This window comes from Stegodyphus dumicola, chromosome X1 (genome assembly GCF_044657685.1).
Source record: "Stegodyphus dumicola isolate Sdum_Otavi_A_Nest chromosome X1, ASM4465768v1".
Classification (NCBI taxonomy): domain Eukaryota; kingdom Metazoa; phylum Arthropoda; class Arachnida; order Araneae; family Eresidae; genus Stegodyphus; species Stegodyphus dumicola.
Genome location: NC_140780.1, coordinates 83286996 through 83575353, shown reverse-complemented (window position 1 = coordinate 83575353; position 288358 = coordinate 83286996). Strand labels below are relative to the sequence as shown.

General features: G+C 33.1%; 3 protein-coding genes across 16 annotated transcripts; 1 reads left to right on the top strand and 2 right to left on the bottom strand.

Annotated features, from left to right (window-relative positions):
• Positions 1–48493: 48493 nt before the first annotated feature.
• Positions 48494–107908, bottom strand: LOC118202731 (ADP-sugar pyrophosphatase-like). Of its 2 annotated transcripts, none has more exons than XM_035374931.2 (10): positions 107739–107908; positions 87661–87759; positions 87263–87330; positions 82957–83009; positions 80794–80901; positions 69482–69580; positions 65800–65855; positions 59878–59932; positions 53136–53189; positions 48494–49077 (listed from the first exon to the last, which is right to left on the bottom strand). In XM_035374931.2, the coding sequence occupies exons 2-10, from the start codon at positions 87724–87726 to the stop codon at positions 48968–48970; spliced, it is 669 nt and encodes a 222-aa protein (XP_035230822.1). In that variant the 5' UTR covers positions 87727–87759; positions 107739–107908; the 3' UTR covers positions 48494–48967. The 2 variants fall into 2 exon arrangements, with proteins under 2 accessions (XP_035230822.1, XP_035230815.1); XM_035374924.2 differs by lacking the exon at positions 107739–107908 and adding an exon at positions 88009–88153.
• Positions 107909–122709: 14801 nt separating this feature from the next.
• On the bottom strand, positions 122710–232123 carry LOC118202670 (uncharacterized). Of its 11 annotated transcripts, none has more exons than XM_085808663.1 (10): positions 231916–232123; positions 231786–231830; positions 208728–208766; positions 191482–191648; positions 190735–190804; positions 188373–188548; positions 168887–169125; positions 168162–168345; positions 130672–130832; positions 122710–122977 (listed from the first exon to the last, which is right to left on the bottom strand). In XM_085808663.1, the coding sequence occupies exons 2-6, from the start codon at positions 231828–231830 to the stop codon at positions 188474–188476; spliced, it is 396 nt and encodes a 131-aa protein (XP_085664789.1). In that variant the 5' UTR covers positions 231916–232123; the 3' UTR covers positions 122710–122977; positions 130672–130832; positions 168162–168345; positions 168887–169125; positions 188373–188473. The 11 variants fall into 11 exon arrangements, with proteins under 11 accessions (XP_085664789.1, XP_085664786.1, XP_085664788.1 ...); XM_085808660.1 differs by having other exon boundaries at positions 168891–169125; XM_085808662.1 differs by having other exon boundaries at positions 168952–169125.
• On the top strand, positions 178936–274859 carry AstCC (Allatostatin double C). 3 transcript variants are annotated; one of them, XM_085808673.1, is made up of 3 exons: positions 178936–179187; positions 230561–230753; positions 274599–274859. In XM_085808673.1, exons 1-2 carry the CDS (start codon positions 179095–179097, stop codon positions 230726–230728), a joined length of 261 nt encoding a protein of 86 aa, XP_085664799.1. In that variant the 5' UTR covers positions 178936–179094; the 3' UTR covers positions 230729–230753; positions 274599–274859. The 3 variants fall into 3 exon arrangements, with proteins under 3 accessions (XP_085664799.1, XP_085664798.1, XP_085664797.1); XM_085808672.1 differs by lacking the exon at positions 274599–274859 and adding an exon at positions 253246–253592 and having other exon boundaries at positions 178954–179187; positions 230558–230753; XM_085808671.1 differs by having other exon boundaries at positions 178966–179187; positions 230558–230753.
• The last annotated feature ends 13499 nt before the right edge of the window (positions 274860–288358 follow it).

Below are 288358 nucleotides of genomic sequence, written 5' to 3'. Positions count from 1 at the left end.
TGAAAATTATCTTAATTTCTTTGCAGAGTGTATCTCAAAGGAATTGAAGTTTCTGTTTCTTATTATTGTCAGTGATGCAGATGGCTTTTGAACATTTTTAGGACAATTTCAGGGCTGTTTTTCAATTAATGTTTGAAAGATAAAGAGTATTTTTGAATTTTCTATCTGATAGCCTTTTTTTTCCTATTTTCTTTTTTTTTTTTATGTTTTTCTATAGGCCTGCATCGTGATTTCAATGATAAAAGATCTTTTAATAAAATTTCCAGGGTATTGATTTCCACTCGTCTTCCACTACTTTCCAGAGTCCATCAATCGCGGTGGGTTTACGCTTAGATAGAGGTTTTTTTCAAGAGACCAGAGGCACAATATTCCATAGATGAAACATTAGATTACTTCACAGGAATACCTTAAAAAGGTATGTATGCAATACCTGTATCAGTCTTCATTTTTTCAAGCAATACAGTGGTTCTTTTCGAAGTATGACTTGTTGCTTTGCCTTGATGAAGTTTAAGTCTTTGAAAGTCATTGGGATAAAGAAATGGAAATTCATCTGTAAATATCGGATGCAAAACTTCCTCTTGATAGTATAATTGCGTTGGTTTTAGCGTTTTTCCAGTCTTCTTACATTTAATTTCCCATTATAAGAGGACCATGTAACAATTATAAATCCCTTACTGAAACTTTCTTTGCATTTACAGAACCAGGTTTGTACACAGGTGCATTCTTAGTTTTCGATAATAAATACATCTTCCTTTGTCGAAGTCATTTAGGTAATACCATGCTACATTGGGGATCACAATGTATTTCCATTTATCTGCTGCTAAATAATTTTCATACAGGGTTCTACTAATTGTTCTGCGTTGAAACACATGCCTCGGTAAAAGATGGTGAACGTTATATTTTTTAACTTTTCTAAGTTGTAGATCTTGATTTGTTATTTTATTTATTGGTACTATAATTATATTTAAAGACATTGCAATTTATTTCCGCTTCGGCAGATTTTCTCTTGTTACCAACGATTTAACTTCAGAAACAGTAAGTACCTTTTTCAGGTATTCGGAATCTATTTTTTTTTTTTTTTTCTTGTAGAAGTAATGATTGATGATTTTTCCCTTTCCGATAAATAATTTTGCTTGTTTTGCATTTAGAACGTTTAATACCATGCATTTCACTGCGTTTATGAATCACGGAATATCGAAGGCGCAAAAACATATCCATCAATCCACAGCTTGTTTGCATGAGACATTTTGATAGATGAATAATTTAAAAGGAGCAGACAATATTTCTCACTTCAAATACACTCATGTCCATAAATTAAGGATAATGCAAAATCAGGCAAAGGAATAGTTAGAAGCAAAACAAATTTGACATGTTTGTAAAGTTATTTATGAAACAAAAGGTAAAGAGCAAAAAAAGATGCTATATGTTTGATATTATTAAAAAAATTAGCGATTTTTTCTCCCTGGAGCAAATTACAAAAAAAAAAAAAAAACCTATTTATAAAAAAACAATATTACATGGTTGGTATGATTGTTAATACACTGTATGTCTCCCAGACGATGCAATACAGTCCGTACAACGCCTAGGCATGCTGAGTATCAAATTATCGATCTGATCTTGGGGGCTATTACACCACTCAAAAAGCAATGCTCTCCGAAGTTCCGGTAGACATGTAGGAGGAGGTTGACGGGCTGCAACTCGCCGGCCAAGCATGTCCCACACGTACTGTACTTGATTCATGCCCGGTGAGAATACTGGCCAGTCCATACGGGTGATATCCTCCGATTGAAGGCATTCGCTTACGACTTTTGCACGGTGAGGACGGGCGTTGTCATCCATAAACACAAATTGTGCGCTCATGGCGCCCCGAAACAAACGTACATGTTGTTCCAGAATGACGTCCCGATAGATTTGGCTTGTCAGGGTTTCAATTTGAACATGCAGGTCAGTTCTAGAACTCAGAAAAATTCCACCCCAAACGAGCACTCCTGCACCACCGTAACGGTGTCGTTCAATGATGTTTTCTTGGTGGTAACGAGTACCTGAAGCTCTCCATATGAAAGTCCGACGAGAATCAGACTTCAAGCTAAACCTGGACTCGTCGGAAAGCATCACACAAGCCCACTGTTGCGGTGTCCACAATGCAGGCTCTCTACTCCAGGCTAACCGCAGGCGACAGTGAGTTCAGTAAGTGGAACGCATCTGACAGGTCTACGAGCATATAGACCAATCTGCCCTAAGCGTCTGTACACGGTCTGCCTTGAAATTGTCGTACCAGTGGCTGAAGAGAGCTGACGAGACAGGTCTGAGGCTGTGCTCCGCCTGTTTCTTTTGGCATTAACTGCCAAATACCGGTCCTCATTCGGCGTTGTAACTCTGGGGTGACCTGTACTGTAACGTCTACTCACATTGTAAGGATCTTAAGTTTTACTAACGTTTATTTTATTTTAAATCTTTACTATCACTTCTTATTTTCTACTTCCGGCCAGAATTATAAGCGTGAAGGAGTTTATGCAAAGTTGTCTGGCGAACGCCAAGTATTTAAGTGTGGCCTTTTTGCCAAGCAAAGAGAGGAAGCCGTGAGTTCGAAGCAGGCCGCTTACCTTAGAAGTTACGCAGTTGCTACTTTGCCTTCCAGGCCAGAGGTTTTAATCCTCTTGATAAATTAAACGTATTGTAGTGTTCACAGTCTCTGTGCTACATACGCTTTCTGTTATTATAAGGCCAATCTTATTCTAAAGTTAAATTAGAGTTTAGTTTTATTTTGATATCTTTTAAGTTAGACCCCGAGTGGAGGGTCATTGTATTCCGAAGTACGGAAGTCATTGTATATAAAGAAAAAAATAAAGGGTTTTGTATACCCTTCGTCTGTATCCTGTCTACTTACTACAATTAGTGAACATAGCTTTAGTAAGCTCTCTGTTCTAGTCAGGTCATTGTATGTTTCCGAAGAAGGTTAGAAGAAACATTGAACCTGATAGTGGCGCCCGACGAAGAATAACCATGGCCGAGTTTCAAGAAGAACCTGTGCTGCCTGCAGAAACAGCTCAGAATCCAGAAATGCCAGCTGCCGCCCTGGAAGGATTTGGGTATATTGTCCAGACCATGCGCGCTTCGATGAAACCAGAAGCAACGTTTAATGGAAACTCACAGGTAACCAGTTTTTTGGAAAAATTGGATGACCACTTCATGCTCTACCCCGTGCACGAGTTTCAAAAAGTTACCTTAGCTACCAGCGCTTTGAGGGGCCAAGCGCTTAACTGGTTCAAATGTATCGGCAGAAGTCTCTTGGGTCAAGCAGGAAGTCCTACCTATACCTACGAAAATTTCAAGACTGCCCTACTAAAAGCCTTCCCTGTTGTAAGGGATCGTGCGAAATTAGAAACAGAACTTTTCAGTATATATCAACAAAGAATGGAAAACATCTCGAGCTTTATTTTAAGAAAAATTCACGTTTTCAAGCTCTTGTATGGAAACCGTCCGGATCCTGAAATAATTCAAGTGATTTTGCCGAGGTTACTACCCCAAGTGCAAGACTTTATTGAATTGAGAAATCCGACTACACTGGAAAAATTATTTGAGCTAGCAATCCAGTTTGAAAGTAGAAGAACGGCGGACGTCGAAAGAAGACGCGAATATCAACAGCGAAACCAATTTGGTACGCCAAGACTACAGCAAACTCAAGCACATGGCTACGGAGAAAAAGCGAATCAGTGGGCAAGGAAACCCGAGCATTCAAAAACAGCCGGCGAACGTCGACAGTTCAATAGCAACCCAGGAAAAAAGTCTCAAGGCCAGTGGAGAAAGAAGGAAAGCACCGAAAGGAAAAATAATTTAAACTAAAACGGATTTCTGCTGACGAGAGGGTGCGGAAATCCGAAGGCCACGAAAACCCCTCTTCCTACAAGTTAAATACAGTAATGGTGAAAAATTTAACTCTTCCGAAGATTGAAGTCTTGGTAAATAATATCCCGGCCACCGCGCTCCTGGATACCGGCGCGCAGTGTTCCTGTGTGGCAGAAGTCTTTTTTAGAAAGTATTTTCGCAAATACCGCATATATAATGCGGATAATACAACAGTATTAGCGGCGCAAGGAGAACAATGTAAGTGCGTAGGTAAAGTACCTTTGTACATCCGTATCAAGGACGAACAAGTAAAGGTGATGTTTTTTATAGTAAAGAATTTGCAAGCACACTTAATACTAGGAATAGACTTTCTTTCAGACGCACAAGCTACACTGGATTTTAATGAAGCGTCTCTTAAGCTGACGATGAAACCAGTGCGTGTAGAAAAGGTTGAACCGCCAAGGTTAAATCTCGACCACCTGCCTAATGACGAGCAAGATAGAATCCGACAAGTGGTAAGTGAATTTGCTTCCTTATTTAGTGATATTCCAGGATTTACCCAGGTTACTAACCATAGTATTGACACCGGAGATGCATTGCCGGTTCGTCAAAAACCATACCGGTATGATAAGAATAAGGAAAAAATTATAGAATGGCATATTACCGATATGCTACGTAAAAAGATCGTAACGCCTATCTCAAGTAGTTATGCTAGTCCGGTGGTTTTATGTAAGAAAAATAATGATTATCCTTTGGAGCATCCAAAAAGGTGGAGATTCGCTATTGATTACCGTAAATTAAATTCCATAACGAAATATCCGGTATATCCGTTACCGATTATAGAAGAAATTTTAAGGAACATAAAATCAACCAAATTTATGACAACTTTAGACTTAACGAATGGTTATTTTCAAATAGGGATCAGGACTGAGGACGTGCCTAAGACTGCTTTTATAACCAAGTCTGGCACTTATGCATTTTTGCGAATGCCGTTTGGCCTTTCAGGCGCCCCAGCAACATTTCAGCGATGCATGGACATTGTGTTAAGACCTGTTCTCGGAAAGTCCACATTTATCTATTTAGACGATATCATTATTACTAGTGATAATCTAGACCAACATGTACAGGATTTAAGACAGGTGTTTTCTTTATTAAATGAGGCCGGTCTAAAAGTTAATGTCGAAAAATGCAAATTTGCAGCCCCTGAATTAAAATATTTAGGTTACAAAATATCGCAAAAAGGGATCGAGACAGATGAATCAAAAATAATCGCTGTACAAAAGTATCCGACTCCAAACACGGCAAAGAAGCTCTCTTCTTTTCTAGGACTTTGTTCATATTATAGGTCCTTTATAAAAGATTTTGCGGCTATCGCTGAGCCATTGTTAAAATTAAAAAGGAAAAAGGCAAGATTCTCGTGGACGGCCGAAGCCAATAGTGCTTTCGAAAAATTAAAACAAGCATTAACGCAAGCCCCTGTGTTGAAATTTCCTGAAAAGGATGAAAATTTAGAAATTTCAGCGGATGCTTCGGATTATGCGGTAGGAGCGGTACTTTCGCAAAATCAGCAGCCAGTGGCATTTTTTAGCCGAACTTTAAATCAAACACAAAGAAACTATTCCGCGACCGAGAGAGAGGCACTTGCAGTTCTGTTAGCAGTGCAAAAGTTCCGAGTCTATTTTGGAAAGGCGCCGATAACAGTATATTCTGATCATGCGGCGGTAACTAGATTGTACTCTGGAAAAAATTTATCCCCAAGGTTAATAAGATGGGCACTCAAGCTGCAAGAATATAATCTGGTAATCAAGCATACCCCCGGAAAGGAAAATATCGTAGCAGATGCCCTGTCACGAATTAAATTAGACGAACAGGGTAATACCGTAAAAGTTGCAATGCTGACAGCGTGTACAATAAATTCCCGAGAAACTGTAATAACCGAACTGGGTAAGGATCCTGAGTTTGGAAGTATTTATGAGTATTTGAAGGATCCTGAAAATTTTAGCCACCAAGATATTGTGGCGATAAGAAATAGGGCGGCCCATTACGAACTAATAGATGGTCTATTATTTTATACAAAAACTACGAATTCCAACAACGAATTTCGACCTGTTATCCCAGCTAGTCTTAGATTAAATATCCTGCAAGAGCTCCATGACAGCCCTTTAGCTTCTCATGCTGGTATTCGAAAAACTACTCAACGCGTACGCGAGGCAGTCTACTTTCCTGAACTGCAAAAGTTAACAAGGGCGTATGTCCAGTCCTGCCCAACATGTCAAGCCGTTAATTATATTAATTTCCGCCCGGCCGGGTTTCTAAATAGTATTAAATCCGAATTTCCAAATGAAATAATCGGCATCGATTTATTGGGCCCTTTCCCAAAAAGTCAGTTAAACAAAAGTCGCTATCTCCTTGTTATAGTTGATCATTTTAGTAAATGGACCGAAATTGTTCCCTTAAAACGAGCCTCCGCGAAATTAGTTACCGATTCTATTTTAAATAAATATATTTTAAAATACGGGGCGCCCCTAAAAGTTATATCGGATAATGGTCCTCAATTTGTAAGTAATATATTTGAAGACATGTGCCAAAAACTGGGCATACGTCATTTAAAAATGGTCCCGTATCGGCCGCAATCAAATATAGCGGAACGGGTCAACAGAAATATAGTGAAAATTATCCGTAGTTATGTTAAAAATTTTCATAAAAGCTGGGATAACTATGTCAATGAATTTGCTTTCGCCCTTAGGACCGCAAAACATGATACAACGGGCAAAACTCCTGCTGAGTTATTTCTAGGCAGAAAGGTTATAACACCGTTAGATAAACTATTTTATGTGCAACAAAGAGCCCCAGAATTTAAAATGGGTGATATAGAAAAACTAATAAAAGAAGCAAAAAAGAATACGGAAGTAGCACAAAGAAAACAAAAATTGTATTATGACTTGAAACGACGGGGAGTAACTTATAAAGTAGGGGATGAAGTACTAAAAATTAAGCATTCACTTTCTTCAGCACCAGAAGATAAAACTGCCAAATTTTTTCCACGCTTTGAAGGACCATATGTTATAGAAAAAATAACTCACGCTGTTGTAGTATTAAAGGCAAGAAATGGTGAAACCTGTTCCGCAAACATTGACCAGATAAAACCATTCTATGACCGTAATAAAATGCAAATCTTTTCAGATCTTTTGCAGGATCCGGTACGGCAGACACCGCAGGTACAAGTTCCAGAGGTGGGAAAACGACAAGTACAAGGGCAAGCCTATGAGAGACAGAAGCAAGTGAAAAGAAAATTGCCCCGCGGAAAAATTGAAGGTACAAAGAAAAAGAAGCCGTTCCACCGTCCAAAAAAACAGAGTTCACGAACACCCCCAGAATGAAGAAGGGAGAAGGACGACGTATGTGGAAAAGACCGGGAGAAAGGACGGCAACTATAACCCGGCTGTGAAACGGAAGATTGACTCATCCGACAGAACTCTCCGCAGCAAAAGTCGCCGAACTGCGGAAGGGCCATCAGCGGCGGAGGAAAAAGTACAAGAAAAATTTGAACGGCCAACAACGAGGTCCAAGCAGGATCACGACAGAAGTTTCCCGGTTCCACCAAGACCAGCTGCCTTCAAACGGCCAAAACCACAAGCAGAGCACAAAAGGAAGATGTTCAAGGGTGGCCGTAGTGGTGAAAAACGGAAGCTTCCAGAGGAAAGCACTGAAGGGCGAGCCCGTACAAGAAGGAGGATCAACCAAGCTACGGTCTGCAGCACCTTTAAAGACTGGGCCCAGAAAAGGATGTCTGAATATTACAAAGATAAGTAAAATTTTATGTTACTTTACAAACTTAAGTTAATCTTTCATTCTTACTGCAAGTGGCAGATTTCAAGAAGTTTTACCTCATGCGAGGTCTACCTTTATCGCCAAAAGGGCGAGAAATGAGTTGTGACCGATTTTCTTATTATGTTTTTCAATTACTCGCGCGTAAAACTAAAGTTGATGTATAATAGCGTTGTGTAAAGACTTAAATATTGTAAAAAGTTATTGTATAAATTTTATTTAAAACATTCTAGCAAGAAAGAAGTTTTAGTCTGAAAGACTTTTTGAAATGTAGTATTATTTCAATGTAGAAAGAATTGGCACTTGCTTTGAAAAGAATGTTTAACACTGTACTACTAATGTATGTTTTTAAATGTGTAAAATTAACGGCATCTTGATATGTTCTTGTATACATGTGAACTGTTATTTTGAATGTTTAGAAATACCGTGATATGGTAAAAGTGAAAGTAATGTTAAAAAAATTTGTTATTCGTGTGACTGTAAAGATTAAATCATGGTGAATATGTGTTAAAGGTTGAATGATGTAGTTAGGCTCTCTGACGCTACACTTTAGAGTTAGCCACTTTCAGAATAGTACCTCAGGGTCTAGAGTTGAAATTAGGGTGTGTTAAGAGGTCTCGTATGTTGAATTTTAACACGTTAGTGTTTTGATTGTAGGAGGAAGTGTTGAACACATAGACAGAAACACATTCGTATTTGGTGTTTTTACAACACATGTCAGAGAGCACGGGCAGAGATAATTAAAATAGTCATGAATGAAATAAGAATGTTAAGAAAAGTATATTCTATATGTTATTTACAATGTCATTCTGTAACATTTCATTAAACTAGTTTTCCTTCCAGATCTCTGGAAGGAACCAGAATTGAATAAAGCTCCTGTTTTGATGCAGTACAGATGAAAAAGAAAAAAGATTGTTGTATATTCCGGGAGCTGCTATTGTAACAAATTTCTTTCTTTTAAAATTTTCTAGTTTCTAGCTAAGTTATGATTGTTAAAGGTTGGCCTCGCGTTAGTTTCTAGAGCTAAAAGTTTTCAACAAGGTCGTTTTAGACCTCAGTTTCAAACTAATTAACTCTGGCGGGAAGTATGTAAGGATCTTAAGTTTTACTAACGTTTATTTTATTTTAAATCTTTACTATCACTTCTTATTTTCTACTTCCGGCCAGAATTATAAGCGTGAAGGAGTTTATGCAAAGTTGTCTGGCGAACGCCAAGTATTTAAGTGTGGCCTTTTTGCCAAGCAAAGAGAGGAAGCCGTGAGTTCGAAGCAGGCCGCTTACCTTAGAAGTTACGCAGTTGCTACTTTGCCTTCCAGGCCAGAGGTTTTAATCCTCTTGATAAATTAAACGTATTGTAGTGTTCACAGTCTCTGTGCTACATACGCTTTCTGTTATTATAAGGCCAATCTTATTCTAAAGTTAAATTAGAGTTTAGTTTTATTTTGATATCTTTTAAGTTAGACCCCGAGTGGAGGGTCATTGTATTCCGAAGTACGGAAGTCATTGTATATAAAGAAAAAAATAAAGGGTTTTGTATACCCTTCGTCTGTATCCTGTCTACTTACTACAATTAGTGAACATAGCTTTAGTAAGCTCTCTGTTCTAGTCAGGTCATTGTATGTTTCCGAAGAAGGTTAGAAGAAACATTGAACCTGATAACATTACCATCATCTTGGAATCGTTGCCAAAGCCTTGAGATTACACTCTGGGCAATTCCATACTTCCAGTTGGGTATGCCCACATTCCAGACGGCCGATAATTCTACCACGTAAAAAAATCATCCAAATGCGTCCTTTGTGTCATAACTATTCGGTTATTGCATTGAAATGCTTATAAAGCGCCTGCGAAAAATTTTACTCCTTTGCCTATATTCCTTATATATCACTCTCTTACACTCTCGTCATTGTGACGTACTATCGGTGTCATCTGGTTACTTCCTGAAATTTGCTTATGATTGTTGAAGATGTGGTGTGTAGTGATTTTACAGGTGATATATTTATTTTAGAATTCGATTTCGGCGTGACTCCGAATTATCCTTAATTTATGGACATGAGTGTAATAAAATGTGTCCAGAAATATTTGTTCCAAAACATATGCTTCCGTTTTTTAATTCTTTATCGAAATCGTTCTAAAAATGTGTAAACGGCCTCTATAGTTTCTTGCGCATCTGCTGTCAAAACATTTCTTCCCAGTTAATTTTTGGAATAATTAAAATTCGTATGAAAATAACTCACATAATGGCTATACAATATGAATTCCCTAATATAATGATCATATATAATCAAATGACAATGATCCTGTAATAATATAGTGACATTCTGCACGTGTGATACTACAGAATTCTTTACATTTGGCATACAGTCACACAAACAAACGAGTGGATTACGTTATAAGTTTATTATGTCAGTTTAGCCTCAGGGTGCATTGTGCATTAAAACCTCTTTTTCCTTTATTTAGTGAAATTTAAAGTATAAATATACTATTTTTATCTCTCTTTAAATTTCGCATTTTCTGCATATTTTTATGACTTCTCCTTTCAATCCAATGAAATATCTTATCTACCCCTTTAGTATCCTTCTCGACATAGTAGTGTGATTTCTTTCCTTTCAACTTTCCAATATTTAATACTTCACAAAAACATGAAACTTCTTAAAATAGAAAGGTATAGTGTGTATTGGAAACCCAGTGTTTTGCTGGGTTGTGACTTCGGGGTTGTGAAGGTCACAGATGGACTGAAGTGTAATTAGCTAAATCTAAGGCAACTAAAATACATAAATCATCTAGAATAGTGAGCTATTTTTAAGCTGTAATTTCTTGCAATAGTTGGGGTGATCTGTCTTAGGGATAAAATAAACTAGTATTCATATTAAGCTAAGAGAAAACAGCACAAAACCCATGCAAATAGCTCTTTCTAATCCAGGATAAATCATGATACATAGAGCACAGATCGAAAAAAAGCATTAATTTAGCTTATGAACTACTACTTCAAAAAAGTTACCTTCAACTAAGTCATAACTTAAATTATGAATTAGTTATATTATTTGGAAATAATTTTTAAAACGAAAGCAAGGGATTTATTTATTATTTGTGAAATAAAAAGTATTAGATATACTCATTATTATTTTAATCATTTAATCACTTAGTTATATTAAAATGTTTCGAAGGAAATTAAAACTGAAGCCAAATATTTCGCACTTTTTTATGCAACGTACAGCAGCAAACTACTTGAAACCACAAAATCATATAATCTCCTAAATATGCCAATGAAACCCATTTGCTAATGAAATCCAATGTCCAAAGTCCAAGTAATGTTAATGATCTCATGCTGGCAAGCTACATATGAAAGATTAAATTTTACACAGCATGTCGAATTTTAACATTCTAAATTTATCACTTCTGCAGAGCTATGCATAATCAAAATTTAACTGATGCGCATTTCTATATCGAAATTTTACACACAGGTTTCTGCTATTTTTTTATACAACGTACTTTAATTGTCTCACTAGCTTATGTAAATTAGCACGCAACTTCGCACGCACTCTCAAATATGATTTTACAATATCACATAGAATATTCATTTCGAATTATTAAAAAATCAAACATTTAATGGAAACCTAGAGCTTCGTCATTTTTTAATAATAAAATCTTTCTTCTGTTACAAAAGAAGCAAGATAAAATACATTTTCTACCACAGTAGAGAAGATTAACAGGGAGAAAATGTACTCTTATCGATCTACCAACTTCCTAGACAGTATAAAAAATACCTTTCAGACTCTGGAGTTCATACTGGTGCCAAATCCATTATTTAACCGAAAAATATATCATGTACGTCAGACCTTTCACGTGAATGATTAGAAGAAAGTAGATAAAGGGAATGTGAGAGAGAATAACCGCACGCAAAAAGAGAGAGGGAGAAATATGCTAATACGGAATATTCGTTTTTTCATTAAAAGCGTAGTATGATGATGATCATCATCGTCCTTAAGTCTGCACTTTTTCGAGCAAAGCTAAAAAATATTTAACAAAATGAGTTCGCCTTACTACTTGATACTAACAATTACCTACAGGGCTGTTATTCTTTTATACTGTTCTAACATGTAATGAAATCTTTTCGCTAAAATAACCATCTCAGAAAGTTATAATGTTTTATTTTAATTAACTCATTATTTTATTATGTTAAATCTTTCTGCACTTATACTTTCCACCAACTCCATTAGAAATGCAAATTAAGTGAGCTTAAATAACGATCGGAAATTTAGGACAGTGAGTATTGACAACTTTAGCCAGCAGCTTGTTAACTCTCTGATTTAACCTGCCTAGTGTTATATTGGCTGTCGGCAAGTTTAAGCTTAAAACTTTATCGCACATTCAAACCATTTCCGAAGAACAAATGTCTAGTAAAGTTTATCTACTATGTCACATGATGTAAAACAACCAATCACCACGTATCACTTAGGCTACCAGGAAAGGAAAAACTAGTTCTCCATTAAATTCGATGCTAATAGCTGATTGGTTATTGAAAACGACCAAATTACAATTTTTTGTAAAAAGATGGAAAACATCATGCGTCTTTCTTTCACCAGTAAAGCAAGTAGAAAAATTGTTTGGAACAGTTGGTCATCCAAAACAAAAGGATGTGTGATAGCAACTTTAGGGGCGGGCTATCAAATTATAATTCTCTAACTTGATTGGATTTTGTAAATAGTTAAAATACTGTTGCATTATCAAGCCGCCTGAAGCAGATATTAAGTTTCGGTTAAACGCTTTAGTTTTTGTAACTTAAAGTTGATGTAAAAATAAATGGTTTAGTTGCCTTCCTTCTTGTAGTAATCGCTTTGTGTTATTGGATTGTAAAGTAAAGAGGAAACGAGAAATCATCTGGCAGCTTAAGTATGTTAACCAGGGTGTAGATTAAGTGTAATTGGGGTGAAATGTCTAGTATCACAGAGACCATAAATTAATACCATTATTGAAAATCACAATATTATTCCCAAAGGTAACCCAGCTGAGATCATCAAATACATGCAGTGAATCTTTTCAAGGTGACTCTCTCCTAAGATGAGTATTTAGGAAAGTGGCCAGTATTTCGAACCTAAATAAACAACGATGCCTAACTTCACTTCTCCATGGGGGAAGATCACTTCCAAAGAAATTCAAAATCATCTGTAACCATGGGTTGCAGTCTTACAGAATGCTCATTCCATTTAGATGTCCACTGAAATGTATGGTTGCGGTGGCAAAATAAAATATTTTGTGAATTAAATAAAACTAAAATTCGGTAGAGAATTATTTTTTCAATTTTTAACACAGTAAAACAATATTTGTTGACTAAAATAATTAATTATCATTTCTTAATCAATAAATTTTGCCGTCTTACAGCATTACGTAATTTGTCATTTTATAGGTTAGAATAGACGTTTGTGATACAATACTCTATAAACACACAGAGCAGTATATTTTGTATTATTTGGAATTGACTGTACGACTAAACTTATCATTTTCTGTCTGCGCAGATGATCACGTTCAACCTAATCAACATTCAAGGTGAAAACAAAATTATCCTGTCTGTTTCTTACGTTATTACAGTTGCTCTTAATTGATTTTAAATTTACAGACCAGTGTTTGCATGCATATTTTTTTATTTTAAATTTTGTAATCATTTTTGTCTAATATTTTTGTAAAAGAAAATATTTAAATTGAAAAACACCATTAAAACTTATAGTAAAACCATCAAAAGAGTAAATGAAATCATAGAGCTTAGTAAATAGTTGGATATTGAAAGTTTCAAAGCATCAAAAAGGTATATTTGAAATGTACGCCGTTGTCTCTGCTTCTAAATAGACTAACTCTGCTAAAGTAAAAGAGTGAAGGAAATCTCATCTACTTTATTATCTCTAAAAGGCTAACTGAACTCTAACCTATATAAACAAAGTAAAATAACGGGTTTGCAATCTAGTAAATAAAATAAGAAGATATGAAATTTACAGATAGTTTTACAAACGAAAATTATTAACCAAAGGATAAAATCAGCTAAACAGACTTCACTGGATGAATATCATTAAGATCACCGACTAACGTAAACCCTTAATACGGGTTTGAAGCGAGGAATTTTGCTTATGCGCGGAGTCCTTCCCCGTCCGCACAATAAATATTTGGGAAAATATTTTAGAGGTCAGCAGCAATTTTGAAAAAAAAATTGCAGCCAGTAAACATGGAAAAATTAAATAAGAATGCGTAAAACACGTATATTTACTATTTTATCATTTATACGGTAAAATATACACAAATTTATTAAAACATTTGGAAGTTATCGAAACATTTATTCATAAAGGCTTAATATCCCTACATGGAAATATAAACTGCCTTGCTAAACTATATATGTGATCTAGTAATGATGGTTACGATTATTTAAACATGGCAAAGCACACGAGGACTACATGCGTAAGGAAAGGAACGCCTTCGTGCAAAACATTCTAAGGAACACTCGTTCGTATTCACGTTCATATCCCGTTCGTTGGGAATGGAATCCCGGTTGATTTCTCAGTATTCAGTGGTCTTTTAACCTGCCGGCCACTATTGGAGTTTTATATTTAATATATATTTTCTAGTGGAGAAATCATATTTAATTCTTATCAAACAAAATACATAAGATTAACTATCGGTACCATGCTAGAGAAATATTTTAAATTGATAAACTTTAAAAAATGTAAAGATCCAGTAGTAGGTTATTCAGTACAGTTGAGAAGTTTTTATTGTTTTCAGGATTTTTATTAAAATGGTACAGCTACGAACTCTAAAATGGTTCGAGATAGAGAAAATCTTTACATAACAACTTAATGAAAAAGGAAGGTGAAGGATCCAAAATTAAAGAATTTCATGCCAGCAAAGGGTAGTCTGAAAAATTTTAAAAACGTTCTGGCTTAAAATATGTAATGATAGCTGCAAACGCAAGTCCTGCTGACCAAATGGCAACAAGCGAGTTTCCAGGTTTCATTCAAAAATACTAAGAACAAAAAACAGCTGTTGCCTGTAGCGTATGGATGGGTGGGGGAAGTGATATATTCTGGAGAAAGGGCAGCAAAAGACTTTGTCGGTAAAGAAAAAAAATGAATACTAGGATTAATGGATAAATGAAAACACTAACTATGCTGTTTTGATAGAATGTAATGGCGTTTATGATCAGAACTGCTTTCACTTAATAAACAAGATCAGTTCTGATCTATTTATCTCCAGGCATTGAAATGAAAGGATAAACAAAATTTCCCACTATTTTGGTTGCATAATTAGAAGACTTGGAAAATTAGAACTCTATTCCCAAATTGGTTTAATCAATGCTTGATCGATGAAGCCAGGAAATATCTCACAAGTAAGAGATTGGCTTGTGAAATTCTTATGAAATTTTCTGATAACCAAGAACCTCTTGAGAGCCGTCTAATTTAGCCTCTGTATCAAAAGGTGATGAAGGGCCTTTGAGGTTTAATACATTACAAAAAGTATTCTGAATGGTATGAAAGAGTACCGAATACTAAAAGCATAATAAAAATTTGAAAGAAATGTAACATTACAAATCCATTCGTGCCATAGAAAAATTTCTAAAATCAATGAAGCCTGAAACAATAAATTCCTACAGGAGGAAACTGTGCCAGATCTTAGACATGACCTCCTAGGATTTATCACATAATCGGTCAAAGAATGATGAAGGAAACAGTATATATGGTACAAAAACTAAAAATTGGAAGAATGGTTACAATATACGAATTTAAAAGGCATACAAGAGTTAATGGTCACACTAGAAGAACAAAGGAATAAAAATTTGATATATATTAATGCTTCCAGACCACAGCTAAGTGCTGAGGATGAAGACATAGGAGAATCTATGCCACAAAGCAAATCTGACATGATGCATTAGGAAATCTGACAGGCGGATTACAATTATTTAAGACAATATTTTAAATACGGAGACTGAAACTAAATTATATTGCGGAAGAAGCACTAATACCATGTAGAAACAGTTTTAGTGAAATGTAAAAAGCAGAGAACTTCTGACGGTTCTACATTACTTTCACTGCCAGTTTGTTTAATCGTAAAGACATCAGATGCCTTATCTTCCCGTTTTACCTTTACACTATCCACAAACTCCAATTTAGGTTCAAAGCAAACCTATTCATTAAAACTTCAGCATAACGGTTACACAAACTTAGTAACCGCTAAAAATAACAGTAACTTAGGAACCGCTGTTTGCAAGAAATGCAGAATAAATATTCCAGTCAAATTTAAATATTAAATACAGAGTTGCAAGCACTTAAATAAATTTTGGCTTGGTCTTAAATATTTCACGAAGCAAATGCGGTTAGAGAAGCTGAAGTCAGATAAATCAACTCAGTAGCAAGGAGGTATTACAGAGTAACCGGTCAGTGGTAGCTATGAGAGGCTTCCTCTCTCTCTCTAAACCTAAAAACTCTGCACATGAATACATTAACTAATTTGCATCCTAGTGGGAACTAACGAAAATGGAAGCGATAATAGAGGTAAAATAATAAGGGAGTTGGATTAATTAGCATAAAACCCTACAGATTAAGACAGAAAGTATGTTGTTGTTCCATAAAAGCATATCACAGTGAGATAATAAATTTACTCTCAATCGAATCAACATGAGGTTAACAAGTGATTTATGATAACTTAATTATAAGTAATCAACATACTTACGTTGAAGTAGGTGAATATCTTCGTGTAAAATTCTAGTACCAATTGATTGCAAAAACTCCTGGTGAATATTATTAAATCGTCGTCATTACTGCTTAAGTATTAATCACCTAAATTTTGTTCTTCCCTGAGCAGAAAAGGAACGGTACTTAAGGTCATATTTATATTAGTTTTCTCGTAGCTTTACTTTCAATATCTGCCCTACGATATCTGCAATAACTGAAGACTTGCTAATTTCCACTCGTAAGAGTCTTTTCTAAAAATACAACACTATTTTCTAGGCTGTATTATAAATATGACTGTCATATTGCAAGCTATAAAATTTTTAAATAGATTCAAGTAATAGTGCATTAGCTAGGACAACGTAAAGCTGTCAGACTTGAAACAATCACACTGTTGCTTCTTCGTTGGTTTTACCCACAATTTCCTTGCAGCTTTTATGTTTCGTACAGTAGGACACCAAGATACAATACTAAAGGTAGCTGCAGTATATTGAGATATGTATAAGGATTCACAGTGTTAAATATTGGTTATACAATAGATAGTGAGGGTACTCTATGGATCCCAATGATGCCATCATTACATATAAAACTGGCCGTAAAAAACAATTCATGAAAATTCTGGATAAAGTCAGCTGCTTTCAAACACCTCCATAACTTCGCAGCTAAACTACATAATCAAAGATAAAGCAGAATCTTCTTTGGATCGCATATTAAGGAAATTTGGATTTTGATTTATTGGATTATGGCAAAGCACACATTAGGGCACACATATCTGCCTAACATGAAAGACACTTTCGTGGAGGACTTTCTAGGAGAAACTGGCTCATATTCCGGTTACACGTGATGAAAAACCTGAAATGCCCATACAGCAGTCCATTCATTGGAATTTGAACTTGAGTCGAATTACCACGATTCAGCTATCTTATCCGCTCGTTAATTTGTGGTTTCAGATAAAGGAGGAACGGAGTTGTAAGACCCAAATAAATTAATTTGAGAGTGAAAAGGAGGCTTGGGTCAGTTTTGCGGCCGTTGTTAATAGCTTCTTGTTACTACAAGACCAAACAGTACAGGTAATTTGAGAAAAATGAAGCAAAATAGTTTGAGTGTGTCGCTTAAATTACATATATTTTACACTGACCTTAATAAAGTCAAAGAAAATGCACTAGAAAGGGTAAGACGAATATTCCCTCCCGGACGTGTTGGATTTTAATCATCCTTATCATGGATAAAGCAATGAACGTATAACGGGGGGATTACAATTGAAGTTTAGTAACTGAGCGGGATTTACAGCATGCGCGTAGTCTTAAAAGAAATTTCGAAAAACTTTTTTTTTCCCCAATGGCGGGCACTTGCCAATAACGGCATTGGCCCCTATAAAGGACAAAAGTGATAGCCATTTTATTGCGGAGGCACCTAATAGGCAGCCACCGTTACCTCCTATGAAGGGGCAGACAATTTTGCAACCATGTACTCTCCGGGATTCGAGCCCGGGTCCTTTGGTATTGGAATCAGGTTTCCCTAACCATTATACTGTCTGGGTGGCTTTTCGAAAAACTTTCCAGTTATTAAGAAAAAATATTGTGATAAAGTTCCTGAAAGAGTCCCACTTTAGTCGTCTGATCTACGCTAGTCGTTGTGAATATTCATACTAGTTTGTCAAAATATTGCGTTTTCTGAGTCTTTCTGAAGGAGAATCCACTAAAAGTTATTTCTTTCTCTATGAAGCTGAGGATATTTTCAAATCACTTCACTTTGGTTACGGAAGCAGCGATATACTAGAATAATCATTAGTTTGTGTACATTTTAAAACTAGCCAATGAAAAAAAAAAAAAAAAAAGAAAAAAAAAGGATTTCTACCTAAGAGCAAGAAAAAGTATTGTTGGCTAATGTATCTAAATAAACGGCAAACTTTTCTTGGGGGTTTAGTGGAAAAACACTCTACCGCAAGCATTTTAATTTTTTTTTTTGGTCACCTTTACATGTAACATCTGATTATTTTAAAATTTCACTCATTTATAATATTTCAGAAAATTATAAGTGATTGTAAGCTACTGTCTTGTTACAGGATCATCCACTGATCTACGTACTTTTTTAAGTAATGTTTTATTTCATTAATTTTTTTGTATTAAACGATATGCTGCCTTTCTATTTTTTCTTTAACTTGCATCAAGAACGTTCAGTATGAGAAGTCATAACGCAGTCGTTACTGATAGTCATGTTATTAAGCCTTCCTCTAAGGAAGAACAAAAACACCTAGAACGTGAGTCCTTTATAACCCTTTTACTTTAGTACATGAAATATGGTTAAAAAAGCTTGAATCCAATCTTGGAAATGCGCATTTAGATTTTAAATTATGCATTCCTATGCCGAGTAATGCAAATGAATAATTTTAATTAATTGCTTCAAACAAGGTAATAAGGTCAAATTTTTCTACGATGCCAATTTGTATATTGATAAACATCTTAATACACTGTGAATTGTGAAAAAATTTCTTACAACAGAACACGATCTCATATTTTAAAGAGTAATTCGAAACAAATAGTTCATAAAAGAAAATATATCTGTGACTGTTGTAATCAATTTATTTCACGGGTATAGCTATAACATAAAAGATTACTGTCCAAATTTCAATTGGCAGCCCTGAAAGGTTCGTCATTTCAAATATGCAAAACATTCATCAATATAATGATTGTTCAGAGACATTTTCATAATTTGAATTTTCGATCCAGTTTTGCTAAAGAAGCTGTGAGGATTTATTTAATTTACTTAACAGTTAATTTTATTTTGAAGCAACTTTCTTTATTTATAGTAGAGGGCAGCTCAACACAAACCAGTCCATATATTTTAGCCATGTTTAATTTTTGAAGACCCTCATTTTTCAAAGAAATCTTCCAGATTTTTTTCAGGGTATAAGAAGAATTGTTTGAAAAGAAATTTCTATGTTATTTTTTGGCTGTATGCTAATCTCCTTATTCTATATTAGTTTTAAATGTTTACCTTGAAATCTTGCCTAAAATCAAACGGCGAACCTTAGGTGTGCCCAGACCGGGCTCACCGGTAATCTAGGACAACTGAGAGTCTGTATTCTTTGTGTTTCCGCTCATCAGTCAGTTCATTGACAACAATGCTCGTTTCAGCACTCTTTTCGAAGCTCTATTCAATTAGTGTGCCCACTTTGGGCACACCCACAGAATTAAAACGATATGTGCTATCTTCACAAAATTTTACTTGTGTACTCCTCTAGGCCTAATTAGACTGCCTACCTTTTTATCAAAATTCCACCTTTAAAAGGTAGCGTGCCGGAAAAGGTTAACGTGCCACAAGCAATAGTGTAGCATGTACAACAAGAGTCTGGATTATAAGTCTTACAAATTTCATAGAATAGGCTCTAAAAATTACTGATAAAGCAAGGCGGAGACGGACGTACTGCATGGATTTGCTAGCATCCTTACTGGATTCGCTTGTCTCGACATACTGTCTGAATGACCGTTGCTCATAAAAAGAAGTACCCATCATTTTGCCTCAAGGGCGGTGTTCCGCTGTACTGGCAAAGACATATACGTGATTATATCAAACAGTGTCTTCCAGAAAGCTGAGATTAGGGGTGCAGATTCGAGTAATGCTACATAGATGCTATATCCCCACGTCATCCTGCTGGTTTAAACCCTAATTACATTTGATCTAAGCACCGAGTAACCTGCCCAGACTTCCGGACTAATTCGCGTCCGATTTTTAACTTAGAAACGAATAACACAAATATATTAATATATATATATATATATATGTATATATATATATATATATATATATATATATATATATATATATATATTGTGTATAATAAATAATATACATATAATAATATTTTTTTCCTTTGAGAATATCTAAATGACAAAAGTCTCCATATCCCCACTCCCACAGAATTTAATATCAGTTAAAGCAGCGGAGAGAAATATGGCTTGACTCAACACTTCAACTTATGTTGGAAGGGGTTTTGCAAAAACTAAATTATCATATCTAGTATCGAGACATCTACCATGTTACAAAGTATATCGAACATCTCAGAATACCTTTACATTATATCTCTATTCCTGAAATAAATTCATTATGCAAGCACGAATGTATTTTCTTCCCATACCTTTCATTTTGAGCAAGCCTATATGTTATGAGTCGTGATTATTTCTGAATAAACAACGCACAGAACATTAAAAATAATTTATAGTCAAGATAATTTAAAATTATTATAATACAGGGTTGTGACATGTGTATTATTGCTTCACTTGCATTAGCGTTTTGTATTCCTCAGCTGTATTTCTTTTACAACATTATATGTTTTCACCGTTGAAAAACAGTTTACATAAGCAGTAGTACCTATCTCAACAAAATTACTCAGCTTCAGAGAATACTAAATAAAATTCTGTCTTGTTTTAGTGCTAGCTTAAGACCATATAAAAATTACAATTCTGCGTTCCTATTACTTAACAGAGTAATTGTTGTTGTGCTGTGACTTATCTCACTTGTCTGACAGTAACATCCGAACATGCCCAGGAGGAAATTCATAGTGGCAAGGACTGCAAGATTGCGCCTGTTATTAGCAAGAGCACCATACAAGTGACAGTACGACTTCGCTAATGTTGCTTTATTTTCTTCCTTTACGTTAGTACGGGTTCGTGGATTTGGAGTGAATGATGACGACACTTGATGAAGTATGAAAATTCACCTTATTCGCCAGTATTATTCAAGACAGCTCCAAAATCATGTTTACAGTCGTCGAAGAACTACTATAAACACGCTGACATAATCAACGACACAGCCTCCAGGCTCTCAGGCTAAAAAGGTGGAGACAGCTTCACGGCAAAACACCAGAGTAGAGCTCCCGACTCTCCCCGGTCGTTCTCGGAACAATACGTACTCTCGTGACTCTCTACGCTACAACTTGCAATGCACTCGACGATACACTAGAGTACAGCTCCCGACTCTTCGGCTCAGTCGTTCCCGGAGCTCACATTACTCTCTAAGATCAAACTTGACGATGCACTAACTCGCGATACTCTAAAAAACTCTCTCGATGCGCTCAACCACTAACTTGGCACTAAGTACTCGCTGACTGACTATCAACTCGATGGACTCCGCACGGACTAACTAACTCGCTCTCCGCGTACCAGCAGCTTTTATATAGCTTTCGGATTGTGTTCGAGAAGATTCTGGGCTAAACCGGTAATAATTCGTTCAGGAGGTTCTCCATCCGTCTATGGCATATCGCCAATTTTGTCGCCAAATGTGGCGACCCTGCCTTTCCTTGCAATTTTATGGCAACCCTAAACCTGCTTTGCACGGAAACTATCCCACCGCGCCTGGACATTTCGTACACTGCCCCCTCCCGAGGATTGCACGTCCCGGGCAGTACAACCCTTGATCAGAAGCCAAATTCGATACAAACAAAACGCAATAAAACAAACAAATAACATAACTAAAGAAACAAACATTTACACTATGTACAAGTTATATACACAAATTAAACACATAACAATTTCAAATTATACAAATTACAGTTCTGAATGAATTTCAGTTTCATTCTTTGCATTAAGTTATACCCGGGTCAAATACTTTTATACCGCAATTCTCAGATGTATTCCTGTTTTGCATATCGCAGTCTGGAGATTCAGTTCTTTCAGACTTTTCATCCACAGGAAGATCTAAAACAGTTCGTTCACCATTCTAAAGTTTGTTTGCATCATGTGTACAATTCATTTCGGTATTCTCACCAGCTGGTACATGCTCATTTACCTCTATTTCCTGAAAACCATTTCAGATGTTTGCATTAGATTTATGAGCAGAATCCAATTCTTTACAAGCAGAAGTATCCTGGTTTAGAATCAAGTCCGTGTCTGCACAATTTGTACTATGAGACACACATATAGTTTAGGAAGTGGGTGAATTTTCTTTCAATATTGGAGCACATTACTTCAGCTGTACATCAGCTTCTCCCATCTCTGCATCATATGCAATTTCAGATGGTTCAGCACTTCCTGCTTACGACTTCGTAACTTCACTATCAGTTTCTACCAACTTGACATTCGCATTTTCACTTTCTTCTATCAGGCACGAGTATCAGGCATCTTCAGTCCCGTGAGAATAAAAAATCTTCCTTTCCGTCTTTTATTTCTTTAAATTTTAGTTATTTTTCTTTAATCCCCTTAGATGTTTCATTCATAATTTCTAGATCTTTCTCAGACACTCACCAGCTACTTCCTTCATTTCTTCATCCTTTAATTCTCTAGATGCCACTTCCGTCATTTCCGCACTTTCATCTGTGGGAGTTGCTCTGGCAGCTTTTCTTGGCTGACTTTTATTTCTTTTCGTCGGGTTTTCTTCTCTTTCAGTTCACCTTTGATCTCAGCCCTTATCTCTTCATATCCAGCTTCTATTTCTTCACCTCTTCTCGCTCGGCTTTGATCTCGGCTAAGAAGTCCATTAAAGTCTTCGATTCCTCCGCCACGGCTTTCCTCTGCAGGCGGGTTACTGGCATTCACTCGCAAACCCCACTCTTGACACCAGTTGTTACGTTATTTCTTTCTTCTACGTTCGTACGGTATGGATTCGTGCGGATTTGGAGTGAATGACGACGACACTTGAAGAAGTATGAAAACACACTTTATTGGCCAGTATTATTCAAGACAGCTCCGAAATCACGTTTACAATCGCCAAAGAACTGCTAAAAACAAGCTGACACAATCAGCGACACAGCTTCCAGGCTATAACGCTAGAGATAGCTTTCCGGCAAAGCACGAGGTCTAAGATCAAACTCGACGATGCACTAACTCGCGACGAGACTTTCTCGATGCACTCGACGACCACCTCGGCACTCACTGACTATCAACTCGATGGATTCCGCACGACTAACTAACTCGCTCTCCGCTTACCGGCAGGTTTTATATAGCTTTCGGCTTGTGTTCGAGAAGATTCTGGGCTAAACCGGTAAAAATTCGTTCCAGAAGGTTCTCCCTCCGTCTATGGCATATCGCCAATTTTGTCGCCAAATGGGCGAAACCTGCCTTCGATTACCATTTTATTGCAACCTAAACCTGCTTTGCAAGGAAACTATCCCACCGCGCCTGGACATTTCGTAACAATGAGTTCCGTCTCCAATTTTGATGGAGAGCACCCCCTGGGGGGGGAAGACGGGTGCGAGGATTTCCCACCTCTCTTTCCCTACCACCAACCCTTTCGGCTCGAAAGGCACCAACCCTTTCGGCTAGATGTAAATAACTCGCCCTCCGCGTACCGGCAGGTTTTATATAGCTTTCGGCTTGTGTTCGAGAAGATTCTGGGCTAAACCCGTAAAAGTTCGTTCCAGAAGGTTCTCCCTCCATCTATGGCATATCGCCAATTTTGTCGCCAAATGGGCGAAACCTGCCTTCGATTACCATTTTATTGCAACCTAAACCTGCTTTGCAGGGAAACTATCCCACCGCGCCTGGACATTTCGTAACACTCAGTTCCGTCTCCAAATTTGATGGAGAGCATCCCCTGGGGGGGGGGAAGATGGGTGCGAGAATTTCCCACCTCTCTTTCCCTACCACCAACCCTTTCGGCTCGAAGCATATTATAGTGCTTCCATGCCGCACGGACATACATTTACAAACATCCATGTCTTCTCTGGAATTCGAACCCGGGCCCTTCGGTACCGCAGTAGGCTCTCCTAACCACTATACTGCCCAATGCTTAGAAATATTTCTTTAACACTATCTTAGAACAGTACATTATTCATATCACAAGTATAAATTGCTGTAAAAGTTGAATTCAAATTACTATTTTACTGAATTTTTCCTCGAAATTTAGAATTTTCTTATGCTAACATCATAAAAATATGTCTTGAATAAATTCCTGTATTGATTATATAATGCTTTGTTTCATGAGCATTTCATTTTTTAATTTCTTTTAAAATGGTATCAGTAATAGTGACTTCTGGTAGCAATTGTTTCGGTGAAAACAGTTAGTCTTATTGTTGTAAATTTCAAAAAAACAAAGATGAGAATTGAGTGGCACTGGACAATTATTAGTATGTGAGACTAAAGACTCCCTTTTTTTAAGAAGCGCTAAGTATATTTTTCTGCTGAAAAAATGCATTTATTTTTTATGTAACTACCGTACTTATTCTAACAATTAACAGCAAATATCCTGAGCCTCAAAAACATGACTGAACAATATGCAAATTTTGCTGCCAGCAACCTATGAAAAATATTTGTATAAGTAAAGTACCAAAATAGCTTAATATTCTTTACACAGTAGTTTAGCTTACCTGTTATCGAAGGCAGACATGTACTATATTGATTTAGTCGACTGTGATAAAAAGTAAAATCAGTTTTAAAAGTAAATTCTAAGACATTCCTGCCTCGCCTCCACAAACTCATTAATACAATAAATCTTTCTTATCTTACTTTTCGAACATTAATCCTTTTGACGTTTTAAAACTAATTCGACTAGTATTAAATTTCCTCTAGTCAACACATGAAACTTGTATAGTATGGCTGCAGAAATTAGAATTCCAAAAACGAAGAACTTAAAATGTATCTATGTCTGAGTGAAAGAAGTCATGTAGTCACGCGTAAAAGCATGTGACGTCCTATCTCTTTCTCTGATTCGGTCAAGTTTCAGGATTAAGAAAACGCAGATAACATTCTTTTTATTAAAAGAATGCTAATCGTGAATTCTGATTCATTCTAATTTATATAATTAAAAATAATTTATAAATAAATTATCTTTCACACATCAAGTTCAGCTGATGGAAGATCATACTTTTCTACGGACACATACTTATCATTTATTACATCAAAATAATCCATTTTCATTATTGTTCAGATGTCATTCTTAGTTCTACAGCCATTTTCTTTATTGGTCATTCATATGGTGGTCGTAATATATATGCAGAAAGAAGTTCATTTCACTTCGTAACAAATATTTTCATACAGATTGCGAACACATCTAACCTACGATTTTTCTGGGAGTTTTCTCTTCTTAACAAGAAGAATTTAAAAGTTTTATTGTGTTTTTCCTTTTTAAATAAAAATGATTATCTTCGATATTTTATTGAAAAATTACATGCAGTATCAAAAGGTTATCTTTAAGTAAATTTGCAAATTGAATACCTTAGACTAGATATAAATTTCAAACGAATGTAATCTCTTTTTCTAAAGCAAACTGATATTTTTCAAGGTAAACAAGCTTTAGGCAAATCCTCACATCTCATTTGGACTCCGTACGTAATATTTGTTTTTTAAAAATGTGTACTTCAACTACATTTAAATATTTAAATTTACATTTTCTTTTTCTTTTTCTTTAACTAGTCGAACTTCAGTTTCAGATTGTCGCTGCTTCGTACAAAACCTCTACCCTCTAAAGATTTCGGAAAACAGGATTTTCTTGTAAAAGTCAGCTTTAATCTCAGATTGAATTTTGCCTAATTTAAATTTTGAAATTTGAGTGTTTCACTCTATATTATATTTTCCTTTTTAATTTGTTATTATCTAGTATAATTATTGCCGATTATATAAATGTATTTATTGTTCTTTACAAAATTCTAAGTTCTTTATGTGTATTATTTAAAAATATAAGTAAAAGTAAGTGTTCTATTATTTCAAAACATAAGTAAGTGTATTACTTAAAATTTATCCTGATCTCTGGTATCTTAAGCAGACTTTAATGCAGTTTTTAGTAAGAAAATGACAGTTCATTTCAGCAATAATCATCAGGTGTGATATATCATTTGCAGAAAATAATTATGAATATATACTGAAATTACTTTTAATGCTTCTTTTTAGCAGGCTATGCTATCTGATCTACCATTTGCCTAATAACGTATGGAGACATTGGTTATTTCTCTCCATTGTTGATAACAGCTGGCTGTATGAGTGTTGCATTGGTTTTCTTCATATGAAACGCACGTAGAAATCAACTTTCTTTAAAAATGCGACATTATTAATTTAATTAATTTTGGCAAATAATTAAAATGATGTCTACGTATTAAATTTCTCTGCCGTTCCTAAGCAAAATCTCTTTTCAAAAACTGCTCTTATAAATACTCGTTGCGGCAACAGCTGCTTAAATTTTTTATTTACAAATGCTTGAAAACATAATTAAGCGTCAAATCATACTATTTTAATCGTTTTCGTAAATATCATATAAATTAGTGCACTAAATTCAAACCAAGTTCTTTCTCTATACTTAAAACAGAAGTTATGCAGGTTTGTCTGGTTTTGATATTTAGAAGCTATCAATTTGCACAATATTTATATCATTTGCAAACTCTTTGAATCCACTCGAATTGTTTTTCACATTAATCCCTAATAAGATGAATTGTAATGCAAGTTTCGAAATGAGATGGTTCAGTTTCAGCTGCTTATTCTCCTTCGAAATTGTCTTCATCAATGTTTGTCACGTTATTTTTGATAACTTGATCGTCGATCAAAAATTGATATCTAATATCGTGTTGTTAATCCTTAAACATTCTTCAGCATCTTTAAATCATAAACTTCAAAGATTGAAAAACTGCCACTTGTTCCAATAAAGCTTCTATCACAACAGCATTGGATAATTTTTCTGGTCTTCAAAAAGGTGGCCTTTCAAGTATTTTATTCCATTCATTTTACAGAGCAGCTGTTGTCATATTGTCCCAATCTCTGGCAAACATGTAACCACCATCCTTGACATTTATCTTCTTAAACCTAAGAAGAACTGGTATTGAATATTATTATTAAGGATCAAGTTACAGGAAAGTTTCTTTACGGTAAAGTCCCTTAAGCGCTTGGTGAAATCCTAAATTCTTTAGTTATATCAATGAGATTATATTCGGTGGTAGAAAAAAGAACTTCGAAAAAATTCTATTAAAGACTTCTAAAGGTGAGCCAGAGAGAATATTTTCGAATTTTATTTGTTTGCCTTATTTTCAGATAGAGTCTAACTGACAAAAAAATTCGCCAATATAAAATTTTAAAGTAGATGAAGTTTTTGCTCTTGAAGAAGAGGAATATCAGCTCGCCTTCAAAACCAATAGAGTTCTATTTAAAATCCATACCAATGGAAAGGCAGTTTTTTTGTCTAATTTTAAATAACCAGGCCTTGTTTTGATCTCCATAGCTAATTGGGAGCTTAATGATCGTAATATATCGAAGCTGGTCAGATTTTCTGGTCACGTTTGCTTACTAATGGTTACTACTCTATTTCATAAGTCAATCGTTATGCAGCGCTTTTAAGATGCATTTCTTCATGCAAAAAAGGCAAGTGTTCCGTAGTGTAATATTCATGCAGGATGGAGCGCCCCTCTACTGGTTCTGCCATCAGCTGCTGAAATCAACATTTTACGACGAACGTGTTCTTAATCGCTCTCTCCCGCATGGATGACTACCAAAGTTTCCAGATCTAACATCTTGTAACATTTGATTACGCAGCTGCTTGAAATGACAGGTGTATAGGAGTAATCCGAAGATATTCGCCATATTGAAAGAAGTTATTCTTCATTATGTGATAAGAATTAGAGTTGAACCCTCTTCGATGACGAGCAAAGTGTCATTCCACATCTGACGAACATTCTCATGTATGACGGCCATTCAAGTGAACATTTGGAACCCTAGCTATGTTGAAAATTGCACTGCTTCATTGTACTAACTTCTGACACATCTAAAGCACCAGCTTTCGGTGTAATATCTAACTGTTTTGGCAATAAACATTTTCTGTTACTTTTGTATCCCCCTGTGCTAGAGACTTTCTTCGCGCGTGTGTACAATATATATTATTCAATTCGTGCGCTTGTACAATATTTTTTCGAGCGTGTGTGCAATATATAGTATATAAAGAAGTGAAAAGTCGTAACGTAGTTAATTTAATTTTGTTCCAAAAAATTTTAAAGATCATCCTATTTCTTTCTCTGGCAAATGATCATAAAAACCTAGTACACGTGAAAAAAGTTACAAATAAAAATGTAATTATAAGAGACAATTAGAACTTGAACAAAATTCAGATTTCATTGCAATTGCATTGCATATATATATTGGATTGGATATGTATATATATATTGAGTAAGATGATATTGTTTCTTTCTTACTCAATATACAGATTTTGAGCTGAAAAACCTAAATCTGGCTTTATCATGTCAACCAACCCCTCCAGGGTGGTTTATTGTACTGGCTGAGACCTTAACTCTGAATGTCTTAGCTTTGGAAGTATACAGTACACTAGTCCGGTCTTGCTTAGCATATATTCAAGTGGGTAGTTATGACGGCCAGTCTTTTAGGTAAAGATTCCAACAGATTTCATAACCTCAGTTGTGCGTTTGAAAGATACAAAAAGTCCGACGCCTTTAAGGGAGGCATTAATGGGGATTCGGGGTGCTGCAGCAAGTGCGACTATATGACTTCTTTCACGGGAAGTTTTCTAGCCTGCTCTTCCCGACTTTTTCTGACTAAGCATATGAGATAAGCCGTGTAGTGCGATGTTAGAGTTCCCAGAACACGCATATGTTTACTTACTTTGTCATGTCAAAACAGCACATGTGACCAGTCTCACAAAATTTCTTTTTCCCCTTTCCTTGGATAACCGAGATTTCAGACAATCGAGATTCAGATATTAGAGATCCTTTATAAATTTGATCAAAGAATAAAGCTGAAAAAAAAAGAAGCAAAAGCTGAAAAATATTTCCAAAATTTTTATCAAGAAACAGCCTGGACAGACAACTCCTTTTAAATCCGAAAATGAAATTATTTTTTATTATACAAATAGCTTGCTTCTTAAATATAAAAATGCACTCTCAAATAAGACCAGAGTTATGTAAATTGTAATCACTGTATCGATACACTTTAGATTACTGTGGTAAATTTAAGACAAATATTGCATCCTCGTGTAAATTCATTTGCAGTTTCCTTTCCTACATAGGGAGACAGTTCTGATGTATCGTTTCCCGATTTTATGGGACATCATTTATTTTTCATTACATTTGTTTCGAGGTGTGTCTTATGTTGCTCCTACCAGGTTTTTAATATATACCAAATATTTGGGTCTTTGATTCGTACTTTTAAGTAGTTTTGTCAGGTAATTTTATAAGTAATGTCGACTAACGAATAACACAAAGAACACAAATAGCTTTCTCAGATATTATACTTCCTTGGAGTTGCACAACCATAAATAATATAAGTATTATGCAGTCTTGCCGAAGAAATTCACCCCTCGCATGCTTTTCGTAATCCATTACTATTTCTCGATAAATAGAAACTTATGATAATAATAACAGAGTAATATCGCCTTTGTTCTCAGGATTTTTTGTAAGAAGAGTTATCATAAGTACTTCTAATTTCAATAATGTAATCGAACATTTAAAAATGTTTTAGTGGGACTGCGTGTATTATATTGCAGGGATAGATATTACATGTCAAAGTGTTAATAATAGACATTTCCTTACTGAGATTTCCTTACTGAGCGTTTATTGTACTTAACACGAATTAAGACATATTGACAACAATACTCGCTTCAGACATTTGCAGACTATTTGTGTTAGTTACACCTTATATCACATTAACCTCATATAAAACTATGTCAGCATCTTTGCATAGCTTATAATTGTAGTGCTAAATACTCCTAATTTGTATGTCATTGAATATTTTTTAAGAATTTTCTTGGTGTGAAAAAAAATTTGAAGTTAGTACACTTTATATTTACATCAGACATCAATGGGCTGTAATACAAAACTTTTCACTGATTAGAATTTCTTATTTGTATAGAACTCCTAACAGTTTCTTTAGCTTAGCCTGTTATATGTATTTTCAGCTGATAAAACAATATCATATTTGCTTTTCAGATATCTAAATCCAGGACAACTTTTTCCACTTTGTGCTCTTATCAACACTGCCAACCGTCTCGAACATTGCCGTTTGTGGCTATCATTGTTATATTGCCTAGATTTGTCATGTCTTGAACGGTCGAAAGATTAAATTTGCTGTATATTCTTTCAACTTGTTCAATCAAAACAGCATTTGAGTTGTAAACACGATAAAACGGTCATTATACAAATATATGATTAACAGACACGCGTCTGAAGACAAAATATTGAGATTTCATGCGAATTTAAATGGCATAGGCATATGATGCCTGGCTGCATTTGTAAACAAACGCATTTATATTAGAATTTCTGTCCGAGAGAAATGTTTAAGTGGACCTTTTTCAGATAAAATAATCACAGCTATATTATTATTATTATTAGACATGTTACAGCGTGTAAAAATTACAATACGAAAGAACTGACACAATTTGGAAATGACTAAATAGTGCTAAAATGTTAGCATCTAAATTTTCCGTACAAAAAACTAGAATTTACAGCAATTCAAAAACTCTGTAAGACTGACATCAAAAATAATTATTAAAGGCAAATAAATGCTTAAGAATTGCGTTTTCTTAAGCTTTATGTAAGTTGAGAAGAAGAATGTTTAATTTTTCCTGAGGGAAATGCTGTAATTAGCTCCTGCTCCACAGATGAAGCAGTAGACAAAAAATGTGTAACTATTTCAAATCGTGATTATTAACAACTGCCATAAAAAGCTACTACCGCAATCTTTATTTTAAGCTATATTTTCCGATAAGTCGTGTTTACTTCAGATTATAGTTACGTAGAATAATAACTGGAAAAGGTCTAAATGGTAGTAATACAACTCACCAACTTCCTTCAAAGTTAGTTGTTGTGAACAAGTAAGGGAGAATTAAACAAAACACAGAGCGTATCATTGCGTGCGTACCGGTTCGTAATAAATTTAATACACATCCGATAAAAATTCAATAATATTTATTATTATCACAAGAAATAAAATAAAATGCTGAAATGTTTCCTCACAGATATTCGCACAATATCAAAATGTCACAGAGTAGTTATATTTTAAACTACTAAAACGTTAAATAGAACTCAATCAAAAGTGCAGAGAAAGCTAATCCGATCTCACCTCGAATTCGCTACAATCAACAACAGAAACTCAGTAAACAACTGAACTGAGATGGTTCGCTCTGGTTTTTTAAAGCTTTTTAATCAGGCACGAAACCATTCTTGTAAATTTTATTTTCTCAAGGTTTCTGGAAAGCAAAAGAGTAGAACTACAGTTAAAGCTAACGCACAATCGCATTTATTCAATTTAAGTATAAATTACGAGATATCTATATATTAAATGCGCGTGCTCCTGTATTTTTACTTTTTCGGCGTAGCTTTCTCTTAAGACTTGTCACGCGCTGCATTGCACGGGTCATGATTATCAAGATCATGGTGTGATACTTATCATTTTTAATCGGGAAGAGGGGGCGGGGCTGCTTCTTAGAATTAATAATATGCAATTTAGATTGTACATTTAAAGTAACTGCAATAAACTCTTTTTCGTACCCTTCTTCCCACGTCATTGTTTATGACTGGAAAAAATTTAACAAGCAAATGAATTAATTTCAAGAAATTACCATCAATCTTAGATAATAATTTTAAGGAATAACGATTAATATTACATATAATGTATCTGATAATCTCCGAATAGCTAAGTGTTGACAATCTGCGCTGAATTTATCGCTTCTTTTCTATGTATTTATTATATCTGAAACTCGATAAGATCTTCATTTTCCAGTTTTTAAGTTTATCGCGTTTCAAGAAACTTTTCTTACGTTTCAAGTTAACCTTGCGACTGCACATCAGTTTAGAGGAAACGCTGATTCTAACTGAAATTTACTTTCCCAAAAAATTTCGAAGATTGCACTAAAATAACTGATGCCAAATGAACGTCATTCTATTGCGTAATAATTAAATAAAATTTCACCGTTTAAAAATATTTAGTGTTTCTAAATTGTCATCTTTATATAGTAAAGACCCTATTTTATTCTAACCAATTATTCTTAATTTGACTTTCCTTTCCCTCCTGACTTCAGTTTCCTGCCGGAATGTAAATTTTAATGACGTAGTATGCAAAATCTAAATGTGTTCAAAAACAATATTTAAGCTGCGGTTTCACGAGTTCGTGAGGAATAGTATCGGAGTTAGTTCCGAGTTTATGCTGCGTGTTTGATATTGCTCTCTAGTTGGTGTTATCTACCTTCTTCAAATTATATTAATATTCTAGGCTCGGCTTTGCTGTGTGCGGGTGATTTAGCGGTTTAGATAAATAAGGAGCCAGTCGTTTAGTCATCCTAATTTATTGTTTTTTTACATTTTAATTTTCTGTTCAAATTACTTAACCGCAAGTGATTGTGATTTTCGAGCACCGAGTGAGTGCATCTTGTTACATTAGTTCAAATAAAAAGGTTATTTATATCTTCATCTGCAGTATCTGTTCTTCAAAGACACAGCGAGAATTCTCTACGCAGTGTTTTCACGTAGGGTCTGTTGTGAATGCTCCCAAAAAGAACACGTAAACTCCACAATATTAATAAAAAATGATATCTCTCAAAAATGCAAAGTTTTAACCCATACAAGTTATAATCGAAGAATTTGAAGTTTAATTTTAAATTACGTTTTTAATTCTTCGTTTCAAGGCGGGACAATGTGGTATCTCCCTGGTCAAAACACATAAAGATAGTCCCTTACAGACCGCAGTCAAATATTGCCGAGCGCGTAAACAGGAACATTGTAAAAATCATCCATAGTTACATAAAAACGTATTACCGACGCTGGGATGACTGCGCCAATGAGTTGGTTTTTGCCCTGAGAACGGCCAAGCTGGGATACCACGGGAAAACCTCTTTGTCAATTATTTTTGGGCGGAAAAATAATTACCCACTAAGACAAACGGTTCTTTGTCCAGAGAAGGGAGGCAGAATTTAAACTAAATCATATTCAAAAAATAATTAACGAGGCAATAAGAAACTCAGCCATAGCCAGAATAAAACAAAAACCGGTACTTTTCCGTTTTGCCGGCGCAAGCGATAAAGTCGCCAATAATGGTAGAACCGATGCCAAACGGAATATTCTCGCTGGTAACCTTTTACGCCTCATTTTCAAAACAAGTCGCAGCTTTTTCTTATCAGATTGATTGTTTCTTTCAATAGTGGCATATAATTACATAGAATTTTTATCAGATAGTTCAGTTTTATGTCTAAGGCCATTTTCGGTAATTAAGTCAATCAGGATGCAATCACAACGCTTACCCGAAGCCGAAAATATAGAAAATGTAAGTCAAGGGTTAAATTCATCAATTCTAATGAGAATGCATTAGCGAAGTAAAGCACTGCAGCTTTACATAATTTCTGAGTAAGCTATTCGTACGAATTGAAATATTTCTTGCATTTAAACTTGTGTTCCAAATTAAGATTTAACTTGAAATTAATGTAGATAATTACTGAGAGCATTAGATTTTTGTAGAGTAGTTTACATGAGATGAGATCGCTTGGGGTCACGTGATATGAACCGGCGAATCAAGATGTTGAACCATGAAAGCATAGTAAATTCTTAAATTAATGTCTTTTTACAAATTTATTGTCTTTATTTATTGGCTTTTTATAAAATTTTAAGCGATATTAAAATGTTTATGCCTTCAAAAAAAGAATTCTTAGAACTAACATTTTTTTAAATATTTTTTATGTGTATCCTGTATGTTGTCGCCAATAAAGTCTGCTTGGCGAGATTTGCGCTGGCCAAACGGAAAAGTACCCAAAAACCTTATTATGATAAAAAAAAAGAAGTGAATTTGATTTTAAAGCTGGGGATAAGGTCCTGAAAATAAAACATTCGCTGTCTTGCGCAACACTAGAAAAAGTGTCAAAATTTTACCCCAGATTTGAAGGCCATTTTGTTATTGAGCGTATTTGTGGTTCGGTTTTATACTTAAAGGAGAAAGAGCAGGCAATGTCACTGCCAATGTGGATCAAGTCAAAAAGTACTATGGCCGAAAGAATATGCATATGCTTCAAGATATTTTACAGGAAGCACCAAACACAGTTACACTGCAAAAAGAGGACTGCTGGCCCTCTAGCTATAATTAATTAGCCTTACAGCATTATCATTCTCTCTGCAGTTGCCATCTATTACTGTTACGCCACAGAACAAACAGCACTGTAGCTATGAAAAAGAAAAAAAAAAAGAGCAAGGACATAAAAGTAACGTCATAACTAAAGGAATCACCGTCTTGTGCAGACTACAGATTCTAAATGTCATATCGAAGTTTAAAAAATTAAAGCATAATTTATGGGAAGAAAAATGTAGGGGAAGGCCCTCAACATCTAAAATGGGTCTGCCAGGAGCAAAAAGGAAAGAATCCAGAGTGTTGGGGCCAGAAGGAATGAAACGTCGACACGATGAGCCAAGGGGCATTAACAAACCGAAAACTGGAGCCAGAGCAAGAAGGGAACGTGTCACCGAGAAACGAAGGCGAAACAATACCCTGCACAAGATATATCAACCTACGAAACGGGGAGAAAAAGGCATTTAAGACATCAGAATCCAGCCACCAAGGAAGGTGGGCAAGGACAAGACACCAACGCAAATTCCACAACGAAAACGCCAATTAGAAGAGGAATATTTTAGGAATAGGAAACTACTGAGAAACTAAACAGCTCGGAAGTTTGACCAGGCAAGAGTTCTCCGGCCATATTAAGGAACTTTCACAGCTCGCAACTGTCCAGCACCACCAGATATGAATCAGCGCCAAAAGCAGGTAGTAAAGGAGCGAAAAAACTGAAGCGAAACAAAAACAGCTGGTGACGAAGGAAAATGGAAACAACAAACCACCCCAACGTATCCGACTTCAATAAATACATAAAGTTCCGTCATGAGAGGAGCTTGTAAAGAAAAGGATGTCTGATTTCGCCAAACAAAAGATAAGTCAAAATTATTCTGTCTAAGTTTATTTTATAAGCTAGTAAGAAGTTGGTTTAAAATATTTTATTTCAGTTTTGCCACGGTAGAGGATAATGTTTATTTAATTAAGCAAAGGTTTTTTTTTTTTTTTTTTTAATTTTTTATTAAGAAGATTACAATTTTGTGTTAAGCAAGAAACTTACAATTTTGTATGAAGCAAGAAACTTTATGCAATTACTAGAAAGTAGTCTTGGCTGATTTAGAACGAAATGTTAACTTCAGTCGTAGAAAGTGTTTTAGGAAACGTTTGTATGTTTTCAAGAATCAACTTCCATACTCAACTTTAGAAAATTGTCGTATATAATTAAATCGAGTTTGTTTTCAGCGAAATAAAGTAAGAAGTTATTTATATAAAAGTGTTTGAATTGTTAAATACTTATTTTTGCATGCTTGAAAAATGTGCTTTGAATGAAAGAGTAACCTAAGCTAGTTGTGAATCGTACTAAAATAGAAAAATGAATTTAGAATGAATGTAAATTAAATATTAGGCTCTCTAGCCAACATTAATTTTCACTAGATTTAGCACCTCAGGCCGAGAATTGATTGTAGGGTGTTTCTGTTAGGTCTAGGTTGTCTAGTTTCTAACAAGTAAGATGTGGGGTAGTTGGAAGTGTTGTACGCATTCTTACATGAAACACGCTCGCACATGTAGCTGGAACAGCTACTGCAGAATGCTGGAGAGCAAGGAGTCTTAAACTGCTAGAAAGAATGAAATGAGTTCATGTATCCCCATTAAAGAACAGATGTAACTGTTTAAAATATTAAAACTTGTCGCAATGAGATTTTTGTGAAACAAGTTCTAAACTATTTTCCTTCCAGGTTCGAGCCAAAAAAATACAATGAAGACTGTAGTTTTCGTGCTACCTTGTTTGCCTGTAAAAGTTTAAATTAAGAAAGTTAATATTAAGATAGTAAAGGTTGACTCACATTTAGATTTTAAATATCTTTGCCAGGCTTTTAAAGCATTGTTACGCGACAGTTAAATTCTGGCGAGGGAAGATGTAGGGTTTTCTTTAGTTCAATTTAACCTAATATTCAAATTTTTTATATCTTTCCTGAACTCCTCAACTTTCCCTAGCATTTCCGTGCCAGGATGTAAATTTAAAGTGAGTATTAAAACGGGTGAATCTTGTTTGTTCTGTTTTTTGTACTTCCAGGAACCCACATTGGACGACAACTGGCAAAAAGCCTGCATTCGAGTATAACAGCGGAAAATGGAAATGGAAAATAGTTGATTCAAAGCGTGTTCTCGCTAGCCAACACACGTTTCATTTCTGACCTTGCTGTTACGCGGGTTTGCTGATACGCCTTTTTGGCCCATCTGTCTAATTAACATGCCGGGTAGGCTTGTTGAGCCAACCTAGTTAGCCGTAACTTGCTAGTAAGTGCTAGGCCAGCACTGCTTATTTTCACCCTTTTCCTGTGCTGGTATTATTTCACGCCTGTGCGAGAAGTCGCCAGGTTCATTAGTAGGATCTAGATTAGTTTATCTGGCCAAAGAGAGTTAGATCCTCTAATCTTAACAAAATGTTAAGCAGTACTCACAACAGTAACTCTTTCACTTCAGTTAAATACTCATTATATTTTATTCATAATTATTTTCTTTCATTTGAGAAGTATGTTTCAAAATATTCTTTAAAGCAAATAAAACAATAGTAATTTATTAATGTACACAATAAACATTCTCTTAAAATGATCTTCAAAACGATAAACCAACAAATATCAACGGAAAATTACTATGGCTACCATAGCATTTTACTCTTCGATTCCATCCCAGAAGTAGATGCCAGGCCGAGCTGGTGATAAAAGTTTTCCGATAGGCAGACTGTAACGTTTTTTCAATATTCGTGTGTGTGTGTGTGTATGTGATTATGGCAAAGCCTCGAGGGCTATCTGCCTAAGAGGAGGGATGCCTTCGTGGAGGACTTTCTAAGGGAAACTGGCTTGTATACACGTTACACATGGGGAAAACCACGAAAACGCCCATGCAGCCAGCCCGTTCGCGGGATTCGAACCTCGGACCGAACTACCAGTGTTCAGCGACTTTACCGCTCGGCCGCTGGTGGGCCTCTTTTTCAATATTCAAAGGAAACGAATAAAATCTAAACGAAAAGATTTAACGTCAACACGTCATGAATCATCTAGTCTAGAATTCAGCGGGGGGGGGGGAGAAAACCGTGTCTTCCGGACTTAGAATCGAAACTAATAAATTCTAATTAGCAATATCAGTGACTCTATTCAAAATGTTATCACACAAATACGCATTCAGTTTGCTAATAACCATAACTTTATTTATTATGCACATGAAAACATTTTAAAATAACAAATTAAGGAAGTGAGAATCAAAACTAATAAATTCTAATCAACAATTCAGTGAAGCTATTAATCTGATATTAGTAAGGAATTTACATTTGTTTTTAGAAGCAGTTTATAACAAATAATCAGTTTAAAGATAATTTTAAACTCAGATTAAACAATAATTCGAAAGAAAATTATCTTTGCGTTCCTTTGAAAGTTGTTCACTTTGCATTCTATATGCTAGCAGCTTGACACACTTTTGACGTCAACATGTGGTTTCGAAAATTATTGTGACTAGCAGTTTGCACCTGAAGAGAGATTGAGCAGATCTCCAGCAAACAAAACTTAAATTCGGGAGTTTTTTTTAAGCCAATCCAAAATTCTCAACATTCTGTTTAGCGCCATTTTGTAAACAGATATTCTAAACATTTCGTTGGACACCATTTTTTAACTGTTCTACTATAAACATAAACGCCGGCTAGCTCTAAAAGTATTCATTAACGGAGCACTGGAACAGTTACAAAGAAAATATACATCAGAACAGAACATACACTAAAGCAAAATACCTAACATTTAGAATTAAGATTTGAAATTAACGTTAGAGTTACGGAGATAATAATGGAGAACCTATCGTCATCGTAGCTGGAGGTCGAATGCATATAAGTTGTTCTCGTCGTTACTAGATGGCGTCGATAAAATAGTTACAGCCAAATAATTCCGTTACAAACTTAGATTCATGCATCAAAATAAACTTATATGTCACTCTAATTCGTCCTGTTTTATTCCACGCCTTCCCCATGTGGGCAACAGCACTCAAGACTTACTGAAGAAAATCATAATATTCCAAAATAAAATCCTGAGAGCAAATATTAACACATCGCGGTTTATGCGAAATCAACGACTGAACCAAGATAACGAAATTTCGCAGACACTAGATTATATTTTTGCAAGTTCACATAACTTCTTCAAGAAAATTACGAATTCTAATTATGCCCATATTGCTCCGTTAGCTGACTACGATTCTGTTGTTGAAAACCCCTTTAAACGACCATGCACAATTCATCACAATGCTACATATTAATTTGCATTGTGATTGTACCTGTGTAATATTGTATATATTTAATATCTTCTTTTAGTTTCTAAATTGTATTGCACTTCATTTGTGTTCTTATCCCATTGCCCCTTTGCTGTGTGTATCAAAGATTTCAAGGATTTTTGCATCTCTCCATATCATGCTTCCTACAGCTACGAGTTGACACATTGTAGCAAATCTCCCGTCTGCCAATCGGAAAACTTTTATCACCAGCTCGGCCTGGCATCTACTTCTGGGATGGAATCGAAGAGTAAAATGCTATGGTAGCCATAGTAATTTTCCGTTGAGTTTAATTTTTTTGCCGATTAGGGCAGCGCTTTGCGCTTATGTGTACATAAAGCCAAGGACCTATAGTTCTCCCAAAATCCGATAAAAACCAACTAGTTGCATGTCAGTTTCAAAGCCGAGGTGAGCAGTTGCAATCATTTCTACTCTGATTGTTCTAGCGTAAACATCATTTTCCTTCGTATGATTTTCTGAGCCATTTCTTCCCCCCCCCCACGATGTCTGCTAAATGATCTTGTTCCACAGCTGCATCCAATGCATATGTTTTTTTTTTTTTTTTTTTCTTTTACGTGATTTTTAGATAACCATTTTTGAAAATGAAAAACCTAAATTGAAAACGAATTTACCTAAATGTTTTCGTTTTGAATGTTTATTTAAAATTTTAATTGCTAGGTGCTGATTGAAGATCCCGATTTTGCTATGTGAGATTCTAATCATGATGCAAGATTATTTATAATTTTTTTCGCGTAATTTTTAATGCACTTTTCTATTTGAAAGTGTTCTATTTTTTATTTTGAAAGAATTATTGATTTATTTTTATAGTTACTAGATGAAATCGATCAAATCTTTCTGGAAAACCGTTTTATTCAATCCTTGTAATTTGGATCTAAATTTTAAGTACGAGGGCATTTCGAAAAGTAAAGATATAATGGCTCGCTTTCATTAAAAAAAAATATATATATATTTAGAAAACGTCAGTTACATCTTATTAACTGGATTATTTATTATTTTTCGACATAATCACCCCCGTTATCCAAACATTTGTTAAGTCGGTTCACAAGCTTTTTTATACCACAGTCATAGAAGGTTGCCGCCTGTTGGAACCCAGCGCGCACACAATTTCCTGTACCCTAACTTGACAGTCAGAACTTCATAAAGAATTGTCATTGACACTTCCGGTATGATCTGATGCAATTCTTTCAATTTGAGACGTCTATTCGCACGAATTGCTTCCTCTGTTCTCTAAAGAAGGGCATCAGAGATCACAGATGGCAGACCTGTTCTTTGCTCGTCATGAACATCGGTCCTACCTTCAGAGAAATGACGACACCATTTCGTTACATTTTGTCATTCATAACGTTCCCATAAACAGAAACAATTTCTTTGTGAATATCCGCTGGTCGCTGACCTTTCGCATGAAGAAAACGTATAACGGAGCGCACTTCGCATTTGGCGGGATTCTGAATCGGCGCAGCCCTTTTAAACACTACCTACTCCAACCAGAATCAACGTTGAAATGCCGAACGACCGCGAGGAGAAAGCTAACGATTCAAGGTTAACACCTGTGTTTCCAACTTGCTCACCAAAACTTTTCTTTTCCTCTGACGTACGGTGCATCTTTACTTTTCGAAATGCCCTCGTAAATGTTTGTCCCAATTTCTTTGAAATTAGAATATATTTTAGTGTGGTAATAGAAATGAATGTATTTATTTTAAATTATTTATTTGTTTTTAGACTTCTTGATCATCAGGCTGTGGTCCAGTGCATATTGCTGGTTCCCACAAACTTTCGGTGTGTATTTTTTCTTTTGCGTCGTTTTTATAATGTCTTTTAAAAATCCTTCACATGTGTGATAAAAATATTTCTGAAAGAAACTTATTTATTTTTTCTGTTGGTTTAGGCGACTGAGGTAAAGGAAAAATCTCTTCACCGGAATCGTAAATACAAAGCCGAGGAAACTACTTTCCGCGCTGAGGCCATTTAACGGCTGCCTCAAAAGGACGTGCAATGATTTCCAGTGATTCGGATTCCAGGCACAGTTCTGGGAATAATTTGAACAACTCATTTGCCGAACTACAGCCGATTTTAATTCGGGGTATCTTATCCGGTTCTACAACTAAGCAGAAGGCTTTGATAAGCCTATCAACACTTCCCTGATGGCTGTTTCATCTCTGACGGCCGAAAAGATTTCGGCTGCCGTCATGAAAGTGCTGCAGTCCAAAGATAAAATCGTGCTGGATACAGGATTCTCGGTAGACGTGATTTCTATCAAGAGGAAGCAGCAGGAGCGCGATCAATATCTCCGTGGATTCAGTCTATCCAATTTTTAAAAAAATTATCTAACCCCCCAAAAATTAACATTATCTAACCCATTCGATGATAAAGGATTGTGCTGAGACAAGTATGTTTAGGCATGTAAGCAATTCGTTTCTATGTTAAAAGTTGTACTAGGTAAAAACTGAATATATTTGATTTCTAAATTACTCGATGATGTTCATTACGATATTATCAAGTCCCCCAAAAGATTTTTCAGCTGTGACTTCTACTGCAGTGCAAAAAACCTTATGATGCGTGTGAAAAACCTTATGATGATCAGGAAAATTGCTGATGTGGCCAATGCCTACATATCTGGCGACCAACTGTGATTCAGGTCAGCTCCAGCGATGTCAGGATTGTGACCGTCTTTGCCAATCGGATGTCTGATATGCAGAATATAATGTCCTCACTTGAAAACTAAAGTCTTCGCTTTGGGATAGGGTGAATATTTTGAAAACTTGCACTTTTGTTATCTTAATGTAAATTTGAATCAGCTTCGTTATTTATCGTTACATGTGCAATTTTTGGGGAAATTGTTATGTTTTAAAAAGTTTAATTTTTAAAATTTCTGTTACATGTATACTAGTGCAGGGAATGTTACGGAGGGATTCGAAGACGGGGTTTCCTAAAGAGTGTGGAAATACCAAGCGTCCTTCTTGTGACCAGTTCATCTTAACTACTGAGCAGCGCTGCTATTTGCGAAGTGTTGCCACGAAGAAATCCGATGAAAATCTCATCTTTTTATTACTTATTACTGAAACGAACCAGTCTTTGGGAAACATTTATTAAATTTTGCGGCGGCTCATTATGCCGACGGCACAGAGGTGTTTCCAGGCTATGAGGCAGGCTAAGATATCTGTGTTTGTCTTTTATATTGCAACGTAAGTGCTGCACGGCCATGGCACACAACACGAAAGGGTAAGGATGAAATAAAATAATATAAGTTTGCATGATTTTTTTATATGATTGTTTTTTTCATTACTGTTAATAAAGTTTTTACTTGTAGATTCGATGGTCAGCACGGATTCCATGACTCCTTCAGCTGGGCAGTCAATTCCTTCCTGTCATTAAGAACGCGGGTTTCCACTTTCAAGAAGAAATTCACTGCAGGTTATATGAATATATTTTTTGTTTGATTCTTATTTTTTTATGTTTCGTAATTTTAACATTTTCTTTCATAAATTGAGAGACTGGACGTGGACATACTTCGCTGCTGCTGTCTAGAGTTTCGAGATTAATTTATGGATTTTTGTCAGACAGTATGTTGTTTGCAATCTGAACACCTTTGTAAGTAATTTGTTGCCAACTTGAGTATTCATAACTAGAGACATAGTAATGCTAATGGATTTCCTAGTGCAAAAACTAAGGTTATATGCACCAAAAGACATAATTCGAGACACCACTCGTCATCCAAGGCATTTGGTTCAGATAATTTGTTCACGAATTGAGGCATTCACAATTCAACGTCCTACTGTATTAGTCCAAAATCCTCAATGTAAACTCTAAGCAATTTATTTATTAAATATTACCCACACACATAACTTGCCCATAGCTAAAATAAAAGTTGCATACATCAATTAGATTTAAGCAGGGTACCGTGCTTATGGAAGGAATGAATTTGAATTGAAATTTTTTTTTCCTTAACCCTTTGAAGGACACCCGTATATAATATATACCGGTTGTTTGTCAATTTTTTAACCTCCGAAAAAATGCTAATTTTTCTACACCAAAAGCTATAATCGTGAGTGTCTAGTATTTTCTTTCGATTTTAAATGGCAACATCACCCTATGAATGCTCAATATTTTACAGTTATGAAATTAATATAAATCCAAGGTATCATGTTGGAAGATTGATAAATTCTATTGGAGGGAAAGAAAAAATTCAAAATCTGCAAATATATGACGTACTCATGCTGAATCTTACATATTTACTTCATTTCAGTCAAAAGTGATAATTAACAGCAGGTTATTTATACGATTTTAAAACCGGTATATAATATATACCGGCGCCCACACTGAGGGTACCACGCCAATAGATGGCAGCACCAGTCTTCTCCTTTTCTACTCTGTGACGTGACAGAATTTCTTTATTATTATTATAACAGTTTATGATGTAATAATATTTCATGATTAACTTATAAGTCGTTTAGGATTAAATATTATGTTCATGGAGGAATGAGGAGTTTTCTGACTCTGCGCTAGGACTGAATACATGTATATTAGTTTCATTTATTCTTTGTGTACTCAGCTAAAGTTTCATTCGTCTGTGTTTAGCTAAAATTTTTATTTCAGCACTTATCTCTTTCCCAAGAGAAAGACTCATGGATTTCAAAATTTCCGTCTGGGGTCAAAACTTCACACAATTGTGGGGGTTAAACGTGGCATGCTAGCCCCCAAAAGACACCTGTTGCTTCCTGTTTTCCAAAATCCTAGAATGTAAGAAAATGAAAAGAGGTGATTGACAACCGATTTGTCAACCAACCTTCTTCCCTTTGTGAAGTGTGATAAGATCACACAAAGGGAAAGCTCACTTAAAATGGAAATGTACTTAAGGTCCATCTCATAGTGTAATCACAAAAACTGCTGATTTGAAAGAATGCTTTTATTCTTTAGGGAAATTCCTTTTAATTCTTTGTTAATTTCAGATGAAAGACTAGAGAACACAAGAGAAATTTGCGCTCTGGTTGATACAAATAGGAAATAAATTTCACAGTTAGTGAAAGGAGGAAAAATATTTCCAAGCCCCGTTTTAGATGCAAACTAAAATTTATCCAAAAGTTGAAAAGGATCCCCTATGAAGCCAAAGGGGTTGAAAATCAGAATAAGAGCTTTGAGGTATATCAAATAATAAAATTTTTTAACGGTGTTTCTTCCTGAACAAAAAGATATATTACAACCTATATTTACAAAAAATAAAAAAGGGACCCTTACGGTCCTCCGTGATCTAAATTGTGTGTGCGTGGAGGGGGGGGGCAATTCTTCGTATCATAGTATGAAGCATGGTTTTTTTTCACATATTATCTAAAGCATAAAGTACAACTTCAAAAATGCAACATACTTTCTCAGCTGATTACCCATAAGTATGTTCAGCTGGGTTGCATCATCAAAGTGCATAAAAACATAAATTTTATTTTTAAAATTTTAAATTTCTGCCGAAATTTAAGAAAATTTTGTCTTTAGACTTACATAACTATATTCAAGCACTCATCACTACAGACGCACATCAAAAGTACCCAAAATTAATTTAAAAAACAAAGATTAACAGTTGGCAACTACCTGGAAAAAAAAATGTCCTAGAGGGGCGCCGGTATAAAATATATACCGGCTCTCAAAATTCAGGATTTTGCTCTAGAATTTTTTTAAGTCTCAATTTTGTGTCCTTAGGGTCCATAAGTTATAGTTCATGCAAAATTTTACCACTGTTTAAGTTATTTTATATACCACCCCTCAAAGGGTTAAAAAAACAAGGAAATAATTAGCTTGTTCATTACTGCCCCAGCAACAGAATTGAGATAAACTACTTATCCAACTATATTTATCTTGAGCCTGTCTATGATTTTAGTTGCTTAATCTGGATAAATACATATTACTGTACTGCACCACAAGTTAGGTCTTCCAACCTTGAACTCTATGTTCTCAAAAATTATGCATGAAAGTACTCATCTGGTAATTAAAAAAAATAGCTGTGATAAAATGCATCACTATCAGAATAAAGTGTTTTCTCGATTTTCTTCAATACTGCACCAAAATATTTTAGAATCATTTAAAAACCAATCTGAAGAAAACCATTTTTTGAGCACTCTCAATGCATTCCTTCCAGTCATATACATACCTTAAATCTTAAGAGATATTGAACACCTTTACAGGAACTTCCTAGAAACTAGAAAGCTTCCTTCATGATTCTACAGGTAGTAAAAACATCAAATGAAATTTTTCATCACCAATGGCAAACTTCACAATGAAAATTTTAAAAGATCCACATAATATCATAGCATCGCCAACTAGATCTGTATCCTCAAATTCATATACACTAATTTCGCAGTTAATTCTTTTTAGATTAATAGATTACATAAGCAAGAGCATTTAGTTTTTTTGTGTATTACTTTAGTACCAGTAATTTCAACTTTTTAAAAAAATCCATGTCCTTCAATTTTAAACAGATTTGATGGGAGAAAAACCGTTAATTCTACAATCCTATAATGGTTTGGTTGATTATGTCAAAGCATACTAGGGCTAGAGGAGGATTTTTTCAAGAGACATTAGCTCATATACACATGGGGAAAACCACAAAAACACCCATGCAGCCAGTCCATTTGCCTGGAATTGAAGCCAGATTGAACTACCCAGTGTTCAATGATTTTACTGCTCATCTGCTGGTTTAAAATCAAAAGCTATTAGGTTAAGATTAACTGCTAAAATTTCTGTAGATGAAAAAATCTTAAGTCGCAACATGTTCTCTCAAGATCTGTCAAACTTTAAGAATTCCTTTCATCTGGTAACTTGGGACAGCAAAAAAAATTCGCAGAAAGTATCGCCGTATAGAACAATAATCTCTTCTTTAAAGTTTATATCAAATTCCCAATACCTGTCGCATTATATACATTTTCTTATATGCACACTGCTCTCAGTTTTGTAAATATATACAGTACAAAGTCTGTAATCCGGACTCATCGGGGCTTCGGATTATAGATCAATTTAAATCTGATGAGATGGCATGCATAAATTATAAAATTAAAAATATAAAGAGCAATTATGATCTAAAAAGTATCAAAAGGATAGCTTAATATTTGTTTACTTTATTAAACATTTCTTTCAATGCAAGTTGTTTAAGTTGCTTCATTTTATGTGCTAATACTTTCTCTTTAATTCTATAAACAGACAATTTCTTGTTCAGTTACAAAGTTCCACTTCTCAAGTCCTGTAATTGGTGTGCTGAGAATACCGACCAACTTGTCAATCTAAATTTTTTCATTTCCACTAACCTCTGTCACTTTCTTCATGCCTTTATCCACTTTTTTGCAGCAATTCCACTTTGTTTGATGGACATCAAAACATGCTTTCGTTTTGTAGATCCTTTGGCAACTCCAGGATCAGAAACTTTTACATAATCGAAAGTTCAAGCTTACTTTTTTATAAAATTGCTCTAACAGTCTACAAAAAAACAGTTGGTTAAAAGGTAGCATAAACCACTCTAGCTCAGTAATTGAAAATCCGTCCCTAGAGAAATGAAATATAAGCTGAAGCATTGGTGATATGGAAGTATTGCTCAAAACACATTCTTAATTTACTGCCATTTAATTGATTGCCTTTTGCTCTCTGAACTGAATTGAAACAGATTTTATCACACATAATAGCTTCATAACCGCATTCTGCACAATCGATATAAGTTTACAGACCATATCCCTAATCAAGAGCTAAAGAACCCAGCAAGCACAAATTTTTACAAATTGCTGGATCTGAATTAACAGTCTACTTGCAAGGTTCAGATTTCAAGCTAACGTATCTCATTTTATAAGAGTTCTGCAATGATGCATTTTCATCTTTTGCGATGTTATAAACACGCCCTTTACGAAAAGCATTGACAGACATTACTCAGATTTATGGAGTTGTGCTCTACAATGGAAATAGCTTACTGTGAATTGATGTTGCTGAATCATCCTCAGATTTGTAGAGGACACTGACATAACAGAATCTTCAAGGTATCATCTACATATAATCTATATATTTTCTGAAGATTATAAGCCAAGCATTCAAACCTGTCATTTAATAAATTGGAAGAAATGAAGCCTCAATGATATGTCACAGCATTATAGAAAGCAGAAGGTAAAACTGCCATCAAAATTAGCTTGTAATGCCACTGCAATAAATTAAAGCAGGAGAAAAAATTTACCATTGTCAAAAAGAGTTAAAAAAAAGTCTGGTGATCAGAGAAAAACGCAATACGGACTTTTTAAAGAAAAGTGGATCACATTCACACTGCCATGCAAAAACCATGAAAGCTCCCATTTCTCTGCCCTTCACAGGACTTTGGCCCCATATCAAATCACCTGTGTTTAATAATTTTGCTGCTGGTTCACACCTCTTAAACCTGCTCCAACTATAACTAATACACAACAGGTAAGGTGTAATAAAAATTATCAGTGCAGTTATGTTACAAATTCAAAATCTGCATCTGCATACTTCTCATATATGGTACCATATTAAAATGACTACAGTAGAAGACCTTTCCAGAATTTTATAGTCCGAATAAATTTTTCAAAGATTAAATTCTTTCAGTTATATATTTAACTTTTCATTTTAAAATTGCAATGAATTAGGAGCCAATACAGTTTTTTTCGTTAGTTCATTCATTTTGCATTTCCATTACATGAATCCATCAGGTTAACTTTACATTTTTGCAAAACCAAATTTCGAGTCACCAAATAGCATTTTGTAGTTACAGCTTTTTTTAAAATATCTACCTGTATCTTGGGTAATTCCACATCAGATTGATGTGCATTTCCTCCCCCCAAAACTACTAGGAATTTAGGGTTCAAATGACCTTCCTTGAGAGCTTCTGCAGCATATGATTAAGAACTTTATAATAATGAAATGCATGTGCAGATACACTGGATTGGATTATTGCAATTTGGCACAAAACCTGTCAAGGTTATCTGCACCAGAAAAATGGTAACAATGCAATTAGTCATTTGTAAAAACGACCAGCTTAGGTAAAGAGACAGATTACAATCTACGATAAAAGCTGATATCTTTTAAAAAACAGGTTAAAGTCTATTATAAAAGCCAACATCTTTTAAAAACGGAAACAAATTACGATGTGTTTTTCCAATTAAATTTCCCAAGTCCGGTTTTGAAGGCATTGCACCAAGATATGATGGACCGTCAGATCTGCATTGCAGTTTGGATAGCTGGGATTCTCTTCTCTCTTCAGAAGATACTCATGGGTCAGGCGACGATGGCCAATTCTCAGTCGAGTCAAAAGGACATCCTCCTTTCTATTAGCCATACATGGTGTGCAGATAAGAAAGTACACCACACAGGTGCAACTGAAATTAATCAATTTCTTTGAAATGCATACACTGTAATGTTAATCTGTATGCAGTTTAATACACGATATTCCTCACTGAACTATTCACAATTTTTAAGAGCCAAAATGAGTATAAAAAAGGGAAAATACATGAGTAAATACAGTACAAGTTGAAGGAAAAATTCCTTCATTAATGAAATTTCTAAGCAGTAAAATTCTTCTAAAGTTAAAAAATAATACCATGGCAATTCTAGATGAGGCAGAATTCCACAAAATCGACAATAAATTTAATCTTTAAAGTCTTCAAGACAAAATTGGATTCGGATGCAACACATCAAAAGAATTTCAAATTAAGCATATTCAATACTACTTCATTTCAGAATAAAATAATTCAAAATCGAGGTCACAATACAGAACATTAAACTTCAAATTCCAGTTAGGTTTCACACAAAATATATGTATACATGTAGATGAATTGTCAAAATTTTTAAGTTGATATTAATATAATGAGAAACTAATGAAAAAACAAATTTTATTTCAACACCATTTACAATGATATACAAGAATTAGTTTACAAAAACTATCAAATACACAGTCAGAAAAACACACAAAATATTGTCAAAAATATATCTACATATTTCAGTGCAAATATACAACATTTATTACAGAACATGGCAAAGTGATTTTATTAAAAGTACTTAACACTTAGGACAATTAACTCTAGAGCTTATAACAGAGGGGAAAATATACCAGTGTCAAAAAGTTCAGGTACAGTTAAAACTGTTTTAGCATAAATTAAGAATTCATTAAAAGTTATAATGCAAGATTTTTTAGAACACATAGCATTCTTACTCACATGGTACAAATGAATACATTTCAAAACGATTAAGTGATGGCATAAACAAGTTGATAAAAAGTACATTGGTACAGTTAAATATACAAATATTTTACCAATAGCAATAAAAATTTTTTGCTAATGAAATTTATCATCAGTAAGGATTAGCTGTTTGTTTATAACTGGCATTTTTTGCTCCAATGGTTAAGCCAATGGCAAAGCAATAAACTCTTGAATCAATTATAATCCCTTGTTCATTATATTCTGAAACAAAGAAAAAATTAATCACTGTATACACATCTCTAGAATAAAATCATACGGTTAAAACATACTTTCATACAACATTTGCATAGTCTTCACACAGAGAAATTATGAATCAGAATTAAATAGTTTGAATAATATATTTTTAGTTATTCAATAACAAGAGAGAAACTAGATTTGCCATTACAGGTTAAAAAGATTAGTAAGTATAATTAAAAGGTTTTCAAAATAACTGCTTTTAAAAAACTACTAGAACATACAATTACACAACTTAAGATTTAAAAACTTGAGAGCAAAAATGAAACATTTCTTTATTAAGAGAATATTAGATACCATAATCATTAATGCAATAGTTAAAACAATAAGAAAAATTCAATAAGAAAAATTTTACAATTATAACTAGAGTTTCTATATAAAAACAAGCAAATAGTCTAGCAGGCAACAAGGCAGATTTTTCAATGCACAAAAATGAAAAGTAATTTTGGTCCCACTTGACAAAAAGACACTGTAGATGCAGAAACAATTTATTATTCTGCCAAGTTTCAAATATAAACAAATATGCAAAAATGCTATGGTAAACAAAAATTAGGCTTAACCACACTGAAACTTGGATTGTTGATAATTCTATAACTACTGCAAGCAGATTACCTAAAGGCATAAAAATCTTGAAAGTTCAGATTAAACAAAAAAGTTAAAAGCATAAACTCAAAATTCTTTTTCAAAAATTACAAAAAGAAATCATTTTCCCTTACAATAATATGGGAACACCGTTACTATATTATTGCATGTATCTTTTATCTTTCTAGATTACAAGTCATCAAGAATAGCATGATCTTAACATGTGAAACTGAAATTTAAGAGGCAACTAGCTACAATAAATATGAGCTATTTCACTACAAAAAGCTACATTTCCCTTTTTTGCATTTATTAAGTACACAATCTTTTTTACAAGGTAGTTAAACATGTTCTGCAGCATTCTTCTCATTGTTTGGAGGACATTCCTTCATAAACAAGTTAAAAAGAAAGTTGAATTTTTTTGGTTGGTTGGTCTATTTAATTATGGCAAAGCACTTGAGGGCATGGATGCCTTCGTAAACGAGCTTCTAAGCGAAAGTGGCTTATATACATGCCACACATAAGGAAAACATGAAAACACCCATGCAGCCAGTCCATTTGGTAAGATTCAAACCCCAGACCAAATGACTAGTATTCTTTTTGGAATGTAAGGGTCAAATTTGCTGCAGCCAAATAATTTTTTATCTACAGGATAAACGTCTTTCAGGGATTTTAATAGATTCATACAGCATATGTAAATGTTTATATTTTGAAACAAAATTTATTAAATGACATTTTACACAATTACAACATTTAAAATTTTTACACAGATTTAAATATAATTTTATTTCTGAAATGCCTTACAATTACTTGCATTTACTTTAACCAAACATATTACAAACAGTTTAACAGTATTAGTATTAACAGTATGCATGCTCATAAGGATTTTTTTTTTCATTATAGATCTATTTCATGTTATATAGCAGATCAAGTAGCTTTCCTTTCAATGCATCAGATTTAATATGAAATTTTTATTAAATGCATCTAAATTTGGCAGTGTATTTCAAATTCGTACAAAAAAAACACATTTTACGAACAGGTTTTTATACAGAATTTAAAATGATTTACATCATTTTTAAAATTTAGCCTTAAAAAAACCCTCAATAGCATAACCCTTAGTGACCCATTGCCTACAGTGCCCTGATATCTGCTTTCTTGAACGTGTGCCCAGGGATGCACGAGCATATACCCTGGACAAGTGGTCAACTTATCACATGACTTCCGGTGTTTAGTCCCCAAATAAACTCGGCACTCACTTTATCACCCCCACTCAATGGATGAAAGGCTGAGTCAAACTTGCTTAGCCCAGGAATTGAACCCCAGACCTGTGGTGGTAATGCTACATGTGTTAGCAACTTCACCACCTGGCCTAATTTAATAACCATTAAAATAGGACTATAGGTTAGATGAATATTAAACAGAAAAACAGAACTAGACAACTGGTTAGTTAACCAAAAAGAAAAGGTTTCATGCTTTGCCTAAAGAGGGATAGTTCAAGAGGACACCAAAACTGGTGTGTAATCACTTGACACAAAAGGAAAGTGTAACCCCCCCCCCATACAGTCCATATGCTAGGAACCATAAATGGTTTAAATTACAACTCAGTCTTAGCTTCTTGGGTAACAGTGAGTACAAACTACAATATTTGTAATAAAAAGCAAGATTCCATTTCTAACGATGTATGACAATATTTGCAAATAAATTACTACAATACAAAGTCAAGACATCCAATACTCCAATTCAATATGTAAACCTCCTGACCACCAGCAAATTTAGAAATATTTTGGCGAAAAGGAAGGTGTTTGGTTCCAAGAACAGCATATACTTAATGCTTCATACATGTATAGACAGTAGACTTTTTTCATAATAAAGCATGTAAAGACTCGCGATTCTCAATTTTACCTTCAGTGCCAAAGATATTAAAAATTGAAAACGCATTAGTGCCAAAGTTCAGCACTGAACTTTGATTGAACTTTATATTGAAGAAACAGTAATTTAGCAGAAATCTGCATGACCAATAATTTGGCTACTGCTTGGCATAAATCTCAAAGCAAAACATTTCATACCTGTTGAATATCAAATACTTATGCCAACCTGCCAAATATTTTTATAATTTTTTGTTCTTATCACGACCATCAACTCGGCAACTTGAGAAATGACAGCAATTTGCAAGACAAGTTTTGCTTTAAACATTGGTAATCGAATAACAAACAGCATGGTAACCCTTTTATACCGACAATACACTTGGCAACAATTAAAATCTCAAGCCTATTCTATTATAAAGTGCTATGTGTGTTTATGAACAAATTTCTAAATAGACTTTGTAAATGATATTCATAGGCCTTAAAGTTAGACAATTTAGTGCTTTTTGAATTAAGAATACCTGATGTGGTCTTCAGATAAGCTTTAAGGGTACTTTTCCATTATGCACCTGCCATATGTATTGGGCACATAGCAGGTGACAATTATATCACATGTGTGCATCTGCACATACACAATATGCTTATAGCTAGAAACTGCCCAAGATTAAAAAGCTGGCAAAATACATGGCAAGTTCATCCTAATAAAAACATACCACCTTAACTATATATATGGCAATTATTTCATGGAGACTGATAAGCTTTAAGCATATGTCAGAAATATGCATAAGTATAATAAATAACAAAATATAAGTTAGTTTTAATTTCTTCAGCATGCTATAGGAATATGACAAATTTTAGTGAACAATATGTCTTTAGCCACAATTTTCATGCCATCACCAATAGAATATAGCTGATGCTCAAATTTTACAACAATAGACATGAATTTAAAGGTTTCTAGATAACAAAAAACGAAAAAAAATTTTCAATTAATGGAATTTGTGAAAAAATACAGAGAAGCGGTAATGAATGAGGAGATAACAGAAGCACTTGACTCCAATGACTATGTTCCAATAACCTATCACCTAATGGATTGCAAAATCTGCAACATGGTCCCAAATACAGAAAATTCCATTACCAATTGTGAAGAAAGTAACAGATTACTCAGTGAAAAAATAATTTAGTAGGAATTCTTAACATGGTAATTACAGGACTCAACTTCTGCAACTGAATGAGAAATAAAATTAAAGAGTAAGTATTAGCACAAAAATGAGCAAGTTATATTGAAAGATATTTAATAAAGCAACAAATATTTGCTTTTTGTAAATTTTGGATTCCTTAATTGTCATCAATGCTTCATTATTTCATAATTTTATAAATACTAGATTTAAACATCAAAGCATGCCATCATACTAGATTTAAACTGATGATCTAAAGTACGAAAAATTCCCAAATCCAGAATCAGCAAAGTCTCTTAAGAGTCTGGATCCAACTCGGTACTGGATTTACTTCAGATGGATTATAAATTGGTGAAAATTAAAGACTTCATTAATAATAAATTCCAAGTTGTAAGAAAAATCATTTTACCATTCAATCTTGTAAGAAGCTCATCTACTGGAATGTGAACTACTTCAATATTTTCTGAAAAATAAAAGCATATTTACAAATTTATTCTAGACTGAAATGTGAAAATAAATGGCAATATGTAAACTTAAAATCTGAAAACACAGAAACTAAAACAGTCCCAAGTTTCCTTTGATTAACACGTTCTTAATTCTGTAATAAAACTTCAGTAACTCTGGCTAGAAAATTTTACACGCATAATAAAAAGGAATATAAAATTTCAACTAAAATCTATTAATTATATTTAAAAAATACTATAAAGAAATATAAATACAGGTTAAAATATATTAATGACTTAAATGGCCAAATTTATCCTCAAACAATCCCTATATAAAACTGATCTAGTAATAAATCACAAATCCAGAGTTGATCAAAGTTTTGAGAGTTCCACATTTCAGCTGCAATATAACAATGAAGAAACAATGGATCAGATTTTAATGCTTTATACAGCTTCAGGTTATAACAAACTTATTTGTCTCAATTACTCAACTTTACCATTTGCTGCCAGATGCTACACAAGACTTAATTTAAACCGGATTTTGACATTGTCAACTGCATTAATATTTAACAGTAACAAAAAGCTTCAATAATTACAGAAATTATATGTAGTACAGTTCTAATCCCCAAACAATCACATCATAAAACCTATTATATTTTATATGCCATGAATTTCAATGTAAATATTTCAACTTGTTTGTACTAGCCTCATTCCCTCAGCTAACAATTTATGAAAAAAATTTTAAATCTTAGTAATTATACTCAATCACATATCTTATTTTTTTTAGAAGAATCATGCTTTTAATGCATAAAATAAACCTCTCAATCTACAAAATAATTTCACTATAAGAAACAAACTTGCTTAGCTAAAGAATGTTTCAAAAAATTCTTATGATGAAAAGGAACAATTTTAGAATGCACTTCCAAATCAGGTCAGGTGTCTGAAAATGAAAAGCTAATAGTTTTCCCAAATTAGATTCCTATGCAGATTTTAAGCAGATAATCCCGTTTTTTTTTTTTTCACATTTTAAATGTCAAGCTATAAGGGGTTCATCTACCGAGATTTTTTATGCTGTACAGTGGCATCATTTTAAAATAGAACTCAAAATTCATTTAGATTTGCTTTATAACACATTCAGTTTAATTTATACATTTTACAGTCTTTGGCTGATTACATTTTGCAATTTAAGCTTTTATACTGAGAAAACTCAGGAGAGGAAAGCTTTAATTTAGGAAAGTACTTTTAAATATGACATGGAAACATGAAATATTTTATTGCATATATTTCACGTTTCCTGTTTCAAAATGAGCCAAATCACTTAACATATTGATGTAAAACAAAATTAAATGATTAAACATTAGGTTGAATTTTCATATAAAGCTTTATAAATGTCAACAATATGATTATGACTGACTATGAAGATCAAATAAAATTTAGCAATAAAAGTTATGCTAAATACCACTAAAGATGGAAAATAAAAATTTACATGACTTAAGCTTCATTAATTTAATAATGAAACAAACTGCAGATTATTTTGCAAAATGAAACAATCTGACGATTTTATTTGCACAACTTAATTTCATTCCTGAAAAAATTTTTATTTTCACTAGTAAAGGCTAAAATTTAAAAGGGAAAGCTGAAATATATGTAACCCTAATTTCTCAGGACTAAAGTTTAAATACACAAGTCCAAAGAATTTTGTGAAATGATATTCACATTATTAAATTAGGGAATGTTCAGAGGAATCAAAGCAGTATTATTAAATTAAAGAATGTTCAGAAAAAGCCAAAAGCAAATGTACAGTGGAACTTAAGAGATAAAAGAACACCGAATGATCTGACAAGGATCAAGTCCAAAGTCCAAGATTCCCCAAGGTCAAGTCGAATCGGGAAATGGCGCCACACACACACCAACAGCCTGGCTCATTGCTTGCTACTCAAGTCAATGCTCACATTTAAAGAAAACATTTTCACTCACTTTCCTCGTATCTCTAATTTCTCGTATATAGAGGTGCTCACATCTTGAGGTCAGACTGTAGTTCAAAATGGTTACAATTCTAAATAAATTTGTTAGACACTCACGAAATGAATCTTCATTTTCCAATTTACTAGCTTTTTGGCATACGAGAAAAGTAACTCAATATACTACAAACATAAAAATTCAGATACAAGCTTTTAAAATGTAGAATCCCGTGAATCCACTAAATCCCACAGAAAACATAACATTTCTGCTGTTATTGCCTTAGCTTTTCAGCCATTAGTCCCAAGCAGCTTAGTAGTCCTTAAACAAAAAGTCAGAATCTGCAAATTTACTTTTTGCAATGGCATCAAAATCAGGATAGTGGGTTATTACTTATAGCATGACAGCAACACGTTGTTTAGACTATCATAATCATGTAATGGAGATGCTATTGCGAACAGTTTACAGCAGTGGTCACCCAAGTTATGAAGCTGATTTACTGTACCATTTTTAAAACCTACTGCGAGCTACCAAGCAAAAGAATTAAACTAACAAAAGTAAACTGAAATTGAATTGTACACGAGAGAAAGTGTAGTTAAATAACAAATGTAATGGTAGATTCTTTTTTAATCTAAAATATTAACTTTGATGAGAAGGATGGAATTCTTTTTGCCATCAAGTTTTCTTAGTGTTAAGAGAGTAGATAATGGCTGCCAGTCAAATACAGTTATCCATATGCTTATCAGCGAATCAGTTTCTGTACTTTTAATATATTTTATACTGGGAAAAGAAATCTCGCAGAGATACGAGCTGAATATTACCTTCACTTTTAAACAAAACTGGACCAAAATTCAGTATTTTTCTTTAGGAAGAAAAGGCCAAATATTTTCAGAGCTTGAAGAAAGTGACGATACAGATATATCATCTTGATAAATATACAAATGTATCATCTTGATAAATCAATCAGTTCCAACTCCACTGTAGCATTATCTTCTTGAAAATACTCTAACACAAGCAGAGAACACTTCAGCATTAATCTCTCTCAAACAATTGAAATTCTTTTGAAATCTTGGAAGTGTTTGTTAAATTCACTACTTTCTTATGAACAGATACACTTGCATAGCACAGTTAAGCATACATATTTGTCCTTTACCCGAGTAAAGTAATCCATTTCCCATTCCGAATGAAAATAAGTTTTATGCTTTTTGCTGTCATTGGAGCAGACCTAGCTCAGTGCATAAACAAACTATCCAAGTTAGAAAATGTCTAATACACATAAGACAATGGCAATCGAGGAATCAGTTAGCCAACCAGAGCGTTGACAAGATCTACCGAAAATGTCCCCGCCAGCTACTTTGATGGTTTGACAATCACTACAGGCAGATACGATATGAAAATTTGCTATTCTCATAGCTTTAAGTTGGATATAGAAACCATAGTTTTTAAAAAGTGAACCCCAGGACACCTTCCAAGTCAGCAGTCAAAAGACATGTTGGCCAATATATATTCATGCCAGATTTAATCTCAGTAGAAAAATTGACAAGAGTAATAAGAAAGTGCATGGGATTCAATGCAACATCTGGCTCAATTTATCTCAAATTTTAATAACAGCTGAAGACAAAGTTAACTCAAAATTAAAAATTACATCATGTAATAATTTTTAAATAGGCTTGCGAGTCCAGCCTTGCACCGTAGCTTCTGTTCAATACAAATTTCAATTTATTACAATGAAAGGGTAATAGAATTTTCAATAATTATTGATCTCAGCTTACGCACTCAATTTAGGAGAAACATTCTCGCTCCGAAGATTCAACAAGATAAATCGAATACAGTCAAAAGTCTAATCCAGACCTCAAAGCTGCAAACTTTCTGCACATGCGTCAACACATGCACATAATGCGTTTACGTATGCATGTTTAATATATAACTGACAGTATAAGCTAAAATTATCTATTTCAGTTAATGTTGCAGATTGCATTGTTCCTTAATTTTCTGTTGCAGACTGCGTTGTTCCTTAATCTTAATCGGATCTTACTAGATCCAGCAATCTTTTTTTTTGCAGACTGTTAGAGCAATTTCATAAAAGTAAGCTTAAACTTTCGATTATGTCAAAAAGAATTTCCGATCCGAATTAAAGGATCTACAAAGCGAAAGCATGTTTCGATATCCATTAAACAAAAAGTGGAATTGCTGCAAAAAATGGATCTTTTGATTTGCCAACCATTCCGAACTATGTTTATCAATTTCACGCTGCTGTGCAAGGGGGAGGACAATGCGGCGTGCAATGAACTGGAAGTTGATCTGTCAGCACTATCCTTATCTTCAGAGCAGATGTTTATTTTATTCGGCTTATAATTCCTTACTAAATGTATTTCATCTCTATGTACTACATCTTCAATATGATTTAAATCAAATTCCTCGCCATTATAAATATCACTAATACACAAATAGTTTTCTGGTTGCAATTTTCTAATTTCGATTATGCGTAATGTATGCTTTACGCATGCACGCGTTGAAAGAAATTTTTAAAGTAAACAAATAAATATCAAGCTTTTTGTAAATTTTGTTACCCTTTAGATCATAACTGCTTTTTATTTTATAAATTACAGTTTCATATTTAATTTTATAATTTCTGCATGCCATCTTACCAGATTTAAACTGATGATCTATAATCCGGAATCGCTGAAGTCCCGACAAGTCCAGATTAAAGACTTTTGACTGTAGTAATTTTTTCTTATGCATAAGAAAATAAACTTCACATAAGATTCTTACTTTTAAAGGAAGTTTATTACTGAAGCTAGCATTTTATGCACCTATATCAGTACTTATTACAAACTTAAATTTTTTGCTTTTGAGTATATATTCTGCTGTCTTAACATTGAAATTATGTAGCCATGTGTCAAAACTAAATCCTTTATGGAGGCAAAATTTTAACTTGTGTGTGTATATACATACATTGATTATAGCTAATTTAACATTCCACACAAGCACATTTACATTACGATAGGTTCTTGAAAATAACCTTGTAAAAACTTTCCTAGTGTTGAAAATAAAAAAGAACAAGCGACTAAAAAAATTAAGACTAACCAATTTAAAATTTCACTGCTAAGACTTTTTGCACGATTGTTAATTTAATTCCATTTGCACAGAACATGAGGCCAGACTTGGAATATTAATTTCATTCAGGAAAATTCCTACTATTTGAATTTTTATGAACAGCACATTTACTGACTTATTCCTCTTTTTCAAAACTTTACGCTGAAAGTATTTTTTCTTTACCCCTCTGAGCAATGCAGGATTTTTCATCTGTTAAGAGGATTATGTATTTAATCCGAATTCCTCACAATTTTGTACAATTCAATTAATATTTTCCAATTAATATTTTGTACAATTCAATTAATATTTTCCAATTAATATTTTGTACAATTCAATTAATATTTTCCAATTAATATTTTGTACAATTCAATTAATATTTTCCAATTAATATTTTGTACAATTCAATTAATATTTTCCAATTAATATTTTGTACAATTCAATTAATATTTTCCAATTAATATTTTGTACAATTCAATTAATATTTTCCAATTAATATTTTGTACAATTCAATTAATATTTTCCAATTAATATTTTGTACAATTCAATTAATATTTTCCAATTAATATTTTGTACAATTCAATTAATATTTTCCAATTAATATTTTGTACAATTCAATTAATATTTTCCAATTAATATTTTGTACAATTCAATTAATATTTTCCAATTAATATTTTGTACAATTCAATTAATATTTTCCAATTAATATTTTGTACAATTCAATTAATATTTTCCAATTAATATTTTGTACAATTCAATTAATATTTTCCAATTAATATTTTGTACAATTCAATTAATATTTTCCAATTAATATTTTGTACAATTCAATTAATATTTTCCAATTAATATTTTGTACAATTCAATTAATATTTTCCAATTAATATTTTGTACAATTCAATTAATATTTTCCAATTAATATTTTGTACAATTCAATTAATATTTTCCAATTAATATTTTGTACAATTCAATTAATATTTTCCAATTAATATTTTGTACAATTCAATTAATATTTTCCAATTAATATTTTGTACAATTCAATTAATATTTTCCAATTAATATTTTGTACAATTCAATTAATATTTTCCAATTAATATTTTGTACAATTCAATTAATATTTTCCAATTAATATTTTGTACAATTCAATTAATATTTTCATAAAGTTACATTTAATAAGATGAAAATCATGTTATGGAAGAAAGTAAAATATAAATTGTAAGCTAATATGAAGCAAGTGACAAAAAATCTCATGGCCAAATAAAGCCGGTCATGCCACTCAGAGGGTTAAAGTTTTTTTAAAAATTCCTATACTGCCTCAAAATTTCCATACTCGATTAAATTCCTAGATTTTCATAATTTCTTCGCAATAGCATTTAAAAATACAGTTCAATTAAACGGCAATTTTTAAAGTATAAGAATTCTATTTATGTGCAAATAATTATAAAAATTAAACTTGGACATGATACGCAAGCTAAAAATTCAACTAGATACCTGAACATTACTGAAATTCAGAGCTTTTTAGAAAAAGCAGCATTTATTTTCCATATACTAAGCTGTTAATTGGCAAGAAAAATCTTCAAGAAAAGTAAACATGACAGCAGAACAAAATTTCAGCAGTTTGAAAAGCATTTAAAATGTTAACTCGGCACATGCACTTACTGGAATCGTGAAGACTTTGTGTGGGATATCGGTTTGCATACACATCACCATCAACCTGAAACAATTATACATTCATGTTAAAAAGAAATTGAATTTCAAATTTAAAGTATTAATACCAGTAAGAATAAAATTGTTAATTATGCATTGATAAGCTTTTTTAAAATGAACTTCAATTATAAATATGATTTATGAAAATAAGATATAAAAGACCTTATAGAAATATTTTTAAACAGTTAAAATTTCAAAACAGAAGATATCTGAAATTTTTGAATTTGTGCAGGCTGAAAGAAAATTCTGATCAGTACGGTTAAGTTTGTTTCACTTTTCAATGCATCAGTACAGTTTAATTACATTATAGCTAGAATATAATTTAACTAAAATAAGTTCTGTTACACTAGATGGCAATTCCGGAAAATGGCTATATGACGTGAACAAATTGTATTTAATAACTGAAAAGAAAATTTAAAATGGCCTATGGCATGTACTACATAAAAATGTTTTTCAAAACTTCCAATTTGATATACAGAAGCTATCAAGGCCTGAAATAAAAGCTTAATATCAATGTCTAATGGTAAAAAATTTTATCTTTAGCAGAAACCTCTTGCAATGACCATTTCTAAATTGACCAGCATTTCACAGAACATTGATCGCTAATCTAAATATTCTCTATAAGAGATTTCATTCAGCTACTTTTGGCAAACTCTTTTTTTTTACACTCCTTTTTATGGTGTTGTTGCACTTGCCGGCTATTATGAAAACAGTATTTCAAAGAAGAAAGGACTGTAAAAGGCAATGGAACTCTTACAAACGTTATTTACTTGCCAACCTTTGCTTGCTACATTCTTTATCTTTCCAATTAACAATTTTATTCATATAGTGGTATTAATATACAGTAGCCAACATTTATTAGGCTCACTGGCTAATAAAATCAGCTGCTTATCATATACAAATTTTTATTTATATAGCAATGTTTTTATAAGAACCAAGACAAATATATATATATACTGTATCAAGAGAAAATCAATATTAAACTTATCTTTGTCACTTATAAAACTCAAATTGACAAGACATTTTACAGTATAAGAATCCTATTGTTACTTATTAAAGCTAGTCATCTACTCCAAAGACCATGACTTATTGTTCAGTTGTGTAGAACAATAAACAAGCTTTCACTAAAATTCGCCCAATGTTATCTAATTGAATTTACTCTTCTCATAATCTCTGCCAGACACTGTCTGCATAGCTGTCCAGAAAAGTAAAGGTGAAGCTTAAATGAGCCTTAGAAAAACTTCATAATCTTCTGTATGTGCAACTTTAATGTCCAAAATGCCCAAGTGAAAAAAAATCCAAGCCCAAAAGAAAAAGATAAATTGTTAAAAGATTATAATGCTTTTGTTAACTGTAGCCAAACAGGAACTGCCTTTAAACTAGGACTTTCCCAAACAGCTCTTATTTACCTAAAAAACTATATGTCCCAAATAAGGCAAAAGATGTGGAAAATCTGGAATTGAAAGTGCCTTTCTAGGATAATTTTAAAATAAGAGGTGTTCTAGAGCTCTTGATCAAAAAGCTGAAGAATCTGCTAAAATGCTAGAGGAGAACTGAGATTGCTCACAAGATGAAAAAACAAATGGGATGCTTTAAAAATCATATGGCGAGAAGAAAAAATGCACATCACAATTTTAGCTGACAACTGAAATGGAAAATTTTCAAAAGAGCTACAATATGAATTAAAGTCTTAAGAAACTTATAACATTGGTAAAACTGAGCTGTTTTACAAGTCATTATCAGAACACTCAACAACATTAAAAAATGAAAGAACAGCTGGTTTTAAGAAACTGAAGAACAAGTTAATGTTATTAACATGCAATAAGGATGAAACAATTAGGTAAACACTGGTTATTGAAAGGAATTAAGAATTTGCTCTAACAAGAATTTATAAATGCTAAGCAGTATTTTCAGTTGAAAATGAGACAGTGAACTGAAGAAATAAAAATAAATAATTTTAAGATAATGTGCTATACACAGTTCAGATTGAGTATTATAAAATAAGATTTGTATTCCTGTCTGCAAATATGACTTCTACCATTCAGCTTTTAAACCATGGTATTATTAAAATCATTCAAATATTACAGAAAAGACAACATTCAAAAAATGATATACAAAATAAAAACAGTTCTTGTGAAAATGCAAGCATTGAGAAACAAATTTATCTTTGTTAGAAGAAATGCGTACTATTGTCTAGTGGCCTCAAAGTGTGCATGCTGCTTGTGTGCAATCTGAAAATGGCTGATGGAAGAATTTTAACAATTGTGTTTCAATTAAATATTTTAATACGTTTAAAATTTCATTTATGAAGCATTTTTTAAAATAAACAATTAACAATAACAATGCTGCAAAGGAAAAACTTTAAGCATATTTTCTATCTGAAATCCAAAGTTTGATACCTGCAATACATTTTTGTTGCTTACAGTTAGCAAAACAAATATATCAACAATGAAATATCAAATTTTCTGGATGATGCTTTTATTTAAAATAATTCCAATATGTTTAATTAATCATTAAATAACCAATTTAAACTGAAAGATATTATGAAAGCTAACTTTCAGAAAAAATTTCGAAGAATGGCAAAACTTGAAAATAATTCATGACAGCTTATTCTCGAATTTATTAAATTTCGATTTGAAGCATAAATAAAAATAGAAACTTCTTATAGCTTGACAATAACATTGATAACATTTGTAGCTTGAGAGAAATTGCTAGAAATTATCTGTACCAAGAACTGTAGAGTCAAATAGTTTCCTTGTTAATATTCAACAGTGAAAAAAGGCTCTTCCCATGGAAATGTGTTCATGAACAAAGCAATTATTCTTAGTGTAAAAATTTGCAAGAATTTTTTTTGACAAGTAAAGATAAAAATCCATCTTCAAATCTTTGAATATGGTTTATACAGGGTATGGTAAGGAAACTACCTTATTTTAAAAATGAATAACACAAATAGTATAAGTGATATCAGTTTAGCATTTTTTAAAGTTATAGAGAAAAAGTTTTTTAATATGGTTTAAAATTAATATCAAGGTGGCCTCTGTTCTGGTCAATATATTGAGATAATCAAATTTTAAAGTTTCTTTCAACTTTCACCAGCATATCAACGGGTATGTTGTTCATAGCAGCTTGAATATTGTTCTTCAGTTAAGCCAGTCTTTAGACAGATTTCAAATAGCCTTACAAAAAGCAATTATACAGGGCTGAATAGGCAAGCACGCTGGCCACTGAAGATCGCCCTGTAACGAGATGAGTCTGAAAATGCTCTTCAAAAAACCATGGTCCAATGATGCTATGGGAAATGCATACCAAACAGTCGCACGTTCTATATGGAGGGGCTGATCACGAAGTTCTCGGGGATTCGTGCCATTCCAGTATTGCATATGTTTTGTTTATTCACGCAACCGGAAAGATGAAAATGAGCCTCATTGCTAAAAAACACAAGGGCATCACGAGGTATATTGTCGAGAACGGCTTTGCATGCATTTTTTAATGAAAGGAAATTACATGGATTAAGTTTTTGCACCACTGCCAATTTATATGGACGAAAATGCAGCACGTTGAAAAGTACAACTCCACGGCGAACACGTGCTCCTGTCTCGTCAACTGCATGATCAATACCAAACCTACATGACAAAAAAATTTTAGACACCACTTTTCAATAAGCATCACCCCACTCTTCTCTGAATAAATGTCGCTAGATGGCATGCGTTTCAAATAAGGAAGTTCCACTGCTGCACTCTGTATCACATAGTAAATTAGTCAGCTTCACTTAAAGATTTCCTGATGTGTTATGCACATTGGTTTTTAATGGTAATGTATACTTACTTCAAATAATTAAAATTCTGAAATTTTTAACATAATATTTGCAAGATTCATAATTAAAATGTCTTTGCAGGCCACCAGTTTCAGACTACTGCTATAGTCAATGCATTGGGAATAATCTCAAACATAACTGTTCTTGAAAATTGTTTTTATTTAGATAAGCCTCTGTGGAATTATAAGCTATAGCTAAGGTTTTAAGCATGAGTAAGGAAGTTAAGTATGTTCATTTTCAACATGCATTACATAGAATTGAAAACTTGTAAAAACTGTCTACTATTATTAAAAAAGTTAGGAGTACTGCAAAAACAAACTGACAATGAAAGCGAAAATATGCCAATCTAAATCAAATCTAGAAAAACTGCAAATTTTAAGAACTCTTGAATTGACAGACAATATGAAAAAGTTAGCTTTATAACTTAAAAATGCAACTGAAGAACTTTATGAAGAATATAAAACAAATACACCAGTTTTTTATAAAAGTTTTAAAATTTTATATATGCAATTATAAAAACTCTATAAAAATAAATTTCTGAATTGCAACGTTAAATTTTTACATTAATTTTCAATTACTTTAGGTATAAACTATTAGATGTATTGTTATTTACACTTTTACTCAATAAGCTCGGAGCTCGTATAACTTGCAACCCCTAACTCATCTGAACTCAGCTGCTTGAAAAATCAAATACCTTGGGAACAGAAAAGATTTTATCAAGTAGCAGAAATTATACAGTTTTCTCTAAAATCACTACCTCCACAGAAGATAAAATCACCAGGTGGTATTTTTTGACAAAGGTAAAAAAAATTAATGAAATTACTTCCAAGATTCCTTATGATTAAACCCAAGCCAAGATCCCTGACTTAACATTCTTTTGGTAGTTGCTTTTAACAAATGTAGATAAATATAAAAAACAGACATAGAATAATGAGATGTGACAACAATCTTGATACACCTGCACACCTTTTAAGAATTATCAGATTTCAGGAAAAATTCATAATTTAGAAAACATGAAATTTTAAATATGCATCCATCAGAAACATTAGAAAAAGAAAATTCATTAAAGAAAATGAAGTGTCACATTTTGAAATGAAACTTTGAAAACGAATGGCAGGAATCCATTAGTTGAAGAAGTGAACTACAAACGAAGCGGTAAAATAATTTTTAAAACGACACTTGAAGAAATCAGTTCAATCATACGCATTAGTACACATATTATTAGCTGAACATTAAATGATAGAAAATTTCAAGAGCATATATAACATGCATGTCAACAAGAAATTAACTTTCAAGAACAATGTAAAGATCAAGCTGAAAATGACAAAATAATGCTTTGTTATAAACTACATTCAAATATATGCCTAGCAATGGTTAAGCAACAGCTATCCATCGCTTACAATTTAGCTCTCAGAGTCAGAGATGAAAACTAAGCAAGTGCCATAATAACACTATCTTAATCTAGTATGAAATACAAGGAATGCAAGTGCTTACAATTGAAAATCTGTAGTTCATACATGTTTATTAAATAAAAGTCGCTAAATATAATGGCAGGCAGAAACAAAACTTATTATCTGCATGGAAAATATAATGAAAGTACAAGATTAAAAACAAACAGTGATAAGCTACAGAAAAGCAGATATTCTTCTCCAATCAAGCACATAAGCCTTTGTATATTAATGCTCTTTCCTGTAAATATATGGCTGGCTGCATTGAAATAGCCATTGGAAAGGATGTAAGTTACAAGTCTTCAGTGTAAACAATTTACTCGAAGTTTTCTATCCAAGTAATTTTACATTTAATATGGAAGATGAACAAGTTATTCTTTCTCACTAGCATTTTAATAGATTTAAATATACTACTTTCCTAAGCATTATTGGCTTAACATCCATACCAATAAAACACCAGACAACATTTCAAATGGTTCAGCTTCTTACTGCAATCATATACAATACTACTTCAACAAAATCTTATCAGCACGATTGAGTTTTAAAAAAAAAGCCTTAGTGAAAATATCTTTAGGAAACAATTTTTTTCCTTTTCCTGAAGGAAATATTTACCTCTAGAGTAACTACTTTCATTGTGCATCTGGACATACCCGGATCAAGTGCTGTCACTAAAAATAAAAAATTATAACATTAATGAAAGTCAAAAGCATATATGCAAAATATGCAAATATTACATGCATAATAAAATCCTTTTTGCGAACATATGAAAATACTTTTTCAACCAATGCATGATAAAATTGATCAGCTGAATTATTAACTATTCATATGCCTTTAAATGACTATAACAAAGTATATTTTATAATGTTTCTTAAAATATCTTGCATAGTAGTATTAAATATGTGCAACTACTTAAAAACCCATTTCCTCGTACTTTAACAAATTAAACTAAGGGATAGCAGAATTCAGAAATGTACAAAGTTCACAAAATGTGCTAAATGGCAACAATAGCCACTTTATAGATGCACCAAAAAAGGACTATATACCTCATATCTGTAGGCCTTCATGACAAATTGGCTGCAACAACATTCTATGAATATAATTCTTGAAACTCTGCATTTAATTGCCAATAGTCCCCAAACATGTGAAGAGCAGAAAAGTTTGGTTTATTTGACTATGGCAATGTACAAGGGCCGTTTGCTTAAGAAAAGAGATGTCTTTTTGGAGGACTTTAGAACTTGGCTCATTTACATATGCAGAAAACCACACAAATATCCAGGCAGACAGCATTTCACCAGGATTGGAATTTGGAACCAAACTAGCAATATTGAGCACAACTTTACTGCTTTTCTGCTGGTGCATCAGCAATTTTATTTAATACTTTATTTTCTTAATAATGGTTTAAGTTTTCCTAATTTCATATAAAAAATTTTCCTCACAAAGTCTTGCTTACACAGCCTCTTCCAAGGACCAACTTTTATGCACGACTTCAGATTTTGTTATAACATTTCATGGGACTTGGAAATTTGTACATTTTACACAGATTTACATCCAAGATTGTTTTCCATATGCAGTAATGTTCTTCAGCAATTCTGGTTCACAGAACAGCACTTGGACCTCATTCATTCAGTGTATATGTTACGGTGAAACACCGAAATCTGAAGAAGTCGACTCTCACTGGTAAATGTCAACATTCACGTAGTCACTTGGTGCATGTCCGAAATATTTTCCAAATACTCTTATTTCTGACTTACACCGGTAAATGTCAACATTCACCATGTACTAATGGTAAATGTTGAACATAAGAATATTATATTTTCTTCTGCATAATTCAGTCAGGAAAAAATGCACTTGAGACTTAAGAACTTAAGAACATAAGAACTTAAAACACACAGTACATTCAAAATAAGAAAGGAAAATAATAGAAGTTAAGAACTTACTGAATTATACAGTACATTCTAAATGAGAAAATAAAATAGTAATAAAAAACTTAAATTATGTGATTTAAATCTTATTCATTGCAACAACTTAAACTATTATGGCAGTTTGAATTGTCGACTCCTCTTTTCAACCTACACCAGAGCATATCTGTGATTGTTGACATACACCGGTAAGGGTCCAAATGTACAAGAATGTAATGCAATATTCGATCTTTCACAGACGTAGGCATTCACCAATTTCGGTCTTTCACAGTAACATACCCATAATGCCCCAAAATAACTGGAAAGGCCATTGATATTAGAAGATACTGTCAGCAAACTAAATGACATCTCTATACCTTAAACATTTTTCTATAAATGAGGAAATTAAGCCTAAATTGGCAAATTGTTTTAAGCAGCTTGAAGACTGCATTTCTCAAAACTGAAAATAAATTATACAAAAAATATGATACATAAAAACATTTACAAAGCACCCTATATTTTATGTGTAAACACGAGTTTCCCCATCAAAGATCTTTAAAGATATCCATTAATGTTTTATAATGTAGTCTTATCAATAAACTTTATACAAAATAAATGAAACTTCAAAAATCGGTGAAGAAAACTGGCTATAATGTTTAGTAAGTTTTGATGGTTCTAAGCCTTTTTTTAATTAAAAGCATTTCTGTTTTGACATAACCAGAAAACTTAAAATATTTAAATATATGGATATTTTCCTTCTTTATCCAAAACAAATTCATTTAATCAAATATATTCAGCTCAAATATTTAACTAAGCCGCCTTCAGATTAATTTACTCAAGCAAATAGCTTACTATCAGGTTAAGAATACTTAATCATTTGACACAGAAACGAATTCTTTATAATTTTTTCATACGACATTAACTTAACAATACATACAGCCACTTTTTAATTAGCTGTTTAAAAAACAAATAAGAGCACTGCTTTTGAAATCATTAACCAAAGGACCTAATTTCTTCCATAACTACTTCACAAGCTAACCTGAAAACAACGCTAGAATGACCTTTTCACAATGTTCTTCAAGTTATCCATACGCAGTAAACTAACTGCCCACGGATATTCAATTCCTCCAATTTGCTACACATTTGGAGACTTTTTGCCAAATCCAAACGTATTTAAATAAACTTTTTATGCAGTGAAGCTGCAGGTGAAACTGATAGTTCATCATAGTGTAAAATGTAGGGCATGTTATTCAATGTCTTAATTTATATGAAATATTTCACTACTATCTAAATATGACAAATACTAATTTCATGATATTTAAAACTTGAAACCAGAAGAGTTAACAATATATTCCTTTCAGTTTGTCAAATTTTTTCCCCTCAAGACTTAGTTAAAAGTAAAAAATATAAATTTGGAAAATCTGGTAATAAGTTATTTTCTTTTAATTTTTAAGAGTCTATGCAGCTTATTGCAACCAAAACAGTGAACAAGGGAAAATTTTATTTTTATTTTTTAAAGATGTTAATTTGATTTTAAGATCGTTTAAAAAAACTGACAATATTTTATAGCAGACATTATAAAAATTATATCCTGTATTAATTTTTAGAAAAATATTAACGCTTTAAAATTGTGAAACAACTATAAAAATTAAGAATAAAATGATCTTATAACAATTAATCTTATACCAATTAATTCCCCTAATCAATTAAAATTATAACATTAGAAATATCTTATATTAGTTACAACAAAGCACAAATATTCATAACTAAAAAGTATAAAAATTAAATTCTTAAAAAGTGCATTTATTGCTTTTAAGACATTTGTCGTATTAAACTACAGTTTGCTTGTATTTTAAAATTACAATTTATTATCCTTTGACGAATGAAACGTCTATGTGGGATGGGGCGTGAAAGGTAGGTCTTTTGCTTCATGCAAAGGAATATTTTTACATCTCTCAATTTACAAAAAGCAGACTGACTCGGCTCATTGAGAATCTGCAAATTATATGTGAATAACTGTAAAAGTTAGGCCAAAAACCATACATTTCCTTTGTATAAAAACAACAAGCATATCATGAAAAAAATCTGGTTTTTCCTTTCCTTAAATGGAATCATCTTCAGGTCAAGCACATTAATGATAAAGTTGCTTAAGCCATGAAACACTGGTAGTATGCAGCAAGTTGCATAATTTTCCTCTAGATTTCTGGATGATGAAATGATATGCAATCATTCAATTACTGTTTAGGAAGGGTGAAAGGATGTAATCCAGTCAGATTATACATTTAATCTCGATGAAATTTTCAATGGCAGTCTTCCAGAAAGAATATGAAATTTAATTTAGAAATATTAAAGAATCTCAGCTTAATATTCAGAAGTACAACCCATTTCATACTTACGAGGGCTTGTATGTTTCACACATGATGCTATGTATCCAGTTTCTTCTTTGAGCTCTCTGATAGCAGTTTCTTCGGGTTTCTCCAATGGATCAACAAGGCCTAAATGCAAAAAAGTTAAGATTTGTTAAAAATGCATTGGAATTGGCATTTTACTAGCACTCATTTTCTGAAACATTTAATATATAAACAAGACTTAATTTAAAAAATGTCAAATTTATCTAGATATTAGCAGAATTATCTTCAATTATTTCATACACAATAGTTCATTACTGAAGTTTCATGTTCATAATAATATAAATCACATGCTCATTAGATATAAATCACATGCTCATTAGATATAACCAAAGAGCAAAATTTAACTTTCAGCATCTAAAAATTATGAAGCTACTTGAGCAAATTTTGAATACAGCATTGCTTTATTTCAATACTGGGAAAAGAAACTTATATGATATGATTTTGGTAAAAACTAACCTACTTTAATAAAATATTAAAAAAATAACATTAAAATAGTGTTACTAATAGGCTAATCATGCACTGAAGTTACTACAATTAATAGTTCAACACAAAACTGTTACAAACCACGCCACTGACAGATAACTGCAGATGTCTTTTTCCCCCACAGCACCAGAAGAAAGATTAAGACTTTTTGTAATTTGAGTTATTGCTAAATATATTAAGTACTCTTGCAAGTGTTTAATTATTTTAACAAATGCAGAGTAATTATAAACACAATGCTAAGATTGTATTAATTTTAGATTTTAGACAAAAGCCAAGCAAAAAAGAAAGAAGCACAGCATACAAGATTAAAATTTTAGAATACTTCGACAACAGCTGAAATACAGAGCAAATTCCTAGTGCAGAATGGAACTTCCATATACATTCTGGACTATTTCAATTAAATATATATTATTGGATATACAAATGAGCATACAGAAACTCAAAATCAAAAAGTTTACTCGGGTCATACAGATGGAAAAGCAGGCTACAGATGTTAAGAAAAAGTACAAATATTCATAATGGAAAAAATTAAATATAAGCAGTTAAAATAACAAAGCCAAGATAGCTGTCTAAATTCTGAAGTACGATCTCATGCAGAATTAAACAAGTCAAATTCATAAACGTTTGCCAAGTTTAATATTTACAGATAACTGATCAAATAAAAAATAAGTCATTAGTTCTATACCTATGGGATAAACCTCTTAAAAGTTTCAGAAAATATCCAGAATAGATTTTCAGTATTCAATTTTATAACAATCATTCTTTTAATCATTTTATTAAATATTCTCACATCATTAAAATAAGTAACAAATCAAAAGTTGGATAAAGAGAATCTAACATCAACTTACATTAGTTTATTTGGTTTTAAAATAACTAACTACAATATTTCATTAAAAACAGCTGAAATTACCACAAGTAGAAAGTACTGTCATTTTTGATAGGTTATTCAAACATGATAAAGCCACAAGGGCTATATGCCTAAGAGATGAAGATGCCTTCCCACACAACTTTAAGAGGGAAACTGACTTTCATATTATTCAGAGAAAACTAATCATGCAGCGAGACCGCCTGGGTTCAAGTCCAAGCCAAATCGAATTACCAGTATTCAGCAGGCTTAATCACCAAGCTACTGGTGTTCAGTCATTTTTGAAGCACCAATGAAAATACAGATTTGTGTTACCAACATCTGCATTAGTTCAATGCATTTAGCCACTTTTCATTTTTGAAAACATAGAAAATCAATAGAAAAAATTCTTTTAAATGAAACTACATGCAGCACTTAATGTGCACTACATTAAATAATATTACTGAATGTATTACTGTATAGTATATTAAATACATGCAGCATTAAATTTTTACTTCAAAAAAATTAAGAATGTTAAAAATCTGTATCTGTTGTACACTAAACACTATAGATTGTATTATTGTGTAATCTGTTAAATACATGTAACAACACATTAAGTTTCTACTTCAAAAATTGAGAATATGTTAAAAATTGTTTTTAATACGGAAGGGTCAAAGTTTTGTTGCATGCCTGTTAGCCTATATCATTACTTCCAACTGTCATGGCAGACTCAACCAAGTTTAATTGGATATGAAGACATTTCGTCTCTTCTGGCAAAAGTGATCTTTATATGGTATATAACCATTACAGTATAAACAGATTGACTGTACTCAGTTTCTGGTGTAAAAGCTTACAAGATTATCTGTACCAAACCAATGGTTAAAGCAAATATTAGAAATTATGTTAGAAAACTGCATACATGCAGTTATGATATAATTTAGGTTAGATAAAAATAAAATCAGATTAGTTTATGATAAAAGCAAACATTTTAAAAACTGGAAAAATATATGATGAAGTTGTTTTCTTATTCTGTTTTCTAAGCCTAATTTGAAATGGTTAAAATGTTTCAAGAGAAAATATTCCAGTAGAATATGATGAATGCCAAATTACATTTTGATTTGCTCCTCTTGACTTTCAGAAGATTATCATAAGTCACGTCATAGTGACAAGTTCTCAAACAAATTATAAGCACTTCTTTCCTCTTACTTAGCATAGACTACTAATACTTTTTGCTTGATCATCAATACATCTGCCATTTATTGAGAATTTTACATTTGATCAATGTACTGAAATACGAATAAGAATTGAAGGTTAGATATGATAATAGCAGCCTTAGCTGCAATATCTACTAATTCAATCACTTATGCCAGCATTGCCAGGAATTCAGGAATACAGAACCTTATATCCCAGACATTTTTAAAGTCTGGGATTTTTAAGCTAAATCAAGTAACAATAGGATGTGAACTGCAAGTCAGATCTTTCAATAGCATTAGGCCACTCAAAGAATCTACAAATAATGAAATTCCTGCAACATTGTTTCAAGAGCAAGATTAAAACCCTATACACTACAGTAAGTTAAGAAGTGAAAAACAAAGCAGGCTGGGTGTCAACAAAACTCATTTTTGCTACTATAAAAACTACACTAACATGATTAAGATTTGGACCTATCTGTATAGAGAAGGATGTAATTTCTATATTTATGCCTCCATTTCACAAAAATCTGGCTGTAAATGATACCAATGTTAGAATATATCAAGAAGCTGAATTTTGAACTTTGCCCAAGGTGGAATTTCAGAGAAATTTTCCAGTTATGCACCGATATTGGATATGTTACATTGCTATAGCAAGGCATCTGCTCTTGGATCAAATGATATACATGATAGATGAGGCTGATAAAAACAAGAGCATGAATCATTTAACAAATGCAAACGGACGAATTTCTTTGAGACATGATTTAAAAGTAGTACTTGATAAAGATATTCATGTCTTCAAATGCAGGGAAGTCTCATTGAATTCCACATACAGGAGATATTTTAAAACACCAGGTCAAATCCAAAGTGCTTGTTGATGTACATAATTAAGTTTGGCCAGCACAGGCCTTACTGATCTATAAATAACTGGCCTGCTATGAAATTTTAAATAGATGACAGCTTTCTATATACAAGAAGCACTAAGGTACAATCAGCCCCCTTAGAGGTTTGGTTTATTTAATTACAGCAAAGCATACTAAAGCTATCTGCCTGAGAGATGCCTTCGTGAAGGATTTTCTAAGGGAAACTGGCTCATATACACATTATACATGGGAAAACCCATAAAAACACCCATGCAGCCAGCCCATTCGCAGGATTCGGATCTAACTACTAATGTTCAGAGACTTTACCACTCGGCCACTGGTGGGCCCCCCCTTAGAGGAATTCAACAAGACTTTCAGAATATTCATAATTTTTAAACATTACTTTTTTACAGAGATGGTATAAAAAACAAAGCAAACTTAGTGATAAAATAGCACCCATACAAATTTTCTCCCTTTTTAACAGGAATCTATATGTCATGCAAATTAAGTTCAAGATTAGAATGAGGAATCTTGCAACAAATGCACATATATTCTCCTGTGGCCATTTAAACATTTTTTCCGAGATGTTCTCCATCTTCTCTGGAGATATTTCAGGTCTACATACTCGCAGGCTTACAACACAAAGCATTCCATGGACTGTTAGAAAAAGCTATTTTAAGTAAATTAATTTTTAAGCTAACTAGAATTACACTTAGTACACTGCCACGAGCCACACCCTCTTCTTAACTAAGTGTCAGAGTACACAGCCAATCTTCACACAAAACTTTCAATCCTGCAAGAACACCAAGGAAGCTGTATCTTTGTGGTATCGAGGTTCTCTATATAAAAAATATATATAAACTAAAGTGATTTCTTTTTACAAGTGCTTTATGGATACCAGTTTCCAACAGCAGCCTATCTTTTTTTAAATCCATTTCGATAAGGAGCCCTTAACACATTAGGCCTGACCATCTCCTCAAGCAGTTTTCAAAGACGAGTGCTTTATGGATACCAGTTTCAAACAGCAGCCCATCTTTTTTTAAATCCACTTTGATAAAAAGAAATGCAACTATTTGTCTCTTAACACACTAGGCCTGACCATCTCAAGCAGTTTTCAAAGGCAACTAGTTAAAGCAATGCAGCAGTAACTAGGATTCATAAGGTCTTTTTTTAATTTTGGGAAATAAAACCTGTCCCTCCCATACACATTGGAAAATATATTCCTTCTATAATCTGTAGGAAAGAAAGAGGAAGGCTGTCAATGACTTAAAAATATACGATGAAGTTGTTTTCTTATTATGTTTTCTAAGCCTAATTTGAAATGGTTAAAATGTTTCAAGAGAAAATATTCCAGTAGAATATGATGAATGCCAAATTACATTTTGCATTTGCTCCTCTTGACTTTCAGAAGATTATCATAAGTCAGGTCATAGTGACGAGTTCTCAAACAAATTATAAGCACTTCTTTCTTCTTACTTAGCATAGACTGCTAACACTTTTTGCTTGATCATCAATACATCTACCATTTATTGAAAAAGCCATTTATTAAAAGGAAGGTATTTTAACTCAAGATAACTAATGCCATCAGGACCAGGATATGCATTATCTCCTTGTCTGCAACAAAGCTCTTTTCAATGTCAGCATTGTTAGATTTTGATTACAAGTTCAGGAGCGAGAGATTTGAAATCAACTGGCTGTTTTTTTTAAAGAGCACCTTTGTAGAAAGGAATGCAGGATGATAGTTACAGCTTACGAGACAGCTGCAAAAATGCATCAAAGGCAATATTAGCCTTTTTTTTTCTGCTGCTTAAAATATGACCATTAAACTTTAAAATGCAGTGCGATTTTTGTATACACCAGATACTATCTAAACCCTTTCCTATATTTTCTTACTCAAAGTAGAAGAAGGAAGAAGACATACAAGATCCAAGAATTCATTCAACATACTTCACATGCTTTTGCTTTATCCCTTTTAAAACTCGTCAGGTTTGATTTGGTATGATATGGGCGAAAAATGCTCCAGGCTTTCCTTTTTCGATAGCATCTTGGCATTTTGAGAATTTATCCTATAATTTCGAAATAAATATTTCAGCTGCTTAAACAATTTTATTGGTAAGAATCCAATTTGCACATTCGTCATTTCTTCTGTGAAATAGGTATGATGCAAGAAGCAATACTAATTTGCTTTATTTAAACAAAAACACATTCTAGAGACAGTACTTCCATTTCCCTATAAAGTTTACGATGGCTGGGAAATGGTAACTATTAAATGGATAATTCCCAACACTAAAGGAGCAGAATGATAGAAAATGCAAAGAGACTATGGCAAGGTCAATCGAGTAGAAGGTCCTTGGTTGGCTGATTAAAACATTACTGCATTACTGAGGTTACAGAGAATGATCAAGGACCATCTATTGGATTTGCATTATTACCTCACGAGGGATTGTGTCCATTGAAATCAATCTAAATGGTGCTGGTAGCAAGCCAATTAAATCATCTAAATCTCCCTGATCAATACTCTCATTTGAAGATAGACGCTACAAACAGAAATCAGCATCCAGATGTTTTATAGTACAGCAACTGCTTGGAGAGGTATATCTAAAAGCACACTTGATGAATATTTAAATTAAGATAAATAAACTATACCACTTGCACATTTGGCCGAAGTGTTGTTCTTACTCATCATTGAATATCTATGAAGCTTTATACAATTATCAGGTTTAAAGAACATCTCTTGTATTGCAATATAAGCAGGTTGATAATTATTAATGAGCTGTTTAATATAAAGACCTTGGTGGAAGCCCCAACAGTCCTACAATATGAAAATGGTCATTAGGAGCATTTTTATAATGATGCTGTTTGTTTTATAAAGCAAGACATTTTAGAAGATCTGTTCCTTTTTCCATTTACACTTCACATTTGATTAAGTCCCTTCAACAAAGCTTTGGCCTGGCCTCCAGTTTTTGAAGTTTTTATCAGAGCTTTCTGTTACCTGTTTGGGAAAAAGGATTTAAGAATTTTGTCAGCCAATCATTTTTGGTTCAGGTGTTTCTTCTGATTACAAGATGCTTGGGTACTTATTGACTGATACAGCTTGGTGACTAACATAAGAAACATTTGACCAGTGCTAATAGAACTTTTTAAAAACTTTAATATGCTGCATTTCTTTCTATTTCGGGAAAGCTCACGAGTATGATGGATGATCTGCATGACAATTTATACACCAGCAACGCAGTCCCAACTTTCATGATAGGTTACAGAAGAATGAACACATGTTAGGTTTCCACAATATGAGGCCTTTGGATGACCAAACCATTAACACTGAAAATAGCACAGTGGGCTTGACATATAAGATCTGACGAGAATTCAGGTAACAGGCCTTAATAGACTTCAGTAGCCCTAGAGATAAAAACATCAGGATAATAAGTTATGTTAACAAGTTGCCTAACCCCTATAGATTTTAATTTGGCAAGCTCCTACACAGACTGATATCAGGCCTTTCTGAAATGATTCCCCTGCAAGTGCTCAAAGAATCAGGTGGAGATGCACTAATATAATGCTCATCTATATTTGTCATTTATAAGAAAGAGGATTATACATCATATTGTCTCAATGAGCAGAGCTTGTTTCCTGGCTTGCCAGCTAAGGATATATGCTTATCAACAAGAAATAATAGATTTTCTAGTTGACCAGAAATGACAAAGAGCTTAAGACATTATGCTTTTGATAACCATGACAGAAGTGCATATTCTCTTAATAATTTCAGAATTTTTTATGTGATTGGCAGAAGAATTTAAAGTTGCCATATTGTAAATATAGAAAGATTCTAGCCTGACCATTCCATTGACCATGGAACCCAATGAGGAAACACAGATCCCTTTGTTAGGGCTAACCAGGCCTATATGCAGATTGAAGCCTTACAGTCTACTTTCCAGAAAGCAGAAACTTCTGAAAGCTTATTCCCAAGCCACTGACATAAAAGACAAGTTACCAAATTAATAAGACAAGCAAGGACAGCCAAGTGGCTCTCATTTGGACTGAAGCAGAAGCCAAAGTAGCATGTTGAGACAGTACCTAGCCTCTCAACTAACAGAGATACTCCTTTCCAGGTGTATGGATCTCTATGCGTAATAAATGCATAGGCAGTTCTGGTAGCCAGTCAAAATTGTTTTTAGATGGTTTTCTCATGGTCAGTTAACATTCACCAGTTAGCACAGTGAAACAGACATAAAAGAGTAATAACTAAAAAAGATAAGGTAAAGTGAAAGGATAAGAAAAGAGGAAAAGAACACTAGGACCCCAGAATTGTAACATCCGATCATTAAAAAGGTAATCCTCTAAAGGGTCTTTAACCACTATGCTTTAGTTAGGCATATTGGAATAGGCCTTCACATACATAAGGTGGCCCTACCAGAAGCTCCCAATATACTTTGCCGATTTTGCCCATTGACAATTATCCCATCATGGTATGAGAGCATAGCAGGACTTGGGAAACCTTCGAGTACAGACTATTATGACAGATAACAGACTGGAATGGAATACGCAATTGTTGCTTATAGTGATAACGACAGCACATTTTCACGCACTGTACACGTTTGAGGCCATTGTCTTGATACTAGAAATCTTCAAAGCTTAATTATCCTTCAGATTCTTTTTAATGTATCAAAATACATCATATGGTTTATCATGGCATTAATGAAAAAAGCTTAGATCCACTTATAACTATATCAAACCATAACAGGTCTACCTCCATGCTTTACCAACTGGCTTTTGACAAACAGTATGATGACCATTGTTACCAAATATATTAAATTTCCTTTTATCATTGAAAATCACTTTCCTTTCAAAGAATTCTCATTTAACAAATTCTAAACATTAGTTCTGCAAACTTCTGATGCCTTCGTTCCTACTATTGTTATAACCTTAACCCGATTGCTTTCCATACAGTTTAGCACAAATATGCCTATCAATACTCACAGAAGTTATTATAGGAAGTTTAATGACATTTCAAGATCCAACTTTTTCAGCACTTTTTGTATTTGGAATTTGTCTTATTCTTACTTTTATTTTTAACTAATCCCTCTTGTATGTTAGAAAACTGGAAAGTATACATGTAACTTCATCCTGCAATTTCAGATTTCATATAAAGCATTGATCATTTTTCAATAACCTTGCCCTTCCTCACATCAGTATTGGGATCTCTTCAATTTCATTTAATCTTCCAAAATCACAGCTTAAATTATAACAAACAGATTGTACCAAGGAATAGATAACTGTCCATTATGACAAAATGAGTTTATCATCAAATCTTTAAATTTAAAATAACTAGTTAAGTATATAGTTTCAGAAATTTATTGTAAAATTAATGTTACAATTTTCTTAAATTTCATAAACGAACACATTTTAATATTTTTACTTTTATGCATACAGAAATCAAATTCTCACATTTTTAATACAAAATCTTAAAATTATATGTATATAGTATAATGTTCAAAATTACAATATCCAATACTCACACCTCCAGCAACAATTTCTTTTTAACGCCTAGGAATAAAGAATATGCAATAAAAGCTTGGGAAATGCTGAATTGGATATCTCGGCATACAAAAAAATGCCATTCATGGTAGAAAAAATTGAGTCTAAAATTATAAAATTATATTTGCTATCAACTTGAATACCTGCTTTCATTTAAATTATGCAAGATTTCAAAGGTAAAATGGCATTGCAGACAAATACCATTTTGTAAGACTTATAAAATTCTTACCGACCATGAAAATTAATAGATCTCTGGCTAAACTTGTACCATAACAGAAGTTTAAAGGAACAGATTACTCTTTGAATTAATCAGCATATACAATTATGGACATAATATAAAAACTTGGAGAATAAATTAGGTTTCCATAAAGGCAAAACATATTCCATGACCGGAACTAAATTGTACACTTTGGCAACAGTTTGTCCGATTCAAATCTTGGTCCTACTCGTGCTTTACAAATCTCTTACTCATCAATTTTAAATAAAAGAGTTTCTAGAATTCAAAAATATTCCAGTTACTTGAGCTTTCCTGTTAGTTGAATGCTGGATAGATAAGAATTCACCGTTATATAATGAAAAAGCAAGTGTGCGGTAAAAGCAATCTTTCTCCTGAATAGCAGTTTTGTTACACCACTTTCCAAACACCTGCTAGCTAGGGAATCACCATAATGACAATACATGACATTAGCCACTTACAGCCCTTGAGTGGAGGAAATACACTTTTTTATCTAGTTTAACAAAAGTAAAGCTAAGACATTTATTTGTGGGAAGAGATGTTATTTATAATGGTTTTTGCTGTCATAACAGTCAAAAAAAAAGGAGAAAGAATTATATTCCAAAAAGTTATAACACATCTGCTCATCCTAAAATTATATTTAGAGCAACTTATGAAGTTTATAAATTTTATTAAAATTACAGTTAATAAATGATATCATTTTACTCTTTATCAAAACCTCAAATATCAGCAATAGATATCAGAATTTTTTGCTCTGTGAAATGCAGATAAAAACTTTAAAAACCAATGTAGCAATACAATAACTTAATTAGGAACATAGCAAAATCATGATCGGACATATCTACAGATATTTTAGATTTGGTTTACGTAACTTATGGCAAAGCCTCAAAGGCTATCTGCTTAATGGGTGTTGTGTATTTAATTATGGCAAAGCACACCAGGGCTACCTGCCTAAGGGGATGGATGCCTTCATGGAGGACTTTCCAAGGGAAACCGGCTCGTATACACGTTACACATGGAGAAAACCATGAAAACACCCATGCAGCCAGCCCGTTCACAGGATTTGAACCTCCGACCGAACTACCAGTGTTCAGAGACTTTACTGCTTAGCTACTGGTGGGCATCTGGTTAATGGGAGGAATGCCTTTGTGGAGGACCTTTTTAAAGGAAACCGACTCCCATACACATTTACACATGCAGAAAACCACAAACATGCCCATGCAGCCAGCCAGTTCATAGGATTCAAACCTCGGCCAAAATACCGGTGTTCAGCAACTTGGCCACCTGTGGGCCATAGATATTTCAGAAAATGATTGTCATAATATACAGCCAGCTACCAAATTTCATAATGAAAGCTACGAATCTGAAGGTTTTTCATATATCTAAAGTAGAAAATCAATAGACTAAATGTTAAATAAAACTGAACTGTTGCATTGCAACAACAACGTCTCAAAGGAATGGCAAATACCTAACAAAACTTTAAATTCAGAAAATATTACTATTTCAGCTTCAAGTCCAATTTTAACTTCCCAAATGACAATTCCAAAAAACATGTAAAATATATTTTAAAAAAATTAATAAGGAATGTTAAATTTTATCATTTCTGCATTATCATTTTGCTAGATTTACACCAGTTTCCTAAAATGCAGGAATTTCCGAAAACTCTGAAGTCAGACAATTAGACCTCAGACTTTACATCTTGCCCGAAATTTATGTTATTTCGTAAGAAACTAGTCTCAGTTCCTGAAGTCACTGCACATTTAAAACATGTAGAAACTATTAATAGCATATGTACCATTAATTTTAAAAATCCTTTTTATAACATTTTAAAAAATGATTTACATTTTAACTTTATTTTTAAAATTATTTTTATACTTCTTTAATAAGGAAAGTACAAAAAATTTTAGCAATGTATAAGCAAAAAAGAATAATTACAATATAAACATTTCATACATTGATAACCCTCATTTTAGAAAAAAATTAAGGCAAAAATTAAGATATTTCTTAAGAATCTCAGACACCTGCTGATAGCAAAATTTAACATCAAAAGTAGCAATTTTATCAAAATTAATATACATACGAATTTGATAGAAAGGTTTATTGCATGATTAAAAACTAATTTTAAAGTAAAAATGTTTCATAAATACCAGCAGGTAATTCTAATGTATAACTCTTGAGAGAAGGTCTATACTGCTTCACTAAAATAAGACAGTCATATTTAAGCAACCGCTGCAATACAGCCAATGAACCTACACCTGCAAGATTAAAAATTTCTTAGTTTCTAAAGTTCATAGTTAAAGACATGCAGTAATGATCATATAAATCAAAGAAGAGGACACTCATATTTTACTTCAAAAGCTTTTACATTATGCAGAAAGTACCTTTTAGAAGTATTGATATTACATATGAAACAAATTAAAGTTTGAAGTTTAATACTGAAATTTTATGGTTTACAGGAGACTGTACCTTAAGCATACCTTAAAATAACATTTACAAGCATGATGTCAAAGAAGCAAACCCCAATTATTATTTTTTTTTTGCAAGAAGGATTAAAGAAATTTAAATTTGTCATTTTCATACATTTACAGAAATACAAGTTTGATTTTTAAATATACTCATAACATTTTGTTTCTCAATTTCAGGCTCACCCTTGTTTAAAATGCATAAGAACTGTTATAACAACTCCTACAATTAATACATACTGGTGAAAATGTTTCTAGCGATGCATAGTAGTAAATCAGCGTTATCAATTTTCTACTTTATACCACAATGCAGAATTATTTCAGGACCTAAGCACTTAAATCAAATATTAGCCAAGTTTAAAGGACATTTATCTTGCACAATTTATCACAACGCAGCTTTTCTTTAAGCCTGAATTTTGTTCTAATATAGTTTTTTTAGATAGCCACAGGGCTTCCCTTTCCCCAACAAAAAACACTAACTCAATATCTAACAATTAACATCACAGGGCCATTTTAACATCAATATTGGTTACAGCATTTTTTTTTTAATTTTTCATTCACATTTTATGTTTTGAAAATTAATACCATTTATCACTTTAAATTCATCTTTTGTAGAGAATGGCAATGAAAATATTTACTTTGAATATTCTAGTGATAGAATTTAAAACATTGAACGAAGATGCAAGCCTGTTTTAACAACATTTCATATTTTCCTTTTTGCCAAACTCAGTATTTAAAACCAGTGATATTTTCTGGCCATTTTGCCACATGTTATGAAAGTAAAATCCAAATTCTGTCCTGAAGTTGCAGATATTAAGTTCTTTTATCTTCTATAATCAAAACATCTCAAGCCTTAACAATGCAATTTCCTAATATTAAATTCATTTTATTTCTTCCCTGGTTATTATAGCTTGCTGCTCATCGAAGCTAATACAAATAAAGATAACAGCTTCTTTATTTTTTTTTCAAGAATGCTTTATTTTGAAATTCCAAAAAGCTCAAACACATGTAAATTACACTTGATTCTTTTCAGAATAAGTGACCAACAGGAAGCATTCATTTAGGTGAGTACAAAGCAAATTAAGGCAGTCAAAGGATTAGATTATTGTAATTTGGCACAAAACCTATCAAGGTTATCTGCGCCAGACAAATGGTAACAGTGCAATTAGTCATTTGTAAAAACTTCCAGCTTAGCTAAAAAGAGACATTACAATCTATAATAAAAACTGATATCTTTAAAACAGGTTAAAGTCTATTATAAAAGCCAACATCTTTTAAAAACAAACAAATTACGATGATGTGTTTTTCCAATTAAATTTCCTAAATCCAGTTCTGAACAATTAAAAATTTTTGGCAAAAATAATTAAAACTGGCATTCCACCAAGATGGCAGTCAAAGGAAAAAGATACATTAGGAAAAACTTAAGTGAAATTGGCTCACGATCACATCAGGTTTGGTTTTATTTGAATGTGACAAAGCATACTAAGGCTTAACTGCCTTGATCATATCAGGAAAACCATAAAAACATAGCTAATTGATAACAGGAATCTAAACAGAGTTAAATTTCCTACGTTAACATACTTAGCTGCAGGTTGAGATAACTCAGGATATTTCCTATTCAACAAGATACACTATATGCAAAATTTAATCAGATGCATAGTCCTAACAAATATTGAAATACTACGATTTTTCTGCATATAAAAAATCACATTGAATTTTAATTTTCACGAGTTTATATTTAAAGGATTTACCTTCACATAAATATTTTACATAAATCCAACATCGAAAAATATTTCAATTCTGTTCTTTTATATATGATAAAAATAACACAAATTTCTAGAAACTTACAATCAGGATTTCCAGGAGCAGGTTTAGAAGTACGGCCAGCAACTTCCCAAGTTCTGAAAATTATAAATACTTATCAGTTACACAAAAAAATTTTATTCTGAACAAAACAAGTTTCAATTTTTCATATTTCCACCTCTTACAATTAATATGAATGGTAAAAGTCTTTTACAAAAAGCAAGTGTCAGCTTTTTGATTTTCAAGTAATACAGGTCTAGTCAAGATTTGAAAAACCTGATACTTAATCCTTTTCATTAAAAACAGCTCTGAATTCTGATTAGATCTGGTTTTATTTAGATTCATTTCTAAATTTAAAATATACACCTAAACATTGTTGAGTTTAATGTAATGGCCACCAGGTACAGTCACCTCTTACAAGTGAAGGCAAAGTTAGTAGCTGAAATAGTTCTGCAGCAAACCTATGGCATGTTTGCTCATCCCACCTTTGTCTCTGCTTACAAAGCACTTAACTTTCCAACATCTTACATTATTAAATAAATTGTGTTATATGGCCTAGCTTAGTATTATTTAGAAGCAGTGACATTCTATCTTATATTAAATGCTTCTATATAGAAGTAACTAATAATTATATATAGCTTATAATAACAGTTGACAAGGCTATTGATGTCTGAATAACAGCTTTTTCAATCTGCTCAAGAAGAGGTATTTAAACAGCACTCAATAGTTAAATATGTATAATTATTTCAATTTATTTCTATGACCCACCATTCACCAAGATGATATTTACATCATTAAAAGAAAGCAAAAAATATTTCAAAATTATCAGGTAATATATATCAAGTACCAAAATCTCATGACTAGATAAAGGTGATCCTGCCACTCAGGGAGTTAACCCAGCCTTTTATTTATGGTTTCCATTACCAAAGAAGTTTACACACTTACCATAATGGTAGTTTGCACTACCATTATGGTAATTATAGGCATCTGCTGATATTCATTTCAACATTTCAAGTATAAGCTTAACGATGAAATGCAATGTTAAAAATCTAATTCAGTACCCAGTTTACAGACAGTAAAAAATTTCAAGGAAAGGAAAATTCCCCAGTCACATACACACACACACAAACAAAACTAATATGGATTATTTTAGATTACTTAGAAATGTTCTCGTCACAATCCTAATTATATAGCTATGAATGGGCATATGCAGTTCAGATCAATTACTTATCAGAGTTATCCAATCAGACTGATGCTTCATATAATAATTTTTATTATGTCCTTTCTTAGGATTATAGTAGATATTAAACTGAAAAATTAAAGATTCCACACAGCAAAGGAAAGTTTCTATCTTTGCATTAACTTTTTTAAAAGATTAGGCTAAGACATCACTTTCTTCTGTATAAAAGATTAGGCTAAGACATCACTTTCTTCTGTACATACACATACGACTACAAATTTAATGCACAACATACTTGTAAACTATACAGAAAATATTTTTATCAATATGCAACATTTAATAAATGAAAAGTAGCATTTAATTCAACATTATAATTCAAGATTCACAGTTTAAGTAAATTAAGTATTAGTATGCCTATTTAATAACATTTTCATATTGAAAGAACTGACCGTTTTTAAATTCAAAAGGTTAGATTTGTAAATTTTTTAACATTTAGCAATGCATTTAAAAATATGCTTAGAAAAATACTTGGAGATATTAAAACAATATTCATTTCTAAATATTTTAAAAACCAGCATATCATAGTAGGTTTGCTTTAAATAAGAATTTTACAAGATTTAAACTTTAAGGCCAAGTTTCTAAACACTAAGAAAAAAGCTTGCTTAAATAAAAACTAAGATTATCAGAAAGACTAAATTCAAAATGATAAAGTCATCTTTAAAATCACTGAAGCATATATAATACGATATTAAATATCACAATTACCATTATTTACATGAACATTTATATTCCACAGAGTGGCAAGACAACACTGCTTTATCAAAGTAATTTTTTTCATTTCATTTTCTGCACCTCAGAATTTTAGTTTAGCTCCTCAAATCTATATACACTGATAAACATTAAATGTGTTCATCTATTAACAATAAGTATAATCCTAAAATTTTATAAATAAAGTCAAACTATTTTATTAAAGTAAAGATACCAAATGCATTCAGTTTTAACAGTTTCAGTTCATATTAAAAACTGTTGGGAATTTTATTTTAATAGAGGCGTTAAATCTAAGCTCATGAAGCCCTTTCACCACTGCGAGAAGTCCATTCCTCCCCCCATTATCAAAATTTAAAGAGTGTTTTATTAACACGTTCACGGCGGCCACCAGTAGCCCACACTAGTCTCTCATCGGGCGGCATGTGCCACCGATAGTACACATTTGATCGTGTTAGTAGATGGTGAAAATTAAAATGAAAAATTAACATTTATTATAAACTTTTAATAACAATTATAATTAATAACTATTGGCAAACAAAATTCGTATACAGGTCTGAACAGGTAATCGCACACTGCCAGATGAAACGTGGCAAAAATTCGAGCAGCTCCGGCATGAACGTGTTAAACAACAAAAAGTATAAAAGATGTCTATAAATTACGAAACTTGAATAAAAGTTTATATTCATAAACTAACCTTAAGTACTGAAAAGCTAAATAAAGGTTGGCCATGTTTCCAAATGGAATTCCACTGGTTGAGAACTTTTGCTTTAATAACATACCTTCACAAACAGACCATAACCAATTTTAAATATAAATTAAACTTTGAACATATATATTTACCATTTATCAAAAGCTTTCAGAAATTTCAAATGCTTAAAAAATTAACATATTTTACAATTCAAAATTATTAAGTTATAACTAACAGAGAAAACTTCAGAAATATTAGCCGTTGATAATAAGCTCTTTGGATATAAAATAGGTATACTAAAAATACATTTTTAACACCAGCTGAAGATCATGATGATCAAGTGTCAAAGATCAGTCTCATTACGATATTAACTCATCCATCTGCACAGAATCAAGAACTAAAAATTGAGAGAAATATTTTTCTTTAATCAGAAAGTGCCAACTTCTCATGCAAAAGAAAAAGACCTAGGAAGATTTAATTTTCCTTTTTGGCTTTAGAAGATCTATGATAAAGTTAAGTCTTCTGTAATACATTAAATGAATGAAGCAGAAATGTAAGGAATGATAATGATCATGCAAAAATCTACAGTCGCTACCTTCATCTGCAAATTCCATGGTAAATTTAAATTTCAAGAGACTAATTATAAATTGTTTTATCCAAGATGAGATTATCAAACACAAAAATGCAAAATGTATTAATTTGTTATATTGATGCTCAGTATACTTATTTATAAAAGTTTACTTTGGAAGATCAGAAAAATGACCAAACCCATCCAACTAATAGAAAAAATGTTTTAAATATTTACAGCCAAAATAGTTCAAACTCCAATATTAAAAAACTAAAAACTTAAAAAAAGTTGTATTTAACACATTTTCCTCATTAGCATTTTATATTGTTTAAATTTTCTTTTTCCATACAAAAAATTATCTACATTAAGAAAGGTTTAATTTTCCATGCAAGACTACTGAAGTTTCATGCTCATCAGTTCAAACCTACATAATTACCTCCAATTTGATACATCTTGGATTAAAATAAAACAATCAGGAAATAAAGCTAAGTATGTTCTATGCAGATGCCAACTTTTAAAAAACAGTTCAGTAATCTTACACGACACTTATTTTTATTTAAATGTTATTTACTAAAATACTAATAACATAACATTTAATTCAATAAATGTTATTCAACTCAATTTTTAAATCTTAAATTTTACAGATAATTTCATACGAGATAAAAATATATACAGTATGAAGTCCAAGATCTGAAATCACCCAGACTTCAGCAATTGCAGATATTTCCGAATTTTAGACCATCGGGTCAAGTCAAATAAGACCACACGTAGACATGGGGATATTAGGGCTTCATTTATCGTTTAGGTCAGATAGAAAAAATCCCCCTTCCCCGTCACAACCACTCAAGGGCCCAAAGTATTATGGCCAACATCAATACAATGTCAATAGATATATTATTAGCTATAGTGCAACTTTTCTAGCCAGCAGGTATTTAAATGCGACATGCAGGAAATGAGTCAAGAGAAAAAATGCATTTACAACACAATTTCTTTTGTTAAGCATTACTCTCCATCCCTAGACTTAATAAGCAAAAGGTAAATTTTTTTTTACATGTTGTTTTGCAGCTAGTGGTCTGGATAATGGATATCCAGATTTCAGACTTCGCATTGTATATGAAAAACATACAGAAACAAATGAAATTTATACCTCTCAACACCTTCTTGGTCTTTATATATATAATTTTCTAATGATACAAACTGGCCACAACTTATAACCTGCAAAATTATAAAATTTAACAATACTAACACTTTAAAATAAAATTCCTGAAATACTAATTTAATTTCTTAATGATTTAAGTTTTGTATTATGACAGAAAATATATAATTTTACCATGCTATGAACTATTTTAAAAACAAACTAACATTAACTTTAAAATGCTAATCTGGGAACAAATTAATCTAGAAATCTTTAGTCAGCTGGTTATATATTAAAATATTCATTACTATACAAAATTATATTTCCTAAATTTATTAAACTAGTTTTATTTTCAACTCTTAACACAGAACAGTATTTATCCAGTTTTAAAAATATATATTAAAAAATACCTCTTCAGAAATATGAGTCATATTAGGTTTTGCAATCTTAGTGTTTTCTGTGAATGATTTAGACATTGTGATAGGACTAGAGGATTTCTGTGTAAAAACCTGAAAAAGCAAACAGTGAATTAAATATTGGCAACTTTGTTTTTATATACTACTTCTAAAACCTAAATTAAAAACAGCACATCAGGAAGTTACTTAAGCTAATTTTGAGGGGAGGAAAATGTAAATAAACAAATGAGGACAAAAGGAGAAACTTAAAATTATGATGCAGATAATTTTATAAGAGCCAAATAAATACATGGCTCTAAATCCAAACACATGGCTTTTAATATCTGTAAACATAAGCTTTACCATCATTGAAATTCCGTTTCCAAATTAAAAAAACTTCTAAGAGAAAACGAGTAGCACAAAACTAGAGCTCTCAGTCAAAGAGTTGTTCTTATAACTCTGAGCACAGCTATATGTATGAGGAAGAAGCTGATAAGCTGTCTAAAAAAGGGAATTTTATCTACCTTGAACTTCTTATCAATATCCAGTATAAACATATAGTTCAAAGTATACAGAAGTATACTTTACTTGCTGACTAATTTAGATTGCGAGATGGTAGCTTATCTTCATTTTCAAGGTCATGTAGATTGCCTACTTGGAAGTAAACTATTCAGAAAAGGATATACAAAAGTACACAATATCTGTACATTAAAATTATAAATACAAATTGCAGTATTTGTATCAAAATAAAAAATTTAAAGTATTTCATCTAATTTAGATAAACTTACCATTTTCAAAGAAATAATTTTTAATGTTCAAGAAAAAATAAATTCACGATTCATAACTCGCACAGATCAAAAGCACTTCTCTTAAATTTTAAGTTTTTCTTCTATATACATCTTATTAATGGATGCTTGAAGTCAGTTCCATTAACTGTTTTTCCTTTTGTCAATTTTAGACAGTATTTATATTTACTTTTCATATTTCCTATCAGTGCCAAAATTTAAAAATATACTCAGACTACGTAACACATCCACAATGAGCTTTAGTTTACAGCATGCAAATTTATTCAGATTAATTCTTAGGAAATTTAACTGAAAATCTTGAATAATCTAAAAATTTATTTTCTTAATTACAGCTATTCAAGTCCTCAGGCCAAACAAAATATATACTGTTTATGTTAATGTTTAGGTATGCTTAATGTAAGCAAATATTTTAACCTCCAAGTTTATAATCAAAAGCTTATTCTAATGAATTAAATCTGCTAAAATTTTTTTCACATTACATTTAAAAAACACTAAGCAGCAGAAATCAAAATTCTGGAAAGCACAGGACAGAAATTTAATATTTACAGAGACTGCACAGGTTGGCAAGAAGCCTAGTGTCAGCCTTACGTTTTTTACATGTTAGTTACCAAAACTATTTCCTATAGTTACTTTTCAAGAGACTAATTATCTTCCATAAAATTCTAACCCTTTACTTACAAATACAGAAAAACCTCAAATTATGAAAAAGGACTTCAAAATATATGCAAGTTACGTTTGTTTCAACTGATAATACTTACTTTATCTATTAAAAATTTCAATAGCTTGTTATATTGATCTTTAAGGTTATATGAATATGGTGAAGCACATGAAGGCCATCTACTTAGAGAAAGAAATACCTTCATGAAACATTTTCCCAAAGGGAAACTTGGCTCAAATCCTTATTATACATGGGAAAAATCATGAAAAACCTATCACACAGCCAGCCTGTTCACCTAAACCCCAGCTGGGCTCACAGGATTTAATTATACTAAACACTCTACCACTAGTGCTAATTGTCAAACTTCACAGTTTCAGGGCACAAACTTTAAAAGTAAATTATAAAATACTGAAAACATCAGTATTCTATATCTTGCATAGAAGAAACTAAAATGATGCATTAAGTTAGTAAATCTGTTGTTCAAATAACAATTAGGAAAATAACAATTAGTTGTTGGACTTTTAAATTAACAATTAAAAAGCTAAAAGTACAGGAAAATAGACAAAGTGCAGTTTTATAAAAAATTTTACAGAAAAGGCACACAACCATTAACCACCAATTTAAATAATAGCTTATAGAAAGTAAATATTCAGATTTGTTTTACATCAGAAGATTTATAAAGCACAGATTTATTTACAGTAGATGAAGCAGTACACTTTACGGCTTCATTATCTTCTAGCACTTTTACATGCTAAACTCGTTAACATAAAATTTAAATTTTACATATTTTACCTTTAAGCTATCCAAAAATATGCTTTTTTCCCCAAACCATCAAGTTATGGACATATCCAATGTGAGAAAAAAATCATGCCAATTCCAAGCTTCTGACAAAGGCTATTCAAGATATTATACACTGCGAAGATAACATCTGTCCTAGTTTGTACCATTCCGAATTTAAGGTCATTTTGCAAAAATCGGCTACATTGGCATACTAGGCCTGTTGTTCAGTACATATTTCTCTTTTGTTACAAGATATTTTTAATAGCACAGTATTACATAATTAAATATTATACATAAAGGAAATTATATGTATACATATATATATGCGCATATGGCAGTACATTAAATGAGTACTATATTTGATATACAAGATGTAGCACATTTGACTACATTTAATGACAATCATTATGGAAGAGATTTTTTACACTACAGATATACATAAATGACATTATGCAACACCTATTGGCATTTCACGTGTTGAATTGACATATTTATTATACGGGAATGGACACTTATATTATGAAAGTTAAATAACTGTATGTGATAATGTACAACACTGGGAGAGTACAAATACTTGTATATGTCAAGAATTTGAATAGATCAAACAAAGATTTTTATAACAAGAGTTAAATAACTACATAAAAATATTAAAATTAAATACAGTCAAAAGTCTTTAATCTGGACCTCAAAGCTACAAACTTTCTGCACATGCACACATGCATTTACACACGCACATACCTTAACGCATGCACACATGTTTACGCATGCATGTTTAATGTATAACGGACGGTATAAGGTAAGCTAAAATTAATTATCTATTTCAGTTAATGTTGCAGATTGTGTTGTTCCTTAATCTTCGAATTAGATCCGGCTTATTTTTTGCAGACTGTTAGAGCAATTTTATAAAATAAAGCTTGAACTTTCGATTATGTCAAAAAGAATTGACAATTCTGAAGCTGCCAAAGGATCTACAAAACGAAAGCATGTTTCAATGTCCATTAAATAAAAATTGAAATTGCTGGAAAAAAAAAAAGAATAAAGGCATGAAGAAAGTGACAGAGGCAATTTGTTTCTCCAAGCATTCCGAAATCTGTTGATCAATTTCCCGCTGCTCTGGGGGGGGGGGAACATGGCAGCACGCAATAAACTGGAAGTTGATCTGTCAGCACTATCCTTATCTTCAGGGTAGATGTTTTTACTTTATTCGGCTTATAATTCCTTACTAAATGTAGCATTTCATCTATGTACTCCATCTTTGATATGATTTAAATCAAATTCCTCATTATAAATATCACGAATACACAAATAATTTTCTGGTTGCAATTTTCTAATTTCGACTATGCGCATACTAAAAGAAATGTTTACTTTATTAAACAAATAAATATTAAGCTTTTTGTAAATTTTGATATCATTTAGATCATAATTGCTCTTTATTTCATAAATTATAGTTTCATATTTTTAATTGTATAATTTCTGCATGCTATCTTACCAGATTTAAATTTATGATCTATAATCCAGAAAAACCTATAATCCGGAATCACCGAAGTCCCAACGAGTCCGGATTAAAGACATTTGACTGAACTCGTATTACAGGAGCTGAAACCTTAATTTAGCTACTTGGGAAATAGCTGCAATGAGAGCTGTTCCAGATCGAGTTTGAGTTTTGTTTTATTGCATATCTGCGAAAAACTCAAAATCAGCAACAATTAATAGTTTATAAACTAACAATTTTATTTTTGATTAGAATTATGATCAATGATCTCATAACAGGTACGATTTTTATTTACTCCAAGTACTGTAATAAAAAAATCTCATAATTTGTTTTTGAAATACAAATTAAAATTATTTAAATTATATATAACTGATTAATTTTGGGTACCCTTTTTGCTTTAACCATTTATAATAAAACATTCCTTATTCCCTAAAAAATTTTTTTAACTGATGTAGATTTTACATTCAGTGTTTACCTTTCTTCCAAAGATTATATGGCATTTTATCTTTAATTTGAATTACATAACCAATTGCAACACCAGCAATATAAAAGTAATTATAAATTAATAACGTTAAAATTTATAAAAATATTCCAATAGAAATTGATGTCCAACAAAGTTAACTAGTGTTTATTTAAATATACAAAGTACTTTAGATGATTTAAATAGACAGATATTGTTTAAATACATATTAGTCAATACTGAAAAGGTCATGGCCCAATTTCAATACAAAATCTGAATAACAATAGAACCAATAGGGCTCCAAGATTTTTTAACTTTTAAACCAAAAATTGCCAACATTTAATAAAACAGTTTCTTCATTAATCCTTTACATTTTCCTTTATACCAACGTTTTAATATTTTCTTTGAATAGGGACCCTACTTTCATAAATTAAAATGTTCTAGACCACATTACTCTCGTCTTCTTCAAAAGCATTTTTTTAACATACATTATTAACAGTACATTTACTCATAAAATACAATTAAAACTTACTTTCACATTGGTAATAAAATAGGAGATTGGTTTTTTACAGTTCACAGCTATTAAGAGTAATCTACCTCGTTAACTAAAAATTCAGTGTTTGTACTCACACCGACGAGATAAATAAACCTGTCAATTCTTGCACGACCATTCCGTCTGGATGTACTTGGAAAAGTTATGAGGTATTTCTTAAATCCCTCTTGTTGCCAATACTAGAGTAAGAAGTCCATAGATAGAACAACTGGCTATATATTTCAGAAAATTTGCCTTTGAAGAAAAATAATAGACTGCCATATGAATATACATAGCTAATCTTAATTTTATTTGTTCAAAATCTAGGGAGGACCACAAAGGCAGGCTTTGAAAAACCACCTGTGGTCAGTAGACTACAGAATGAGAAATGCTTTATACAGTCAAAAGTCGTTAATTCAGACACCCATAATCTGGAATGATCTATAATCCAGACCTCAAAGCTACAAACTTTCTGCACATGCATCGCGTTGATCGCGCAAGACCTTTATGGCTGCGAATATGCGTGTGCGCAAAATAAGTTTACGAATGCACGTTTAATGTACAACGGACGGTATAAGCTAAGCTAAAATTATCTAATTCAGTTAATGTTGCAGATTGCGTTGTTCCTTAATCTTCGAATTAGATCCGGCTTATTTTTTGCAGACTGTTAGAGCAATTTTATAAAATAAAGCTTGAACTTTCGATTATGTCAAAAAGAATTTGCAATTCTGGAGCTGCTAAAGGATCTACAAAACGAAAGTATGTTTCGAAGTCCATTAAACAAAAATTAAAATTGCTGCAAAAAATGGAAAAAGGCATATCCTTTGTTTATCTAAACTTTATCTTTAACGCCACGGCGGGCACGCAATGAATTGGAAGTTGATCTGTCAGCACTATCCTTATCTTCAGGGCAGATATTTTTATTTTATTTGGCTTATAATTCCTTACTAAATGTAGTATTTCATCTCTATGTACTCAGTCTTTGATATGATTTAAATCAAATTCCTCGTCATTATAATTCGCTTCCGATGGCGAAGAAAGTAACAGAGGTTATTGAAAACGAAAAATTTCGATTGACAAATTAGTCGGTATTCTCGACACAGCAATTATAGGACTTGAACAGCAGAACTTTGTAACTGAACAAGAAATTATGTCTGTTTATAAAATTAAAGAGAATATATTATCACATAAAAACGAAACAACTTGAACAACTTACATTGACAGAAATGTTTAATAAAGTAAACAAATAAATATTAAGCTTTTATAAATTTTGATACCCTTTAGATCATGATTGTTTATTTCATAAATTACAGTTTCATATTTTTAATTTTATAATTTCTGCATGCTATCTTATCAGATTTAAACTGATGATCTATAATCCGGAATCACCAAAGTCCCAACGAGTCCGGATTAACGACTTTTAACTGTACTATATAGCATATAATAATCTTAATACAAATAATTACAGTACAAAGTCAGAGATCCGGACGTCTAACCCGCCAACAACTTTTTTGAAAATGCTTTATGCATGCACATCACAAGACAGTTTTGTAAAGATGCCAAATTTACATTGGTTAATCATTTTAAACCTCAGTTATTTTGATCTTTTAGGTTAGCAATGTTATGCAAGCTTGTAAATTGCTAGAAACAATCACTATTCCACCAGGATTTAGGGAACTTTGTCGACGACTTCGGAATACAGAGTTCAGCAGCTTGTACAATAGTATCAGAGATCATTTTTACTGCAGTATTAATGTCCACATCGTTGATTATTTCTTCAGTCAGCACAGCACAAGATTAAAAAAATCCCAATCAGCTTTATCGTAAAGTAAGAGTGGTTATCTTAAGGTCTTTGAATTTCCTGTAATATTTATAATAACTGGAAAGTGGTCACTATCAGAGATTCTCCCTTATACTGAAAGAGCAGAAAGATAATAGAGATGGAAAACAAAAACCAGATCAACTGCATGAAAGGTTCTAGTTGACTGATGAAAGTAAGTGTATTCTCCATTATTAAGGAGACAAATAAAGTGATCTTCCATTAATTGTTCGATCTGCCGGCCCCTTGAATTAGTGTCCCTACTTTCCTATAATGTACTATGGGCATTGAAGGTCACCTAAAAGCAATAAAGGTTCTGGGAGCTGCTCTATTATTCTGTCCAACTCTCACTGATCAATATGCTCATGTGGAGGTAAATAAATAGTGCATACAGAGATTGAAAAGCATAAGTTAATCTGAACTGCCACAGCTTAAAGAGAGGTCAAAGGGAGAGCAATGTACGAGTGATTGTGAGAGGTGATAAAGCTCACACCACCACCACAGGCATGATCCCCAGATGGGTTGTCCTTACTGTTGTACATCTCCGTATCTTAGCATATCTGCTTGGTTTTAACAACATCTCCTGAAACATAAGGCAGACAGGTTGATACATGTTTATATTAAATCCTTGATGCTATCCAGGTTTTGACAAAAACCCCGGCAATTCCATGAAATAAATGTACCCATTATTGATGTTTGTTTTGGCAGTGTTGGTGTTTTGACTTTCAATGCAAAAGGCGTTTCAAAAGGGATAACCCTTCAATGTCTAAACATCCTGAACTCATGCTTACGATGGAACTTTGAGGGCCCTGGGTTTTTGCTTATTTTTCTCTTTGATACCATCTCTATGCTTGTTGTGTTGGACATCCTATTTTTCTTTAGGTGCTGTCACTGGCATACCACTTTCAACATCAAGTTTTTCCCCCCGATTTTTGGTTCCTAGGATCTTCTGTGGTTGCTACTTTTTTCCATGCAGTTATTGTGGTTTGTGTTAATACTGATCTGAATGATTTTATTGCAGATGCATAAGATTTATTAAGTCTTGGCTGATTAGAAAGAATAAGTCTTTTGGCTTCTGCAAATAACTTTTATGTAACTTTAATGTTTTGAATTTGTTTTTCTGTCTGCCATTTCAGACATGATTTTGAAAAAGCTGGATGCTCACCTTTACAGTTTATACACAAGAGGGCAGCAGAGCAGACTTCACTAGCGTGGCCCACGATGGAACATTGAGCGCATGTGAGGCTACCGCGACAATAGGTCTTTCCATGTCCAAAGCGCTGACATTGAAAGCAACGCATTGAATTCGGTATATATAGCCTGATTGAACAGTTTAAGTATCCAGCTTTGATGTTCTTAGGCAGGTTAAAAGACTTGAAAGTAAGTATGACATGTTTAGTAGGAATGAGTTGACCTTCTTTCCGTATTTTGATCTTACGAGCACCACACACGTTTTGATTTGCCAACTTTAACAAATTCCTCTTCCGTTACCAACAGTAAGTCTATTTCAGAGATTACTCCTCAGGACGAATTTAAAGTGTTATGTGGCTTAACTATAATGTCTGCTTGTCCTAATTTAATTTCAAAAGATTATTAAATTGCTTTCCGGACAGTTTTTATCAAAAAGGTCTCCAGATCGAAGTCTTAATATTTTTCAGTTCTCCTACAGAAGACAAGAGATATTTATTAGAAAGGGTGACATTTTTTCAATTTTTCAAAGCTGGTTATAATCAAGAAACGTGGATAAAATACATCTGATGCAGTGCTTTCTGTGTCACTTCTTAGTCTTTTAGTCACAGTTGGAGTATCAGGTACATTGTTAGAGCAGGAAGGTATCATAGTATTCATATTTAAATTGAGAAAGATTCGGGTCCGAACGCCCCACCCACCATGATGCCCAACAAAGGGACGCAGATTCCTATGCCAGGACTAGCCAGACTTATATACAATCTGAAGTCCCACAGTCTGCTTTTCCAAAAGCAGGTACTCCCGAGAGCTTGTCCCCAAGCCACTGACACACGGACTAGTGACCAGCCGATTGACACTCATGAAGACAAGGTGCCTCCCATTTAACTGAAGCAGAGGCCAAAGCAATGTGTTGGGGACAGTACCTCGCCCCTCAACTACCAGGACCCTCCTTTCCAGCGATATGGGTCTCCAAGCACAGCAAACAAGTGGGCAGTTTTCTCACCACTCCAAGAACTAGAGACAAGGCTGTTCCAGTTTCTTATGACGAACCTGAACTTCGGAAGAAGAAATCACACGAGAGAAGGAAAACAGGAAAAGTTGCAGTGAAGAGAGAAGGCGGAAAGGAGGAAATTACTAGGGCTCCAGGATTGTGACACCCAATCACAAAGACGGTAATCCCCTAAAGGATCTTCACCTGCTATGCTTTAGCTCGGCATGTTGGAACGGCCTTCACGCCTAGAGTGGCTTTATCAGAAGCTATGCTCCCGACGTACTTCGCCCGTTCCACCCAGCGACACCCCTGCCATGTTAAGGCAGCATAGGAGGATTTCGGAAAGGGGGGACTTTGAGGTCCAGATTATAGACATCCGGATTAAAGACTTGACTGTACTATATAATATCCAATTTGCATTATTACAATTAATGAAGTTCATCAACTTAATTTATACTAGGTTAGCTTTGAAATACCTTAACATTACATTATATCCCACATTCTGCCAACTCAGTTGAAGAAATCACTTATTCCGCCTATTACTAATTACGCTAGACTTTATGCTCTTCCAAAAGTCCACAAAACCGGTATTCCTTTTCGACCAATTGTTTCCAACATAGGTACTGCTTCATATCCTTTGGCCAAATATTTAGTTTCCAGATTTTCTCCTCTACTTGATAACAATATTCACACTGTAAAAAATTCTGTTGAAGTCATTGATAAACTTAAAAATATTTCCCCACTTCGTTCCATTATGGTTTCATTTGATGTCAAATCATTGTTTATTAATGTTCCGGTCGAAGGAGCGCTAAATTATCTTGAAACTAAGCTTCGGGAATTTCACTTCACACATACTGAAATTAATGAGTTGGTTTCGCTTACTAAAGTTTCTCTAAGTCAAACCTACTTTGTTTTCCAAAATGCATATTTTCGTCAAGTTGAAGGATTGGCTATAGGTAATCCTCTCAGTCCGGTACTTGCTGCCATTTATATGCACTATTTTGAGATGAAATTATTTGATAAATTATCTTTTTGTCTTTGGATTCGGTATGTTGACGACACTTTCACACTTTTTGACGGTTATAAAGAGGATTTATCCGAGATTCTATCTATTATGAATTCAATTGATCCAGCCATCCAATTCACTCTTGAAATTGAATCCAACAATTCCCTCCTCTTCCTCGATATTCTTATAATCTGCAATGAAACCGATTTTAGCACCACTGTGTACCGTAAACCCTTTGCAGTTTGTTTACTACCCCATGCCAAGTCATGCCACCCTGTTAAGCAAAAAATGACTTCTTTTTACTATTATGTTTTCCGCACGCTAAAAGTTTGTTCCTCTGAATCTTTGCTTACCAATGAACTTAATTATTTGAGAGCAGTTGCGATTGACCGTGGATTTTCTCCCGTGATTATTGATAAAGCCATCAAAAAATTTTCAGATTCCCATCAAAAAAGACATTCCACTGTTAGAAATAATATGAATGATCTTGTCGTGCTTCCATTTTATCCTTCTGTTAGCTATAAAATTGCACGGATTCTCCAGAAATTCAATTTTCAAGTCGGTTTCTCCCCTATTAATAAAATTCACCCTTCAATTCTAAAAGATTACGTTTCTGTCTTGAATTCTTGGGGAATTTATAATATATCATGTCAGTGTGGTTTAAGATATATTGGCCAAACAAAAAGAGCGTTGAAGTTTCATATCAAGGAACATGAATCTTATGTCAAAAAAGGGGAAATTAACAAGTCTTCAATAATGTATCATAGCTGGACTTTTAACCATAATTTTGATTTTGGGTCTGCAAAAATCATCCAAAAGGCTTCTTCCATAGGCGAATTGGATTTTCTTGAGGCTTTTCACATTCACAAAGATTTAGAAAGTTTAGTTAATGATTTGAAGTCCAATCCAGTCCTTCCTAATGCCTTTAAAATTCTACTATCTTAATTCAATTATTTTTGCCGATAGATGGCGTTACCTCCTCGCACTTGGTACTACCAGAGGGTATAAAAATCCGTTCAGTGGTTGCTTTCCATTATTTGAAGTTCAGATTTTGAGCGTAATGTGCATTTGCCCCTCGCTTCCTATTTTAACTTCGCTAATATTTCTTTATGCTTGATCAGACAGCCTGGCTCAGTAAAAGTAGGCGGCCAGTGCAACTCTGATTAAAAATCTAGTTATAACCACGTGCAGTGCTGATAAGCACCACGTGTTTCTGTGATTCCTATTTTCTTTCTATGTATTTCTTTCTCCTGATGAGGAGGGACCTTTAGCTGCCCTCGAAATCGATTGAGTGTTTCATTATACCTACGCTAAATATAAGGTTGTTTTTTACGATTTTGATTGTCACATTAGCGTGTTTCTCTTCTAGTTCTAGTCTATTACATTATGTATTAACATTATGTTATCTACAATATAATTTTAAGACAATGTTTGTTACATTACTGGTAATTGTATTTAGATTATTATACGTATCAATACAGGTTGGGATTATTAGTCATAATGTGAATGTCATTCCTTACAAATTTATATTACCTTATTAACTTTTTCGCAACGAGAAAGGACAAAATCTATTCCCCAAACATCGAAAATGCCCATATCTAAGAATCTCCTGAAATGCTTTTCCTTCCCCCATGACAAATTGAATACTACAGCGCTAACAATAGCTTTGCTTAAGTAAAGCGAGAACTTCTTTCTGGGACACTTTCACATTGTGTGAAATTCCCCCTTGGGACGTGATTGCAACTTTGGACATTAAAAGCTAAACATTGACAGTAAACAAAGGAAAGAAAAGGTGCCATTAAAATAATATATCTACTTTTAATAGCTTCAAAAGAATGATTGACATGTGATTTAACAACACCTGAAAGCAAAGAGTAATACAATAACATGATAAGGGAAAGCACTAGGTAGGAAATCATTCATCAGTTTCGGGCGTCCAGCCGACGTCTAAATGCTCGGGTGTTTGGGGCGACTTTGATATGAAAGAGTTAAGTTTATTATGTATATTGATATTTTAATAGGTCAAATGTCTACTGCTTCCAGTACCTTTCTGCAAGATTTTTAAGGTGGTACCTCACTGTGTTTACGCGTGTCGATGCAAGTAGAAATAAAATAATCAGGGGATCCTTGTTCTCTGCAGTCACACATATCATTATCTGCAAGCCCAAAGTGTTGCTAATAAGTTAAAAAAGGGACGTGGCCCGACAGAAAGGTTGTCAGTGCTGAAGAATAAGACAACAGTTGTGATAACTTGTAGAATAAACTTAAAGGTCATCCTACCTGTTGTGGAAATATGCCATCTGTCTTGCCATTTATTAATCAGTAACTCAAAAATTATCTTTTTAAGGTAAAAGTTCAATAGTAACATAATTCTCTGGAAGATTTGCATCTGTTGCTGCTTCTTTGGCAATTGTGTTTGCTTGTTAGTTACCTATAATGCATGTGTGGGTAGAAACCTAACAGGACTGGATATAAAATATGGAAAATGCTAAGCAAAGACTTCCGTATATCAAAGACAAGTGGATGGAGACTATGCATGCCTCCCATTGCTGTAAGACTAAAGTGAATCACTATACATCATGACCTTGGAGTTAAATTTGTACGACAGATTGCCTTTTTAATTACTGTTCATTCTGCTTGAAACACTGAATTATTAAAAATCAACCTCCTTTCCATGTTTGCATCTGCTTTCCATTATGCAAAATACCAATTCCACAACCCGTTCCTCAACACTGAAAAGTTCAGACTATGGAAATCTAGGTAGAGGTAAGTGATAACCTATAACTTGCGATTCTGTCGTTGTCTGAAAACACATGAAAGGGCTGCCTCGCATTCTGTAACTAAATCCAGGGGCGGAAGGCCTGTTAACACTTGTAACGCCACTATCGAGGATGTCCTATATCACCTGCTAATTTGTAAGAAATAAAGACATTGCCAAGATAACAGTAGGCATTGTTCATGCATATTCAAATTCTATACCCATATTCCTAGTCTATACAATAAGACATTGTTTCACAGGCAGATACACATCTTTGAACAATCTTAAAGATATTCCCCAAGAGGATGCTGAAGTTAGTTTCATATGGTTAACAAGCCAGTTCTGTTTTTAACACATCTGATACGCAGGAGCCATGATAATTTACGATTGATCACAAGACCAAGGTATTTTAGTTACGGAATGATTTTAACTGAAGTAACTTAAAGCTTGATAAGTGGCTTATCTTGGGGATTTATTGGCTCCCATGACCAAGATTGGTGCCCAAGGTTGTTATTTCGTGGCAGCGTGCCCAGAAGCTGAATTTATCCAAATAAATTTATACAGTGACTTCCAATTAACTATGATGAGGAAATCATCTGCATAGGCTAACATATTATAGTTAGGAAGACCATTAAATTCCATAAGGATGAAATCCACTATTATTGACTACAGGACTGACCTCAGGCAAAATCCCAAAAGAAACCTATGTAGCTCTTAAAAGACAGGAACAATCACTAAGGTGACTCCTTTGATCAAACTCATTAAATACCCCATGATGGTCAGACCTTGATAATATCTAGCTATCACAGGGAATCAAATGTCCTTTATATGTCAATACTAATAATTAACAAGTATACTCTATTGCTTCTGTTAGTTTGGACAATTTGCAGGAAATTTAATATAGCATGTTCCGTCAACACCTCTTCAAAATCCAAACTGAGATAGTTTTATGCTACGATTCCAATGAGGAAAGTGTCAGTCTTTCCAGTATGACCCTCTCTAAAAGTTAGTCTAGGCAAAAGACTTACTGGGTGACAGGATGTTGCCAAAAGTGGATCCTCATCCTTTTTATAAAAAACAACTACTTCTACTCTTTTAGCAAACAAGGGAAAATGTTAATAATTCCAGCAGGTTATTAAGAATGATAAGAGTTTTAAAGCAACTACAAAGATCTGGATTATTGAATTGACCAGGCCATCTGGCCTTAGGGCTTTCTTTGGATAGAGGTTCCTGATGATGCAGGCTATTTCTGAACTGCTAAAAGATTATTCTGGAGAAGGGCTATGAGGAGCATAGTTATTAAAGTTTCATCTAATTCTAGACTAGTATATACTTATCAATTCAGTCTTCTTTAGTAAATGTAGGACAAATTGTAATGCATCAGCTGGAGATGTAGCCGTCATGCAAAAAACTATTAGTGGCCATGCGAAATATTTATCCAGAATATTAATACAGTTTAAGCTTAATAAGTTTGCTAGAAGTCCTGCTTGGCTGTTGTAATTTTTCTACTGTATTTATTCTGCATGGAAATTTTATTTAACTAAGAACTTGCAATGGATGTCCAATACTGTAGCCGCTTGTGCTTCACATCTTAATCTCTTGCAAGATCACCTTGGATGGCAATACACGAAACAACACGTCTAGGTACAAAGTCTATAAGCCTGTGAAATGACTATTCCTTGTCAACCATTTGCTACAGTAGGTTAGTCTTTTGAATGCAGCAATGGCAAGTCTGCAAATAACATACAATCACATCAAAAATGTGTTCCATTAGCGAGAAATGAAGGAGGAACAGTTGCCAGAGAAGCATCTATACATCTTGCAGAGCGTTATCCTGTCAATAAAATCATCAAGCACTCCCTGAAAGAAGGATGTATCACCGGCCCCTAGCACATCATCCATATCTCTAATATCAGTATCTTGAATGAACTAGAGGTAGCTTGGAATCATACATAATTTACACTAGAAACTAAAATGTCACATTATCTCACAGTGGGATGTTCCACAGTTACTGCCGGATTAGACTTGTCTTTACATTGATGCCATACTTGTCATATGCAGTGACCATCATTAGAAAAACAGAAGCAAGACTTATTTGAGAACAAGACTTTATACTATTCCCGTCATGTACATTGCTCGAGACCGGCACCATTCAGAAGTTAGTATCCATGACGAGAGGTCAATAACAGTTTTCTTAATGGACACTATGGCTGTAGGCCATTAATCAATGACAAAGAGATCTGGTCTATATTTGAATATACAGGAACTTGAAGTGGCTTGCAGGTGCACCACTGCTTGTTGGTGAACAAGTCGATCCACACATGTTATTATTCTAGCTTGACCAGCAACCTTTGAACTTATCACATTTCCTTGTTTTAACTGTCATCACAGTAAAGATTTGCTATATATAGAGCAACCTGCCCTTCTCAGTCAAATTACCATTCTCTTTATAAAATAGTCTACCTGCTAGAACTGCTTCTATTAACGACAGCCTGGCATTCTCTGCCATTACATGAGTGGTATATTAGCCAAAACCGCAACACAAACCCCAGGTTGTAATACAAGATTGAAATGAACTAATTCAAGTTATAATATGGATTTTACTAAAATAAAAACATTAATAGATACATATCTAGATAATATGAGACTGATATATTCAGTCCCCTAATTTCAGGAATTTGTTAACAGGAAGAATACTTTATCACTACCAACATTACACATAAGGAATAAGTTTTAACAGGCCAATATACCCATAGCTTCAGCAAGAAAATGTCTTTGATCTTCTTAGGAAAAATCTCATATCTCCCTGTATCATTACCTGCACTGAACCCCAGGGAAGAAAAGTTTCCTTCACTCATACATAACAAATATATATAGTCTGACCCTTATAGAAAGACTTAATTTATCTCTTTGTCCCTTAAAGTAACCCTTGAGGATAAAACTATTAACAAAGGCAGCTAGCTCATTACAACAGGATTCTATCACTAATCTGAAAGAGCTATCATTTGCATTATGAAATCATTTATTCTAAACAAAGAATATATACAACCTTACAACCTTATTGCACACGAACCCTTCACAACAAGAACAAATTTGATGTGGCGATTTTTTTAGCAGAAAAAACTGACCTCAAAATTAAACATTTTCAGGTTCCTTCCTTTATATCTTCAACATATGCTGGAGAGACTTGCATATTTTGCACAACTCAGTCATATGTGTCCATCTTGAAATTTGCAAGATTTTAGGACCATTCCTTAATGTTACATTTTTAATGTTAGGTAGTATAATTACTAAAGTGTTACTGAACAGCTATGTAAAAGTAAACATTGTTTTTGCATATTTAAAAGATTAGTATTAATGCATTTTAGAATTTGACAACATTGGCAAACAATCCAATTTATTACAAATAATACAAAAGAGAGTTCACAGCTAAAATCCATTTTGGTTTCATGCAAACTTTATCTTTAATAAGCCAAGTCAGGTTTCACAAAGTAGTAAATTAACTGCCATTTGTCTTTCGCTTGCACTTTCAAAATTAAAATTTAAAGCCTAGTTTCTATTCTGTATGCAGCAGCAAGTTTTATAGATTTCAGCACCCCAGGATAACTGAAGATTTTACATCCCCTTCCTGTTTGCCAAGAATGGAAAACATTTCAATCCCAAATTTCTTAAATACAAATTTGGCACACCCTGGATGCTGAGGCACCCAGGGATAGATTCCCCACTTGCCACGACTCTGGACAACACTTAAGATTCATATTTAAGTAAACTTAGGTATATAAAGTTCTTAAATATATTAGTTTTATTTATTCCATTAAGGAATTTTGACTACCAAAATGATCAATGCTAGTTTTAATCAATTTTTTTAAGAGATAATAAACCTAAGCCAATATTCACAACATTTGTTGTTTATTTAAATAAAGAGTGTTCAAATTTATACTAGAATCATTATCGAAATTTTGGTAAGATCACTGCCAGCTTTTTTGGTTAATAGGGAAATAAATAGATATTAAAAACTAATACACAAGTCTCATTTCAGATTAATACTTAAACTATGAATAAAATTTTAATATTTATTGGTTAGCTATAAAGTTACACTTAACAGCAAGGTAAATATAACTGTTTATATTAATACATCTTTAATCAGCAAATATATAACTAAAGATATTTCTAAATATTTAAATCCACCTATTTAGCTTCATTATATATATCAATTCTCAGGCATTTCTTTCAATTTGATTACACACCATATTTACTCAAAAAGTCTTATTATTTTATTAGAACATATTCCAAGTAATAAAATTGTTCCTGAATATTTTATCTTGTAATAATTCTGATATAAATCGCACTTTTCCTCTCCCTCCAGACTTTGTCAAAGAAATTCCACCCTTTATGAAAAAAACCCTTTAAGGAAAGCTGATCAATTTAACAGCTCATTTATGTATACACAGCATTTTGTTTTCGGATATACTAGTCAACAGTATAGTGGACACAGGCCTAAATAAAATCAATATATATGTATACATCAATAGTTACCCATATGGTTTACTTGCTATTTAAAATAACATATTTTACACATTAACCTTCTCAGCATTACGGCCGGAAAATTCCGTACAGAAGGTTGCCTTTCACATTCATTATACATGAAAATTTCTGCTAGCTTTTAATGCATCAGATTTCAGTTTGGATGTATATTAAAAAGAAATCAAGGTACAAAATGAAAGTTAATTTTTTTAATTAAAATCAAGAAAATATCACTTATTCATGACATTGAAGAACTTTAAAATTTCAAGGCTAAACCCGTAACACTCAGAAGGTTAAAATATTTATCTCTTATTCTGTAATTTTATCAAAATTATAAGGTCTTAAATTTGAAAACAAAAATATGCCAAAAAAAAAAAAAAAGGACTATTTTAACACATATTTGTGAAGGTAAATTTTAATCTCTTGCCAGACATCAAACAGCCACTGATATATGCCAAATAAATACAACTAGCTCAAATTCAAAATACCTAGCAGAATTTAATAAAAAAGCTTTTATTTTGACAATTATATCAAGATTCCAAGTTTAATAACATAGTTGATTTTATACATATAGTTCTAGTTTACTGCAAGACAATTAAAGCCTTCTTATATTGTTCGTAATTAGGTTGCTTTATTAACTTTAAATTTTTCACAAATATTGATTATTAGAAACAAGTTACTTACATCTAGCTAGTAAATAAATACAAAATTAAGCTTAAAATTATTTAAAACTTATAATTAGGTTCTCAAAAGCAAAAGTTTTCAAAAAATCAAACGTTTGTCATAAATTAAACTTCTGATTTCATTTCAAATTTATGCACAAAAAATAGCAAGCTCCTAATAAAACAGATTTTTCCCCATTCATGACCTAAAACTTTTTTTAAAGAATGATGTTTGGTTTTCACGATTACCACAAAATCTTGAAGGCTATCCACCCCAAGAAAAACTAGCTTGCATACATGTTACACATAGGGAAAAACCACAAAAACAACCATCTATCCAGCCTAATCACGGGATTCAAACCTCGAACCAAACTACCAGCATTCAGAGACCAACATTCAACGGCTGGTAGGCCTAAAGAATGATGTACAAATAATCCACAAGATACATTTTATACTTATTCAAAGCTTTCTAGCTTTAAAAGGAAAGTTTAGTTCATTCTTTTATACTGAAAATACATTCTTCAAATATTAAAGATGTTTAATTTCCCAATATCCTTATAACTAAAGAATTGATCAAAAATAATTGTTTCAGCTGTATACAGATATAAATACAAGATATTTTACTAATAACCAAAAGAATTTTCCTTGTTATTAGTGAAGTTTTAAAATTTCAAAAGTTACACATATTCTTACGAGCAGACTAAAATCTCTGCCTTTAAAATATTTGCAGAGTAACATTTTTCTTTAGTATTTCAAGTCCTTTTGATACGACACCACATTAACATATATTACAGTATTTTAAAGGCTGAAACTTTATATTGTTCTTACATAGCTTTATTTTAATCACAAATTTCATCAATATTAGAAAATCTGATAAAGTTTAACTTTTTAATCTTATTTTACAACTTAAATTTTAACATTAACATTTTAAAACATACAAATATATAATTTCCTCATTAATAATCTCTATACAATTCTCTCATTTTTATAGTTTAATAACATAGTTCAGGCGACTTGATATTTTTTAAAGATAATTTCATTAATCAGCTAACTGAGTAATACTTTAAATATTTGCTAGGTTAAAACTTTTGATAAAATAACAAGTAGAACTCTATGCTAGGAAAGTAATTAATGAGAAAGATACCAATATTTTTATAAGAAAACTGTAAAAAGAAAACAGCGATTTTTTTAGAAGCAATTATTTATATATTAAATTTACTTTATCCCCTTCAAAAGAGCTTTCTTAGCAAGCTATTTATTACCTGATAAGCTTTTATTTATGGCTGTGCTGCAGCCCGAAACTGAAACCAACTTCAGCAGGTTGGTCATAACCTAGTAACCATTTTAAAACGGCACATTTTCAGACAGGTTTTTCAATCAGGGAAGAAGTACAAAGGTCACAAAATTAAGGGACTAAAAATATAACAAAAACGCTTTTTGAACCGTAAGTGACACAATGGAAAACGCCACATGATGACACCCATCAACACACTAAAGCATACAAGTCTGTGCTTTATCATGCAGTTTAAAATTTGCTTTTCCGAGATTAATTTCAGAAACTATGGAATGATTACATACTTTAAATCATAGAAGCAAAACATGGAGTTAAACATTAAATATTTGTACATGCATATTTGCATAAAGGTCTATGCACATGCTTTGTAAAGCAAATAGAGCAGTTAATGTATTAGCACATTAACAAAAAAATTCGAAACTAATACAAGTCCTTCCAAGCTATGATATTTTATTAGAAAAAGTAAACTATAAAATAAGACCAAAATTTATCACAGTGAAGTTAAAGTTCTGAAAAGAGTATATAAAAAAGAAAAATTTAGAACTATAATCCATCTTTTCGTAGAGATCCAGTTCGTCTTCTTAAATTCTAGCACTTGCATGCTTTAAACATCCCAACATCTTTTGCAGTTATGGTACACATTTATAAGGTACTCATAAATATGTTATTAAAAGAATGAAAAAACTATACAGATTTCCCCTAAATATACTTGAACTAGGACAACAAAATACACCTGCACATATGAAAGAATGGATTACCAGAACTGTACTAGTAAACTTGGTTCACACTTCTGATTAAATTAAAAATTTCTTGCACAATGAGCGTTCAGATATTGTATACATATAATTAGAATGAATATGTAACTTTCATTTACGCACGAATGGAAAATTAGCTTCTGCGAGTTTAAAAATAATTTAAAAGATATCGAGAAAATTATCTTCACTTTAAATTCTAAAGTCATTTGAAGCAATATAATAGTTAATGTAATTATCTTCTAGTTGACAGCTCAGTGTGTAGAAAATCAAAACAAAGTGGGTTAATGTGAATGAACAGAAAGTGCAAATGATGGACATATGATAAATTAACAATAAGAAATACTTTGAACAAAACTGTATGCACTTACTGACGGTCACTCTTCGATCACATGCAACAGACGATTGCGTATACGATATCTTAAATAGAACACAAACAAAACGCGCGGAACACACGAAACAAACCAATCGCATCATTAACTATCTTCTTTATAGCAATAAGCTGTTACGTCAAACACAAGAAAGTAAAGTTATTTGCATATTTCTTTTTGCATCAGTTCTGATCACGTCCCATAATCTTAAATGCATAGTACATGATTTTTGCTTTATTTGAAAGAGTGCGTGTGAATAATATGATTTTTTATAATGGCTTAAATTTTTATATTGCATTATATTATTATATTACTTAGAAAGGAAAAGAAAAAATTTTGAATCCTCACAGGAAAACTGCATATATTCTCCTGCTAACGTTAAACAGCTGATAAGATCAGCCAATCGTGACTAACAGTTTTTAATGTCACAAACAGATTTTGCGAAGAGTATAGATGATCATGGTTGGGGGAAACCAGAGAAGAAGGGTAAGAAAGGAAAGCCAACATGGCTGTGATGAGCATGGAAAATCAGAGAAGTCCTGTAATGAGTGAGGAAGTTGTAGAGAAACATCATAGTTAGAGGAAAAGAAGATGAAGAATCATTGGCAATGGCAAAAGTAAAGAGAGAAAGGAGATAGATTGAGCCTGGGCAGGCTCAGGAGAAGTGCAGAGCGAGAGGAAACTTACAGAAGCCGAAGCAGGTGACGAGAATCATTCGAAGTCTTCAGCAAAGTTAATCAGGATCTGAGCAGCTTCGATGAATTTGTCGGCTGTAGTTTTATCATTCTTAATATTTTGGATATAGTTAATGATTTTTCCAAAGAAATTTTAAATTTTTACATCATTCAACCAATCAGTAGCCTCAGCAAAGTTGGAGCGTGGCTTCTCTGCCCCTTTTGGGATTTGTTCTCTCAGCATAGGTTTTTACTTCTGGTCTGGGCGTCAGAGGCGTAGCTAGAGTTTTCAGCGCCCGGGGACAACTGAAGAATTTCCACCCCTTTCTGTGTGCGAAGAATGGAAAACTTTTCATTTTAAAATTTCGTAACATCAATTTTGAGCCCCCTGGATGCTGCGCCCAGGGACAGATGTCCCCCCTTGTTCCACCCTAGCTACACCACTGCTGAGCTTAACTGTTTGCACGTTATTTAGAAGTGGGAAGTCCTTGATAGTCAGCTCAGGTTTTTTTTTCTGCTGCAGTTTTTCTTTGGATTTTTCAAATCTTTCTTGATAATATTTACAGCCTCGATAACTGCTAACGCGTCTTAATCCAAAGAAAAGACAGGTTGATGTATCTTATAGCGTTTTGGGGCATAGAATACTTCTGTGCTCTTGACCACATTTGCAGCATCTTTCTGCCATGAAACATGAGTATTGAGTATGCCCGTATTTTTGACATCGATAACACTGGGTCGGTCGCTTTTTAGGAGTATACTTCACAACTTCGATATTAGCACCGAACATGTTGTTGAGATTGAAGATGGCATTTCCAGCTTCAGTCCTTTCCAGCTCCAGGAAGTACAGTGGGAGTTTGTCATAGTTATACTTAGCTGATCTTCGAAACTGACGAACTTTCAGGATCGGAAATTTTATGCGGATGAAATCTTCTTTAATGACGTCCTCAGGGACTGATTTCGGCAAATTCTTGATAACTGTTCTTATATTTCCTTCAGAACTCACCTGATAAGGTATTTTCTTTTCTTTTAGGCTAGCCACAACATTTCGATAATCATCTGAGCTTTGTACATAGAGGAAAATAGAATCTCTTCTCATCTGAGCTTCATGGGGTAATTCACACAGTTCCGTAAAAATAGTATCGATTGTAATCCAGAAAGCATTATTTTGAGAGAAGACTATTGGAGGAATTTTATCTTGAGCAGGGCTTGGAATATTCTGAGGAGTTTCTGGTTCATTTTCATCTACAGGTAACATTTAAAATTTGTTTTTAAGAGGAATTTCCTGGGAAACAGTTTCGAGCTGCCTTTTCTTCACCGGTCTGGAAGGAGGTGAGAACCGCTCAGGATTATTTGTCAAGAAAAGTCCTTGGATAAGAGGAGTCATCAAACTTATCATTTTGCATGTTGTTTTTATAAGCTTCTTGTCTCTGTTGGTAATCAAATTCCATATCGTCATCAGTCATCTCATGCTGCGGCCAACTACTAGCCAAATCGAGTGGTTGGTTATTCGTCGACGTAGAGGAGAGAACAAGCAAAGGTATAAGTCAAAAATTAGCAAAGCCAAAAATCACGGAGCGAGGGGCAAACGCATCTTCACGCACCAAGTCTTAATTTAAAGCAAAACACAGTTGACATATGCGTGCCAAATTTAAAATTAATAATTAGGAAAATTCAACCTTACCTGAAGCTTACATTAGCTGAAAGGGCTCAATATGTTTCGACAGGAAAAGAACACAACCTTGTACTTTGCGTTTCGCTTATTTTCAGCACTAAATAATGCTTTACCATTACAGTTTTCTTGAGAATTATTTACATATAGTTAAGCAAGAGCGTTGTTTTGTCTTACTTACCTCCTCTTTCCTTCAGGATACTACGTACGGATAGTATTATGTGATGTGCCTTTAGGCCTTATTATTACTGAGCCAGAGACACTGCATGTTTACGGTATTCTGGTTATATCCGACTCAAACAGTCAGTCAGCTGTGCTTGACTTACGAAGTCCACTAAAGTACTTTTTTGTTAAAATTTGAGATCAGCGTTCAAGGAGAGCTTTATTTTGCCAGTTATTAGCACTAAACACATTTGCCCAAAGTCAAGGGCTTACAGCAGCTTCAAGGCACTTATGTATGAATGATAAGACACATTGTTAGAAAAATTCAACACTGGGAGTTTGAACAATCACCAAATTGGGTAATCAATCTTTTACTAAAGAAATCTATCGAAAAGTAATTGTAAAGTAATTACTAAAGTAATCTATCATTGAAGCTATCAAAGCGTTTTTTGGTTTCGAGTCTCAACGCTGAATTTCACCATATTATTGTCTGGGACCTGAACATCGATTCTAGCTGATAACTCATAATGAGAAACTTAGATGGAATACATACACAATGCATAGCACTTTGAAATATGTAGTAAGAATTATGTATCTTTGTCATCCGTAGATCATTTTCAGTCACTGCAGCATTTATTCAAAATGATGTTTTATTTTCAGGCTGTTTAGTGTCGTATGACTCAGATTTATTAGTCTCGTAAAGAGGTAAAAAATTTTGGAGTTCTGCGAAGATTCACTTCACTTATATTTAGTTGGAGGATTATTGCCAAGGTTGGAAAATCTTAATACAGACTAATGCGTTTTGTACTTACTCCAGTGAAGTTCGTTGCAACGACCCCTCGCACCTTATATGCCGGGTATTTTGTAACGAGAAATCGTTATAGGAAAAATCAATTTAATATGCTCTTATGAATCTGAGTATATTAAATTTCTTTAATGCTCTTATAAATTAAATGACTTTTTGTAACGATCGTTGACTGAATTATTATTATTTTACAAGTGAACATAACTTTAAGCACAATCTTATGAATGTTCTTTAGCAGGTAGGTTGCTATGCCGGTCTTTAAGATGTTCTTTTTTTAGTCTTGAATGATGCATAAGTCTTTATTAGACAGTCAGAATTAAGAGGACACGAGAAAATGCCTTCCTTACAGTTTGGACTGTTTTTCAGTTTAAAGAAGAGAAAATATAAGGGACACCGCTGTGGTCAAGGCCGTTCCTAGCGGGGGTGCAACGCGTAAAAGTACGCGGCCGGCGAAAATCAGGGGCGGCCGGACTCTCCGTGATACCTAGCTTAAATATTTTTCATTCATTAAATTCGCTGTAAGTATTTGTCATATGTAAGTACTTTTTATATGTAAGTACTTAGTGAGTATAATATAAAAATTTTATTATTTATTGAGCATTTTTTTTTTAATTTTGGGGTGGCAATCTTAGGAAAGTATGCGGGCAGCCAATGGCCTAGAAACGGCCCTCGTTGTGTGCACTTAAGCTGTTAGACGTGGAAAGAATGCCTAGTATAATTTAATGGTATTTAATTAACATACTCTAAAACAAATATCTGGAACACCAGAGAGTCTGGAGACAGCCTTGAAAACGAGTAAAAATAACCCATGATAGAGGAGGTCATGACTTTCAGAGAAAAAAAAAAATATTTTCATTCAGTTATATTTTGATTTAATTGAAAATTGATAGGATTTCGTTTTGTAGGAATTACGTTTTTTTTAAGATAATTTACTCAAAGAATTTATTACATTTTATTATTTATTCGAGCTTCTAATAATATCTGATGTTCGCTACATGGTTTTCTCCCATTCCCTCTCTTAAATTTCCAGCTCAAATACATTTCCACATTTTATGTCAAATACTTATCAGATACAGATATATTATATGTTGCCTTTCAAAATATACTCATTCAGAAGCGCATTTTCTCGATTAATTTAACAATAACACCGACGGACTGTAGATATTATATTTTAAGATGCCACAGAATAAACCATACAAAATTTTTGAATGAAAGTTAGGTAGCTAAAAATGTAGAAAGAGATGCTCTGTCTTAACCCCTTTTTCATATTATTAAATGATAAAAATTACGAATATTAACATTTAATTTTAACACTTTTTATTATGCAAAGTCTGATGGAAACTCTCCACATTAGTACGTACACGATTTCATGCAATTCTTGACTATCTTAAACCAAAAATGCGCAGCATGATGAATATGTCATGATTTATCAAATAACTTCTTTTTTTCCGATATTCAATACTCGATAAAAATGGATGAGGATCTTCAGACTCTGTTACCAAGACTCCCTTTTGGAAGAATTACCTGGCGGCCAAATAACTCTGACTAAAGATTTCGTTCTTTGGGAACACCATCAAAGTAATCGACTTCTAAACTCCAAAAGAACTCAAAACGTGTCACAAATGAAGTCATGAACTTGTGATCGTATACCATCCATCGAGTGGCGTAAGTAGAGTTCATGGGCCCCTATGTAAAAATACATTTGTGGGTCTCACTTCATATAATTTACAGAACTTTAAAAAAAAAGGGGGGGATAAGTGGCTTTTCACCAATGATGACTTCGATGAGAGCTGAATTAATTATTAAGCTTTGATATTTTGATATGCCTGTTGCAACAGGAATTATTTCCTGCTATTATAAGCACCACAAATAATCCCGGTTAGGGAAGGCATAACATACAGTATTTCACAAGAATACCTTGATAAGGATGTAGAGACATTAGATATTTTTTGGAGGTCGGAGAAATAAAAAATTAGCAACGCCTTCGCCAGAAATCGAATCACGGACCTCTGGAATACCGGCCCAGTGTGCAGAACCACTACACCACGAAAGCACGCTAGCAAAGTGGGAGAAATACCTTATATACTTTTCTTTTTAAAGGGTGACTGGGGTCTTTAGGGGACACAATTGCCAAATCCTGGGTGAGAATTAATTTTCCAACACCCTTTTAGTTCGGGCGCCTTTGTAGAGACATTAGGTTATTTGGAAGCAAGAGAGATGAAAAATTAGCAACCGCCTTCGCCGGGAATCGAACGACGGATCTCAGGATACCGGCCCAGCGTGCAGAACCACTACACCACGAAGGCACGCTAGGAAGGCGGGAGAAATACCTTATATGCTCTTCCTTTTAAAAAGCGACTGGGATTTTTTGAGGACCCAATCGCCAAATTTGGGTGCGGAGAATCATCATCCAACAACCCTTTTAGTTCGGGCGCCACTTTAGAGACCTTAGGTATTTTTTGGAAGCAGGCAAGATGAAAAATTACAAACGCCTTAGCCGGGAATCGAACCACGGACCTCTGGAATACCGATCCAGTGTGAAGAACCACTACACCACGAAAGCACGCTAGGAAAGTGGAAGAAATACATTATAAGGCTAATTATTAAGCGATATAAGCATATGCTTATAAGTTACTGATAAGAAAAACATGTAACAAATTTTTTTTTGAAAATAAATTATGAAGTGTCCCTCCCTGTCTTTTTTTGTTTCTGCATTTTTAGGTCAACAAAGAATAAAAAATATATTCTCCTTCCTGGCATCAGTTGGCTTTTAATCGAGTTTTGCTGCTTTGAGGGATCACATTTTTATGAGATTTTCCTTTCAAGAGGGATGTATCCGGGGCAAATAAATAAGCATATAATATCTATAGAAAAAAGAAGATTTAAATAATATCAATAGTTCTAAATAATGTCTATAGAGAAAAGAGGCATGTCATGTGAAATACAAAATTAAAAGGGAACATGCGAAACGTAGGGTTAAAGTTTTATTTAAAATTATACATATAAAATTTTATTTGGAATTTTATATGAAATTTGTCCCAATCTAAGGTTTCTTTATCATTATTATTATTATTTAAATTTATTTTAATTTTATTAAAGAAATGAAAAAATCACTGGTTAAGCTACAGACTAACAAACAGACAACACAATAGGCAAACATACAAAAAGAGACTACATTAATTTCAACCATAATTTAATAATCACAGATATTATTCAAAAATTTACAAAATTAATAAATAAATGAATAAATAAAATAAATATAAATATAAGCCTTTCTTGAACGTAAAACATGTATTGTCTAACCTTAAAACCAACATTTATATCGAAAATTTCATCAACAAAATTGTTCAACAGAATAGAATTTTTTTACAAAAGATATATTTACTGAAGTTTTCCCCTCCTCTATCCATTTAATTTCTCTATGTCCTTAATTTTCTTTCCATCAGCTCTAATTTTTTAGTATCTAACTACCGTTGAGTAATGCCAGAGGTGGAGCTAGAGTCTTCAGCGCCCGGGGACAGCTGAAGACCTTTCGCCTTTTCTGTGTGCCAAGAAAAGAAAAAGTTTCATTCTAAAATTTCGTAACAAAAATTTTACGCGCCAGGATGCTGCGCTCGGGGACAGATGTCCCCCTTGCCCCCACTCTAGCTACACCACTGAGTAATGCTGTAAGGTATTTTCTTCCTTCTAACCCCGTGCCTTCGTAGTGAAATTGTAAAGCACGTCCGGCCGACAGCACTGGTGATTTTTCATATTCCCTGCTTCGATGAACATAACGACTCTACAATGCAAGTGATCAAAGTGATCATAATATTTACCATAAATAAATATTAAAAAAAATCCTGATTTATTAAAATTTGCAACTTGATACTTTCATTTCTGAAAAATCATTTATTAATTCAGTGGACATCTATATTTTTTCAACCATCTGAACTTAAATATATAGCAGTAAAAAGCTTGAGTGAAATTAAATATACAGTAGATTAAAATTAAACTCTTTGATGCATTTCGAGTGATAAGGACCGTTGAAAACCGTAGTTAAGTTCTTTCGACCCAGGTTCGATCTCAAGCAAACGGGCTGGCTGCATGGTTGGTTTTTTGTGTTTTTCTCATGTGTAAATTTAACATGAGCCAGTTCCCCTTAGCAAGTCCCCTATGATGACATCCCTTAACATTGGAAGACAGCCATTGCGTACTTTATTATTTTCAAATAAGCTAACTTTTTATGCATTTCTTGTGCAATTAATTTTACAGACTATTAGTTGAGTAGTTGCATGGCAACCGATGGCTGAGTAAGACTAGATTGGATGACTTATTATATAGACGAAGGCTATCTACCTGAGGGGGGAGAAATCTTTTTATGGAGGGCTTTCTTAGAAGAACTGGCTCGTACCTAAGTTGCACATAAAGAAAACGCGGAAACTTCCAAGAAGCCAGTCGGTTTCCCGGAAATTGAGCGAGAAAAGTTGTTTAATGCTTTTAATTTCATTCTGTGTTCGGTACTTGAGAAAAGAAAGATTTGAATACTTTGACATTTGTTCTCGTACGAAATCAATTTTTCCAAAAATAATTGCAATCAGTTCTCCTACGGAATCTGAGACACTGAAAGCAGCCTGAGTATCAATTTTCGAATTTTCTCACAAAGACGGAAAGAGGAAAAATTTCTTTTAATTTGTTTACTGTATAAAAAAGAGTTCTTGAAAAAGATTTCTGCTGAGTAATTTCCACAAATATCGGTTCTAAACGTATGTACCCAATTATTAAATGTCTAAAAAATAGGCAATGTTGTAGAAACAGCTTTCTGCCCAGCGATTGAGAGGAATGTGTAAGTAGCAAAATATAATATTTTATCTAGTCTCCTTAGAGTAAAATATCTTTTGTTTGTTTATTGCCGAGTTCATGTTTCATGGAAAAATGGTTGCCAGAGCCTCAAGGAAGTGGACTTCTACCACCCCCCAGTTTTGAGGGAGGCTGTCCTAACACCCAACCACACACCGGACTTACGGCTTGCTTCATATTTAGAGTATCCATGCCGCCAAGACACTATACATTTGCAAACATTAGTGCCTTTTCCGAAATTCGAACCCAGGCCCTTCGGTAGAGCAGTCAGAGTCATTAATCACTATCCTGTTTGGGCGGTGAAAATATGCAATCCATAAAATATCTAATATAATTCAATTAATTTCATAAAAATTTTCATACTTTTGCTGTAAAATTTGAAAGTTAGAACACTTCTTTCGACATTCTCCCTCAGTAGATAGCGGTATTGATTTAGAACTCAGAGACTAAAGAATCCTTTAGTTCATTTTGGGTATAAAAGTTTTTTACTTGCCGACAAAATAAAGAACACGATGGAAATCAGTTATTTTCCAAGATCGTAACACTAATTCTATATTTTCTCAGAATTCTAGCCGCAAATGTTATTAGCTTTTTATAATGGGCAATAAAATGTAATTCTACTCTTGTGTGTACTGCATTTAAAACAGAATAGCTTTGGATTATTTCCGTTAATGTAAATTTTAAAATTTCCTTGCTGTTCCTGTATCTTGAAATACATTTTGACTTTCAAAGATTATACGACTTCACATCCTTTTATTTTCCTTGCCTCAGGAAAATTTCTGCTTCGGAATTATCTCATGAGATAATAATATCATCTGCACAATTTTCTATTAAAAAAGTGCAAAGTTTTCAGAGGAGTAATGAATGTAGTTATTATTTAAGCTTTTAAATTATTTACAACTGTAGTTATGATAAGAAATTTTGGCCGTATTATTCATCATATTTCGAATTTGTACGAAATATATATTATTAGTAAAAAAATTAGTTTATACTATTGATTGTCTAATAATCTAAAAGCCCATAGCCTGAAAAGCCATGGATGTCAATTATCTTGTGAAACATGTAATCATTCTCGATATGCTTCAGTAAATGTTACTACGTGTGAAAGCATTTTAAATTCTAAAAATGCATAACATTAGCGCAATTTAATTAAACAAAACGTAAGATTCGAAAATAGTTAAGCTATCTGATTTCGATTTAAAGTGAAGTTCTTAGAATGCATAGAGAAATTCTCAAGTAGAGTAGTTAGAACAGGGAAGTTATTTGGTTGTTTGGAGATGCTTTTAATTTAGGAATCGGTAGTGATTGAACTTAGGAATCGGTAGTGAACTCATGAAAAACCCGAGAAACTGACCTTTCAGAAAAGTTTTATGATCATAATTTATAGGAATGAAATAATAAGTTTCCATTTCATTGTAGAACTTACATTTATTTCTGATAACATTTGTCATTATAAATAATAATAAGTTTCCATTTCATTGTAGAACTTACATTTATTTCTGATAACATTTGTCATTATAAGTTTTCATTCATTTGTCATTCTGGTAATTTAAAAATACCAAACTTGGATTTCAAATTAACATTAACCATGCAGTCAATTAATTATTAAATGAAATTCTCTGAATATTCATGAATATTACTCAAAATAAAGGAATTAATTCTAAGTTTTCTTAAGCGATAACATAAGCATGCAAGACTTCTAAAGCTATTAAAATATTGCATAAACATGAATTATTCGATTTTAAAAAATACACCTTCTTAGGTCTTTTCACTTTTTAGGAAAACCTACAGTGTTGATTTAAATATTTGATTGTTTAACGTTCAACTTTTTTCAAATTTTGGAAAGGAATATTTGTGTATCTTGCTTCTAAGACGGGCACTCTAGAAATATTATTACAGCAGACATAACTATTCCGTAAAATCAATAGTCGATTCCCGTACCGACTATAGCGGTACAAAAGCCCCCGATGGCGTATTAAAACGATTTTTGCTATAGTAGCCACGCGTTATAACTTAATTTTTCTGTCTGAATGCAAAGGTCATTACAACGAGAGTCATAGGCATTAAAATTATCAAAATGTAATTTTCTTCGATTGTTAATTATCTTATCATATGACAAAGATTTCCTTATCGTTAAAAATTACATTTGCTATTAGGCAAAGAGCTTAGGTAATTTTCTTAAAATTATGTACATTGAAACTACTCTGCTTCACAAAATTTCATTAATCAGGAATTCTGGTAATTGGGAAAACTTCGCAAAACTAAATAATCTGTGTTAGAAATTAGGGGGAGAAAAGTAGAAACCGTAAAAAAGAAAAATTAGATTTTTAAATAGAAACAAATGGGATTTAAATTTACTTATTTATTTACTTTTTAAAATTTTGTTCAGTATGATACTACACGAGAGCAACGTAAATAATTTAATTATCTAACCACACTTTAAAAGTAGTATAACGTATGTGTATTCAAAATCGTCCCAAGCAGGATTAATCTTTATCCTAGACTAACAAACTAACTCTTTTACGTGTATGGAAAAATATGTGACATGCGCCAATAATTCAAAAACAGTTTTCGGATATCATTACCTAGCCATCTAATGAATTACAGAGGGTTCTACGTTTAGTTATCTATTAACTAAACCCTGGGAACGGGCCGCTGGGAATGAGAATAACAATTTGCAACTTGTTTTGCATTTGAATTTGCTTTCAATTGACAATTGTGCAGTTTCGTTTTCAGACAGTTCCTGATGCTAACCATCTGGATTTACACATAAAAAGAAACTGTGGCTTAGATTAAGATTATGAAACTTAAGGGGCTCATATTTACAATAAGCAACATCTGCTTTTGCTTCTGTACAGCCATTATACATATGTTTTTATGGGAACAAAATTAATTATTCTATTTCAATTTTCTTTCCAAATTAAAAAATTAACATTGCAAATATAATTCAGCAGACTACCTAAAGGCCGTCTAAGGCCTTGGATCCTATGCAGCCGCATTTTTGGCCTATCCTTATTTATGCCATTGCCGCCCACCAGCGGCTGAGCGGTAAAATTGCTGAACTCCGGTCCTGGTTCCACCTGGGTTCGATTCCAGGCAAACATTATGGCTGCATGGGCGTTTCTGGGGTTTACCCCATGTGTAATGTGTATACGAGCTAGTTTCTCTTAAAAAATCCTTTACAAAGGCATCCCTTCCCTTACGCAGATAGCCCTAGTGTGCTTTACCATAATAAACTAAACTAAAACATCCATCTATAAGATAATCTGCATATTCAGAAAACGATTCGAAAAGTGGCTGAGTGTTACCTATCTTGAACATGTTTTATAAAATGTCTATGTGCGTTTTATTATTATTGATGTGTGTCTTTCACCTCCTTCTCATCTCTCAAGTTAGAAAACAAACATTCATTTAAGTTTCATTAACTAGTTATGGCGCATCTTGTATGTTCACGCACAGTGCGTCTACGAAGTCTTAGGAAGGAGTTTTTTAACAAATTCGCAGTGCAACTGCAACACAATAGTTTGTGGCAGTGACGATTAACACACCTGAACTTGCTTTGCTTGAAATATTATGTGCTTGCTTGAAAGAAACTTAAAAGAAATATTTTGTTTGGTTTTTAAGTCAATAATTACTGTTTTTAATAGTTGAACAAGGAGAGATCAAGGAGAACAAGGAGAACAAGGAAAATCAACTTAAAGCTATCAACTTAAGTCTGAAGCCTTAACAACTTAAGATTAATCAACTTAAGCCTGATGAAACTGCGCCAAAGATCTTTGAATTGTTGTGCACAGCTTTCAGAGATCAAGCATAAACACCACCTGACATTTTACGTTGGTACGGATGATTTGATTATGAGGAAGAAGACAGCATGATGATATTTTTACGCTTTTTTTTCTGGCATTACAATGAACTTTATTATGCTATTTCCGGCAGCTCATGTAATCCTTGGATGGAAAAACTACACATATTAAACCACAATATGATTTCCTGATGGAAAAATCCAAAGTGTAAGATCAAAGTGAAAACCTTGTCTTGAGGAGTGTGATGAACCACGAGTCGCCCCTTAAAAGTCTGTAATTAATAATGATATAGAAAACTTTAGACAGCTGCTGCTGAAAATCATCTTTTATTGTTACGAATAAGAGTATCAGTTAAAAAAAGAAAGAAAGCTGGGAAAAGTGTAGGGAAGATCAGAGATGGACAGGAATACCTCATCGCTTCTTTTTTATCTTTGGCGCGTGTGTGATGTGTGTGTGTCAAGGTTTGCAAATATGAAGGGCGCTCGAATTGATGCATCTCAAGATTTGATTTAGGTGGTAAACCAAATTTTGTTTGCGCAAATGATGTTGGAAGTTGATGACAAATGGTATTTGCATAGGTAGGAGCTTTGTACTTGAAAGACAGATAGTAAGCCGTGAGTTCACCAAAACACATAAAAGAATTTAATGCATTAGGTAATAAAAGGCTTGATCAGGCAACTGGTTTTCGTCACATTATATTGCTGTTTCATCCTATGTGGCTTTCATCAGTCAGTTTATTTGTCAGAGAAAAGCTGTTCTTTACAATCCCCTTTACTCAGCAGATTTAGCTCCGCCGCCTCTTTTTAGTTCCCTAAAGTTTTTGTCACATTATATTGGTGTTTCACACTATGTGACTTTCATAGTGGTTCAAAAATTCAAGCCAAGTATACTAAAGCTATTAAAAAGCATTCAATCACTTGACATTTTTCGATGACATGCAGGGTTCAGCGAATCTCCAAAAAGATGCAGAGAATATAGATGGATGCAGAAAGCTAAATAATGGGAAAGTTGTTTTCTTCAAATATCAAGCTTTTAGGAATTCAGTCCTGCAGCTGTGTAAATTTTATATGGAACTTTGCAGACTACATATGGTAAGTAGGAAATGGTTAATATATTTGTAGCAAAGGTTATTTGGGGTATATACATCAGAAAATATTTAAAGTAAAATCGATTTCACCCGAAGGAACATAACGTATAGTGTTAGAAACATCTTTTATTAATTATATTTATACATTTATTAAGTTTGTTAAAAAATAAATTTTCTGTTACTAAAAATTTTTAATGCAAATAAAAATGGCAGCCATAATGTTTTTCTTTTGCTTCATTTTCGTTGCACGGGGTGAATAACAGAGATTCAATCCATTTGTTGTAAGCTTCTTGGCTACTGATGACTGACAAACTCATAGTTACCAGTGACCAGCAAGGCCACTGGTTACTGGTGGCTTAATGGATTTTCAGCCATTGGTGTAGAACAGTGCAATGTTATTACAGTGTCAACTTATGTCAGAGCAGTGGATGGTATGTCCTTGATAGCAAAACGTAATGGAACGTTCTAAAATTTTTGGAAAGACTTCTCTAAGCATTTTTCTAATGATTAAACTAAACGTTTCTATCTGATGTCATTTTATATTACATTAGAAATATTTTTCATTAATTAGAACAAAACTAAGGCTAACATAAAATAATGATTTAAACTATTAAGGTACGTATTTATTGTTTTCAGATTGCTCATTATACTAACTGTTTACAGAGTGAATGAATTTGAAAGATAAATTAATGGTTTTATGCTGCAAAACTCTAAGAATTGACTATGCATGACACAGCGTGCAAGACGTATAAAAGGTTTTATATTTCGCTTTGCAGCAGCATTTGTTAGAGTAATTAGAGGAAATACGTACTGCAACGTAATGTATCATAAAAGCGTGTTTCGAAAGTCAAAATTATTAGCTATTCTTATTTTAATTTCAATTTCTTATAAAAGCAATTATTTGACTTTTTCAGCCGTTACTTTACTTCAGTTATTTTTATATTTCAAAGTATAAAATATTGCAAATCAGCTTTTTTTTTTCTGTCATTTTCTTCTTACCCTAAATTTAAAAGTAGAAAATACAACTTTAAAAAGTAGAAAATACAACTTTACAATGTATAACCGTGGCCCAACGTAAAGGTGACTACATCTTCATGAAGGCTGCGTTTTTCAAATTAAAAGCTGATTTTCATAAGGGTACGGGCATTATTTTGAAGATTTCTGTTTCATCAACAGTGAATGATTTGCATGAAAATGCAAGAAACTTTGTGACGGGGCATCATTATGTAGCTGCGACCATTTACAAAATTTTGAACCAATAGATTATACACACCTCTAGGGATTCTAATATCAGTAAACCTATTTACCGGTTTCTAGAAAAATCGTTAAAAATGGCCTAAAGGTTTTACTGGTATTATTCGCCCATTTGAAGATAAATAAGATTTATTCTATTTTAAATTATGAAAAGTTTTCAATTACATTTTAAGAATTAAACGTTAACGTTTTACATTTGCTGGCACAGAAGTATATGTAGAGAAGAGGCTGAAAGTAATTCATGTCAGTTCTCAAAGATTTTACACTGAAGGGTTATTTATGCCATGCAAGGTTTAGCACCGTCTTTTAAAATCCTTGTTTACAGCATTTAATTATTTTAGAATTGAAATAATGTTAAATTATATTTTAGTTTGTTTCCTGTTATTAATTTCCCAAATAAAGAAGATTTTATGCATAAGGAAGGATACTATTCTCATAAACGAATAAACTCTTCAAGAGATGACATTTCATAAAACATTCTTTTTGTAAACTTTATACGAATTTGCTGTCCACAATAACTGAATTTATTTTTAAACTTCAGGAATTAGTTTTTGTAAGAAACTAACCGCAGTCGTTCACTCTCTGTCTAGCTCTACGGCAATGAGAATACGAAGGTATTTCTGATAAATCAACATGAGTTTTCAATAAACTACAAACAGCCAATTGTGACTCATCAAATTAAAGAAAAGAAATTATTTTTTTATTAAATACTGCAGTGGAAAAGTATACATAAGAACAAGGACACCTTCAGTTTGACATGCAACATAAAATTTCACTTTTTACCAAAACAAGTGACAATATTGAAAGCACATTGCTTAGAATAAGAAGTTCTTTTCTTTTGCGTCGTTGGCATTTCAGGTTGATTATTGTCCATACTGTTGAGCATATGGCGAGCCAATAAAAAGTTCATCATAACATTGTTGATCATTGATTCTTCTGAATATATCTATAAAGAAACAAATCAGTAAATGTACATTTGTTTGCAATTTAAAGCAATAAAGCTGTGTACTTCAAAACTGCTTGGATCATTTGAAAAATGTGCAGAACGTATCTGCGCATTATCTGGTAAATTTAAAGAAAATATGTTCACGTACGGAAGAGACGCGCATTAATATAAAATATGAAATTAGACCAAAAAGTATTAATTCGGCGTAAGTTTCGTATAAAACTATACGGTAAGGAGGATCGCTGTCAAAGTCTCTTCTTTCTTCAAGGAAGAAAAGAGTTCTGAATATAGCAGAAATGATTTTGCTCTTTTGGGAAGAGGGAATCGAAGATCACGCTCAAGCACGAGTCTCTTTTAGGCTCAGCATCCTGCTTTAGCAAAGAATCTACTTTTGAATAGCATGGAAGCAAGCTCTGAGACAAACTTGCAGACTGTTGTCTCCCCCACTTTTTGTTGAAAATTTCATCGAAGCCCCGATTCTGTTCTTGCAAACTAGATAATCAAATTTTACTTACAAAAGATATTGAATTAATAACTTTGTAGTAATCATAATGGATCTACTACAGATGACTTAATTCAAAACTTCGAATATTTTCATATCACGTCACCAACAAAAATTCTGAAACATTTTCTCTGCCTTTTTATTTTTTAGTGAGAGGAATTACACAATTTTTGATTGTCGTGTTAGCAGAATATTATTAAAGCATATTATTAAAGCACATCGGGTTATGACACCAAATAATTTTCACATTTCTGCAGAGAGTTATAAATGCGAGATATATTTCATGATTTCAAGCCCATAAATTTCTACAATAGCACATTTCAATCAATGTTATTTGTAATATTTTCAGCAAGGAAAATATTGAAGGAAAACATGCACAAATTGAATGATGAAATGATGGTTAATGAAAGTAGAGTAATACTGAAAATCTGGTGAAAGATGTAATGGTTCCTGAAACTCAAAAAAATCGAAGAGAAGCAGATTAGGATGTAATTAAGCGAGATTATACATCAAAGGGATGATATTTAGAGATAAAAAAATCGAAGTCAAAATAAATGCAATGCGCAATAAGTTGCTCTTCTAACGTCCTGATATGACCGGTTCAAAATGGGATGAAGCTCCAAAGATTATTGTATGAGTTTAATCACAAGTTCACTATCTGAAAAGTGTCTATTTTTAGCTTTGGAACAATAATAAATTCTATTACATACGTATGATATCACAAAAAGTGATTCCATTAAAAAATAGCGAGCAGTAAGAAATAATGTATCATCTCTTCGCTCTCAGTGACGACTGAGCAAAGCATTCTGGAGAAAATAAGTTAGTATATTACTTAAAGGTAAAAAAGGAAGCCGAAAAAGAATGTAATTAAATTTTGAATACTAGTATTTAACTATCTCAGAATTAAAATTTTGTGCATTGTTTATAAGACCATTCTCCGAAAAAAAAAAAAAAAAAAAAAAAAAAAAAGATGAAAAGAAGCATCAGAGTGTGTGGTACTTGTCAAGAAAACACTTATTATGTCTTAAATTAAGAATTCAAATAAAGAGTCGCAGTTTCGATGCTTATAAAGCAATGGATTTTTCTCCCCCAGGTTATTAAGCTAGCGCAAATTTAGTATTTTTGATAAAAATTTACCATTTAATAAGCTTCACAGGATAAAAGAAATAAGTTACGGCAAATTTCAAACACCAAATGATATATTTCTTTTAGTATTTCAAATACATTACATTTTAAGAATTAAATTTTATTCGTCCAGAATTAAGGAAATAATAAACAGAACTCATTCAGATTTTTTGTTCTGTTTTTCATAACTAAGGAAAAAAATACCTAAAAATTTGTCGGAACACTGAACAGAGATCGTAAATAAGTTAATAGGGCAACAATTAATACAGGGCATGCAGAAAAGAATGGTGGGGTTGAAAAGTTGATAGAAATTCTTTTTCTAATTTTACTCAAGTACAACATCCATCAGCAGAGGTATATTTCCAAGTTTCTCGTGCGTTAATTACAATTTTACAATGCGTGCAGCCAGAGTTACTTGCCGCACATTCATACAATAACCTCAGAAGAACCTCAAACGGAGCTAAATATCTTTAAATGTTTCTAAAAATTGATTAATTGTAACATTGTGAATATCGTTGTTCAATAGCGGTCAATAGGATTTGTCTTATCGGTTAAAAAATAATAATAGAAAAAATAATAGTGCTGATTGATAAATATTAAATCTGTGAATTTTTCTTTTTTTTCTTCAAACCTTCCGGGAGAGTATTTCTCGTGTGTAGCCATTATTGTTATATTTATATATCTAAAATAAACTCTTAACGTGGTTTAAAATTAAGTAGTGTTTGCTTAATTTAATGTTTTATTTTTATTGTGCCTCCATAACTCTTACTGGCAGGTTTGTTTACTATTTAAAACAACGCAATGATGATTTGTAAATTTTCTTTTTTGGTAACTCTTGAAAAGAGATGATTTATTTGTTAATCGTTATGGTTAAGTCTTTTTGCTGATCTTTCCGGTTGAGTTATCCACCTGGTAATGTTTTGTACCAACTGATTTAAGGTGCCATCACACTTTTCTTCCTTTTGGGAAATTTAACTTCCGTGAAGTAAAATAATTTTTGTGTATCGTAACACAGCAACATTAGAAGCGAACTGCTATTAGGACATGAGAAACTTGGAAACCTGCCGCTGCTGCCGGAATTGGTTGTGCATATACGTATAAGGTGAGAAACAAATTTTCTAGTTAACTTTTAAAAATACATTATATTTTTTGTTTGTACCCTGTATGTTAACGCCAATATAAATTCAGTAAAGATCGAGCAAGTTGCATTTGAGCAGAAGTCATGTGTTTTGAAATTACACATTCTGCTTCTAAAAATTTAATTTTGCAAATTTTATTATAATGCAAAGATAGATTTGAAATTCTTAGAACAAATTTATATAAAAGTACAATTTGTATTAGTCACTAACTTTCACTGCATTCGCCTGAAAGCATGAGAGTGGTTTAGCATATTAAGCACGCTAAACTAAAACTATATGCTAAACCACAAAGCATTAGTGGTTTAGCATATAGTTTTAGTTTAGCGTGTTTACCTTTTGCTCATCAGAATTAATTACAGTCGAACTTCGATTATTCGTCAGTCTTGGGACATCATGACAGATAAGAAAATAGATGGATAATAGAAACTGCTCCCATAACTACCGGATAGTGTAGTCGGAAAAAAATAATCATTTTTAGCACATTACCTTGCCCAATAGGGTAAAAAATCAAAACAGGAATTATAAATTGATCACAGTATATATCCTTAGCTTGCTTATTACTATGTATAATAAATATATAATATTTTAAATGAGTCCATAATAGTCTGTAACTGCAGCACAATAAATAGCAGATATTCTATTTTCCTACAGTGTTTCCCATTAAGTGCTGAGCGGCAAAAGCGCTGGCCATAATTTCAAGATCGATAGACTAAAAAAGTTAGGCTCTTCCCAAGACCGACGTCCATTACTTACAGAAATGGGAGAAATGAAGACACAATAATAGGGAAAAGGCAGCTGTTCAGCAGACTAGAAGTCAGTGACTTTTAATATGAGAGCAAACCTTGTAGTACAGTAACCTTTTGTAGTTTGACCTGGGTTCGAACTTCAGCGAGCAGGCTGGCTGGCCTTGCATGAGCTTGCGCGGTTTTCCTCATGTGTAATATGAGTAGGAGCCATTTTTTTTTCTGGAAAATGTCCATCCCGAAGGTATTTCATTTTTTGGGTCAACACCCTATATATGCGTTGTCATATCCTAAATAATTCCAATCTTCTTAGAGTGCTTTAATTTCTTCTCAGTTTAAAATAAAACGCGATATGGTATTTCTGCATATTGTAGTAGCCACCGTTTCAGCATAAAGAATATAATACTCTGTGATTACCGAACTTGCACGGTACATCTTAGCGGCAAAGTTTGTATAGTTAGTTTTATTTGGCATCAGAACATTGTATTCTTTGAAATATGTTATCCTTTTCTTATAAAGATGATAAAAAAATTCATCTTTTACTGTACAGAGTGACTTATTTTAAATTACATTTATTGTATTCATTTTTACTTTTTGTTATTTGGCGAATTTATTCGGTTCGTCGGACTGTCTCAGCGACAGGCAGATAAGAGAAACTAATTATTAAATGAATAATGGATAACTGAATTTCCTCTGCAACTCAAACTTCAACTCAAAGTACATTTCTAACTACTATGGAAAATTGTTAGTTGAAATACGTGCTATATTTTTTAAATATGGCATTTATTTAAAAAAATGAGCTGTATGATGCGTATAAACCCGCATAGGTAAGCAATCCACCATCATGCATGTTACTAATATAAAAAGTAAATGATCCTTCATCGATCAATGTGTATGGTTGGGATGATTAGAGATGAGGTAAAAGTCTTTTAAAAGGTCTATTAACCAGTGTTAGTCTAGGTTTCAAAATGAAAATCGATACAATTTATTTAAGGCTTAATTCAATTCTAGTTTTACTTCGGGTTTACGTAAAAGTATAAATTAAAGCTTGAATATAGCATTAATTAAAATTCAAATTGACTTGCTTCATTTTAAACAAAATTGTAATGTTACAAATTTTATTTTGTTTCCTCAAATTCTTGCAACTTACGGGGGGGGGGACGCGAATCTTGATCTTTTCCAGCGCAAATGTTCAAAAAGGGGCTTAAAAAATGTTTTGGAAACATAATATTAAAAGCTAGCATGCACATTTCTCAAAATCTTAGATTGTTTCATTGTAACGGAACAAAACCTTTCTCCGAAGGTTCGAGAATTGCAGTTTCTTGGGGTCTTAGACTCATACATAATGTTCCAAATTAACCTAGTATTTTGTGATTCAGGATTGTAAAAGAAGTAGCACGCTTGTAAGCTATACGTGCTGTGCTTTATTTCCGTACGATATTTGTTCATAGTCTGCTACCTGCATCAGATATACAGTGTATTTTTCATTTAAAGATTAAGTGCAGTGATAGACATTGTGCAGTATTTCAAAGTTCGCACTTAAAAGGTTAAAATGTTTCTTATTTAATGGCGTCAGTCCAGCACAAAGCTCAATTTACACCAGATGACGATTTCGAATTAGTCATTCAATATGACGTCTTAAGCAGATCAAAAATGATTATTGTTTAATCCGGGTTCAAATAAATTCGCCCCTCGTTTTCTTTATAAAATTTTCAGTATTGGAAGTTTTATCTCTTGACTGGAAGAGAGAGAGAAGCAAAACTCATTTCGATCATAAACATGATAATGGTTTGTGTCAGGGTAACGGAACTTCAGAAAGTCCAAAGATTGCTAATTTAATTTTTATTCGTGCTAAGGTGATGTCTTTAAATAACTCTTTATTCTTGGCAGTCTAAAGTGCAATTTTGTGTTTGTGATAACTCCTGAACTAATCTAGACAGAGAGATAAAAATAAGTATTAATCTTCGTGGACGGTCTTTTAACTGCACTTCCTAAAGCAATTTATATTGATCTCAATTATTTAATAAGACACTTCTTTGAAACCCATTTTCTCCTTATATCGAAAGCATTAGTAAAAGCGTATTATTTAGTTTCAGCTTCACCAGGAGACCAAAATTCTGAGTACATTAATCTTAATTTCGATGAAGAGCTTTTGCTCCTTATCTTAAAAGAACAATTGAAAAATTCAGTTCTTTTAATTATTCTTCTATTTGCAACTGCGAATAAGTCATGCCATATATGCACAAAATTTGCTCTTAGGGTTTCAAAATCTGAACTTTTAATTTTATGTGGAACATAGTATGAATGACATCTAAGTTTTACACATATGTTTATGAATGTAAAACTCAGTCTTAATTGGAAATTAGAAAAGTAACGTGAGATTTGAAAGCATCCTTACATTTGATGAATTATTTTTAATACAGCAAAAGAAATTAGTTAAAAATATTTTTGACAATATGTCTGAATCAGCAGTATTGAGAAAATGCTTAATTTTTAAAGATGACAAGATTTTCTAAATTTTCATTTAATGAACTTAATTTTGTTTAAAAGTACATTTATGACTTTTAATTATAGTTCAATGATTATAGTTTATTACAAATGAAACTTATTTGCTTGAGTGTATCAAACTTCAAAATTAATGCAAAGTCTTTATTATTGCTACATACACTTCGTAGTAACAAAAGAATTTTTCTTCATACTTCACGTATTTTTTAATTAAATCAAATTCGCGAACCCAAAACAGGCTGAATAAGAATGGATATGATAAAAGCTGGTAAAGCTGAAGCATTTGAACAAAAAGTTATCAATAACACAAATATGCAAGTTCAGTTAAAATATCAATAAACAGTAAAATTTGTAATCTCTTAAGATTTGCAATCCAATAATTACTTTTCTGTGAGACACGAATAGCTGCATATCTATTTCGCATAGATATACAATGAACTTGATGTTACAGCCGACATAAATTTTGATTCAATCCTTCTACAAAGCCATTATCGCGCATAAAAATTTGGAGTAACCAGTATTTTCATGCAACATTTAGTTTTGTCACCTGATCGCAAGCAAATATCTATGTAGAATGCTACAGTCAGTCTTGCTAGCACCACGGGCCCCAGGAAGGCGATGTTAATCTGGATAGATAGGGTAAGAGATCTTTACCTACTTACTCAAGGTAAATAACAGGTAGCCCCTGTGCAACTTATATCTAATCTAAACTATAGGGATGCCAGCGCCGTCCAGACGATACAGTAAATAGTGACGCTGACTGTTGTAACGATCGGCCGGCGTTCGAATCCCGGAGAAGAATGGATGTTTGTAAGTGTTTAGAGTCTGTGTGGCAAGAAAGCATTCAAAATACATGGCGAGTTACCCTTTCGAATGTTTTTCAAGTGAACAAGCCAGTTTCCCTTAGAAAGTCCTCTGCGAAAGCATCTCTTTGAGTCATCCCGGAGAAAAGAAATTTCCGTTCGTATTCAATTAAATGCAGTGTTCTTAAAAATGTGTCCCTCCTAGTGTTAAATAACTTACCAAAAGATGATCATTGCATACAGGAGTGCTAAGTTGTTTCTTAGTAGAAAAGTTTTCGAGGAAAAAATTCAAATTGTATAGAGGTTTTGGTGTCGAAGGAACAACCGCACAAGGCAAGCAGAATAAATGCTTAGGTAAAGACGTGAAATTTTGACTTTAAAAATTTTAGCTTCGCGAGAAAAAATAATTTCAGAGCTATAAACACGCCCGGAATTTAAAAATATTGAAAAGTCCCAACCTCTGTAAACACCATGATATAACGGGTGAGCGAATTATGAAATTATTGAACATAGTTTCCAAAGGCGAAAGATTGAAGTAATTTACAATTCCAAAATTTTATCAAGGAGAAGGCTCAGAATAAAGAAATATTGGGAACTGCACTGCTGGTCTAGGTTATTGTTACCATTCAAAATAAATATGATTAACATTTGATATTGTGTTATCAGCAGCATAATGGTAATTTTTGCTTTGCCGATACAGTTGATTCGCTCAATGAACAAATGTTCAATGCTCGAATAAAGATCAAGCAGTAATTATTGATATTTATGTCTTACCATCATAATTTAACATATTAGATTCAAAACTCATTGTTGTTTAGGGAAAAAAATATTAAGAGATTACCATTTGAAGTTAAGATTAAAAAAAGAGATACAGTACCTGAGACTGAAATAAGGCCGCGAGCTTTTCGCTTGGCTCAAAGTTGTGTGAAGATGTATTAGGAAGGCAAAAGAACGCAAAAAGACAAATGGCAGAAAGCCTCATTTTCCACTTTTAAACAGCTGTCTTTGATAATACGAATCAAGAATTTGAGTGGTAAACTGAAAGTTAATTTTGTTCTAATTAGTCAGAAAATTACAACAAAGTGCCATCATAATATATTAATAGTATAGACTAACAGAAAAAGTATAGTTTAAAATAAATAATCGAGTTCATCATCATGCGTTCCTACTCAGATATTCGAACACTCTACAAGATAACAGCATTTATTAAGCTTAAAAATATTAATTAATAATTTATATGACAAGATTTACCTATTGATGTCATATTATTTAAAATTTTAAGCAGCTCGCGAAGACATTTCAATTATGTATTTGTTGCAAATATGGTATTGCAAAGATTTTTTTAAAGATTTTAGTTGTTTGAAGTAAGTGTTTAAGTTACTTAAATTTCCAATAAAAACGAACATAAATAACGCAACAGAAAATCTATAAATAGAGCTATATAATTTACAATATGATGTAAATCATATTCAAAGATATGAAGAAACAGATTTTATTACCTTTCATTAGTACGTGTCCAAAAATAAATAAGCTCAGCTACTAATTTACGCACTAAGAATAATCGTTTTATTTGGGAACAGCTTTTAGTCACAGGTGAAAATTAATGAGAAAAGAACCCGATTGATCGATGAGCATCTACAATTCGTGAGAAGATAATTTCTAATAATTTCTCTCTAGTGCTACAAACATTATCAGAACAGAAATGCTATCAAGTATCAAGCTACACTGAGAAGTAAAAAATCCGCAATGAATTACATGCAAGCGTAATTAATTTTATTTATGCGTCTAAAGAAAAGATAGTCTTCATTATTTTTTGTTTAAAGTAAATTATTTATTGATTATTTAAACATATTAGTAAAATCTGAAAGAAATGTCATTCTAAGAATTTAATATTTAGCTGTCAGTATATTTGAATTACAGAGTGTAATCAGCAAAAATGTCTTACAGGTACCAAAATTTATATTTCAATCAGAAAATAAATAACAGTTTGATGCTTTTGCTTTGCGATGTTATTGTTTATAATGTATTTTTTCCATCCTTCCCACATGCCTTCGTGGTGTAACTAGAAAGCGCTTTCGACGCGTGTTCGAACCCTGGCGAGGACGTTGAACATTTTTCGCTTTCTTGTATGGATACAATCTAATAATCCTGCATATTATTTGATAAATATTTACGAAGCAAAGTTCAAAATATAATTAAAATACTTTTTATTTCATTAAAACAATTTTTCATTTTGTTTAAAAAAAGTCTGTCCCCTGAGCTGTTTTTAGACCGAGCATCCGACCTCGCATGCAGTTTAAACTTAAGTAATGCAGTTTAAGACCAGTGTCCTAAGCTTTCAACATAGTGCCAAAGTGTTTATTTCGATCTCTCTGAATTGTTGAAATTAAAAATATTTTTAGATAAAAGGAGGCTTTATCGACCTTAATTTTTCCGCTTACTGTTTTCTGATAATGCTGGATGACTCAATATTTAAAATTGTTTCTTGATTCATGATTCTGTTCTTAGTTCAATATTTTGCTATTTTAAGCTTATTAGCCGAGTATTTATTTTTAGGCTGTTCAGGTAATTTATTAAAATTTAAAGTAACGGTCTTCTAGAGTAGGGTTTTTTAAGCATTTTTCTATGCTATCGAGATTTTTTCGTGACCCCAGTTATTAAATGTAAAATAAAGATATAAAAATAAATAGTTTCCCGTAAATAACGTATTTCTTTGGTTAAACAATATGCACATGAAAAGAAGTAGTTTTAAGATTTGTTTCAAGCATACGAAAACGACTGAAAGAAAATCGCGTTTTAAGGAGAAGGATGTGTTTGTTTTTCGTTGCATAACAAATTAAATCTTGGTGAAATAATTTGGCACTGCTGCACATAAAGCATCTTCATTATTTCTATAGCATCTTCAGAGTTGGAGATTCAACGTTAATATTTGGATTTAATAGGCATTAAGTCTGAAAACGCCGTTTCATGCAAGTACATGCGTTGTATGGCAAAAGAACATTTAATGACATTTCAGGAAACAGTGGGGAATTATTCAGTTCTAGCTCCGATCCAGAATTCAGTCAAGGGCCTTTTTTGTGAACTCAAGTTCTAAGTTTCGACAGCTCAACAGCTCAACAATGTCCTCTTTGACTTTTTATAGTAGGTGATTAATCTTATTAGCATCAAACAAAAATGGGGTATTTGAATCCAAAATACCCTTTTGAAATCAAAATTCGATATTAACATATTTGCAAAACTATGTTTCTAGGGTTTTTAGTGAACCAATATATTTTCGCAATTAAAATTTTGCAATTATTTTTTTTTTTTTAGTTATAAAATTGTCGATAGTCGAAAAATTTCGAACGAATAATTTTTTTTCCTTTATTCTTCCAAGTAAGCACTCTAAAGAAACATGCTAATTTTTCCTTGAAATGACTAATTAAAATCGTTTAATTTCTCAGAAATACCTGACAAATAGCACAGCTTTGATAGACCAGCAAGGTAAGATTTTTGATCGGTTAAAAATATAATAATTCTTTTTAATGATAAAAGCTGTTCTTAAACTTCGCCCTCTGGTATTTCTCTTTCTTCTACATGTAATAATAATATTTGTATTCTAATTCCAACTCTTTACATATATTTGAAAATAAATAGTTGGTAAGGCAAACTTTTAATAAAACTTTGTAAACTTTTAATAAAGTTTATAATCTGTAAAGCATCCTGAAGCATATTATTTAGTTCCGTTGCTAATGATTTTCTGAAAAGGTCTCTCGATGGATCAGGCAGTGTCTAAATGTTACATGTTCATATCAGAAGCTTCAAAAATGACATTAAAACCAATATTTTTGCCTACCATCGCTTTTGCACCAGTTTTCACTACAATTTTCCCATTATAAACCCTTGAATTTAAAAAACCATCAACTTTACCGTTTATGTCTTCTTTTCTTATACTTTCTTCCAAAGGATGACAAAGTAACACTTCTTCATCGATATTTTTCTCATGAATGTATCTAACATATACTAACAACTAATTAATTTCTGAAATATCAGCTGTTTTGTCCAATCAAATTGTAAATTTGAGCTTTCTTTAATTTTAATAATAGGTTACTGGAATCCGTCTTTGGTTACTTCAGAAATTCTATGTGCAGTTTGACAATGGCGAAGATGTAGTCTGACAAAGGAATAATCTTCCGAATTTCTTTGCCATATTTATCTTATTTTCACGAATTTTCTATAATGTAACATAAAAATTCTGAAGAAAGCGGAGCTTTGCAGGAAAAATAAAAACATAGGGGTAAGTCAATATAACACTGAGGCAAATGGCTATACGTCAAATTGGAGAGATATTACCAAGCTAACAATGGCTTTGGAAACTAATTTTGCCACCAAGTTTGTCAAGAAGCCAAAAAATGGGCAACTGTTTGCGACAGTTTCATCCAGCTCCTCTATAATTGTAATTGGTACTGTAAATGATCCCTATATGTAGCTGTATACAGCTCTTATATGTAACTTTCTCCGTATATGACTTAATAACAGTAATTTCGAGAAATAGAAGGACTGGAAATTCTTCGGCGGCTGGAGAAAAATTATGTAAGACGCAGAGAGCATCAGTTCTCAGTTTTTAGTTCAGAGCTGACTTCGGAGTATTGAGAGATTTCCTTGCCATCTTCGCTGTTTGGACGCGCTTTGCATTCTTTCTGTTTAACATTATTAATAGTTTGAAGTGGTAACTACTGACTGTGCTCTGCTTTACTGAGACGAGCTGTACGAGTGCTTTTGTGGAAAGCTCCAGAACTTTAAAGTGTTTCTTTTGGAAAAATAACTTTTAGTAGGTTGTCATCGATTCTATGTGCATTCATTCCATTACGAACCCTTACACACACAACTATATTAATAACAGAAGGTAGTAGAAGATCCTCTCCGATGATGTATGGCTTATTATGTTTAGCAATCAGAAACTAAACTTCGGATAGCTCAAATAGATATTTTTTGCTAAGTGTCATAAATTTATCAAAATAGTGGTTTCTTTTTGAAGATTTTGACAGTAGTTTGAAATATTCTTTTGGTTTATTAATGTATGAACGGGAGGATTTAAGATGACTGTCTAGTTGTGATGGATTCAAACTCCATAGCCAAAGCGTTACTGCAAATTAAAGAAAGAGGTTGTTCATTGTCATCACAATTGCTAAACGAAAAGCCAGATCAGAGGTACATCTCATCAGATTTCCTTTTTTGCATATTAGATGCCTTTTTTCTGGATACAAGATCTAGCTTGAAGAGACTTTGTAGGTAAACCATCTGCGTCATTAGCTTTGTTACTCAAGTTCAACCATTTATCCATGGGTAAAAAACATTTTATCTTAAAATGTAAATGAAATAACATTCCTCATACTGAGATACCATATTTTAAAAAAAATTGTTATTGCAATGTATTCATTTGTTGTGATGAAAGATTAATAACAGATTATACTGGCAAATCATTATTACCACACTACGTTACGTACTGTGATTTTGCTGAATATCTTGATTCTGAAATAACTTAGATGTCAAAACTGCAGTGTGATACCTCTATTATGAAACGCTTAGTCGGATTTTTCAAAATGTAACTACAATGTATAGCTCAGCCAGTATTACGATTTTATAGTTGCCAGTATTACGGTTACACAGAAGATTTAATATATCAAATTGAAGGTAATGAAGGGATTGCGATTAATATTATTTTGAATTCATGTGTCTGAATTAAATTTCAGCGACACCAACAACCGAAAAAAAACTTTTTTTCGCACTTTTATGTCATTCTGGTGGATTTCATAAAGATGCACTTTTTGCCCGCACTTTTATGCAAACGAAATAATTTTGCAGAAAGATGCCTCGGATTTATTTTAGCCTTTCCTTAATTAATTAATCAGTAATGCAAACGAAAATCCGGCTTGTTCAGTGCTGTTCTAGGATAAAGATACGTAAACTCCTATGAAGGTTGCTTTTTAAAGTTAGAAACTGATCGTCATAAAGATGCGGACACCTTTATACCATGACAACGTTACGAAAACTGAAAAAAATTGACTTTTCGAAGAGTGGCCGATCTCCGCAAGGATGAAGGCATCTTTATAACTGTGTACCGTTGCGAAGGCTTCCGGCGCAAAAAACCATTAGCGTAATCAGAGATATCTTTGACATCTACGATTACACAGATCTTCAACTTTTCATGCTCACTGGTAGGAATGGCTTGTACTCGCAGAATAATGCAACTAACTCATCAGGCACGAGTGATATAGGCTGTTTCATTGACTATTTTACTAATTTACAAGTTCTGTACTGCTAATTTACAAGTATTGGTTCCCACACTTGCCTTATTAAATATTCAAAACTTTTAATATATAAAGGAATTAATCTAACAAGTAAAATAAATGGTATTTGAACCTCTTTTCCCCATTTGTAATGTATCCCTATAAATTGAGATTATTTCTGAGAAACTAATTTAAACCGAATAAGTATTTTGAATAAACTTTTAAAGGACTGGCTAATGAAATGCCGGTTATTTAATGAAAATAGGTCAAAGATATGAAAAACAATTAAAAATAAAAACACTTTTCAAATAGACTGCTTTCAAAAGTGGCCCAATTTAAATAATTTTAAGAGGTTCGAACGAGTATACAAGTATAATAATCATAGTACATGTTTATTTGTAGCAGGAAAAAAGTTTACGCATGCTTACTTTAACTTCAGATAACATAAACCCATTTTTATTATTTGATCTAACTACATACAAGAGTTTATAAAGCAGTGATCTGCATTATCTGCATTCTTAAGATAAAACTTAAAGGATATTTGCAGTAAATATAAAAGTAAAAGCATGACACTTTTTCAAACTACTCAATGCAAGAAAATTAGACAGTTCATAATTTATGAAATTGAAGTAAAGTTTTCTTTTGGCCTGGTTCAATGCTTTGATAGTGTAAAAATAAATGTGTGGGATAGAGATGGATTCAACATTTTCAATGCGTTATTAGCATCTATTTTAAAACATGAAAATTCACATTACAATCAGAGCTTAAATTCAATCAAAACCTGTATTCGGGTACTTTTGTGTATTGTAATTCTGTAGTACTGAAACTATTGTAATTCTGTAGTACTATTGTATTCTGTGTATTGTAATTCTGTAGTACTGTATTCGGGTACTACTGTAACTTTTGAGGGAAATCGTAATCATACAGAGCGTGCCAAAGTTTCAGTATATTGTGCAATTGAACCGAAATATTAACAGAAAATTGTGTAATTAATACAGTATTTTATTTAGCACACAATAAATTTGCTATTGGTACTAGATACTGAATAATTACTTCAATTTCCATTGGAAGGGCAAAAGGGAAAAACTTAAGAAGTTGAGGAAGAAAATCTTTCATATCAAAAATGCGATTATATCAGGAAAAAGAATTTTTATACTCTTCCGGTCAAAAATATCCTCAAAGGAATTAGAATCGAAAGTAATGCAACGTGATCTCAACTAACCAAACCTTCTTTTCATCCTCGGTATCTTTTTTTTTTTTTTTTACCTCGAAAGGACTGTTAGTCTCGAAATACGATTTTGCGTTTTTTCATTTAAATGCATTGTTTTACTTATCATTACAGTCTGTTGCTATTCGGCAAATGTAAGACATTTACCTTTCAAATTTTTGCCTGTGATTGATTAACAAACTAAGCTATTTAAAAACAATAGATGCAGTGCTTAAGAATGTTATTTTTTTACTTTTTAATCTGATTTATTTAAATAAAAATACATCTACTTAAAGATATACCTAATTAAAAACATTAAATATTTTATAGAATTGCATTTCATACTTTTTCACTTTTTGTGCATGCAGAAGATATATAAAATTCCATGTTGGTCTGCATATTCATCTAGCAGACCAAAAATGTTTCGTTATTCCACATGAGTCACCTATTGATAACACTGGGGAACAGCAAATTAGTTGTCTCAGATCTGTCACTTGTTTTGACTAACCTTTGGTTTCTGAATCCAAAAACAACCTCAGTTTGTTTTTCTATCACGTCAACCTTTAAAGCTACAGGATACTGCCTCGTCTCAAAAGTCATATAAAATATTCACATAAAGGAAAATAAAATAAAACTTACCAAATATACTGCTCACAAAGAATAGTTTTATTCATGCTTAGGCTATATATAGTTACTGCAGGTTAAATTTTGTTTACAAATATAGAAAATGTTTTTCACAAAACGATAAACGTATATATTGAGGTAAAAAGTTTCGCTTATGGTTTTTTCTAGAGTGTTTAATTTGTGAACATTCTCGTCTGATGCTCCAACAGTAGTCAGCCATATCATATGTACATCCCATGCTACCTTGGTGCCGTGCCTTCAATAACCTTCAAACCCTGGTGGAATCGCTTACTCTGCTTATCACTGATTGCACCAAAAATATTTGGGAAGTTTTCAAAGATGGCTATGAAAAAAATGAAGTTTGATACTCATGTTACAACCAAGCATTTTGAAGCTCCCCAAAAGTTGCTTGACAATTTCGCTCTAATTCTATGCTCGTATATTTACAAGATAATTTTGTTTTTAAATGTCGAACAAGCATTCTTTTGAAGCTCTATCATTCTTACGATGAAATGTTCATCTTTAAGGAACTGTCGAATCTGTGGACAAACACATAGGCCTTTATCTTTTCAAACGACAGGTTAGAAAATCCCTAAATGAGGATACTTGAAACAGTCACTTTCAGCAGGCAAAGTATTAACAAATTGCTTCATGAGACCCACTTTGTATGCAGAGGGGGAAATATAATGTTCTTTTTGTCGAAAAGTAGCAAAATGTTTGGATCACCATGTTTCAGGTCAGATCTTGACAACAAATGCTTCTGACGACCCCCAAATCAGGGATACTTGGCATACCCGAGTTGTTGCTTAAGAAAAAAGCTGATCATTTTAAGGTCAGCACAGATGATCCATTGGCGCATGTGATATTGCAGCAAATCAATAGCTCTCTTCATGGCTTCATATTCTTCCCACAAACAAACTTAATGGTCCATTGGGACTGCACCAAATAAGTTTCCATTGTGGAGAAAGACACATTTCAAGCTCCTCTTTAAGCTTTCGATGAACAATCACCACTGAATTGCGTTATAGGCTGTAATTTCCAACTCTTCATTTAAATCATGTACGGTACGGCAGTACACGTATTCATAATTACTTTGAAAGTATTGTAGAAACGCACTTCCTCTTGATCGAAAGTAGGATAACTTGGCTCCTTTTCCAAGCACGTTCTTCTCGTACAGTCTTGATGGTAACAGTTCTGAAGCATATTTGGATAGTCTCAAATCTCATGCCAGATTATTGAACTCATGCTGGTCAAATCTCTTACAAACGGAATCACTTTTTCAGTTTCAAAATCTTTGTCGTTGGGGTCAATTCGATATTCACCAGAATCATATTCCTGTATTTCTAAATATAGTATGCCTTCGAAAACTGGTGTTAGGAGTTCAGCTGAGGAAGCCACTAGGAATATAGCCCCCCTGATGGTAAACCAGGCTACTCTATTTTACATTTGTTTTTATTGTTATATCCTAACGTTCTCACTATACAAAAGTAACAGTCACTCGAGTAATCTTTGGGCTGTCACCAAATCATAGTTATACCAAATGGAAATTTGGAAAGTGTTCCCTTCATCCGCATCCATGACGCTTGACAAACCGCTTGCATACTTTGTGAGGGGCCGATGATTTATCTTGATCTCCTATTTTCACTTTAAAATAGGCAAAATAGGCTTGCCTGACAAATGCACTGATGTTTGTCCTTTGCTGGGAATGGTAAAACTGCCACATATATAATAAAGCTAATCGGTGATGTTTAAACACTAACGACGCGAGCTAGCAGAGGCAGACGTAAGGAAAAGTTTAAGTTCATACATAAAATAAAAACTAAACGCTGCTAACAAGACAAGAATTCGGACTCTCATATCGGAATGCGCTTCACTACATCAGAGCGACACACAGCGTCTCACTACAGAATCTCAGAGGTAACTGAATTAGTCTAGACAAGTATGCACCTGTTGCTGGTCTCCTACAGCTTCATTCACACTGCATCGTTCGGGGAGTTCAAGTCATCCAGTAAGATAGCAGTAGTATATCTTATGATAGAATGCTCAATGCTGTAGAGAGTGGTAAGAGCTCAAAAATCGAAATCAACAGAAATTGTATTACAAATTGTTCCCCAGTATAATCTAAGCTGATAAACCATATTAAAATTTAAAATAGTCCTAAGCGACAATAAAAATATGACACTTTTCAGGACACTTTTTTAATTATTCTTTTATTTTCCACTAATCTTACGTAATCGGATTACTTTTTTTTTAAATTTTTCTTGTAGGATACTCTTTGTAAATTAAATTCTTCAGCTCTTCAAAGACAGAGAAGCGAGCTATCGTCCCGCCTATGAAATTGTAGAGTCATTAGGTTATTTAGAAGCAGGAGAGATGAAAAACAAGCAATGCCCTCGCCGAGTGTGCTGAAGACTACACACCGTACCTTATAAAATAATAACTGAGTCTTGAGAAAGTTTAAACAGGCCCTTTTATTAAAAGTTTTAACCGAACAAAAGGCACGGCTTGTGCTTACGGATTAAAACTCCGCTCCTTGCGGGGTAGCAGTTAACAGAAATTTGAACTTAGAATTTAAATTCAGGCGGTACTGGATGTTTTAATTCGAATTGCCTAAATAAGCATTGAATCAATTACTAAGCGCACGATTTACTTCCTCTAGCAAAAATGGCTACTGCGAAAATCTGATTTAGCATAGCAGGGCGCGATAATGGTACTATGGCTAGAGACCCTACATAAAGCTCTCCGTCTAAAACATTCAGAAACTCCAATTTAAATGCTCTTTATTCGTTTACATTCTGGTGAGAGCTAACGAAAAGGAGAAATGACAATAAAGTTCCAAATCATAAGAAATGGATTAATTAACACAAAACAATATTTTACAACGTTTTATGTTTTACTATTACAGGTAATTTTTTGTGAAATTTTAAAACTTTTTTATTTTCTTTAATTGTTTTATATTTTAATTTACTATTTACTTATTTCTTATTAATTTAAATAATTTATTGATAATTTATCCGCTTAAATTTTAATTATTCATTATTTCTTGCTTTAGCTACTATTATTTTATACAGTTACTTTTGTTGCTCTTTCCTAGCAACTTTTCATACAGCTCCAGCATTTCTAATTTTAGAAATTAAGCGAGGTTCTGATATTAATCAGAACAAGTTTAGAGCGCCTCACATACGGGCTGTCAAACGTACGGGCGATCTTAGTTAAATAAGCAATTCTAAATATCTGTAAAACTTTGTAAATGTGCGATTAAGAAAGAAATAAAATTTTAGATCTATTGATAAATTACATGCATTTTTTCTCAAAAGAAAAGCTGCCATTTAAAGCTATTGATAAGTTTTCTGGCGTCCCAAACAGATAAAGTAAAAAGAAAAGGGAAAAAAAAATAATAGAAAGAAAGAAAGAAAAGAAAGGAGAGAGAGATATTTCTTTTCGAAGAGTAATTTGTGTTGACAAGTGTGATATTATTTAACTGCATTGTGAAATTAGAATATGTCCAAGCAGATATGCTAAAAGTTCTGTAACGAGATTCTTATAATAAGGCTGAATTTACGAGTTTTTCAGAATGCAAGGAAAATTCCTTCTTCTAATTTTCCCAAAATTTTATTTAAACAAACTTAACACTAATCCTACGAATTATTTGAGTTCGTAAGTTATCTGAGTTGAACGATCTGTATTTTCCCTTTGAGACAGAAAATAAACTTGAATTCATAACTTATACTTCAGGCTAAAAGCGGGTGAACTTTATATTTGAATTACTCGCATTTCGTTATTTTATAGACTGTTCAGTGTTTAAGAGTGTTAATCCGCAAAAACTGTAGCCAACTTTCGAATACGTATAATCCGAACTTCCATTTATTAATGTAATTTTAAAAAATGTGATGGGAAGCAGCATGCCTATTATGAAAAATTCAGGATACATCTTCTGGTGAGGAAGATTTTATTCTTGTAATTCCGTTAGACATGGGAAAAGTCCGGGCAACGCAATCAGCTCGCTCGGCTGGACTTGAACCCCGATCGAACTACCTATACTCAACGATCTTAATCTCCACAGCTGCTGAGAGGTTAAAGTGCAAAGTATATATAACTGAACGGAGAAGTCAGAAATGAATAACGTAATCCAGACTTACGTAACAAGATATATGATTAAATGTCGACAGTAATATAATTAAATCTCGAGCGCGGCAGTAATATATATATAATCTTTCTCTATATATAGAGATAGATATATTTATTACGCATTTTCAGCGCGATGGCGTCATTAAGAAATAAAGAAGGACTAATAAATTGTAATCACGGTCAAGGTTATCTCTACGTTATCCGAGAGCATGCTGAAGGTCAAAGTGAGTTGTTTTTCTAAGATTGATTGAAAATACACTCCTTCTGGTTTAATAGGAAACTGGAAAATTTGTTAATCTCTTTCGTCAATTGTTACTCCTTTTAATACATATAAATATCAAAATCAGTTTATGTCTTAGGTTAACCAGTATATGAATTCTGCTGTTAAAGTATAATTAGACAATGCCTGGTACATATTTCAACAACAGAACATAATGCAGAGTATATTAAGGCTATTTTTTAAGCAGGAAACACAAAAAAAATAAGCAATGCCCTGCCCGGGACTCGAACCTAGACTTCTCGAATACGCCCCGAGTGTGCTACCGTCACACCACGATGGCATGCAGAAAGGAGGGAGAAAATACCTTGTAATTTAAAAGCAGTCAGAGTTTATTTTATAAATGTATTAAGGGGTTTTGCTCCCCTACCATTCTATGGCTGCAACTTTACCACCATAACTATGATTTCGTTTCTTGTGTAATTTTTTTAAGCCACACTGATTTCCAAATGTGTCAAGTACCTCGCCGCCGGAAATTTAAAAAACAAGTTTCCAAATTTAAGCAAAAAACTGGAAAATCATGATAAATCGGGTAAAAACGGTTCGAAATTCTTGAAATTTGGGTATGTTACAAATAAAAGCAAGTTGCATCGAATAGCATTATGAAAAAGAACGGAGCTTTCATCGCTTTATAAAAATACGATACAGCTTAAAGCCAACTCTGTAGGAGAGATTCGCTCTTCCACGAATGACAGTATATGAAACAGTGTCGAGATAAACAAAGTGTAAAAATGAGTTCGAGGCGATATTTGCCAGCAGAAGTAGTAAAGGGATACCTATGCAGGAAATAGTGTATGTGTTGCCAGTGTCCGTTGCCATGGAGCTCTCAATATTCAGAGGTATATATATATATATATATATATGTATATATATATATATATATATACAACACACTGAATCCTATTATTCGTTCCTAATGTCTCTACATTGGCACTCGAACTAAAAAAAAATGTTGGACGATGGTTCTCCACACCCAGAATTTTGCGATTGGGTTCCCTAAAAAACCCCCAGTCGTCCTTTAAAAGGGGGAGTATATAAGGTATTTCTCCCACCTTCTTAGCGAGTCTTCGTGGTGTAGTGGTCCGCACGCTCAGAGCGTAATTGAGAGGTACGCGGTTCGATTCCCGGCGAAGGCGTTGCTAATTTTTTAGCTTGCCTGCTCCAAAAATACCTAATGTCTCTACAACCGTCAGTCTTCAGTTTGGTGCTTAACTTTTGGAAACCAGTGTATCTAATCCATTTTTGAAGTCTTCAAACATTTTAGGAACATACATAACTATAATACTTTACATTATCTGAAAAGCTAAATATATTTTCTTTCTTCTACTTTTTGCTTAATTATTTGTGTAATAAATTATATTGGATAAAAAATGCGTAACTGTTTTAGTTTAACAGTTCTAGTTTTAATTCAATGATAAACATTAGCTTGTGACATTTACCATAAATTTAATTTTATTTCAAGAATACATGCATGGGTGAAATTATGTGCACAGTACATAATTTCATCCATGCATATAGCATGATTATATACTCGATATATAGCATGATTTAATGCAAAAGAAAGTAATGAAATTTACATGAAATTATCAAAATACTTCCTTCCTATCACTTTTGATAGATTCTTGGGATTATTGAGGGGCAAGTGATCAATTTAAATTTCCTGAAGCTAAATTTTCATTGCAAAGTGACAGGGCGGAAAACGTACCGGGTACTAAGACTTATGAAAATTCTAAAAATTGCACTAACTTTTATAGCTGTTAGATTCGGGTGACCAATGGAGGTCCTCCCTTTTTACCAAAGCCAAATTTTCTAGAAGTGTAGAAACTCTTCTCTTTCTGTTTCTTATAATTCCCATTTCGGGCATTCAGCTTTTTCATTAAGGAAAGAGATACTGAGTTTTATGTCAAATCCTTGTTAAACAGTAGAATTTGTATCATTACGAAATCAGTGAATCAAAGTTTAAAAAATACTTTCACTAAAAATATTTTTGTAATTTTTGTCCCTCAGAAGTGCTTAAACTGCTTTATGATTGGATATAACGTGGCGACGTGGAGCACCGGACACCTAGAGCAACCCCCAGCTATGGGCCTAACATGAAACAAATTCTGTAGGCGTAAGGTTTGTAAATTTTCTAGTGTCTGGCAGTAGATTAGTTACGTTCAGCCCTCAAACATTATATCTGGCAAGCAAAATTTGACACTGCCTTTTTCTTAGATCATCTGAATCATAACTTGAAATAAGTAGTCGTCCAGGTAGTCCAGGTCCTTTATAATAAACCGTGAAATTTCTCTTAAAAAGCGATTCAGTTTGCTATAAAGCTATGGGATAAAAAAAAAAAATATATAAAACAGTTTTTTAAAATAAGCGTCGCAGCCAAGTATATTGTTAACGAATTTTATACATGGATACATAATTTTAGTGAAATTATATTTGAAATTGTTGTATTTTTCTGTATAACGTAACAGGAAAAGCTGAGAGAAATGGTGCTCTGTCGGAAGAATAAGAGCACAGAGGCAAGTCTATTTAACACTGAGTAAATAGCTATCTCGCTAATTTTGCGAGATATCGCCACGCTAACTACGGTTTTGGCGACTATAATTTGTCGCCAAATTTGGAGAGAAATCGCTAAAAGTCGCCAAACTTGGTGACCATTTGGCGACACTTTGGTCCGGACCCTTAATCCCTGTAATAGTAGATATTGCAATGGAATAAATGTAATTGATCACTATATTTGGTGTAACCGTATCTGGCCCTCATATGCTTTCGAATAATAAAGTACTAGAAATATCTCGGCGGCCAGTTAAAATCTATATAAAACGGGAAGAGGATCAGTTCTCACTTGTTGTTGTGAGTTTTTAATTCAGAGTGACTTCGGACTACCGAGATATCCGTGAATATGTGAAAAGCTTCGTTAGATGCGTTTTGCATTGCGTTTTGTTTAACGTTCTTGGAAGTTTGAAGAGTAACTACTGATTGCACTCTGTGATACTGTGAACACCTACACAAGTATTTCTGTGAAAAGTTCCAGAACTCTGAAGTGTTAAATTTGATAAAATAAATTTTATCAACCTATCGTTGTACCTGCATGCATTCAATATGTTACGAACCCGTATACAGGCAACAATATCTTTAAAGCCGATATAACTGAAACCAACGGAAGTCTGAAACATATCTTTACAATTTCTTAAGTACTGTTATTGGAATAAAAGACGTACAGTAGAGCATCTCATGTCGATCAGTTCCGGAAAAGAGGAAAGTTTCTGATAACTCAGATAAATGCTGCTTCTGAATATAAATTCTCTATGACGACCACCTTCAGATAAGACCAAAAATAGTTTAAAACCATGCATAGTCATCTTAGACAGAATTCGTTGTAGTCAGATTTTACAAGCTAGTTGACTACATCGAGATTTCAGCAACCTAAATTTGAATTCTTAAAACAGATAAGCTTATCATGGTTATATTTTTCTGATTTGCTTTGAAATTATCATACTGAGCGCTTATTTCTTGCTTAAAACTTTGCAATAGTCTTTTATTAAACAGCTCAGTTGCTTTAAAAGCTCATAGTGTTAGAACCCAGCCTCAGTTGTTATTTTTCTTTTCATAGTTTATCACTGTAAGAGTGGCAACCATCTGATCTTTGTTGTAGTTTGTTGCAATTCTATGGATTTTGAAAATAAATATGACGCTGTAGAATTTTATATGTAAAGTTATTTTATTTTAAGTTTATTAGGAGAAAGGAGAACGGGTAGTTCTTACAAATCTCGAACAATTTTGGTGACGACGGAAGTGATCGGTAAAACAAGTCAAGGTAACTTTGTTACTTTTATCGAATTTAATTATATTTGACTTTATTGAATTTATTTTTATTGAAATGGAATCGTTAACTGAGAAATGAAAACCTGTCAGAGCGTCTTTTACGAGAAAAATTAATGCAATTTTGCAAGAATTATAAAAGGAAATTCCTGATGCAAAATCTGTAAAAACGAAACTTGTTACTTTAGAACGTTTATCTGTCGAACTTAATGCATTTGATACTCAAATATTAAATTCGGAATTTTCTTCAAATGATCTGTTTGAAAGTGAATGGGCGAAAATTGAATAATACAAAGAAAAATTAGATTTAATACGAGTAGAAACGGAATGATTCTTCAATCGCCAAACGACACTACTATCCATAGGCAGTGTTCCGCCGAATTCGAACAAACGGAAACTGAAATTACCTAAAATTGAGTTAAAACAATTCGGTGGCGAAATTAAAGATTGGTTACCGTTTTGGGGGCAATTTCGGCGAATACAGGAAGCTAAAGAAATTCAAAACGAGGATAAGATGCATTATCTCGTTCAAGCGACCGTACCGGTACGAGACCACGGGATATTGTAAACGCCTTACCTGCAACTGCCGAAAATCATGAAAAAGTTATAGAAAGCTTAAAAAATAGGTTCGGCAGGGAAGAATTGTTGGTAGAATTCTATATTCGGGAATTATTAGGTTTGATTATTAAAAATGTCACTGAAGAAAAGGGAAAATGCAGTATATCAGAATTGTATGACAAGTTAGAGTCGTATTTACGTTCGTTGGAGTCAATAGGAATGACAAGCGATAAATACGCTGCAATGCTGTTTCCGCTCGTGGAATCTTGCATTCCTGATGAAATTTTACGAGTTTGGCTTAGAAATTATGCATCAATAATTACAGCAGAAAATTCTCACTCTGATAAATTGAAACAATTATTATTGTTTTTAAAGAATGAAGTGGAAGGAGAGCAGAGAATTTCTTTGGCAAAAGCTGGATTTAAATTAATTGATTCGGGTGCCAAGAGAGAAAGTAGAAGAGATAAAAGGTATTAGAGTGAACATTTCGTGCCTACAGCAAATGATTTATTCTCAGGCCATAATAAAGCAACCAATTATAGTGAGAAGAATTCTTGCATATTTTGTGAAAAATTTCTTGAAAGTCGAGATTGCTTTGTTGCTCAGAAGATGCCTCTGAGTCAAAAGAATGATGAAATTAAGAAAAAGAAGGGGTGCTTCTTCTGCCTCAAAATTGGGCACAGGGCCAAGCAATGCAAGACAAATGTACGATGTTTGATATGCTCGAAAAGACATTGGGGTGTCATGTGTCCGGATTTGCCCCCCAATCAAAAAAGCAATGATGTTGAAAAGAATAAAGAAGAGGAAACACAAAATGTATCACTTGCGAGCACTAATTTCCCAGATGAAGTGTTTCTTCAAACACTATTAATTAATATAGACGCAAATAAAAAGAAGACAGTAAGGGCACTTATCGATACAGGATCGCAACGTTCATACATATTAAAGGAGACTGCTGTAGACATAGGGTGCCACGCAATTGGATCTGAATCTTTAATCCATGCACTTTTTGGAGGAGTAACAACAAAGAGAGAAATTCACAAACGCTATGAAGTGAACGTTAGGAAGCCTAAGAGGTGATTTTTCTAGACGACTAATCTTGTTGGGACATTCGAAGATTTGTGGACCAGTAATCAGTTTACAGCCTGGACCATGGATAGAAGAACTAAGACAGAAGAATATCCATGCATCTGATGTAGGAAAAAAGGATTTGAAAACAGAAGTTCTTATTGGAGCTGACGTCGCAGGTGTTCTGTTAACCGGAAGAATTCAGAAATTAGAAAATGGGCTGACTGCTGTGGAATCACTACTTGGGTGGACAATCATGGGAAAGATAAAAGATAACGTTTCAGAAAGAAACTCCTTGTCCATGTCTTCAACCATGACGTCGATGTTGACTCACAGCAGTGACATAGAAAACTTGTGGAAGCTAGAAGCGGAATTACAGATGCCAAAGAAAGTAAAACTTACTCAGAGTTAGAAGAAGCAGTGTGGGATCACTTTCACAAGACTCTGAAGAGGGTGGATGATCGCTATGAAGTCAGTTTACCTTGGATCAACGATAAAGAAGCTTTACCAAGTAATAGAGAAGTTGCTGAAAAGCGATTGATTTCCACAACAAAGAAGCTCATGTTGAAAGATAAATTTGAAGCATACAATGCAGTGTTCGTAGAATGGCTCGAATCTGGAGTAATAGAAGAAGTAACAGAAGAAGAGGAACGAGTTAACAATCATTATCTTCCCCACAGACCGGTCTTCAAAGATAACTGTACAACAGCAGTAAGGCCTGTATTTGACGCTTCATGCAAGCAAAAAGATTTCCTGTCACTTAATGACTGTTTAGCAAAAGGTCAAAATTTAATTGAATTAATACTTAGATTGCTTCTTGAATTTAGGCAAGGAAAAATAGGGATTATCTCAGATATTAAAAGAGCTTTTCTTCAAATATCTGCTCAAAGATCTGATCGTGATTTCCTAAGATTCCTATGGTGGAAAAACTCGGAACAAAAGGAAATAAGAAAATTTCGCCATTGCAGAGTAGTCTTCGGACTAAAATGCAGTCCTTTTCTTTTAGGAGCAGTGATCAACTCTCATTTAGACCAATGTGAACTTTCTTTGAAGGAAGTGGCTACAAAATTGAAAAATTCCTTCTATGTTGACAACTGTGTCACTTCAGTGAATTCGAATGAAGAAGCAGAATACTTTATTGCAAAATCAACTCAGTTAATGGCAAGTGCTAACTTTGACTTAAGAGGGTGGGAGCAAATAGAACTGAACAGTAGAAAATCTACAATGAGTGAACCATTGAAAGTACTTGGTCTTCTGTGGGATAAATATGAAGATTCTTTGTTTTGCGACATCCCTAATATCAACTTGACTGATCTCTCAGTGACAAGACGAAACGTACTATCAGTTGTACAGAGAGTTTTTGACCCAATAGGTTTCACATGCCCTTTTACTCTCCTTCCAAAGTTATACTTGCAAAAGAGCTAACTTTGCCTTAAGAGGGTGGGAGCAAACAGAACTGAACAGTGGAAAATCTACAATGAGTGAACCATTGAAAGTACTTGGTCTTCTGTTGGATAAATATGAAGATTCTTTGTTTTGCGACATCCCTAATATCAACTTGACTGATCTCTCAGTGACAAGACGAAACGTACTATCAGTTGTACAGAGAGTTTTTGACCCAATAGGTTTCACATGCATGCATACGTTTGCCGATGCTTCACAGGGATCTTATGCAAGTGCAGTATATTTGAGAAGTCAAAACAAAGAAGTCAAAGTGACCCTAGTGCAAGCCAAAGCACGAGTGGCTGCAATGGCGAAAAAAATAAGTATACCACGACTTGAATTGCTTGCTTGTCTTATTGGGGTGCGATTAGCATCATTTGTCAAGAAGAACCTTAAGATCGAAATTTCAAAGGAATATTACTGGACCGATTCTTCAACAGCACTGTTCTGGATAAAGAACGTAAACGTTTGGAGCATTTTTGTGAATAACAGAGTTTCAGAAATTAGAATCCTATCGGATCGTAAAAATTGGCATCATGTACCAGGTGCGGAAAAACCAGCCGATATGCCATCAAGAGGATGTTCTGTGAAGAAACTCATTGAAACAAGATGGTGGGAGGGCCCACCTTGGTTGGCACTGCCGGAAGAAGAATGGCCTCGTTCTATCCCAATCGATAATAAAGAAGAGGTTAATACTGAAAAACGTAAAGCAGTTATAGTTTCGTTAAGCAATGTTAGCGATATGTCTTCACAATTCTTTGGCTATTTTTCAAAGTATAAGAAAATACTTAGAATGATTGGTTGGATACACAGATTCATAGGAAATACCCGAAAGAGGAAAGAAGAAAGAGAATCAGGAGAGTTAAAAGTTTATGAATTGATAAGGGCTGAGAAATCTATCGTGAAGATTATTCAACATGATTCTTTTTCATCTGATGATATTAAGAAGCTGAAGTCAATAAGTGTGTTCAATGATGACGAAGGCATTTTACGTGTCAGGTCTAGGTTGACTGAAAGGAAAGACCATGAAAATTTTATTTATCCGATGTTACTTCCGAAGAATCATAAGATTGTGGAGAAATTGATAATTGATAAACATCTATGTCTCATGCAGGAATTCATGTACTGATGTCAACACTTAGAGAGACGTTTTGGATCCTGAAAAGTAGAGCTACGATTCGAAAAGCTTTATATGCATGTATCAGGTGCACGAGACATGGAGGTAAACGACTGCAGACTGTGCCTGCTACTCTAGCAGAAATCAGAGTTAGAGAGGCTCGTGTTTTCGAGATTGTCGGCGTTGATTTAGCTGGCCCATTAATTTTGAAGGATAAAAGAAAAGCTTGGATTTTACTTTTCACATGTGCTGTTTTCAGGGCGGTCCATTTGGAACTGATTTTGTCCCTTTCAACTCAAGGATTTTTACTTGTTCTTAGAAGATTTGTTGCCCGTAGAGGGAGGCCATCGATAATTTATAGCGATAAGGGAAGCAATTTTGTCGGATCCAATAATCTCTCGAGATCGATTAATTGGAATACCATTGCGATAGAAGCCGCTACAAACAAGATCGACTGGAAGTTCAGTCCACCCGCAGCACCATGGTGCGGTGGCTTTTGGGAAGGACTTGTTCAAATGATTAAGAAGCTTTTGCGTCGTGTCCTAGGCCAGTCATGTCTGAATTATGAAGAATTTATGAGTGTGCTGTGCGACTGCGAAGCAACTGTGAATGCCAGACCACTCACTTATGTGTCAGAGGACTCTGATGATCTCATCCCTTTGACACCGTCCTTGTTTTTAGGTGAAATTCCAGTCTTTGGAGTTCCTGACTTGAATCATCTTGATAAAGTTGATTTCAACAAGATACTGAGACATTTACAGAATTTACGAGAGCTCTTGAGAAAGAGATTTAGAAATGAATATCTCGGCTTGCTAGTGCAACGTCCGTCTACAGTGCCGATTTCTCAACAGATAAAAATCGGTGATATAGTTCTTATCGAATGTGATGACAAACGCAAGGTGTTGTGGCCTCTAGCAAAAGTAATTGAACTATATCCCGGAAAAGACGGCAACATTCGAGTAGTTCGAGTCAAAACCATGTCTGGAGAATTAGTTCGACCAATCCAGAGAATATTCCCTCTCGAAATACCTCAATCTTTGGAGTCAGATGAGGCAAATGAAACTGAGACGCAGGGTGAAGACAGTTTGGTCTCAAAATTACCAAAGAATAATTCAGCTGCAGATTTATCAAAGGACATTAAGACTGTCGTGACTAGAAGTGGACGACAAATTAAAATTCCATCTAACTTGAACACTACTTGAGTTATTTCAGAGTAGAAATTTAAGAACTTAATTTTTTTCTTTTGTTTACTATTTAGCCTTAATATTTGTATGCACAGTATATTTTTATCATATTTTGTTTTGATTGATTAAGTATATTTCATCAATCAAAAGGTAGGAGTATTGTTAGGACCCAGCCTCAGTTGTTATTTTTCTTTTCATAGTTTATCACTGTAAGAGTGGCAACCATCTGATCTTTGTTGTAGTTTGTTGCAGTTGACGCTGTAGTATGACGTATAGTATGACGCTGTAGAATTTTATATGTAAAGTTATTTTATTTTAAGTTTATTAGGAGAAAGGAGAACGGGTAGTTCTTGCAAATCTCGAACACATAGGATCTAACTCTCTTCGGCCACATAAACTAACCTAGATCCTAGTAATGAACCTGGCGACTTCTCGCACAGGCGCGAAATAATACCAGTACAGAAGAAAGGTGATAATAACCCTTTATTATTTTCAACTATGAACAGAAAGGCACGTACTTCGTGCATTACAATAACAACGACAACTTGCGGTGGAACTTAAACGTTGTTACATAAATCATTTCAAGGCTAGAAAAGAGTAGTGCGGGTCTAGCTCTTTAGGTTACGGCTAACCTAGGTTGACTCGACAACCTAACAGGCGTGATAATTATTCAGATGGCCGAAAGGCCTATAGGCAACTCTGCGTAACAGCAAGGTAGGCAACGAAACGTGGGCTGGCTAGCGAAAACATGCTCTGAATAAACTCCAAGATTCACCCGTTTAAATATTCACTTCACTTTAAATTTGCATTCTGGGGAGGAACTGCGAGGGGAAGTTGAGGAGTTCAGGAAAGGTAACAAAAATATGAATAATTGTTATTTGAACTAAGAGAAACCCTCTAAATTCTGAATAGTGTTCATTGCGTACTACACTGTCACATTTTTCATTTGGTATGGCTAGACTCGCGGTTATGTAGTGTCTTTGAGTTTTGAAAATGTTTTCATTTCTTTTAAATACAAGAATTTCATAGGAATTATAAAAACAGCTAAGATGTACATCATACTGTTCTTTTCTATTTCAGTGGAGTACAATGTTCTGCTGTACATATAAAATACATAATTCGTATTAAAATCATATCGGAATAGCTTATTTTTTTGCAGGCAGAACTATTACAATTGAAGCAGTTGATGTTAAGTTTGAGAAAAAATATAAAAAATGTTTTAAAATGAACGTATAAACTGTCCAGAAGTAAAGTCTTCAGTTCACTGCAATATTAAAATCCTTATCGTTTTACAAGTACAGGCCCCTTGGTGTCAAATACAGACCTAAAAGAGTGAAGATGCACCGAGAGAGGAAATTTCGAGATTATCCTCCTGTAGATAGACTTCATTTAATTTTTTTTCCTTTGCAAATCATTTACTATACCCATACAGCGTCTGACATGCCCCTGAACTTACAAGCTTCTAAATAACCATATTACTCGAAAATATACATATTTTGGCTAGTATTTGTCAAGAGTAAAGAATAATAAATTTTTGTTTGAAGGAACATGAAGATGTAGACTGTTGCCGTGATAAATTACCTGCAGTTTTAATTTTGCATTTAATCAAATTATGAGAATTATCGATTTGACAAGTTTTATAACAAATGATATATATTAATCAGCTGATAGTTTTCGCGGCTAGCTTATAATTCGTAGTTTCGTCTTCATTTTCCTTTTTCTTGCAGCAAATCGTATATCCGTCGATATGTCTTATTTCTTAGTCTCTTTTGATGTTCTATAAACCTGTTCCACCCACTTTCGTTTTTCTCTAACTTTTCCTTTCCTCCCCCTCTCTTGTTATCATTGCTTTTCACTCCCAAAATACGGATTTCCCTAATGTAGGATTCTAAAAGTTTTCTTCATAGTAAATAAACATATTTTAATTGAAAGATAACAATTACAGAGATAACAAGTACATTACAAGCAAGGAATCTGAGTGGTTTCCTGTCCTCCACTCCACCCTTCGGATTGGAGATTGCAACACTGTATTTTAATCTATTGTTTTATTTATAGAAGCGTATCTCACAGCTTTGCGTCCTAAAGACAGAGTATCCGCGATGACCTTGGAAGGGTTGTGGTTTTCGTGCGCAGTTTCAGTGTATCTGACGCCAGTTGTGTACATGTATGTCCAAAACAAACACACTTTGAATCTGGTATCTTCAAGTTTTATGAATCGGTAGGAAAAATGGAAACACGCATGTCACGAGTAAAATATCGTGAAAGATAATGTAAGGGTAAACAGATATTTTAGTTTCTTGGATTTTAAAAACAGCGTATTAAAGTATATGCTTTTCTATATATTTTCGAAGTTATCCCTTTTTGGCTTATCAGCAACTTCTTGATTTTTAGTAAGTGCTGCAAACATGAAAATGAATCATTAAATAAATATAAAAACTCAACACCGAATATAGAATCAGTGATTTTGTTCGTTCACCATAGTGGTCAGCTATGTTATTTTAACTTAATGGAACTGCCACAAGTATTAAATGTTCTTCATTTAAAAAATAAAATAAAATACATTAGGAATGAAGTTTTTAATGAAAACGATTCGGCAAAAGAACGCATAATTATTAATTTCCCTTTAAAAGGAAATTTCGACTAGCATTAAATTCAACAGATAATTTTATTTTTTTACATAAAAATTTAACTGCAAGTATTTCTGCTGCTATAATTTTGCCTCTAAAAAAGAGGAATATTTTGTTAGAACTAAAATATTTCTTTTAAGCTTAAACCATAAAACTTACTAAGGACAGACGAAAGTTTAAAACTACACAGCGTTATGAAAGTGTATCCATGTATGTCTATACATATATAGATATATGGATAGATATGTATATAATAAAAAAATCTGCAATAATCTTAGAAGCACTGAAAACTACCGCTGTTAAGCAGCCGAATATAAAATCCGTCAGGGTGACATTTAATGTAGGACATTCTATTAGAAAATCAAAAAGACAAGTCAATTACACAAAGTATAGAAATATCAGCATTTAACCCATTCAAATCAATCAGTTAAAAAAGTTTCTAAATGTTTGAACATGATTTAATAATCTAAGGGAGCTAAGTACAAAGATTTTATCAAAAAGGAAATGCTCATTTTTCTAGATTCATTTATTAGCCAGAGAGTAAACCTACAGCTGAAGAAAATAAGTAAATGAATGACTGGAAAATTTCTTGCATGGCAGCAATTCTATATAAATAGTTTGATTTCAATTGCTAGCCAAAATGAGTTCGATGAATGTTCGTAATTTTTTTTCATCTCAAAACTCCAGCTTTGATACCAGAAATTTAAGCTGTTGTCAATTCTCTATATTTTTTAATGCATTTACATTTTCAATACATTCATAAATTTAATAGACTAGAGTAGACGACGCTTAATATGATCTCAATTCATGTTATTATTTGGATACTCTTATAAAATTCCCCTTCAATTGTATACGAAACATGGAAAATACGTTGCTTATTGCGATCAACAGTTCGGTTAATGTGATCAAAATGTTACAAAATAATGCTTACTCTAAAGAAAAGTCGTCAAATAAGGTTAAAATAGGTTATAAAAATTACCAATGACACAGAAATATAGCCAAAAAAGGAATTAAGTCGTCAAGCAGCTTGGTTTAAATTTCAAACATCTACATAAAATTAGGCAAAAAAAGAAAACTTTAGTTTGACGTAGATTTGAATAACTCTACCAATTTTGAGGTTTATAAGACATACGAACCTCTTCTTCAGAAGCAAAAGAATTTTGAGGAGAAAAAATCCTTTGAAAACATCTGCATCAAACTAAGGTTGTTTATCCTTTTTCTTTTCTTTTTTAGTTAAAAGGGGCTTTGTCCCTGAAGGACTATTGTTTTCGTTTTGCGATTTTGCGTTGGTTCACTACAAATGTCTGTTTCACTTTTCAAACTGTTGCCACCAAAGTTAGAGTCCTGCATTATATTTGAAGAAATTAAATAATGAAAAATCTGCATAAATGTATGTATATTTCTCGCATTGTGATGAAACAACGGTATATACAGCCATCGAATTTTGAATGACGTAATCCTACTGCGAATATGGGCATGTGGAAGCCCAAATTTGAAATTTGGAATTTGTTTTATCATCGATTTTATATTTTGTAAAACTTTAACGAATTTTTGATTAGAAAATTCAAGGATTTCAAATCGGACAATGGCAGCGTTGTACAGAAAAAACATTTTTATCTCCAGTGCGCGAGACTCTGTATCGGAAATTCTAAAGGATATGATCAATTTAAAACTATTTTGCGATATTGCTCTTGAACTGAATTTTATGGTGTAAGCGCGAAGAACGTGATATTTAATAAATAAAGGTAACAGACAAAATGTTAAAAAAAGCCCCTTTGGATGTAATTTAAAATCTGAAATTCAGATTTTAACTTACTAAATTGATTTTTTTTTTTTTTTTTTTTTTTGTGCTTAAGTTTAAATTTTATATTGGCGTGCTCTCTTCCAATGAGGGATGATCTCCGAGTATTACGTTTAAAGGTACAGCATTGGTGCAATAATTTCCAGGCACGATATGATCAGTACATAAATGAACTTTTGCATTAAAGGTATTATGAACAGTTCATAAACAAAATTTTTTGCATTTTTCTAGCTTAAGAGCTATGACAGTGCTTATTTATATTTTCCTTCATAGTTTCACGTTAAATTAGTTAAATTCATTGCTATTTTGAACAATTTTTTTTCGCATCCTTTAATGTTATTATTTAAATTACACATTTAAGCGGCGCCTACTGTACATAGCGCTTCCAGAAATACTTGTTTTCGAGTATACATCAGTTTATAGGAAAAATACGTATATATTTAAAGCAAATAAAATTCTTTTCTTATTTTGTACATAGCATTTGGTGCCTGAATTTAAATACGATTTTAGATTCTTCCGATATATTTTTAGAGAGGTTCATCTGTACCCCAAGATTCTCAAACTTTTCCCCCTAGCGATATTGATATTGTAATTGAGATATTGTAATTCAATAGAAATTATTGGTACTAATAATTGAGATATTGTGAAATAATAGAAACTATTAGTGTTAATAACTGAGATATTGTAAAATAATAGAAACTATTAGTAATAACTGGAATATTGTAATATAATAGAAACTATAAGCATTAATTATTGAGATACTGTAATATAATATAAATAGTTAAGAGTAAGTATTTGCGAATTATTATTCCTTTGTTTTTATCTCAACATAGCTTTACATTTAAAATTAGGCGAAACAACAACCTTATTTTATCGTATATTTCGAATAAAAGCCTAAAGCCTATGGAGTTCGAGGGTGATCAGACACAGGTCGCTCTTTTCACAAGCAAAATAATTCTGCACAATGGGATACCTTTGATACTTTTTGCTATGCTAAAATCAGGGAGAATTTTTATCTCGCTATTTCTAGCACCCCAGTGAAACTCTGATTGGGCGTTACCTTGCATACTAAACCACAATGTAGTTTTCGTAAAAGAAATGAGACCATTGCCTCCTGAATGCTTCAAATGCTCCTGAATGCTCCTGAATGTTTCTGTCGCTTTCAAATGAGCAGCAGTTCCCATTGCAATGCGAAACGAAAGAGGCCTGGAAGTGCATTCCCATTTCCTGTCTTTTTTAAGGGAAATTTGCTTTATATAATCCTGATACAGTCTCTCTGTGGGGTAAGCGTACCCAATTAGGCCGTAAATTTTCTGTTCTCATTTTCGCCATTTTCTGGCAGTTGGAAAATACGAAGCGACAAGCGTCTCTCGGAGTTAAGGATTTAGGCTACGTTTAATTCCGATGATTGCGTCTTCATTGCTGGTACCTGATGATACTTTTGAAATCAACGAGTACGTCTCGGGGGAAACGGTGAAGTGGTTAATGACATTAATTCCAATCCAGTATTTCCTAACGCTCTTAGAACTCTAATCTTAATTTTACCCGTTTCATTATTATTTTGCTCGACGCTACATGTTCCTGGTCACTTTGTCCCGCCCATTGCTGCTGATAATTACTGTCTCGTTCCTTCCACTTTTCAGAAATTTTTTTGTTCCTGATGCAGAGAAATCTATGTCCGATCGTCCTCGAAATCGATAGCGTTTCATTTAACATCTACGCCAAAATAAGGCTGCTTTTTTTCCTAATTTAAATTTTTAAATTGGTGTATTTCTCTGCCGATTTGATATTTTTGCACCATAATAGGCTTGTTGTACCAGTGCGAGTATAAGAAACTTTCTGAGGCTTCAAAACGAGAACGAGAAAAGAATTTAATTTCTGTAAGAAAGTTATGATGAATATTAAGTATCTTGCATTACGGCGAAGTTATTTAATCGAAAATGTTGATATGTAATAAAAACCTTTAACTTTTTTCAGAATGTGAAATACATTAACTTTTACTCTTTTATTCGCATACAAGTTTCTTTCGGTTATATTTCGTTTATTAGTTATGATGTGCAGTATATTGTTTTCAGCCAGTATTTATTGACAGTTGTAAAACACTTTAGGTAAAGATATATGTATTCTTTTCGCCAATACGAACTAACCGAATGAGCATGGAAAGCAACAAAGGAATTTGAGGTTTAAAATGGCCAGATTTCAACGAAGCTCAGAAAATCATCTTTTCGTAGGAATTAAAAAGATTTTTCATATTGCTGGTCATCTTATGCAACTTAAGTGTTCATGCGTCAAAAATGCATTTTTTGTTTGTCATGATCAGTACTCTGATTGCGGATTAAATGCATAATACAAACGAGATAAAACGAAGAAGTGGTAAAATCAATAATATATTTTCAACCCTTTTATAAGGAGAAGAATGCCTTACATGTATTTGAATAAAAGTACCAAACTGGAAATTGTTAATAAACTACACTTTTGCGTATCAAATGTAAATCACTTGCATTTTGCTTTTATGTGACATGTATAAGTAACTAATGAGAACTCCTTAGCCTAGAAAAGTGAACAAATGATTTGACTCGAAAGGAACGTTTTTTGGTAAATTATTAAAGTTAAAATTTAAATAATTCAGTGCTCCGCTTTTTTGATGACTCTCCAAAATTTCGAAATGCGGCCACATTTTGATAAGAAGTTTGCTTTTCGCGATATATTTTTAAGATTAACTTCATACCTAATATTCTTTTCTGAGTTATCTCTAAATATTTAGTAATTAATTATAGCAGATATCGTTCTTTTTGAATGTACAGAATCAGTTGCATTTTTTTTTCAGACCGGTCGGAAACTCAAGACCGGCAGACTTTCCTTCTAAGAAGAATGCCTTCGAAAACAACATTTTCAGGGAAACTGCCTTGCATTCCCATTGCACAGAGATAAACTACAAAAGCGCTTTGCTCTTATTCCATTTGCTGGAATTCGATCCTGGGTCCAGTTACTTGTTCTTCGACCCTTGCTAAACGACTGAGATGTAAGAGATTGCGTTCTATTATTTCATTCTTCTATAAGAATTATTTGCTTTTGTCTTCCATAAATTCTGAGTCGTCATCTAAATATTCTCTTATCCACGTTAGTCTATCAACTATGCATTCTCGTTATTTTGATAAATATTTCACTTAACAGATTTTAGGTTTTTAAAAGGCTATAGCTTACGATTTAAAGGGCCAAAGAATTTCCCATATGGAGGACAGTGTTATTATCAAATTGAAACAATTCACATTTCTTGCTCGCATTTTTCACGAGTATTAACATATCTTTAGCCACAACACGGCGAGTTATTTTCATATATATTCTGTAAATGAATTGATTATGTGAATTATGGTGCAAGGCAGTGGTCTTAAACTCATATTGCATGAAGGCCAAATGCACGATCTGAAAACAGCTGACTGACGAGAACTCTTTTTAAACAAAATAAAAACTATTTTAAATTAACTTTAAATATTGCTTTCCAAATATTTTTCAAAACAGACATAAAAATCATAACGCATCGAAACATATATACAAAGGAAAAATTTCAAATTTATATTTATTTTCTATCCGAAACCTAAAGTTTGGTACCTGTTAGACATTTTCGTTGGTTACACTTTGCAATTAAAAAAGCAATAGTTAAATATTAGATTCTTATACTGACATTTCTTTCAAATAATCCTAATATGGCTCACCAGCGGTCGTGCCGTAAATTTGCTGAACATTGGTAGTTCGACCTGGGTAAGATCCTAGGTAAATGGGATGTCTACATGAGCGTTTTCATGCTTTCTTCTGTGTCTAATACGGATACGAGCCAACATCTTTTAGAAAGTCCTCTATGACGGCACTCCTTTCCTTAGGTCAGATAGCCCTAACTTTTTTGGTCATAGTCAAATAAATCAAACCAAATAAGCCAATTCTAATATGTTTAATTTAACATTAAATATAACTTACTTTAATTTAAATTAAAAATAAATAAGTTATGAAATTTCCTAAGCTTTCAGAGAAAATTAACCAAGTGGAACAAATCCTGAGAATAAATAATAATAATTTAGTCTCTTTCTTATATTTATAAAATTTTCTTTGACGCATAAATAAAAATACATACGTTCGTAGGTAACTAATTATAAAAAAATTATTTCGTAGTTTGATACTTGATAGCGTTTCGACTCTTTGTGCCCTTGGAGGGGAAATACTAGAAATTATCATGATCATGGATTGTAGATGCTCACCGATCAATCGGGTTCTTTTTTCCCCAATGGCGGACACTAGCCGTTTATAGGCTTTGGCCACTACTAAGGCCGGAAGTGGTGGTCTCTTTATTACGGAGGCACGTAATAGATGGGCTCTTATGAAGGGACGGATTTTCGGACAAATTCCATCCATGCCTTCTTCGAGATTCGAACCCGGGTGCTTCGGTACAGCAGCTAGAGTCACTAACCACTTTTCGTCTAGGCGGCTAAATATGGTTCTTTTCTTGTTAAATTTTAACTATGAAAAAAAACTGTTCATTTATAATTATGTGTCTAATTGTGTTCCCCCCCCAAAAAAAGCGACTATTCGTGACAAAATTCGCAACTGAGCTTAATTATTTTTTGAGAAGTACAAACAAAAGTTAATAAGTCTGTATCTTGAAATCTTTGAATAAGTTTTATATCACACTGTAAATTATTTAGCTTCATTTATAGATTGTCTCATGCATTATTCACTTTCGTTTCTTAACTTTTTAACTTAACATCAGTTCTGTATCATGGTTATAGTAAAAAATCCGACATTAAATAACTGAAATCTTGAAGTCTCTGAAACAACATATTTGCAGCAAATATATAATTATAATGTCTTCGGGAGCAGCATAAAATTGCTTAGGATGCGGCTTACGCGCCGCCAGTTTGACGTCATTGATGTAAGGTACTGTCTATAAAAATAACATTATTTTGATTTATGTATGACAGTAACATAGTCTCAAATTATTTCCGATAAATATTACCATTTTCCCCCGGTTACATATATTTATAGCTTTTAATTCCGTAAAAAGTCTCAAAAACTCCAGAAGAAAAAAAAATTTCCTGAGGAATTAAAAGGTTGCTGTGACGAGATGCTATAGTCAAGTGGGATAAATCTCTTTGGAGTAATGTTATTTCATAGGAGAATGTACTAAATAAATTACGAATGTTAATTTCAATAAATAAACATTTTTAATATTTCATTAATCAAAGAAGTTTTTATTTTAACGTTACTATTATTAACTTTTGGACAATTTTTTATAATGACTAATAATTTCTTTCCAAAATAAAGCTGTGACCTATTACTTGACGGATTTACACCATTTTAACGCATTCCTGTTATTTCAGAATGGAAATGTACTAAGTGCAGTTTATTAGCAATAAAATTAAGTTCTGTTTTTTTGAGTTCTGTTGTTTTTTAAGTTCTGTTGTAAGGTATCCAACCACATATATTGACATTTCCTGCAATTCATAATTAAAAGTTAGGGGAAGCTGGGTTGTATCTGCTATGCTTACGAGGAAATCCATGTGACTTTCATGCAGACTGCCCGTTCGTCGGATATTGATCTGTGTCAGAGCTACCAACCAGAAATAAGTGCCGTTTTATTTTAAAATGACTATTGAAATTATATATATATATATATAAATCAATCATTTATAATTAGAAAACTTTTATATACCATCTCCAAGGAACAGAAAGTCAATTAAAACCATATATGTGTTATTCATTTAAACGACAGGAAATGTTTATATAGTGTATTTATGAATCTAAATATAGAAGATGTTAGTACTATAAAAGGTAGACACAGAATTTATTGTCTTAAATAATAATCCTAGATATATACTTCTAATTACAATGCTTGTTAAACTAAGGTGGAGAACCTTATATAAAAATACTGCATGTAGAATTAAAGGCTGTGTAAAATAAATTTTAGTTGTACATGATCGCTCTTTGTAAACAGTTATCATTAATAAATTATTCATTATATTTTAGTTAATTAAAAAAATCCGTACAGTTGTGCGCAAACTTCGCGGAAACATCTGATTTGCATTTGCATTAGGAAAAGAACGCCAGTTAAATATTTAGTCATTTATATTGTTCTACTATTAATCGCGAAAATGAATAACTCTTGATTTCCTACTGCTTTTTGAATGGGCTCAGAAATACAGAACATTATTTAAGATGGTAACATACATAAAGAAGTTATTTATATTAGCACATTCATTTATAAAGGAATGATCTACATCAGTAAGTTCGTTGTTGTATATCCTCACAAATTTTGCTTATAAAAGCACGAAATAAATAAAACATAATGAGTATTTTACTAAATGAAATTTTTGCTTTGCAAAGGGCACATAAAATTATTTAAAGAAAATTTAGAATTAAGAATGTATGTATAGGATCAATATTTCAGGATATAAAGCCACAGTCATCTTTTTCGAAGCGTTCCCTATGCTTCTATGTTTAAAATGTTGTTGACCGAGGGAAATTAATGAAACAATCTCTTTTGAAAAATACGTCATTTATCTGATTTTGCTTCTGCTTTGATTTCATGATTTCACAGCATGTCTAACGGTATAACCTTTGGAAGTCTCTGAATTATCTACCAGATATGATATGTAAATAGAACATTTCTTTTTAACTAGGAAATGAACTCACACGCGTACAAGACGTGTTTCGACGATCTATTGAAGTCTAGAAAGAAATTATGTTGATAAAGAACAGACATTTTATTTTTGAACTCATAGTGAACGTATGATTAAATCATGAATTCAAATCTTATTTTGTTTACGAGAGTTTTAAATTTATATTCGCGGTTAGTTACATATTGTTACTGGACCAAATATGATATGATCTAGTTTATACGAGTAAGATGACTGTATTTTCAGGCGGTGTTTTAGTAGAGAGGAAAAAAAAAAAAAAGAACTTGCATTTAAGATATCCTCGCGTAGATAAGCTATATATACACCATCTCCACAAAAGTCCTGATCGGCGTTCATTTTTTGCAACTGATGGGCTTAGACATATACTTCCAGTTACAAAAATGTTTTAAACGACGAATTCATGTTTTGCTATTTCTAAATTATAAAATATCAGTTTTATAAAAATTACGAAATCTGATTTTTACACGATTCCGACACTTAACTCAGGGAAATTTATATTCTTATATATATATTATTTTTCAGAAGAGGTAATTTTAATTCCGTAAGGCAAAAATTGGCGGAGATAATCAACTTCAAAATTCTGGACATTATACAATCGTTTTCAGCTTGTCTTCAGGGGCCGGTTAAGAAATAAATTAGAATAGTTCGAGGCTCATTTTCCACCCTTAAATGCCATTAAATGATATACTTTTATAATTTAATAGGATGTAACATCATTTAATTTACAACTCTGCTACAACTCGTATGTGTGGAAAGAATACGAGTTGTAAGACAAGTAGTTTATAAGTTTTCATACTCTGAAAACATGTCATAAATGTTCTCAGAAAGTTTTACCATTTTAAAATCTTAATTCAGTAAACACGGAAAAAATTTCTTAAACTGCAAATATTTTTCATATATTCTACACGGAAAACACCGCGGCTCACACTTTAATTTTGCAAGTGAGAAAAAATATGCTATAGTCAGTCTTCTTAAATTCTCATACCGATTTCTTTGTTTCTTATTTTATATTTCATATGCTTAGAAAAAGCTAACAAGAGACAACTTTTCTTTAATTGTTAACTTAAAAAGAGCTACCTAAATTTTCTAAACTGTATGCTATTCAAAGAGTAAATGTAAATTTTACCTGTGATAATTACAAATTAATGGGCTAAAATATATATCACTATTTCTTTATTTAAAATTACTTTCCTATTATTATTTGTTTTTAGCTATTAGAGTTTCATTGGTTTGTTAAGCTTAGGTGACAGATATGCATAGCAATATGCATTTGATTCATTAAATAAAAATATTTTGCTAACTGTTGAAATTAAAGTTCTAACTCTCAACAACAGTCTCATGATATCCAAAGTGAATGCAATAAATTAATACCAATTGGAGCGTGCTGAGCAATAATACAAAAGTTAAAATTATTTGTTGATACAAATTTGGAATACATGTGTGAAATCGAAAGATTGATATTATAGATGATAAACGATAATAATCTATGCATGTTGCAGTATCAGCTTCATTTATCTTGTAAATAATATAAATATATACTTCATTCTTATTTTTAAAAAGATATTTGCAAGAAATAGATTTACGATATGTTATATCTTTGATCTGATCCTTATCAGATTAAAAATTTAGCGTAACTTATTCACTGAACAGTTTAGTGACCATCTAGGGACTTAGAGATCCAATTTTATTCAAAAGGTTAATTGAATTTAACTGGTTTTTAATTAATAATTAACTTAAACTGTTTTTGTCAGTTTCAAAATCATTGTCGCGTTTAAGGTAAAAACCAGAAGCACAACAAATTCTGTTAAGTATTTAGTAGAAAATGTACAGAAAACATTCATAGTATTACTGTGTTATGTGTAACATCATATAGTGGATCACGTTTTGATAAATGAATGAATAATTAATTAATTAGGAATGACAAGTCTGTTTAGATTTAAGCGTTTCATCCTGAGTTTTTAATTAGGATGGAAAATACAAGATGGCGCCACCAAAACCTTTTCTTTTACTATGGTAAGGGATTTCATAGCAAAATCTGAAGCGCCTTCTTGAATTTAATTTAGGGAAATGTAGAAGTAATTTACAGTCATTGTCAGCGTGAAAGTTTCTTTTTTATAAGATTAAACAGGTAATAAAATGTAATGATTTTAAAACTGCACATTCAGCTTATATTAGATATGGACCTTTCAAAAGAAAAAAAAGATTAGCTAAAATAAAGGTGAGGCGGAGGAAAAAGTTTTTCAGCCTTCTATACAAAGGAATTTCAAACAACGCTTTACATTTATCGGCTAATTAAAGAGTACTTTTATAATCATTTGGTTATATATTAACTAATTCGTCGCAGAAGCTACTAAAAATTGCGAAGTCATGATACCCTGAGAAAATCTTCAGTTGTCAAAATCTCCAATTCAGATTGGCTTTAAATACGTCAAACAGGATTCTTACTTTTCCTCGAAATATTTTTAGACGTTTCCTAAAAGTATGCCAAAGAAGAGTTTTGTATACACCACCATGATTTACAAGATATGTATGAAAACTAATATCCAGGTGTTCTTAGATAGTTTGTAAGATAACCAAATATTTCTGAAATGGGAATTTTTAGGTATTGTAAAACGTTTCAAAACATAGGTATGCACAGTAGGGTAAGTTCAGTTTCTCATCCGCAAACATATCGCATGCAATACCTGAAACTAACACCGTCATTATACGTTTCTCCCCTTGCACTAGAATTTTAAGTTGAGATTTTCTAGGAAGGGTGGGTTAAAATGAATGGCTATATGTAAAGAAATTACATGCCCTGTTAACGACTGCCAGAGATTAGTCCATCTATCTAGAACTATCTCTGCAAAAACACTCTAGTGTTCTTCTTTTAGACGAGCTTCGATTTCCTTACGAAGTATTTTCGCAGCTCCTTCACCTGACTGAAGAATTGATTTTTTTTTTTTATCATATGTTAACTGCTTATTAGGAAGAACATACAAAGGAGATGCATAATAATTTGGATACGCATTATCATCCGTAAAAAGTCAGCAACAGATTAATTGAGTTTTTGCGTTATATCAAAACTAGTATTAGATTAAAACAGAAAACTTATACTCATCTAAATGCGGAATTAACATTTTGTGCCTAGGGCATTAAATGCTCGTAATACTAACAAATGTAGGGGGGGGGAAGTAGCGAGAATTTATTTATTTAGAAGTAATCCATAGCATGAAGTGTAAGAAGAATGTTATCTGATATTAATTAAATTTAATATTTAAGCTTATGCATCATATTGCTAAACTCGAAAGTCTTTTAAAGTTTTCTTTACTGTATAAGTAGCGTATGAAGCAATCAATATCTTTATCAAGCTTAACTGCTTTAGTCAAGTCTGTAACAGAAATTTTTGACATTCATTCTTTTTGACATACATTCATTTTCTAATTACTGCCAATACAATGTTGCGTCTTTTTGCAAGTAATACATTTAAAAAATTTTTAAAGTACAGCACGTGAGCTGAAATAAAATGTAAAGCAAAATTTAACTTTGAAGTGGCTTCGGTGTTTAGAAAAACTTCAATCACTTCAAGGTAAGAGCCATTCTCCTTCAAACAGCAAAAGTATTTCGCTCTGTTGGCCGAAAACATGTCATTTAAATAAGCGAAATAAAACTAAGTAAATAACTGAAAAAAAAAAAAAAAAAAAAAAAAAAAAAAAGGATGCAACAACCGAAACGAACAAAGTAAAATTGAGGTGAATCAAAATTATGAGATAAGGCTTTTTAAACCTTGGGAAGGTAATGGAACTTAAATCAAGAACTGCAGTATTATAGAGGTTTGGTTTATGTGACTACGGTATAAGTCTCGAGGGCTATCTGCCTAAAGGGAGGGATGCCTTCGTGGAGAGCTTTCTGAAGGAAACTGACTCATATAGGGTTCAACGAGTTTACCGCTCGGCCGCTGGTTGGACAGCAGTATCAGGAGGAATCATCAATTTAGTTTTTGAATTAAACTTCCGAATTTCATGCACGTCTGTATTAATTTGCTTAATATATTGAATAAAGAAGAGCTCATTTTTGTCTAAAAGAAATATTAAAATCGATTCTAAATTTATTTCTAAAACCTAAGATTTTATACTCATTTATCTCCAATTCGAAAATTCTCTAACTTAAAGAACTTTTTTAAATCTAGAAGTTAATCGAGCAATACTTCTGTAAAACGTGAAATCTTAAGTACTTATTAGCTCTGGTATTGTTATTCCTTTTTCATAACATCAGTCAGACTAATTAGAAGCATGCTTACTAAACCTATAGAAAATGATAAGATGCAAAAATTTTAGGAAAATGCGATGTCAGTCATAAACGTAAAAGCATCGACCATATTTTGTTTCCATTTTGTTTCAACTGTTATCTGTTTAGAAACAAGAGTAAGTTCCCTTGCGTTTTTCAAAATTCATTTCAATTTCATGTCAGGAAAAAGATGTGAAACCAAACACTGAAAAAGCATTTTCCCTTTAAATTCACATAGATTCTTAGTGATTGAATTTCTTTCTCAGTCATGGGGGGAATTTATAAAAATACACAAATCTTAAATCAAATCAGTTCTTTTAGTTACAAACTGAAACTTTACAACTAAACGCTTGCTTGATCTTCAAGAGTAAAATTTTACAAAGCTGACATTAATTTTACCTTGTTAACTACATTCTTATGTTAACTATATTTCAGACAGATAAAAAACGTAATACAGAAGTGCATTAACTAGTGAGAACTTCTGCTAAAAGGTAAGCAGGTAATTTATCACGGCAAAACTTTAGAAGGCCAGGTATCATAAGGAGATTGTTTCATTGACACATTTAGAAGAAATCTGGCTTGTATTTTCTTACTCTTGGAGAAAATCCCCAAAATTTTATGCAGCCTGCTTTTCCAGCCCTTAGTACAAACTGCTAGAGTTAATTAGTTTTATTTCTTATCCACTGGCCTACCGTTCACAAAACAAACCATTTCATAACGGTGCCTTGGCTTAAAGGTGCCGACACATCTGTGCAAATTGGCCACTGTCGGAAAAGACAAAAACCTCCGTAAAAGTGCACCGGCAGAAAGATCTCAGCACTTTTATGCAGTTTATTTTCTAATTCGAAAAAAAAAAGCAACCTTCATAAAGGTGCTGTCACTTTTATATCGAAGATCCATTATGCAAATATTGTTTTAATTTGCTGTTTTGCCTCATAAAGCAAATGAGAGTTTTCTTTCATAGCAGTGCCCCGGCATTAAGATGATCGTACCTTTACGAAGATTGCTTTTCTCATGTTAGAAAATGAAACGAGTGCAGGCGTCTTTGTGCTATAGTATCCTTATGAAGGTTTCTGTCTTTCTTGAACAGTGACCGATTTCTATAGAAGGGCAGCACCTTTACGACGGTGCACAGTTTTAAATGCGTCTCGTAATTAGAAGAAAGAATTTTGGAATTATTTCGAAAAAATGCTAGTATTGAGAATATTTACAGATATAAAAGCAGAATGATTATGCCAATTAGTACCTAGGGATAGTAACTAAATAACTTGTTAGGATAAAGCATTCAAGATTTACCTGCGTCAGTAGAGATGGCTCTGTAGCGGCTCTCTCAAACAGAAACTGCCTCGTGTTATCTAACCGAAACTAATTCGTGTTCGCATTACATATGAGTTAATCTTATTGCGAATACGTTCAGCTGCCAGATATTTATGTCGGGACGTCAAGCGTTCTTATTCACTCGATCACCCAGTTGCAGGCCCTGACAAAAGAAAAGTTTTAGAATGCACATTTTATATTTCAAAAGTTACCACAAATGTAATATTTTTATCTGATAACAAACCGACTAATAGAGTAAAATTAAAAATTTTTCTTCATAGAGATACGTTGGATAAATTAAATCTATATGAACTTCTCATTTAGTATATTTTTTTCGTTCATCTGTTTTACCCTTTTCTATTCAAAAATTAGTTTAATTTGGGAAGGAGGGGGGAGAACTTGATTCTTATTGAAAGACTCTTTATGAGGCTCTTAGTAAAAAAAACATTTTATTAACATCGTTTTACATGTGCTTTAAATTACAATTTTAAAGGTAAATTCAACAAGGGAAAATTAAAAATAACTGCAGAACATTACTTCGTTGCTTTGAGTTTTAGTGACGTTCTAAAATCTTCAGAGCTAATGAATTTGAAACACTAGCATACGATGCAAATAAATATAAAAAGGACAAGTAAAATATAAGGTTTCATGTAATATAATTATGAATAAAATAAAATTACTGCATGGAAGCTGAAGAGTTTTACCTACTTGCTTAAGACTAGCTACAATTGAAATGCTTAAAGGAAATTCTGGTTTCAAACATATTTACTTATCAGGACGAAAGTGAAACTGTCTGTCATGAGAAAGCCATCTCAGAAATGAAATGAAATTGCGTTTCCTAAATTCTTGGGTTGTTATATGACTGATCTTATTTCCTTCAATGTCATGCACTTCCTTCCTTTAGTAAAATTCTTCACTCATTGGAAGGAATAATATTATATCCCTAGAAAAATAAAATAATATCTGGAAAAAAGTGAAATTTCCAAAATTTCATTATAAACTAAATTTAAGCCTGCGTTAAAACATGGCTGTCTGTTAAAAAAAATCTTGTGTTTTATAAATAATAAAATCGTTTTTAAGGATTAAAAAAATAAAAAAAAAATCCTTACTTAGATTATTGTTTTACAAAGATACAGCCATTTTCTAGCCATTTTTCATGAACATATTGCATCATCTTAAGATAATAAATGTCTAGTTTCCATTCAGAGACTGCAGAAAGTGAGCGCTTATTTGATTTTAACTTTCGACAGCTTTATTCGAGTTCTGTCCTATATATAATCGTTTATCCAAGACTTACTTCTAGATTTTATGACAAGAAGCACCCAGAAATTAATCCGCAAGCACCAGAAAAAAATTATCAAAACTCAAGAGAGACTCAGACTGAAAATTTCTAAATTATGACTATGGAATTAAAAACTCTTAATGTTCATTGGATGAAATTTCGAGAAGTATACAATTAATAACTGCTTTTACCATTTTATGGCAATTTCGTTCATTTCATGGATTAACTGGAAATATAGTTAAAACCCCACAGTTTTTAAATTTATAAAATTTCAATAATTCAGTACTCGCTTCTCACACCAACTTTTCATAAGAGGCATTATCGAGATGGTGCTCTACGAAAGTAATTCACATATATATGACATACGGTTAGCAGATGTAAGCTTCTGAAAGGAAGCAAAAATAATGGAGATTAGAACATGGATAATGGAGACAGAACAGAGATAGAACAAAATAATTGAGATAACGGAGTTAGATTAACTTATTTCAGAACAAAACATTTTCTTAAACTGAAATTTAAATTCGAAGTACTTGTGTCCGATAGAGTAAAAGTATCAAAATTATTCTTGCGAAGCTCTATCTTTTAACTGAAAGAAAATATCTTTTGAAATGAGATCTAATATTTGTTGGCTTCTACTGAAGTTATGTACAAACAACTAATGATTAGTTAATTCTATATAAATGTAATATATAAAACGAATTTGAAAACTGCTAAAAACCTTTACGAGCATATACAAGAGTCGGAATATAAAATACTTTCAAATAGAAACTATGGTCTCTGACGTGATCCTGAATTTTCAAAAGCCTTTGAATGCAACTCGAGCTCTGCAGTACAGTTGCAAAGATAAAAAATAATTGCTTTGTGTAAAGAGGTACAGCTTTGGTTTCAGAATGAACTGATTCTGACTTTTAAGTCTAAAATTTACAAGAGTATATGAAACAAGATGTTATAAAAGTACTATGTGAAACTAATCTTCCTCAATATAGAATTATCGGATTATAACAATAAATTTCTTAAGAACTGTCAACCATATCACTATGATTTAAATGTTAAAACACTGAAAAATATCCGAAGTTTTCGTCGTACTTTAGTATCTTTCGATATTTTCTCCATTCGCCGCACAGGTGATCATACAATGGCATTTGATTTCCTTTCATGTTCACTGAATTATAAAATATACTTGAATTATGCAGTCCTTTGCGGTATGTGTTGGAGATCACAAATCTTTTGCTAACATGCAATGGTCTTAGCTTATTCCCGCAAAATAAATTTGTCGGGGTAAGGCTACATGATTTTGGGGTAAGACATTCTCTAAACCTCATTTACTATGTATAAGATTGAAGTTTCTAAGCTACGTATTAGTCCACCCTTTTCATACCAAGATTTAGGGAGCGTCTCTTTCATATTTTTGCGCCTAATTCACAAAATGTATGTTCAGCATATTTTAACAGTTTGATGTGTTTAACAGTGTTGGAGTAATCTTTTTTTTTTTTTTTTTTTTTTTTTTTTGTAATACAGTCCTTCTTCTGTAGAGCAGCATTATAAATAAATCTTTTTTTCCGTATCCTTAGACGTATTGTAAGGATTATGCTAATTTTATTAACAGTTAAATTTTTAGTTAAACTTCCTTTCCTATAGCTTCTTAATTTAAACTTACTAATTCCGGCCAGAACGTAGTTTTAGAATCACCTGCTAATGAGGAAGAGCAGTATTTAACAGCAAAGTTCTACTGTCTTAGTGAGAGAGATACCAGATATTCTGGCTAGCACGCGTCCGCCTTTTTAGGCTACTCTCTCGTAAGCTATTATTACGCTCGGTCGTACTTGATAGCTACGCAGTCAGTTAGCGTTAAGGTGCCAACTCCGTTAGAATCTTGATAGCTTTGGCTACATCTCTTTAGTTAAGATTAGTTTAGTTTAATTCTTAGTCTCTTAAGTTCAAGCCCGAGTGTCGGCTTTATTGTACGACACCAAGACGGAGTTTTGTAAAATTTAGCTGGAATAATAAAGGGTTATTTTACCATTCTCACTTGTTGTTTTCTACCTCACGAACTCAAGCGATTATTCGCTTACTAGTTTTTAAGATTCTTCACTTTCAACTGTAACTTAAAAATACACAGTGGAGAATCCTACAGTATAATCAGAATTACTTCATGTAAATATTATATTCATTTATACTTGTGTCAGCTTTTTTGTGCTCTTATAATCTTTTATTGTAACTTTAAAAATGAAGGTTAATATTTTTATAGAAAAAGAAATTTTAAAAACTATTGCTACTGATACACTACCTTCAAATTTCATTTTAAATAAGAGTATTAGTTCAGGAAAATATACCTTTAAAACACACACACAGGCACAGAAAAGAATATTAGGACACTATTTTCAGGGTTCCCAATATTTTACTTTTCCAACTGCAGTTTTTCTATTTTATCACAATTGCAGAGATTCTAGTTTCTCTGCGATAGCTATTCAAACGTTAAGTCCATAAAATATTGCATCTTTTAGAGTTTACTTGGGAAGTATATTCTTTAAATCGCATCAGAATCAAATATTTAAAAAAATAGGATAGAATCATAGAAAACTGTGCGACGGAAAAGTGATCTAATACTATTAGAATTACAAGTTTGACCGTCCGTCGTTTTAACTTCTGATGCGCATGTGTGTATAGTTATAATAGTTATATTATTTTAATATACATAAAGATTTTAATATACAATGATGAAATTTTCGCTGTATTTTCAATTTTTCAAGTGTTATAGATGTGATGCGATTCAGTATTACATACAATTAAATCCTTCATCGAAGCAGACAACGCGGGTCACAAGAATTGAACTCCTGCTTGGAATCAATAATCGACAAAATTCACTGTTTCTTTGTAGCTTTTCAGTTAAAATTTATTAAAGAATTTCTAAGAAAAAATTTGCTGTGATGATTTAATCTTTTATGTGCTAGAATTAACTGGGAAACTTCTTCAGATGGATAACTTAATTTTGATCGATGATTTTCCACATTAAGAAAAGCCTGCACCTTAATTAACTTTTTAAATTAAATTATTTACTATCCATCCTCAAATTTATGATATGAGGTTAACATATCTTATTTCATCCCTTATTTTATTTAGGAAAGGTTATTTTATTTTCATCGTATTTAGAGCAAAACAACCAACGCTCCTGTGCCGAATACTTTGTGGTTGAAAACGTAAATCCCATCGTTCACTCTCAAAACATTTGGAATTTTCATCGAGGACCGGTAGCGAACGAGTGTGGATTTCACCATTAGACGACGAGGGATTTATTGACATCGTTTGCTTAATGATTTTTCATTAAATTACACTAAAGATTAAAAAATGCTTAGTATGCTAACAAAAGAAAACTTAATAAAGGTACTTACTGAAATGGGAAATATGATGTAATAGAATATTTTTTCTTCCTCTCGGCTGCCTTTTATTAAAATAATTTAAAAATATTATTTTCTTTCCTATTGGAAATATTCTTATAGTTCTGTGAACACCATGATATTAAAATGCATTTTTTTGCGTATCAGATTCAATACCCGTATTTTGAATGCTATATATGGTTATTTTTTCCGAAAGCTACAAGATAGACTGATTATTCTATTCTTTATCAGTCCTACTCACTTTCACTTTTGGTAAATGTGAATTATAAGATATATTATCACTAAATGTTTCAATCGCCCACGAAGAGCATGGCATTGAAATACATAACTGTATATCAGATACAATATTTCACTAAACAAGCTACAGAAATGAAAACGGAAATAACAAGAATTGATTAGTAATAATATTTGAATAGTGGATAATGCTATGTGATGCTATTCATTATTCTCCTGATATATTGCATTTTATAAAACTATGAAAGCGAATGGGGTATATGTTCATAAAACTCCATTGCTCTTATCTTTAGATAACATCAATTACAGCGAAAATGAATTTCAGAATGTAAGAACGTTTCCAAAAAAAATAAAATATAATGATTTCTATAATACTCATATGGATTTAAAACACCAATAAATATGGCATAATGATATGCGCACCATATTCACTAGTATAGTCGGGTAGTGTAAGTTATTTACCATATCATTATCCACTATTCAAATATTATTACTAATCAATACTTGTTATTTCCGTTTTCATTTCTGTAGCTTGTTCGAACAGTTTCTAGTGTTTGACCACTCCACAACAAAAGCATTAATGAAAGTGTAATCTCAGTAATGAAGATGTTAACACGAAACCCTATAATAAAGATGCCAGCATACTAACATTTTCACTGTCATATTATTTTAAGGTGCACCGTTGCTTGAAACTAAAGAACAATTATTTAAACTAGTGTCAAACGTACAAAGATTGATTAAAATTTCACTGATTGTAATTATTTATGGTAATTATATGCTAGTGAAGATAAAAGCATGTTGCTGGATATTGCACACATGGAATGCAAATAAGCCGAAAGCATCCTGAAATAAAATATGTTCAACATCGCTCTGGTATCTTGGGAAAACCTAATGAAATAAGTTTGAGCTAGCAAAATTTTATTAACCGCATCTTAGATATAATTTAAATGAAGGGCAGAAGTGGTGGGTGTTTGGTAGATTCAAGGCAGGTCAAACAGAAATTGAATGTCGCAAGACAGGTGAAAATTCTCTTCAGTGTAATTGCAAGAATCTGAAAACGTCTTTTAAGCGTGAGAAATAGTTAACCGTTTTGCTGGTCAAAGTAGTTGGAGAGTAACAATAGAATCTGTAGACCATTGCATGTCATTGCTGGTTCGAAGAAATCGTTAGGCAACCTATAAGAGAGTTGGCCTATAGCTTTTCAGCAGCCACTGAGATATACAATATAATACCTAAATATACAATATATAATACAATATAATGCGCAATATAATACCTGAAAATGCAAGATATAATATAATATAGTGTACAATACGGAGGCCCGGTGCCGCAGTGGCTAGCACATCGCGCAGCAGTACCACAGGTCCGGGGTTCGAACCCCGGGCTGGGCAAGGTCGACTCAGCCTTTCATCCCTTGGGTAGATAAAATGAGTACCAAGTTCGCTTGGGGATTAAACACTGGGGGTCCTGCGACCAAGCTGACCGCTTGTTCAGGGCATATGCTTAAGCACCCCGGGGCCCACGGTCAAGAAAGCAGATTTCGCGGCACTGCAGGCCTTGGCCCATTAGGGCTGTTTGCGCCACTGAGTTTAGTGTTTCTTAGTATACAATACACTACCTGAAAATACAATATACAACACCTGAATAAGCAGATCTACTCTTTACCATTTATAAGCACGGTTTTCATGTGAGAAAAACCACTGCTTTGGGCGCATTTTCTGCTTCTTGCAGATGAGAATGTATGAGATGGTGTATTATTCATCATCAACAGAGTCGACATGACTGCGACCCAGTAGTGTTCAGTTCAAACTTAGTATAAATAATAACTCTAGACCTACTTCCATCTAGGGACAGCTTGGATTAAACAATCTTCAACCTATTCCTGAAAGTCACTGTTTCTGTGCTGGTATTTTACTTGTTTAGCGAGGAATCATGATAAATGACCATAGCGAGTTCTGTACTTATGGGAAAAATACTGTAACGGCGTAGAGATACGTAGATTATGTTCTGCATGTCCAAGTAAGTCTATTTAGGAGTGCTATGAGCCCAGACGTTTGCTCGTGGATGATAATACTCAAACTCATCGAGCTGCTATGGTTGCTCAGTACCTTCAGACCGAGTATTTTATTCATACGGATAGGCAATAATATTTATTCGTTTGACTTCAATCCTTAGGAACATCTGCAAGAAGTTCAAAAAAGAGAGTTTAAGCTCACCACCTCCCTTTCACCTGAGCCTCCAGAAGCCTTCGTAGAAGAAAGGCGTTTTATCACTCAGGGCTTTATTGATTCTTTAGTCAACGGTACAGGAAGAGATTGTGAAATACGATTTCCACTGCAGGCGATCGAATAGTCTATTAACCCCTTAACTGCCGCGGAAAACGTACAAGATTCATTTCCCAGTGCCACGGTTTTTCACACAGGCGCGCGCAGTTATGCGTTGTATTAGGGGGAAAATAAGTGCAAGTTTTACTTTCTAAAAACTGTTTACTTTCACAAAATAAAGAATAAAAGAAAAAAATGAATGCACAAAATTTGAGTAAAAGTATAATAAAAAGATGTAAGTATAATAAAAATGAGGGTTTTATAATAAAAAAGTCCCTAAATGGAGTTTCGATCAATTCATTTTTAGACCAGTAAAGTCTAATATCAGGTTTCAGTGTTATACCTTGGGAAATCAACTATGCCTAAAAAAACATATTTCTTCTGAACTGGTTGAATGCCACGATTTTGTTCTTGATTTTTTTGTTTGCAAGGTGTTAGTTCATATACTCGTCTACAAAACGGTTAGTTTCAGTAACAATATGAAGCACGAGCAGTTCAAAAAATAATTCAAAAAAGATAAATGGGTTTGAAACATCCGTTATATCTTTCTTTATTCCTGGAACCTACTACAAAAAGTAAACGAAAATGGAGGACACAGGACAAAAAAAAAAAAAAAAAAAAAAAAAAAAAAAAAAAAAAAAACGTTTTACACAAACAACACTAGCCAATACCGCGCAGTCATTACTTTCACCGCTTTAGACACACCTCTCTCTCCAATTTCTCCCCACACTTCTCTGAAATAGTATTTTCCTTCGCATATTTTGTCAAGGTCATTGTGGTGTTGCATTCCAAAGCTTTGCGAATAATTTTAGGTGTAGCAGCGCAAAGCAAATGATAGCAGTTTGGAAGGACGTATATATACGCCTGGGGCAGTTAACGCATCGGCTGAGCAAGGCGTATATATACGCCCGCGGCAGTTAAGGGGTTAAATGATTATATTTGAGAACAGAGATGACTCAATTTCTTATTTTTGAAATTTTCTGCAATGTTTGTCATTAACAACAATATTTTAGCATTAGAAATATAAACAAGGTAATGTGTCTTAGTAGATGTTTATGTACAACATTTACATTCTTATTTGTTACTTTGAAATCTTGTTTAACGGTAGATTTACTACTGAATTTAGAAAGTCCTTTAGAGCATGTACGTTTATTTTATTTATTTTGAAGTGTTGTCAAGGGGTGATAAACACCTGCATGATTTTTCCTTTAGCTGCCATTGAAATGATTGCACCGAATCATTTAGGTATTAGAAGTTCCACCATTAATAATGTCAATTAATGTTATTATAAACGATATTTGAAAGACGGCAGAAAGTTGCATCTTGTTGAAAATGCTAGCAATTGTTACTTTAGTTTAAAGTATTTCCTTACCTAAATACAAATCGTATTGTTATGGAGATAGGAAGAGTTTCAAACGAGAGTTCTTAAAAATTCACTACATCTTTACTCTGAGTCAAACGCGAAATCTTCGAATGGATGGCGAAATCTTCGATCTTTGAACTGATTCAACCAACCGTTACACCCAAAATGTGCAGCCATATTCTACCACTAATACACTGCTCGACATTGAAAATGCAACACCAAGAAGGAGCGGTCAGAAATTTAAGCAAATTTTAGAGTAGACGCACGTCACTGAGTTATGCCAATGATGTGAAATGTGCAGCTCTCCGACGCACGTGAAGTAAGATATAAAGGAAGGAACGTGCAGAATGGGCAATATTCGTGTCATTATTTCTGCCAGACGAATTATCGAAGAAAGTTGGTTTTTGTCCCGGAGGATAAGTGTAATAGGGAAGAATGCCAGGCCGCCGTCAACGAAGGCACTTCCAGCAGACAGACGATTTTACGAGGGGTATGGTGATCGGAATGAGAAGGGCGTGTTGGTCCTTACGTCAAATCGCAGCTGATACCCACATGGATGAGAGCACGGTGCATTGGTTATGGCGAACAAGGAAATGTGGGAAGAAGGAGGGGAGCAGGTATAGCCAGAGTGACGTCAGCACGCGTAGATCGACGCATCCGCCGACCAGCTGTGGCAAGTCACTTGTACCGCGATTCTGCAACATGTGCAAGATACCCTGGATGTTCCCGTGTCGACCAGAACCATTTCCCGTCGATTGGTTGAACGTAGCCTGCACTCACGGCGTCCGTTAGGAAGATTGCTATTGACCCCACAGCATAGACGCCAAAGTTTAGAATGGCGCCGGACGAGAGCGATATGGATGACAGGATGGCGAAATGTCGTGTTCTCAGATGAGTCACGCTTCTGTTTATCCAGAGACAGTCGCCGCATAGTGTGGCGCCGACGTGGAGACAGATCTAATCCGGCAGTAACTGTGGAACGACCCACCTCGCGACAACGTGACATAATGGTTTGGGGCACTATTACCTACGATTCCAGGTCACCTTTAGTTCGTATTCAGGGCACTATGACGGCCCAGCGATACTTGGATAATGTACTGCGGCCGGTGGCGATCCGTTACATTCGAGGGCTGCCTAATGCAATTTTTCAGCAGGATAACGCCCGACCACACAGTGCTCGCATCTGCCAACATGCTCAGCAAGGTATACAGATGCTTCCCTGGCCACCGTACTCTCCTGACCTGTCACCAATCGAACATGTGTGGGATGTGATTGGACGTCGTTTGCAGAGACTCTGCCCCTGCCTTGTTCAGAAGACGAACTGTGTTAAATGGTTGAAAGGGAATGGAGAGCCATCCCTCAGGACACCATCCGCACTTTTATTGACTCTATGCCTAGGCGTGTTTCTTCGTGCATCGCTGTCCGCGGTGGGCCTACATCCTACTGAGCCGACACCGCTCTCGCTCTGTATTCTGACTATCATTTTGAAATAAAGATCACTTATTGCTGCTTTCTGTCAATTTGGGTAGTCTCCGTGTTTGTAATGGAGTGCTAGTTTTCCTTTTATATGGTAACCCAGACGTAGTCAGTTATGACTGACTGTTTTATATCATTTGACAAGGCAGAAAAGTTGCACTAAATAGTTGTTCTTCCAAAATGTTTTTTAGTTTTTATACGGTTATGCTTCCTTTTCACCAAGCGCAATTTAAAAAATGCCAGTATAAACTGCTGTATAAAATTCAATTTTTTATTAAACTATATGATATTAATAAACTTTTCTCTTACTTACATACGTTATATAATGTTATTGTGTAGAAGTATAAGGAAAGGAAGCCCAGAATTCAACATTAACATGAAATTCGTAGAAAACAGCAAAAATTTGATAGTTCACTACTCTGGTTTCTGGATAAAAATAAAGCTTACGATAACCAGTGAACTTTGAATGCATTAACTAATACCAAAACTGAATTAAAAAATCGAATTATCGATTAGTAACTTTTAGTTGTAAAAAAATAAAATTTATTTTGAAATTCACATCGCGTCATCAACCTTGAAAGTGTATCTAGATTTATCCATTAAGAAAAGTTCGTAGGAAACGCAGCTCTCCCCCCTCATATAGATCTTAAGAACGCGCCAGCAAGCGGTCTGGATTGCGCTCAGCAGGGGGGTGCGTAGTGCGCAAGGGGGACGGCCTATAAAGTGTGTCAGCCAGAGAACATTTTACGTTAGTTTGCGATTCTGAGGATTTGTCCGGTTCTCTGAGGCGATCATCATAGGCTTCATTCCAGGATTTTGATTGGGCAGAAGATTCGATATGGGAATTTCAAAGATAGGTTTCATGCTTGTTCTTTGCATCCTAGTTCTAAGGATCTTGACACCTGTCGGAGCACAAGAGGAGGAAGATCAAGTAAGATTTCTGAACTTTTATGATCTCATTCAGATGACTTAAATTCCAGTAGCATAATATATGAAAAATGATATTTTATGGAATTTCATTATTTCATCGTTTTAAAAATTTGAGTGAGTAATGCATAGTTTTATTTAAATTTTTTAGAAGGTTACTTAACTGAAATTGAAATATATTTATTCTGATATTTTTGTTCGTATTTTACTCAAGAATTGCTTACAAGCAAGATAATTGATGTATGTTTTTATAACAGCGGTACTTACAAATGAAGCTTCATTCATTCATTTTTTATGATCTACATTTAGATTTATTTGACTTCAATAAATTTGGATAATATAATTCAAGCCGTGTTCTATTTTTTAGATAGTAAGTTTTAACTTTATAGTAGTAACTTGCAATTTGAAATAAATATTTTCTGTAACTCGTTGTAATTCCAAAATAAAATGAAAAGTATTTAAAATTTAATTTCAGAATTAACACAAAAATTTTCCTATCTCAATAATTAGACGAAAAACGTCACTGATGAAAAAAAAAATGAATGATTCTTTATTTTTCTAAAAAACTTATTAACTTGAAACAAAAGGGCAAAAAATTACAAACGCTAAACCATTTAGCTATATTTAATAAAATTTTTAGGACTTAATATTTAATGTAATTTTTAGAACGTAAGGATAATAATAATACAAGACAGTATATTACTTAATGACAGAAAGCAAAATATATGGCCCCTTTAAAATTACATTGAAAACACATGACACCAACCAAATTTATGGACAACATTTAGAAACTTAGCTCGAATTTTGGAAATATTCTAAATTTCTTTTGATGTTTACAAAAAATGAAATTCCAACTGAAAAGCATTTCTTTTTAATTTTTTTTATAAAAGCATTAAAATTGATAAACACATTAGTCACAGCTCTTTAAATTTTTACTTATATAAACAGAATCTAAAAAATGAGTAGATATTCATTAATCTATTCTCTAGAAGGTTAATAGCTATTGGCTGGATTATTGATTACTGCAAAGCACAAAAACTGCTATCTCCATTAAACTTGCTGCCTATGCAGAGGACTTTCTAACAGAAAATTAGCTTGTATTTATGTTACGCGTGGGGAAAACCACGAAAACTCGTGAACCAGTCATTCGCTGAGAACCAAGTCTGTGAGGAAATACTGATGTTCAGCAGTTTTTTCCCTCTTGGGAGAACTATCATTTGGTGAAATAAACAGTTAAGGAAAAAAGATTCATAAAAATACTTTATGAGACAAGTTCTTTTTTTATTATTTCGACTCTAAGGTCTGGAGTTCTTTAAACTGTCTATAGGTACTCACACAGATAATTTCTCTTACAGATATAAATAATATAAAAAAATTTTCACTGGAAATGCGAGTGATATTTAAATGGCATCCACAGAAAACAGACATTCCTTTCAAATATAATAATTCTGAAGGGTGATTTATATTAACGGGCATATGTAGTTTGAGATTAAAATCGCTTTTACACGTGGCAGTCAGGAAATTTTGCTGCCATATGATGAATAAACCAAAATTAAAATTTTAAGCAGTTTAAATAAAGTGATGGTGATCGATGAATTTACGCAAGATCGTGATTTAATTCTTATGTATTATATTTCTATCAAGTAACTTTTACCTCTGAAATGTTTTTACGGTATTTAATTGACTGTAAAATCATAAAAGTGGAGGGCATACCAGCGGCCGAGCGGTAAAGTCGCTGAACACTGGTAGTTCGGTCCGAGGTTCGAATCTTGCGAACGGGCTGGCTGCATGGGCGTTTTCGTGGTTTTCCCCATATGTAACGTGTATACGAGCCAGTTTCCCTTAGAAAGTCCTCCACGAAAGGCATCCCTCCCCTTAGGCAGATAGCCCTCGTGTGCTTTGCCATAATTAAATACACACACCATAAAAGTGGAATAACCGTAGTATTATTTCTTTACTCCATTCCGAAACTGTATAATAATACAGATAGCTGCATTAAACCAAGCAGAAAATGGTTTTAAAGTTTCTTTGTTTTATTCTTTTCAGAATGCAGTGCAATATGATTAAGAGAAAATTCTTAATATTATAATGAACAATTTCCAAATCTTTCAGGTTAGATTAATAGAAGTTTCTAGGTTTTTAATAATAAATATCAGCTTTGAAGCTGTAACGCTAACGTTGGAATCCTAACGAATGTTACGTTCTCATATTCTTCATTTATTTTTAACTCTTTTCACTGTCTTTTTAATAAGGGCTTCACTCAGTTGCTATTATTTAAGTCTACAGAGAAAACAAAATTCCGTATAAAAGTATTTTTTCCCTTAAGTTTTTTAATCATGCGTTTTTTAATCGATATCGATTTTGATTTAGACATAAAAATTTAAAACAGAATCCAGAAGGTGATCTTCATTTGAAATTTCCTTAACTTCCGACATTCAGACTAATGTTAAGTGATTTTTAATAAATCTCACAAATGGAGAAAAGCTAGTAAATTCTGGAATTTTACTTTTATGTACTGAGCTTCTTTTATTCACGTATAGAAAACGAACCATATCATAAAATCAGTATGAAAACAGATAAATATTTATTAGCAAAGAATAAGCAAATCGATAAAAATAGTAAAATTTAACACCACTCAAATACTAAAATTTTAAGCTTGTACACTTTTTTGAAGCCACCATTCCTGCACACCAGCCCGTTATGAAAATCAGTTATTAAAAAACTAAAAGTTAATAAAGGAAAAATACTTGGAACTTTTAAAGAACTAAAACAAATTTGATCAAATTTACGAACTTATATTAGACAAGAAGTCTTAAAACCAAATGTCTAATTCTACGTACTGTATTCTAAGACAGTTCTTACGACAACGCACGTCAATTTTGAATTAAAAGTAACACCGGAAATGATTCTGATTTCATTCTTTTACATATGGCAATAGAATATAATTTAAATTGTTCGAGCAACGCGATGTCGGTTTCGAGTGTTTGCTGCAGAACTAGCTGGTTGTATGGATTTTTCGCAAATTTCTTCATTTGAGCGACATATTCACAAGCTATTTTTCTTTAGAAAGTTCTTCAGTGAGGCATCCCTTCAATTATGCAGATAGTGTTTGGATGTTTTGAGGAATTAATTAAAGTATCCGAATGCTTTCATGAAATGTAACAAAACGGTACTCCAAGCTCAAGATATTTCATAACCTACTTGCGCTTGCTTATCTTGCCGGATTTGATCTGCCTCTCAAAATGCAATCTGCAAATGGCGCAAATAGTAAGAATTTTGGGCGAGTGAGGAAATTAATAAATGCGGATGTTACCGAGGAAGAAGGAAAAGAATACTAGGAATCGGGAGATGAGAAAATAAGATATGTTACGTAAAAGATGCGATTTCACTCTCATGTTTTCTGACATGAAATCTTAAGACATTTTGAAAAAAACACGTTTATGTTATGTTGTTTTTTGTTTAACATAAATACATACAGCAAACAAAAATGTGGCACGATATTTTTATGTTTTTATGTTATTCAGAAAAAAAGTTTAAACTTCCACTTTAAAGAAACCTAGACCTACTTTATGCAGATGAATACAGATAAAATTAAAAAAAAAAAAAAAAAAAAAAAAAAAAAACAAATATTTATGCACATTAAGTGAAAATTTGAATGTTTTAACTACACAGCATGATGTGTTAAATAAATTTCTAATATTTTCCAAAAATATTCCTTTTATATTCCATTTAACAATGCTTTATTCAATGAAAAGTCTCAGAATTATTAATAGAAAACAAAATGCAATATTGAAATGAGATGTTTTAAAGTATAAGAACAAGCAAGACTATATAGAACATATATCTGCTTATATAATATAATAAAATAACATATATAAGCTTGAATTTTATAGAAATCATTACATGAGTCGGGGGTCATCAAAACTTATCCTTGTGTTATGTCATAAAGTTTATTAAGAAACTAAGATAAAAAATTCCTTAATTTTTTCTTTCAAAAGGTTTTTCACAGAGTTTTACTTTAAAGTGTGATAATTATTACTTTTTCTGTGCTTCTATTATTTATTTCATTTATTCAAACTTTTTGATATGATATATTTAATTAAAAGAACTACCGGTGTGAGTTGCAAAGTGAAAAGTAAGCAATAAATTTACAAATAAAAATTATTTCAGGAGCCTTTTGTATATGTATCTACGTATATAAAAAGCACAAATCGAAACCTTTTATAGTATAGAGATACTATAAAAGTATTTCGGTAGTATTTTATAGTACAGAGATGATCTTGTTATTATTTATTTCTCCGATCTAAAACAGAACTTCTAAATTTCAGATAAAAATGCAAGAACTAAAAATTCATAGATGCAATACACATTTTATGAAAAATGCAGTTTTCAACTTTTATTATGCTTGGATTTTGTGTAATAAAACAGAGAATTCTTCCAATGCCTTACTACTATTATGTTTAAAGATTTAAAAATGTGATATTCAAATATACCTTCGTCAGAAATATAAAAAAATTTAACATCCTTTAAATTACAAATCTTACCGATTTAAAAGATTCGAGGTAAAATATAGTATTTGTTCTCATGATTAGAGTCTACAATCTTAAACCTGCAATTTTTTTTTAAAGTATGTTTATCGATCACTAACAGAAGAGGGAAAAACTGCAGAAGCTCGAATAAAGCTTTCAGAAAACAAACTAGCCCCCTTCCCCCAAATACGTAAAATATGAAGAAATATGCATACCAACCGGGAATAATATTTTTTAGAACTGTTGTCTTTTTTGAAATTTATCCTAATTAAATTTCGAAATTATAGACGAAATTTGTCAGTTGCATTCAATACGTTTGAAAGATGGGTGTGGTGTATAAGCTGAATTAGACATTACAAGAATGATTTACGACATGACTCTGAAGATTTGCTTAATAAAGTGATATAAAATTGATGAAGAACTGATGAGGTAATAATTAATATAACGTCAACTTTCATTTTTTATATCACCTTCCGAGATCGGAATGATTTTAAGAATACAGCATTTGAACTGGGATAAAAATACATCAATGTAAATTTAGATTTAGATAAAAAAAAGGCAATCTTATTTTCGCGTTGAATTTAAATGAAACTCAATCGATTTCAAAGTCAATATGACACACATCTCTCTTTTTCAGGAGAATTTTTGTCTTGCCTTTAAAGAAGAGATCAAATTGTTTACGGGGTCTTCAGATTTAAAAAAATATTTTAGTCCTGAAAAATATTTGATTCTGAACAAAATAGCAACTATAAATTTTAAATAAATTGATAGTTGTTATTTTGTTTGGGCTTTACTGGTCTTTGTTTGTAAATCCACATTACAGCTTGAGCTGATATTCATAGGTTTATATATGTAAGCTTTTCATTTAAACAAGTCAGATGAGAAATACGCAAAGCGATATTTGTAAGAATAGAAAATTAGTTAGACTTTATTTCTATATTATGATTTTAAGTTTATTCACATTTGGTCAAGCCCTAAATAGTAACTAATTAACTGTACGTATCTGGTTTGAGTTTCTTACTTCTTAGAGGGCCCACTAGCAACCAAGCAGTAAAATCGCTTAGCTTCATTAGTTCTTCCCATCTTCAAATCCCGTCAAACAGATAGCTGGCTGCATGGGAGATTTAGTGTTCGTTATTTGTAATGTGAATACGAGCACAGTTTCCTTGTTTTTTCGAGCCCTTCAGCTGATTTCTCATAATCTAAATAATTTTACAATCGCTTTAGAGAAATTTAGGATTTATTATATTTTTATGCGAAAATGTTAAGCGAAATCTGAAGTAAATCTAATTTAATATGCTTTATTTATAATTGTAAATATTTACCATTTACTTCAATTGTTACATAGTTTAAAAGAAGTTTATTTAGTCTTTAATTTATTTAATCTTATTAAGTTTATTTAATAAGATTAAATAAATTAAAGATCAAATATTCTTAAGAATATTTAATCTTTAATTTATGAATATGAAATACATAAAATAATACTGCCTGTAATTCTGTTTCATATTTAAAAAGTGGCTAAAACATTCATCTTTCTTTTGAAGCTGCTGTTTTTTTATTGCGTGATAAATTGGGAAGACAACTGCACTTTTATGCTAACGTATAGAGTTCGTATCGAATGCACTGTAATGATATCAGCACTCCAAGTAGACACTTAAGTTTAATTCTTTTAACGATGGTTAGGTTTCAATATTGAATTTTCGTTCAGGTAAAACTTTGAATTTGTTTATATGAGAGGGGAATTTTTTTAAAGTGTCTTAAGAATATGAACAAGGTCAAATTAAAGGAAACTGCTGAAGATGGTAACTGCGCACTTACTAATGATGAATCTAATAAACGGGTAGAAAGTAAAACCATCATACAGATTGTGAGCAATTGAGTTAGAAAGTACATGTAGTCAAAATAAGTTTGTGGTTTTATCGGAAAATAAGGTTGTAAAGTTGCGCGCTTCCAATCTGCACACAACAAAGTGGTGACTGCTGAGAACTGGAAATAGACCAAAGTCTTGAGAAGGGTTTAAATCCCTTTTTATTCAACTTTAGAAATTACAAATGCGCGCTCTTAACGCTCACAAACTACACCGACTTGGCGGTAAAATAAAAATAAGAAACTGAAAAGAGATAATAACAAGTGACTAACTACGAGGCTCTCTAAACGTAACTAACCTCACCGCGTTCTAAAATACCGCTGATAATTCAGCAAACTCTGAATATCACGTTGAAAGATTAACAATTTGCCGAGGCAAGCACACAGGCCGAAACGCGTGGTTCTTCAATTTCTAACTAGCCACCTCCACACTCGTGAAGCACGAAAGCACACCTTCGAACTCGTTTCCCTTTCTATTTAACTCAGAATACTTCCGCTGATAATTTGAATCCTTGCGCGTTCTACTAAAATTTACATACTATGGCATTGGCAATTCCAGGGGAAAGTAAGGCTTGACAGGAAAGATAGTTTAAACTTAAAATAAATATAAACCCTACAAGGTAAAAAGAAACGGAGGACACGAACAATCAATTAAAAAAATGCTATGGATCTCTGGATGGAACTTTTCGGTGGATTGTTAAGCATTCTCCTACTGCAAAGACACTCTACATTTACAAGCATGCGTACTTACTCCAATATTCGAAGCCAAGCCTAAAGATATTAGAACACCAGCACCTCTAACCATCACACCGATCAGTGTAGAAAATATAGCCCAGTCATTTATTTATTGGAAATCAAGTTGGTTGCAAAAAAAAAAAAAGCCAAACATCAGAAGAATGTTTGATCCTTTTTTTGGTACTGAAATCCTAAATACAATCATTGCATTTTGTTATTATTAAGTAAAAAACTTTTATGGTTATGTATCAAATGAAAAATATTTGTCCGCAGTGTAGACGCCGTTGGTAACTAAAAGAGGGAGAGGGCACCGCTGATTTTTCGTATTTCCTGCTTCGATAAAAACTTAACAGACTCTACAGCTGGAACGCTGTCTTTAGGAAGATTACAGATGTATTTAATCTTGTAGTATGAGAGCGTGTATAGTAGCATAAGCTTCAGGTGTACTCGATAATACTCTAAGACGTAAAAGAAAGGAAGAACTTTAAGATTAAAGAGACAAAGAATAAAAGTATTGAAGGCTATAAAGGTTGCACATGTCTTCTGCATTTAAGATATGAAATGATACTTGTTCAGTGGCACTTGTATTTTATTTCGAATGTTTCCTTGATTCATTAAAATACGAAGTTGATCCTAGCTCGATTGGTAATGATTGTTTCGATACCAAACTCCGTGAAATTTCTAGATATGTATTATAAAAAGGAAAATATTAGTAACATACAACAGCACAGCCTGAAAGCTAGAAATGCTTAATTTTAAATAGTTATTTGAAAGAATCTAAGTTTTCTTACGCATAGAAAAATTTCTTAAAGTCTTCATTTAAATAATTTAATTCATACTTCTGACATCGGAGCCATTAAGTGGGTCATTTCTTGGGAGTAAATCTTTCGATTAACGTATTAACACTAAAGATAATGTTCAGGTTAAAAATAGATTTTACAGCTGTATTCTTTCTTAGATTGAGGAAAAAATTAGGTAGCTTCCCCAAATCTCTATTTTTGCATCTAGTAAATTTTTGCATCTAGTTCATCTTCACAAGTGGGAAATTCTTTCTTTCTAAGTCATTAAATATACCCTTCTTCAATTACACATGTAGCTAAGTTTTTCAGAACGACCCTCATGTGTCTTTCACTTGGTAATTGATACGTTAGGAACGGGATGTTACTTTCTTTAAGAAGTTTTGTTAATTTTCCTAAAATCAGTAGAATTCTTTGCGTAAATCAAAATAGATTGAGTTTTCATATGAGCCTCATGTTCATCGTCACAGATTTCTCTAAAGAGTCCTCGATTTTTAACAAATCATTTGAGCTTTGAGCAAAAATTGCCATAGGAAGTATTTTTTCCTACATTTCATCATTTTAATTTTTTTTTCTTTGAGTTTTCGAGGCTGTGGAAACGATTTTCTTGTGCTATTTTCCATGGGTTCAGAATTTTCAGAATTTCTGGGAGGTTTCCACTCATTATCTTTTCTTTTTCAAAGTCTGTAGTAGCATCATCTGAACGAGGCTTTTTTTGGCTTGGATTGGTCTTCCTTTTCTTATTGCTTTCTAGTTTCATTCCTTAATGCTGAGGACGTTTCCAGCTCAGTGTTTATGATATCCATTAGATAATAATTCATTCCTGTTCCGTGTCTGGGGACAGCTTTGCTTCATCAGTGGCGACACTTACAATGGGATCCTTCATTTTCCTTTTCTGCTTGGCTAAGTCTGTTTCCTTCTCGAATTAAAGAGTGATTTCATAGATTTCGATGGTTTTTGAGACTTACTGTATTTCTTCTTGACTATGGAGGTGGTTTTCAAGAATTCATTTTGTCTTGTAGAAATAACCATTTGACATTTCATTGAAATCTCAAAATATATATAATCACTGTAATCGTCATCATTGTAGTTATTATGCAATAAAATCAAGAAGTCAAACTATTGAAGAGAACTTACCTGCGTACAGTTGACAGCAGCTGCTCGAATCATGAATCAGTCATGAACAAGTATCAAAAATCATATTCTCTAAAACAAGACACCAGGTTTCATTCTTAGCCAGTCACTATAGAAGGGGTACTTACCAACCGCGGATGGCAATGCAAATCAATGGGACCTCTATCTAATAATAACTTTTCCAAATAGATCGGCGCTAGCAAATACGAACAGCAACACGTCTCTTTGCTCAACCAGGCATGCAGTTATCTTTGCTAGCTTCTAAGCTTTCTTTCACTTGCTTTAACTTGCATTGTCTTCTGATCTAGGGAATATACATGAGGGGAATCAAAGTGAAGACAGGACAGAATTTAGATTAAATTTAACTGTTAGTAAAATTTAAAATAATTGTCATAAACTTATAAGGATTATGTTAATTTTATTAACAGTTAAGTTTTAAGTTAAAGTTCCTTTCCTGTCAAATTCTTAACTTCAACTTTCTACTTCCGGCCAGAACGTAGTTTTGGAATTTGTTGAATATTTAATGAGGAGGAGCGGTATTTAAACCACGAAGTTACTTACAGAGTGAGAGAGAATCAGAGTTTCCGATTTACGCGCGTCTCCTTTTTTGTCCACTCTCTCTCTCTCTCAAAGCTGTTATTACGCTCGGCCGTACTCAGGTCCTTGCTAAGCTTCGTAGTCAAATAATTTAAGGGTCCAACTCGAGTTGCCCAAGTATCGGCTTTGTTTGTACACTCACAGGCGGAGTTTTGTTAAATCTTATTGGAATAATAAAGGGTTAGTTACCCTTCTATCTTGTTGTTTCTTGTCACCCGAACTTAAGCGATTATTCGCTTATCGGTTCTTAAGATTCTGCACTTCCAACATTAACTTAGAATTACAAAGTGAGGAACTCTACAAACTCATTAAGAAAATTGAATTACTGCCTAACATATTGACCTTACTAAGTGATTATTCCTTTATAATAATCTGCTGAAAATGATAGTCCATGTATAATTCTTATGATATGATATGTAGACTATTTGTATCGTATCCCCTTGGCTGAGAAGCGCACCACTTGAGAGGTCGCTCGAGGGCGGGAGAGACGATGCAAAAAGATTCTGAGGACGGTAGAGAGAGCCGTAACCTCAGGAAAGAAATGAGAAATGAGAAATGTATACATGAATTATGCGACTAATGGCTTTGTGGCGGAAATTGATGGTATAAGATTGATATAAAAATCAAATTAATCATAATACGAGTTGAAAATGTAGACTATTTGTTTATTTTTCTTGTAAAACCTCCTCAGTATATCAAGCTTCCATTTGTGCTCTTTTGTGACGAAGAGCTCTTTTGTGCTTTTTGTTTATATTTCACTGATATGAAGCGAACTCAAGTTCTTTCCTCCAAGGCCAACACCAATCTTTCGCACTACACTTCTCATTCGACCCATAGATGTCATCACGAGCAAGGTCTCTGCTAAAACACCAAAGCGCAGAGCGCTTGTGAGCAATAAATGAATGATCACATTGCGGCCGCTACAGACCACTCACTCCCTTTCTTGTTTTCTTAAAAATCAGATTAAAAAATGCGTTGTTATCTTACATGTGAGGCAGCCTCATATTACGGCATATATGCTATATTTCATTAAGATACAGGGACCTAACATTTTCCCTTTTAAATATGTAGCATCCTCAGCAGTTGATGTGTCCAATAGTTGAATGCAGGCTAACATTAAAATCCTTTCCACTGAGGAGATTTTATCCAATTTCATGAAGATTTTCTGTTACTTAAATATGGATGTTATAAGTATGGCCAAATAATTAATAGAATTGCTCAGAAATAAAGCACAAATAAATAAAATGCAGTATGAACATCAAACAAACATCGTTCCTTAATTTTTTATCTTTCAACAATGTTCAATATCACTCCTTAAAAATTAACATATAAATTTGAAACACTTGAAGTAAAGTTGGCAATTAGAAAATAATAACGAAGCGCAAATCTTCACATTTTGAACGCTTCAAAACAGAATATTTTAAAATATTTTAATATATTATATAAATAATAATTAAAATATCTTCATTAAAAGAAGATTTTCATGTATCTTGACTGAACAACTTATTTGTAACGAATGTCATGTCACATTATTTTTCAAATATCAAAACTGAATTGTAGATCAAAATGCTATTTGACAAATAGCGTAAACTACTATTTTAGCGTTAAGTGAGTTTCATATAACTTCATATCGTTCACCTTAGTGGCTCATAACAAATGTGGCATCAAGACATATGCAAAATTCCTACGATGTGTCCTACACACGAAACTAAAACATGATTTCCAATTTAATATATCAGTTTAATTTTTTCAGATTCTTATTTATTTCTCTTATTTCATGATACTCAGTGTGATCCCTTTTCCCGCAAATTTAATGTCATCACTAAATAATAAATGCCGAACAAAGAGGATAAATGTCGGGGTGAAGTTGTTCTCCTCTTTGGAAACCATTACCTTGACAAATTCCTTCATGACATCAGAAAAACGATACATCATATGAAGAGAGGTTATGAGACCGGTTACCCTGTTCGGAGAAAAGGAATATATCACTTTAATGAAAAGATATATATCACTTTAATGTTTTTTTTACGATGAAATGATATTTGATTTGATATTCTTAGAGCTAATTGAGCCATCTAATACCCGAGAAGTTTTATTTACCGTAATAGAGGGTGGGGGCATGAAAGAGAGAATAAAGCTTTGCGATATGTTAAAAGTGATATAAAGAATATATAACTTTTAATGTAAAGTACTTTTTTTACGATGAAATGATATTTGCTGTAGAATCTTAGAGCTAATTGAGACATCTAATACCCGAGAAACTTAATTTACCGTAAAAGAAAGTGGGGGTGGGCAAGAAAGAGAGAATGAAGAATGAATATCGTTTGAAAAGCATTTTCTTTTACATATGTTGATTATCTAAATAATTTTAAGGTTTACTGCAAATTAAGTGCTCATATAGCAATTTCATTTAAATATGGATTTTTGATTAAAATAAATTCATACTAATTACGATATCATTTTTCGATAATTAAGACATTCTTCATTGACAGTTATGCCATTTGAAAATTAAATTTAATGAAATTATAGACAGATGATAGGAAAAACAGGAATGATTAGAAACTAGCAAAATGTGGTCCTGAAAGCATTATTTAAGTAGTGTGCAAGCAACAAATTCATTTTTCAAAATACAATCCTTACTTAAACTGTTGAAAAGGTTTCTTGCGATCAGTGCAAAGAAAAGCCAACTCATTAGAAATGTCCATGTCGTCAGAGGATACGTCAGGGCACGCAAAACGCGAGGAGTCAGGGCACACACAGCAAAGTAACTTAAAATGTAGAAAGAAAGGCGCATTTCCAGCATTCTTCTGCAAGTGAAAATAAGATTGTACGTGAAGTATGGCAATAAGAAAACATCAGGAGACCTTTAGTACGAAATGATTGGCAAGCTTTATAAGGTATTTCTCCCACTTCCCTAGCGTGCCTTCGTGGTGTAACGGTAGCACGCTGAGCCGGTATTCCAGAGGTCCGTGGTTCGATTTCTGGCGAAGGCGGTTGCATCTTCTTTTCTGCTTCCAATTACCCTAATGACTCTACAAGTGGCACCCGAACTAAAAGGGTTGTGGATGATGATTATCCGCACCCAGGATTTGGCGACTAGGTCCCCTAAAACCCTAGTCGCCCTTTAAAAAGGGGAGTACATAAGGTATTTCTCCCACTTCCCTAGCATGCCTTCGTGGTGTAGTGGTTCAGCACGCTGGGCCGGTATTCCAGAGGTCCGTGGTTCGATTCCCGGCGAAGGCGATTGCTAATTTTTCATCTCTCCGGCCTCCAAAAAAAATCCTAATGACTCTACAGCTTTAGAGGATTAGAGGAAGCGTAGTTTGACATCTCTCTCTCTAAACAGTTTGGAATTGATAAAAATGTAATTTCACAAGCTTGGAAAAACCTTTCAAAAGGTAGGTACAGCTATAAGAAAGGTTGGTGGTAGTCGCCAAGGAAAACAAAGATGATTGATGACAGATCGACTAACCAGCATATTAAGTGAATAATTCGATAGTTAGTAGAGTTAAATTCATTATAGAATAAATAGATAATAGATTAAATTCATAGGTTAATAGAATTAAATTCATAATATGAAATTTTGCATGAAAGTGTAAGAAGTAAGCGATTTATAGACTAAAAATAAATATACATTTTATTGAAGAAAGCTCAGTTTTGGTTTTGCATCATAAAAGTACGCAATCAATAAAAGATTTGGAAATCGCAGTCGTTGTCTCTAAACCGCAGATATTTTTCAAATCTTCATAATTTATTTATTCCTTGGTAATTTTATTTCGAACGGTACAGCAAACTTTGACAAGACTTGATGTTATTATTTATAACAAAAAAAGAAATTGCGTTTGTGAAAAGTATCGGGGCACATTAACTGAAATCATAGATTAAAAATAGGATTATTACCCAACAATTAAATTTTTAATACAAATTATTTCACATTCAGATAAAACCAATATTTTGTTCTAGAATACAGCTTCCATATTGTTTTATCTCCTACTACCACTTTACTATTCAGAGTTGAATGACATATATATATCATCTTAAGAATATTCCCAGGAAAATCAAATAGTTAAATGTTTATTAAATTATAGCTAAAGTTTTATAATTTATGTCATACGTTGTCAAGATATTTTATATATGCGAGCCATTATTTTCTCTTACAGTGTATGTGCAAATAATTTGTTCTAAATGAAGTGAAAAGGATTATTATTCACGTCAAAAGTTCCTTGTTCGTTAATAAAATGAATTGCCCTGAGTTCGGTTTGTCGCCTTAGCGTCACTGTTTGCTCACAAGTACTAGTCAAATAACGCTATATTGCTGAAGTGGATTCCGAGGCACTGCAAACAACCATGTGATCTTAGTCACAAAATATCCTATCGCATTCATTACGGCCAGAGTTCGTTGTGAGGTCTACTTAAATTGCACTAAGAATTTCAGAGAATAAGGAGAAGTATTTTCTGTATGTGGTTAAAAGAAACCTCAGAATTTAGCTTTTTTCATTGTTTAAAATAAATATTTTAATTTCTTTAATATAAGTGAGTAAGCAATGCATTCTAATGCATATAAAATAATATGATTAAATACGTAATTACACATTCAGAACTCTAGAAAAGCTTAAAACTTGTATTCGTTTTAGAATATATTTACTTTTTGCAACTGAAATAATAGCTATATAACTATAAGAACTTATGATGTTTGCATCTTGCTTTTATGACATTTTGTCTTACGAAGTGTTTGAGAGGACTATTCTTCTTTCGAAAAACTAGGGATTATGGAGAGTTTTACATTACTATTTGATTTTACATTCTAACTCCCAAAGCGGATATGTTTGCAAAAACACAACAGCGTTAACGAATTTGATTAAGGCAGACCTTTCAGTTCATGATATAATCGTGAATTGTTTGCATTTTCTTAGATAATGTTTATAACAATCCTAAAATTTGATGTAATCAACAGCATTAATCTTTTGGAAAAGCAAGAAAATCTAAATGATTTTCGTATTTTTCTGCAAAAGCAGAATGTGCAACGCTATTACTTACGAAACTAAGATTACGTTACTTATTAAGTTTCGTTTTTGTCCAGAAAATGTGCACTATGAATTTAAGAAGGTAAAAGAAAAAAGTGGTTTATAAACTTTGTTATACAGACAGAAGTGTTCTTTTTAAGATTATGTTAAAGCTCAAGCGCAGTATTATTTGTTTCTGACGTATAAATTTCAAATTCTGTGTTTCTTCTATTATAAATATTACACACACACGTTGCCTGGAAATTACAAGGTGTCATTGCTTGGAAATCGCACATTTTTTTATTTTTTCAAGAATTATTAAAAAACGTGATCTAAATTTTAACCCACTTTTCCTCGTAAGACGGAATCTTGATTTAACACAGTTTTGTCAAAAACATTAAAAATTGTTTTGGTAATATATGTCTGGCGCTTTCTTCTGACTGTTTCAAAATTGAACTGTTTTAATATTATAAAGTATACATTTCTTTTATTACCTTTAAAATTAAAAATTCACCCTTCCCTTTAAGCTTCAAAATTAAACTCAGCTTTATCAGAATTTTGAAATCTGTTTGTCAAGGACATAAAGTTTAAGAACATGAAATTATAAGCTGCATTTATGGTTACGTATTTCCTTAGCCATAAGGCTCGGAGGTTTGAGTTAATCATGACATTTGTTAATCATAATCATTTTACAGAACCTGTACTAGGGGTTTTTTACGCATTCTAAATGTTTCTATAAACTGTAATCAATGACGCGTATTCTTTTCAGTTTATAATAATAACAAATTTTGTTTATTTGAGGAGGAATTAACTGGGAGCAGAATGAAACAGCGGAGTGTAGTCATGCAAATATGATGCGTACTTTCTCTGAAATGTTATTGCAGCAGTGTATATCATTGGAATGTCATGAAACAAAACGCTTCTTTGACTTTTTTAATCACTATTTTCAGTTCTTTTGAAGTCTGACTGATCGCACTGAGAGACTCATTTCGCGAAACACTATTCATTCACGAAAATTTCAGATTTTTAAAATTTTACTTATAGAAACATACTGTCAATTTTCTTTTAATATAGCATCTATTCGGTTTATCATTTCAGTGGCGTACTTTTAATTAGACGCCAAATTAATGATTCTGCACATCTGCTCGCTAATATGCAATGACATAAATCGAGAATGATGAGATAGCTATGAAGAAGTAGAAGAGTTTTTGTGAAAATGAGATGCTGAGATTATGTCCTTGGAATTTAATTATTATTTGATAGAATTGTTCATTAGCGCAAAAAGTAAATTATAAACTGATATAGATGATATAGATATCTAATACCTAGGGTTAAGAACAGTGACCTAATAATTGCCAGCCGTGAGGTAGAAAATCTTTGGATCTTTGTAATATGTGTATATGTTACGGTGAAACACCGAAATCTGGAGAATGTCAACATTTACATAGTCTCTTGGTGTATGTCTGAAATATTTTCCAAATACTCTTATTTCTGACTTATACCGGTCAATGTCGACATTCACCATGTACTAATGGTGAATGTTGAACATATAACAATATTATATTTTCTTTTCCGTAATTCAGTCGAGAATAAACGCACTTGAAACTTGAAATAAGAACTTAAGAACTTGTGTGTTAGATACCTAAAACACACAATGCATCCAAAATGAGAAAGGAAAATAATAGAAGTTAGAAACTTACTTAATATCTAAATGAGAAACGTATACAAAACAATAAAGTACGTTCTAAATGAGAAAATAAAGTAACAGTAATAAAAAACTTACTAAATTATGTGATTCAAATCTTATTTATTGCAACAACTTAAATTATTATAGCACTTTATGACCTCTCTTTTCGACTCTCACCAGAGCATATCTGTGATTGTCGACATACACCGGTGAGGGTCCGAATATACAAGAATGTAGTGAAATATTCGGTCTTTCACCGACGTATTTGGTGAATGTTGATATTCTCCGGTGAAAGTCGACATTCTCCAATTTCGGTCTTTCACGGTAACATATGTATTTGATGAAACCATTGTGCTATTTTAGCAAGTAAAAATTCAGAAACCAGTTTTCGAAATTTCTGTTGTACAGAATAAAAAGAAATTTGTTCAGAATTCAAGATGGGAATATTTTTTCCAGTAAAATACAGTGCTGGAAGGAACCAATGTTCTCCTTCTTCGAATATTTATTACCGCTTACTGATGGCTACTCATTTACTTCTCTAAAGTGACCAGGAGCGTAAATCGCTTTATTCCTTTAAAATGCACTAAAATTCCCTTTTGTACTCAGTATCTAACCATTTTTGGCATGTCTTTGTACGTCACATGTTAACGTAGCTGCCAATAAATAAATTCCAGATTTTACTTCTGGTGCCTGTTTGCAGTATTACCACAGAAGGGAAATAATCTGCACATAATATCATGAGATATTTATAAGTTATTTTCTACTCTACCTACGTCTACGTGCATATGTTTCAAAGTATATTTTTCATGAAGTTTAACTATTTATTCGACACCTTAGATAGATCAGATTTAGGTTTTTAGTCTTTTCTTTAGTATTATACTGAGATTAATTTGCTGAGAAAATTTTCACGCAAAGTAGGCCTCTTTGATATTGCGCGCTTTGATTTTGCAAGAAATAAAAATTTCAAATGCATCTTTAGTTGGGGCTAATTTTGAATATCAGCCGTTAACCAAGTTTAAACAAGATCGCTAAACGTTTGTAATATGAAAGATTAATGTTAGCTAAGTGCCAAAATGTATTTTATTAATTATGTGTAATCAGACTAATGCGGAATAAGTTATACATTGTTAAAGTAGAACAGATAATCGAATGTCAGTTTGACTATACAAAGGTGAATTAAACTTTATTTCAAAGTCGTTTCTGCATGGTTAATTGCTTAGCAAAGAAAGAAATATTGAAGAGCGAGAAATCCGTCTGAGGAGTAGTGGAAATGTGAAGACTGATATGAAGAGCAATCAAGTGAACTGGGCCTTTAATTACAGTAATTATAGAGTTTCATAGCTAAATCATCATTCTCGATTTATGTCATTGCATATTACTAGACTAAAGGCATACACGTATCGATGCAGGCGTAAATTGGTTTAGCACTTAATTGTCTGATATCCTCTGTCAATTTTACAACAAGGTTTCAAATGCGTAAAAGTTATAAATCACGATTAGAATTACAGAATAAAGATTATTTTCCACTAAGATTAGATCTAATAAGGATTTACGTATATTCATTAATTTTAACATATGTATTCTGATTTCTTACACTCTATCCAAAAATTTCCTATGTCATGTCTAATTGCTATTGCATTTCCTTTACTTCATGTCCATTTAATGTGACAGGAATAAAGGTTGTTTATGGAAGTTCTCAGAATCTCCATTTTTTTCAGATTCCTATCTCAAAATAAATGTTATTCAATACTTATAGTAGGGATCTCAAATTCAATAAAGTAAAGAGCGTTGTAATTAAGCTTGAAGAATCAGCTTCGTGTAACAAAATTTTCAAAACCACATTATTTTCTGCTTTTAGATATGAAAGATACCGAATTTTTTGCGCTTTTTCTTATTCCAATAAAGAGTGTGATTCGTACACTATAGGGAAAAAGAACAGATTTTAATATAATTTTATAAAATGTACCGTTTTTCAGTATTTTTCGAACTCCTGTGTGTTAAAATATTCTCGTGTTTAAGAAAGAAATTTATTAAGTTTTGGGGAAATTGAATTTTTGTCTTTTTTCAAAAATAAACTTGAAATAATAAAAAAGTTAGTATTAAGCTACTGATTTAGCTCAGGTAGAGGGCATTATGCATATTTTACTGAATGATTTATGCAAATTTTGCTGGATAAGCTTAAAAATGACATTTTTTGCTCAAAACAATAAGAATCAGTTGCTATTTGAATTATTGGTGTTTCATAAAGAAACCATAGAAAAAAAGCTTTGAAATATTCAATCGCAATCATAAAAAATTTGCCTTGCTTTTAAGATTCAGCTTAATTAAGTAAGTGCTCATATTGCTCCTCACTGTTTGCCTCTTAATACCTGCGCCCACCAGTGGCAGAGCGGTTAAGTCGCTGAACGCTGGTGGATCCGACCTGGATTCGATTCCAGAAGAAAGAGCTGGCTGGATGTGCGTTTTCATGGCTTTCCCTATGTGTAACGTGTATACGAGCCAGTTTCTCTTAGAAAGGTCATCCACGAAGGCATCCATCCCCTTAGGCGGATAACCCTAGTGTGCTTTGCGGTAATCAAATAAACCAAACCAAACCTCTTAATACCTGTAGTTCCTACTGCAAATTTTAAAATGTGCCAAAGATGACTGTAACGATTGTCTAAAGGCAGACCCAAATTCTAAGATAGTTGTAGGCGACCAATCAATTAAAACCTCATTTGACCAATCATTTGACCCTACAACTGATCCAGTTTTTTTCATCCTCCAGTCGGACTTGGTTTATTTGGCTTACGTAATTATAGCAAAACACTCGACAGCTATCTGCCTAACGGGAATGATGCCTTCGTGAAGGGCTTTATGGAAACCTGGTTCGCGTACACATTAAACTTAAACGCCCATACAGCTAGCCGTTTCTCCTGGATTCGAGGCCCAGAATGGCTCTATTACTATTATTATTAAGCTCTGTTACCCCAGACCTATTACTGTTCCGGGATTTACCGATTGGCCGCTGGTGAGCGCTCCTAAAGTCAGGCAATTTTGCATCTAAAAACAGCAGAATGATAATTTATTCGACGCCATTTACCAGCGTAGTGGATCTAACTGCAGAATTTGCTAAGGCGGTAGCCTCATCAATTGCGACATGTTTCGAAAAATACATTAGTATATAGAAAGGTAAATATGTTTTCAAAATACTTGATGGAAAGCATTCTGCGCAGTTTCTTTGATTTAGTTAATTGAGGTTTATGCGTATAAATTGTTAATTGGTTTCCTTGGTTACGCGCTTTTACATTTTCTGGTATTTGAATCTCAAATTAATTTTCTTATAAACTTGTCATTTATTTATAGATATATATAAATATACATAGCAATTTGGATAATATTTGAAGGATTCTTGAATAAGAAGTTTATGTAGGTATTTTCTTTCCCTTATTTTATTCGAAACAGAATATTGAAAATAACTGAATTTATCGAAAGAAGGAATTAAGTTTTTGCTATCACACGAATGATTTGGAAGGAATTTTGAGCTAAAATAAACTTCAAGAAAATGCATTAAAGGTGTTCCTGTCGAGCTACGTACGTATCTCTTCACGCATTTTAAATTCTTTTCTCCAGTAATGAAAGGCATTTAAAATCTAGTAAATTTCACAGGTACAGGTAAAGGTATGGGGGGACACCAGCGATGTACCATAGGTCAACTGGTAAAAAACTGGGAAACAAAAGACTGGATTATCTAGATTATATATTGACAGAAGTACAGGAGAGCTATTTGCCTAGGCATGCCTTACTGGAAGCCTTTCTAAGAGAAACTGGTTCATATTTTCGTTGCACAATGCTAAAAACATGAGAACTCTCATGCTTGTTGGGTGGGATCTGAAAAACAAAGAGGATTATTTTATATTGATTCTTAAAATTTTTAATATGAGACTCTTCATTAAATTTTAATTTTCTACCTCAACATCGTCTGTTCAGCACTTTTCTTTTAAATATGGAATATGAGAACATATATTTTGGGGATTGTTCTATGAATACTCCTTTAAGGGCTAAAATTGTTTAAATTTACACCGAAAATAATCGACAGGTACTGTATTGGCTATATAAACGACTATAGCCTTTGTTAATTAGTTTCTATGGTAGATTAAAGTTAGATAGGATTTCTACGGTAGATTAAAGTTAGATAGGATTTCTATGGTAGATTAAAGTTAGATCTTATACTGGCTTTAATTTGCGAGAAAGCTCAATGTGTTTTATAAGAACCTAATGCAAGATAAAAGAAAGAGAAAATTGTTTAGTTAATGACGGAAATTGAAGTATCTTTAATGGGTCCTTACCTCAATCTGTTTCCAGAGAAGATTAAGAAAAAGTCTAATGTTGGCATAATTATGCAAATAAAAAGTAAAATTCTCACAATGTTGTTATGCATTTTACAGATTCTACTGGCTTTCAAATCTTAGCTATGGTTATGATTTATGCACGATCTTTTTGAAAAATGATTTGCTATGATAGGAAAAGCAACAAGAATAGTTTCAATATAAGGTAAAGCTATATTGTCCTACAATGAAGGCAGTACGAAGTACATTCAAAGAAGTATGAGGATCGTAAGACATGTTTCTACAGAGAATCTTTCCTTAGACATATGCAGACACGTGACATTCCAAAATAAAAGTAGACTCTATGCACAAGTCATCCTGCCTCAATTCATTCTCCATTGGCAGTACTGGTGCAAGAATGAGGCATTTTAGTCTTTAGGACCCCTCGACCCCCAGCGAAAAATTAATACTTCGACTAAAAACGAATTACAGCTTCGTCTTTAATCTATGTGAAATAATTTATTTAACATGGCATTAATTTGAAATAGTAATTAACATCTTATTTTCAAGCTAATGGTCAAAGTACAAAAAACATTTAACCTTATCTAGATGTCACGGACGCAACTGTTGAGCTGGCGACCACTAAAATGAATACTCGAAGAATGCAAATACAGACAACATCAGAGAAAGTACGAGAATAATGTACGAGAAGTAACGAGTAAGTAAAGTACGAGAGTAAGAGATGATTTCTATCTTGTTTCATGATATAGCTGTATAAAAAATTAATTATGAGTTTTATTAATCCATTTTTCGCTGTCAGTGGGATCTTGATTGTGCTGATCCCGACTTTCCACCCCACAGGCGACCATCAACCCCCCCCCCCCGGGAGGAAACAGCACCGACTGCATTGGGAACCCATGTGTTATGTGTAATGAAAGCATGTATTTTCGCAAAAATATCCGGTTTATTAACGAAAATATAATGTTTTCTTTTATAAATTCCATTTTATTTTCGTATGGATTTTAGGTATAACATGCAGACTGTTTAACCAAATTTAGCGAAACTTAACAGAAAAATTGATAATGTTCAAGAAAAATATTAACTGAAATTTGAAAGAACAGTAACTATTCGATGAGACATGACCATATTGGAAAAAAATAATTTTTAACTGTTCATGCATGAAGCTACCTTTATTCTTTCATAACTTAGTAAACAAATACATAGCGCATTTATTTCTATGTAAAATTTCCGACTGAATATCTGGAAAATTCAATAAGATATAAACAATACAGTGAACTATACAGCAGTTGCTATTTGGAACTAGATGCATAACAAAGAATTTTACACAAATTGTCATTTTCTAAATTTATCAGGCATCACTTTTCTGAACGTAAATTAGCCCAGTATTAACCAAATAAGAAAATCCCATGTCTGATGCTATATAAGATACGGAGGGAAATGCTTAAGTGTAAAATGCTTCTGTGATGTGAAAATGAACGCCCATTAAATCTGTCTAAATGACAGTTACTGGAAAATCCTCTATCTGAAAGCTAGTTTCAGAAAGCAATAGCAATACAGTGGCAGAAATTATGAGAAATGTAACTAACCCAGAAACAGAATGGCTTAAAATACATTCGTGTGTAAAATTAAGAGAATTTTCTCTATTTTGTAGGAAAGTATTGAACCAAAGGAATGAGATGGGAAATTGTCGGGGGCTGAAGGTAGGCCATTCACAAGCGCATGTGGCTAAAGAACTCACTGTAACTCCTAGTGTCGTCTGAAATTTCTCCAAACAATTTTAGAACATTGGATTCTTATCGAAAAGACTGGAGAAGGTCGACCAAGATCCACAACGAAAAATGAGGATCATTATTTGGCATTTTCAGAGTGACAACACAGACTGCTACAGCTACACAGCTCTCATGTGAATTGTATGCTGCCATTGGAATCCGAGTTTCACAGTCTACAGTTGCCCGAAGACTTCATGAAATAGGGCTGTATGCCAGAAGACCTGATGTTGTATCCCGCTCACTGCAGCACACAAGAGAGAGCATTTAGAATAATGCAGAAAACATGCGCATTGCAGCAAACTTCAGTGGAGTACCGTGCGCTTTTTACAGATGGGTCGAGATTCAGCCTGGTCACTGATTCTCGGTGTACCTGTATCTAGAGAGAGAGCCTGGAACCCGACAGCATCACTCCCTCATCAGGTAAAAGATCATTACGGTGGTGAAGCTATAATAATCTGAGCAGACATTATATGTGACGGCTGCACACACCTACATGTGTTTGACAAAGGCATCCTGACTGCTATGAGCTATAGAGAGGACATCCTATGTTCGAATTTTAAGGACCGTATTCTGCCCTGGGTTTCTATTAATAGATCACCTCTCTCGTCTACGTAGGACCTTGCTATTCGACGATTACCTGGAAAGTGAGGTTAATCGCTGCATGGATTGGGCAGCTAGATCTTAACCCTCTAAAGCATGTCTGGGACGCTCTTTTAGTACAACTTCATCTCGGCATCCCCTTCCGATAACTAACCCTGAGTTGAAAACTGCCTTGCTGCAGGAGTGCGATCGATTACCTCAGCTGCCTCTTGTTCAGCATGTCGTCAAGCTACGCAATTGTCTGGCTAAGAGAGGGGATCATCCTCCATATTAGACTCATTTTCAATTTGACATTACAATGTGGATTTGTGACATCCCTGCACTATGGCTTTAGTGATACCATGCGTACATAAAATGACTTTTGAATAGTAATCCCTTTCTCTGTTATATTTGCGTAGTCATACCAAATTTCATTAAAATCTCTCAATTAGTTTTTCAGAAAATGGACATAATATGCAAATTGTCTTAATTTTGTAGTCGAGTGTAGTTATTAGACAAGTAATTATTATTACTATCACTTCTGTTGGCCACTTTCTAGAAGCACTTTTATTCACTTAATTAATTTATTCGCGTTCGTTTTCTTCTAGAAACAGGTGTTGAGTCTGAATTGACAGACAAATTTAAAATTATAAATTTTTTAGAATTAAATAAATCTTACAACACCAATATTCGTAAGTAACTGAATTTTTCTGGATGAAAATTCCATTCGAAATCATTTTAGAGATATTTTTTTATTAAAATATTAATTTTATTAAAATTTTATTATTTTATTAAAATTAAATTACTATTTTTATTAAAATTAGAAATATATTATTAATAAACCTATCCCTCCAAAATACTACTTAAAATTAGTATTAATTTCCACAGACCTTTAAAAAAAACTGCTTACTTTTCAAATATAAATGAGAAGTGTGTTCCCTTTATGTGGAATTATTCGTCAAAAGAATTCGAAGAAAATAGCTCGTCAGATGCAGCTGAAGAGCAAACATGCAAATTTACAGTTTTTTTCAAAGGCATGTGCACAATACATTAAAATGAAATGTATAACGAATTATATGATGTCTGGAGAGAATGACATATTTCATATCCTTCATTAGCTATTTTTAGCAAAGTATACAATTCTCAAAATGGTTAAGTATAAATTATGACAAAATGTAAATAAATTCAGATGACTCCTTGCTCTATTTTTGGTATCTAATATGTTACGTATTTTATTCTCCCTTAATTTTCGGAAATGCTTTCTTAAAAACTCCTTTTGTCGTTCTGTAGAATCATTAGTTTATTTTGAAGCAGGAGTACATGAAAAACGAGCAATGCCCTCATCTGAACTCGAGCCTCTCGAATACGCGCCGACTACTGAAGTTTACTGACTACTGAAGTTTATACTCCACTGAAGTTTACTGGACCTCTCGAATACGCGCCGAGTGTGCTACCGTTACACCACGAAGGCGTGCAGAAAGGAGAAAGAAAATACCTTATAGTCTAATAAATGTAATTACTTTTATATACTGTCACAATGACTATCATCATTCTTCCTAACTTCTTTTTTACATCTTCTATTATAAATTTAGCCCACCAGCGGCCGAGCGGTAAAGTCGCTGAACACTGGTAGTTCTGTCCGAGGTTCGAATCCCGCGAACGGGCTGGATGCATGGGTGTTTTCGTGGTTTTCCCCATGTGTAACGTGTATACGAGTCAGTTTCCCTTAGAAAGTCCTCCACGAAGGCATCCCTCCCCTTAGGCAGATAGCCCTAGTGCGCTTTGCCATAATTAAATACACACACATACACACACTATTATAAATTTAAAATACAGTAATGTAACTTACTTGTTTTCTAGTTTACCTCAAGTACGCTATGTCCTCCACAAATCTTAATACTCTTGATTTTGAGCGCAGGTTTCTTTTCAGCACATGGAAGCTTTTATGAAAATTGAATTACTGAAAAATATGTAAGTATATTCGAAAAGCATAAAGCTTTCGTCTTTTTTTTTTTTTTTTTTTTTTTTTTTTTTTTTTTTTTTTCATGGCTATATTTTGTAAATTAGTTTCACCGTTATTTTCACGCATATCAGTAAGTGAAAACTACAGGGAGTTGTTTTTCCTTGAAGTCTCTTCTATCTTGTCACTGTGTCAAGCAACGCCTCTGATTTTTCTACTTATCTCACACTGCACAGGAACTTCCTAGACGAAATAATCACTTCGTTGCTTGAATCCTAAGTACAATTTGCAAGAAAAATGAAGTGTTTCCTGCAAAAATATCTGTAAATATAATTTTGCCTGTTAGTGAGATAAGGCACGTTACTGCAATAAAGGAAAGTCTGAAAATTGAAAAATCAGTTTACTTAAGCTTGCTTAGGAAAACTTTTTTAAAAATCGAAACAATTCTTAAAATATAATGTATGTTTAAGAAAATTTGTGTATGTGTCTAATTTTTCATGAGCAGACTCTAAAAATTAAGGCAAATGGGTTGTTTAAAATTAGGTGAACGATACTGAGATAATAGATTGAGGTAGATACTAGTTGAAAGATATTCAAACAATATTTAAAATGGTGCACTCATTTTTAAATCAATTGAAATATTTTCAAAAGAATTCACTAATTAAAAAATATCCTGATGTTTTATAGATTAATACTGATTTACTATTTCGACACGGTATAGAAATTTAATTGAAAAATAAGCAAAGATTTCGAAAAGGGAATGGTTCCACAGCAAGTTGTCATATGGTTTGACATTTTATACAGTGAATATTCGACTAGTTCTTAATTTAATATATTTAAATTGTAGTTAAATGAATTGATTTCTTTAGAAGTAACATGGTTTCTTCCAATGAAAATATGGTTCGTATTCAAAAGGTTAGGTTAGGTTATTTAATTACGGTAAAGCCTCGAGGGCTATCTGCCTAAGGGGAGGGATGCCTTCGAGGGGAACTTTCTAAGGAAAACTGGCTCGTATACACTTTACACATGGTGAAAACCACGAAAACACCCATGCAGCCAGTCCGTTTGTGGGATTCGAACCTCGGTCCGAACTACCAGTGTTCAGCGACTTTACCGCTCAGCCGCTGGTGGTCTCGTATTCAGAAAGAGTAAAAAAAAAGCAAAAACACATTTGCTACCAGGCAGATTCTAGGCTTAGAAGAGAAATTCTAATTCGGCAGTTAAATATTAAAATGCAATGTAAAAACATTAATATGTAATACAGATAAAAAGAATGCAATTAAGAAATAATAAAGTAATTAGGAACGTGCTATTAACCTTTTGTTAACCAAAGTAAATTTAAAAAAAAAATCGAATAATACAAGCAATCTTTATTATTAAGTTTGATTTCCTAGCATATTTGAAGATAACTAAATATTTATTTGGAACAAACATAATAAGTATTTTACACAGAATCATAGGCTTGAATTTTTTAACTGATTTTTTTAAAAACACCCAGTACAATTTTAGGAACAGATTATGCATCAAAAGGAAGAAATGTACCAAAACATAATAGCACTTCAGTCGCCTCAAACATATGCTGCAACCATCAAGATACGACCTTAAATGTTTACATTAATTTATGATTACATTGTTTATGGTTTACATTTGTTCATTGGTTCTGGTTCTCCCCTATCATTATCACCTATCGATTCTACAAAATCAAATCTGTTAATCATAGTTGATAGTAGAAATCGTTAAAACTAATACTATTTGAGGGAGGCGGCTATAAGGTGCCTATCCTTCAAAAAGCAAATATGTATCATTTTTTGGGCCAGAAATATATCACTTAAGTATATGAAATAAAATTAATGAATAACGAAAATGGAAGCAGCAGTCAGAATGCTATGTATGGAGCAAAACGAGGGAGCAGAAATCAAAAGAATCAGAAACTATGACATAAATTTCTTACAAGCATCGGGAATAAATGGATAAGAATTATTATCATTACCTAAACGTCAGAAATGTTGGTGGAGGGGGAAAGCATCAAGGAAATCCTGTTTACAACGTGAAGAAATCCTTTGAGTTAAAGGTATGAATAAGAGACCAGCAATGATTAGTTATGAAAGATTTATTCATTTTTCCTCTTCATACATATGATTCATGTCCTTTGATGCAAAATTTTAATGCTCTGTTATTTTACCAGATAAATTTTAAAATACACTGACCGGTAATATTATCAATTCCCCAAAATTAAATTTTTAATACGACTTTTAGGGACAGATCAGAGAATTTTATAAATAGAAGAAACAAACTGTAGGGAAGCTGAACTTATGAAGAATTGCAGAAAAATTTTATCTGGTAGAAGACAGGAACCAAATGAAAATAAGAAAAAAGATTATTATATTATTTTTCATAAGAAAATATTCTTTAGAACGGTAAGAAAAGGTTTTCTTCAGATGAAGTAATTGCTTTGGAAAACGAAGTGAATCTGATTTAGAAGAACTTTCGTAACTTTAGAGAGAGAGAGAGAAATTAACTTCTCAGTATTTGACAGAAATGGTATTGTCGAAGTCTGATTAGATCCAAACGGTGGCCGAATCTATGCTAAAAGTAAGCTAAATACTATTCTATAGACTTTACTATAGACTCTACTATAGAGTATTCTCTACGTTACAGTGAACCATTGAGAAGAAAAAAATAAAAGCCCAGTTTTCTTTCTCTCTCTTTGGCACTTGTATATTGCATACATATTGATTTTAAAATTAATGTATTATTATAAATAAAAACATCGTAATATAATACGAAATATTTATAGAATTAAAGGAATTTCGAATCGTAATATACTCGTACATCAGTACATCGAGCTTTTTAAAACGTGATACACCAAACAATGAACTCTATTTCGTTATTTCAAACACCAGTGACATATTTTCTGAAAATATTAACTGTAGATGAGCCTTAACTTAAGATTTTTCATTATACAAATATAGTTCCTTTCATTTTAACTTTATGGATTAAATATCTTAATAATTTTCATTCGTTGCAATTTTGCATAATCTATGAAGGCATTCATTAGTAAAATATTTTCTAGCTGTACGCTTCTTTTTCATTTATAGATCTCAAAGCGCAAGCATAATAATAATTTAATGTGCATAATGTATGATATGCAATGGTATATCAACTTTAGATTTATCAGTGACATATGACAAAGATCTAAATTAAAATTGAACGTTTTTTGGAATTATACCCTCTCGACTCTAAAGAGGCGAAATAGGTTGTTTCTGTTGATCTTGTCCAATTATTTATTTTTAGATTTCTATCATAAACATATAAGACATTTCTTCCGTTTTCTTAGCATGCCTTCGTGGTGTAATGGTCAGCACACTCGGCGCGTATTGGAGAGGTTCGAGTCCCAGCAAGGGTATTGCTCATTTTTCAAGTTTACTGTTCAAAATAACCTAATGTCTCTACAAACGTTTCATGCGGTGTAAGGCGACGTGATATTCGTGGAAGCATGCTCCAAAGTATTACAAATATGCTGATGGTCAGATTTTCTAGTTTTATGATAGGATAAAATAAACGTGTAAAACTAATTAAATCGCGCTCTGTGGGATTTGCATGTTTTCCGTATTCTATAGCTTTCAGTTTAGACAAATTTTGTTACATATTTTTGTATTGTAATTTCTTAACTGGAGATAAATTTAAAAACATTTTATAGATGTAAGTTTACTTGAGGAATGCATTGGATGTGACTTATATTAATGATTAAAACGCAAGAAGTTCAAAAATTCTCTTACCTGGAAATAAATTAAGCTTTAAAACATATTTCTTAATTTACTGATACACTAAAGCGGATACGTTTACTTGAGTTAAGTGAGTTTGTATGGATGTTTTATATCCTCAAAGAAAGGATTTGAAATATTTAACATAGTAAAGGCTGTCTGTCTACCAACATCCGAGGTGTGAAAAATCATTCAACATAGATTTTATTCCAAGTCCCTCTTGGCATGGATCGACCAAGGCGATTTGGTTAGGATCTTTTTTTGTTGCTGTTTTTATTTGGATATATATTCTCCAGCAAAAATAAAAGTTACTACTACGTAGAGAATTAAGCAAAATATTGTCAGATCTTACGCTTACTCTGAACAGAACAAAAATAAAGCAATGTGGAGAATTTTCTGAATGTAACTCACCTAACTGTGTAGTATATTTAGAGGTCAGATAAAATGTCATTTGTAATCTGAAAATATTTGACCTTCAGGATATGATTAGATCGTATGATCTGATGGTTATTAAGTTCTCCTCAGGGCAACAGAAGCTTGAAGCAGGTTTTCTATGTTTTAATTTTAATGTTACTCTGCACAGTGCTTCTTACCACTCATATTTGTTTGAATCTGGATGTATCCTGGTCACTGGAAGTCACCGGAAGGCTACCTTCCACTCTAAGGGTTCTAGTCAGGTACTATATTAAGGATTTGTATTTCATCTTGAACATCAATCCAAAAGCTTGTCATTTGCAGATGACGCGGATGCTGTTGTTCGATATAAAATCATTCGCCAAGCTAGTTTGATACTTACTTGAAAAAGCTCTTGCTCCTTACCACCAGCTGTGTCTACCTATGTCGAAGATACAGAAATCTCAATTTTATGTCAACTAAACATTTGAATGCAGTAAGTTTGAAACTAAAATTTCTAGATAAGTTTGACAGTATTTCGACTAAATTTCGTAGCATCAAAGATTAGGGCTTTTTTCTTTGGATGGAATTTTTCATAAGTGAAATAACTATTTTCTTAAAATGTTCCCCTTATAAAACCTTTCTTTAATTAAAATTAAAGCATTGTTTCCTTTCCTAACCTAAATTTGAGTTTGTTTCAGTATGAGATCTACAATGTATTTACGACGCAGGAACAGCGAAGACTGTTGAATTAAATTGAAATAAACTGTCGATTCAAGAAATTTCGAGGCTCATTAATTGTCTCCAATATGTTATTGTTGATTATTTAACAATAATTGAATTATAAGGCAAGAACAAAATTACAGTTCGACATTTGGTGTTGCCGTTAACTCGAAATATGTAGATAGATCCCACATCAAACTAGCAACTTTGTTGCAAGTATTTTACAAATTCATTCTTTTATAGACTCAAAAGTCTTTAAATATACGGTATAGTGCCTTTTGGTAAGAATGTAAACACTTTCTTTATCGAAAAATAGAATGCTACCTTTATCTGATAGATTAACATAAGCAAGAATGGTTTGACTGGGCAGAATATCACATGACATGGACTAAAAATTAGACATAGATGTGTGAAATGACATTTAGACTAGACGAGTCCTGTTTCAATGAAGCATCTGGCATAACCTCAGAAAAATAGATTGAAATTTGATTAAGAATGAACAAAGAGTTAAAGGTGTAAGCCATCTGGAAATAGTTTAATACAAACAGTAAAAAACAGTGTTACTCATTATTCGTAAAAGTGTTTTTATATCGCGCAATATATGCAATTTCGCAAGAGTACCTTTTACTACTTTTTAACATTTAAGTGGCTCTTCATTTGAATTTGAAGTAAATAATGCTTCATTTTTCAATAAAATTTCTATCTGTATCTCATTTTTTATTAATAATATTCTAGCAGTAAACTGGCAGTTGAACTGTATGTTCTTCAGATCTGAATTTTGTGGAAATTATTTAGACAAGATTAGCATAGGAAACATATGAACATGGACAGCATTATAAAAATGCTGAACAGACTTTACGTCCAATGCCCAAAGCAAGGAAAGGAAGTTCACTAATATGTAGTTAGAATCTAATAAAATAAACCAACACGCATTTGAGATTTCATTAAAATTGACATTTTCATTAGTTTTTTTTAAAAATTTTATTACGTGCTCCTCCATTTGGCACTACAAGAAAAGAGAGAATGTCCTTGAAGGACGTTTTAAGGGAAATTGGCTTGTATCCAAGTTGCACATGGGAAAAACCACGAAAATGCACATGGGGGCCAACCTGTTCTTCGGAACTCGAACCCGGACCGAACTTCCTGTGTTCAGCAGTTTTCACCTTCTTTTATTAGATGAATAAAGCATTTGAAGCAAGTTTATGAATGTGCTCATGAATGATTCTATCGTTTTTTACAGAGGTTTGAATTAAATTACAGTTGCTCCATTTCTATGCAAGAGCACTTTTTACCGCTGTTAACTACTTAATTTAACTACTACTAACTTTTACCGCTACCAGGAAAGAAAACAACCAAAGATATAAATGCTGTCCTATCATTTTAGAACATACCTCTATAGTTATTTCAGATCTGAATATTAGCTATAAAGTTTGAGAAACAAAGATTGAACTTTTTTTTTTACTTAAACGCTTTTTTTCTAATGAGTGAGGCATTAATCTTATGTCCACGCAAACTTCCGCGGTTATTTTCTTAAATTTTCTGAGGTTCCGCGAATGTTAAATGCTTCACAAATATCGAATGATCTTCAAATTCGAAAATTGGCACGAATCCAAAATCCACCAACGGTCTAATGGTAAAAATAGTTTAGCTTAGGTATTTCTATCCACGGTCAAATCCCGGCATTCGTGCTGGTTGTATGGAAGTTTTCGTAGCTTTCACTATATGTAATATGAATGGATACGAGCTAGCATCCATTATAAAGTTCTACAAGAAGACATCCCTCTCGTTAGGCGGATATCCATCATGTGTTTTACTATAATCCAAGCACAAAAGTAATCCAAAATTCGAATCAGACATTTGATTCTTGAATTATTTCTCAGTCTCAGATTTCTGGATTATGAAAGACAGGCTGCTTTTCTAAGTAACGAAAAATTTTTTTAGTTTTCTAGTACCAACACACAGTTGCGATGCCAAAACATCCTTTACCCGAATTTAACGGGCTTTTAAGAAAAAGGAAAATTGTGAATGTATGGTACAATATATTAAGACTCCTTCCTCATGAATAGAAATGGTGATCTTTCATAACGGTGTTGATTATGGATATGTTGGCACGTTAATTTGATTTACATTATCACGTAAACGTTATTTATTATCTTCGTTACTACATTTTATTATTTATCAATAAAATACAGTAACAAATTTCTTTTTTATTTTTATTATTTATCAATTTACGTTATTTATTATCTTCGTTACTACATTTTATCACGCAGTTTTTTACGTTAGTGCAAATATATCTAGGCCTCACAGTTTTGCGAAATTTTTTGATTTCTCAATTATTTTGCAATTGCCCCGCAAATTTTGCCTTTTCTTTTGAGATACATTTGCTCCTTTATTGATGTTTTCTTTTGAATCAACCAAATTTCTTGTTTCTAGTTTCGAGCTTTTATCCACATTCTTAGAAAACAAAATCTATTGTTTTGCAGCAATTTAAAATTGAGTAATCTCCGACTAAAAAAGGACTTTTATTATTAAGACAAATGTTATCTGTTTTGGATTTTCTGCAACATTAGCCTTTCTTATTTTATTTAGTTTGAAGTTTACATTAAGTATAATTAAAATAATCAATATCTGCCATTTTTGTTTTACGCTGTGTTCCTTCAAATAAACTGATTTCACGCTTTGCTTTGCAAAGCCGTGCGTATCCGACGGAACTGCTAACAGAGTAGTGTGATGCAATAGAATAAAGAAAAAGAGCATTTTGAGAATTACCTTTTGAGCAAAACTTGATATGTATTTCTATCGCACCTGGTAACTTATAGATAAATGTATTTGCTTGTTTTGAAGACAATATCCGGCAAAACACGATTTCAGAGGTATTTTAGCAGCATATTTGTATCACATTTATCTATTGCCTTTCATGATATATAAGTAAACAGTTATGCTCAATAACACGTTAAAGTGATAAACGTTACAAGAAAACACAAATGACAAGTGTCTTTGAAAGACAACTTAATATTTTTTAATTCTTTTATACGAGATGCTTAGCTATAAAAGAATGTTACTTACGAATTAGTGATTTTTATATTCTACTTGAGGTAGGAACTTCTTGAAAACAAGCAGCCTGGTCAAAATTAATATTCTGAAAATTCACTGAAGCATGAATGAAAAGTTTCAATTGAAAAAACAAACAAAAAAAGCCATTTAATTCCAAAATTAAGGGAAGCTTGTTAGGAATGACACTCTTTCGGAATCCAGTCCCGTTCTCTAGGAATTCCCAACATTCCAAAAGACAGGCATTTATATCCTTGGTAAGTGACCCTATTCGCATTATATTCCACGTCACATTATAAAAAACGCTTATAAGGTATTTCTCCCGGCATCAAAGCATGCCCTCGTGGTGTAGCGGTCAGCACGCTCGGCGCGTATTCGAGAGGTCAAAGGTTCGAGTCCCGGCGAAGGCATTGCTCATTTTTCATGTCTCTTGCTTCGAAATAACCTAAGGTTTCTATAGTGGAGCCCGAACTAAAAAAGGTGCTAGATGATGTTGCTCCACCAGGATTTGGCGTTGGGTCCCCTAATGCCCAGTCGTTCTTTAAAAGGGGAAGTATGTAAGGTATTTCTCCCGTTTTCTTAGCATGCCTTCGTAGTGTTGTTGTCTGCACGCCTGGCGCGTATTCGAGAGGTTCAAATCCCGGCGAGGACAGTGCTCATTTTTCATGTCTCCTGTTTCGAAATAACCTAATGTCTCTACAAGCTATTAAAATATTTTTCTCTTTCCTTTAGCATTTTTGCAAATATGAAAAAATGGAATTTAAAATATATTTTTCAAGAGCACTGGTGTTAAAATCGTTTTTAAATATAAATATAAAGTTGACAGGACTGATATTTGTTTCCTTCATCGCATTCTTTCTTCTCTTTCAAAGTTGAAAAGTTGTTGAAAGTTTAGAAGTCATATTTTCTGTTCAATAACAGAGAATTATAGTTTCCTAACTGGCATCCAGAACCAATCAGATGATGTTTCATTAAATTTTCAAAGAATATTTGAAGATTTTGTTTTTATATTTTAAATATTTTATTAATTTTTTACGACATTTTGCTCTTATCATAAATTTTCGATTTCTTTCTGTTATCACTGCTACTCTTTCGTGATTTTCTGATAACATTTTTCATTATTTTCACCGAGGATTATCGCTGTATATCAATGATGTTTACAGATACACAGACCAAACGCAACTAAAAATTTAAATTTTAAATAATAAATCCTATCCACATTAAAAGTAAACAAGAAAATATATAAAACATAAATTAATTTTACTGATATTTTGTTGTGCAAAATAAGCTGAAGCAATGAAACAGTTATCGTTGTTTATTTTCTTGGCAGCTGAACCGTTCAGTATCTTCAGGATTACTGAGCTCGGGAAACACTTCTTTGATATCCGAAAAATATAAAATTTCGACCAAGGTTTAAACCAACCGATGGCTGGTTTTAACAAATAAATGACATTTCTTGGTAACATGAAAGATTAAAAGTTCCTAACTTGATAAATGTTTGATAAGGAGTATACTATATATAAAAATATGGAAATGAACCCTATCATAAACTGCTAAAATATCATCTACTAAAATATGTGAGGAGAGGTTTATTAGTTATAATAATTTAATCATTGAGATACCCTATGGAAACGTCAGTTTAAACTGTGGTTTTCAGCAAAATGTCTACGTAACTGCGTACTAAAATTGGAAAATTAATGAAATAATTAGAAAATGAGTCACATGTCTTGACATCAGAGAATTTTAATGAGCTATTATTTTATTTTTATGATATTACCAAAATAAGTCCTGAACAAAACTGAAGTCAGATCTCCAATACTCGGTATGAAAAGCCCCAAACTAAAGTATTGAAAACTAATGAAATTATTCTTCAGAATTCACTCCCACTGTTTCCGTTAGAAAGAGTTCCTTGTTATTTTTTACGTAATTTATGCTGATTTTGAATTTTCATACATCTAAAATGTAAATTACATTAGTGGAGTAAATTTCCCTTAATATTGCATTTTATATTAAAATGTATAAAAAAGCTTAAGTGTTATATATATAGTATTAGCGACATTTACTGAGATATTTTTGGGTGTTTCAGATTTTATTTTTACACACCTATGTGAAAACAATTACACAAGCAACAAAACATAATGAAATTAAACTAAATAAATTAGAACGCGCAATTTTAGAATCCATAAGTGAACAGAACATCATAATAACGTTTTTTTTTTCAGTTGCAGAAATCAGTCCATAAATTCACAAAATATTTCTCGCGTTTTCTCCTAGAAAATATTCTATGAGTTTCAGGAATAAATCTTTACCTAAAATCCTCTACGTCAAATAAAATTTTTAAAAAATCATTCGCAGGTTTATCATATCTGTACGACCTCTAATTATGTAAATAGTTTTTTGTGATTCTTACACGAAACCGTGAGCATTGCTAAATAATGTTATTACCATTAAGTCCTGAAAATTCTCCCATTCGTCAACTTAGATGTACTTAGTCCTCAGAACATATAGATCAGAATTAGAAGAAAACAGTCTTTCATAAACGCCGTCCAGAAAGTTTTACTTACAATTCTAACAGGCTAGAAATATAACAAAATATGTAAAATTCCGATTCAACTCGACAACGGTTATGAATATCTATTAAAATATAAACGGACGTAAATAGTCACATTAATAGAGATGTTAACACAAATTACAGGAACTTCGATTCTTTCATGGTTTATTTAACTTTCCTTTTAAGATTTTTAAGTTTTAAATACCTTACTAATTAACTGACACAAATGAGTTTTCTAATAACTACAAGAAACCCTCAGTTGAAATACATTTCATGCAATTAAATTATCGTTTGCATTACAAAATGTTCCTTAATTTCCATCCTTATGGTAACCCAAAAGTTTAGCTACGAATTACAGTATTTCACACTACCGTACGTACATCCCCCTCAGCATCCAGTGAAATACATAGTCTGTTCAATCTACTCTCAAAAATAACAATTTTCTTAATTCATTTCCTCATTAAATCCCTCTCTAATACACACCTTTAAAAAGAAGGATTTTATTAGTTTCAAGGTTGACAGCTGAAGCTTGGTAAACGACCTGCCATCGTGAAACCAAATAACAAGACGTCCAATAACTCACTTGTTCTTGCAGTGCTAAGATTTCCCTTCAGGCTAAGTAAATAATGTGTTACCGTCGAAAGCAAATAAGAAATATATGCACCCTCTTATATGCTCTAGTCTCCGACATTTTAACCCATTTAATGCCGGGAGTAATATGATTCTCACAAATCGATAACCGCAACAAAGTGAATGTGAATTTTATTCACATCAGTTGACATCTTGAACATATCACGGAGATCGAATAAAATTAGATCTTTAATATTGCGTTTCCTGAAATAAAAGTTTTGCAAGATTGTTTATTAATATTTATTTTGCTTGCGCGATTTCCATTTTTCTCTCTAATAATGGAAACAAAAATGTTTTTCATTCTATAAATATGCTCCGAAATTATGGTATAAGCATAAAACCTTTTTAACCAACTAACCCAATGAACTTTTGTTAATTATCTATCTGACTGTGCATTATGTGATTCAAAAAAGGAATAAATGGCGATAAAGCAGTCAGATAGTATAGTCTTATTTAGAAGTGTTTGGGTAAAATGAAAGATGGATTTTTCAGGAATGGAATACTTTCACCTTAGAAAGAAGTTTTTTATGTATCGTAAAATAGTTTCATTACTTGTTTCTTTGTTAAAAATAATTTTTTTCCTGCGCCAAGAATATAATAAAACAATTTTTAATTTACCTTTATTTCCTAACTTTTGGTCGTATTTGAATTTGGTGAAACTTTAAGCATTGTCTTTCTCTGTAGATTTTGGTTCGCTGCTTTAAATTTAATATTCTTAAATTTTAATAAAAAAAACTGCTTTGATTTTGCTTTAGGTGATTAGTGTATTTTCTTTCAAGCGTAATAAATAATCGAAATTCAGGGAAGTTCCAAAATTGAGTTTCTACTGTAAACAAAAATTAGTACAAAATATTTATAAAGTCTCCTAACTTACATAACGCGTTAAGTTATGAGTAACATTGTAGAGACATTAGGCATTTCGAAGCATAAGACAAAAAATGAGCAATTCCCTCGCCGGGATTCTACCACGGACCTCTCGAATACGCGTCAAGCGTGCTGACCACTACTCCAAGAAAGCATGGTAAGAAGGCGGGAGAAATACCTTATATACGCCCCCTTTTAAAGGGCCAATTAAAATTACCCCTTTTAAAGGGGACCCAATCGCCAAATTCTGATGGAGAAGAATCATCATCCACCACCTTTTAGTTCGGGTGCCACTGTAGATACATTAGGATTTTTTTTTAAACTGGAGAGATAAAAAATGAGCAATGGCCTCACCGGGACTCGAACCACGGACCTCTCGAATTCGTGTCGAGCGTGCTGACCACTGCACCACGAAGGCATGCTAAGAAGGCGAGAGAAATACCTTATAACATAAATCATGATATATTTACGTTAACATTTTTTGTATCACATTCCTTATAATAATAGATTTTAATTTAGGTATTTGGATTATTTGAATTACAACAAAGCACTCAACGGCTCCCTACTTAAGGCTGATGCTTTGTGGAGTAATTCCTATGAGAGCCGTCCAACGGGGATAATGATTAGAAACGCTGACTGCCCTATCGAAGCGCACGGATTCGAGTCCCGGAGAAAGCATGGATATTTTTAAATGATGGGTGCCTTTCAGTTTAGATCAGACTTCACGTATTTCCTTTATTATTTAATTAAAAACTAATTAATAATATGCAATGCTGTTGTTGTTTCTTATAATTTTTATCTGAGAGAAACTGATCAGGTCATGAATTTATCATGCCCAAGAGGTAGTAAGCGTCAGTCGCTGGCCTACGCCTCCGGCACTTTATTGATTACAGTTAGATTTTTACTCAGCTTCTTAATTTTGATGGCGAATCCAGGGGGTCGAATTCAAGGGCCTCTTACCCCTCCCCTACCACCAACCTCTCAAAAGATATTTGGATTTGTAGCATTTTAGGTACTCGTATGCCACAAACACACTATGCACTTATCCGGTCCATGCCTTATCCGGTTTTCGAACCCGGGCTCAAGGCTATGGCAACCGACTCTGCTACAACCATACCAAAAATTGGCTTTATGCATTGTTATCTGGATATTTTAGGCACTCTATTAGCCATGCATGTTTTGTATATTTACCTATTTTTGCATTTTTATCTATTAATGCTTCAGCGATTTAATTCATTCAACATTAGTACATTTAAATCTTCGATTGTTATACATTTATTCATTTGTTTCCATCATTTGCATTTTCATCTGTTAATTATGACATTAACCACAGAAATTGTTCTAGTATAAGAATATCTTAGAAAATTTAGAAATTTTTTTAAAGTTGTAAGGAAACATTTAACAGAGACAGATTTCAAGACAAATCAGATCATGTATTTTCGTAAAAATTTCTGTTTATAATAATCGTAACCAAATTATGTATACTAAAAGAAAACTGAAATAAATACTATTAAAAAATGCACAGTGATGTTACGATGCCTTTATATATCCAATCTTTTGTACATTTCCTTGCTGTTGACATGTAATGAAATATTAGAGCAACCATCACCTATTTCTTGGCGTAATTCATACACACTTACCATGAAAATGTTTTGACAGAAAAGACAGCCATGATTCAAGAGAGGGAAATATTATGATGTAGTTCATAAAAAGCTAAAATATGTAATAGTAAAATACAGTAAAATATGTAATAGTACAGGATAAAAAATGAGTTCCTGTATCCCAAAAGTTGATGGAGATATTTAGTTTTAAAGCTGAATATCATTTTCAGGAACCGTACTCGAATTAAAGAACACAGTATTTGTATTTATACTAAATTAACAATAAAATAATAGTTTAGTAAAAGGTTTCTGACGTTAATAGATTAAATGATAGCATTTCCATGCATATTATCGTGAAAAATAATGATCAACATAGTTTCTTCATAAAAGAAATCTTAGTGTAAGAATTTGTTTCCCAGAAAGCACTGACAGGTTTCTGTGTTGTCGTGTTGTACTCTTGTAACATAATATGAATAAATTAAATATTTAAAATAATTCTAGTTTAGTGAATTTTTTGTCTAATTTTTAGATTACCCTTCTAAAATAATAAAATTTCCTGAGAATATTAATAACGCACTTCTAATGTTTAAAACTTATAATTTTTCGGCATATCAGTTGTAACATACTTGTAAATTAAAGAATATTACACACTAGTAAATCATAAAGGAATATCACTGAATTTAACTGTAAGGAAGAGAAAAAAACCTTCTCGAATTATTTATTAATTTACTAACTGAAGCCTCAATATAAGTAGAAAATGACGTCAAATATCGCGAATTTTTAAATTAAATATCCCGTTTAGTTTTTGTGGTACGAGAACCAGAACTTTTGTAGCGTGCGTTTTTTGTAGTGTTTATAATTATTTTTGCAGTGTAAAATTTTCTTAAATATAAATATAGAGAATTATTTTTGCAGTGTAAAATTTTCTTAAATATAAATATAGAGAACAAGGGTCTGTATAAAATGTTTCATTTCGTATTTTAGACAAAATATATTTTTTAATTTAAAAATTACATGAATATTTGTGTCATTTAAAACACTTTTGTAACTGGAAGTATATGTCTATGACCAAAAGTTGCAAAAATGAAGGCCAAAAAAGAGCTTTTGCGGACAAGGACTGTGCAAAGACTATGCGTAAAAGTGAATATACTTGAGTGAATTTTAAAGTAAGACGTCGTATTAAAAATCAGGGATATGTTATATCTCTACTGTAATATGTCCTTGGAATAAATGAGTGATTAAAATTACCATGCTGAAGAAAATAGTCACCAAGAGGAAGACGTAAGTAAAGATTTCGTCATTTGTAAAATAATGAATTTCATCATTTTAAAAATAATTATGCCGTAAAGCTGATAATATAAACAAATTTACAGATCATTGAAATGAAAGTTTCGTAGAAAAGAGTAATTACATTTATTCTTTTCTACGAAAATTCAGTAGAATTATATAATCGAGACGACACTGGTGATTTGAATACATAACTTATTACGTATGTTATACGTAATAAGTTAATGTGTTGTTCAGTCTTTATACCGAGTCTGTATTTCCAAGAGCATTTTCTCTCTTCTTTATATCACTTTCTCATAACTTATGAAAATTTAAAAACAATGAAATAATTCACATTCAGTAATGAAGTCCACATTAATAACTTAATCATCCAAAATGTGTCCTTTAACGATTCTAACGTTTCTGTGCAATGTAGCTATGTACCAGCAAAAGTATACTGTGATTGCATACACACGTAAAAAATATATATGAATATTGGTTTGGAAGCATGTGAACTACAGAAGGGTTTCATAATTTGCATCAATGTGTGGTAAACATCGGTTAAAATCAAGGTGTATACCAATAAAAATGAAATTCTTCTAAATTTTCAGTTGGAATAAATGGCAATCTGCCTTAAATTCTAGTGAAATTTAAAAAATTTTTATTCATGAAATATTGCTTCCAAACATAAAGTCTTTTTTTAATTTGAAATTTATTATCTATTTCATAAAACTAAATTTCATTTATATTAATTTTTAAAGCTTTTATTTTACAGTCAAAATTATATATATCAAGGATTTTTTTTACAACAAAGTGAGGCGTAGAGTAAACGTATCTCATCACATGTTTATTGTTAGGTAATGGGATAAAGTTGCATGTTCTATTTGTTGCATGTGAAATAGAGATTAGCTACTCTATTAATGCATTTTAAAATCTTTTATACTTTAGTCCTGTCTTTGTTTTGCCCAGAAAACCATTCGAAAGAGTTAAGTAATCTAAGCTTTTTCGTGCTTATCATCAAATCTCAGAAAGACATATAACCGTCTCAGATATTCCCGAACGCTCTTTAAAGCCACTACACAGCATCTATTTAAGTCTAGAATCTGTGCTCTTAGAAGTTTATAGAGAATTATAATCAAATATTTCAAAAATGCAACAAATCTAGAAAATGCTAGAGTTTAGAGTTCATAGTACTTTACTTTGTGAGTTTGTAGATTGATGCTATACGAAGAACTTTTCTTACTTTTTTTTAAACTTTAAATCGTATTTCTGATTATAATTATTAAGAATTTATACCTAGAAAAAGAAAAACTTCCGGAAAAAGAATTTCTCGACAGTTTTGTGGTATATTGTGTTTTCGTAGAACAATTTTTATGCAATGATATATTGTTATAAAAACGAAGATCAAAATACATGAGGCGTTACCGAGAGTGTTAGGAAAGTTTATGTAAAGCAACCCGCTGTGTAGGAGTGGGTTTGTTGGCGTCTGAGTTAATACTCTGTCTGAGACACCCAGCGAGAGTCTTTAAGGTTGGAAAACTGAAATAAAAATGTTAAAAAAGTTCTGTGAAACTGGTAAATATTTCTGCGCAGCTTGCAAAAGTAAAATACATCAGGTTATTTAATTCAAATGATGACAATTACATAAAATGAATCTTATATATTTATATTATTATTCTTTATTGCGTTTCACGTTATTTTACTGTAAGTGTGGTCTCTTATGAACTGGTTAATACAATAAGGTACAGTTCAAAATTATATGTATCTCATTTTGGGTTTTTCTTTCAAGATTGCATCAGATTTCAGCAATAGCATTTCATTTTCCAGCTTATAATATTAAATAAATATGCTATGCTTCTATATTTGCAAAGCTTGTTTTAAAGAGAAAATTCGAAGTAAGTTCACAGTCACCTATAAATAGATTAATTAGCATAGAGGCGCATTAGATAAATTGCATAAGAAAAACAAAACAATCTAGGCTTTCAACGTTTTCATCTGTAATAGCCTCTCACATTAAATATAAAAAACACGCATGCAAAATAATGTAGCTGGATGTTTTAAACTACATACTTTTCTATTATAAACAGCTGAATGGAACTGTTATTGGAAAACCGAGAAGTGGATATTCTTCGATATCATATCGTTTCTGATGCACACGCCGGATTTTTATTTGGAAATCTTTTCCATTCATTTTATTTAGTATTTCGTTATTATGATGCAAGATCAATTCAAGAAATGCTCACCAATTGCAATGCTATTGAACAGTGGTTGTTCGACCCCTGTTCTGTGAACGGGCTAGCTGTGCGAGTAGTTTCGTGATCTTCTCATTATATAACATAAACTCAAGCAATTTTGCCGTTCGAAAGTTCTGCGCGAAAGCGTCCTTATCTATAAGTGGATATCTCTTTTAGGCTGTGCTCTGTTTTAACATAAATAAACAAACACTTCAAGAGGTGTAGAGCGTTAGCTCTTTCACTCCGCGACTGAAATAATAAAATTTGATGTTAGTTTACTGAACCTATCAGAATAACGGGCTCAAATGTCGACTTGTGTTTCTCTCAATGCTTGCAAGCTGAAATGTTAAAGAAGCTGCGTACCGAATGGTGTGAATGTAATATACCGTACCCGAGAAAAGATCCTACAGTTTAGGTTTTAGTGATGCAAAAGAAACTGAAACGGTTTTGAGGTTATTATTATTAGCAAATTTAAATAGTTTTTGTTGGGGGAAGATATGATACGCCATGTCAACTGAGCATAGTCAAAATAAAACGACTCGCATATCTTATCTCAAAATGCTGTCTGAAATTCAAAAGTTATAGCCGATTAATAATAAAAATGCAAGTCGCAAGGGTTACTGCAGACTTGCTATAGTTATTCACTTACACGGAGAGAAATATTATAAAAAAATGTTTTCACTTGCTAGATAGAGATACACTGTATTATGTTTTTTATTCGCAAAAGAGGAATATATTCTCATTTGTTGTTTTGCTTGCACTCACTCTTCGCAGACCAATTTTAGATAAGCATTTTCTTCTAGAAGAAATATGGCTTATCTGAAATTGGTCCAAAGAGTCGCTTTTCATGATGGAAAACAACTTTTTAAAGAAATGTTCTGTAACAAAAACTTGCCTAAGATAAGAAAAATATTCTAAGAAAAAGTTACAATATCTTAGTAACAGCTGTAACTAATAAGGGTGGGCGAAAACAAAATTTAATAACCTTGTTTTTATTGGAATATTTTGTTAGTTCGCGCACTGTATGTTCTTAAATACACCTTACACATAAAAACTGCGCTGTCAAAATAAAGAAATAAAGAAATTTTAATAAATAATAATCATGATATTTCTCCGTGTATATACTCGTATTATGAAAATTTTCTAAATAAATAAGAACATTAAATACCAGCTCCGTTTTATAATACAGTTTATTCAGTGAGAAAAGAAACGAAGGAAATTTTATAAATGTTTTCTAATTTCAGGATGCAATTCTCTTAAAATAAAAGTCGTAATTCGTAATTTGGAAAGTTTAAGTTTAAATATATAGAGAAGATAAAAATATTGCAATATACAGGTTACTTCATTCAAAAACAGAACACATCCACATATAAATATGTGCATGAATATTGCAAACGTATGTACGAGGTGTGACACAAAAGAAACGAAACTGGTGCAATAAATCATTCTACTTACACAATCAGTTCTCCGTAACATTAACTTAAGTAGTCCCCTTCAGCATTCACACACTTCTGCCATTCGGTTCTGGTAATAGTTTTGGAACTAGGTTTTTGGAAGGCCCTTCAGGAGATTCTCCGTTTTTGCCTGAACATCTTCAAGTGAGGAAAAATGGCTTCCCTTTAAGCAAGATTTAACTTTGGGAAATAAAAAAAGTCGCATGGAGCAAATCAGGTGAATAAGGAGGATGCTCCTTCACAGTAATGATTTTGCTGGTCAGGAACTGCTTGACAGATAAGGCCGTGTAAGCGGGTGCATTGCCCTAGCGCCACAGCCATCATCACTCCACAAATGTCACCTTTTTTCCCTAATTTTTTCACGAAGTCTTTTTAGTACTTCAGTGTAGTAGTGTTGATTAAGAATCTGACAGCTGGGGACCCACTCAATCATTACAATTTCATTAATGTCGAAGAAGGCAATTTATATTGCCTTGAAATTTGATTTTAACATGCGTGCTTTGTCCCTTCCCAACGAAAATCACTTATGCCATTCAAACACACGTGCACGAGACAAAATTTCATATCTATAAGCCTCAGTTAATATTTAAAATGTTTCCACGGCTTATTCTTTAAGTTTCACAAGAAAGTTGATGTTGATTCGCTATTCGGTTTTTACATTAGACTTTTTTTCCGGCAGAATAGTTGCACATTTTTACTCAGTGGAGCAGTACTCCCACCTGGTGTGATCGGTTAAGTCGAAACTGGCCGCATGGATAGAGGAGGTGCGTGGAATGACGCCACCAAAACAGTTCTTGTCAACTTCCACTCTTTTTTCAAGTTACACACTTAGTCTCAGTTTTTTTTTTTTGTTTTGTTTTTTTTTTTGTTTTTTTGTTGTTGTGTGTGTGTTTGTGTGTCACACCTCGCATGCATATTACTTATCTGGAAACTTGTATGGAAACATTATATTCAAGAACGGATTTACCTTTTTTTAGTTGACAGAATAAGTAAATCTATGCCACGCTCATCAGTTTTATTTTTCTGCATCCATAATGAAATATCGCTTCTCTTCAAGTACGCGCTAACATAACAAATTCGATTCTCAAAACATAAAAGTGTAATTTTTGTATTCCCTGTCATCATCTTTGATTTAATAAGTGCTTAAAAATACAATCAACTAATGCTTCAAAATTCAGTCGGCGTGTTTCTAATAATCTACATAGTGATTTAAGAATCAGCATTCCGATGTTTTGAAAGTCATCCATCAATTTTAAAAGAGTCTACAGATCCTTTCATTTATTCCATATTTGTAACTGCGTAGCCAGACGTTATTCATCTACTTTCGATTTTCAAGTTTTGATATATGTTCCAACACATGTTAAAGGAATCAAACAGTTTTTCTTCCATTCTGAAAGTGAATTAAATCAAGATCTTTTTTAGAAATATGCAATTAATAAAAATGCTACGAGATTTTCGTTTTTCACAAAGTTTTGTTTCAGATTATATAATTTCATAACTTTTTGCTACTTGAAAGAAACATATCGGTTGTTAAAAAAGGGAAATGTGATAATGCAAGTACTTTAAATAGATTGAATTTGATTAATGGTTTCAAAGTTTAGTGAGTTCATTTAAGTTTATATTTTTGTTAATATTGTATATAAAAATGTTTTCATAATTATGAAGTAAGTAATTTATTTAATAATTAATGTAATTAAAGTATTTTATAGAACAGAAAACTAATAATAAATATCATTGTTTATATCTTTGTAATGCTGTTTTTATGAAAATATTAAATTAAAGAATTATTAGAAATTGAAATTTGAATATTTATGTTAAATAAATTCAGTAACGATGTTAGAAATTTTCAAGCATCTCAGTCAGGGATTTTTATTAAAATTTAACTTATTTTGGATTGGTGTTAGGAAACTTTGAATTATTTTTAGAATGAAGTAAATGTAAAGCATGGATGAAATAATTTTGAATATTGATACAGAAAATGATCTAAAAAGTGGCAGTTTTGGAGTATTAATAAAGAAAATGCTTAATGCTGCGTATCTAAATAATGTTATAATAAATATAAAAACCTTTAATCACTTATACAGAATGAATAATTATAATAATAGAAAATTTGAGTAATGTAATTACAAAGTGAACTGTATAAAAAAGTGATGATGTTTGAAATTAAGGTCAACGAATGGTATGCAATGAGTAATTGAATACAAAGAATAAAGTGTATTGAAAGGATTACTAGTTCAGAATCAGAGGAATATATTGAGCTCTATATAATGGTTCCTTTAACCCTCTCAAAGAAAAGTTGAAGGCTGCAGTTTTTAAAAATGAGAATGATAGGGTAAACTTGTCAAATATGGGCACTAGAACACTTAATTGAAAATATATTTCACTAAAACACTTTCCATTTCTCTGAAATTCACATTTCAAACTTTAGACTATAGTTTTTCTAATGGTATAAGAACAAAAGTCTAACTCTTATTGCTATGTGTTTAAAGAAACTCCGCAATAAAGCCTCTATTTAATTAATACTTTAGTAATATGGGAACAATTGCCGGAAATATGGGCAGGTTGCATTATTAAAAGGATAAGAAAAATTATCATCTCTACATTTACCTTTTCCAAACAAAAGTGCATTTTTATACAAATTACAAGTTTGGCAAATGGTAGAAACTAAAATTAAACTTTTGTGATTGAACAAATTGTATCCCAAAAAATGTCCAAGTTTTTATCTATAAATTAAATATAATTGAATAGTGAAACTCAGATATACTATTAAATTAACACAAATTATTACAAACTTAAAGAAGAATAACTCTTAATGAAAACTTGTACTTGTATCATAGGCTACACTCATTAGAATAGAAGGAGTCACCCTCTAACTCGAAACATTCCTCATGGAACCAGGATGAACAACAGCCACAACATTGCACCCATTCCTGTCCGTGATTTTCATCATAATTGCTTCATGAAAAGAAAATATCATAACATTTTCGTACTGCCCATATTACCCTTAATCTTACTGACCATATTAGCTCTAGTGATCTTATTCAATAGTTGGAATTATTGCTGTCGAAAGCAGAAAAAACGACACCACCCGCTACTGCCAACAGATATTACACTCACATTGATTTCAGCCATTTATAGGTTTCATGTAAAATTAATTAATTTTGCGTATTAAACCTTAAGGAAGATAACTAAGATATAACAAAACCCCTAAAATTTGAAATATCAGTTAGTTGTACTTACGTTAGAAATGGTCCGTTTGCACTTCTGTTTGAATCGTACAACGACACAAACTAATCACATAGTCGCCATGACACTTGAGCATTGCCAACGCCGCAATGCGAATTCACCATCTCAAAACCATTACGTGTAATATGAGCATTTGTTTAAATGGGCCCGTATTACCTTAGTGCCCATATTAGCCCATATTAGCCAAGCTCTATATGTTTTACAGTATAGTTTTTTTTCTAATTTTGGAATGTTATAATGCAGTTCTTAAAGTATCACTTACTTTATACTGTAGATACGTTAGTTTATTTCGAAGCAGGAGAGATGAAAAATGAGCAATGACCTCGTCGGGACTCGTACCATGGACCTCTTGAATACGCGTCGAGCGTGCTGACCACTACACCACGAAGGCATGTTAAGAAGGCGGGATAAATATCTTATATACTCGCCCTTTTAAAGGGCGACTGAGGAATAGGGGACCCAATCGCCAAATCCTAGTGGTGGAGAATCATCATCCACCGCCTTTTTTGTTTGGGCGCCACTGTAGGAGCATTAGGAAATTTCGAAGCAGGAGAGAGGAAAAATGAGCAATGCTCTCGCTGAGACTCGAATACGCACCGAGTGTGCTGACCATTACACCGCGAAGGCATGCTAAGAAGGCGGGAAAAATACCTTATAATACAGCGGTAACTGTCGAACACCCCTTAACCACTGATGAAATAGAAAATACACCACATAGTTAAAGGTTAAATCGCAATCTGATAAAAATTTCTTTTAAAAAAGTGCGGTGCCTTGAATTTGAATAAAATTAGGAACTGAAAGCGAAATAAAATGAGAATCAAGCCATAATTTGAACAGAATATTACATCATTTATAATGTTATAAGGTAAATTGTAAAAATGAATGTTAGAATGCTGTACATTTTTGTTTTTTGTTGTACTGTATCGAAATATGTAATTATCATGAAAACAATTTTTTTATTTATGGTATACTGTGAGTTTGAAAACGTTAGTTTAATTTAGTCCACTATTATCAACAAAATTAGATCATTTCATAAAGTTCTCAAAATTTCCATTTACCTAAATACAACAGATTTGCTAACCTGTATGTTCTACCTATGCTCCATAAAAAACCGATTAAATTCAGACTCATAGCGAATGGACCAAATAATAAATAAGGAAAATATTTATTATTTTTTGGCACTACAACTTAAAAAACAATTATACTTTAATTTTCACTTCCTGAAACACAGAACATAACTTTTGCTAAAATCTCTATGCTCGAAAATCTCTCATTGGGATATTATATCTAAATGTCGAGTATTATCTGAAAAATTTATTTTAGATAACAAAGATAAGATAAATTGGGACACAATTTCAGAATATCAGACTTTAAGTAATTTTATTTTACAAAATTTTAGGAAAATTAAATATGAAACTAGTTTCTCGACAACAAAAATTAGCAAAAAATACTATTGAAGAATTGAAAGATGTATATTAGAATGAAATAATTAAATACCAAGATTTAAGTTAAAACTTTTTAATAAGCCTGTGTCAACCTAACATGACTAAACTAACTTTAAATCAGTTATCCTACGCAAGTGTATCTTATTTTCTTAGCTCAACAATGGCTATAATCCGAGTTGAATATCATCTGCTGGAAGACTTGAGCGCTAACTATCATATCTATTATAGTTATTCTGTTCATAAGAATCAATCAGTATATAAAACGTAATCCGTATTTATAAAATTTTCCTATAAACAACAAAATTACTTTTAATACAGCTATTACTTTTCTTCAACGATTTTCTAGATGAAGGTCCAGATCACTTGTTTATCATACTAAACAGCTTAGTTTTAAGTTAAACTTTGGTAGGTAGTATAGAAAATGTTGTTTAAATTCGTTAAAGCATTGAAATGAAGAAAAACGTAATGTGTAAAATAAAAAATATGAAAGCAAACGTCTAATTTTAATTTGATATAACCTCTTTAATTTTTTTAGGTAGTATAGAAAAATAGTTTACGGTGAACAGCTAATAAACTTAAATATGCGTTCAACATAAAATCTGTTCAGTTAAATATGAATGTAATAAAAACGAACTTAGAAGCAGGAAACTCTAATGTCGTAGATGTGTTCATCCATAATGAATAGGAAATTGGAGGCGAAGGCAGATTAAATACTCATTTTTTATTTCAACAAACATGTTGCGATGCTTTTAAAAGTCCGTAATTTAATTCCGTAACCGATGTTGAATCTAGCAGAGATCATCCCGCGGAAGGTCGAGTGTAGGCTGCGCTATTTTATGTGATAACACTGATCCATTATTGTGATAAAACTTCTGTTCGATGATACGACATGAATGATTTGATTATGAATGCGGCAAAAACTTGCATTAAAATTTTCAGTAAAACTGGACTTTTCCAATGATTCACCGAAGAACGGAGGAACATACAGACTGCAGTCCAGCTAAGTCACAGCTTAGAAAGCAAGTTCCTTATGTTCAGGGTGAAATCTTAATTCAGCCTGAGTTAGTTTTGGTTCTCAATGCATTTTGATTGGATAGTTAATACTGCTGTAAAATTACTATTGGCTGCTTCAGTTTTAGTTCCATTTACATAATCAGAATTATGCAAGAGTCATATGACATGGATTAATTTAGAAATGACGCAGTGCTGAGAGAGGTTACTGTTTTTAGAATTGAGAAGGGAAATTTATGCTGCTAATTTAATCTTTGACATATTCTTTATTTTTCTTACATATCCTCCCTTTCAAGGACAAAAAGGCGTAGCAACAGAGAAGCCTTTTTAAAGAAAAAGCGTTAAAGCATTGGAAATGAAGAAAAACGTAATGTATAAAATAAAAAATATGAAAGCAAACGTCTAATTTTAATTTGATATAACCTCTTTCATTTTTTATTTAATTTAAGGACTTCATCTTTATGTCTTATAAATAGCGCCATAAATCTAAACTACATCATTCACACTAATCATGCGATCTTACATAAACCTTAAAGTAGATATCTCTTGCCCAATCAAAGTAATTTGTAAACCAAAACTTAAAACTTAAACTTTGACTCCCTCCATTCTTTCTTTGAACTGATGCGTCACTTTACTCTTCCACTTCTCTTTGTGCACTGCTTGGACGTAATTTTGCTATGCTTGCTTGCTAATGCAACAGTTACCAAAAATGTAAATTTTCTTTAATAGGCATGTGTAGAGTGCTAAGCGACTGTGGTCACAAAATGTGAATTTAAATTAAATTGATTTAATCCGTCTCGACTGCTTCTTCTTCAAAATGGATGGACGCTCTAAGCATCAAGTATCTAACACCATCAGTTCTTCTGCACATCTGCACCTCAGTTTTCTTACATTCAGTGCTTCCAAAATTGTTCTGTCATTACATTTTTCGGCCAGTTCTAATTATGAAGAAATCTACATGGGTTTGTTATTCTATGTTCACAGTATATCATGGAAAATGTCCTATTTCACCGAAAATTTTAATGCAAGTTTTTGCCGCATTCATAATCAAATCATTCATGTCGTGTCATCGAGCCGCAGTTTTATTTCATGAATGCATTTTAGAGTACACATTTGAAACTGTCTAGAGTTGTGTTTTATTGACTATTAGATAGCAGATATTATCAAAAGATTTGTTGAATAAATCTTTTAAGTTGCTTATGTGAGTATAATATTAATATCTTACTTAAGGAACTGTAGTCGTTCCTCAACTTTAATATTTTATGTGCCATATTTTAAAGTACCTACCCATATAACTGTAGCATATGGAATAATTTCTTTGTAAGTTTTGGATTCAATTAGAATCTAGTGCTCTTCTGATTATTCTTGATAATGAGATTAATAAACAAACTAAAATATCTAATATCTTAGAATGGTATTTGTAAGAAAGCTATCCACGACAGAATTAGATATTTTCCCAATGAAGAGTTAATTTAGTATAAAATACTTAATATCCAAGAAGATAATTATGCTAATCTCAAAATGAAAGAGGAACTTCTAATTAGTAAATCTGCATAATTTTCCTAATTCTTTCTTATTTTACCTGCACTTACATTTTTTTTAAAAACCTCAAAACAAAATTCTGTAAGGAAGCCTTAAAATTGCTGAAAACGTTTTTAATACTTAAAATATATCACAAACGTATTTTTTGATATTCTGTAAAGAAATTCCTTTAAAATTTCGTTTGAAATTTTCATTCACAAATGAGTTATTTTGTAAAAGATTCAGATTATTTACAAATAATTCATCATTTATTAAAATTGCATTTAAATTAATCATTTATGATTTTTAGTCATAAACATTCCAGTATTATAGTGCACGCTTATGAAAGATAAGTTGTAAAACAGATACATAACAAATCATATAAAGCATTCTTGATGTTTTTTTAATCTAATTGGACATATTTATTATTATTTTACAGATCAAATGCGTTTGTTGTTTACCTCAACATCAGTCAGCGAAAAAGCTCATACTTCATAAAATTCCATTTATATTCCTAAAGTAGTCTCACCTACCGCACGTTATACTACATTTGTGCTTCCAAATTTAAAGCAATTATTTCTCTTTCAAAAGAAGTTTCTGTTTGTGCTTTTCAATAATTTCCTTTTCTCATTACAGCAGTATTCAAAACGATCTACGATGCTGCTGAATCGACTGATGCATGCTTTAAATAAATCATTTCATTATGAAAATTTGAGTATACCACAGATGGATTTACAGAGAAGAGGAGAAGGGAAGATGTACTGGAAGTGCTACTTCAATGCTGTATCCTGTTTCCGAAGGAAATGAAGGATCTTGGAAATTTAAATAAAATGTAAGTAGCTCCGAGCATTATGCAAATCATGTTAAGAAATGTGAAAAAAAGTTCGTCTTTGATGACGCTAATATATAATGGAGCTAATGAGATAAGAAATTCAACTAATAAAAGCCATCAATTTGAATAATTATTTTTATCACAATGTGTGGATTTTTCCCCTATACATCCCCAGAAATGTCTTGAAGAAATATATGTTTACTGGCACAATAACATACATGCTAACGTTAGATCATTATTCAGATCTTTTTATTCGCTGGAAAAGCCAATCTTTTCTTTTATTATCATTTAAATTAGTTTATTCTTTTAGATGTATCAAAATTTCTCAATTTTTTAATAATTATAAACTTAAAAAATACTGCACATTCATTTGGAAAAGGTCAATGAATCAGGGATTTTACAAATCATTTGAGAGGCGAAAATTTCACGCAAAAAAATGCAAAAATGATATTTTCTACACAAAGTTTTATTCCGTATATAATCTTCAAGAGAATGATAGCTGGCATAACTCACCTTTCGTTAATTACGTTTACCAATTACGTTTTACCATTACATTTCAGTTTTTTAAGTAATCATTATTTACATGCGTGGAACTTACAAGATCAGAGTTTGTGAAACTTGTCAGTATTAATGTACAAATTTTAAAGATTAAAACTGATAACAGTTCCAACGGTAACATATTAATGCTATGCCGGGTATTGAAATTCTGTTAAAATAGCATCTTCATATTTGCTCTTGCGAAATTTAAATTTTATTTAATTATTTATATGCTATATAACTCTCAATATATATATATAAAACAAGTCACACTTACTAAGCGCTTTACTTGATAGTATAGTAAGAATTTATCATAAACTAATAGCTTTCCGGAGTAGTAAACAAAAACAACTGATAATAAAATAATAATAAATAAAAGCATAAAAAATTCTCGAAAATTAAAACACAATAGAAGATAAGGAATGTACAATAGAGTATTGTTCTTAAGAATCAGCCTATTGGGTAAGAAATATGAATGCCAAAAGTGCACTTAACTGGAATAAGGTTGTAATCCTCCATAATCTCAAAGACATCGTTCATCTAAAATAAATAAGTAAATAAATAAATAACAAAATGACTGCCATTGAGATACTCATTGAGATACAGAGAACCACTGATAACCCACAGAAAGTTCTTTCTCTCCACTTCTATTTACCAGGATTATTATCTTACTATACGTAAACAACAACAAACTCTCATAACAGCTCCTGTTACTGAAAGCAACTGCTGTGTTTTGTAACGATTGCTGCCAGTAAGTGGGTTTGAATCCACGCTTCTAAACACTCTGTTATCTCACTCCGGATTTGGCAGGAGGAAACAGGTGCTGACTACCAAAGTGGGCGAAAGCCAATAGGCTAAAAACAAGGTAAAGCACGTCAGCCGAGCAAAATGCCCTCAAAAAAAAAAAAAAAAAAAAAAAAAAAAAAGCCAAGCGGCTAAAAGAGGAGGGAGTGCTTTTCGGCTAAAATGGGAAGAAGAAAAAAGCTAAAAACTGGTCTAAGAAGGGGAAAGCCATTACGGCTAAAAAAGAAGGGGAACAGGCGAAGCGAAATGAAGCAAAGCCTATCGACTAAAAGGGGCTGAGAGGAAAGGCTAAACGGCGAAAGGGAAAGAGAAAGCTTTTGGTAAACTTACAACAAAAAAGGGGGGAGTCATGACAGCTAAAACAAGAAGTCAAGGGACGGCCAGTGAAGTTACAATGCTAGCATAATTTAGAAAAAAAAACAAGAAAAAAAACTTTTTACATAAATGAACAATTAATTAAAGCAGAGTAAAATTAAAATAAGCATATATACAAACAAAATAATAGCCATAACAAATAAAAATAATAATCATAATCATAACAAATAAATAATAATAACAACAAAAATAAATAATAATAATAATAATAATAATAATAAATAACAATAATAACAAAATAATAGAAAAATTCAAATAAACTTATAAACAGATATACAATTTGCTGCAGGTGTAAGTAAACATTACAGTGACTAAATAACTGAGCATTACATTGAAGAGAATGGAAGGGAAAATAACAATCAGAATGACATAAACATCCTAGGATTAGCGATAAACAATAAAGTCTGAGTCGTTTACATGTTTAAGTTGCATAATTAACTTCATGGCATTAAGAGTAGAATTGCATTTTGCCAATGTTCCCAGTGAAGGCAATGGTGATGGGAAAAGAGATGTTCTTTCTTTTACTGTTATTGGACAAGACGTGATGTAATGGAGAGCTCCTGTAAGCTCTCCACTTGTCCCACAGCCACAGCTTGTGTTCTTTTTATGAATTGAATATATTGCGGAAATTTACCATGATTTGTCAAGACTTGATTTAAAATGTGATCTGATTGTATATGAGAGAGAGAAATTTGTGGGCATAAGTCGAACGTCCTGTAGATTCCTCATCCCATCTTTGCTGCCATGCTTTAAGCGATTTTTGCAGGATTTGATGTTTGGCCGAAATCTCTGCTAGTAGCACTTCAACTTCTATCTGATCTTGTTGTGTTGCTCTTTTTGCTTCGAAATATGCTCTTTCGTTCCCTGCGATTCCAATGTGAGCTTTAATCCAATTAAGCTCTGGACAATGGGAATCCAAAAGTGTTTTATGATTTCTGTTAGGATAAGAATGCTTCTTTTCGTAATTTTATCACTATTTAAACTTTGAAGGGAACTACGACTATCTGTAAAAATACGAATAGGAATGTTGTCAGTTATTGTGGAACCTATCCAGATGAGTGCTTTTTTTAAAGCAAGAATCTCTGCTAGGAACACGGAAGCCGTATTATTTAATCTATAAATTTCTGAATGAACTTCGTGCCCATTGTTGTACATAACGAAAACCGCACCTACATGTTTACCAAACTTAGATCCACCTGTAAAGATTTCGATATCTTCCTGTGTTGGAGTATTTTTATGCTAGGGAATTATGTCTTGATGAGCAGGGTGTGTGTGGAAGTGCGGGACTCTTTGTTCCAAGGTATTGTACCATATAACAATATTGCTTATTTCCAAGTTTTTCTTATAATGAATTAGTCTAAAGAATTTTCTTTCCATCTCAGCTTTTATGTCTAAAGGCATAAGGCCCGAGAGAACTTGCAGGGCTGATGTGGAAGATGTTGAATAACACTTGGTAATACATAAAAGAACTGACCTTTGTATTTGTAAAAGTTTTTGCTTTTGACGTAATATACGTAAAAACTTACTCACTTTCTGTGGTTATTTTTAGACTGTAAAAAATTGCGTATTATATTCCAAGTAGTACCTTGGAATCATAAGGTAGAGCAGTTTAAATAAAACCGAAAAATTTCTTTAAGTAATAATAGTTAATTCAAATAAAAATAATACTAAAAGAAGAATTCATACGAATCATATCAGGTGAAACCTTTTAAAATCTTAATCATACTACAATGCTGAGAATTAGTTTAAACACATTTTGCAGTATAAAATTTAATTATCTCATTTTATATAAAGAGATTTAATTGATTTCTTGAATTTCTCGATTTCATCATTTTCAAGTGCAAATGATTTCAAAAAGTTATTTTTTCGAGGCATTTGACTTCAAACGATAAATTTATTCTGCCATAAATTTTGAGTATTTTGTGCCATATATATCAGTTTCAAAATCTTGTAATATTAATCTGACTGCTTAAATTTAAAGAGTAATTCTATTTTTTTAAGAATTGCATTGGCTTTCTGAAAATCAATAGATTTTGACAGTTTTCTTGAAGTTAAAGAAAGTAACTAGATAAAAATACCGAAATCTATTGATTTCGATAGTTTTCGATAGTTAATAATGAGGCACAGTTATAAATATGATAAATATCTACTACAAATGCGTCTCGATATATTCTTCGGTGTTTTGTATATGAACAAGAAACATTGCTGTCTGAGTCTTATTAGTTATGAGTTTGAGGGAAGTTAAAAAAGAGTTTAATTGATATAATTTACACAATGAAAGGAAATTTATATGTTCAGTGTTCTAAGGAACAGAACAAGAAGTTGAAATAGCTTAATTCAGTATCAGCAGGTTAAAAATTTTAAAAAAATGTCTAATTATTATCAGACGTGATAATAGTTTAGAAATATATTGAGAAAATATTGTTTAATTTAATTTCAAACTAAAAAAATAGGAATAAGTAAAAGAAGGTTTTGGAATAATTATAATAGTATTATAATATTAAAAGAACTAGATTTCCCAGTGCCTTACAGAACTGCTTAACTTCAGATTAATGAGGGAAAAAATACTTAAAAATGAATTTGAAAGGCTGTCCTATCTTATAACAAAATTTCTGCAGTTCTTTGTAATGATGATTAAAATTTTAAAAATATACAGTGTTGTTAAATATAAGTTTGATCATTCAATAGTTTTCACATGTAATTTAAAAATATATTTAATAATATTTGCAGTTTAATTTAGAATGATTGCTTTTTCAGCTTCGATTCTTTAAGATTTAATACATGGGTCTATGTTTTCACGCATGTCCGAAGCTCTTGAGAAAGTAAATAGATTCCTAAATGTTGAAGTATCGATGAATTAAAATCCCCTTACAAATTATTATTATTATTTTATCCCCTTACAAATGCGAAGTTTTTGAGGGTAAACAAAACTTTTAATTGGTTCAGGTTATAAGGTACTTCTCCCGCCTTTTTGACATGTCTTCGTGGTCTGCATGCTGAGCGGGTATTCCAGAGGTCCGTGGGTCGATTCCCGGTAAGGGCGTTGCTAATTTTTCATCTTGCCTGCTTCCAAAAATACCTAACGTCTCTACAGCGGCGCCCGAACTAAAAGGTTGGTGGATGATGATTCTCCACACCCAGGATTTGATGATTGGGTCCCCTAAAAACCCCACTCGCCCTCTAAAAGGGGGAGTATATAAGGTGTTTCTCCCGCTTCTTCGCATGCCTTCATGGTGTGGTGGTCTGCACGCTGGATGCACATTCCAGAGGTTCACGGTTCGATTCCCGGCGAAGGCGTTGTTAATTTTTCATCTTGCCTGCTTCCAAAAACAAAAACCCAATGACTCTACAGGAGCTCCCGAACTAAAAGGGTGATGGATGATGATTCTCACCCAGGAATTGGCGACTGGGTCCTCTAAAAACCCCAGTCGCCCTTTAAAAGGGGGAGTATATAAGGGGGAATATATATCAAAACGACTAATGACTCTACAATATATTTGTAAGAGATTTGTAATTGATCTTTGTAATAGATTGTAATAGAGATTTAATTCAGCATCCAAGGAAAACGCATCGTCTCTAATTAGTAATCACAATACTCAGTTTCTATTAAAGTAATTCCGATTTGAATAAATTTAATTCATTCAAATAAATTTCCGAAGATTCTTAAACTCACGCAGCAACTAAGATTTAATTCGTTTAAATCTCTGAGTGGCAAGTACCAAAAGAAGAAGACAGCTCGTTAACCAAGGTTGTAATTAAGCTCACTTTAACCAGTTGTATTCATGCCTTTTTTTATTTCCTTTTATTTGTCTTTCATTTGCAAACACTCGAGTGACGGAATGACCAGTGCTGTAGAATATTCTTATGCGAGATACTCTCTGCAACTTAAGTGGATTTCCCTTGAGCGTCATAAATAGAAGCAAGCTTCAATAAAAAAGATCATTCGTGAAAACCTCCCTAACTGAGCAGATAGCTTGCGACCGTTTTTCTGTGGTTAATTTCTGTGTTTTTTCTGTGGTTAATAGTTTCATATTTCTGAAGCAAGGAACACCGGAAAAATAGACGAATATAAAAAAGCAAATTGATTTAAAAAATGATAATAAAAATACCGTTTCATTAAACTGCATTCCAGTTGACTTGTTCTTAATTACGTAGCTTTGAATAATGTCATTGCAGCTGTTCAGAAATTTCTAAAATAGGTAAATAAATTTTCTTAATAGGAAAAAATCAAATCCTCTTTTCCTAAATGCTTTTCAGAAAAATAAATTGCCTTTATGAATAGTATCGTTTTTATATTACTGATATATATAAGCAATGACTTCGTAAAAGAAGCTTACCAAAAAACTACGAATCAATATTAGAAAATATTGCCAAATCTAGCCATCATGTCGAACGGACAAAAATTTAATTTTGGGGAATTTAAATATGATACTCAGAGTTTAGAACCTAAAAGTTACAAAAATGAAAGTAACCTACTAAACATCTAAAAGCTTAGACTGTATTGCATTTTTCAATTACAAAAGGCACGCGGTAGGGAATGAGAAGAAAATCGTTTTTCATATTTGATTTCTCGTAATCGTTGCTCATGGAAAAGTTATTTCAGATTTTTTGTTTCTGACGTCATGGATATCTACACTACAAAACTATGTAATTTAATACTACATTTATTAAAAGTTCATAGTTCACTTTTAAAACTGAACCGAGGGATTTCCTTTTATTTTGAGATCGTTAAGTTTAATTCTACCAGGTTCAATTCAATTAAATTATAGAAATAAAACTAACTAAATAAATAAATGAAAAACTCGTAAAATCATGAATGAATAAAATCAAACACATAATTTATTATCTTCTTTAATGAGAACGAAAGATTAAATAATTCTCATTATAAAGATTAATTCACTATTATATCATGAATACTGAAAGTGCGAAACGTCCTTGATAAATTTATAAAGATAACGGTTTATACTGTATCTTCAACGATGCAATTTAATTTCATCATTTAGGCTACAGTTTAAAACTAGACTGCAGAGTTTTGACCATAGTGACCAATATCAGTAGCGAGTTAAATAAAAGCTTCTTAAAACACGGCTAGTTTTGAAAAAAATCTGAAAAGTCTCTTAATTAATATTTTTTTATCATTCTTGTCTTAAAAGATGGTGAAGAATTTCTTTCATAGTCTTGAAAGATTCAAATCTTTATAATAGACACGCTTCTGAATGTTAGAGTTTATGAAATCCCTTGAAAGAATAGAGTATTTATTTCGTACCACAATACAATAAAGGAAATCAAAAATTAAAACAAAATGCTAAAAAAAACTGCAAATAAATTATCAAATGGAAAAAATTAAAAATAAACCGGTAGATTTCATTATGAAGCAGCAACATCATATCTTTAAAACCATGTTTCCCAGCAATGAAGAAGAAAGAAGTGATTCTTCCCTGTTTGCATACTGCCCAGCCAGTATAGTGGTTAGTGAGGCTGATTGCCAATACAGTGGGCCTGTGTTCGAATCTCGGAGAAAGCATGGATGTTCGTAAGTGTATAGTGTCTTTTCGGCAAAGAGGAACTCAAAATACACAGAGAGTCGAAGTTTCTCTCGAGATGCTTGTGGTAGGAGAAGAGAGGTGGGGGACCCTCGAATCGCCCCCCCCCCCCAAATTATTCTCTCTTTCAAAAAACTGGGACTGCCCTATTAGTATTAGTGGGGCAGGAGTACACTTGTACGATCAATGGTGAGATTCTGGTTTCCCGCCCACTGTAGCATATTTTTAAGAACTCGGCCATTTAGAATATTTTAACTTTCTTATTTTAGAAGAAAGTGAAATATTTGTTTTCTGCTCCATGAAAAGTTATGGTGGTGGGTAAAAATTTTCATACTTGTGGTATTCTATGAGAAATTAAAGTATTTCCTGAAGACTATGATTCTCATTCGGACGTTTCAGAAACAAGAGAGCTTTCAAGCTTAGGCTCAAATTTCGATAGGAGTCTAATAATTGGGATTATTTTCAAAGATGTAAAGCTTAAAATTTATGTTCTATATTATTAAAAAAATTTAGTTCAAGACTTCTTGATGTATATTTTCTGTATAATATTTTTCTTGCATTTCATTGTCCTGACGCTTTCTATTTAAAAGGGCTTTTCTGTCACTAAGCATTTTTCTCCTTGAAGGGAAGAAAATACGTGCGATAAAAAATATATAATGTGAAATTCTAACTTTAATTTGCAGTAGTTCTTTAACTCCCCATTTTAAATTTTGCAATTTCCCCTTTCCATACTAAAAACAGTGACTGCATTTAATACATCGGTTTAAGCTACTTCAGTTTAAAATTAATTCCATCTCATATTATTCTTAAATAACGTTAATGCTGCAGATATTTTTGCAAACTGAAACTCAAACAACCAGTATCAAAGTACTTATTACCAAACAGGAAAATCTCGAAACTATAACTCAAGTTACTCTTTACTAAACTATTATTTTAGACATATCGCAATTGCGTTTCCGTTTTTCGTTTACTACTGCTAACTTGCTGCTACCTGTTGTCTTCAGCAATGTGTGTGTGTGAGATTATGGCAAAGCCTCGAGGGCTGTCTGCCTAAGAGAAGGGATGCCTTCGTGGAGAACTTTCTAAGGGAAACTGGCTCGTATACACGTTACACATGGGGAAAACAACGGAAATGCCCATGCAGCCAGCCCGTTCGCGGGATTCGAACCTCGGACCGAACTACCAGTGTTCAGCGACTTTACCGCTCGGCCGCAAATGTCTTCAGTAATGAAAAACGATCTGGAACAGACACGTTTACTGCACTAGTTTATCTGTCATCCACATTATTTATCTTTTGGCTAAAAACATTTGTAAACGAGAATAAAAAAATAGTTAAAATCGACCATGTCTGCAAATTCGTCTTCTTCAAGCCACGCCACCAACATTCCAAATTATTTCACACACACACACCATATATATATATATACTCCTGTTTCGAAAATTAGAGTGCCACAAAGGAACCACGCGAATAAACTGAAATTTACAGGTATTCCGAAACTAGTTATAATATGCAAATGATTAAAATTTCAGAATGATAGCGCAGAAATGGGCTGAGCAATTTCCCCAGAAATGTAGTGTTAACCGTATCAACAGGGTAATTTTAAACTATGTTTCTCTAGCTGCTAGAGGTAAAAGTTTCATGAGAAGTCACTATGCCTCGTCAACGACCATGGATCCGATATAAGTGAAAGTGTCCATTTGAAAAAGGAGAATGATCGGACTGCGAGATAAAAGACTTTTCTTTCGTGATATCGCAGTTTATAAGGAGCATAATGCCCCTTTTTTGATACGTATGTGAAAGATAGCACAACATTACTGGATAAGTCGCAAGCCTGGCGGACCACGAAATACTATGTCAGCGCCATATGGACTACATTGAAGAACTGTACAGTTTCATCACGACAACTGACAAAGCATTGCTGCAGGTCAGTTTCGTCAGTTCTTTGCTTTAGTTTCTTCCTGCCTCAAAACCAACGCCGCTTGCGGCTACAATGGACTCATCAACACAACCGCTGGCGTACCGATAAGCAACGAACTGTCTTTTCAGACGACTTCTGCTTCAGCTTAGAGCAAAATGATGATTGAATACACACTTTATTCTATAGGAATCAACGCCATCTTCCACAGTGCATTGCCCAACATTAAACTGGTGAAAAGCCTAACGTGATGGTCTGGTATGTCATTGGATACGGTGAGCCATTTCATTATTGTTTCCAGTTAAGGTAATGTCAGCAGCAACTGCTGCTAAGAAAGGTTATGTAATCCAAAATCATATCCTTTCTTCAACGAATTTGCTGGAGATGTATTTTAACAAGACACTGCCCGCCCGCATGTTGCTAGGAATGTACATGACTTCCCAGCATGTCAGATACAACTTCTTACTTGACCTGCCCATTGACTAGATTGTCACCGATTGAATATATATCTAAAATTTTGTGCAAAGGATACTCATTCATGCACTAGTTCTGCAGCTACCACGAATCAAGTTTGGGCTCGGATAGAAGAAGTATAGAATGCTATTTCTTAGATGCGCATTCAAAACCTCTTTAATTCAGTGCCACGACGAGTAGTAGCTCTTACTTCAGTGCATGCCGGCTTCATCAAATGCTGATTTGGGGCAATTAGTATTCTCGAATTGCTTTGTAAATTTAATTTTTTTTCATTAAAAATTATATATGGAATAAATTTCACTCAATTCTGAAGATTATTTTATGGTACTTCAATTTTTACAAATAAGAATATATATATGAGAACAAATTATAGTATATGAATTTTTATATTTTGATATTAGACAGTCTTCTAATCTTAAAGAAAAGCTACATAAATCAATGAAATGATCTGAAAACATTATTGGGCAGAATCTAGGCTATTAATGCTGAAAACGTATGCATAAATAATTTGGGATAGTTTTATACAAATTTATATGCTAAAACAAGTTTTGACGACAAGTGCGATCTTTGCGGGACACAAATTCTGCTTCCCGGTATTTCCATTATTTCTAAAAGCTTTGCCGCCTCTAAATTCGGCTGCCTTCCAATAACTTATAAAAATCTTTCTATCACTAAATTTTGTAGCTTGCTGTTTCTCGTAATTTTACACATTTTGTCCCCTCTAAATCCTGCGGTCCGGTGCGTTTACACTGGCTTTTCTGCAGGCCTTATGTTCTCGGAATACTACACACAGGAAAGAAACACCCTAATGAGATTCACGAAATGCCACTTCATCCGGAAAAGACTGGTGTTTGGCACGCTGGCTTTATGTATTGCATAATTTGTCCAATTTTCTTCCAAAAGACTATCTCGCTCTCTTAGAATCATTAGCGATTTGATGATGACTATTTTTCAACAATCTGATGACAACTAGCGCCAAAACGGCTATTTTCAATACGATGAAGCAACATGACGGGCTTCGAATAAGAGTGTATGTGAAATCAGAATATTTTTTGTGACGGTTATTTCGAAAGGCTACTTTCCGGTATGATCTTTTGACTTAAATCTGCTTGGCTCTTTTGTTTCCATAAAATACTTTGAAAGGGAAATCTGATGCTAAAAAGCCACGCACTGTACAGAAAATGCAAAAGTAACATTTGATGTGAAAGTGCAGTGATTAGTGTCGAGGAACTTGACGATTTTCGTTAACGCGAAGGGTCGCATTCGGTGCCTAGACAGTGTATGCATAGACAGTGTCGCATGCCTAGGTAGTGAGGAAGAGCATTTCTAGCATCTCCTTTAGTAGCGACATAATTCTCGTGGGGTAATAATTATCTCATGTTTAATATTTAATGCATAGTCCTTGAAATATATACGCATTTTCTTGGGTCTAGTATCAAAAGAATTCCAATTTGCATAGCATTAGCTTTTAAACATTCCTCTTACTTAAGTATATATATGTATATATATATGAGAAGAATATCTTAGTCAAAGGTCGCAGTGTATTAGACACATATATTCACATATATATTGTGATATTATAAACCTGTTTGAGTATACGATATTATAAACCTTCAACGGAATATTAAAAAGCAATTAATGTGAAAAAAAGTGGTTATTGAAAAATTAACCATTTACACTTTAATCAGGAGGAAAATAAAATAAAAACAAGATATTGATGCCTATAAAAGAAGGAATCGCATCTTGTAAAGATTAATTCAAAAATTATGTGAAAGGTCAATGCACATACTGTTCAAATTATTTTTCTATTTTTGGAGGCATGAAAATATTATTTAATTTCAATAAAAACAAATAAATATATTATTTAGTTTGCTAAATATAAAAAGTACTCTATTTATTGCCCCAATATTAATTTATTGTTTACTGTAGAATATTTAATAGTTTAATATGTCTTTTAAAAAGTAATTCATTATTTTATTCATTTGTTTCTCGAAAAATGTAGTTAAACTTGTTAACTGCAGAAGTTACAACGTAAACAGCTATTTCTGTAATCATGGCACATAAATAGATAAACACTCAAGGAATTAGAATGAAGTTAATATGAATATAATGTGTTATGTAAACAGAAGCGGAAGGATTCCTGTTAAAATTATTAAAGTAAAGTGTTTGTATATGATAATTCAGCGAACACCAGGTACAGGGGAAGAGTTTGTGGACTGGGCACCTTCTGGAATTTATTTTAATCCCATTGTAGGTCCAGTTTTTCAAAGGTCGCAGTTTGTGATACTACTTAACCTTTATTCACTAATAGTAAAGACAAAAAGTTGTAGTTAGTTTTGCATCACGATGTGACATTAAATCTGTGAGAAGAAAAGGGTATTAATTCAATGCACGTCTGTAAAGGATGCAGTGTTTGTTGGGAGGGTACAGGTAAAAAAATAAAGCTAAATCAAAATTTGCATAAATTTGTTCAATCATAAAAATAATTTGTATAAATTTCTTCGAACAACTCAGAAATAATATTTATTAGATTTTCTATAGTAATTAAATGATTATTAGTATGTGTTTAAATTATACTATTACTACATGTTAATTCATGTAAAGTAAATTGTTGTGATTAAAATATTCCCCGTTATTGACTAATCCTAATTATACTTTCAAATATACGTAACGAAAATTTCATGAAAACTGCAGGTGTGCCAAAATTTAAAGCGAAATTCAAGTAAATGTAAATAGTAAATAAATCAAAGTAAATAGCGTAAATAAATAAAAGTAAGTGTTTATCATACTCAGTGAATACTGCTACAATTATTATAAACTTTACGGTTTTTATAATATTTTTACTGCAGATTTGCAAATTATATATTATAAACTTTATCTATTACTGTCTCAAAAAAGCACAAATAACAAAAGTAAAATTCAGTTCAAGGTAAATCAAGTAGGTTGTCCTTTATGGCTCAAGAATATGTATGACGGCCTCCTACTGGATGTCTAAATATGCAAAAGTTAAACATAGAAAAATTACAAGCAACAACAGAAATCTTAACAATATTTGATTTAGCAAAGCTATGTACAAAATTTCTTTAAAAAAAGAAACTCAGAGGAAAATAAATGTTAACAGTATTGCCATGCAGCAATTTTATTTCTATTTATACGATACTCATTTTCAATAAGTAGACTTTTTGCATGTAAAACCTTTGAGTACATATATGAGTAAAAACAAACAAGAACAATTTATTTCTTCTATTGACCACATAAAGCAAAGGTACAAAATAGAGGTGACCAAAATAAAATAAAAAGTAATATAATAAGGCAGGAAATTTTCTCATCACAGTGAGCATGACAAAAATTGTAGAGAGCAAAAGGAAAGCCAACGTTTCCACTAAGCATATAACCTACAGTTGCCTGCCACATAACTAAGTAATATGAAGGTGTAAAATCCATTAAATGGTTAGTTATTTTTTCAAGTTTTAAAAGTCCTTCCACTTTATTTCCTTCTAAACTTCAAAATAAATAAATAAATAAATAAATAAATAAATAAATAAATAAGCATTTAGATCAAGCAAAAAGAAGAATTATTTAATTCAAATTTAGAAAATAACTCTAATGATGAGATATTTGCCAACCGAAGCAATGCGAACATTCGATTATAGAGATGATGATGATGCAGGAATATATAGCAGTATGAGAAGTTCAAAGGAACATTATTGTCATAAAATAGTTTGGTAGATAATAAACACATTTTCTTATTAAACTTACCTTCAATGTCAATCTTGCGCTAAAATCTAAGTATTCAATAACACGCCGAATAAATACTAATTCAGAAGTCAAACAACAAAAATCAGCGTTATATTTGTATATAAAGCTGATTTATGTTGTTTGACTTCAGAATTAGTATCTAAGTATTCATTTAATGAATGTATTCTGTCCTTGTAGTTCGGAAAGTATTTTCCCGCATCTATATTTCCAACACTAATCTATATGATTCTTCGGTTAATGTCTTTTTAATGTTGTAGGGTTTATATTTATTTTAACTAACATTTATTTTAAGTTTAAACTATCTTTCCTGTCAATCCTTACTTTCCCCTGGAACTGCCAATGCCAGAATATGTAAGTTTGAGTAGAACGCGCAAGCATTCAAATTATCAGCGGAAGTAGTATGATTTAAATAGAAGGAAACAAGTTCGGTGAGAGAGAATTATTCTTACTTAGCGAGCGCGGAGGTAGTTATAGAGATTTGAAAAACCCCGCGTTGCGGCCTATGTGCTTGGCGGGAAGTAGTTGCAATTGTTCCAGTGAGCTTCAAGTCTGCTGAATTAGCAGCCGTATTGTAAAACGCGGTGAGTTAGTTATTTGAGAGAGCCTCGTAGTTAGAATATTGTCTTTAATTTCTTTTCAGGTTTTTATTTTTATTTTGACTGCCGAGTTGGCACCGTTTGTAAGCGTCAAGAGGACGCCATTGTAATTTATTACGTTGAATAAAAAGGGACTTAAACCCTTTATAAGACTCTGTGGTTTATACAAGCTTTCACAGTCACCTCTTGGTTGCGTGCTAGTTAGAGGCGCGCAACGTTATATTGGCGCCCGAACACTTATCGAACTGAAATGGCCGAAAACTGGATGGAAGCCGCTGGACAACACCAAGAAATGACAACGCAGTTAGAAGGATTTGGATACCTGGTCCAGACTTTGAGAGCATCAATCAAGCCAAACGTCTATTTCGACGGAAAAAATTCGGTGCCCGTATTTTTAGAAGGTATAGAAAACCACTTTCAGCTCTATCCTGTGCCCGAAAGACAAAAAGTTGCTATCGCCACATCAGCACTAAGAGGACAGGCCGCGCTATGGTGGAAAAATATAGGCAAATTTCTTCTAGGTGAATTTGGAAGCCCGACGTATACTTTTGAAAATTTCAAAAAATCGTTAGTAAAGGCCTTCCCCATAGTGAAAGATCGCGCACGGCTGGAAGCCGAGCTATATAGTTTCTATCAACGGGATACAGCACAATTGACGGACTTTATTTTACGAAAAATCAAGCTAACGGATATGTTGTATGGGAAAAAACCCGATGGGGAGATTATTGAAATAATATTACCAAGATTGTTACCCGCTGTCCAAGACTACTTTGAAATTAGAAACCCAACCACATTGCAGGAACTTTTCGAATTAGCGGTGAAGTTTCAAAATCGCAGAATCGCGGAAAGAGCGAGAGGGGAAAAATATTCTCAAAGTACCAGAAGGAAGGAGGAAACAAGAAATGGAAATCGCTCATATGGGGGAAAGAACTATCAAGCTAACGCATCGAAACTTGAAGGGCAAGGCCCAAAAAGAAAATTTGAAAATAAGCATCCGCGTACCCAGAAGACACAGATTGAAAGGAAAGCTTTAAACGACTAGAGGGGCCTGTGAAAGGGAGGGTCCAGACCCCGGAAGTTTTAGAAAAACCCTCAAATAGACATCTAAATACAGTCATCGTAAAAAACTCACAGCTACCAATTATACAAGTCCTGGTTGGCGATGTACCAGTAGAAGCCCTCATCGATACAGGGGCAGAAGGCAATTTCATGAGTGAAAAGTTCTTCAAAAAGAATTTTTATTGGATACGACTCTTTAAAACCAGAAATACGGAAATTATAGCGGCGCAAGGAAAAACATGTCACTGCATCGGGAAAGTAGCATTAAACGTACAGGTAAAAGAGGAAAATCTGAAAGTATTAATTTTTGTGGTGAAACACCTCCAACACTCTCTTATTTTAGGTATGGACTTTTTAAGGGCCGCGAGGGCCAAATTAAATTTTCAAGATAGTTCCGTGGTGCTGGAGATGGACCAGAGGGTGGTGGAACCGGTGGAGACACCTGAATTGGACCTTAGCCATTTGAATGACCAGGAAAGTAAAGCAATACAGCAAGTGGTGAGTAATTTTTCTCATTTGTTTTCAGAAAAACCAGGAAACTGCCAGATCGTGACTCACAAGATTCAATTAAATGCCGAAAAACCTTGTAGGACTAAACCGTATCGTTATGATAAACAAAAAGACCTAATCATCGAAGAACATATTGAGGAGATGTTAAAGAATAAAATAATAACGCCCATTAATAGTGAATACGCGAGTCCAGTCGTGCTATGTAGGAAAAAGAACGAGTTTCCTCCTTCGGATAAAAGGGCTTGGAGGTTTGCTATCGATTATAGAAAACTAAATAGCATAACTAAATTCCCAGTTTACCCTTTGCCGGTTATAGACGAGATCATTAGACAGATCAAATCGACGAGATATATGTCTACTTTGGACTTAACGTCTGGCTACTATCAAATAGCTATGAGACCCGAAGATATACATAAAACCGCGTTTATAACAAAATCGGGCACTTATGCATTTTTACGCATGCCTTTTGGGTTGTGTGGGGCCCCGTCAACATTCCAGAGAGCTATGGACATTGTTCTAAAGCCTGTCCTAGGAAAATCAACTTTAATTTATCTAGATGATATAATTATAACGAGTAGTACGTTGGAACAACACATTAGTGATCTCGAACAAGTTTTTAAATTATTAAAAGAGGCCGGTCTTACAATTAACGCCTCAAAATGCAAGTTCGCAACTAAAGAACTTAAATATCTCGGTTATAAAATTTCGCAAAAGGGTATAGAAACGCAAGATTCAAAAATAAAAGCTATTAAGAATTTCCCACCGCCCAACACCGCCAAGAAACTTTCGTCTTTCCTTGGACTATGTTCTTACTATCGATCTTTCATAAAAGATTTCGCTAATATTGTTGAACCACTCTTAGTAATCAAAAGAAAAAAGAGTAAATTTACGTGGACAGCGGAAGCTACCACGGCTTTTGAAAGATTAAAAGAAACGCTTATTAATGCCCCTGTTTTAAAATTCCCTGAGGGGGACGAAAACTTGGAAATTGCGGCAGATGCATCAGACTATTCGGTGGGTGCGGTTCTTATGCAAAATAACCATCCGCTGGCATTTTTTAGTAAAACATTGAATCAAACACAAAGGAATTATACAGCTACAGAAAGAGAAACATTAGCCGTATTAATGGCTGTACACAAATTTCGAGTTTATTTCGGCAAATCGCCAGTAACTGTCTTTTCGGATCATGCGGCTGTTGGTAGACTTTACTCGGGAAAAAACCTAACGCCCAGGTTAATAAGATGGGCTTTAAAACTCCAAGAATATAATATCACAATAAAATATAAACCGGGTAAGGAAAACAATGTAGCTGACGTACTTTCTCGTATAAAACTGGACGAGGAAGGTAATGAACTTAAATGCGCTGTGTTGACTTCAAAAATTTTAGATTCTAGAGATACGGTTATTACTGAACTGAAAGCTGATCCTGAATTTGGAAATATCTATGCTTATTTGAAAGACCCCGAAGGCTTTGAGCATATAGATATCGATGCGATAAGAAATAGAGCAAAAAACTATGAAATAATAGATAATTTATTATTCTATACGAAAACAACGAACGAAAATCTTGAGTATAAGCCAGTCATCCCAGCCTCGCTTCGATTAAGCATTTTGAGGGAGTTGCACGAAAAAAAAAACAGCGGGCCACCTCGGGGTCAGAAAGACTTTAAAAAGGGTACGCGAGGCGGTATATTTCCCGCAATTATACAAAATAGTAACGGCGTATGTCAGGTCCTGCAATCAATGTCAGTTAATAAATGATATTAATTACAGCCCGGCCGGGTACTTAAATAGCATTCGCGCTACATTTCCGAATGAAATTTTAGGCATAGATCTCCTTGGTCCCTTCCCCCAGAGCGAGTTAAATAAAAATAGTTTTCTTTTAGTAATAGTAGATCATTTTTCAAAATGGATAGAAATTGTTCCACTTAAACGCGCGTCAGCCAAAACAGTCGCAGATGCATTCTTACACAGATACATTTTAAAATACGGTGCACCGATAAAAGTCATTAGCGATAACGGAAAACAATTCATTAGTCAAATATTTGAAAACATATGCAATGGACTTGATATACGCCATATCAAAATGGTTCCGTATAGACCACAGGCTAACATAGCAGAAAGAGTTAATAAAAACATTGTAAAAATAATTCGCAGTTACGTTAGCACATATCACAAGCGCTGGGATGGCTACATAAATGAATTAGCTTATGCTTTAAGAACGGCACATCATGATACTACGGGAAAAACTCCAGCAGAATTATTTTTAGGCAGAAAGTTAATTACGCCTTTAGATAAATTATTCTTTGTGCAACAAAGAGAGCACGAATTTAAACAACAAGACGTGCAAAAATTGATTGATCAGGCGCTTAAAACCTCGGATACGGCAAGAAATAGACAGAAGTTATATTATGATAGAAAACGCCGTGAAGCAGATTTTAAAGTTGGGGATAAAGTATTAAAGCGGAAATTTTCTTTATCAAGTGCCCCAGACAATTTTATGGCAAAGCTAGCTCCAAAGTTTGAAGGCCCCTATGTAATTCAGGAAATCAAAGGAGTAGTCTTATATCTTAAAAACGAGAGAGGGGAAATCTGTAAAGCAAGTCCCGACCAGGTGAAAAAATACTATAATCCACATGATTTTGAAATCCTTAAAAGTTTCTTGCAGGACTCAAGTCTAAACGAAATAGAAGGGCCAGAGACTGCAACAACTATTCCACCACGCAAGAAACGGAGAACTGAAGAGAGACCTAGCACTTCTACAACCCGGACGTCGGTATCAAAAAGAAAAAATGATTTTCAAACTCCGGCGTTTAAGAAAAACAAAAATACAGATGAACCGGGTAAAGAAACCGTGGTAAAGACGAAAACACCACCTACAAAAGATGGCAGGAGAAATTACACATCAAGGAGAACGCGCACACGGCCACAGAGTCAGGTGCCAGCAAGGCCGCCGTTCCGGAAACTGAAACGCCAACAGGAGGCACAAAAATACGACGAACAGAAGAAATTCAAGAAGGACTCCAGACCGGAGGACGTCACGACCAGCCGTCCCAGGCAGAAACGCAAAGGCCAACAACCAGACGATTACTCCGTCAAGAGGCCAGCATGTAGAGGACGCAAAAGAAAGATCAACGGGGACGACAATTGGAGATCAACAAGGAGAAGATTGACATCCATGACACCTCTAACTTGGGATCAATTTTGTCAAAAACGGATGACGGAGTTTCAAGCATCGAAAACTCAAAGATAAGTTAAAACCTTCTATAAATATTTTTCTCTTTTGTTCCGAAATGTTATGCATAAGTACGAAGTTCTATGTTTTGACGAAAGTCAATATGTCTCGGTTGAGACTTAGTTTTGTTTTACTTTATTTAGCTAAGGCAAAAGTATTATTTTCTTTAAGTGTAAAAGCTAAAAACAAGCATTTTCTGTTGGTCGAAAGACTAATTCTGTTATGTTAAAGCCAAAATTTGGCCGGAGATAAAAATAACTTCGTATTCTTGTACTAATAAGAATTTTAGTTTCAGTGCCGCCAGCTTGGCGAAGGATGAGTAAAGTAAAAATTTATTTTCTCTTATTCATGTTATGGTAAATTGTAAAAAGCATATGTATTAAACTTTTGTAAATGTATGTAAATACTTGCATGTTATGTAAAAGTAGAATTTAGTCTAGAAGCATAAAATTGTAGATGCTAAAAGTGAATGCTTAAAAGCAATGAAGTCAAAATTTAAGTATTAAACTGTAAAGTCATGCTTTAGAGCGAAAGCCTGCATGTTTAAAAGATGAATGAGGGGGAAGTTAGAATGAATGTGTTTTGTAGGGTTCTCCACCTACATTTGAATTTTTAAGAATATTAAAGTAGCTCATTGAGTTGTAGAATGTCGAGTAAGGTGTGTCTATTGGGTTGTTGAATTCTAACAAATCATGGTGGTTAGGGGAAGTGTTGTAAGACTAAAACACGAATATTCCCGTTTGACACCACACACGGTGGAGAGCCAGGGTAAAGTTAAATTAATGCTTGAAAAATTGAATGAATGTGAAGTAAGCAATAACTAAGAAAAACGAAACGTTAAAAACAAAAATTTATTGTGTCAAGAAAGTGTAAATTATAATGTATGTAGAAAGATACTGATACTTATTCCTTCCAGATGCTGGAAGGAAAGACCAAGATTGATTGATGAAGTCCAGGAAAAGTTGCTGTAAGAAGAAACCTTTGTAAAGAGTAACAGAATTTTAATTGTTACATAAGATTATTTTTGTGTAAACGAGGCTTTCGCCAGTTAGTTCAGAATTAGATAAACTTACAACAGGTCGTTTGTAGGACCTGCTTCCAAGTTTTCCAAATTCTGGCAGCGGCAAATGTAGGGTTTATATTTATTTTAACTAACATTTATTTTAAGTTTAAACTATCTTTCCTGTCAATCCTTACTTTCCCCTGGAACTGCCAATGCCAGAATATGTAAATTTGAGTAGAACGCGCAAGCATTCAAATTATCAGCGGAAGTAGTATGATTTAAATAGAAGGAAACAAGTTCGGTGAGAGAGAATTATTCTTACTTAGCGAGCGCGGAGGTAGTTATAGAGATTTGAAAAACCCCGCGTTGCGGCCTATGTGCTTGGCGGGAAGTAGTTGCAATTGTTCCAGTGAGCTTCAAGTCTGCTGAATTAGCAGCCGTATTGTAAAACGCGGTGAGTTAGTTATTTGAGAGAGCCTCGTAGTTAGAATATTGTCTTTAATTTCTTTTCAGGTTTTTATTTTTATTTTGACTGCCGAGTTGGCACCGTTTGTAAGCGTCAAGAGAACGCAATTGTAAATTAGTACGTTGAATAAAAAGGGACTTAAACCCTTTATAAGACTCTGTGGTTTATACAAGCTTTCACAGTCACCTCTTGGTTGCGTGCTAGTTAGAGGCGCGCAACGTTATAATGTAATTATTACTCAAACATGCTTCTGGGAATTATTTTAAGCACCTTATAATGTATTGAGCAAATGATCAAGAGGGTAAGATATTTTATCGATAGGAAAATATTATAAAGGCTGCGTTTCCTAAAATGGTAGCCTATAGTGAAGTGAAATTCCGCCAGCAGAAAACTGAATTTATTGATTAAGGCAAATCTTGCTAAAACTGTCGGCTAGAAGTAAAAGCTTACAAAGTGGAGTACTTTCTTGTGAAAGCTGGTTCGATATGAGTTCGATCCCAGACAAACGAGCCAACTGGGCCAAAGGGCGTTTTTGTGGTTTTTCCTAGGTGCAACGTGGATAAGAGCCTATTTTCTTTAAGTAGTCCTCCACGAAGGTACACCTTCCCTTAGGCAAACAGTTCTTGAGTGTTTTTGCCATAATCAAGTAAACCAAACGAAACCAAACGGAGGGAAGCTGTTTCTTATTTATGCTAAATGTGTCATAACACCATGCAAACTCCATCCAGCTAACCTATTTCAGTACCCCAGAATAGAGGCTGAGGTTAATTACTTCCTTTAGCAGCTTTAGCTACTATACAGTTGACTTGTTCTGCAAATGCTGGATATTCTCGTTTTTATAATCAGTCGTAAAGATCGAAAATAAGTGTGCAAAATACAAAAATCCTTTACAGGCATTCCATTGAAAGATTATAAATTCTTCGGGACCATCACCCATAATTCTATAAACTCCTAGTTCTTAAACTGAAGTTTCATGAAAATGCAAGTCCTTTAAATTAATGAAGTTGAAATACAAGTGTCCTTCAGAGTGTTAAGAGAGATTTAGCTTAAAACAAGTAGGTAAAGGAAATTAGCTATGGCAATAAACTCTCAACTGTAAATTCAGCTGTACAGTTTGTAGCTATTAATTGTATCTTCACTAATTCAGTACAGTAAGTTAATAATTTGGGTTTGAATGTTTTTATTAAATTTTGAAACCACCTGTTAAAAAGCATTTTGCTCCACGTTCTTCTGGTGTTTTGAAAATGGAAACTTTGAAGATGTGGTATAGATTTTAACTAATTTTATCAGTGATGGGCAAGGAGTACTCTTTAGTAAAAACATAAAATACTGTAAAATAAATAAAATAAATATGGTCTTCACCTTAATAATAAATACATCCCTCCTGATTTAAATAACAGAATTTCATAATTTTCAATTCCTGGTGTTACTTTCTAGTATACCGTATTTTAATCGTTTGAACAGCATCCTGATTAGCAGTTCAATATTTAACAGACCTAAATTTTCGTTACCTAATTTGCTTTCAGTGACAATCTTATATTTTGCTTGATATGTAGTTTATATTACCTTCATTCTGCTTGACTTGGTATAAATTCTAATTTAATACTCTAACGATATTTAGTAATTTGCTTTATGTAACTTTAACGAGTTATTGAGTATCGGTCGAAGAAAGAAACATGAAAAATCAGTAATGCCCTCTACGGGATTCGAACTCTGGGCCTAGCGGTAGCCAGACAGATACGCTCACAATTGTACCACGAAAGCACGGGGTATAGAAGGAGAAAGTTCCTTACAGGCTTATATAAATAATTATCTTATCGCGTATGTTATTTTGGTACAGAATATATTTTATACTTCTTGGTGGATTTTATGTTCCAGTACAACAAAAGTTACAAGAGCATGTTTTCTCATATTTCCATTTTCTACACTCATATAAAATCTGTTTGATCATTTACTTTGCTGTTATGATTATTTCTAAATACCTCAACAGTATCAGAAACTAGTAAATCATAAATTAAATATACTTATCATAATAAATCTTTCACAAAAGGCATTGAGGTAGATATTTCTATCTCCGGTCTTGAAGGTATTAATGAAGTAATCGTAAACAAGTGACAAAAATATCAAAGATTTTCGAACAGTTGACTCTAGATGTCGTCATTTATTATAAAATAACAATAAAGCATCTGAAGAAAAATGTGATATTATCTTTCAGGATAGGAGCTTCAAGGATTCAACAACGGAACGAACTGGACAAGAGAGAAAAATGAACTTGAGTTTTGCACTGATAAGCAGATCGTAGGGCATTTCAATCTGCGTGTTGCTCACGTTCTAAATTCAGTAATAAATGGCGCTTCAAAAGTCAAAGAAGACAGAGTCAAAGACGTTTTTTTCATTTAAAATTAAGAAATTCTTTTGATGCCTCTGTCCAATTTAATGCCGAAGTAACAATTTTACACTGGATGATGGAAATGTGGCAGTAATATAGGGTGCAATTTGCCACTTACGATATTATCTAAGAGAAATTTGTGATGCATTTTATGAATTTGTGAATTATGATGACGTTAATTAAAAATACAGAACGAATAACTAAATGTTTGCATTGATTTAATTGATTTTGATTGATTTTGATTTCAGAAAGATTTAAATTTGCGACTTATTTGATCCTTTATTTGATAAAACAGGAACCTTTGTTTAATGCTCCTATAAGTTTAAAACGTAGACAATGCAATTTTAGAATCTTTTAAGAGTCTATTTTTATTTCGAGAAAAGACAAACTATATTATTTTTATGTATTTATTTCCCTTTACGTTCCAACATTAATTGATAGGATAATTAACAAATCACTCCTTATCCACCAATAATGCCTTACAAGTAGCATAATATTTATTAATTAGCAAGAGAGTTTCTAACTTACTTGAATTAGCAACAAAATTTGTATTCACTTCATTAAAATTTGGCCCTTGTACAAAGATTATTTTTAAGAACTTTGCTATTTACGAATTAAGGAGGTTATTAGCTTTATTTTACGTAACTTTCAATATTAAATCTTAAACTGATTCACTGACGGGAAGTATACTATATTTTATTGTTTATTACAAATAGTTTGCATTGAATTTACGCATGTCCTTTCCTGAGTTTCATATTCATTTCAAGTTAAAAGGGGTATGATTATGTATTTCCTCCTTTTTTACTACTTGATGAAGGTATGATCATCAAGTAATTAAAATAGTGAGATTAAAAGTAGGACTTTCCTGCATAATCTTATACTCCTAATAAAGGGTTATAATGAGTTTTAGTGAGTTGGGCTTCATATCCATATCTATTCAGCAGTTTAACTTTAATGTTTTATTAGTTTACGAAGTCCCTATTTGATTCATTTCTCTTAATAAGAACATGTGCAGTATTTTAGCAGTAACTAATAAAACAAATTAAAATTAACTATATTATTTTCAGCGGTTAGTTACCATACACATTTTTAATTCATATATTGAAATGATAAATTGTAGCTAGTAAATGTATTAAAAAGCATATTTTACTCTCTCTGTCTTTCACCAGTGCTTATGTTACTCGCTAGGAACAGAATAACATTTGAAATTTAAAACTCGCATTTGTTTAAACTACCTGTTGATTAATTATACGTTATCAAGATGATAGTAAATGCAGGAAATTGAAAAAATATTTTATGAAAAAACTGAACAGCAGGGTAAGAATGGTGATTGACAATTATATAAATTACTCAAAATTCCAGGGAAACAGTACATTTAATTCTTCATTGAAACAGAATCTTTCAACTCCGTATCATTCCTTGATCTTCTAAAAACGCACAACAAATTTCAATTCTACATTACAGTTTATTAATAGCTTTTCCGTTTCTCTACGAATATTTGCCAATTCTGTTGAATAAAAATGACTAACCTATTGACAGCTACCCTGTTGAATAAAAAAGTAACTGTTTTTAATCATATTTTTGTGTGTTTTTAATATATGTTTTTCACTATATGCTATTATTCAATTAATTGAAAGCTACTGCTGCTGTCCAAGCTTTTTTTTTTTTTTTTTCTATCTGTTTCTGACAAAATTTATGACAAATTCTCCGGCAATAAATGAATAAATAAATAAATTAGCTTCTGATATAAAAAATATACTAAATTGTTTGTCATAACTTTTCACTGCTCTGTTCCTACAAAACTTGAAGGGAGCCTCCGTAAGTTCAATTTCAATAATATTTTTTTTCAATAAAATTTGCTGTTCAGTCCTTAAAGACCTGTCGCAAAGGCAGAAAATTACTGCCAATTTGGCCTCCTGCTTTTGCTTTGGCAACTTAAACCGCTATCAGACTTGACAGCTATCCGCGACTGGGTGTCGAAAGAAATATTTCCTGCAATCTTCGCTTTCGAGATATCTGATTAGTTGACTTAACGCGAAAACCTAGGCGACACACAGCTGTAAGCAAAACATTTTCGCCTCAATCACAAAACGTCCCGCGTATGTATCAGCCAAGAACCTAGAAGAAGGCGAAGTTCGTTTCTCGGAAAAGTTGCTTCTAGTATCACGCGTCGCTAGGTGTAATAACCTTAGTCACCCGCACACCGGTTTAGCAGATAACATCTGAGCAAAGTTTTCCAATTCCTTACCCAAGTTTATTGACTTAAAAGGTTAAATCAGGATCCATCAAATATGATCTATACAATACGTTTCCATAGTAAATTTGGCATAGTAAATTTCCATAGATAATTTGGCAAAAATAGTTAATTTAGAAGTAAAAATTATAATTTATTCAAAAGTTTAAACTGTAATAATATATGTAATCATTTGAAGAAATTAAATTTATTATTAAAAAAATAATTAGCGATGAAATGAATTTTAGAATTTAGATAAGTATTGTCAGAGAATTTATAAATGGTAGAGAAATATTGTTTTGATGGAAAGAAAGAAACCATATTTATCTTAACACAAAGTTAGTAAGGAAATCAGTAATTTGAAAATGAATGATTCTGTAAGGTATTTCTCCCGCCTTCCTAGCGTTCCTTCGTGGTGTAGTGGTTCAGCACGCTGGGCCGGTATTCCAGAGGTCCGTGGTTCGATTCCCGGCGAAGGCGATTGCTCATTTTTCATCTTGCCTGCTTCATCTTGCAAAAAATACCTAATATCTCTACAATTCATTTTTATCAAATTTGCCAGGGATATCTTTATTCCTCTTTTTAAAGCATCAAAAAATCTATTTATTCTTATCTCAGCGAAAATTTGCACATATTCTTTAATAATACTGATTGACTGCTCATGCTCTATACTTGAAATTATACTCTTTATCGGGAACGAATTAAATCTGTGATCTAAATGAGCTAGCAGCAGTTATAAGTTCTGAGTTCAGAGACATTTTCACTTTTTGTAATAATAATGATGATAATCAGTACAATAAGTTTTTGCCGAAGGCGGAGGTTAGTTCATTAATATATTGAGCGCATGGCAAAATCGCATTCCATAGAATTAATTTTTTATGGGAAAAATGTGTTAGGAGGTATAGTTTCAAATTAAGAATGTATGTGTTAAACCTAAACATTGTTGTAATTGAAAAGGGGAACATGAAACAACTTTTAATTGAAAGGACTTTTATTACTGCTTAATAAATATGAATAAGATCCAAATATATTTTTTTCAAACTGGTGATTTTTGCTTTGGAAAAAGACCCAGCTCTTTAAACTCTAGCGGTTAAAGAGCACAGAGTTTTGCTATGGCTCTCATTTGCTATGGCTCCTTCCTTCATTTGGTTCAATCTCTATACAAAGTCAGTTCTTGTGCATTTTTTTTTTACAATTCGCTTGATTTTTTATAAGCTTAAGGAGCTTCATGTTCTGTTCTATCATTGCTTTGCCTGTCGACTAGTGTGATAATATCGTATATTATTCTTTCTCCTCTTTCAATACCTTAAAATCCTTCATCCGCAATTGCTTTTGTTATTCGTACGATTTCTTTGGCTTCATATTCAATAGATTGGAATTCTTTAAAACTGTTTACAACTTCTGATTAGAGCTGACGTCAGTAAGCAATCAGTGTTGATGAATTAACTTATTCTCATGCAAGCTCAATCATTTCTAAGCAATATCTCATGTTGAATTGCTTATAAAGTGCCTCTAGAGCAACACGCTTGCCTTCATCTAGTGCTGTATTTGCAGAGGTGTAAATATACCTGACGTAATAGGCTTTAAATGCTTTTATGATCCCTTGATACATCGGTTTAATTTAGGAAACGGTGTTTTAAGGGAGGAACAGAGCCTCTATACTTCGATGCAATATTATGAAGGCTACTGGATCGTGTTGTAATGTTATGAAGGCTTCATAATCGTGTCCTGGGGTATTACATAGTATTAGAAACCTCAAATTTTGCTGTTTTAATAATATTTCGCTTCTTTAATAAAGGATTTTTGAAACAAGTCATTGAAGAGCGCTTTTGCTATCCAATCTCTTCTGTTCCACTTCCAACACAACGGACATTAGCTCAAGTATTTTTCCTATAATGCACGAACTGGTTTAGATCGATAAATGACCAAAATCTTGCATTTGATAATGCATTAAAAAAGGAGTTTATCCCTAAAAGCTTTACAATCTGGGGCAACCTTTACTTTATAATGTAGGTTATTGTCCAGTTCACTTATAAAATAGGGCCTTTCCATCTGCATTGAAAACTTGTTGTGAAGCATAACCTCTCTCTTCAATGACTAAAAAACTGAGGTCTGAATTTCTCTGCTGTTTCATTATCTGCCAAGCCAAATTCCGTCTGAAGCTTTTCATTGTGCAAAGACCCTTAAGGTTTTCACTCCAAATCTTTCTCGCTAGGAAGTTAATTTTTTTTTTTTGACAAATGGCCATCTTTATTTCAAACACATAAAGCTTTGTTTTGGATAGAAAATCCATTCACAAATGAGTTTTTTCATTTGTTTGTCGTCGATACAAGCTGTTAATATTTTCTCCATCCTTTCCAATCGCGGAATTTTTTAAACTTGAGCAAGCTTTCTCAAAGTATGACTTTGACACCAGGACGGAATATTTTCTTTATCGTTCTGTATTATAATGCTTAATTCATTTACAGGAAACTCTCCTGCAAGTTATGAAACACATACACACTTTTTCAAATTATTTAAAAATGCAATTTTCTGATATAATACCCAAATTTGAATCTTTTTGCTACTTTATCATCTATATTCTTTCTCTTAGCTATCATACTAAATGTCTGAAATTAAAACAAACATAAATGAAAAATAAAATTCAATGACTGATAAAATTCTATTACAACTTTACTAATGTTAGTGAAATTATTTCAACTTGGCCTGAGTAACTGCTGCAGTGCCAAGCAAGGTTGCAAGATGCAAGCGTTGATGGTCTCTTGTAAAGAGTGCGTTACTAAGGCAACGCAACTGAATCTGTGTAGCGTACCACATACGAATGAAATTCTATCGCTGGACAAATTAAATGGAAGAAAGATAATGCGTATGTACAAAAAAGACGTTCCGAAAATTAGCGTTCGGCAAGGCTTTACTGAACTCGCAGTGGGGCCAGCACTAAGATTTTTATCACCAGCCTGCAGATTGAAAAATGTTGCCTTTTAGAAAGATTCAGAGGGGATTTGAATATGACACTTTCTAATCTGGAGTCAAATACCCTACTTTTACCACACCAAGCGCTGGTGCAGATATCTCTGTCAATACTCATAATATTCTACAAAAGAATAAAAGTTTTTTTTCTTTTGTTTTCTCGAAATTTTCTTGGAAATCTGTGAGAAAATTTACAAAATTCAACAGTACTATTTTCATCTAAGCAAGCTGCATTTATCGTACCACAAATTTATAATGATATGAATAATTCCAAAATTCAATGAATTTTGCCAGAAAATAATGTAGATTTGACCGTTAATTTCCTTTACTCGGTTTTGTTAAAAAGAATCTAAAGCGTCCTTCATTTTTATCAAGGCAAATATACTTCATAACTTTAGTAATAAGGCTAACTGTCTGCTTCTATTACGTATTTTAAATTATGCAGCTATATGCTTTATTAAAGAGTAAATACTCCTCTTCAGTTAAAACTTTTAAAATTGAAGTTAAAATCTTTTCTGCAGTGTCTGATGTTTCCTATTTAAGCATCTAAAATAGCAGAAAAGTAAGGCATTTTTAGTATTTATTTCCAGGATTTCGTTATGAAATTTAATACAAAATCATTAACCTAGAGTAATAAATAAGTGAAAATTACGTTAATATTTGTAAAATAGACAGAAACGTTTCTGAGTAAACCTTGTTATTTTCTGAATGATAGTCATTTCTCATTAGATAATCCACTTGTAGTTTTACTTGTGGACTCCACTGGATACTTTATCGGGAAAATTTTGAACCTTGTAAATAATGTAAGTTATCTATTGGTTATCATTAACCAAAGGCTCACATGGAGTTGTCATGCTAAGCATGTCATAGGAAAAGCCTATGGTATCGCCAAACAACTTTCTGTACTCCTTGGAAGTTACTCTGGACTATCACTCAACAAATGAGAAGGATATGCATATTCATTATAAGGCCAATTCTATACTACGGATATCCAGCCTTGGCATCAGCATCAAAGGCAGACTTTCTCAAACTTCAGGTAGTGCAGAATAAGATTCTGAGAAGACTTGTAAAGGCTCATTACCTCACAGGGAATAAACTATCCATGATGCCTCAAAAATCGGCTCTATAGTGCACCACATTACTAAATAAGCGCTTCTTCAAACTGGACTTAGCTTTGATGTTGCAAATTATTCAGAATTTCTAATTTACCAGATCATTTCAGAAGATAAATTAATCACACCATTTGATATTCACATGATTAAATATCACAACTTCGTAACCTAGTTTTGACTACCGATGTTTACTTGTTTTCTTGCGCCGTGGGACTTTTGTGTCTCGTGGTTTTCCGTTAGATTGGCACACATGAAGTAAAGGAGATAATGGTCTTTATCTCATTTTCTTGACTGTAGCTGAAGTTTCACCTGTTAGCTCATTAAAGATCATGTGCCGTCAGTGGCTTAATTTTCTTCTCTAGCTTATGAATGCCCCTTCTGGGGCCACTTAAGCAATTTCATAACTAGTGCCATTATCAGCTTCGCACTTGTACTGTTGGCTGGGCAGGTTATTTGAATCGGCCTGTCTGCCTATAGGAAGGGATTCCTTCATTGGAGGACTTTCTGCTGGCTCGCATTCACGATACACATATGGAAAACTACAAAAAAACAACCATGCAGCCAGTCCAGCGTTTGTACAGCAGAGTAACGGCTGAGTGGCTAAAGTTGCAAAACGCAAGTAACTCACCTTTCTTTTTCTTTTAACGTCCTCATACGTAAGACATTTAACGTTACATTTAACGACATTTACGTCCATTTTAACGTAAGACATTTTTTCCATTAAGCCAATACTAGCCGGAAGTATTTGCAGGCTGTACTTTTAGAAAAGAGCCTTAAAATTATTTTCAGTTTGTAAAATATCTTTCCTCATTCATTGATTATTTATTCAGGTAATCAAATGTTATTTAAATAAAGTTATACAAATACACTTTAGTTAATTATTGCCTCAAATTGTAACTAAGAGTTGACTCACGTCAGCTTAGCGTTCGAAATTTATAGCGCTGCAAAATGTTTCTTTAGTTATAATAATTAACAGAATAATTTGCATAAATGAATATTTATAACTACAATTAATTAATTTAATTAATTTTTATTGTATCATTTTTTATTCAGAATTTCTAAGTTACCAGAACTGATAGTTCGCTTAGAAATACCATTTACACTGTACAGTAAATTGTGGAGTATGCTATTTATTAATGATCGTAAATATCATACCTTACAGTTCAGAACTCTGTTATCTGTTCCTTCTAATCTGAGCATTTAAATTACAACTGTGCCTAGTTTATGTCTCTTTGCAGGTCCTAACTGGAAAATGCTATTTTCAGAGGAATAGGCTATGAAATGAAATCGTAAATTATGTTAAATAAAACATTTAACTTTTTTAATGTGAGTATGTTTTCAAAGTTCCCTATCTTAGTCATTTACATTACTTCTAAAGCGATTATACCTGGGTAAAATGAAGAGGAGAATAGAATGTGTTTTTGCATTTTCTTCGTGAAATGAGCTTTGGACGTATAAAGGGTATGTTGCTTTATTTTTCTTTAAGTCCGCCATTTTTACACGTGAAAAACTAAGGTAATTACAATCAAGGTGGTAAGGTATGTTTCTTTGGTAAGTATTTCTATTAATTCTAAAATAAGCGCCTCATAAAACATATGCAATACATTTCGCTGGAAAGAATAATATGAAGTCTTTTACCCTATTCCTTCACACGGTGCTCACGTGCTCGTACAAGTTTGTGCTTACGTGATAATGGAAGATATTGTAGAGCACAAGCTTGTCTTTCGTCATTTTTCCTTCTACAGTTGAAGAAAAAGGTTCTGTAGTAACCTTTGAAATACTACTACACATTTATAAAAATTAATGTTGATTGCTATTGTTTGGACATCTAATAATCATTCAGTTGCATAATCCAGCCAGCTGGCTCTGGCTACTTCTTTTATCTAAGTGTCACCTTAAGTTTTATTCTTTACAACTGATCAGAAATCTTCACTATTTTATTGTCAATACGGAAGTCGGAAGCAGAAGCTCACTTTTAGTTATTATAGCTTGGAACAAGAAAATAATCGGAAAGTGAAGTAGCGTATCTTCCTTAAACTTATAACGTTGCGCGCCTCTAACTAGCACGCAACCAAGAGGTGACTGTGAAAGCTTGTATAAACCACAGAGTCTTATAAAGGGTTTAAGTCCCTTTTTATTCAACGTAATAAATTACAATGGCGTCCTCTTGACGCTTACAGACTGTGCCCACTAGGCAGTCAAATAAAAATAAGAACCTGAAAAGAAAGTAAAGACAGTATTCTAACTACGAGGCTCTCTAAAATAACTAACTCACCGCGTTTTACAAATACCGCAGCTAATTCAGCAGACTTGAAGCTCACTGGAACAATTGCAACTACTTCCCGCCAAGCACATAGGCCGCAACGCGGGGTTCTTCAAATCTCTATAACTACCTCCGCGCTCGCTAAGTAAGAATAACTCTCTCACCGAACTCGTTTCCTTCTATTTAAATCATAATACTTCCGCTGATAATTTGAATCCTTGCTCGTTCTACTCAAATTTACATATTCTGGCATTGGCAGTTCCAGAGGAAAGTAAGGCTTGAAAGGAAAGATAGTTTAAACTTAAAATAAATGTTAGTTAAAATAAATATAAACCCTACATTTGCCGCTGCCAGAATTTGGAAAACTTGGAAGCAGGTCCTACAAACGACCTGTTGTAAGTTTATCTAATTCTGAACTAACTGGCGAAAGCCTCGTTTACACAAAAAAATCTTATGTAACAATTATATATTAAAATTCTGTTAGTCGTTACAAAGCTTTCTTCTTACAGCAACTTTTCCTGGACTTCATCAATCAATCTTGGTCTTTCCTTCCAGCATCTGGAAGGAATAAGTATCAGTATCTTTCTACATACATTATAATTTACACTTTCTTGACACAATAAATTTTTGTTTTTAACGTTTCGTTTTTCTTAGTTATTGCTTACTTCACATTCATTCAATTTTTCAAGCATTAATTTAACTTTACCCTGGCTCTCCACCATGTGTGGTGTCAAACGGGAATATTCGTGTTTTAGTCTTACAACACTTCCCCTAACCACCATGATTTGTTAGAATTCAACAACCCAATAGACACACCTTACTCGACATTCTACAACTCAATGAGCTACTTTAATATTCTTAAAAATTCAAATGTAGGTGGAGAACCCTACAAAACACCTTCATTCTAACTTCCCCCTCATTCATCTTTAAACATGCAGGCTTTCGCTCTAAAGCATGACTTTACAGTTTAATACTTAAATTTTGACTTCATTGCTTTTAAGCATTCACTTTTAGCATCTACAATTTTATGCTTCTAGACTAAATTCTACTTTTACATAACATGCAAGTATTTACATACATTTACAAAAGTTTAATACATATGCTTTTTACAATTTACCATAACATGAATAAGAGAAAATAAATTTTTACTTTACTCATCCTTCGCCAAGCTGGCGGCACTGAAACTAAAATTCTTATTAGTACAAGAATACGAAGTTATTTTTATCTCCGGCCAAATTTTGGCTTTAACATAACAGAATTAGTCTTTCGACCAACAGAAAATGCTTGTTTTTAGCTTTTACACTTAAAGAAAATAATACTTTTGCCTTAGCTAAATAAAGTAAAACAAAACTAAGTCTCAACCGAGACATATTGACTTTCGTCAAAACATAGAACTTCGTACTTATGCATAACATTTCGGAACAAAAGAGAAAAATATTTATAGAAGGTTTTAACTTATCTTTGAGTTTTCGATGCTTGAAACTCCGTCATCCGTTTTTGACAAAATTGATCCCAAGTTAGAGGTGTCATGGATGTCAATCTTCTCCTTGTTGATCTCCAATTGTCGTCCCCGTTGATCTTTCTTTTGCGTCCTCTACATGCTGGCCTCTTGACGGAGTAATCGTCTGGTTGTTGGCCTTTGCGTTTCTGCCTGGGACGGCTGGTCGTGACGTCCTCCGGTCTGGAGTCCTTCTTGAATTTCTTCTGTTCGTCGTATTTTTGTGCCTCCTGTTGGCGTTTCAGTTTCCGGAACGGCGGCCTTGCTGGCACCTGACTCTGTGGCCGTGTGCGCGTTCTCCTTGATGTGTAATTTCTCCTGCCATCTTTTGTAGGTGGTGTTTTCGTCTTTACCACGGTTTCTTTACCCGGTTCATCTGTATTTTTGTTTTTCTTAAACGCCGGAGTTTGAAAATCATTTTTTCTTTTTGATACCGACGTCCGGGTTGTAGAAGTGCTAGGTCTCTCTTCAGTTCTCCGTTTCTTGCGTGGTGGAATAGTTGTTGCAGTCTCTGGCCCTTCTATTTCGTTTAGACTTGAGTCCTGCAAGAAACTTTTAAGGATTTCAAAATCATGTGGATTATAGTATTTTTTCACCTGGTCGGGACTTGCTTTACAGATTTCCCCTCTCTCGTTTTTAAGATATAAGACTACTCCTTTGATTTCCTGAATTACATAGGGGCCTTCAAACTTTGGAGCTAGCTTTGCCATAAAATTGTCTGGGGCACTTGATAAAGAAAATTTCCGCTTTAATACTTTATCCCCAACTTTAAAATCTGCTTCACGGCGTTTTCTATCATAATATAACTTCTGTCTATTTCTTGCCGTATCCGAGGTTTTAAGCGCCTGATCAATCAATTTTTGCACGTCTTGTTGTTTAAATTCGTGCTCTCTTTGTTGCACAAAGAATAATTTATCTAAAGGCGTAATTAACTTTCTGCCTAAAAATAATTCTGCTGGAGTTTTTCCCGTAGTATCATGATGTGCCGTTCTTAAAGCATAAGCTAATTCATTTATGTAGCCATCCCAGCGCTTGTGATATGTGCTAACGTAACTGCGAATTATTTTTACAATGTTTTTATTAACTCTTTCTGCTATGTTAGCCTGTGGTCTATACGGAACCATTTTGATATGGCGTATATCAAGTCCATTGCATATGTTTTCAAATATTTGACTAATGAATTGTTTTCCGTTATCGCTAATGACTTTTATCGGTGCACCGTATTTTAAAATGTATCTGTGTAAGAATGCATCTGCGACTGTTTTGGCTGACGCGCGTTTAAGTGGAACAATTTCTATCCATTTTGAAAAATGATCTACTATTACTAAAAGAAAACTATTTTTATTTAACTCGCTCTGGGGGAAGGGACCAAGGAGATCTATGCCTAAAATTTCATTCGGAAATGTAGCGCGAATGCTATTTAAGTACCCGGCCGGGCTGTAATTAATATCATTTATTAACTGACATTGATTGCAGGACCTGACATACGCCGTTACTATTTTGTATAATTGCGGGAAATATACCGCCTCGCGTATCCTTTTTAAAGTCTTTCTGACCCCGAGGTGGCCCGCTGTTTTTTTTCGTGCAACTCCTTCAAAATGCTTAATCGAAGCGAGGCTGGGATGACTGGCTTATACTCAAGATTTTCGTTTGTTGTTTTCGTATAGAATAATAAATTATCTATTATTTCATAGTTTTTTGCTCTATTTCTTATCGCATCGATATCTGTGTGCTCAAAGCTTTCGGGGTCTTTCAAATAAGCATAGATATTTCCAAATTCAGGATCAGCTTTCAGTTCAGTAATAACCGTATCTCTAGAATCTAAAATTTTTGAAGTCAACACAGCGCATTTAAGTTCATTACCTTCATCGTCCAGTTTTATACGAGAAAGTACGTCAGCTACATTGTTTTCCTTACCCGGTTTATATTTTATTGTGATATTATATTCTTGGAGTTTTAAAGCCCATCTTATTAACCTGGGCGTTAGGTTTTTTCCCGAGTAAAGTCTACCAACAGCCGCATGATCCGAAAAGACTGTTACTGGCGATTTGCCGAAATAAACTCGAAATTTGTGTACAGCCATTAATACGGCTAATGTTTCTCTTTCTGTAGCTGTATAATTCCTTTGTGTTTGAATCAGTGTTTTACTAAAAAATGCCAGCGGATGGTTATTTTGCATAAGAACCGCACCCACCGAATAGTCTGATGCATCTGCCGCAATTTCCAGGTTTTCGTCCCCCTCAGGGAATTTTAAAACAGGGGCATTAATAAGTGCTTCTTTTAATCTTTCAAAAGCTGTGTTCGCTTCCGCTGTCCACGTAAATTTACTCTTTTTTCTTTTGATTACTAAGAGTGGTTCAACAATATTAGCGAAATCTTTTATGAAAGATCGATAGTAAGAACATAATCCAAGGAAAGACGAAAGTTTCTTGGCGGTGTTGGGCGGTGGGAAATTCTTAATAGCTTTTATTTTTGAATCTTGCGTTTCTATACCCTTTTGCGAAATTTTATAACCGAGATATTTAAGTTCTTTAGTTGCGAACTTGCATTTTGAGGAGTTAATTGTAAGACCGGCCTCTTTTAATAATTTAAAAACTTGTTCGAGGTCATTAATGTGTTGTTCCAACGTACTACTCGTTATAATTATATCATCTAGATAAATTAAAGTTGATTTTCCTAGGACAGGCTTTAGAACAATGTCCATAGCTCTCTGGAATGTTGATGGGGCCCCACACAACCCAAAAGGCATGCGTAAAAATGCATAAGTGCCCGATTTTGTTATAAACGCGGTTTTATGTATATCTTCGGGTCTCATAGCTATTTGATAGTAGCCAGACGTTAAGTCCAAAGTAGACATATATCTCGTCGATTTGATCTGTCTAATGATCTCGTCTATAACCGGCAAAGGGTAAACTGGGAATTTAGTTATGCTATTTAGTTTTCTATAATCGATAGCAAACCTCCAAGCCCTTTTATCCGAAGGAGGAAACTCGTTCTTTTTCCTACATAGTACGACTGGACTCGCGTATTCACTATTTATGGGCGTTACTATTTTATTCTTTAACATCTCCTGAATATGTTCTTCGATGATTAAGTCTTTTTGTTTATCATAGCGATACGGTTTAGTCCTACAAGGTTTTTCGGCATTTAATTGAATCTTGTGAGTCACGATCTGACAGTTTCCCGGTTTTTCTGAAAACAAATGAGAAAAATTACTCACCACTTGCTGTATTGCTTTACTTTCCTAATCATTCAAATGGCTAAGGTCCAATTCAGGTGTCTCCACCGGTTCCACCACCCTCTGGTCCATCTCCAGCACCACGGAACTATCTTGAAAATTTAATTTGGCCCTCGCGGCCCTTAAAAAGTCCATACCTAAAATAAGAGAGTGTTGGAGGTCTTTCACCACAAAAATTAATACTTTGAGATTTTCCTCTTTTATCTGTAAGTTTAATGATACTTTCCCGATGCAGTGACATGTTTTTCCTTGCGCCGCTATAATTTCCGTATTTCTGGTTTTGAATAGTCGTATCCTATAAAAATTCTTTTTGAAGAACTTTTCACTCATGAAATTGCCTTCTGCCCCTGTATCGATGAGGGCTTCTACTGGTACATCGCCAACCAGGACTTGTATAATTGGTAGCTGTGAGTTTTTTACGATGACTGTATTTAGATGTCTGTTTGAGGGTTTTTCTAAAACTTCCGGGGTCTTGACCCTCCCTTTCACAGGCCCCTCTAGTCGTTTAAAGCTTTCCTTTCAATCTGTGTCTTCTGGGTACGCGGATGCTTATTTTCAAATTTTCTTTTTGGGCCTTGACCTTCGAGTTTCGATGCGTTAGCTTGATAGTTCTTTCCCCCATACGAGCGATTTCCATTTCTGGTTTCCTCCTTCCTTCTGGTACTTTGAGAATATGTTTCCCCTCTCGCTCTTTCCGCTATTCTGCGATTTTGAAATTTTACCGCCAATTCGAAAAGTTCCTGCAATGTGGTTGGGTTTCTAATTTCAAAGTAGTCTTGGACAGCGGGTAACAATCTTGGTAATATTATTTCAATAATCTCCGCATCGGGTTTCTTGCCATACAGCATATCCGTTAGCTTGATTTTTCGTAAAATAAAGTCCGTCAATTGTGCTGTATCCCGTTGATAGAAACTATATAGCTCAGCTTCCAGCCGTGCGCGATCTTTCACTATGGGGAAGGCCTTTACTAACGATTTTTTGAAATTTTCAAATGTATACGTCGGGCTTCCAAATTCACCTAGAAGAAATTTGCCTATATTTTTCCACCATAGCGCGGCCTGTCCTCTTAGTGCTGATGTGGCAATAGCAACTTTTTGTCTTTCAGGCACAGGATAGAGCTGAAAGTGGTTTTCTATACCTTCTAAAAATACGGACACCGAATTTTTTCCGTCGAAATAGACGTTTGGCTTGATTGATGCTCTCAAAGTCTGAACCAGGTATCCAAATCCTTCTAACTGCGTTGTCATTTCTTGGTGTTGTCCAGCGGCTTCCATCCAGTTTTCGTCCATTTCAGTTCGATAAGTGTTCGGGCGCCAATATAACGTTGCGCGCCTCTAACTAGCACGCAACCAAGAGGTGACTGTGAAAGCTTGTATAAACCACAGAGTCTTATAAAGGGTTTAAGTCCCTTTTTATTCAACGTAATAAATTACAATGGCGTCCTCTTGACGCTTACAGACTGTGCCCACTAGGCAGTCAAATAAAAATAAGAACCTGAAAGAAAGTAAAGACAATATTCTAACTACGAGGCTCTCTAAAATAACTAACTCACTGCGTTTTACAAATACCGCAGCTAATTCAGCAGACTTGAAGCTCACTGGAACAATTGCAACTACTTCCCGCCAAGCACATAGGCCGCAACGCGGGGTTCTTCAATTCTCGATTTCTACCTCCGCGCTCGCTAAGTAAGAATAACTCTCTCACCGAACTCGTTTCCTTCTATTTAAATCATAATACTTCCGCTGATAATTTGAATCCTTGCTCGTTCTACTCAAATTTACATATTCTGGCATTGGCAGTTCCAGGGGAAAGTAAGGCTTGACAGGAAAGATAGTTTAAACTTAAAATAAATGTTAGTTAAAATAAATATAAACCCTACAAACTGATGCTCAAATTAATCTCCTACGGATGTTCTCTTCTTCTAATTTCAGTATTATTATATAAAAAAAAAACACTCTTTATTAGACAAAGTAACCACGGTTATTTACACTCAATGTTCGATTATTCGAATAAGTTAGTTTTGAGGTAGGAAGGGCCTAGCGACGATTTATTGCTCAGCTTTTCTTCACATATTTCTTAGAGATTAATTAAAGCAATATAAAGAACTTAGTTACGTTTTTACTATAAAATCAACAGATTATTATAGAAGTATAACTTCTGAACTTTCACTGCATACCCCCAAAAATGTTTACCTCAAATCCCATGTTAAAACCACTACTCTAAGAAAATCATCAAAAAGTAGCTTTTAGTTTTACATAAATTTCTTCCATTTCGATGCTGTTTCTCTCAATCCTGCTGCTTATTTTAAGAAACTGTGTAACTGGATGTATTTGTTACCGTGAAAGTCCGATATATAGAGAATGTCAGCATTCTATGCTGAACGTCAACGTTCACATTGTCATTTGGTCCACATAGTCGCAACATTCACATAGTCCGCAGTATTTGCTAAATATCCTTACCTTTCATTTACAATAGCAAATGTTGACATTCACCATGCACTGATGGTGAATGGTGAATGAAAATATTTTCGTTACGTTTTTATATCATATTTTATTATTAAAACGTAACATGATATATTTCAAAATAGGAGAAATCACCTGCTATTGTAAATAAAGTGTTGAACTTAAAACGAACAATGAATTGTACAAGAGTCCCTTGATTTTATAACTGCACTTAGTTGTAAAACACTTTAATCAGGATTTGTCCATTGGGACCCCTAAAAACCCCAGTCGCCCTTTAAAAGGGGGGTACATAAGGTATTTCTCCCGCATTCTTAGCATGCCGTCGTAGTGTAGTGGTCAGCACGCTGGGTGCGTATTCCAGAGGTCCGTGGTTCAATTCCCGGCGAGGGCGGTTTTCAATTTTCATCATTCCTGCTTTAAAAATAACCTAATAGCTCTACAAAATAAGTAAAATGAAAGGTCATGAAATCGTATTTCGCGGAATCCCAGGGTTCCGCGTGTCAAAATAAAATTTAGATACTATATAACATATGTCAAAGATAATGATGTACAATGTTTTGAAAAACTAAAGATTTTTTTGACAGAAAATAAATTACATTTAAACGACAGAGTTAAAAATTTTATAATGGAGCATTGTTTTCAAGTGAAGAAAACTGTAAGAGAATATTTAGTAGAAGAGAAAACGGTATTTACATATTATTCCACCTAGCGTGAGAGCTGGATACCATAGAATCATAAAAGTTGGCAAAATTCTGCCAAAATTCTATTCCTGCAGAATTTCAAAATAACTGATGCTTTTTTGTTTATTAACAACCAGTATTCGACCCGCTTCGTTTTCACAATTCATAAAAAATCTCTCATTGATTTCTACTGTTTTGTTATACCTCCGATTTAATCCGAAGCTTTGTTTAGAACGCTATGAGTGGGAATTTCTCACAGGCAATTATTCCATTCTACTACTGTTTTGTTAGCCATATGCTTCTGACCATATCGTATCCATTAATCCATACTTTATTTTAAGGTAGGATCCCATAAGTTCGCCACCCAGACGGTATAGTGGTTAGCGGAGCCTATTGTGGTACCGAAGAGTCCAGGTTCGAATCCTGAAGAAGGTATGGATGTTTGTAAATGTATAGTGTCTGTGCAGCGTGGGGCACTCCAAATATATGGCGAGCCGAAAGTCCTCTCGTTTGGATTTGTGGTAGACCCACGGACCATCCCCAAGGGTTTTCTCCCTCAGGGGTGGAAATAGAAGTCCAACCTTTTTGAGGTTCTGGCAACCATTCTTCCATTAAATTCTTGGACAAGACAACAACGCAACATTCCATAAGTTCGAATAGAAATCACTGCTTGTTGTTCTGTAGAAGGCAGGTCCTTAATTCTAATACTCTTTTGAAATGAAAAAAAAATTACAGCAGTAGCAGTTAATTTTTATTCTTGTCCATAAAAACAAAACATGGCGTATCGAAAATCAATCGGGGTTTTAGCAAATGAAAGCGCAGATATTACGAATGTGTTATTACTTAACGGTTATGCATAAGTGGCGCTAAATCGCGCTGTTTGGATACAGTTTCACGGTCGACAAGATAATGCGTAAGCACCGAGAAAAGCAAAAATTAAACATGAGAGAAAACTTAAATCTTTTAATCCAATAGATAAAAAAATCTGTTGGAGTACTACGATAACTCAGAAGATTTTCCGATAAAGACAAGGGAAAACTTATCGACATATCAACAGATTAGACTTTAAAAATCTAAATTCAAGCAAGAGCAGCTCCTAAATTTTTGGTTGTACACTTCTGTAGTATACCTAGAATTTTCTAACACAGTTATTAACATTTTAATGCCATTCGAAACAACGCATTTAATACAATAAGTCTTTCTTAACGTATGTGGCAAAAAATAACAAAATACAGAAACAAATTAACTGCAGAATATGCAACACGACTGCAGATTACATCAATAGCTAGGTTTCGACAGTTTGTGTGAAAAAATGCAAGCACATGTCAGTCACTAAATAGAATGCAAGGGTAGGTGACCCCTGAAGCCCAAGTTAATGTTATTAATGAGTAAGTTACATTATGTTTATGTTAAAAACTTTTACAAAAAAGAGCAGTACTTTTCTTTAATTGTCTTTATATAAGGTATTTATAACATATTGATCTAATTTATATATTAAGATATATTTTTCTGAGGGTGGGATGGGGTTGTCTGGGAAAACCTTATACTTCTAAGGGTTCTGAGAGTCAACAAAATTTGAAAACACTACTCTATGCAGTTATGCTCCTTATGTTTTTAATAAGAATAAAATAAAATATTTCTACTCCTGGAATCATTGTATGTCTTCGATAAAATAGCATCGTTTCTCCGTTACTTAAAAGTATAACAAAGTTTTATAACTGTAAATTGTTGCTCGTAGGAAACTGGCTGAACGTATTTTAGCAGATAGTTTTAAAATGTTATCAAAAGTAAGGTAAAAATGTAAGATCTGTCTCTGTTATTCCACATAAACTAAATTAGATCCTACAATGAACCTGGCGAATTCTCGCACATGCATGAATAAATTACCAGCACAAAAGAAAGGGGAAATGTAACCCTTTAATTCAAATAATTAACAGAAAGGCACGATCTGTGTGCTTTATAATGGGACCGTCAACTTGCTGTGAAACCGAAACGTAGAATAATTCAAGTCAAAATCTAAAATAAAGTAGTGCTGGATTAGCACGTTAAATTACGCCTAGCAGGTTGACTCACAAAACCTAACAGGCGTGATGATAATCCGGAATGTCCAAGAGGCTTACTAGCATAACAGCAAAATAGCAACGAAACGTGCGCTGGCTAGCGAAAACACGCTCTGAATAAATTCAGAGAACACCCGTTTAAATACTCACTTCACTTAACTTCAAACTTACATCCTGGCGAGAAAATGTGAGGGGAATTTGAGAAGTTCAGTAAAGGTATCAAACTTAAAATAAATTTGTTATGCAAGATAAGGGAAACTCTACAAACGTCAGACAAAAGTTTGAGTGAACCAAAGGTGAAAAATCATTATTGAAGTGCAATATTATTTAATATTTTCATAATTTATTTCTGAAAAATTATATTAAAAATTAGGAAAATAAGGACTTAAGTATTTTAATTAAAATGTTGAAAAATAATGAAGACAATTTTGTGACTCATTATTTAAGGAAGCGACATTTATTATGCAATATTATTTAATTAGTAATTGTAATTAATCAACAGATGAGATGAGATGTAATACTTCTTGTCCAACCTCTAAAAATAGATTACTTCGGCAAATGAAGGTGATGAGTTAATTAACAGTCAGTTGCATTTGAATGTTTACGCTTCATTTCCTCTGTATGTGATTTGACTTAAGCATATTTGCCAGAAGTACAATAATCGCAATGAGAGTTAAAGTAAGAGAGAGAAAACTAAAAAATAAATATTTGTGCAATCAATATGACCGTACAGTACATTAAAAAATTAAATTGAAAAATGCGAATCAGTACATTGAAAAATTTAATTTTAAAACAAACGTTGAAAGAAATTATTCCATTCCATTTGTGCGCGCTCTCGTACTAAGCGATTAGTATTTACTTCTACATCTAGCAAGAGTAAGATGCATGATTCGAATCCTGACACGGGCACAGCTGATTATTTGCTTTCCTTCATTATAGCTTTATAATTATCTGAAATAAAATATTTTGGATGATAACTACATGGATTTTATCGATTGGGTCTGACGCCTTTTCCCATTCGCCGTTTGAGTGGAGGTTAATGTAAGAGATTATTGAATTTCTCTAATCCTGCTATCGAGCTGTAAGAGCACGTCCGTCTTTCTATTTAATCTAATCTTAATTTTCTTAATCCAATGTTTCTATAACTTTATCTTTTTAATAAGATCAATTTAATCTGTTTGATCACATTAGGAAGACTTCTACAGACTGAGTCAAAGATATTTTTAATACAATGCCCAGGAACATTTCCTCTGTATGTAATTTGACTAAATGAAAGTATATTTGCCATAAGCACAATAATCCATTTGGTATTTGCTGGGAAACTGGCCGACCCATTCAACCAACTCATCAACGAACTCATTCAACCAGCTCATCACACAGAATATTGCGGTGCAAGAGGCAGTCAAGCTTGCATCTACAAGAAAAGGAAGAGACAGTATACAGACAATCAAATAATACATGAGAATCAAACCGATATTCTTAGTATCAGCCCGAGTTTCAACTCTAAAACTCTGAAGTATAAACAAGTCCGTTTTCAGCCCAACCCTTGTTTCAAGTGTCTTTTTTATTGGGGGGTGGGTGAGAAAATTACTTTTGGATATATTCTTAGATATTTGTATACTCCCATTCATAACAATAGGAAGTTTTACACAATAAAATACACTGTGCCCGTACTACTTGAGAATTCGCATTGCGCGTTCAGCATTTGAGAAGAAATACAATGTACGGAGCATCTCTACAAATAACGAGGTTATTCTGAAAATTCAGGATTAGATGGCCAGTTTAGCAGAAAATCTCCTATTTTTCTTACCATAGTTAATTTTTGATAGCCATTGCATTACATGCAATATAAAGAAGAAAGGTAACATAATCACCAGTAATCGCTTGGTACAGTAATTGCTTGGCAGAAATGCTTAACAGTACTTGAGATAACGGCAATTTCAAATTCATCTGCCATACATATTATTCTAGATTTAATCACTTAATCAACAAATGCAATCAATACTTTAATACTAATTAAGACACTTTAATACTAATATACTTTAATACTACTAATATACTTTAATACTACTGTTATTTTCTGAACATTTTTAACTGTTTAAACGCGTCATTTGTGTAACCTCTTATGAGTAACATAGTCTGTTATTGTAAAACAAGCACTTCAAGGCAGTAGCCAGCCTCCCATTTACGGTCGTAACTCTGGTCAATATCACTGTATTTATTTTCTGTACGTCTTTTGAGATTATAGTTCAAGTTAGACATCGTTTGCATGCATTCCATCACGAGAAACACGCTAAACGGAAATGAAGGGGAAACAAATTAAGCAAGTCAAACTTTTTAGCGCAGCTGTTGTTCGCATAGTTACGAGTTAAATTAGGAGGCTAAAAATAACCTTTGAAGTTCCTATTCAAAGTATAAGACTGCAGCACATGGAAATACGCCTGAACTATAAACTTTTGTGATAGTTTAACTTAAGCTGAAACAATATGTGCATTTTAAAGTGTTGATGTCTAAGATACTTATCTAAACGTAATAGTTTGAATATAAACAGGCACATCTCAAATCTCGTTCAAAGCTTTGTTGTAAAATAGTTGTGTTGTTTCACTTAAGTTCATTAAAAAGATTTTGAAATTTGCTGTTTTTATTTTTATTATTTTTTGCAGGTGTGATGGAATCGTAAAGAAAAAGGAAGCTGGAATGTTTGACGAAATTTTTAAAATACTTTTTCATTTTGAAATGATTTTAGATGTATAACTATCTGATATCTATATATGTTACAGTACCTACACAGAGACTGCTTTTGCTTTATATATATATATATATATATATATATATGTTATGTTGTGAAAAAGTGAAGTTATGAAATGTTTTCATTTTGTACGTGCACGTGAAATAAAGCTTTGTCATCGATTTTTATGAACTGATTACCTTTTGTTAAATGCGATATTTACAACAAGCACCTACGATAAAGCATCCCCTTTGCAAAATATTCATTAAAATTTATTTAATTTTTCTTATGTTACGAAACCTATGAATAGGAAATAAAAAAACGAATTTTGAATATGATAAACAATTAGCATTTATCCCGGAAATAACGTAAGAAATTTTTGTGTTTATTTCTCCTCTGTTCCATACTCTATTATAAAATAACGAGTGTAATCAAAACAGTAAAATAAAGAGATTGAATAATGAAAAGTAAATATCTGCACATGGATCACAATGCTTAATTAAATACATTTTTCGAGGCGCACACTGCAGTGAATCTTTTTTAGAAATGACGGATACAAGTTTTGTATAACTATTAGAGAAATTTCTAACCATTCTTCCTGCAAAACACAGGCTATTTCATTTCACGAAAAGTGGTAGAAAAAGAAATGCTTTCCTACCCTATTCCTCTAGCACACTCCAGATATTGACAATAATATTAAGCTCAGGGGATCTTATAAAACATGGCAGATGCTCAAACTCACTTTCGTAATCTTCACACCACTCTGCCATCTGTTTTGAATTGCGAGTTAGGGGCATCCCTTTCCGTATACAATATTTGAAAACCTGAGTTGCTTTGTTCTTCTAGAACACACCGATATATCTTGAGAAAAAAGTGACCATCAAGAGAATTACTGTTACTAGTGGCTAAAACTTTAATGTGGCTCACAATTTAGCCAGCTCATTTCCATGCTTCACTCTGGATACAAGACAATTCGAATCAAGTTCTTCTGAAAGAGATCTGCTGATATAAACTGTCCCAGCGGGCTGACCACTACACTACGAAGGCATGCTAATAAAGCTGGAGAAATACCTTATAATATAATTCGAATTAGGTAACAACATTTGAATTAAACTATCTCCTTGATGTTGGATATGTGAGACGAAACATATTCTGCTTCCTATTATCTCTTTTGTTTAGTCACATACAAAATGGTCACAAGGGAAGCAACTTTGTTTATTGTGCATGGAGAGTTTTGTGAAATTCCTTGTGGAACACAAGAAGTGAATGCCAAGAGAAAAACGTTATACGCCATTTCCAAGTAAAAATAGGGCTTTCTAAAAAAGCGAATTCTCTTTTAGTTTTAGATTTTAATATCTTGGGGTTTATTATTAATGAAAGCTGTCCAACGGTTATTTGATACTTAAGTGGGTGCTTAGATTTCCTGGTGATTTTCACTTTGATTTCCTTGCAATATTATATTAGCAGAACAAAAGCTATAAGCTATACTGGTATACCGATGAGTAAGTGTTAAACATACATTTTAATCTTTGAATTTCTATAAATATCGAGCATCTATAGCAAACGAAAATTAAGCATTTCATTCGGAACATGTTCAAAAATTAAATTTTATCTCATTTCTTGCACTTCACAAACACTTCGACAAACAGTGTATATTTAGAAGTAAGATGAAATCCTTTCTTGATTTACAATCAAAAGTCACATTGCTAAAAGAACAATTGCATCAACACTATTTTAAGACAGTTTTCAAATCAGAAATATAAGAAGACTGGTACACTTTATTTCATTCACAGTTATCTTATTCGATTCAGTTTGTAAAATTAATAAAAAACACCCATTTTAAATGCTTTGGCATACCTATTTCATAAATCGAAGTGAAAAACATGACATATGCTCTTTTATGCCCTTTATTACAACTAGCTTAACTAAACGCTCACAAATGAGCATCAAAATTAGAAAATATGTTAAGCCCGGAGTTCAGTGATGCGCAGCTGAGATTTCTTGAACTAATTAAGTTCTGTTACTGTTAAACCATAGAAATCTGTAAAATAAATAATCCGTAGTCTCTTGCATACCAAAGGAGCAATTAAGGAGTTACATCGAATCTTCTAAAACGGCAAATTCACCTCACATAATATTCATAAGTTAAAATAGCAAGGAAACATTGATACAAGGAATATCAGATTTTTTTTGGTTTAAACTTAGTCCCGTCGCATCTGAATACTAAGTATATGTTTTTTATTACATTCGTTACTTATCATTTCATTCAGTTTACTTATGTAATACCCTAATTTAATATCCTCATTTTTGAAGTCATCTATCTTATTATATAATTAATATAGCCATACTAATAAATTATTCTGTTAATGCTTATCATAACTGAAATATTAAATATACTTATATATGACGTTACTGCAAGCAAAATTCATTTTTTTTAGATTTATTGTTATTAAAACATTAAATGTGCTTTAATGATGGTGCAAGAAGTTCATAAAGTATAAGAATTAGATGCAATGAAATAGCTAATCATAAAAGTTAATGATTAAAATTCTTGCAATTTTTGTTGCAAACTTCTGGTTATTTAAGCTAATAAATTTTAAAACAGTCTTCGAACTTAAAGGTACAACTACGATTCAAAGAAATAAAAGAGCTAGATGAGTTCAAATCGTATTTAAACGGTAAAAATAAGTTATTAAATCAATAATATTTTAACGTTTTTAATTCATCTTCGCATGTAAAACAAAAACGTCACTGGAAGCTCTAACACTTGGTACACCGGTACGTAATAAGATCATTGTCTTCTGAGCTATCGGTGAAGATGATGTAATAGAAATATGCAATGTAAAATTGAATATAACTTTAAAAATTTAGATTTCATCGTCAAATAAACGTATAAAATTTGTCATATTCAGTATATTAATAAAACAGCACATACACAGAGCGATTCTGAAAAAAAATTGAAGACTATTATGTTGAATGATTGATTGATGACTAATTCAAGAAATGAATCAAATAAAGTAGGCCTTAAAATCAAGACATTCTTAGCGTAACGCATATATCTGACATATATATACAAATATACGAAAACTAAATTTTTGCTTTAGTTACCTAGGGAAAAATGTCAGTTAGAAAACTTTTCCTACAAGCGAATTAGTTAAACAAACAAACAAACAAACAAAAAAAAAAAAAAAGCATGTTCATACGATTAAAATTATTTCAAAATATTTTACGATTAAAATAATCAAAGATATTTTTCATACTGAAATACTGCTGATGACAAACGCATAAATAAGTTTTAACATGCGAAAATATATATCTAAAAGATACCTTTTAGGTAGAAAGTGTGGATTTAGAAAAATTGTGTTTTAAGTTAAGGTTTAGAGAAATTCTAAAATTCAAATTTTATATTTAATAAAATTCAACTTTTGTACGACATAATCATTTTGTTTATTCCCTGTCTCTTTTTTTTTCTTTTTTGAAAGGCTTCAGTGAAGTAAGAACAATTTGCTAACTATACGTTTTTTCCTAGAAAGCCCATAAAAGAACTTAAATAAAAATTTTTTACGATATGTCACGTGATAAAATCGTCATGGTATAAAACCCTGCCTTGAAGTATTATTATCACATAGAATAAGGAATTATGCGTAAAACAGTGTTGGCGGTGCTTTCAGTATATGAAAGTAGGTAAAATGTGGCTGGGAAAGCCCATGTTATTAGGTTACGTTATTTGAATGTAGTAAAACACATGAGGGCTATCTGCCAAACAGTAGAAATTACTTCGTGGAGGACATTTCAAGGGAAACTCACGTAGAATTCACTTTACGCATGGGTTATGGGTTATTCAATTATAGCAAAGCACACGAGGGCTATCTGCCTAAAGGGAGAGATAGCCTTCGTGGAGGACTTTCTAAGGTAAAGTGGCTCGTATACACGTTAAACATGGGGAAAACCACGAAAACGCCCATGCGGCCAGCCCGTTCGCGGGATTCGAACCACGGACCGAACTACCAGTGTTCAGCGTCTTTGCCACTCGGCCGCTGGTGGGCCCGTTACGCATGGAGAAAACCACGAAAACTAAAAATGCAGCCATCCCTTCTACTGAGATTAACTCTCAGTATTCAGCGGCTATTAGAAGTAATTATAAAATCTCCTATTGATAATTTGAGCTTCACAGTTTTATCTATCGTTTTGAATCGTTTATATATTTTAGTACGGATAAAATATAGGTTTCGTGCTACAGTAAAGCGCACGATTAACAGAAGTTCCCCTAACCGAAACAAAGGCGGGGGGGGGACACATTGAAACAATGAGTCTATATAAAGAGTCGTCTCCAACTTTTAAAAACTACTGCTTTAGAAGTAAATATAGTTTAACAATAAAATCAAACGATCTCAGTGCATTAATTGCAAAATTATTTAACTACGATGCATGTTCAAAAGACAGCTTTCAAGTATCTACGTTCATTAACGCATTATGACGATTAAATTTACACTGCATTTAAATAGATACCTGAATATATGTAAATTATCAAAATCAAACATTAAAGTTTGCAATAAAATCTAAAAACACTTTTCAAAGCATTAAGTATTCTAAAAGAGGTCACTGACTTTTTTTTACATTATAATAGAATTACGTAATTAATGTAATACATTCTTTTGTGCTTAGTAATGTAACATACACCTTTTTGTATCTTTAACTGTTTAAAGTAATTATTAGGTGCTGAACATGTTCAGTATTTAATTCTCAGAATATTAAAATTAATTCTAATATTTCAAATTAGCAATATAACTGTCCCTCAGATGGCGCAAAAAACCTATCTTTAGGGGAGGAAGCTAAATATGCAAAATATCAGAAAAATCTCTATTGCAAATGGAAAATATTAGAAATAAGTGATGTGGAAAATGTTTAGTCAAAATGAAATGCTTCAAAAAACACAGCCTTAATGAATTATATTCTCTAAAATCGTAAAAAGAAGCACGGCAAATTTTACATGAAAAAAACTCTTGCAACTATAGATTCTACTGGTATGTATACTAAATCTAAAATTAAAAATGCCTAAAAAAAGCTTATGAAAACAAATCAAAGCTAAAGGAGAAATCTATTTTGAAAAAGGGTAAAATATTTTATCTAATAAAATAAAATTGTATGGTTATTATTGTTTTATTTAACCAGTAATTTATAATATCAGCTTTTACTGCTGTTAATCTTTTTCCCTACCAGAACTCAAATTAATCTGAGAAGTATTTAAGCTGAGATTTTCGGATTGTAAGACAGCCGTATTTCTGTTTCACAAAGCCACATAACTAACTGCGCCTGCAATGTTAAGACTGTAATTCTTAGGCTTCATTCCTGTTGTTGTTGCTGCTGTAATTAATGTAACACAGTATTTTGTATCTTATCTCACTTGTCTGACAATAACATCAGAAGAAGCCTACGAAATTCATCGTGGCAAGGAGTGCAAGATTGCGCCTATCTTTGGCAAGAGCCCTGCGTACCATACCGGTGAATTTGCTTAGTACCGCTCCCAATTTTGATGGAGGGCTCCTAAGGGGAACGGGTAACTCCTAAGGGCTTCCATGGTATCCCCCCTCTTCCCCTACCGCAACATCGCCAGAGGATTTTCGACTTGCCGCATATTTAGAGTGCCCTCGTGCCGCCCAGGCATTTACAAACATCCTCACCGAGAATCCTCCCCATCCCGGTAATCCTCACCGGGATTCCATCTCGGGCCCTTTGGTACGGCAGTCAAAGTTGCTAACTACTGTCCCGGCTAAGTGGCTTTGCATTACCGCTGACATTTAGTTGTTACGCCGGTGACAAGTTCTGAGCCAACTCAGTTTTAAATTAAATTATGTAGTCTTTGACTATAAGGTTAAATCTGAATTTGAATTTGACTGTTATTTTAAGTATCATCGGCACGAGAGGTGGTTGTTTGTTAAGCACTGGTCGTGGGTTTATGTTAAAGTTCTGGTTTAATAAAAACGAAAGGTTATTTTAACCTTCTCAAGTCTATGTCGTTAACTTCAGACCAAGCAATAATTCGCTTCATGTCTGCTAGGTTTTGAGATATTTTATTGACGACACAATTAAATACATTTACAAACAAAGAGAAGCATATACAAATTTTAGTTAGTGTCTCGCGTATTTCTATCCAAGTTTCAGAAATTCCACCGTGAAACACTTTGCTGTGTGCATCCCACACTAATAAGTTCACAAAGTGATGTTTTGAGGGCATAATAATTGGGTGTCTTTGAAGGTAGGAAAGTCTTGACTTCTGAAGTCTTCCACCAACATGCATTATCCCGTCATTATTAAGAAAGGGATTCAGTTCTAGAATAGAGGAAGTCTTAGAAATTGTTTTACCCTGTCTCAAAGAGGACAGCTCTTCCGCAAAAGCTTCACTTTGAACAGTTTTTGTCCAGATAATTTCAGCCTCGTTAAGTTCTTCAGTGCTTAGTTCACCACTTTAGTTTTAATTTTAAGGTTGTATATAAATCGTAGTATCCAACTTGTAACACAATACAATTTTCTTAAACTACTATATCTATTCAAATCCATTAAATGTGTCAAATTCCATTAAGCTTTGCACACAAAAGATGATACTTCTTCCAGTTTGCTTCTTTTTTCGCAATATACTTCTGGAGAAATCTCTAGACTAATTTCATAATTAGAGCCTTTTGACGAATCCCCTTTCTTCAACCGAAGCCATTCTGGACCTTGCATCCAAATTGAACTGGACATAAGCTTTTCCACTGTAGCTCCTCGAGATATGAAATCTGCAAGATTATCCTGCCCACTACAGTGATTCCAATCAGCAGGATCAGTTCTAGACTGGATTTCGGATACGCGGTTCGATACAAAAGGTTGCCATTTTGAAGCTTTCCCTTTAATCCAATGAAGAGCGATTAAGGAATCTGTCCACATATATACCCTAGACACAGGAAATTTAAAATTTGTTTTCAAATATTGGAAAAGTCTAGAAGCAATAACAGTTCCCATAAGTTCAAGCCTCGGTAATGTCAACCTTTTAAGCGGTGCGATTCTAGATTTCGCAGTGATAAAATTTGTATAAATACAATCATCACTTGACACGTAACGGAAGTACGCAACTGCCCCGAAAGCTTTAGGAGAAATGTAGGAAAATATGTGTAGTTCTAATTCTTTCACCAACTTCCATGGTATGGAGAAATATTTTCTTTCGATTGTCAAATCTTAGAGCACCAATTATCCCATTTTTTCTTCAAGTCAGCTGATAGCTCATCATCCCATCCTAAACCAAGTTCCCATACTGCTTGCATTAATAATTTTATGAGAACAATAAAAGGTGATGCAATTCCCATAGGATCAAATAACTTCAAAGCTGTCTGAAGTACACTACGTTTTGAATTCTTCCTATCATAGATCATGTCCAGTAGAGGTTTTGCATCTAACTTACAAGTATCTTCGTCGTTGTTCCATATGATGCCTAAAACCTTCAAAGGACGTTCTTTAGTTTCTGTCACATCAGACAAACCTCGTTCACTCCATAAATTTCTCAACTAATCTTGTAAGACCCGCCTAACGCTAGAGGGCGCTGAGAGCGCCATTGAGTGTGTGCTGAGATTCGATGCAGTTGCTCGACGGAAGGTGTGACGCAGTTGTGAAATTCTGAGATTAGATATTCTTATATTTAATTAAATCAATTTATATTTTATTGATTGGTGATTATTGAATTTGATTTATTGATATGAGATGATATGTTTCGCTGAACCACCACACTTTCGACAAACTTGGATTACCACTGAATCTTAAAACCACCGATGCACATCATCCGAATTAGTATTAAATTTTCTTAAATTCATGTTCGCATCTTTAAGAATTTTTACAGCGCTCTGTGAAAGTTCTCTATTGTATTTGCTCCGTAAAAAAGATCATCTACATAAAGTGCCGAGTCAAGCATTTCACAAGTTTCGCTTTGTTCAAGTTTATATTTTCTAATGTGGTATTTAATAGTCGCAGCAAGGATAAATGGGCTTGATGTCACTCCAAAGGGAACGCGAGTCATTCGTAAAATCTTGTAAGTTTTTGAATCACTTTCATCTGGAAACCAGAAAAAACGTAAATAGTCTCCATCCTCTTCCGCTATTCCTATGGTCAAAAATGTTCCCTGAATATCACAGCTGAATGCATATTCATATTCGCGAAATCGCAAGATTACATCCAAAATTCTGGGATTCAACGGTGGCCCAGGATTCAAGCATTCATTAAGAGATTTGCACCCATTACCTTTTGACGATGCATCGAAAACCAATCTGACTTTCGTACTGTCCCTATCCGATCTTACTACAGCTGAATGAGGCATATAATAAGAATTCTCTTCTAAACCGGAAGGACATTCTTCAACGATATTCAGTTTTAATTGCTCCTTAACTATATTCTTATATTCATTATAAACCCAATCATTTTCTTTTATTTTTACACTTAAGTTACGAAATCTTCGTTTTGCTACCGCGAAGTTGTTAGACAAGTTTTCTGGTTTACCGTCCCAGAATAATTTAGTTGTATACATTCCCTTTTCATATTTTAAATTACTTTCGAATTGAGAAATAAATTTCTCTTTAAATTTAAAATCTCCACTGTGAGTATCATTTATCCCCATTGAATCTAACTGCCAAAATTGCGTTAGTGTTTCATTTAATGCGGCGTGACATTCAGTTTTCATAACAGAAATATCCCGATTCGCATTTAAATCTGATGGAGGGATTCGACCTTGAACAACCCTTCCAAACAGAGTATCAATCAAATACAAAGATTTGTTTAATCGCTGTTTTTCTCCCGTATGAATATCCCAAAAATATTGTGCTCCAATAAGCAGTGACAATTCATTTCCTGACGATTTACTTAAGTCTAACAATTGAATGTTCTTCCTCGAAAGTATTTGCATTATTTTGTTATGTGAACTGCGATCCAGATATACAGTCAGTCAAAAGTGCTTCAATCGTTATTTTCTTGTCCGAATGACATAAATTACAAAGTGTAAACCGAACTACGTCATACGTTTTTTGTGTTGGCACTCTAGAACCGAAAGTGTAAACATCTAGACTTTCTTGTCTAATAACGGGTAGTTTCATTTTTACGGCTAATTCTTTTTCAAAAAACATCTCTGTGACGCATTATCTAACAAAATATTAATCTCTTTGCTTTTATTACTGCCTATTAATACCGCCGAGCAAGATTCAAGTAGCATCATCTGATTCATTCACACATGCTACGGAAGACAATCATCTGATTCATTAACACATGCTACGGAAGACAATCATCTGATTCATTCACACATGCTACGGAAGACACAACATTTAATTTATTCGCGTCGACTGTCTGACGAGACTCCAGAGCGGGGAAAGAAGAATAAACATTGGGTTGATGGCAAATCAATTCGGTGATGCATAAAACGTTTAACGTTTACAAATAGATTTCTTTTACACTGCTTATGTACGTGCCCCTTCGAAAGACAAGCATAACATATACTATATTTTCTAAGAATTAATTTTCTCTGTTCTGCCGATAAGGGACAAGATGTAGAATCGTGCTCTATTTTCGGTTTTGTACAAAATATACATTTTTTCACATCAATAATAAATGCAGAAGTAGTAGGAATGTTCGAATTTAATTTATTTTTCCCGCTATAATCAACTTTGGTTTTATTAAATTTCTCATACTTTTGATTAGGTTTTTGTAAAGGATTAACTTAAGTTTCCAATCGCGAATCTGAAGTGTTTAAATTAAAGTCTCTACTTAAGTACTCGTTACGTTCACGACGCTGAATTTCAATCTTTAAAAATTCCAATAAATCAGATATTTTGTTTTCATCTTCCGAATGTGTTTTACGGGAAAATTCTAAGGACAAATCTTTGGGTATCGATTTTAACAACACTGGATACAATAGACAACTGTAACTGTTAGGATTAATTCCGTTATTTTCTAATCCTTTAAATATGTGTTTCGCATTCTGAGTACAGTCTACGCAACGCTACAATTTCATATGATTTTCGTACTGGACTCAAGTTTAAAAGCCTTGCCATATGCGCATCTATAATAATATCTTTTCGACCAAAGCGTTCTTTTAACATGTTCAAGGCAATTTCATAGTTTTCAGAGCTTAATGCTAAACCACGTAGAGCTACCTCAGCTTCGTCTGTTAAGTACGATTTTCAATAACTAAACTTCTCTACATTTCTAAGACTCACATTTTTATGGATAGCTACTTCAAATTGAGAATAAAATTCCTTAAACCTTAATATATTGCCATCGTATTGAGGTATCTGCAAGCGAGGAAGTTTACTGTATTCGTTAATATATTACTGTATTCACTTCTGGTTTCTACAATATTTGTTCTTTCAGTTTCGCGAGCAACTTCGCTTTCTTTCTTTTTCAGAATTCTATTCACGCGAATTTTCCAAGTAATGATATTATCTGTATATTCTTGCTGTTTTTCTGTAGTTGCGCCCGAACAAAAGCACAAATAATGGCTCAAGAGAAGGCGACTTTTAGTCTCCCTTTCCCCAATAACAGAGGCTCCATTTAAGGTTCATCATAGATACGGTGCGATTTCAATGAAACCACAAAGAGAATTCGATGGCAAAAGCTCTGTAGTGAACTTTCTCGAACAATTAGATTCGCATATTTTGCTTTATCCGGTTGCGGAAGTACAGAAGGTCACCATAGCAACCGCCGCACTACGAGGAAGACACTGAGTTGGTACAAAGGAATTGGTATTATATTAGAAAAAAAAGTCATCGAAAGTTATAGGTTTAGGTTAGGTTAGTTAATTACGGCAAAGCCTCGAGGGCTATCTGCCTAAGGATAGGGATGCCTTCGTGGAGGACTTTCCAAGGGAAACTGGCTCGTACGCACGTTACACATGGGGAAAGCCACGAAAAAACCCATGCAGTAAGCCCGTTCACGGTATTCGAACCTCGGACCGAACTACCAGTGTTCAGCGACTTTACCGCTCTGCTGCAGGTGAGCCCAGCGAAAGTTATAAGTTCGTCGTATTTAAAACTGCCCTTTCAAAAGCATTCCCCTTGGTGAAAGACAGCAGAAATTGGAAGCAGAATTGTTTGGTCGATATCAAATTAAGGTCGAACAACTGACCGACTTTATATTAAGAAAAATACAAATTGTTAACTTGTTGTATGGGAAAAAGCTCGACGCAAAGGTTATACAAATAATCCTGCTTAGGTTGTTACTGAAAATTCAGGACTTTGTGGAATTGAGAAACTCGAGCACGCTGGAATGTCGAGATATGGCCGGAGACCCAGTGGATATCTGCATAGGTCTACAGTGTAAGGAAGGCCAGAGTTTGACGGTGGTAAACGTTTTGATAATACAAATTTTCACTCGGTAATGGCGATCGCCAAGATAAATCAAAAAAGAGGAAACAAGGAACGATGGCAAGAATTTAATTTACTAACAGGTACTGAAATGCAGAGAAAACAGTCCCCCTGAAAGGGCCGAAATCCCGCTCGGCTTCACCTAAATGTACAATAAAAATAAGGACAATAAAAAATTTGGTACTGGCTGTCATTCAATTTTGTTAAACAAAGTACTAGTGAACGCATTAAGTCACATTAAACTAACGGGTGAAAAATGAGAATCAGAAGGTGATTTTCTTTGTGGTGAGAAACCTGAAACCTGTAGGCATCTGTAATTTTGGGAATGTAATTTTTAAAGGCGGAAGATGCGAAAATTATTTTTAGGAAACCATACTTGAGCTTGAAAAAAATACGCTGGAAGGGAAAACAATGGCAGTCTCTGGTTTTGGACTTGCAACAGTTGAAACCGGGATGATATGCTAAAACTGGAACAGTTGGTAACAGATTTTGCAAATTTATTCGACGAAGTTCCAGGCGTAACTCAAGTGGTAAATCACAGTATCAATATGGCAAATAGTCCCCTGATAAATTTAAAGAAGAAATAATTGAGAAGTACATCGAGGAAATGTTAAAAAATAAAACTGTAATTCGTATAAGCAGCCCTTAAGCTAATCCGGTAATACTTTGCCGAAAGAAAAATAGCCTTCCACTAACGGACCATAAAGCAAGGTGTTTTGCAATTGATTATCAAAAGTTAAACTGTATAACTAAATATCCCATCTATTCATTAACAATAATGTAGTGGTGTGGTGGTGGTGGTGGTGGTGTATTGAGAATACGGCAAAGCACACTGGGGCTATCTGCCTAAGGGGAGGGATGCCTTCGTGGAGGACTTTTTAAGGGAAACTGGCTCGTATACACGTTACACATGGGGAAAACCACGAAAATACCCATGCAGCCAGCCCGTTCGCGGGATTCGAACCTAACTACCAGTGTTCAGCGATTTTACCGCTCGGCCGCTGGTGGGCCTCAATAATGTAGTGAATTAAGTTCTAATTCAATAAATCTCAATTAGTCTTTCTGCTCGGAAGATCCATATATAACTTTGATATCATCAAAGTATCATATTATGTTTCAAGTTAAAAATACCGCTCCCCAAAATATGCCGCTTGGGATGAAATGGCCCCTCTAGACACGAAACTATGTAACAATATAAGTAAATGCTACAAATTATAACAAAGCAGTAAGAAATTTCATTTAATATAAATAAGGCTTTATTTAAACAAAGCAAATGAAATTCATCCCGGAGAAGCATTCGAATTGATAATGAATATGCAGCCTTTAAAATTTATTTGTTTGTTTGAGCGTGATATATCTCATTTATGATTACACGGGAAAAAAAGGCGCATTTTTATCCCCTTTCCCCATGGAAGGTAAGAAGTAAGACCTTTCTTACTTCCATGGTTTTCCCAAGATTTCCAACCTCTGAATACAAAGCAGCTTGTGCTGCCATCTAGTATGCACAAAAAGTTCCAGACGGAAATATACTGTGATTTTAAGATAAAAGGGCTAGCAGGCAGAAGCTAAAAATATTGGGCAAAGCCTTACTTGTAATGAAGACATCGATATCCTGATGATGGTTGACAGTTTAATTTAATACGAGTTTTAATAATGAATAAATAAGTAATTTTATAATAATTTTTAATTAAATATTTTCACTCAAACATACACTTCTATATCGTTCAAAATCATAATTTCTAAGCCTAATGATGGAAAGGAAACAAAGTTACTAGATAATAAATTCAATAGCAACTACCAGAGCTTAGTTTCTGAAATAAAAAAAGTGAAGAAATCGTCCCAAAAGGCAACAGATAAAAGATAAGAAGAAAACGCGTTACATAATAATAAATTAAGCATTAAAACTGTTTCAACAAAACTTCAGATTAACATAGGTCAAAAGGAAAAAAAAAATATTAAAAAACACGTTACTGAGCATGAAGAACATAAAACGATTTTTAATATCACTTAATTTCTTATTATAATCATAATGTAAATATTTAAGCCCAATTCCTTGGAAAGAAAAATATGTTTGCATTATTTAAAAATTAAATTTAAATTTAATTATTCAATAAATCTGCTTAGTACAGTATCATAATTATTGGTTAAAAATTATACTTTCTTTCAAGTACATCTTGATCATTGCGATTGACTCAGCAATTTGTTTCGATTTTCCTAATGATATTACAAAAATTTGCATTTTAAGTTTGGAAACATTATTTATACATCATTTGTAAAGTGACCCACTAGCGGCCGAGCCATAAAGTCGCTGAACAGTGGTAGT

Bases quoted from the DNA above. Each gene is read 5' to 3' on its own strand.
- LOC118202731 (XM_035374924.2), bottom strand. The intron at 83,010-87,262 runs GTATAAATTTCA...TATAATTTTCAG, and splicing joins GACCAAGAAGGTGTTGAGAG to AACTTGGGAAGTTGCTGGCC. The intron at 69,581-80,793 runs GTATTTATGAAA...TTTTGCATTTAG, and splicing joins TACATTAGAATTACCTGCTG to GCCTTGTTGATCCATTGGAG.
- AstCC (XM_085808671.1), top strand. From the start codon at position 179,095: ATGGGAATTTCAAAGATAGGTTTCATGCTTGTTCTTTGCATCCTAGTT. The intron at 179,188-230,557 runs GTAAGATTTCTG...TTCTCATTACAG, and splicing joins CACAAGAGGAGGAAGATCAA to CAGTATTCAAAACGATCTAC.
- LOC118202670 (XM_085808663.1), bottom strand. From the start codon at position 231,830: ATGAACGATGTCTTTGAGATTATGGAGGATTACAACCTTATTCCA. The intron at 190,805-191,481 runs GTAAGGATTGTA...TTCTCCGAACAG, and splicing joins AAACCTTTTCAACAGTTTAA to GGTAACCGGTCTCATAACCT. The intron at 188,549-190,734 runs GTAATGGTTTCC...TATATTCCCTAG, and splicing joins TCATGAAGGAATTTGTCAAG to ATCAGAAGACAATGCAAGTT.